Genomic DNA, 288,358 nt, shown 5'->3' with positions numbered 1-288,358 from the left:
TGCTTTGACAGAGTGCTGAATATAACTTATGTATCCTCATATAATGCCATGAAACATTTAGCAACAACATATGAATAACAATAGACCTCTTTTGTTAAGTTGGGTTGTGTCATCCTCCTCAGATGAAGGCCCAGCATTCAGGTTGATCTCAGGAAAACATGCTTCCTCTGAATCACAGCCCTGATGTTTGATGTCAAAAAGACAAAATGAGTCTTTTTGTTATCATTATCAAACTACAGTTCCATAACTAAATGTTACTTACCTCCAGGCTTTTGGAAGATGAGTTTTCAACTGGGACTGCATTTTCAGAAGAGGTCTTCACTGCTTTGTTGATGCTGAAAAATTAATGACGGTTACTGAAGAGCTAAACTAAACTAAAAAAGAAATAAATCACAATCGCACATTATTCTTACCTAGAAATGGTCTTCTTTGTTTGGTCTTTTTTGTTCAATTTGCGGAACGCTGAAGGTGATGTGGATGGTTGCGTACGTGTGATCCTCGATGAGTCTTCTTCGTTGCATGTTCTTGAGAGCGAGAACAAGAACATAGAGAGAAACTGTTCAGAGCCCATGCTGCAACGTGGTCCAGTTTTAATGATGAGGAATCCATGAAGGAAGAAAAGCTGAAGCAGAACATTTTCTCAAAGAAACTGAATCATGAGGTGCGTCATTAATACACTTTCAAAAGGCGTCAGTTCCTTCTCTTCAAAACAGGAGAAGTATCCCCAATCATTTTGAATGGAAGCTTTTGGATACATGCTGCCATACATGTTGGATACATTTTTGGATGTTGTTGCCAAGTAAAACATCCCTTTCAGACAGTCAGATTCCACATCATACAATACATTCAGCGATATTAAAGTGGGGATCAAATGGCTTGAGGTTCTTGTCCTTGATAATGTGTTGGCACAGGGTTGGTTAAGCTTTGCTTTTTCAGAAAGCAATCATCTAGTCCTTTGCCCACTGCATTCTTCTTCTATTGTATCTCAAACATTTGACAAAATAGTGTTTGACAAAAACTTGTTCTTGCCTATACCAAGGCAGGGGATGAGAAAGTGTGTTTCCTCCAGTATAAAGCATACTGATGGGTATTCATTTTTCATAACGTTGCCTGCAAGTTGCAAGAGATTCTCCAATATTCGTGATTTCTGCAAAGGTTCTCATTCCAAATACATCTCTCACTCCTTTTGCTCTCAAATAATGAATAATAGCCTCATTTCAGGGATGTTTGAAATCTTCTAAGATGATGTGGCTTTTTATTTTTGTTTTTGTTTTCTTGACTGGTGAGTCCATCTTCATTCACCAAAATTATATGGCAGCATGGGCAACTGAGGTGTATTGTCCTTGGTATCCTAATTGGAGTATAATCTCACCGAAGGTTGCACTTACATTTTTGCAGTGGCTTTCCCTTGCGTAGCCCCGTCTTTGGACTGCTTTTCGCGCGTAACCGACACGTCCGCTGCAGTTCGTGTATCCAGGTAAAAAATGCTTTTTAATTATTTTTTTAATAAAATGTACTCTGGTCATTTTGTTGTAGTTTTTTATTAATTTGTAGTTTAAAAGGTGGTTCCATTTGAATGATTGGATCCAAAGAAAGAAGTATTACAGTTTGAACAGAGTACCTTCAGAGAGTACCACCCTTTTCATATCCATACATCCAGTGCTTGAAGTGAAAAGTGACCTAACGTTTCCGCGCTCGCATGTCATGCACGCCAGTGAACCTGCAGGTTCAGTGTCAATCAAAGGACACGCAAAGAGTATACGCCTAGCAAGAATCATTTCTGGCACTGCATAAAACGATATTGCCAGTACCGCATTAGTACCATCCCACTTCAAGCACGGACTACATCTTAACATGGCTTGATAAGTATCAACACCTTGGTGACAGTTTGGTTTGTCCATCACTGTATTCCTCATTTAGCTTGGCAAATCTTCCTTAGCAAACTGTTGAGGATCGGAGCGCATCATCATCATTGGTCATATTGCTGGCACTGGCAGCACGATAATGGCCACGTTATTCGTCAGCACGGTCGTAAAGGCATAAAAAAGGCCAGTGTTCATCACAAGATCCTGAGAAGGGATGAGTTATAGCCCCGCCTCCTCCAAGACAATGTGGCTGCAAGATTGCTTAGAATGCTATTTGTTTTTGTTTTCCTCAGACATTGTAGCCGGATTTAGCATATTTTGTAGTTCTTCAAAGCTGTCGGTGACCTCCAGAAAAGTTTTCCAGTTGTAGCAACCTCAGCTGTCGGGTTTGTAGGGACTTTTCAAATGCAGCAGCCTTGACTACTAGCTTTCTGGTGGATGGAATGGAATTTTGAGATGTCAGGTGTCATGTTCACCTGGTTATGGGAAGAGTGGGTTGAATACTTATCAAGCCATTTCAGTTTGCATTTCAATCTCTTTTTTTATTTCCATGATCTATCTTCATTTGACATTTTTGTATAAATGATTTAATGATGTACTTATTTACATTTCAATCCTGTATTGTAAATAGAATAATTGATGTTTTTTTTTTTTAAGAATGATGACTCTCTGTAGGCGCTATGTACTGTACATCTGGCCGCAAAAACCTAATGTTTTCAAGAACATTTGTTCACATACAGTCTATATGCTTTAAATGATGCCAAATCAAAGTAAGTATTATTGTTAGTATGATCAATTTTGTTTTAAATTCAGCAGCCAGAAATACACCATCTCCATCCAACCAGACTTCACAAAAAGAAAGAAAAAACTCTCTAGAAAATGCTTGGTTTCTTTTATTAACCCATTGGCAATACTGGGTTATTTGGGGTTTGAAAAATGCATAAATTGTGAATAGGTCTTAAAATATATATTTTACAATATATTCAATATATTATTTTTTAAATATTTCTAAAATATGAATGGTATTATATAATTAAAGTTGTACATCACACTTTAATATTATACCAGTAAAAAAAATGAATTGTTTGGATTTAAGTAGCCCATCTTTTGATCTAAAGTGCATAAATTGGATATTCAACCCACCGTTTCTAGAGAGCAATTGTGGAACCACCCTTGAAACAGGTACACAGTATAAAACATATAGTACAAAGGTAGCATTTAAACATTTGACAAGACAAAACAAACCCATTGCACTTTTGTTGCTCTTGTTTCCATCCTTGGAGCAACACTGGTTTTGACAGTGGAGTTTCGGATGATGGCACATCTCATCCAAATGTGTTTTTTCTGATTAACAGAAACACATAATGCAAGTTGAACATATTATAGTGCTGTCCTAGAAGACTCTGGTCTTGCTTAGCGATAGTGCTTTTGGTAAACTGCCTATAACTATGTGAATCTTTTTTGGTACGGAGCATTGATGATGGTGATATAATTCAGTCGTGGTTCTGCACTCCTTGCTCTTACCTTCATCATTGATAGCCACCCTCCTTTTCTTGCCTCTTTGTAATTCCTGCAAAGGATTAAATCAAGATGGAATGAAGTTAAAATCCATTTGCAAAGAACAGAAAAGGCAAAAAGAAACTCTTCCACTTTGACAAAGCATTTGCAATTTCAGTTTTCATGTCTTAAAGTCACCCTGCAGGCTGCAGTCAATAATTGTATCTCTTAAAACTCATTATTGAGCATCAAAATGACATAATTAAATATTGTTTTTCCTGGGAAAATTATTTTTTTATGCCTTAAAATAGCTTGAATGCTTGAACCCTTGCTTCATTTAACATGTGGTGTATAAGTCTCCGCCTCCACTCAATCGCACCAGCTCGGACTGATCCACTTGGTCAACTGTATAAACGCTGTTCAAGCCATGCTTGAATCAGAAACTGATTCAGAAGAAGTCTACAAGTCTAAGTATGGTAATGTGTTTTATGTATCTCTCTCTACAACGTCAGACACATAGCAGATTAGCCTTTGACTTGATTACGTTATTAATAGCTAATAATGTGTTGCTAATGTTACATTTTCCCGTTTGCCATTTCAGAGTCAGACAGCTGCCTTCTAAAAATCAACATCCTTAGAAACGCTTTGAACATCATAGAAAATCAGTGGAGAAAGGCCCCGCTCAGCATGTTGACAGGATTGGTTACATGTTTGTGACGGTAGAAAATGGGGCGGTTCCAAACCACATTTTTGAGTCTTTGGACGCTGCAGTTAAGGAGAAAATACTCAGCAATTGACAGATCAATTTGCACATAGTTTATCTTAAAGCATATATTAAAAAAAACACAGACATATAAACAACATCAAAAACTGGATTTTCACCAAGGGGGTCTTTAATAGAATTCAATGTTAAATTGTAAATTTATAAATAACTTATTGTTAAATTTCTGATGTAGGCTATCTTTGAAATATTTGTTACATTACATTAATCCACAATGCACATATATGTCTGATGGATTACTAAGAATTTTTTTTTAATTATTATATTTTTTCCCCTAAATAAATAAGAAATAAAAACTGAAACTGCATAATGCATTACCACATCATTATACAAGTCAGATCATTAGCATGTTATCTGAAAACTATAAAAAAAATCCTTTGTTTAAAAAATTACCATTTTTTCAGGCATGTGTGAAGATCGTCCTTTACTGTATCTGTAAAAAGATGTCAGATTGATGTCAGAACATCTTCTATGATGTTATTTACAAATAGTTCGAATTTTGTACATCACCACTGTTTAAATTTATTACAATTATTAATTATTACGTCTTTTACTGCTGTAAATGTCATGTAATAGTCAGAAGCATAAACATTTATCATTGACAATTATCACTAAAGACAAGCAATGATTTTCTTTTTCAATACATATAACCGTCACAGTGACAAAATTTACAGTAAAAGTGACAGTTATTGTTTGCTTAAGATATTTTACAAAAACTATTCTATGAATATACAATCTATGAAAATGTGACATTTAAAATGTAGAAGGGTCATTCCTACAGTTTATATTTGAAACACTGCATATTTTACAAGAAATGTTAATCAACTTTCATGCCACACAGTTCTCTTACGAGAGGTTCTCTCGTATTGTGTAAGTTTAGCTTACGCTACGGGTAAAGTTCATCTTTGCTCGAGATATTGAAGCCAAAATTATCCTTAATTTTGTATATATTGTCAACGCAGTGCAGCAGCTGCAGACCTAGAGCAGGCCATTCTCCCCCTAGCACATGCACAAGCATGGGAAGCCATTCCAGGGGTTTCAGAGTGGGTGCTAAGCACAATAAGACAGGGCTATGCACTACAGTTCGCTCGCGTTTTCACGCTCGGACCGAGTCGACAGTGGATGCGAAAGTAGCACATCTACTCCACGCAGAAATAGCCAAACTGCTGTGCAAGGGAGTTATAGAACCGGTGCCGCCTTCTCTGAGCGAGTCAGGCTTTTACAGCCGTTATTTTCTCGTAGCGAAGAAGGACGGAGGCCTGAGGCCTATATTAGATCTGAGATTTTTTAACAAAGCTCTCATGAGGGGACCGTTCAAAATGATTACAACCAGGCAGATTCTCGCGCAAATTCGCCCGAAGGACTGGTTTATATCTCTCAATCTGAAAGACGCGTATTTTCAGATACAGATTATACCCCGTCACAGGCCATTCTTGAGATTCGCCTTCGACGGCCAGGTAGGCCTATATCAGTACACCGTCCTCCCGTTCGGCCTGTCCCTGGCACCCCGTACATTTACGAAGTGCATGGACGTGGCGCTCGCCCCCCTCAGATGTCAGGGTGTGCGAATTCTGAACTACTTGGACGATTGGCTGATTCTAGCACAGTCAGAGATAGAGCTCGTATCTCACAGAACTATGCTACTCAGTCACTTGGAAAGATTGGGTCTCACGGTCAACTGGACCAAGAGCTCATTACGGCCCAGCCAGTCAATCTCCTTTTTAGGGATGGAACTGGCTATGAAGGATCAGCTGTCGACAGAGCGCCGTGTTCGACACCTAGCCGCAACTTTCCAGAAGGGCAGAACCGCCTCCCTGAAAAAAATTCAGAGGATGCTGGGCTGTATGGCCTCAGCTGCAGCAGTGCTTCAGCTGGGCTTACTGCGCATGTGCCCGCTACAACGCTGGTTGAACGCCCGCGTACCCCGTCAGGGGTGGACGCGCGGCTACAAGCGGATCAGGATATCTCAGAGCTGCATTTCAGCTCTGCAGCCCTGGTTAGCGGCCAATTGGTACCAGCAGGGGTGACAATGGCAGCGATTTCCCACCGGAAAATCATCTCGACAGACGCCTCCAACTCAGGTTGGGGCGGCCTTTTCGAGGGCAGACCGGTCTTTGGCCTGTGGCCAGACCGAGAGAAACGCCTTCACATAAACTGTCTGGAGATGCTGGCGGTCGAGAACGCGCTGAGGCGCTTCCTCCCGTTCATACAGGACCAACACGTTCTAGTCCGCTCGGACAACATGTCGGTTGTGTCCTACGTGAACCGCCAGGGCGGTGTCAGATCCAGGAGCCTCTGCGATCTGGCAGAACACCTCCTCGTTTGGGCCCAGTGCTTCCTGCGCTCGCTGAGAGCGACGCACGTGCCAGGGATCCTGAACGACAGCCCGGACAGACTGTCCAGGGACAATATTCCCCCCGGGGAGTGGTCTTTACACCCCCAAACAGTCCAGTTGTTATGGCGCCTCTTTGGCAGAGCGGAAGTCGACCTATTCGCGTCAAAGGACAACGCTCATTGCCCAGTGTTCTTTTCAAAGAACGAGGATGCGCTGGCCCAACTCTGGCCCAGCCGCCCGCTATATGCCTTCCCTCTGATCTCTATGTTACCACAGGTAATCAAGAGAATCAGGGAATCGCACAGCCCGGTGCTCCTCATAACCCGCCCACGATGGGAGAACCAAACCTGGTTCCCGGAACTAACACGGCTGTCACACAAAGCCCCGTGGCCGATTTCGGTGAGGAGGGACCTCCTCTCTCAAGCCCGCGGCTCTATCTGGCATCCCCACCCAGAGCGCTGGTCTCTGCACGTGTGGTTGATCAACGGATACCCGTTATCCTGCCAGAAGGAGTTATAAACACGATCATGCAATCTAGAGCCCCCTCTACGAGACGGCTATATGCGTCTAAATGGTCTGTGTTCTCCAAATGGTGCACCGACAAAAATCTGGACCCCAGAACGGGTGAGGTTTCGCAGGTGCTCGGTTTCCTTCAAGGGCTGCTGGATAAGGGCAGGTCCCCATCCACGCTCAAAGTTTACGTGGCGGCCGTTGCAGCCTTCGCTGAGTCGAAGCAAGGCCGGTCGCTAGGAAAGAACGAGCTGGTCATCCGCTTCTTAAGAGGAGCCAGAAGGATGAACCCCTTTGCGCCCACCTTCGGTTCCTATTTGGGATCTCTCCGTGGTCCTAGAGGCCCTAAAGATGCATCCCTTCGAACCATTAGATTCAACGAATCTAAAATAGCTCTCGCTCAAAACCGTTTTTCCTTTGGCTCTGTCATCAGTTAAACGTGTGGGGGACTTACACGCGCTATCTGTTAGCGCAGCGTGCCTTGAGTTTGGTTCGAATGACTCTAAAGTCATCCTCAAACCGAGACATGGCTATGTCCCGAAGGTGATTGGCACTCCCTTCAGAGCGCAGGTCATTTCTCTGTCGGCTCTGCCAGCATCCGACGGCGTGAGCAGCGACAGCCTCCTCTGCCCTGTCAGGGCACTGAGAGCTTATGTTACGCGCTCCACCCCCTTCAGACGATCCGAGCAGCTCTTCGTTTCGTTTGGCGGGCGCACCAAAGGTCTCGCCGCCTCGAAACAGACCCTATCCAGATGGATAGTGGACGCGATTTCTGTTGCCTACGCGTCAAAGGGTCTGCAATGCCCTCTGGGCATAAGGGCTAATTCCACAAGAGGCATGGCCTCGTCATGGGCATGGTCCAGTGGAATTTCCATTCACAACATCTGTATGGCGGCGGGCTGGGCCTCCCCGTCTACATTTGTGAGATTCTATAATCTGGAAGTTCTACCTCAACATTAGCTCTCCTGGTTGAGCTGCACTAATATGGGTTGATTTACATGTAACATGCAGCCCGGCGCCGCCGCTCTGCATTCCCCATGGGTGCTTATGTTATACATGTGTCGGCCCGCTTGCTGGCCGCCTGAATTTCCCACTTTCAATGTTCCCCGGGTTGGGACTCATAGAGTGGATGCTGGGCACGCACGGCGTTGACAAAGTGTTCCCGTAGCGTAAGCTAAACTTACGCAATAAGAGAGAACCTCTCGTAAGAGAACGTACGCGGTTACCTAACGTAACCTCGGTTCTCTCTAGAGAGGGAACGAGTATTGCGTAACCGGCCGTGCTGGCGCCACAAGCGATTTTCGCTTCAGATCATGAAAACCAGGGAAGCAGCCTCTGAGCCCCACTTTTATACGCTAAGCCACACCCCCTTGCGCGGGCTGTGACGCGTAGTGGGCGCGAAGCGCCACCATTGGGCGTGACGTCACGCCAGACTCACTGGTAGGCTGCTGCAGTTGCTGCAAGGCAGCCAATGAGCACGCTAGATAGCCTGCTCTAGATCTGCAGCTGCTGCACTGCGTTGACAATATATACAAAATTAAGGATAATTTTGGCTTCAATATCTCGAGCAAAGATGAACTTTACCCGTAGTGTAAGCTAAACTTACGCAATACTCGTTCCCTCTCTAGAGAGAACCGAGGTTACGTTAGGTAACCGAGTACGTTTTCCATGCACTTAATCATTAGATACTGGTACTAAGTCATTAGATATAGTACTTATTTATTATATACAATTAATTTTCATTCGATACTAGTACCTATTCAGTATCTTTTTTAATTGTTACTAGTAACATTTCTTATCTTACTAGTCACAACTGCTTTTTTACCCCGTCATAGACTAGTCAGAATGGCCACTGTAGAGTTCAATTAAAAATCTTACTTTTAAAATAAAAAATCTTACTAGTAACATTTGGAATAAATAGTATCTATTGAATAAGTACTAGCTAATGAATACATACTAGTATCTAATGAAGTACTAGTAGCCTATCTATTTAATAGGTACTAGTATCTAATGAATAAGTACTAGTAACTATTGAATAAGTAGGCTACTAGTGTATTTAATAGGTACAAGTATCTAATGAATAAGTACTAGTATCTCATAATTAAGTACTAGTTTCTAGTAATAGGTACTAGTATCTAAATAATACTAGTACCTCATGAATAACTACTAGTATGTACTAGTCACAATTGGAATACATACTAGTCAGAACTGAATAGTTGATATTTGAATGACAGATCCCCATATAAATCAATGGGGAAAAATTGAAATATGTTAGTAACAGAAGAAGAGTTTCTAGTCACTATATAAATAAGTACTAGTACGAAATCACGAACTATCCCGTTCGTGATTTCGTAGTTCGTGAATAAGTACCAGTTTCTGTAAATAAGTACTAATGAATGTGTTCTAGTAAAAACTTAATAGTATAATGAGTTCTATGATCTAATCAGTATCTAATGAATGAATCAGTACCATTAAATGATTAAGTAGTATCTAAGTACTAGGCTATCTTTTAAAAAGACACTAGTAGGCTTCCTAATGAATAAGCACTGGTACATAACGAATTAGTACTAGTAGGCTACCTAATGAATAAGCACTGGTACATAACGAATAAGTACTAGTAGCCTATCTAATGAATAACCACTAGTACCTTACGAATAAATACTAGTAGGGTTAGGCATGGGGTACTTTCCACAAGATCATCTCTCAATGCAAATCAAACCAGCTATTAGGCTAACTGAAATAAAACTTATCAGGTTACGATTGTAACCTATGTTCCCTGAGAACAGGGAACGAGACACTGCGTGGAATAACGCTTTGGGGAACGCCTCAGGCGTGACAGGTGTCTGAAATCACAATCAAATCACAGCAATCACATTGACCGGCGACACCCTGTGAATCATTAATGTAAATGATTAACATGCGACCTGGAAGTATAAACTTGGAAGGGCGCCTTGCAAACATGACAATATCCTTTCGTCTGAAGGGACTGTTTGGTAGGCAGGCCCCGAGGCATGGCAAGAAAACGCAGTGTCTCGTTCCCTGTTCTTAGGGAACATAGGTTACAGTCGTAACGTGAGACGTTCCCTTTTGAAAGGGAACTCGCACTGCGTCGAATGACGCTTTGGGGAACTATATACCCACGCCGCCATGCTAAGGGGAGTGCATGCCCATTGGCAGTGACAACTGTCCGAACCAGCAATTCAGTGAGATGCTAGAACCACTCACCCTCAGGTCACACTGGGCTGTCAGTGACAGCATTCCCTACGGTCATAGCCCAAGCTATATGTTCCACAGGAAAACCTCCAAAAACATAGTTTAATGAAAGGCCTACCTGGGCCTGCTCAAGGGCCTAGGACCACAACTTCAAATCAGAAGGGGTACCTTCTAGGGCAGTGGTTCTCAAAGTGGGGTCCGCGGACCCCTGGTGGTCCGTGAACTATAGCCAGGGGGTCCGCGAAATAATTTATAACAGCCTACCGTTTTCCCCCGACTATAAGTCATCTTTTCTTTAGCATCTGAAAACTTGCTATTTATTCCAAAGTGACTTATATAATGCATTTAATGTCAAATAATAAAAAAGTAGGCTCTTAAAGGTTTCTATAGATAGATAATCTATCTATATTTCTTATGTCTGTGCGTCAAGTATTCGCTGTGTTTTGGTCGATTTTTGGGCACGTGCGCCAGAAAGGAGACAGAGACGGCAGAACGCGCATCCTGTTGTGTTCTTTATTTTTAAAAGGCATGGCATTTTGTAGTCATTTTTAATTATACACAAATAAAAAATAGACACTTTGCCATTTTGAATGATGTACTCTTATCTGTATGACCATAAATAAGAGTATTCCTTTGTTTCCACTGCTGAGGAAAAATCCAAGTGTTCGCGCCGGCGTCTCGTGTGCGCGCACAATATGTCAGTTCTAGCACTGCTAATTTGACATCAAAACCTGTTCATTATCAAAATAAAATAATCACCGAACTTATAAAAAGTTCTGCTTAATTTAATTTGTCTGTTGTACACTATGAAGGCAGTGACGGTCAATCATATACTGTCGACTTGCTGTTGTTCCAATCTCATTTCTCCAAATGTGAAGATGCTGATACTTGTAGGCCTATATTGGGACTGAAGCATGAAGCTTTCTTTACATAAATAGTTAAGCATCCAAATGTTAGGCTACATCGCAAATATGGAAACTTTGGACCGAATGAGAGATGCACGAGCCCAACGTCTGCAGTTTCAGTTTCGATTCAACTTAATTAGTTTAGACTTTAGAAATAAATGTTGTCTGTATACTATTATTATTATTATTTGTATTATTATCTATTAATATTATTATTTTTCATTCTCGTTTTGTTCTGAATACCATTAATTTAAGGATTTGCTGTGGATCGTGAGGGGAAGTAGGCCTACTACGCCTCAAGAACGCAACAAAGTATTACACACTCAGGTGCAACTTATTTTCTGGAAAATACAGTAAATTATAAATTTGTGCATAGGGACAGGGTCGTATACCCACAATTGAGGTCCCTCAATTGAGGCCCTCTGTAATTTTTCTATGTGTATAATGAAAGTTGTGAAATAATTGCCTAATATTAACTCTAATTAGGTGCTGCAAGGATATTAAACATCGCGATGATAACTGACCTTTTCATCTGAGCGGTTTCAGCAGACTAACAGCGCTCGTCAATGTCAAAATGTTTGAGTCGGAGATTAAATCAAAGTAGGCGGGTTTATGTTCACAGAAGCTGCAAGCCGAGCGCGAATTTCCGCATGACGCTTCAGTTATTCGGTCATAAAGTGCGAGATAAGATGTAAATCGCTAAACTAAACAGCTGTTTTAGATAGAAGTTTTAAACGAACGACAGAAACAATCAGTTTGCAAAGTATCAACCGGGATAGGAAATATACAACGCCACAACGTAAATCCCAGTTGTGCAAGTGGGTCATGTTGTCACGCGTTACAATGAATATGTTTTGAACTATGTTGTATAGCTGTGTGTTCGTTGTCAAACTCAAAAATTAGTTTATTTTTAATTATTTTAAAATGCCATTATTTTATATGAAAAAGTTAATAATTGTATTTTATTGAGAAAATATTTTTGTTTGTCTTGTATATTTGTTTGATTAGATCAGATAACATTTTAATCTGTCATATGGTCATGTTACAACCCAGCTGGCATTTTAACGTCGAGTCACTGTTGAATCAACGTCAGGTTCCAGTGTTGGATAACCGTTGAATTTTGTTTAGATTTTGCAAATCAGATTGCAAATTGGATTTTGGAACAACGTTATTTTTCTACTGATATACTGTATTTCAACAAAATGTTTAAAAGTCATGGTTGTAAAATTAATGTTGATTTGACGTACAACTTTTTTATATTTCTATGTTGAATCCGTAGTGAGTCAACAACACAACTTCAGCTATTTGGTGTTCAATGTTGTTTTAACGTTGAATTAATGTTTTTTCATAAACTGACATTATTTCAACCACATTTAAACGTTTAATGTCAGTCGAATGCCAGCTGGGAATGTGCCCCACCTATGGGACATGTTGTCACATTGCACTTCCATTCTTTCTGGGTATATCAAGAAAAAAGTAAAATTTTTGGCCTTAAAAACACCTTAAAATGCACGTGTAGATCAAGAAAATCTAAAATTCCTCAGGGGGGCATGCCCCCGAACCCCCCTAGCAAGATCACTTTTGGGACCTCAGTATGCTATTTAGAAAACCCTGCATATGACCCTGGGTGGAGACTATTTGTGTCAAAATATTTCATTAACCGCTCCCACATTAACTTTAGGCTCAGTCACTGTTATAAATATGAGGGGGTCCTTGAAAATGTTTTTCCCCTGTAAGGGGTCCCTGGCTCCAAAATGTTTGAGAACCCCTGTTCTAGGGAATGTGGCTAGGGAACCCAAAGGAAACCCAGCCAGTCACTGTTCGGGGACGTACCACCCGAAATGCCACCAGAATGGTCTGACCTGGTGTCACTTACATAGACATTTCAGTCTGGCCACTTCCTGTCTGTCTGAAGACAGAGCCTCTGGACACTTGCCTTTAGGTAAGCCATCCAAACCGAGGGACTGCGAAACTGGCAGTGAACCACTCGGCCCGAATCTCAGAGACGGGGTATCCCGGAGAGCATGACTCAGCAAAGTGCTACAACCCTTGCTAGCGAGGGGAGTTTACTCTGCTCGATCCATGGATCTACCTAGTGCTTATGTTTCAAAGAACTAAGGAGGCCTGAGAAGGCCTAAGAACTGATCTAACTGGGAGGCCTGTTCCAGGCTGTAGGAAGGAAAAGAGGTTCCGGGAGGGAACCAGTAGCAGAAAATGCACACTTTAGTCGAGCCAGGGCGCAAGCTCGCCTTCAGCAGCTGCCTGCTAAGGCCAGTTGAACTGATAGCAAGAGGCTACTAGCTTCCTGAACCCCGCACCGCTAGCAAACCACTCACAGGGAGGCCTGGTGAGGCCTACTACCTGATAACCACAGTATGTGGGGAACTCACCTTCAGGGAGGCCTGGTGAGGCCTACTAACTGATAACCACAGTCTGTGGGAGCTCACCTTCAGGGAGGCCTGGTGGGGCCTACTACCTGAAATTTTCCATTCAGGGAGTCCTGGTGGGGCCTACCACCTGATAATCACAGCATGTGGAAACTCACCTTCAGGAAGGCCTGGTGAGTAGGGGTGCACCGATCCGATATTAGGATCGGATATCGGGCTCGATATTGACAAAATAGCTGGATCGGGGATCGGAAAAATTAACAGATCCACGGGCCGATCCAGTTTTTTTTTTTTTCTCCGTCGCAGCACATCCTACGTCATTCGTCAGCAGCACATGTGTCGCGTGCTGGAAACAACATGGAACGAGCCAAAGAGTCGGCTGTGTGGAGATTTTTCACACTTGCCACGCCAACTAGTTCGTCGGCTGTTTGCAATGTCTGCAAATTAAATGTTTCGAGGGGTGGTGGTAGTACTGCAAAGTACAATACTACTAATTTAATCAAGCACATCCAAAAGCACCATGCTAAGGAGCACGCCGAATTCCTGCAGCTCAACAAAACAAAAGGAGCGGTGTCAGCGGACAATACAGTCCAGCAACTAACTTTGCAGGATGCATTTCAACGACGCGAAAAGTTTCCGAGGGAAAGCTTGAAAGGATCGGCAATAACACAGAAAGTTTTAGAATTCGTTGTTTTAGATGCTCAACCATTGTCAGTTGTTGAAGATGAGGGCTTCCGTCGCCTACTGGAACACTTAGAGCCGAGGTATTCTCTTTCATCACGCAAGTATTTTTCCGAGACCGCACTGCCAGAACTGTACAAAAAAGTGTGCGAGCACATCTCAAAAGAGATTAAAGATATAAAGGCAATGAGCTTTACTACAGATATCTGGAGCTCTGCTGTGTGTCCAATGTCACTTTTAAGTTTAACAGTCCACTGGTTGGACGCGAGCTGTACACATCACGGTGCAATGCTTCAAGCTAAAAACTTTCACGGTTCACACACCAGCGATACCATTTCGGCTGCAATTAAGGAGATGCTTGACCAGTGGCACATTCCTTTGAATAAAGTGCATGTCATACTCAGGAACAATGCAAGTAACATGAAAAAGGCCATGGACAACATGGGGGTGCGGAGCTTAGGCTGCTTTGCTCACTCATTGCAGCTTGTAGTCAATGAGGGACTACTGTCACAGCGGAGTGTGAGCGATGCCATTGCAATCGGTAGACAAATTGTGGGACATTTTAAACATTCTCCACTTGCGTATTCAAGGTTGCAAGATATCCAGCTCCAGATGCAAATGGAACCTAAACGCCTGCAACAAGACATCAAAACAAGGTGGAATAGTACATACTTGATGATACAGAGTCTTCTGGAACAGAAGCGAGTCCTCTGTGCTTATATTGCTGACCATGACCTGCCCAGTACACTGACCGCTAATCAGTGGGCTTTGCTAGAAAAAACGAGCATTGTTCTAGCACCATTTGAAGAGCTAACAAGGAAAGTAAGCTCATCGACTGCCTCCACCGCCGACGTCATTCCAGCTGTCACCGTCCTCAAACGCCTCCTGGCTAAAGAAGGCGATGCAGATACTGGCATCAAAACAATGAAGAAAACCCTGCTTCAAGCTGTCAACAAACGCTTTGATACTGTGGAAGATGAACCCCTATATGCACTTGCCACCCTGCTGGACCCGAGATATAAAGACAGGTAAGATTGTGTAAACTAACTAATTTGATTAGTTCTATATTATAGATTTTTTTTACTCTCCACAATAACACTACTATTGTAATTAATGAGATGCCATGCTGTACATTTTTTTTTAAATATGTAGAACATAAATTATCTTTATATATATTAATTTGTATAAATTATATATATATATATATATTCATTTGTATATTACTTTAATCAGCCTCAAGTTTTTAGTGTCATCAAGTTTTTCATATTTAGCCTAACCTATGTTTCAGATACTTTACAAGTGCACAATCTGCAAAGCATGCAAAAGATGCACTGACAGGGGAACTAGAGGAAGACTTGAGGAGCAGCACAGCTGGAGCAGCAGAGGCTGCAGCAGAGCCACAAGAAAAGGTCCCTCGGGTGGAAGCAGCAGCAGCAGCACTGAGCAGCTTTATGCAAGAGTTTGACCAAATTGTGGAGGAGTGTGAAGATCCCGATGCAGCAAGCAGCTCGAGCCCCGCAGTCCAACTGCATGGATATCTTACAGAGAAAACCATTGCTGCCTCAGACAACCCATTCCAGTACTGGGGAGTCAACAAATCCCGATTACCTTGTCTTGCTGCCACTGCCACAAAATATCTCTGTGCCCCCTGCACTAGTGTAGAAAGCGAGAGAGTGTTCAGCACAGTTTCCAACATTGTGGATGAAAAAAGAAACAGACTTACAGCAGAGAGAGCAGAAATGATTGTCTTCATTAGAAAGAATTTGCCATTGCTGATTAAGTGAGCATTCACAGGTCATAAGTGGTTTGACACTGCACTACATGTTTACAATGTTTTGTTTATTATTATTTGTAGGTGTGACCAAGTTGTTGTTTGACCCACTTTTTTTAAGTTTATACTCAGGGTTCAGCTGCTATGTTCCATTTTGAATTCCTGTTTGCAGGACTTTGCACTTTATATTTTTTACATCTTTGGTAACTTTGGTTACTGTTTGATTACTATTGTATGTTCAACGAATACACTTGTTTTTCTGCAGCTACATTTTATTTATTTTAATTTAAGAAGTTAGATTATATTCTGTTATAGATTTGAATGCACAATTGTTTTTTTTTTAATAACAAATTTATAAGAATTCAAATATTTTACAATGTTACAAATACAATTTACAAATATGTTTACAATGTTAACTGTTTGATTACTATTGTATGTTTGACTAATACAATATTTTGTTTCTACTGCTACATTTTATTTATTTAATTTATTTTAAGAAATTTAAATATACTTTATTTTATTACATTCTATTTTCGATTTCAATGCACACTTATTTTTTAAATAACAAATAAATAAAAATTCAATACATTACATCATCTGTTATTTTGTCTTAGTTAGGAAAGTGCGGAGGCTTTAGTCTCTTCCACATGGTGGACGGAAGGTATAAGGTGGAAGGTATACAGTTTATTATAAATTCAACAACGGTATCGGATCGGTATCGGGTATCGACAGATACACAAAGCCCAGGCATCGGAATCGGTATCGGGACTGAAAAAGTCAGATCGGTGCATCCCTACTGGTGAGGCCTACTACCTGACAGCCACAATATCTGGGAGCTCACATTCAGGGAGGCCCGGTGAGGCCAACTACCTGAGAGTCACAGCATGTGGGAACTCACCTTCAGGGAGGCCCGGTGAGGCCTACTACCCGATAGTAAGTCAGGCTAGCTGTCCAGTTGCCTGTCCTTGGGGCTTGCCTCCAGGGAGGCCTGGTGAGGCCTACTACCTGATAGCCAACATAAGTGGGAATTCGCCTTCAGGGAGACCGGGTGAGGCCTACTACCATCTTAAGTGTGAATTCACCTTCAGGGAGGCCTGAGGAGCCTACTACCTGATGGCAACTGGTAACTATGAGCCCTGAGTCCGGGTGATAGTTCCAAGGCGGCCTGCTAAGCCCAGCCAGCTGGGGACTCGCCTATCAGGGAGGCCTGGTTGGGCCTACTAGCTGATAGCAAGTCAATTCTGCTACGAAGGTACACTGTTGGGAACCATACTACACCAACATAGATATTGGGTCCAGCCACAGGAGGCCTAATACGGCTAGCTACCTGGTAGCGGCTATAAAGTATGTCCCACAATACTGGGAGTCACCTCCGAGGAGGCCTGTTTAAGGCCTACTACCCATCAGTGAGTCAACTGCCTGAACCCCCATGGCCAACCATGTGAAGTAACCAGGCCTACAGCGCCCTCTTGGGGGCTGCCCATTCAAGGAGGCCTGCTGAGGCCTACTACCTAACGGCGCAGCCTTCGTTGGCAGATAAGCTGTTTACACAGTGCCTACAGCATCCTGGTGCCTGATCACATTGCCCATGGCAGTGTACTCAGCAAGAGAGCTAGTACCCTTAAAACAAGGGGAGTACAATATACGCCACTCTGCTTCAACGGAGGCCCCAGAGTCAGGGGCCTACCATCTGTACGCATGGGCGTCAGCTCATGGCAATGCTCTGGCTTCATAGGAGCGTACTTCGACCAAAAAAGAAGTGAAGGCTAGAACTTTCCGCTCGACCCGAGCCATAGTGGTGCGAAGTAGTATAATACAGAACTGAAAGTGAAGCACTCCGACCTACCCTGTATCACAGGGGAATACTCCCACCTCACCCTGAGGTTTACCAGGGTGCGGGCCTGCCAGCGGCTCTAGGGGTGACAGAAAATATTTCTGTGCCCAACCTAGGGAAGTGGGGCTTGTTTGTGAGCCAAACCACCTACAACCCAACGTTCGAGCAGTAGCTCAGCGAGGTAAGAGAAGCCTATACTGGCAGCCCAGATCCGTATGCTAGTTCTGTACGGCAGGGTCAGGCAGACAGACCCAGTCCCAGTCTCGAAAGACGGCCTAACCCTACTCAATAAAGACACATTGTACCGGGCAGGCCTATTTGAGGCCTAACCCAGGATCTTTATAAACCATGCCTCTGCACCACGCTGCATTACTCTTGTCACACCAGAATGCAGAGAAGGGGGCGGGCCTTGGCCTAACGACTCCCATGGGAGGAGGCTGTCATACAGGGATGCAGTGAAGAGTCAGAGGCAGAAATGCTTAAGCAGAGGCGGCTCTGGTGAGGGCCAGCCTGCAAGCATAGATCTACCTGAGGGCTCGGAGGAGCCACAGCCTTACTAGAAAAATAATTATTATTATTTCATATCAGGGGCTGCAGAATCGCTCAGCCCACTGAAAACCCAAAACAGAGCTCATGGGGGCGATGTACTCAGGAAAGAAGTCAGACGGTCCCGTGGGCCGGCCGGACATAAGATCTATCTGAAGCTCTAGCGTCAGTCAAAACTCCAAGTAAAAAATCCTATGAGAGAGACCAACTACTCTACCCTGAGGTGGCTAAATGCCCGAAGACTAACATAGTTTCACATCACAAGAGAAGTAAATCATGTAAATGTAAATCACTTCTCCCTATCGTTCTAGCCACCTAAAGGGGAACTTCAGGGCCCAAATAATCCAAAAATGTAATTACCTTATTACATTGACATGACCCCATAGCTTTATACAGGGAACGAGGTCTGTAGAGAGATACATTTTAGTATTTAATTCACAAAAAATACTCTTGAGAAGACCAGTCAGCTCACCTGCGGCGTGCGGAGCTAAGACTCGCCAGATAGTTTACATGCCTGAAAGAGGCATTCTCACTAACCAAGCCGAGGCAGGCCATCAGAACATTGTTCTAACCATGAGTCCAGCCTCAGGCCTGGACACTTTAGTCCAAGCAGCGCCCAAGTAGTGCCTGGGGAGTCGGGGAAGAGAGGAGAGGGCTAAGATATAATCACGCCCTCAGGGAAGATGAGGGTACGTATGTCCTGGACCCCCAGGACATACAGGCCCCACCCCCTGGTCGAGATCCCCCAGCAGATCGGCCTGGTATACCTGCAACACCGCCATGATGTGCAGGGTAGCATCGGCCTGACCCGCTGACGTGTATGCTCTGCCATTCAACTGGCAGGGTAGGAGCTCTCAGTGTCGATTGTCCCATCGACGCATACCCACGCTCTCCTATCCCCTCAACATCAGCGAGACTAGCCCACTGATGTTGGTGGATACAGGCAGAGTATGGGTTTTTCCATGACCTCTCGATCTCAGTATGAGATTGGGAAGAAATGAAAGGCTCACCTGAGCTGGTGGTTCTATGACCGGGGAAAAACCGCTCTCATCGCGAGCGATTTCTCCCCCAACGAGCAGTACGAGTTCCCTTTAGAAAGGGAACCATGCCAATCTCTAGGTATGGTGAAGGGTATGTGATGATGTGGGGCTATTTTAATTCCAAAGGCCAAGGGAACTTTATCAGGATGCATAGTATGAAATAACTGGCCTTTAAAAAAAAAAATCTGCCTGCCTCTATGGGAATTTAACATAGGTGTGTCCTGCCCCTGTATTTTAAGGAAGAACATTTTTTTATTTACGATACATTATTCATTTACAAAAAAAATTGGTGTCCTTAAAGGTTGGATTTTTCCTCATTTTTTTAATTAAGGCATTAAGATCAATTTCCAAAAGATAATTTTTTATTCCTCTTTTTAGTCAACCTCATGGGTGTATTCACTTATGCACTGTATATGTATATATATATATATATATATATATATATATATATATATATATATATATATATATATACATACATTACATACACACACGCAATTCTTAGTGAATGAGATCCACTGTTTTGTTGTGTTTTACCAGTGTGGATTACCTTTGTTTAAACAAACTAAACTATTATTTTGACCTTCTTCGTCAAACTTCATCTTCAGACCCACACATGCCCTATCGAAATCACATGTCTTGCCAGAGGTGTAATTTCCTTGAATGAAAGCAACTATCAGTTATAAACTAATAGCATAAAACACAATATGTCCACCCTTTTGTCAATACTGAACGTGTAAATGTTGTTTTCAAATTTGATATAGCCTATCTATTAAAATTCTTAAATATCCATCTTCTAATTGATTAAAAAACAAGAAAAAGAAAATCAACAAATCTGCTTAATCCAAAATCCACCAAACCCATAACTGAAACTTATGTGTAATTTGTCAAAAAAGTGAAATGTAAAGTTCTTTGACCTCCTATAAATTCCCTTAGACAAGTGTTGCAATAGGCTATGAGATTTGGTTAAAACATTCAATTCCTCAGCACATCTATTTTACAATGCGTTTCAACTCTAAAGCACATCTCTTAAAAAAAAAAAAAGATCTTTTGATTCCAAATAATATTTAGGTAATAAAGCCAGTAGTTTTGTAGGACCTACCTGTTCATTGTTTGTGTTGTATTCTGAGCAAGAGACAGAAGCCCCGCCTCTTAAAATCTTTACTGTCATAGATTATTTACATACCGTATAGCCAAATCTAAAAGTGTATTGCAGAATGAATTATGCATTTTATATCACACCTTGATTAAATTTGATTTGACTAGTCGAGAAATTTTATGGGACATATGAAAACGGCATTTGCTTTAGAATTCCAATGTGAGGCTTAAGTTTCCATTTCTCAAGAAACGAAACTTAGTGGCAAGCCTTACAAACTATGGCAAGCCAGTTTAACATTTAATCCTTAAAACGTATCTATTTTCATGCTACTAGTACTTTTTTTTTTTTTAAGATATCCTAGTATATCTGTTCCATACTTATTCTAGCTATAGTGCTTTTTTTTTAGGTATGCTATAGGCCTACTATACCTTTTTTAAAGATATAGTAGCCTACTTATCCATTAGATCCTATAGTTCTTATAAATTAGATACAGGAACTCAGTAATTAGATATTAATACCTATTAAATAGACACTAATGCATATATGTTAGATACTACCTAGGCCTATATTAAATAGATAATAGTACTTATTTATTAGATACTATTACTTATTCATTAGATACTAGTAGTTATTATTAAATACTAGATGCACCGATGTATAGGCCACAGATATCCATCGGACGGTTTTTGATCTATTCACAACCATCGGCATATTGGCTACAGCATGATAAAGGCAGATATGACAAACCGATGGTTTATTAATTAACTGAGTGAAGGCACTGAGCTGTATAATGTCTGTTTCATAATCTAAGGTTTTTCTCTGGGTAAAATAATTAAATACTTGCCAAAACAAAATGAAATCTGTACAAAATACAGCAGGGCTCGTCAATAAGGTCCGTCCGGGGTCAGTGTGAATAACGCTCGGGACAATTGAATTGTGCAACACTGTCACTGTCCTGATCGGCCCAGTGCTGCATCTTCAAAGTGGTATCAAAATTTACAAGGGTACTCTTGGTGAGTACCCTTGTAAACATAGTTGGTTATGTCTTAAATAAACGTAAACAGCTGAGAAATAAAACGCTTGTGTAACCATATATAGGATCCGTGCAGCTCTTAAAATGACTGCTGCGCTGCCGTCTGCGTTTTAATGTTAATCAAACAACAAAAGACAAATAAAATCGCTCACCAATCTTGACTAAATAACTTTTGTAACTTCATAAGGATTAATATGTATTTAATTTATACAGTGAAGAATACGCAGTGCTATTTTACATTTGTTTAATTTATGTACATGAAAACTACTGTTAAACCTACCTAAAAAGCACTGTTTATTTCATATGTATCTTTGTTCTGTTGTATTTATGTTGACCTGCTGAATGTTAAATGGATCCAATCCATGTTCATCATTAGAAATGATTTGATGATACAGCAATAAATTATCTATAACTTATTGCATGCATGTTTTACCTTTGCTCATTTAAAACATGATCAAAACACTACCTATTTTACGGACAAAACTTCAAATAAGAGAGCAAGTGCCAATATCGGTATCGGAATCGGCCAATAATAGAGGGGTTTCACCAACGTCACGTTCTGGGCGGTAACCCGGATGCGCGGCCATTATGGAGGCACTCGGATGTAAACAACAGCATGTATTGCACTGTTCATGTACTACTGAACACATTGTTACACTAATAAACCACGGAAAAAACACGTGGTAGGTGCGAAATCATATAGAGAAGGACTTGGGAAGCAGGAGAGAGCGCAACATTTTGACAAACTAAAGTTAATATGTTTTATGTGGTCACATTATGTGGTAGCTGCTAAAGATCCGAACGAGTTAGCTTCTCTAGCACGTAACATTACTGCAATTCTTCCATCTATTTATTATCCCGAAATAAGATACGTTCAGATTGTCAGTCCAAAAAAGCACATGAAATTCGTTTCAAGTTACATCCATATGTGGTTTCCTATTCAAATCACATATCAGGACATCAGCCTCAGTCTGAACGATCGGATTTCGCATGGTATGTCTTAAAATGCAAACGTCATTTATAGGAAACATGCTGAAAGTCACTGCAACACAATGCTGTGTTGTTGCAAAGTGCCGGACGAGCAGAAAAGTATTATTTCTGAAACCGGCGCAGACGAGCGTGGGAAAAAAGCAGTAACGTTACATACCAGCCTCCTACAGTTCTGCCGTAGTAGTCCAGCGCGGCGGCTATACACATTTCCATGTTGTAACATTTAAAAAAGACAACATCTAACATTATATTGCAAATGCAACCCCTCCATCAACGCAAAGTCATTGCCATATTACCAAATGACATGCATGGACACACACGTCGGATCTGAACAGTTGCGATACACAGTGTGGACATCATTTTAGATCAGATTCCAATTTGATACAAAGATAATCGCAGTGTTGGGGAAGCTACTTTGAAACTGTAGTTTGACAAGCTACAAGCTACTCGTTAGTTAAAGTAGTTAAACTACAGTCAAGCTACCCTTTTGGAAAAGTAGTTAGCTACACTACAAGTTACGATCAAAAAGTAGCTAGCTACATTGAAACTACTTTTGCTTTTTTTGAACAACATATATTATAAATAACTGAATAAGTGTCTGAGGAATGTTTTAAGTAAAATATTTAGTGTTTAAAACAATGCAATACAATTATGATTTTGAAACAAAATTGCAACAAATACAACATTGCAAGAACAAAATATACATCCAACGTAAATTGCATGTATAGACTTTTTCTCAAAAATACCGATTGTGACTGTGAGATGGTTGCATTTTGGCAAGAAAATACATTGAACAACCGCTCACATGTGGCACTGTAATGCACGTTAAACTCGCTCACATGCAGTGATGGAGCTCGCAGAATTTACGAGATGGTTCTCAATGCAGTCCATGAAATCCACGGGGAGGAGTCGGATCCAGATCCAACTCCTCCCACCTTACATATACCTAAACCTACCCATCTCCGCCCCCTGATCCCTAAACCCACCCCTAATCCCTAAACCCACCCCTAATCCTACCCATCTCCACCCCTTGGATCTTGATCCGACTCCTCCCCGTGGATCTCATGTACTGCATTGAGGTGCTACTGGAATTTACTGTGAAAGAAGAACCTGAATCACAAGCTGCTTGTGAGCACAGTTCGGTTCGCTCTGGATCCAGTCACAACAAATCTATACAGCAATTTAATTAGATCAAAGCCTTTGTCGTGCGATAAACAAACTAAGATTACATTTTTTGTTCAACTGAAACACGATGGTGCAAACTTTAGTTTAGTGGTCTTTTATGTTCATTACCAAACGCGGACAGATCATGGCGGTTCATTGTAATTAAATCAGAAATAGAAATTTGATGTAACATAGAGAGCAATAAAGCAGGATAATTAATACATTTTAAAATGTCCATTAATCACCTGTATGTGCGTCCTTAAATTTGTGCTTGAGGTCTTCTGTACGTCAGTGAACCGTTAGCCGCAAGATGCGTGAATAAACAACAGGTGGCGGTAATGGCAAAACAAATTGGTTTGTAATCTAACAAGAAGAAGAATATCCTTGCATCGCGCTGATTCGCGCAGGCTCAACAAAACACAATGTAGCTTTTGCTCGCGCTACACCGCTACTTGCTGCAAAAAGTAGTTAGCTACTGGAAAAGCTACACTGTTTAAAAAGCAACTGAGCTACTGTCAAACTACTGAAAAATGTAGTTAAGTTAGTAGCGTCGCTACTTGTAGTTAACTACTCCCCAACACTGGATAATCGGATTTGGACTGACAGTGTGAATGTAGCCATAGTTAACTACGTCGACATTTTAGCCATAGTCAACGCTTCATTTACACCTGTCTGATGATGTTCTACCTCTCTCAACCACAAACGCCTTCTTTCGTCAGTTTTTTGCACTCTTCTCTTTAACTTTTGACAGTCTATAGCACTCGACATGTTTTTTCCCGATGTGACCGATTGGTACAGACAAAAACTCGACCATTTTTCAGCAGCAATAATCAGTCAAATTTGCGAGTCCATTCAGTTCAGTGGCATTACCGGTATTTACGTTCTGTGCCTCCAAAACGACTCGGTTACTAACGTAACCTCGGTTCCCTGAGAGGAGGGAACGAGTATTGCGTAAGCTTACGCTATGGGAAAACTCCTTTTCTCGAGAAATATTGAAGTCTTTATGTAAAACGCATTGCAGCTGCACAGCATACAGCAATGAGCGAGGCAGCTCGGTCATTGGCTGTGCTGCGGCAACTGCACGAACCAATGACGGGGCGACTCTGAACCCGCTTCCAATGAGCGTGCTTCGCGCCCACGCGCGTCAGAGCCCGCCAAGATGGGCGTGGCCAAGGGCTATATATTGGGCGCCCCGTCGTCTGAGTTCTTTAGGTTCAATCGACTGAAGCAAACTGACCAAGCACAAGCACGGCAGATTACGCAATACTCGTTCCCTCCTCTCAGGGAACCGAGGTTACGTTAGTAACCGAGTCGTTCCCTTTCGAGAGGTTCCTCCTATTGCGTAAGCTTACGCTATGGGAACGCCATGTAAAACGCTGTGCGTGCTGACTTCGCTCTATTAAGCCGGAGGCAGGTGCCTGAGCCTTTGAGCGAAGTAATTATCCAACGAGCCAGCCGAAGGCGGGCTTTATAAAAGGACAACGTGGAACGGCCCGATGGGCGTCCAGAGACACACACAAGCACATTTTTATGTACTGTCATGTATGAAAAATCCTCCACATCAGTCAAAGATGTGATTCTATGAGGGAGGAGACAATGCTCAGCATGTACACACCCCAGCCTATGCATAGTTAGACCGACAGTATGTTAGAGTGCAATGAGGGGACCTGTAGGTTATAAAACCTGATAAATGTGGACGGTGAGGCCCAGCCTGCTGCCGCACAAATATCTTGAATGGGTATCCCACTCGACCACGCCCACGAGGAGGCCATGCCTCTCGTAGAGTGAGCTCTGATGCCCAAGGGGCACTGAAGGCCGCATCACAGGAAAAACTGTCATCCTTATCATCGTCATCCCCTGACGCGCCAAACGAGACGAGCCCCATCGCTCCGCTGGAGGGGTGCTGGTCCGCTGTGTGAACTGGACTGGCGGCGGGGAGTCTTCGGGTGGTGGTGAAGCACGCGGGGATTGGCCCGGCGTGACATCACTGCAAACCGCGTGCTCCGGCGGCCTCTGTGAGCGGCGTTTTTTCTTTCGCGGCTCGACCAGAGGAGATGGCAGCACGGAAGAGGTGGGCTCTTTCGCGGTGAAAACGGCGAAGCGAGCGCGCAGCTCGGTGAGGCCCAGGGCGTCACACTCGGGACATCCGCCTCGAGTAAGGGCAGCCTCTGCGTGGTCCGGTCCCAGGCAGCGGGCGCAAATGATGTGACGATCCCCGTCCTGAAGAGGGCCTCGACACGAGGCGCAGGAAGGCATTTGAAACAACGCCTTGTTAAATTTGCTCTTTTAGAAAGTGTCACGGGGGCGAACACTGAAGCTTTTTGAAAGGATATTAGATGATGCGCGCCGGATGGCTTAGCAGAAGGGCGATCGAAGGCGGCTGAAGGCGCCGGCGTCCTCGAAGCAGTCCTGCTGTAGGCTTGTCGACGGCGGCGGCGAAAAGACTCCAACAAACCTGGAGGATCCAGCGAAGAGAAGGTTCTTTGCTGAAGGAGATTAAATCTAAAGAACTCAGACGACGGGGCGCCCAATATATAGCCCTTGGCCACGCCCATCTTGGCGGGCTCTGACGCGCGTGGGCGCGAAGCACGCTCATTGGAAGCGGGTTCAGAGTCGCCCCGTCATTGGTTCGTGCAGTTGCCGCAGCACAGCCAATGACCGAGCTGCCTCGCTCATTGCTGTATGCTGTGCAGCTGCAATGCGTTTTACATAAAGACTTCAATATTTCTCGAGAAAAGGAGTTTTCCCATAGCGTAAGCTTACGCAATAGGAGGAACCTCTCGAAAGGGAATGGCCGACTTCCGGATTGATGACGCGTCGTGAAACCCCTCTATTGTTTGTTAAAATCGGTATTGGCCAAAAAAATCCCATCGGTGCATATTAAATACTAATACTTACTATTAAATACTTATTCATAGTACCTATTAATACTTATTTATTAGATAGTACTTATTCATTAGTAGCCTACTTATTAAATACTATTAAATACTTATTCATTAGATATAGTATTTATTTTGATAGTGACTAGTAGTAACTATTCTATTGTTACAAGTAACACATTTCTGATGTTTACCATTGTCTTCTATGGGGATCTGTCATTCAGGTATCAACTATAGCAATGGCCCAACAATAACTAAATAAAAAAGCTGTCACTGAAATGGTGGTCAAATTAATTTAGCCACTAAATTAAGATAATTCAAATACATTATATTACTGGGATGGATAAAGGCATGTATGAGACATTACAAAAAGTGACAAACACATTGTTTATTTCCATATCACTGAACATAAGTCCCTAGTAAACAGATTATCCATTTATATATAATAAATTGATGGTATACTCATACAATGACATTATAAATGTGAACGGAAACTATTTCGGGTGTATGCTATTTATTATTACTCCATCCATCCATCCATCCATCTTCTTCCGCTTATCCGGGGCCGGGTCGCGGGGGCAGCAGTCTAAGCAGAGATGCCCAGACTTCCCTCTCCTAGACACTTCCTCCAGCTCTTCCGGGGGGACACCGAGGCGTTCCCAGGCCAGCCGGGAGACATAAGCTGCGTCCCAATGTGCATACTATGCCCTAAATAGTATTGACAATTACCAATGTCACATACTATTTAGGATGGATAGTATGCACATTGGGACGCAGCTAATGTCCCTCCATCCCGGTGGGACGCGCCCGGAACACCTTCCCGGGAAGGCATCCGGAACAGATGCCCGAGCCACCTCAGCTGGCCCCTCTCGATTAGTCTTTTAGACAAATCTGTTAATATTTTCTTCTTTACAAATTATTACTTGTCCATTCCCTCATACAGTTGTAACAGTCCTTCTGCTGCTTTGCATTTGCCCCACATGAGTCTCTAAGCCAGTTCTTAAATTTCCACTCATCCTTGTTCAAGACCAGGAATCGCCCCAGGACGTCTCGTGCTCTTATTATACCCCTGTTCTGTAGTCGTCCACCCAGCACAGGACCAATTCCAGGAAGCTCATATACAAGTTTATCCCCCATCGGCTCAGAACAGAAACGTCTGTGTTTTAGGGACGTTGTCATTGCAGCTAATTGTGGGTCGACAGTGACATTTGTTGTTAAGTCTGTCTATAGAGAAAATTAACAAGAAAATATCTGTATTTTGATAGACCTGTCAAAGGTTCATGATTGAAATATAGCATGTGTTTTATACTAATATGAGATAAAGATTTATATTATATTGTATACTACAGATCAAATGGATTTGTCATTTACATTATTCTGTAAAATATGTTACGCATAGATGCAGAAATATATTCCCATGCAATAGTTCTCATCCAAGTAGGGTGCATTTAATGCTGAATTTTAGAATTTTTTCTAAAGTCCCACTTGTAGTATTCATCCTATAAATATACAGGTAACTCAGTGAAAGTAGGCCAATGTCTGATATAAATATTGACAATGCATCCTCCACAGCGTAATAAAATTAGTTTTAGCTTTATCTTTAAAAATCTTCCGACTTTACAATTCTGTTACGCACTCACCCAGTCTTTTCCTTTGTATTCTCAGCACAAACATTTAAGGCCACACCTTTGCAGAGGTGTTTCCTGCCTGTACTACGTTTCATTTCCTTTAAGTAGATACGTGAACAGACCATATATAGAGTTCCTCTAGAAGATCTGTATGTCTGAGCTAGTGAGAACCAGTGAAACACATTAAGGTTTTCACAATGAATCTACATACATGCATGTCGTCATGCGATTGCATTTAAGTGATGACGTGGGAGATAAAAACTCAAATTTATTTCAGCACTTTTGTTTATTTCAAAGAAAACTACATATTGTAATTCTGGTTTTCTCTTTTTTATATAAGTACATACATAAACATCAACAGTCATTAGGTAAAAACAAAGCAACTGTGTTGTATAGCTTATAGATATCAAACCAGTGGTAAGAATGCCATGCTAAGTGTTCATCAATTCAACCAGACGTACATGAATAAAAATATTCTCTTACTATACTTTGATTTTAAAAGCAGCAGTGCATTAGACTATGATTCTGGACTCTGCAAATCAACAGTCATTCAAGTTCAGCATTAATACTGTGAAGAGGACAGAGTGTTTAAGGGTTATCTGTGCACTCTCTGTATTGCTATGTGGAATATTTCAAACATATATTGGTTTCACTGGTTCAACACACGGTTTGCTATCACAGATTGTTTAATGCTTTTTTGCTAATCCGTTTAAAATCTGATGCTTTCCCCCCACCCAAGACCAGAGAGAAGCGAAGATAAATGGGTGCTGCTAGTACAGTCAAAAGTATGTTTATAATCCAGCATTATATCATTCAAGCCTTGCAATAAACCCGTCTGACAATGAAAGGGAAAAACAGGCCCGAATTAGCCTTAAAAACAAGGAGATAAAACAACTAAAACTAAAAGATCAACAAGTAAGAAAATAAATTGGTTAGCTTTTAAACTAGGTTTGGTTTCCTTATGCATAGCTCAATAATTATAACTCCCATTGTTGTCTGATATTTATGCTCAAACTCTTCTAATTTAGTGGGTTTTCTTCCTCTTTATAGCTCACCTCGATTTTATTGTTCAAAATGTTGTTGTTGATGAATGTTTAAACTAAATGGATACAAAATAAGATGGAAGATTAGCTACAACAAAAATGAGCCAACACTACAAATAGTAGCATTTCTATCCGCTTCCAATGTGCATCTTCCATTTTATTTGCTGTACATAAATGAGCCTGGGAAATATAGGACTTATAAAGAACATTTCTCTGAATTAAGTAATGACTTCAGAACAACTGGTTGAAACATATATATACAGTACATGTTTAGAATCTAGTATGTTAAAGCCGACGGGCAAAAAAGTGCAGGGTTACAAGGTTAGCGGGGAGTTCCAGAGCCTCGGCTATTTTCCAGCACCTCAAAACCCTGAGCTACTCGTTCATCCTTCACTAAAATCACAGTGCATTAAATATGATGGACTCTGAAAACTGAAATTCGTAGCTAATGCAGTTTTAGGTATCATACGTCTCTATTTTAAATGAAAACATACACTTTCATTTGCATTCTAAGCATATTCATACTGTAAATTAGTCTTGATGTGCCACAAAAGTCAAGTCTCTGATCAGCCTGATGAACGTATTTCAGAAAGTCTGATATATGGAAAGACTGCAGGACAGAAAAACAAAATCAAATGCAAAGGTTTTGTGTGTACCTGCAGCTGCGCAATTTCTTGAAAGCTAATAAATACGATATAGACAAACCCTTGAAAAAAGACCTTCTGTCGTGTCAGAGACAGTATAAAAAAATAAAATACACAAAATGTTTCAAACAGAACAAAAGATGAGCATTAGGCATGAGCAGGCATATCACTGGTTCACAATTCCAAGATTTAAACTAAAGACAAAGACCTGTGACAAGCGGGATACTTCTGGAAGAAGAGGGTTATTCCATATGGATCAGTCCAAGTTGTTGAGTTCTCGCGGGAGTGAAGGAAAAAACAAAGTGTGCTTTTACAGCAGATCTTATTTTCACAACGGTCAGAGAGTCTCTGTTCAGAAGGAAGTGTGTCTGTGTATCAAACAAGCATTCATACACTACTTGAGTTGCAGAACATCTTAAGTCTGTGATGAGGCGTGAGCAAGTGGGTCATTGAGGGGTTATTTCTCCACTTGAGACTGTTTATTCGTGATAATGATTTTTTTCTTTTTGTCACTGTGATGTAGTTTCACTGATTTCCAGGCCATGCTGTTGTAGTTGAGCTCTGAGAAGTGCGTTGTCATTCTTCAGGTCTTCAATCTGCAGGACAATAGACATTCAACATATTACTATTTGACTTGGTCAGCAAAACACCACAGATCTCATAAACTTAACACTGAGAATCTGTGTTCTAAAGCTTACATAACCTGTCAGAAGTCAAAAGAGCACACTGAAAATCAGTTTTTGTTTTTTCCTGAAAATGAACTTTTAATAATCGCAAGATTCAGCATTTATTTATTCGGCATTATTACTTGCATCCATTGAAACACAAGATTCAACATGATCTAGGGCTCTATGAATTCTACAATGCGTAAAATGTGGATGGAATCACAGAATCCAGTCACACAAAAAAAAAAAATTCTGTATAACATGGAACGTCACAGAATATTGCACAATTTTTGTATGTAATATTGACAGATAGCTGTTGAAATGGGCACTCCAGTCCAAATTCAAAATATCGGAGAGAGTTGTTTCCCGTTCCTCCTCCTCAGGCTCTACGCTCACTGGTTGCCAGATTGAGGACACTCAACAGGAAGGAGCGCAACTGACAAAGGAAAGCGACGAGACTTACACTGCAAGTTGATCAGCTAATGTATACGTTTGCAATGTTTTTATTGCTGAGGCCTTTTAGGTTGAGTAGAAACTGAGATCTGACCCAGTTCGTTTGCTGGCTTTCATGGCTGCTTTTTTCCGCCAACAAGTTGTTGGCCACTATGGGTGTCGAAAGACTATTGGGTAAATTGGCAGTGGGCGGGATCATATGGACCAAAACAAAAACAAACATTCTGACATGAAATGCACATTTCAAAGTAGAATAACTGGCTGTAGTATTGTTTTTTGGAGAAACGAGTTTTTTAACTTAGCGTGTTTCCTAAATATCAGTATTTTTATGCTTTTAAGGACAGTCAAAGAAAAAAAAAAACATTACATTCAGCACCTTTGGAAATAAAATTAGGAATTGTTCAAAGTTAATTTGATTACATTTTATTTTATTTTATTAAATTATTAAAGTTATGTGTTCATTTTATGCATCCACTTTTTTAGATTAAATCAAAAAACAGAATCCAGACAAAAAAGAACAAGAAAAACATTTAATTGATAAATTATTAATTTGCAAAAAGAGTGACAAACTTAATACATGTTCATTTTTCAAGTCAACTAGCACTTGTATTGTCATGCTTACAATACATTTGCAATTAAAAAATATAATGAGGGGAAAAAAAGTAGCATCGTAACTGGTTGTCTGACTTTGAGACCCCACTGTATCTCTTACATATTCAACGTTACCAACAAATATACCTGTTGTCTTAGTAGCTCATTGTCCACTTGTATTCTCTCCACCTCCTTGTAGCTCTCCTGTAGCCTCTGGTTAGTCTGTCGGAGTTCTCTAATGTAATCGCATGCTTTAGACAGGATGCCTCCTTTACTCTAGAGACGAAAGGTGTTCATTAACATTAGCAGGTGAAAAGAGGTGCAAGAAGAAAAGATCTGGTACTTACTGCTCCTGTTTTGGTATTGTCCATATTGCAGTCTGGGATGATTTTAGACAGTGTGACAATCCAGTTGTTGATTTTGTCTCTTCTTCTCCTTTCCACTACAGAATAAAAAACATTTAGCAACAGTCCAAATTGATCCGTAGTCCGAGTTACTCAGTGCGTTGCATAAAAGTAAAAGTCAATATGAAATTAAACTTGATTTTTTTTGCTTATACATGTTCATTGTTTACAGTGAATGATTAATCGGTGCATGTTATTTAAAAAAAAAAAAAAAGTCTGTCTTCATAAGGTTTTATTAAAGTGTAATAACTTCCACCACTGAAACCACTTCCTTTTCACCTGTATTAATACTGGTAACACCCATATTACAATCCAATTCCAGATGGATAAAATTCCTATCCTACAGTTTTTTGTTGATGTTGTTTTCTAGCTGCTTTAATTGGACACGTTAGGGTTACAGAAGTAAAATATGCTGCAAATGACGTTTTATGTTGATTATTTTTTACTGCCATGGTGTGGAGAATAGTTAGAAAGCAAACTGAATATATTTTGAGCTCTAAAAAGACATGCATTAGTTCACCTTCATTGTGCTGTGCTCTCCTCCTCTCATCACGAGGTGCCCGGGGGCCATCAATCTTCCTGCGCAAGCAGAGAGAGAGAGAGAGAGAGAGAGAGAGAGAGAGAGAGAGAGAGAGAGAGAGAGAGAGAGAGAGAGAGAGAGAGAGAGAGAGAGAGAGAGAGAGAGAGAGAGAGAGAGAGAGAGAGAGAGAGAGAGAGAGAGAGAGAGAGAGAGAGAGAGAGAGAGAGAGAGAGAGAGAGAGAGAGAGAGAGAGAGAGAGAGAGAGAGAGAGAGAGAGATGAGAAAAAGAGGAGACTTGTGTTAGCTTGCTCTATTAAACTACCAAAACCACCAAATGAATCTGCACAACACAACACAGCTGAAGCCTATTTGCAAACAAACATTTCTCCAGCCCGTTTACTGATATCACAACAGTTGAAGCACAAATTTCAGTCAGGTCAATTCAATGTATTACCAAAGATTTGCTTAAATCTGGACAAAAAGGTAACAAGCCTGAAAGAAACATGTAACCCCTTTGATTTTTCCTCATTTCGTTTTATTCAGAGGCAAGAATTAATTCAATTTATAATCTCATGTCTTCCGAATATGAAGAAAAGTCAAACACCATCATTGAATTAAAAGCCAGCTGCCCAGTAGTGATTAATGGGCTAGTGCAGTGGAATCTGGAGGAGAAGGACGGGCTGGCGGTTGAAAGGGGGTGGGGATGTAAAAGGTCTTCCTCACCAGTCTGATCTGCTGTGTTGAAGAGTCTCATGTTCACCAAGGTCTCTGGGGATGGCAGGCAAGTGGGACAAATGTTTTGGTTGTTTTTCTGACTGAACTCAAACTGATTGGACAATACTTTGCATATTTGTATTTGAAATCATTGCATTGGACAGTTTTTTCATATTTAAATCAAATTCCACACTCATTGTTTACAGTTGTTCTGCAAACTGAAATAATTTCGAGGGACATAAAGGGATCAAATTACGTTATGTACAAAGCATTGGGTTCAAAGGATGGACTGGGCCGTGCAGACTGGGTAAAAGGGAAGGATGTTGACCCATGAACGGTACTTACGTAGAGTAAGTGTGCGTACGAGGGGCGATAGTCCGAGGTGTTCCAGTTTGTAAGACATCTGGCGGACTCATCATCACGTAAAACTGACCTAGAGTAAACAATAAAGGTTAAAATAGCGTTTGAGAAACATATTATGAATGAACTTATCAACATTGTATGAGCAAGAAAGCAGACAAAATACTACTGATTTTAGCAGCTATTACACATTAATAATACATTATATTACACAATCTTACTGTGTACTAAATGCAATGCGAGGTGCTAGAAACACTGCATCTGCATGAGAAGTTGTATTTTGGGGCTGCTGACATACTAGAACCAACATTACCTACTAACAGTGTCAATGGCAAACCCTGTTTTTTGGACTTTGGCATGTGAAACTGACCTCCAGCCTGTGTGAGGGTTGGATCAGACGTGGCCTGCACTGAGACGGCTGTAGCTGTACCGTCACTGACAGTGGCTGCTGGGAAGTAGGCGAAGCGTGTCTCCCCTCCCACTGTTTCCCCTGCTGGACTGCCTCCATTACTAAAAGGGTTCTGGATGACAGCCTAGAGATAAGATATAGAAATATAAGATGTGTGCAGGCAAATTTGACACTGCATTCATATTACTTTTTGTATACATTGCTTCTTTTTCTCCGTATTTCCTTCCAGTCTGATCCACACCTGTGCTACTGCTTGCTGTGCGCCAGCAAAAGCGGCCGTAGACACAACACTGACTGCCGCTCCTCCATCTCCTGCTGCCTCCAAATGGTCCTCTGTTACCTGGACCACGCGATACGTCACCTGTATCAGAAAACAACACAAAGAACTTTGATGGAAGATTTTTTTGTATCTTCAAGTTAAGCAACAACAACAAAAAAAGTGTATTATAGTCAACATGATTTGCCATATTTAAGTTAATCTACGATTTAAACAGGATGTTCAAAAACAATAAAGGCGGGATGGGAATTCATCCTATCCATTAGAAATTAATTTCATAATGAACAGTGGGTGTTACATACTTAGAATGCAAGTTTGCTAAAAGAATGGCTATATAGCTATTTGCCTAACATGATACTATCCATTATACAATAAAAGCCCATTCAAAATATTAATAGATACTATAATAGTATATAAATAATACTAAAATACCACTTGGGCATAAAAGCATTCTCATAAGGGCCATTACACAGTCCTCCAGGTCATGTTTTATTACAGAATTACCCCAGTTTGAACCCCTGGAAAGGTCAAAGGTCGCACTGACCTGTCCACCAGAGTTCTCTGTGCGAAACTGGTACTGAACATTGTGGTCTCCAAACGCTGCTGCTTGTTGGACACTCGCTATGGTAACCGCTGCCTGCTCCTCCGCCCCCACCCCCTCTCCTGAGAAATGGACAAGAAATGTCTAAATTAACTGCGTTATATCGATATATGCATCTTCTTTTAAACATTCCTTTGATGCATACAATACATCCTTAGAGCTGCATGTTTTACTTACCCTCTTGCAGCTGAACAACCTCCTCAGTTTCCTGTTTCTCGTGACTGCAAAGAGAGAGCAAACGTTCCGGGTCATCTTATGAAACCACTCACATCTCTAAGGAAACTCTAGAGATGCAGATAAAAATCATATAGAGTTTTGGCACATTCCAGTGATGGAAAGTCAGACCCAATTCTGCCAAATGATTAATTCAAGTTATTTGTTTTAAAAACACAGATTCAAAAACAATAATATTGTTTATAACAATAGTGTTTTTTGTAGTTGTACATCTCAGTCTTTTAGTACCTGGGGCCAGTTTCACAAACATTGCCATTTTGTTAAGACTGTCTTAAGAACTAGTATGACCAACTAGTAGTCGCTCTTACTTTTCTGTAAGTGAGTCATAACTGACTTGTTATGAACAGTCAGTGTTGAAGAAAATAATTAGATGACTTTCTTGTAAGACTAGTCTAAGCAGCCACTGGATATTACTTGAATTTACAATAAATAACACTAAAATTAATGTACATGTCTCAATCACATGTACTGCTATTAAATTCCCTCCTTTTGTTGTTCACTCGAGAACCGCTCAAACAGATTTCCAAAAGAATCGCGAAGAGCGGTTTTGCGAATCGGTTCAATGCCGAGATCCGACTTAAAGAACGATTCGTTAAAGAATCGGACATCACATCACTAGTACATTCTCGAGTCTTTATGCAAAAATTAGAAGGCATTTGAGCGATTTGAAAATCAATTAAAAACTCCAAATGAACAGAACAAGATGTTCTAGCTATACATCTAACCTCCATCATCTATTCAAGAGAGTCTAGTCAGACCTGTCTACTTGGCGAGGAAACGGTGAACGCCCCCCTTCATTAGCATCATTAAACAACTGTTCACAGTTTTTAAAGTGAAATAAAAAATACCAACAGCAACGTTTTCTTCAGATAACAAATGTAGCCAAATAAACACAACGGAATTATATAGAAAAAAATGCTTCTGAATGCACATAAAGCCTCTGGATGCAAAGACTGGGGGTCGGTTGCAGGTTGAAGAGAATCATGTAACGTTAATGCATTAAACTGCTGAAGAGCTTTTGTTTCGACAGCACTAAACACGACATTTCCACTTAAATCCTTTAAAATGTAACATATTTTATTTCTGAAAAGATACATATTGAAGTATCTTGTTAAAATGAAATAAACACCGGTTTGGGGTCGTGCATTTTTAATAACCAAAAATAGACAAATCACCAAATTAGCAACCGGGCTAATAGTGATATAAATACGTCGACGATCAATGTTAAAAGGCCTGCGATCTGTTGTTTTTCTCCCTGCTATTCATATCTTACGTTTGACCCAACATATTGATGGCATGCATAAAACTGAATAAAAGTAAAAAAAATAAAGTTAAAAGATGATTGCTAACTGCCTTACTATGAAAACAGAGCAGAAAATGGTTGACTGGGGCCTTGAGACTGCCCGTACATAAAGGACGCGCTCTCACCTCGTCGAGGTGTCCAAGCTCTGATCGAGCATATCCATGAAGGCGAGCGGATTTTAAAATGCGATATTCAGCGACACTTGAAATACGGGAGATGGAAGCGCTGATCACGGGGACAAACACACGGGTCATGTGAGAAAGACAGTCCAGGACACGTGAGGTGCAGGCTGGGCGAGGAGTTAAAATGGAGACCGCTGTGGAGGAAGACGGAAGGTGTACCGGTCGCTGTTTCGCTCACTGCGCGGCTTTGTCGCGTTTGTTACTCCCTCCCGCCCTTCTATCGAGACGAGCTCTCGACCTGTTGAGTCGCTTAGTGGTTTCTTTACAGACGTTTTGCTTTCAAGTCAACGTTAGGCGTGTTTGTTGGTTTGTTCGTAGGCTTTTAAAAATACTTTAAAACCTAATTTTCTCCGTATTTCGGAACCGCGAGCTGCATTGTTTCGCTATCGATCTTCTCGTATCCTTCCGCACGCGTTTTAATAGCGGCCACATTTGAGCGCTGCCGCTAATAAAATATGGAGTGGAGTGTTTATTATAAACAAGTATGGGGTTGAAATAAAAGATAAAACATTTTTGGTTGAGATGTGACAACACGCTTATGGTTGTGTACGTATTCTGAAACTGGCTGTATTTCGCAGGTACGAGGTAGAAACATAAGGAACACGTAGTATAAATTATAGCGATATACTTTCAACGTTGAAACTGGAAATTGAATTTCAAATGAGATATAACTAACTGTTAGCCTAGTGCTACTACAACCCCGCTTGTTTCATGATGAATGACATTAACTTAATGCTTTTAAATCGCATTTAATAATTGAGTGAACTTAAAACCTTACATTGTGTCTTCGCCACGATTTAAAGCCTGTCCGTGTGTAAATTCACAACGTATAAAAAGTACAAAATATACGTTTTTCCTTTGGTCATACCATGGGTCATACTCACAACAGCACAAGGAATCGCAAATATGACGACGAGTGGGGATTTTTCTCAGGTGACCCCTGCGATCCAATCCGGGTTTTTGGTCAAACCACATGACACGAATGCAAAAGCAGTGGATAAGAAATAGACATTTATTCATCTCTGACATTAATAAACTGGACAAGAAAAATTATCTACACAGATGATAAGAAATATGTATTCGATATACATGTGTAACACGTTAGCATTAATAAACATGAGATTGTGTTGCTAGTAAGAGCGTTGTTTTCCCACTTATTTTCCTGAACTTCCCCTGTTCTAACCACGAGGCTGTGCTGCATGGCAAATTGAGCTGTTGAAATCAACACAAAGGTCTTATTTGAGCCTTGTCATAGTTGCCAAATTGCCATATATATTTTTTTTTCTCCGTATATATATGTGTGTGTGTGTGTGTACATGTAGGCTATACTAGCATACTGTTCAAAAGTTTTAGATCGGTAATTAAAAAAAAAAGGTTTTAGAAGAAGTCTCTTTTCTGCTCTCCATATCTGACTAAAATAGAAAACTTTTGTAACATTATAAATGTCTTTACGTTCACTTTTGATCAATTTAATGCATTATAGCCTACTTGCTGAATAAAAGTATTAATTTCTTAAAATAAAATAAAAAATCTTACTGATCCCAAACTTTTGAACAGTAGCCTATGTACAAAATCTTTCTATTTCAGATAAATGCTATTTTGAACTTTCTATTCATTAAGGAATCCTGAAAAATTGTACACACACCTTTGTTTTCAACATTGCTAACAAAATAAAATGTTTCTTGAGCAGCAAATCAGCATATTAGAACAACTTCTGAAGGATCATTTGACACTGAAAACTGGAGTGCTGGAGTAAATTCAGCTTTGCAGACAGAGTAAATTTTGAAATTTCACCATAAGAGATTTATTTTGAACTGCAGTAAATATATTTCATATACAGTGTGTGTGTGTGTGTGTATATATATATAGCCTATATATATATATATATATATATATATATATATATATATATAATATATATATATAGAAGAGGTGGATTCTGGAATCCTGCTGCTTCAATGTAGGCTAATGAGTGATTATAATCAAGGTATTGATCAATATTTTTCCTTCTAAATGTCACATGAGTTGAATGACATCTCTTGGCTAATGAGATTTTACAAGCTGCCAGTGTGATTACTGAAATGTTCTTTTCATGTATTCTCTACTGTATTTGATATCTGAGAGGGGACTGTGGGTCTAGCCCGTGTGAGGAATACAGAAACAGTGCATGCTTATTTAGCCCATCTTCCAGAAATGAAATATGGACTTGTTTTGTTTGAGAAAGGTCTTCAACATGTGTCAATACATACATCTGTTTTGCTGGGGTACCCTGACAGCAATGGTCACAGGGGTCATTGGAACCTATAGTTGAGTGACCATTTCTTGAAGTCTTTACTTTACTGTGTTAAATTAAAGTGTCCTCTCATTGAGAGAAAGAACATGTTATCTGGATGTTTTGGGAAGAGTCTCCTGTTGATAGTTAGAGCCCGACCAAATCAAACCTTGAAGAAGCTGTGTGTGTGTTAGTATTCTTGGTTACAGGTTAAGGAACAAGTGGCATTATTGGAGATCGACTGACTTGTTTTCTTTGACATGTTGGCGCCTTCTTGTAACTTCGGAGGACCACTCGTCTCTAACTCAGGGTCCTGGTGGCAGCCGTACAGATGGAGATGTGCTACTGCCTATCAGTCCATGTGTGGAAAATTACTATGTTTATCTATTTCTTATCCCAGAATTATTCAACCTGAAGCAAGGGCGTAGCTTAGACCTTGGTGAAGGGTATAATTGCTGTGATCTTTGTAACTGTAAATGTGATGATACACAGGACAACTTTTTGAGCAATGTTGCTGGGCAATCTTGCCGAGCGATTGTTGCTTGGGCACTTTCTCATTGAAAATGGGCAATACATTTCTATCTGGATAATTTAGATCGGTCGTGGGCCCTGTGTCTCATTTGGTTGCCCGTTGACGGCAACATTGCCCAGCAACATTGCTCAAAAAGGCAGCCTACAAAATCCTTGCGAGTCTTGAAGCTGACTTCTGCCTGATGAAACTGCAAACTATCTTCAGTAAAAAATGTCTTTAATTTATTATAATTCTGTCTCTTGTTTTAAATTGACTGCACTTATGACTCCCGGTCTTAATTAGTCATATCTGGTCCTTGGGTCTTTAACGGTAAATCCCCTAACAACAGTAATGTAATTCATAGGAATAAAGTCATGTATTTGACTACACAGCTGTGAATGTCAATCACACAGTCCTCTATAAACTGTTTTGTGAAAGCTTGTTTTTTGACACATCAAATGAGTTAAAGGGATTTCACCCAAAAATGAAAATTCTGTCATTACTCACCCTCATGTCGTTCATCTCGATCACTTTGATGAACAGATTGAATTTAGGCTTTTATTCACTTATATAAACATTGATCAGTAAACAGAAAAAGAAGCCCAACTAACCTTCATCATCTAAAGCGATCATGTCTCTTCAGAAATTTTGGACTAAACTGCTAAATTCATATAATTTTACGATCTCTTTATTAACTTTTTGAAGTGTCAAAGTGGTAGTTGCGTTGGTGTCAATGGAGGGACAGAAAGCTAGATTTCATAAAAAAGACCCTAATTTGTGTTCCGACGATGAACGAAAGTCTTACGGTTTGAAGTCTTACTTCATTTTGTGATGAACTATATCCCTTTAAATACATCTGGGTTCTCTATAGCTTGTTGCCTGGTTCATTCACTTACATTGATAGATTTCTTTCAGATCATAATTTAATCCATCATGGAGTTTTTCCTCATGTATGAACTATTGAAAAACTGATTCAGTAATTCGATTTGGGAATGGGAAACATTGGGTTTATTGCATTTTATACTATAGGTATGCCTGCGGGTAGCCACGCTGTGGCCCCTGTCAAAGCAACCATGCAACTCAGCATTTTGCATTGACCGCTGCACCAAAGCAATCCATTGAATATGTGCAGCTACAGAACAGTCTACTCTTCAAACAAAAGAAGGACCATTGACATCATGCATACTCACAGTGAAAAGTCAGACACACCAGGGCCCCTGCCCTAACCAGTTCAAGTGTATTTGTTTCAGAGACAGAGGAGGTAGCATTTAAAGGATTTTGCCACCATCAACAAAAAAAGGGCAACAGAGGTTGTCCATTTCTCTTTTGCCTCTTAACATCTCTCCCTCCCTCTCCACTCTCTCACTCCCTCTTTCCCCAGAGGATAAGCAAAGAGGGATTTGCCTCAGAAGCAACAAGGTAAGCGATGAAAAACTTGCATGTTTTTTTCTGTATATATCTGTAAATATTCTTAATATTTGATTAGCTGATTGAGACGTCAATGTATGAATGGAAGTTATTTTATGATGAGCATTACAGAAATTTCGGTCCCACTTTAGATTTGGGTTCTCCCTATTAACTATAGTTAATAGTGAGAATTGTACCCTAAATTAGTGTTTGCGAACTTTCTTAATGACTATCTAACCTGGAATATCATAAAGTTCACATGTCTCAGTGGGACAGGTTTCTTTTTTTCAATATATTGAAGTATAACGAAAAGGCCATATAGCATCTAAGTTCCCTGTGCGAAGAAAAATAATAAATGAATTGACATAAGTATAAAGAAAATCTAGGTAACACTTTACAATAAGGTTTCATTTGTTAACTTTGTAATGATTTATATATTTGCAGTAGGCCTATATATTTTTAACATTACAACATGAGTTAACTACATTAGTTAACATGAACGATGAAGAAAACTGCTACAGCATTTATTAGTCTTACTAATATATTTTTACGTTCAAATGTTCTGTTAGTATTAGTTAATGTACTAACATGAACATTTTTTATTGACTGACACTAACAAAGATTAAATAATGCAGTAAAAATATATTCCCTATTTAGTTCACGTTACTCAATGCATTGGCGAATGTTAATAAATTAGATCTTATTGTAAATGGTTACTGAAATCGATTATTGTGAAGCTTGAGTAATGCTAATATGCACATTTATAAAAAATAAATTAGTGTTTAAATTGAGTAACTGACACTGTACTTAAAATTTTAAGGCAGCAACTTTTTTTTTCAATCAACTTGGATATTTAAGTCATTTCAACTTAAATCACTTAACTAGTTGAATCTTGTATATAATTGTTGGAATTATATATTTAACACTTTTTTTGTGCCATGTATGAATGTGTGTACAGTATAAGCATCTGTATGTGAAAAATCGAAACTTTTTCATGACTCATTTCTCATATCTCTTTAGTGTTTATCTCCTTCCTGCATAGTCACAGCGTGTGTCAGGATGTACAGCTTTATGGGCGGCGGCCTGTTCTGTGCCATTGTGGGGAACATCCTAATAGTGGTCTCCACGGCAACAGATTATTGGATGCAGTATCGCCTCTCAGGCAGCTATGCCCATCAGGGCCTGTGGAGGTACTGCATGGCCAACAAGTGCTACATGCAGACAGCAAGTATAGGTAAGCACATTTGATTCATGCAAACCCCCAAAACATATTTTTATGTGCCTATAATTTGCTCTATCGCTATTTTTAAAGTCCCCTATAACATGATACAAGAATTTTGGCACCTGCATTTGAGCTTTGAGACCTGTAGAGAACTTTTTTGCCTGTAGATGGCAGTGGTTTATTCTTTTTGCTATGCAGAGCTCCATACAGTGGTTTGTGTTGCACATTCATATTCTGAACAGGCGCTCCAAAGTGGTCTAATAAGATGGCATCTGAGATTGCAGGAGCTGCACTGTGGTTAGTTCAAGGTGATTCCGCAGGGACAGTTTTTTTAAAAGATCAAATGAGAAAAATCATTTTTGGGGGATTTTTTGGGGATGATAATAGGAGGAGGATACCCGTCTTTAGGATTGTTTTGAGAACATCTCTTGTCTCTTTCCTCAGCATATTGGAATGCCACACGGGCATTCATGATCCTCTCAGGAATGGCGTGCTTTGCGGGCATCATGGCAGGCATCCTCTCGTTTGCCCATTTTTCTGCCTTTGAGAGATTCAATCGTTCCTTTGCTGCAGGAATAATGTTTTTCATCTCCAGTAAGTCATAAACATATGCACAATGAGCTGTGACATTTGAGCATATTTAAATGTGAATAAAAGGTCAAGGTCAAATATTGATGGTAGGCTACTACTCTTCCACTATCCATTTTTTAATCCATTGCTTTGTTCACACCCAGCTCTGTTTGTGCTGCTGGCTATGGCGATCTACACTGGCGTAACCCTAAGCTTCCTGGGCAAGCGTTTCGGAGACTGGCGCTTCTCCTGGTCCTACATACTAGGATGGGTGGCCATGCTCATGACCTTCTTTGCAGGTGATAGAAAACATCATAGACTGCTATTTAACGGGCAAAGATTGACCCAGAGAAGCTATTGTAGAACAGAGGGAGTGTTAAAAAGTAATGAAATGTTCTAGTGGTGCAGAATGTAAAGAATCAAGGACATGCGCATGCCTTAGGATGTGGTTGAAAGACCTTATAAACCTCATGATGAAGTTCTGCTACAAAACCAGGGAGTACATGCAGACCAAACTCATGAAAAAATGAGTAACCCTTAACAAAAAGATTTAACATTAGTTATAGTTAACATGAACTAATAATTAACTGCACTTCTACAGCATTTATTAACATTTGTTAATGTTAATTCCAGCATTTACTAATACATTATTAAAATCAAAAGTATACATTAACTAATGTTTACAAATGAGACCTTATTGTAAAGTGCAAAAATGCATACAATACTAAATAAATGAATCATCCTCATTACTTTTACGCACATCTTTATGATTAGCACAATAAAAATGTGAATGCTCTCTTTAAGTCCTATTAATGGTTAAAACTAAAAAGAGCTAAGCAAATTTCTTAGTATTTATTTCATTTTTAGGTCTGGAAGAAATGCTCACACTTGTTTGCATGTTTGTGATTTGGAAATTGTCTGTTGCAGGGATATTCTACATGTGTGCTCACAGAATGTATGAATCCAGGAGAGTGGTTGGAAGTCGCTAACCTGAAGCAATTAAAAACTGCAAGCAGCATGAAAGATTTGGCCCGGAAATCATCAGGACCTTCATCAGATCTATGAGGATTGCTTAAAATTATGCCTTAAAACACTAAACTGCAAAAATACACCATCTCAATAGCCTAAAACCGCATTAAAGGACTTTTTTTTTTTACACATGCAAATATATTTGTATAATTCTGCACAGATAAATATACCAGTTTTCACAAATGTTTATTTCACTTTTCATAATTTTTTTCAATAAAAATCCACATCAAATCAAATAATTTTCTGTGTTTAAGTTTCTCTCTTGATATATTGCATTGAAATATATTTATGACCTCACATTACTTGCTAGTTATCATTTTTAGAGCATCTGTCCATGCTGTTAGAAGTTACTTCACATGTAGTTATGTAACTACTGTAGGCCTATTTGTTTTGCAAAATAGTTTCGCCTAGTCATGCAGCCTCTTTGCGTTTAAGCATTTATTTCACAATGTGGCCATAAGTATCAGACTTACAGTTTCACACTTGCAGCTTAATTACATAGTCAGCAAGTGGGGAGCATCCTGTGTTAAACACTGTGCGTGAGAAAAAAGAAGAAAAAAGATATTTTTTTAGAGTCACTTTTATGTCATTTTATATAATATGTGTTTGTATGTTTTTTCCCCCCGGTAAGTTTTACCAGAGCTTTACTTTCATCATGTCAGCAGTTTTTTTAAATGCACAAAAAAGTAATATATAAATGCATTGCCTGAGAATTATTTGGCTTTTTATTCATAGAAACAAGATATGGTCCTTCCTGTTCTGAACAATTCTTTAAATAAAACTTTTTACCAAGTAAGTTCAAAAAAGTAAAAGCGGGCTTCAAATACTTAAAAATGCAATTCATTTCCTCCTTTGGGGTTTCTCTGAAGAAGGTCACATGTTTATGAAGTGGTTCCATATATTCTGCATCTTTACAAAAAATAGTGAAAAACTGACAACTTTTGAAAACTCAGTTGTGCCATTAGGACTTAAAAGTTTTGGAGAAATGTTTGTGTATGTAACATTTTATTACAAGAAACATGAATTGGGAAAATATTGATGACAGATAACAGGTGATCAGGTATATCAGCAGGAAACATGTTAATTCAGTCCCCACAACAACAACATAAGTTGTTCCTGTTTAGTTCAAGGTTATGTTAAGCGAGAAACAAATTAATTCCCCCAAGTGTTGTCCCGACTAGTCAAACACATTTGAACAAAGAATTTCAAATTGAACAATATTCCTGAAATGTTGTTTAATAATGTAATAGTTTAATGATTGAAATCTAAATTTGTCAAAGCAAAAAAACTTACAGGGGTCATATAATGGTACATGCACTTTTACAAGTTGATTGTACTGAAATGTGTGTTGGCAGTGCAACCATCATAAAATGATAAAAATCCATCCAGTGTTTTTTTTTAATCTCCTTATATGTTTTCCCCTGCCTCAAATCAAGCCGTTCGACCGTGTGACGTCACACGGTCGGACGCCCCTCCCACAATTGTTTATTGACAGCATCGTTTCAACACAGACACGCCCTCGCTCGTGAGCGAGCTGTCAATCATAGTCTGCGTGGACTGGCGCGGTCATTGTTGATATGCTGGAGCACTGTCTATGAGCAGAATGGCGTCTAAGCGATTGTGGTGTTCTGTTCTTGGGTGCAATAAGGAACACAGCAGTCATTTTAATGTTCCTAAATCTGAACCGCTGAAGACGCAGTGGCTGAGTTTGTTTTCGAAGGGAATATTCCCCACGAGCAACGTCAATGCGTTCATGTTTGCGCGAATCATTTCTCACCAGACTGCTTTATAAACGAGGGTCATGAGCTGGTTTTGCTAAGAAGCTGCTCATAAATGATCGGTACCAGCTTTTCGTGTTCCTGCGAAACCTCCAGAACAACTGAAGTGAGTGTAATGTTTTATTAAACTTTATATTAATATTTATATTAATCTTTGCAAATCGCTAGCTGCACGCTTCAATGCGTCTAAGGTTTACACTCAGGGTACATTACGGCATGTTTTCTATGTATGATGTTCTCAATATAATTCATAATCCCACGTTTATACTGAACAACGCGTTATGGTTATTGTGTTATTGTGTTACAAACGGTGTACGGACAGAACAGAGAGGCGGTGTGAGCGAAGCTCATTATCATTTAAAGTCATATGCACTGAAACGGCGTGCTGAAAACAGAGCTGTTTTTGACCAGGTAAAATAAGTGTTTTCTTCCAATACTAATGAGAATTTTTAATTAAAGTATATTACAAACTTTTAATTTAGACTCTAAAGAATCATATTAGCTTGTACAAAAATGGCATTATATGACCCCTTTAAATCTGAATGCACCATATTATATTTTTAACTTTGGTCAACAATTCCTTAATTGTTTACAGTAGGTTAAATATTGCTGTATTTCAGTAGAAATGTTTGTAGACAAACAAGTACAGCTCCTATTTGTATGGGGAAAGGCTGATATTTCCAATCTGACAATATTATGGTAAATGAACTTTGCTTATTTGGATCTGGGTTCATTTAGTAAATATATGATTTTCATTTTGTAAATATATGTCTTTAGATTGAAACTGCAGAGGACGCAAAGCAGGCAGCGAAGGATAATTATAACGCTATAAATCTCATCTAAAAACTAAAAGCATAAAATGCATTTCATATGGAAGTTCAATAGGTCTTAAGATATACATTTTATTTATATCTATTCAAAATGCCAAACTGGGAAAAAGGGAAAAAGTTTGCTTTGAACAAATTTCTCTTAAACATTAGTCATACGCTCAGTGTCTGCAGTCTTTGAAAAAGAAATACAGCTTTCGTTCCTTATGCGTTCCTGAGACTGCATAAAGTGACTTTCCTCCATAAGAGCTCTATGAAAAATCCCTGACAGGTTTTGGTTACATTGCCGTCTAACATCCAGTCCCATGCAGAAGTACAGCACTGGGTTAACGCAGCTGTTGAAATAGGCTAAGTTTGAAGCCCAACTCCATCCTATATATACTGACGTGTTGTCTTTATGCGCCAATTTGACCAGTCCTAGAAAGTGGTAGGGGGCCCAACATAGGAAAAAAGCACTGACCAATACAGCAAGAATGCGCAGAGGCCTCGATTTGCCCGAGAGCCGTGTTCTGCGTATCCCAACAGCAGCTAGTATGTAACTGATGAGGATGACCAGGAAGGGCAACAAGAATCCACAGATGAAACGAATGAAGTAGTAGACATACTCTGCACTTCCTTTCTCCTGTAAATGAAATCACAAATTCATATTCACATATTTTCTATCGTACATGCAGATGTGTGAGTAAAAACGAATCACTCAGGCATTTGTGCAGCCATTCTGACCTTCATTGAGCAGTGGCTGAAGTTGTTCTTGCCAGGGAAGACCTGCCGGTACACAAAGAACGGTGAACTGAAGATCACGGCCACAATCCAAACTCCCACACTGACCACACGAGCTGCACGTAACGTCCGTCGTTTCCTGGTGAACACTGGGCGGCAAATGCAGAGCGCTCGATCCACACTGATGACAGCCAGAAGGAAAACACTGCAGAACATGTTGGCGTACTTGAAGAAAGCATTGAACTTGCAGACAAACTCTCCAAAAGGCCAGAGGTCAAAGAAAAGATCTCTGATAAGTGGAGTGACTCGTGTCAGGCAGAAGATCAGGTCAGCTACAGCGAGATTGACCAACCACACATTAGTAACACTGGGGTTCATGCGGAAGCTGGCAACCCAGATGACCACAGAGTTCCCAGTGGTGCCGAAGAGAATGATGATGGAGTGGAAGACGATGTTGACTGCTTTTATAATGGCTTCAGGGTCCACTGTAGTGTTCTCATGGTGGTTTGAGACCTCAGAGTGGGCATAATGGAGAAGAGTTGTATTGGAAGTCATTCTACAACCAAGAGAGACAAAACCATTAATGTTCCTTCAGTTCATACATGATGTCAATTTGTAAGCCAACTAGGGAGACTAATTTTCTAAAATGTTCAAAGAGATATTCAATATCAATATTTTCATTTAATATCAATATAAATGTTCGTCATTTTGCACATAGAAGATGCACCATCATCTGTGTCAGACAAAAGAAAACCCTTGCGTGATTGTTCCACCACAAGTGTATTCTTGTAAACTTGTGAACTAGAAGTGTAAACTCTACATAATTATTCTCTACATACATTGTAAAAACACTTTATTTTACATACAAACACTTTATTCTGCATACACATTATTTTATGTGATTCTAACAGTAAAAGAAAAACCTGTTACTTGTTTAATGGCATTGCTAATTGTGATAAACTCTAATTATTAATTCAAAAATGTGCATGTCTTTAGTTAAGATTATTTAGTAAAACATTGCTTCAGAATTTTTTTGTTTTGGTAACACTTTACTTATCTATAATCTATTATAAACATTTTGAATGCATTTTATTATGCCTTGTAATGCACCTTATGATGCATTTTATGATCTCATGTATAATCGTAACCACAGTTATAATATATTATAGTTTCAAGTTTTCAAGTTTGTTTTTATTTATATGGCACATTTAAAAACAGCACACATGACTGACCAAAGTGCTGAACAAAACACAAGATAAAGAGACAAGGGCAAACCACACATTCATGACAGAAGCTCACAATGAATTAAAAGCTAAAGAAAAAAAGTAGGTTTTAAGAGAAGATTTAAAAACAGTTAAAGACTGTGCCGATCCACAGCCTAGGGCCGGCAATGGCAAAGGCTCTTTCTCCTCTATGCTTTAATGGTGATCTGGGGACAGATAAAAGTAACTTATCACCAGACCTCGGATTTCGGGTGGAATTGTATGGACAGAGTAGCTCAGACAAATAGCTTGGTGCCAGATTATTTAAGGATTTAAAAACAAAGAGAAGAATTTTAAACTCAATTCTAAAATGCACAGGTATAGCCAATGCAGCAATTTCAAAATTGGAGAAACGTAATCAAACTTACGTTTTTTTGAGGAACTTTGCAGCGGCATTTTGTACATATTATAATGCATTGTTAAACCTTTATAAAGTATAATATATTAAAACACAAGAGAAACAACCGATTTTAGATGTAACAAAGTATGGGCAAATATTATAATGCATTTTAACTTTGGTTACAATATAATGAAACGATATAATGCACAAAAGCGTACAGTATAAATTTGTAATGCATTATACATAAAGGCTTTAAGTTATGTGTTACCAGTTATTAAAGAAATCGGAGGCGGTACTGTAGATTAATAAAGAATACAATTTGACACTTTCAGAAAAAAAAAAAAAAAAATGATTCCCCGAAAGTGTCAAATTGTATATATATATATATATATATATATTGCATGGCCTGGAAAATAAATAAATGAAAAATTAATAAATAAATACATACATAAAAAAATATTAACTATTAATAAACTGTGAATGATTAGATATGGGTGTTCTTACCTTGCACAGCATCAAGTGTTTTTACAAAACTGAAACACTGCTCAAGTAATCCTTCATGAATGAGTCAATGGGAGCGTGAGTAATAAAGTCATATTTTGCTATGCCAATAAATAAATCAGTAAGTAGTTCTTTGACATCACAACAGGGTGTGCTCATTTCTGCTTTTCAGTAACTTTTCTAGCTATTAATATGTATATTTTCTGCAGACAAACAGGAGACAAGCAGGAAGGGGGAGGAGACATCAACAAGTGCATCTTATCTATCTATCTGTCATGACCCTATGTCTGTGTTCACTTTTTTGTGTGATATTCTTGTACTGCCTGTGTTCAGTTCCTGTGTGTTTAGTTCTACCAGAAAAACTCAGGAGAATAAATACCGTAACAAGTATACATTTATTAACAGCTCAGCAAGCACAATTTGGCGTAGGCCCCGTCCGTAGCTCGCATTCCGAGGGTACGGAATCTGCATTTCCTGCCTGAAGACGAAGGCAGGGGCGCAGCCGACCCCCTAGGAGGAATAGGAAGGGACCATCTTGGTGGTGATGGGGAGGATGGAGGTGAATGAAGGCGTCAGCATCTGCGAACTCAGACATGTGTAAGTTTCGATCTTTTATACTACAAGTATTTAGAGCACGATTGGATAATGAGAAGGTAATCGTTTGACGTACCGATTGAGTCTTCCCGGCAGAACTTACGCTTAAGCTTTCATTTCCTGTTTCCTTGGTTGCCATAGTTATTCATTGTTTCATTGAGTAGTGTCTCACCTGTTCCTCATCATCATGTGTATTTAGACCCTCAGTGATCTTCTGTTCGCCTTGTGTTGAAGTTCGGGCCTTGTGTTTGTCTCTGATGTTTCCTGATGTTTATTAAATGTGAGTTCACTGCATCAAGCCTCTCTGTTTTGATTATCATGTCAAGCCAGCACGTGACAGAACTCAAAACCATCAAAAAGAAAGGTATGGAAATTGTAGATGAAAGGAGCTGTGCAGAGTAGAAATTATGCTCTATTTATCAGAATTGGCGCCTGATGGAGTATTTTGTGGAGGAGTTCCTCACCTATAGCCATATTGTTCCTGGGATGTTTTTACAGTTTTTGGAGTGGCTTGGATTGGGATTTTAGTTGGCTGATGCCAGAGGGGGATTACAACTGGACCCTGGCACATTGAGTGGCTCATCATTTACTGTGGGAGATGCAGATGAGGAACCCTGCAACTCTGCAGTAACCATCACACCATCAGAGTCTTGTCACGTCATGGCCGTTATTTGTTCCTTCACGTCATTTGTTTCTGTTAGTTCATCAATTTTAACGTTAGTTAATAATAACACAGTTCATTGTTTGTTCATGTTAGTTCACAGTGCATTAATGTTGACATACAACCTTTGATTTTAATAATGTATTTAGTAAACGTTGAAATTAATATTAACTAATAAATGCTTTATTAGTATTGTTCATTCTTTGTTCATGCTAACTAGTTAACTAATGAACCCTATTGTAAAGTGTTACTGATTATTTTAATTACTTTGCAATGTAAGTATCAAAAAAATATATACTTGAAATGATATAGGGAAACACTACAATTAGTTGATTTATTTCAGTGTGCTCAGCTTAGCCATGCCATGAGGACCTAAATGATTTGGTTTTTCAATTATCACAGAAGACATTTGAACTGGGAAAACGTGTTGTGGCCTTTTTGTTAAAGGTTCTCTAAGCGATGTCGGGTGACGTCACTTCTTGTTGACGTTTAAAGTATTGTCAAACAAAACGGAGGGTAGCTAGACCCTCCCTTCTCCTCATCTGCGCACTAACCCCCCAAACCCCGCCCCCAAGTCCTTCTTGTCAGTGATTGGCTGGAACTGTTTGTCATGTTTGTGGAGCGGGTTGGCCCAGTTTGTTTTTGTTGCTGTTTGTGGAGCCTGGGCTGTCTACAGAAATCGCGTTTCTTTACAGTGTGTTCAGGGGACAGGCAGCCAGCAGTTAGTGAGGAGATGTTTGCTGTATGTGACAAAAAACGTTTTGGCCTAAAAAACGCGTGACATCGCTTAGAGCACCTTTAACAAAGATAAACTGCAGCAGAAGCCTTTTTTCGTAGGCATGTATTTATTTCACAGGTAAATATTACAGACATAAAAAAAACAGAATGATAAGTAAACTCAGATTGACCCCAATCATCATGCAGAATTTCCTCTTTTTGCCTCAGATAGTCTTACCACATCATCCTAATAATTAACAAACCTAGACCCATAGGCTGACATAAGCAATCTTTAAAATGTACTGTTGCATAAACATACATAAATTAATATTACATGTAATACAATACATACATTTTATTACATGTAATACATTACCAATTATTTTAATTGTACAATATTTCATATAGGCTTCAACTTATTAAAGAAGACCAGAAACTGAGGTACAATCATTTTTCATTCTGTAAGATATGATATATTTGGTATATACATATATTTGAAAAATACGTTTAAATGTTTTTTTTTTTTTACATAAATTACATACATTTTTATTACATGTAATACATTACAAATTATTTTAATTTTAATTGTACAATATTTCATTAGGCTTCAACTTCTTATTAAAGAAGACCAGACACTGAGGTACAATCATTTTTCATTCTATAAGATATGATATATATATATATATATATATACACTCACCGGCCACTTTATTAGGTACCCCATGCTAGTAACGGGTTGGACCCCCTTTTGCCTTCAGAACTGCCTCAATTCTTCGTGGCATAGATTCAACAAGGTGCTGGAAGCATTCCTCAGGGAGTTTGGTCCATATTGACATGATGGCATCACACAGTTGCCGCAGATTTGTCGGCTGCACATCCATGATGCGAATCTCCCGTTCCACCACATCCCAAAGATGCTCTATTGGGTTGAGATCTGGTGACTGTGGAGGCCATTTTAGTACAGTGAACTCATTGTCATGTTCAAGAAACCAATTTGAAATGATTAGAGCTTTGTGACATGGTGGAAGTAGCCATCAGAGGATGGGTACATGGTGGCCATAAAGGGATGGACATGGTCAGAAACAATGCTCAGGTAGGCCGTGGCATTTAAACGATGCCCAATTGGCACTAAGGGGCCTAAAGTGTGCCAGGAAAACATCCCCCACACCATTACACCACCACCACCAGCCTGCACAGTGGTAACAAGGCATGATGGTTCCATGTTCTCATTCTGTTTACGCCAAATTCTGACTCTAACATCTGAATGTCTCAACAGAAATCGAGACTCATCAGACCAGGCAACATTTTTCCAGTCTTCAACTGTTCAATTTTGGTGAGCTCTTGCAAATTGTAGCCTCTTTTTCCTATTTGTAGTGGAGATGAGTGGTACCCGGTGGAGTCTTCTGCTGTTGTAGCCCATCCGCCTCAAGGTTGTGCGTGTTGTGGCTTCACAAATGCTTTGCTGCATACCTCGGTTGTAACGAGTGGTTATTTCAGTCACTGTTGCCCTTCTATCAGCTCGAACCAGTCTGGCCATTCTCCTCTGACCTCTGGCATCAACAAGGCATTTCCGCCCACAGAACTGCCGCTCACTGGATGTTTTTTCTTTTTCGGACCATTCTCTGTAAACCCTAGAGATGGTTGTGCGTGAAAATCCCAGTAGATTAGCAGTTTCTGAAATACTCAGACCAGCCCTTCTGGCACCAACAATCATGCCACGTTCAAAGTCACTCAAATCAACTTTCTTCCCCATACTGATGCTCGGTTTGAACTGCAGGAGATTGTCTTGACCATGTCTACATGCCTAAATGCACTGAGTTGCCGCCATGTGATTGGCTGCTTAGAAATTAAGTGTTAACGAGCAGTTGGACAGGTGTACCTAATAAAGTGGCCGGTGAGTGTATATATATATATATATACATATATTTTAAAAATACGTTTAAATGTTATGCTATTTGATAGACATGATAAATGAACAAGACAAATAGAATAAAAACTCTTAAAAAAAGTTTTTAGACACACTTGTGCCTGCAGTCTTTGGAATGGAATTATATCTTTCGTCCCAAGTGTCCCGCTGGGTTTGGCCTTCCTCCATAAAAGCACTGTGACAAATCCCAGACAAACTTTGGTTGCATCGTTGACTAAACTTCAGTCCCATGCAGAAGTACAGCAACGGGTTAATGCAGCTGTTGAAATAGGCTAAGTTTGAAGCCATTCTCCATCCTACTTTTACCACCTTGTTGGCTGCATTTACCAATTTGACCAGTCCTAGAAAGTGGTAGGGGGCCCAACATAGGAAAAAAGCACTGACCAATACAGCAAGAATCCGCAGAGGCCTCGATTTGCCCGAGAGCCGTGTTCTGCGTATCCCAACAGCAGCTAGTATGTAACTGATAAGGATGACCAGGAAGGGCAACAGGAATCCACAGATGAAACGAATGCTGTAGTAGACATACTTTGCTGAATTGTCACCTGCTTCAGCTGCTTCTTTGTGCTGCAAATGAAAAAAATGATGACATTAATATATTTACTAAATATAATCATTATATAAAAATGCATATGCATGATTATTTAAATATGTGTGCAGCCATTCTGACCTTGAGTGAGCAGTGGCTCAGGTTGTTCTTGCCAGGGAAGACCTGCCGGTACACAAAATACGGTGAACTAAAGATCACGGCCACAATCCAAACTCCCACACTGACCACACGAGCTGCACATAACGTCCGTCGTTTCCTAGTAGCAACTGGGCACCAGACGCAGAGCGCTCGATCCACACTGATGACAGCCAGAAGGAAAACACTGCAGAACATGTTGGCGTACTTGAAGAAACCATTGAACTTGCAGAGAAAGACCCCAAAAGGCCAGTAGTCAAAGAAAAGGCTTGAGACTAGTGATAGGACTCGTGTCAGGCAGAAGATCAGGTCAGCTACTGCAAGGTTGAGCAACCATACGTTAGTGACGTTGGGCTTCATTCGGAAGCTGACAACCCAGATGACCACAGAGTTCCCGGTGGTGCCGAGGAAAATGATGATGGTGAGGAAGACAATGCTGACCTCATTCATGATGACTTCGATGTCCACTGTAGTGTTCTCATGGTGGTTTGAGACATCAGAGTGGGCATAATGGAGAAGTGTTGTATTGGAAGTCATTCTACAACCTAGACAGACAAATCAGTAAATGTTCCTATAGTTTAAACTTCTGTCTTGATATTAATTTCTAAGACAACTTGGAAGACTTATTCGGCATAGGTTCGCTCATAAAATTCTAAAATGCTCAAATGGATAACATTTTCATAATTTTGTAAGATGCAACCCTGATATGCATCAGTAGAAAATTAATTTTGGTGTTATGAGTGTTGTTAAAAGCACATTAGATCACAAAGTACAAGGGATAGCAATAACAAGGGATGCACCGATGTATCAGCCAATACTTGTATCGGCCGTTTGTTTAAAAACAGCTGATGATTAGGGACGATTCACACAAAACTATCGGAACTATCGTTAGGCTGTCGTTATCTGTATTGGCAGATGTCATTCTAAAAAATCGGATATCAGTATACTGCCACACAAATTTTATATTGGTGCACCAAAAATAACAAGGTCAGTTATAGATGTCAAATTACTCTGTGAAATCACACATTTAGGATTTCATAAATCATAATTACTTTATCCCATTGTTGTTGTTGTTTTTAGCAAAACTGTTGCCCTGCTTCAGATGCCCTGCTGTGTTAGCTGTATCAAAAACTTTGAAGCTTGCATAAGTAAATGTTGAAATTAACATTAACAAAGATTAACAAATGCTGAAGAAGCGCAATTCATAATTAGTTCATGTTAAGTAGTAAATGCTCAAAAACTAATGAAAACTTATTGTAAAGTGTCATCGTAATAATAATAATATTAATTTTAAAAAACTTGGTACAAAATGAGGACAGAAATATAGATAATCTTGTGATGAATTGATGTAGATGTTCTTACCTGTACACATCAGTGTTTTCACAAATCAGACCAATCCATCAATCTTGAGGGGAAAAAACAGCGAAATCCTTTGTAAATGATTCAATAGGAGCTGTGTATGACTATTAAAATGTCATTTTGCTATGCTTAAAAAATAAATCTGCGGCTAGTTCATTGATATTACTTGCAGTTGCTCTCTTCCTTTTGCTCCTTAGAACAGGCGGTTCATGTGTTTTCCCTGAAGACAGATAAGAGAAATTGGAAGGGGGAGGAGACTTACACAAACATAAATCCTTTTTTTTTTACGTAAACAGAATTGTTGTAAGTGAAGTGTGGCTTTGGCACATTCATATATTATTTATGTAACTTAATATTTTAAAAAACAACATTATTGATCTGACTGTACTTACGCTGTTGAATGAGAACTGAACTGAACGATGACATCATTTTTTTTGTAGAACTGCTTAGAGATGAAATTAACTAATTTAATAATTGAAGATCTTTACAACAGAACTGATTCAACACTGAACTGACTTCAGCTGAACAACAGCCGTAATGCATAATTTTCCTGTTATCACAGTAGAGCTTTGAAAAATTGTATAAACATTGCAATATTGTATAAAGCGCTATATAAACAAATGGTGACTTTACTTGACATGGCATATTTAAGTATACAAAGACACAACTCAGGGGCAGTTTATACACAACACAGTTTTCAACTAAAAATGGAAAAAAAATTATGCGTTTTGGCTGTTCATTTACTCGACAATGACATTTTGGGGGCCCAAAAACACAAACCTTTGACAATAGGATTCCAATTGCAGGTTTTAGGAAACACTACCGTTATCATCTCTGTGTAAACTACAAAAAATGCAAATTTGTGACAATGTTAACATCATGCGCATGCGTATTACGTGTTCAGTCAATAGGCGCGTAGTTTTTTCTTTACAAAGTGACATCGCCAACTACTGGCCTGGCAGTAAGGTGTGAACAACGGGGATAGTTTTGACAACAAAGAAAAACGTTTCCCATTTTAGTACATCATTATAGCGTAGCCTATAGCCTACCCTCAATCAGAGATGGGCATAAATACATGGAAATGTATTTAAAATAAAACATACAAAATACTGTGTGGATTTTTTTTTTTTTTTTTTTTTTTTTTTTTACAAATTAAGTATTTTGAAAATACACAAAATACATATGAAATTGGCCATCCAGCAGGTGAATGAAGAAACTACATAGGCCTACTGCCTTTTAATTCCTAACCTTATCTCTGCCCTCTCTGTCTTTCTTTCTTTCCTGCTCGCAATTACAAATAAACTTATGCAAAATAGCAGCCATTTATATCCTTATTTAAACCAGGTTACAATGTAGTCTATTATTTGTAGTGTGAACACTATTAAAAATTCATACTGTAGCCTATGTAAAACTGTGGGAACCTTTTCTGCTATTTAGCAAAGAACATTTGCTTATTTAGAAAAAGTTCCATCGATTCAAACTTATATCATCGCTATAACAGTGTCATATCACCCAGCCATAACATGCAGTAACATGCTTTAAACACATTTTCAACACAATTGTTGTTGAAAAATCCACAACCGATCCAGACTGATTGGCTAACGCTATTTTCCCACTTGTCTGTGCTCTTTTATTCTTTCATAACTGAAGGAAAATCTAAATAATGCACTAGGCTATTTTAACTTTAATCAACAAGTAGAAGTGATCATGACATCCTCACCTTATTGCAGAAAAGTTGCGGATCCAATGCTGAGTAGTAGCCTAGACTGCAGCTCTCATGCATGAATGTCGGGGTTGGGAGGAGTGGGCGTGTCTGAACTAGTTGATGCACGAAACCCGATTAACAGGATGACTGGCAAAAGGTATTTTACGTATTTTGGAAATACAAAAATACTCATCTTAAATGTATTAAATACAAATTACATATGTTTTTTTTTCAAAGGCTTTAAAATACAAAATAGTATTTTGTATTTCAAATACGTATTTTAAATACATGTCTGAAATACTGCCCATCCCTGCCCTTAATGTATAATCAATGGCTATAATTGTGACATTCTTGCTCATGTTCATGTCTCTTGCACTTCATTCAAATCTGTTGAATGTTGTTTGAGCTTTAATCAGGAAATTCCCAATAGACTAGACATTACTAAAGCAAGAGACACTTTGTAAATAAATGTATGTTTTATTCAAACACTTTACCTTTAAAAAAAAAAAAAAAAAAAGACATGTATCTAATATGACATATCTAAGTTCAGTCAGTCACAATAAGCCTTCTATATAGGATGTACCCATGTGTTCTCTCTCATGAGGAAGCATTAATTATAGCCTACTAAGAAGTGCACATGCAAAACAAAAATGGGTGTCATCATTTTGCAATATTGAACAACCTTTAATGTTTCAGTCACTGCAGATGATTTATTTCAGTGTGCTCAGTTAAGCTACAAAGACCTAAAGGTTTAGAAGACATTTAAACCGGAAACAATTAGTTTTGTTTTTCTGATGAAAAGAAATTGCATCAAAAGCTTTCATACACTGTGCATTTATTGCATTGGTTAATATTACAGAAACAATGAAAAATGTTAATTCCCTTATATTAAGCCATGCACATATAATTTCCGCTTAATCTTCCTGCCTCAGGTGGGCTTATCAATCCTGTTAAATAACAATCATACACATGTAGACAAACATAACCGATCATAAAAATGCAGAATTATTTCATAAACATTTATATAAATATTATTACCCATATTACGAATGATCTTAGTTTGAATATTTTCAGGTATATTTTATATGTTCATTTGTCAATGTGTTATATACACTAATAAAAAAAAATGCATTAAAGAAAGTTAGCTGCTAGACCTGACAAATGAACAAGAAAAAGAGTAAAAACTCAAAGTTTAGTGACACTCTCAGTCTTTGGAATGGAATTCCAGCTTTCCTCACCAGTGCCTTGCTGTGACAGAATTTGGCTTTCTTCCTTAAAAGCTCTGTGACAAATCCCAGACAAACTTTGGTTGCATCGTTGACTAAACTGCAGTCCCATGCAGAAGTACAGCAATGGGTTAATGCAGCTGTTGAAATAGGCTAAGTTTGAAGCCATTCTCCATCCTACTTTTACCACCTTGTTGTTTTTATCCACCAATTTGACCAGTCCTAGAAAGTGGTAGGGGGCCCAACATAGGAAAAAAGCACCGACCAATACAGCAAGAATGCGCAGAGGCCTCGATTTGCCCGAGAGCCGTGTTCTGCGTATCCCAACAGCAGCTAGTATGTAACTGATGAGGATGACCAGGAAGGGCAACAAGAATCCACAGATGAAACGAATGAAGTAGTAGACATACTCAGCACTTCCTTTCTCCTGTAAATGAAATCACAAATTGATTTTCACATATTTTCTATAGTACATGCAATTATAGTATTCCACTTGCTTCTGCTGCTTCTTTCTCCTGCAAATTAATTTATAATTATATATTCATAATAACAAAATCAGATTTTTTTATGCAGTCATTTTTTAAAGCCATTCTGACCTTCAGTGAGCAGTGGCTCAGGTTGTTCTTGCCAGGGAAGACCTGCCGGTACACAAAATACGGTGAACTAAAGATCACGGCCACAATCCAAACTCCCACACTGGCCACACGAGCTGCACATAACGTCCGTCGTTTTCTAGTAGCAACTGGGCACCAGACGCAGAGCGCTCGATCCACACTGATGACAGCCAGAAGGAAAACACTGCAGAACATGTTGGCGTACTTGAAGAAACCATTGAACTTGCAGAGAAAGACCCCAAAAGCCCAGTGGTTAAAGAAAATGTTTTTGAGGAGCGAAGTGACTCGTGTCAGGCAGAAGATCAGGTCAGCTACTGCCAGATTGACCAACCAAACATTAGTGACGTTGGGCTTCATGCGAAAGCCGGCCACCCAGATCACCACCGAGTTCCCAGTGGTGCCGAGAAGAAAGATGATGGAGAGGAAGACAATGTCCACTGTTGTTTTCTCGGTTGGAATTTTAGAGTTGAAGTGTAAGGACAGAGTTGTATTCGAGCTCATTCTACAAGCAAGACAGATAAAAAAGATGCTTTTTCAGTTTTTCTTCTGAAGGCTTACAATCAACCTACATCCGCATATGCACTCAACTTTATCTGTCCACGCATTCTGCACAACCTAAGCGTGTGGTTACCATGCTAGTTTCACGAGCGTCACCACACAGTTAAATAAACACGATGAGAGTTGTCTGGCAACCAAGAGGGTCTAGGTTATTAAACTGATATGGGTTTACTTAGAAGTCATAATAGGAACATTGATTTCAGCTAAAGATTTTGAATTACCCTGTTAAATAATAACCAGTAGAACTTATTTGACTGCTCTGCTCCTATTTCATTTAGGACTTGATTCACACCATATTCACACTTTGATAAATATTTTATTCATATTATATATTATTTATTCTAAACTATTTTTTAAAGCTTTTTTATATATATATATATATATATATATATATATATATATATATATATATATATATATATATATATATATATATATATATATATATATATATATATCAATCAGATTATTGCAATCAATTTGATTTAAGCTCATCCTTTATCCTATATTGTTTTCAGAAAATTCTATCAAAAAGGTGAACTAAATCTGGTGATGAATTTCAATGTTCTTACCTGTTTTTTGGTTGTTGTTTTTTTTTGCACTAACCAGCCCAAACTGTCAGTCTTGGGATAAACAGCTTTCCATAATCTTTTGTGAATATGTTCAGCATGGACTATGTTTGAGAATTAAATAGTCATTGTTCCACCAGTGTGCAGATAAATATACAAGCAACTTCATTGACATCTCTTGCAGTTGCTTTCATTTAATTCTGAACAGGCTTTTTTATTGCATCTTTTGCACAGCCATTCTAAAGCGTGCTATTTGGCAACAAAGGAAAGACAGGCAGGAAAAGGGAGGAGATGCGCAATTTTTATCTGCAAACAGATCAAATTCTATTCTGCACTAGATCTCAGTACTCCAAAAAGCCATTTAAATAGCTAAATTGTTGTGCTAAAGCCTATTCAAGGGAAGCTCAGGAATTTTACTATATGTTTAATATCATAATTCTATATAAATTATTAATAGGTTTAACAGAACTAAAGAAAAATAGCAAGCCAATGCAAATTCAAAGTTAACAAGTAAATCATGAAATTGTCAAATTAAGGAAAGAAATAGTCCTATAAAATAATCAAAATATAATAAATCTAAGACACAAGGCAGTACCTAATAAAACAACAACCATCAGCGTCCAATTCTCCACACCATAAACCAACAAACACATCTTAACCTCAAACACACTCTCCTTCTTTCCGCTCTCAGAGGCAGAAGTCTTCAAACTCACCCTTTCCAATCTACCTGTCTGCTTGAGCCTATTAACTTATATCCTTCAAGTAATTTCTTCTGTACCTGCACTCACTCTTCCCACAGCATTTAAGCAGGCCTGGACAACCTCACTGCTAAAGAAACCCACTCTAAACCCAGACCGGTATCACTTCTTTCATTTATTGCAAAAACACTTGAGCGAGTCATCTTCAACCTTTGCATTTTGCATTTCTCACACAGAACAACCTCCTGGACAGCAAATAGTCTGGCTTCAAAAGTGGTCACTCAACTAAAACTTCCCTGCTCTCAGTTTTTGAAGCTCTGAGACTGGCATGAGCAGCTTCCAAATAATCAGTACTCATCTTGCTAGATCGGTCTCCTGCTTTTGACACCACCAGATACACCAATTAATCACCAGATCCACCTGTCAACCTTCATGACAAAGGACATCTCAGGTAGGTCCTTCAGGGTGTCATGGAGGGGTGAGGTGTCTTAAGTTGCGCGCCTCAGGGCTCAGTCCTGGGATTACTTCTCTTCTCCATCTATGACATCACTAGGATCTGTCATTCAAAAATATGGCTTTTCCTATCACTATGCACAGCCACAACTTTACCTCTCTACTGCCTGACATTTCTTGCTGGATGAAAGACCATCACCTACTGCAACTCAACCTTTCCAAGACCAAACTGCTTGTGGTTTTGGCCAACCCAACACTTCTCCTTGGAGTTGTCATTGGAGATCAGTTAAACTTCACATACCACCGCCGCAATCATTGGTCCGACGACAACGGTCGGTGTGTCCCTGCAAAAATAGTCACGGTAGGACGGCATAAATCGGTAAAAATATGTAACAGAAAAGTTAACGTCAAAGATGTCTGTTCAATTTTCATTTTGGAACTATTTTTCAACAATGACGGGATGTGACGTCTTTTCAACGGTCATTAAATGCCAAATGTTCGCGGAGACATTGCTAGAACTGCCCTATGCAGATTTACCTGAATTAAAAAAAATAGCTGTGTGCACGAGTAACTGGGACTGTCATGATTCTGCCCTCTTGTCATTTCCTTTCTCTAGTCTTGAGGCAGGATCATGACAGACCCATGTTTTGTGTGCAGGCACATGGCCTTGATTTTGGGTTGTGTGCTTGTGTTGTCTCGTTCTCTTTCCCCGCCCCCTTGTTATCCTCATCTTGTCTTCATTGCCTGATCAGTGTCACCTGCTGTCGTTATCTGTTCTCCCTATATTATCCCCTTGTGTTTGCTGTCCTGTGCTGGTTCATTGTGATTGATTGTGTGTGTATCCACACACGGTAATACTTGTGAGTACCTTGTCTTGAGGTCTGTCTAAACAAAGAAGTTTTCTTGTTATAGTTATTTTGTTCCTGTGAAGTTTTATGTTTAAGTCTTAGTCTATTGTTGTTTGTCTTTTGTAGTGATGGCAAGATGAGGCTTCCTGAACCACTGAGACCTCGCAGCCCATTGCTTCAACCAAAGGTTCATTACTCGAAGCTTCATTCAGCATTGCTCACTAGTGACACCTAGCTATTGTGCAAAGAAATTGCAGGCAAATTAATTCATTCTGAACCAATGACCCGCCCCCCTCCCACAATGTTTTATTTATTTATCTTCTTCTAAATATGAGTTAATGTCTCTGTAAACTTTCATTTGCAATAATAAAGAGATCTGTGCAGACATTTGTCCATTGCCTGGGTATGAAATAAAACGTGTATCTTTCTCTGTCTGCATTTACTTACAGAGACAACTGTCACACACACAGTTAATTAATTATTCCAAAAAATATTGGATAGGGACAGTATGAACAACAAAAGTGACTATGTTGAGTGCAGTGCTTGTGGAGGGACTCGAGGAAGTGTAATAAAGTAAACTGCAGTAAACACCACAGTTTGGGGTGGATGAAGGAAGGATTGCAATAGATTTGTATTGAGAAAATGAATTTTTTGAAGTGTGTTGGGGTTTAGACAATTCCTCTTCTAAAAATATCCTTTCACAAGGAACAGAGAATGCAGGGGAACATAAAATGTCAGTGCCAGCGGGTATAAATGAAGATACTGATGTTAAGCCCAGACAGGGGAGGATCTCCTCTTTCTTGCTGGCTCCATTACCATGAAAAAGAAAGATGTCATAAAAAGCAAACAAATCCAAAAGGGCAATCCAAATTAAAAAGCAGTCCAGTCGAGATCCAAAAATCTAAGCTACCAAAAATCCAAAGCAATCCAAATAATATTTTCTAATTAATATAACAAGACTATAATATAGCTACTATAATTAATAATAACAATTATTCATTATTATTATTAACTCTAACCTGATAAAATGTAATAATATACAGCCCTAACACATATATGACACAATAACGACAATGAGAGTTCTCTAACTCTGACTCTCTGACACGCTACAAGTGCTTACTACTCCTGCAACACCCACAAGGTGGCGCGAGTTTCGAACCCCCTTTATCCGGAAGCGACACTCAGACCGAACCGATGACGTATCCACACAAACCGAGGCCTCGTTTGTCATTAGTCACGTGATTTTCACGTTAACAACACAAGCCTCGAATCGCGGCTTCATCTGGCACGCCCATTTTTTCTCGACACAAGCTCCGACGCCTCGGTTCAAATGTCACATCACTAGTCTTTTGCTTTGCCTGTGCTGTTTTTCCCCCCTCGTGGGGTTTTGTTTTCCCTTTTTGTTATCAATCAACCTTGTGTGTCATCAAACTGTCTGCAATTAGGTTTGTTCCTGAAAATCCGTGACAGAATGAACCAGCCAAAGAAGAACCCAGCAGATAGTTTGTCCTTTCCTGGCGTCAACCGGATCCCCGTGAACAATGCTGGTTGTCTACTCCCCTCAACAGGAAGAACGTCAACCTTCCATACTCGCCCCAGGGTGAGTGGATCCTGTCTAACTACGCTCAACTCTATGATCGTTTCTCCCGGGAGGAGTCACAGGCGGCATCTTCGAGGTCTTCACCTTCTGCCTGGCTGCCAGTTATTCCCGAGAGTCCTTTCATCGGTGTCACGACGTTTGGGGACCAGGCTAGCTCCTCCACGACTCTTGAGACTCCATCCACCTCCTTCAGTCTTCGTGGGAAACGAGGGAGACGGACCTCGTGGGAGTCCCCTTCAGAGTCCTCAGTGACGGAGTCAACCCAGCCAGAGAGAGCTCCTCTTCCGCCCGACACGGTTCCTGCTGCGCATCCCCAACCGGTCACAAATCCGGTCATGGCCTCTGCTTCCCGCCCCAGGAGAAAAAGGAGAAAGAAGGGGGCTTCCCGTTCCCGTCTCTTCTTTCCCCTGAGCCCGCGAACGGTTCTTGGACCAGCTGCTGAGGGCACTGCTTCAGCCAGCGCTGCCCCCGAGCCAGTCTCTGCCGGCGCTGCTCCCGAGCCAGTTTCTGCCAGCGCTGTTCCCGAGCCAGTTTCTGCCAGAGCTGTTCCCGAGCCAGTTTCTGCCAGCGCTGTTCCCGAGCCAGTTTCTGCCAGCGCTGTTCCCGAGCCAGTTTCTGCCAGCGCTGTTCCCGAGCCAGTTTCTGCCAGCGCTGTTCCCGAGCCGGTTTCAGACAACACTGTTCTAGAATCTGTTCCCGTCAACTCGGTCCCAGTGTCAGCTGCGGACATTGCAGGTTCAGAGTCTGACATGAGTAGCGCCTCTCCTGAATCTGACGTGATGAGCGCTGTTTCTGGTTCTGCTACTGAGTACACTGACCCCTTTCCTGCTCTTCAGCCAGCCACAGTGTTGCCCATCACCGCCCCACAGTCGCCTACATCTCGCCCTGTCTTTTGTCCTGTACCGTCTCCTTCCCCGTCCCAGTCTAGTTCTCCTAGCACTTCTCCACGTGTCACCCTGTCCCAGTCTGATTCCCCCAAGGCTTCTCCACGTGTCTCCCCGTCCAAGTCAGCCCGGATTCCTCGTCCTCAACCCTTGACCCGTAAACCCAAGATGCCCAGTCCTCCCACCCTCCCTGGTCAACCACCTATGAACTTTCTTGTTCCCCCGCCCCCCCCCCCCTTGTTTGTTATTTTTATTGCTGCATCCCAACCCCATTATTGTATATTCTTGTATGCCTTTGCTTTTATTTGTCATGTTTCGTTGGTTTGTGTCTGTTTCCCAGTCTGTCATGTCTCGTGTTTGATGTCCTCTTTTGGAGCGTCTGGTAGCCGCTCCTTAAGGTGGGGGTTCTGTCATGATTCTGCCCTCTTGTCATTTCCTTTCTCTAGTCTTGAGGCAGGATCATGACAGACCCATGTTTTGTGTGCAGGCACATGGCCTTGATTTTGGGTTGTGTGCTTGTGTTGTCTCGTTCTCTTTCCCCGCCCCCTTGTTATCCTCATCTTGTCATCCTCATCTTGTCTTCATTGCCTGATCAGTGTCACCTGCTGTCGTTATCTGTTCTCCCTTTATCATCCCCTTGTGTTTGCTGTCCTGTGCTGGTTCATTGTGATTTGATTGTGTGTGTGTGTGTGTGTGTGTGTGTGTGTGTGTGTGTGTGTGTGTGTGTGTGTGTGTGTGTGTGTGTGTGTGTGTGTGTGTGTGTGTGTGTGTGTGTGTGTGTGTGTGTGTGTGTGTGTGTGTATCCACACACGGTAATACTTGTGAGTACCTTGTCTTGAGATCTGTCTAAAAAAAAAGTTTTCTTGTTATAGTTATCTGGTTCCTGTGAAGTTTTATGTTTAAGTCTTAGTCTATTGTTGTTTGTCTTTTGCTTTGCCTGTGCTGTTTTCCCCCCCTCGTGGGGTTTTGTTTTCCCTTTTTGTTATCAATAAACCTTGTGTGTCGGCAAACTGTCTGCAATGGGCTCTATGCACGGCGGTATTTCCGGTGAAGGTCTAAGGATGCTCGATTACTTCCGCCGATCGTAGAGTCCAATGCTATACCGAGAATTTATATAGGTTTTTATACTCTATTGCTATACTAAAGAAACGTTAGTCACAAAAACAGACAAAACAGACACTCCTCATTTTGTTTATGCTTCTGTGTTTATTATATTAAATAAACATAACTATATATAAAATTACATCTAAACGTATTAAAGTTTCGTTTCAAAGACGAGAGGACAGTAAATTTTGAAGACTCTGCCATAATACCGTTTTCCTCGGGTTTCCTCCGCTTTAAATCTCCCCAACCGGAAACACATGAGCATCCTTGCGTCAAACGCGGAAGTTATGCGTGCATATAGCCCATTGGGTTCGTTCCTGAAAATCTGTGACAGGGACTTGGCGCAGCACTTACATATTGTTCCCTTTTGTTGGTTTAGCTGCTTCTCTTGCTCTCCTCATTTGTAAGTCGCTTTGGATAAAAGCCTCTACTAAATTGCTAAATGTATAATATCAACAGAATGTAAATCACTCAGAATTGTAGGCTTGCACTGAAGATTTCACAATGATTATGACCAACAAATGAGTGACGTCAGTGGAAATTTAGTAGAGGTGGCCCTCTGGTGGTGAGGACATGAAGGAACATTCTTAAAAATGAAAGGTTCAATTTGTGAGACATCTTAAACATACTGGTAGGTGGGTCGCCAGGAGAGCTGAAAAACACAGAGTTAGATGAACCCTTTGTATGTGTATTGTGAGACAAGTTTTGCCTGACCCTTTCTTAAAGCCCAATTTCTACTTCTGCGTCGACCTCCAGCCGTAGCTATGTCGTAGGCTGTGTGTAGTGCCCTTCGGCGTACCCTGACGTGCACCTCTCCAAAAATGTAACAAAGCGTCAATTCTACGCGGACGCAAGCGCTGTGATTGGTCTGCTAGAACTGCTCCCTCGGGTTTCACATGTTCCCTCTGCGTGCAGCAACGCGGACAACGACGCAGAAGTATAAATTAAAACCAACGCGTAGTCTACAGCGAAGAGGCTCCGGCGTAAGTCCGACGCAGAAGTATAAATCAGCCTTTAGTGTCACCGGCCCACCGGTGGGCCCAAATCCATTACATTTTTAAAACAGTAATATCCTATACTAAACCTAAACTAATCTTGACAAAATATATATCATTTGAAAGCTTACAATCTTTAGTTTCCATATTTGGAAAATAAATAAATAAATTACAGAGGAGGCGTAATTTATCAATTTGCAACAAGAATATTTTCATACTCCTAAGGCGTGTTTAGACCTTTATTTTGAAATAGTGATGAACATGAAAAATCATGAAAGATGGGTAGAAACCTCAGTTTGTTTTTATGCCAAGAGTTCAAAAGATAGCATCCATTCAATTATTTTAGAAAAAAAGGTCTGACATTTTTTTAAATATAAAGAAAAAATGATAGATTCACCATTTGTGATGTGGCAGCAAGCTATTACACACATACTTGTTATTTTTATGTTTCTTACAGGTTGAATTCATACCAAAATCTGCCAAACTTCTCATATTACTTCTGAATAGGAAGTCTACTTCATAAATTGTATGAAAATTGTGGAAATAATGGTTCATGACACTCAAAACACATATGGAAATGGAGGCGCCCTTAAATGGGCAGTAATGGAGTCTGGTTGTCATCTAGTGAAAAAGTTTGGTACTGCGCCCAAACAAAATCTTACTGAAAGCTCATTTTTTCGAGATATCAACCTAAAATTTGAAACACAGCTTGTTCAGATTTTTGGCTTTGATTTTTTTTTTTTTGCCGTTTTAGAGTCGCCCAGGTTTTGAAAATATATATTTTATATAAAATATGAATAATTTTTTTTTTTTACATTGTACATTTTCATAAACTCAAACTTCTATAAATTTTTTTTTGTTTCACTTTCTAAATTTATTTCACTTCTACAAAAATCTGCCAAATGTCTTCTTTAAAACGAGACCAATCTTACGTCTATATTCCAAAGCATTCTTGAATTACAACCATTTAAGTTCGAAATGTGCATTTTCATTTATATTAAAAAAAGGGGGGGGGCACTTAACAGTGACACTTAACAGGTTAACATCTATGGGTTTTTTTGTTTTGTTTTTTTGCTTGCATGGTCATTTGTGAAAGCTTGTGGTTTCTCAGTTGCTTCATTCATAGTCAAGCGTGATACCTCCCATGGGGTGTGCCATGTGTGAGCATATTTGTATCTTCGTGAAAACAATGACTAATGTTTGCAAATAATGCTTTCCAGGGTTCACTTATTCCAGGATATACAGGATAGAAATAGCCAGTGTTTGTGGAAGTGTGTGTGTGTGTGGTCCTGGTTTTCCCTACATTATGGGGACATGTTTGGTACCTATGAGGAAAACAGCTTACAAATCAAATTAAATTGTTTTTTTGAAAATGTAAAAATTCTGAAAGTTTTCTGTGAATGATATTTGGGTTAGAATATAGAATATACAGTTTGCACAAAAATCATGTCTATGAAAAGTCCCCATAAAACATGGAAACCAAACGCGCGTGTGTGTGTGTGTGTGTGTGTGTGTGTGTGTGTGTTTGTGTTGTTCACTTTTTATTCTTTGTTAGCTTTCAGTTCTCCATGTCTATCAGCTGTGGCAGAGATGGTGTTTAAGAAGTCTGATATGACTGCTTTAAAAATGGAACTTTCCACGAAATGGTACAAGTTGACTCATATCTTTTACACACAACATACAAACCCGATTCCAAAAAAGTTGGGACACTGTAGAAATTGTGAATAAAAACAGAATGCAATGTGGAAGTTTCAAATTTCAATATTTTATTTAGAATACAACATAGATGACATATCAAATGTTTAAACCGAGAAAAGGCATAATTTTAAGGGAAAAATAAGTTGATTTTAAATTTCATGGCATCAACACATCTCAAAAAAGTTGGGACAAGGCCATTTTTACCACTGTGTGGCATCCCCTTTTCTTTTTATAACAGTCTGCATACGTCTGGGGACTGAGGAGACAAGTTGCTCAAGTTTAGGAATAGGAATGTTGTCCCATTCTTGTCTAATACAGGCTTCTAGCTGCTCAACGGTCTTAGGTCTTCTTTGTTGCATCTTCCTCTTTATGATGCGCCAAATGTTTTCAATGGGTGAAAGATCTGGACTGCAGGCTGGCCATTTCAGTACCCGGATCCTTCTACGCAGCCATGATGTTGTAATTGATGCAGTATGTGGTTTGGCATTGTCTTGTTGGAAAATGCAAGGTCTTCCCTGAAAGAGACGACGTCTGGATGGGAGCATATGTTGTTCTAGAACTTGGATATACCTTTCAGCATTGATGGTGCCTTTCCAGATGTGTAAGCTGCCCATGCCACACGCACTCATGCAACCCCATACCATCAGAGATGCAGGCTTCTGAACTGAGCGCTGATAACAACTTGGGTTGTCCTTGTCCTCTTTAGTCCGGATGACATGGCGTCCCAGTTTTCCAAAAAGAACTTCAAATTTTGATTCGTCTGACCACAGAACAGTTTTCCACTTTGCCACAGTCCATTTTAAATTAGCCTTGGCCCAGAGAAAACACCTGCATGTGCTTCTGGTTTCCGTTTAGATATGGCTTCTTTTTTGACCTATAGAGTTTTAGCCGGCAACGGCGAATGGCACGGTGGATTGTGTTCACTGACAATGTTTTCTGGAAGTATTCTTGAGCCCATGTTGTGATTTCCATTACAGTAGCATTCCTGTATATGATGCAATGCCGTCTCTAAGGGCCCGAAGATCACGGGCATTCAGTATGGTTTTCCGGCCTTGACCCTTACGCACAGAGATTGTTCCAGATTCTCTGAATCTTTGGATGATATTATGCACTGTAGATGATGATAACTTCAAACTCTTTGCAATTTTTCTCTGAGAAACTCCTTTCTGATATTGCTCCACTATTTTTCGCCGCAGCATTGGGGGAATTGGTGGTCCTCTGCCCATCTTGACTTCTGAGAGACACTGCCACTCTGAGAGGCTCTTTTTATACCCAATCATGTTGCCAATTGACCTAATAAGTTGCAAATTGGTCCTCCAGCTGTTCCTTATATGTACATTTAACTTTTCTGGCCTCTTATTGCTACCTGTCCCAACTTTTTTGGAATTTGTAGCTCTCATGAAATCCAAAAGGAGCCAATATTTGGCATGGCATTTCAAAATGTCTCACTTTCAACATTTGATATGTCATCTATATTCTATTGTGAATAAAATATAAGTTTATGAGATTTCTAAATTATTCCATTCCTTTTTTACTCACAATTTGTACAGTGTCCCAACTTTTTTGGAATCGGGTTTGCAAATGCACAAATCCCATGTTCTTTAGAAAGAGACAATGTTTTGATATTTTAGAGAACTTATTATTTAACAAAATTATTGTAGCATGAAACATACCTTGTTTTAATCTTTACAGTTGACTGGATTCATCAAACTCAGTTCAGTCAAATATTTTGCTTTAAATTTATGATAAAAATAGGTTTATATGACCTAGCTTCTATACTGAGTTACAGGTTAATGTAGGCTAAATCTGCAACCATCCCCATCCCCTGATGGGTTTTTTTGTTCAATGTTTATCACTTTTATAATTGTTTGTGGGGTGTTTTTTTTGTTGTTGTTGCAAATGCAAGAGGAAAGACAAACACAGCCACATAAACCACTGTTGAAAAAAATTCACTTCCTCTTCAAAGTTTCTCCGAAGGCCACATTCAATGTGCAGTAAAGCTGGTCGTGAATAAACTGGCACCAACTGATACTTTACAAAATAGTATGCACTAGGGTCTTTTTTTTATTCTATGATAGAATAAAAAAGACCATAGCGCATATTTTGTGACATATTTCTGTATTTGCAGAAAAATATAACAAGTAATTTTTATAGCTACTATTCAAACTTTTTCATCAACACTGCCATCACAACTCAGCTTCAAAGTTTATACATTATTACTTTTTATTTTATTTTTCCATTTTTGAAAATTATGTGAATGATTGTATTAAAAATCTGCAGTTCTGAAATTGTAATTAAAGAATACACGCCAGGAAGGACAAAGGGAAATTGCAAGGAACATAAAATAGAGAGGAAAAAACATAAACAGAAGTTCTTTCTTCCTCTTCCTCTTTGTATTTGTCTGAAGGGTTTGACTTTCTGTCAGGGGAATTCTGACTGTTGTATTTCAGTCTTTTTATACACCCTGCTGAAAAAAATCCGGCATAAACCATAAATTCCATGCTAGTCCAGGCTTGTTTATGCAGGTTAGTGCTGGTTTAGTGCTGGTATAGTTCTGTGTTAACTGGGGCACCAGCATCGCTGTTCTCAAGAACTGTTCTCAACAGCTGTTCTCCGGAAACTGGTGAAGCTGGTTCAACAGCATGGTATTGCGGGGTTGTGTGTGAGTAGGCCAGTTGTCTGTATGCAAACTGTGCTTTGGGGATAAGCGTCGTTTTTGCTTGTAATTTCTGTATAACACATTAATGATGTACATGAAAAACTATAAGATTAAAACATATGATTGATTGTAATATATAACTAAAAATTTGTCATTTCATTTGCTCCATCTGTTGAAAGTAGAACTGAAATGTTTTAATTATTTAGTTGTTTAATTATGATTATATTATTAACCAATGTCAACTGAAGTTTTTAATAACCAAGTAGAAATTCAAACTGGTGAAACATTTCAAAGATTTAAAAAAAACTATTTGTCTCCTGTTTTAAAGGATTTGTACACAAATCAGTTAAAAATAATTTGTGTACATTGCAAAACAAAAACACTTAGAGATATGAAAACAAAGAAGAATGCAGTTTGTTCAATAACAGGTTATGAGAAGAGCTCTTTCAATGGGAAGGTTAATAGCAACTTGCTAATGAAAGTTCAAAATTAAAAGTTGCTTTGCTTAAAGACTTTTATGCTCATTTGGGAATTTGCGTGTCAAAATTCAGCTGTCAGTCACTGATTGCAAAAAGTGTACATAATAAAAAGTGTCATTACATAAAATATTGTAGACAATAGTGATAGCATGCACTTTTTCAATTGTTAAAAGAGAATGAATTCAACCAAAGTCAATGGCCATGAGCCCAACTAAAGGGAACACTTCACCAACTTTTATACATGCACCATATGAAAGAAATAAAGCCAAAATGGTGTATTATAGTGAACATGGTGATGATGTTTTTGGAGTTGTTTCAAGCATCCTCTGATTCGATTTTTTTTTTTTTTATCTAAGGCTGTGTGGTTTTATGAGTCATTTGTAGTTGTGTCTGCGTGCCTATTCTCTGATTTCTGTTCTTGTTGTTCCTCTTATCTTATCTTACATCATTAATGCTCAATCACCACTTGTAGAGTGAATATTTCACTAACTGCAACATTAGAGTTACTTTTACTAAATTGGGATCATATGAAAACTTACTAAATTAACTTGAAAATGGTCTTTATTTAACTGCGAACACACACTAAGTAACATGAATATGTAACACATTAGCAAGTTTTGTTGAGGTCTTGCTGGGATCATACCAGCATCCAAAAGACAACATATGCTAGCACACCAGCATTACAAGCTGGTCCAAGAATGCAAAACAAACCTTATGCTGGTCAACCAGCACACCAGCATCCCATGCTGGGATCCAGCAAACCATCAACCAACAACCCATGGGGACAACCAGAAACCAGCATCTCATGGGGACCAGAAACCAGCATCTCATGGGGACCAGAAACCAGTATCTCAGGGGGACCAGAAAACCAGAAACCAGCATCTCATGGGGACCAGAAAACCAGAAACCAGCATCTCATGGGGACCAGAAAACCAGAAACCAGCATCTCATGGGGACCAGAAAACAAGAAACCAGCATCTTATGGGGACCAGAAAACAAGAAACCAGCATCTCATGGGGACCAGAAAACCAGAAACCAGCATATCATGGGGACCAGAAAACAAGAACCCAACATCTCATGGGGACCAGAAACCAGCATCTCATGGGGAGCAGAAAACAAGAAACCAGCATCTCATGAGGACCAGAAACCAGCATCTCATGGGGACCAGAAAACCCAAAAAAAACAGAAAACCAGAAACCAGCATATCATGGGGACCAGAAAACCAGCATCTCATGGGGACCAGACACCCAGAAACCAGCATCTCATGGGGACCAGAAAACCTGCATCTCATGGGGACCAGAAAACCAGAAACCAGCATCTCATGGGGACCAGAAAACCAGCATCTCATGGGGAACAGAAAACCAGCATCTCATGGGGAACAGAAAACCAGAAACCAGCATATCACTGGGACCAGAAAACCAGAAACCAGCATCTCATGGGGACCAGAAAACCAGAAACCAGCATCTCATGGGGACCAGAAAACCAGCATCTCATGGGGACCAGAAAACCAGAAACCAGCATCTCATGGGGACCAGAAAACCAGAAACCAGCATCTCATGGGGACCAGAAAACCAGAAATCCAGCATCTCATGGGGACCAGACACCCAGAAACCAGCATCTCATGGGGACCAGAAAACCAACATATCATAGGGACCAGAAAACCAGAAACCAGCATTTTATGCAGGTTCCAGCGTGCAAAACATACATAATGCTGCAGACCAGCAAAGCTGGATTTTTCAGCAGGGCAGTGCTGTTTCAGATGAAAAGAGCTTCATAATTAAGCTGCAACAATTAAGGGATATAAACGAAGAAGCGAGAACTGAATTAACTTAAACTGTAATCAAGCAAATTACAATAATTGCTGTATTATACAACAAATGAAATGAACAGATAGAAACTGACCTCTGTGAAGTTGGCACCCTATAAAATGAATTAATCACCAAAACGATGCCATTCGTTTGTTGTTTGTGCTGTAAAACGATTGCTTGTGCTGGTTTGGTGTTTGAGATATTGAACATTATGTCGTTCAAATTAATCCAAATAGGCACCATTCATATTTGCTTGGTTTGTGCACTTAAAACACTGAAAATATTTTAATTTCTTAGGAGCTGTGAGATGTCCCTCTCCACCCCATTTCGATAAAAATCTCAGAAAACATGCTTGTGCTTGATTTGTGCCATTAAAATTAATATTGCATCTATTAACCCTCTTTAGAAATAACAAATATATTTCTGGGCAGTGACGTCACCCTCCACCCATTGGCATCCAAATTGCTTCAAACGATTGTGTAAGGCTTCCCCGTAACTTATAAAATCTCCAAAGAGTAAATATATGAATGTTTATTGTTTTAATGGATGTTTTATTTAAGCCACAAAAGCTGGTGTAAACTAGTAGTTCTGAACTCGTTTTGCTTCAAGATCCAGACAACAAAAAAAGTTTGATTTACCTGTTGTTATAGTCTGTATTGTTTTCCTTTACCTAGCACAATTTGTTCATGTTTTTCAAGACTGAGGGTATCTCATGCACCCGCCACCCGGCCCATGTTGCCATCTGCTTAAAATAGTTATTTATTGCATTTTGCATTGTTTTTCCAAATGGTTTAATTGCCAATACAGACCAGTGACCAATTTCCGGGCCGCAACTCACCAGTTTCTGTAATCATATCTATCATAACACAAAATGATGGCAGAAATATGTTTCTGATACAGCTTGATATCAACATAGTGTCAACAACTTCATTAAAAGTAGTACATATGGGCAGTTTATAAGAAAATGGAAATGGAAATGAAGACTTCTTAATTGTAACAAACAACAATTTTTTTCAAAGAAAAAAAAACACATTGAACTACTTTCTCTGAAGCCAATTTTTAAAATGAATAATTAATAAATAAATAAAAAACCACACAACATCGAGGAAGCATTTCTGCTTGTTAAACTGAAAACATCTGATTCAAAATGCTTTCAACCACCAGTCAGGAAATTGGCTGACATCTTTAAAATGGTTTTGCCAACATAAACAGAACTTATGACTTCTGTGACAAAATTTGAAAGACTAAAATCAGACTGCAGTCACAATCTATACACACATAAAGAGAAATAAAGAAAAATCTACACCAATGCTCCATCTCAAAACCTTGCACTTTGAAACCCGTTTTCAAAAGTTTGCATTTTCAGGCCCCCAAAGCGACCAAAACTTTTGAAACCAGTGTCATGTAAAAGCCCCCTAGTCATCAGAGAAGATAATCATGATAATGGGGGTCTGTCAGAGAAGATAACAGATAACAGCTGAGCTTCCATAAAAGGGCATTTAAACGAACCTAACAAATACAATTATAATTGTTTTATTCAATTTATCTACTAATGTGATTAATATTTAAATGCATGTACCGGTAATGTAAATAAATTTTGTTTTCTGTGGTAGCCCAGGAAAGTTTTATAAGTGCACGAAAAGAACCTGACAGTACAAAAGATCCTCTCTTTTCTAATCTGACCAATATTTGATATTCAAATAATGCAACGGCTGCGCCCGAAAACTGATAAATGCTGCCTTCGGAGGACACATTCCAAGGTCGGAAGGCATCAAGCCACGTCTGAATGCAATGTTAGTTTCACTTCCTGTCTCCTGAGATACCTTCATCTGATGGATTTTTGAAGGCAGCATAAATGTATCCTTCGCTGCCTTTGATATCCCACAATCCTGTGCTTTCCATTCTGTGACAGTTGAGCTAGAAAAATAAAGATGGCGTCTGAAAGTTGCGGTTGGTCATCAGTTTGTGTGAAATGTACATTTTTGATCAATGTTTTCCACTTATGATGTCATTTCTAGCGAGAAATCACTATCGGCCTTTGTCAGGTGATGTCACACTCGTGATACACGAAGTGCATTATGGGTGTAGCCGCCATTTGTAAGGTATCGATGCTGGGGTATTCTGTTGATGGAGAATTGTGTTTTTCATTCTTCTTTTTTTTTTAAGTGATAAAGAAAACAGACAGCTGCAAAGTGAATTTGATGAACACAGGATTTCTGATAGTTCTTTTGGAGACAATGATGATGATAAAGTAAAGTACTTCACAGATCTGCCAATGGCCTTACTACATTTTTTGGGTGTGAACTGTCATTTTTGAAAGACATAGAGACAGAAAAGGGTTGAAAAACATTGGTGTAGAAATGTGTCTGATGTACAAAGCTAAACTCAATTTCAATGTATGCAACTTTGTTTGTACTCCCACTGTGCCCATCTATTGTAATATATTAATCAATACATTGATTTACTTGAGTAACAATGTCAGACAGTTTATTTCATGATGATGACTTTTTATTGGAACTGTTTCTGTTTATGTCTTAGGCATTAGTTTGTGAATACAATAAAGAATATTAGTACAATATTAGATCATTCAAAATGATTCCTACTCGCAACATGTTCAAACTTAACAAACCATCCTTAACATGCAACACATTCTCATCCCAAGGCGTCATCTAACTGACACTTTTGACCATGCGTCAACATGCCGACGCACATATTTAAGCGTCAATATGAGACGCTCATCCTCGGGCGTCATCTAACTGACGCTTTTGACCATGCGTCTAAATCCGACGCACATGGCACCCTTTAGCGTCAGTTAGATGACGCTTCCGTTATGGGTAGGTTTAGGTCTGGGGTAGGGTTAGGGTTAGACCACTAGGAGGCGCGTCTCATATTGACGCTTAAGGGGTACCATGTGCGTCGGCATGTTGACGCATGGTCAAAAGCGTCAGTTAGATGACGCCTTGGGATGAGAACGGGCTGTAACATGACATTACCATCATCATCATTACAGCAAACCTATCTTTGCTGTTACTACTGTGTTGTCGCAGTCCTTCGGTCGGAACAGTGGCGTAGGTTTGATTTTGAAATTGGTGGGGACAGGGACATCAATGTATAAATATATTTAAAATTTTGATCGAAATTATTGCTAGGGATATATCAGTGTCACTGGATATTGGTAGGGACACGTCCCTAGCGTCCCTACTAAATTCTACGCCCCTGGGTCGGAATGTAAATAAATTCTACACCCAGCCGTTGGTGAAATGTCCGTGGGCTTCAAGAGATTTATAGTTTTTAAATTGTTTTTTGGTATATGCGCTCATACCATAAACAAGATAGTTGACAATGTCCAGGTATAAAGGATGGAGAAGGCAGCTCATATATGGATCTATGTTCTGAATGGATGACAATTTCTCAAAATAACGATAAAATAAACTTTATCGAGTTTATTGTGGTACGGCATTTTCTCAGTTTCACAGTTTAACAGTCAGTAGCGATACCGCAAAAATGGCGCCTTGGTGACGCCACACACAACAAACCCACCTGTCTGACAAAGACCGATTGTAGTCATTAAATATTCACTTAGTTTTCACCAAAGCTCGCTCTATTTTGCTGTAGACCATTCCATTAAACCGTAACCGTAACGAAGTCTGTCTGAAATCAGTTTCGTGAGGAACCTTCGTGAGCAAATGCTGCCTGCAAAGTCATTGCCTGATAGGGCAGCAAGGCAACAAGTCAGCTGCCACGTTTTCAGAGCATTCGCTTCCTTCCAATATGTGGCTAGTGCAAGCTGCTTATTAACACAACAGGTATAGTGAAGCGCTTCATTTGTGAGTTGGTTTGAATATCAAAAAAATAATGCGTATTTGCTGCATTTAAATAGAATCATCAAATTCCATTCAGTGAATTAAGTACTGTAGGATGTCTTGATCAGAAAAGAGGAACAAAAGTATGTAAAAGTAAGGCAGAAGTGAATTACACTAAACACTAAATCAAGAGACTTTCTCAGGAAACCTATTACAGTTTATTGGCTTTAGAGCGAGGAAATATATTAGCTGCTTAAAAGTGGCTTGCATGTTAACGCTAGAGCGGTCACAGAAACAGACTTGTGAAAAGCACTGTTTCTGAATATAAACGGTTTATCATGTACAAAAACAAAAGTTACATAACAATAAAACTATTTTAAACTTTAGTCATGCCCCTAGGTCTATCTCGAACGAACGCTGAAGTCTTTGGAATGGAATTACAGCTTTCTTCGGCAGTGCCTTCCTGGGATTGCACAGTTTGGCCTTCTTCCATAAATGCTCTGCGATAAATACCTGATATGCTTTGTCTGAAGCTTTGCCTAATATTTAGTCCCATGCAGAAGTACAGCAGAGGGTTCACGCAGCTGTTGAAATATGCGAAGCACTTAGCAATGGGCAGACCCACTTTGACTGCATAGCTCTTCTTGTCCACCATCTTGGCGAGCAGTAGGCAGTGGTAGGGTCCCCAGCATAAGAAAAAGGCACAGACCAGTGCAGCGAGAATCCGGAGAGGCCTTGACTTGCCAGAGAGCCGTGTTCTGCGTATCCCAACAGCAGCTACAATGTAGCAGCACAGGATGACCAGGAAGGGCAACAGGAATCCACATAAGAAGCGAATGCTGTACAAGGCGTTCTTTGCTGTATTGTCACCCTTTGATGCTTCTTTCACCTGCACAAATAAATCAGATAACTCAGATTTCAGAATATTGATCAATTAAACCACATTAAAGGGATAGTTCACTTTGAAATTAATTTTTGGTATGTTTTAGCTTACCTCAAGGGCATCCAAGATGTAGGTGTCTTTGTTTCCGCAGTAGTTTCAATTTTGATATTTTTAGGTCAAACCGTTCTTGTCTGTCAGTCATGTAATGCAGGTCTATGGTCACCACCTCATAGGGCATGCACAGAGAAGTCCAAATTAAACATGATTTAATGACTCGTAAATGGAAGCACACATTGATGGCCTAAGACACGAAACGAGGGGTTTGTGTGAGAAAACGAACAGTATTTATATCGTTTTTACCTCTTGTAACGCACAGACCGAAGCGCCTGCGCCCTCAGATCACTTGGACGTGGCTGTGGTTACAAGATGTAAAAACGATGTAAATACTGTTCGTTTTCTCACACAAACCACTCGTTTCGTGTCTTAGGCCATCAATGTGTATTTACGAATCATTAAATCATGTTTAATTTGGACTTCTCTGTGTATGCTCTTTGAGGTGGTGACCATAGACCTGCATTATATGACTGACAGACAAGAACGGTTTGACCTAAAAAAATCAAAATGGAAACTTCTGCGGAAACAAAGACACCTACATCTTGGATGCCCTTGAGGTAAGCTAAAACATACCAAAAATTAATTTCAAAGTGAACTATCCCTTTAACTATGGTACTAAAGGGAAGTATTTATTTAAAGGGATACTTCTGAAAGCTGATAACTGATATATTGGTCGATACACCTAAATCCAAGTTTTTATATCATTTTTGAGAGCCTGATTACAAAAACAGAAGTCTCACCATTAAAATCCATGTACCAAGCACACAATTATAATAATGTTCTCATTATAATTTCATGTAGCCTATAAATGACAGACTATGACAGAAGTGATTCCAATCATATTTCAAGCAGTTCAAAGCCATCATGACGAACAGTTAGCATCTGAAGTGTCTCAGCTGAAGGAAATAATCTATTATTTATCGTCTTTAATATATCGTTAAAAAAAATTTAACGATAACGTTAAAAATAAAGATATTTCGGCCAATACCGATATGGTGGCCGATATATCGTGCATCGCTATCCAAAGTGTTCAGTTGAGAAATAAAGTCATTATAATAAAATACAATGTGTACATAAAGTCAAGCTGGACTTGAGGGTCCAGGAATGACACGAGCATGAGTAAATGTTGACAGAATTTTTATTTTGGGTGAATTATTTCTGATATTAGCCTTATAATATTTTTACCTGTTTTGTCTGCTGAGAAAGTGATTTATTTATTGCAGATTAAGATATGGAGTTTAGATTTGTGAATTGGAAACAATTTAGAAATTCAGACAGAATTGCAAAGTTGTCCTGACCTCCAGTGAGCACTTGGTCAAGTTGTTGTCACCAGGGTAGACCTGCCGGTACACAAAATACGGTGAACTAAAGATCCCCGCCACAATCCAAACTCCCACACTGACCACACGAGCTGCACATAACGTCCGTCGTTTCCTAGTAGCAACTGGGCACCAGACGCAGAGCGCTCGATCCACACTGATGACAGCCAGAAGGAAAACACTGCAGAACATGTTGGCGTACTTGAAGAAACCATTGAACTTGCAGAGAAAGACCCCAAAAGCCCAGTGGTCATAGAAAAGTTTTTTGAGGAGTGAAGTGACTCGTGTCAGGCAGAAGATCAGGTCAGCTACTGCCAGATTGACCAACCATACGTTAGTGACGTTGGGCTTCAGACGGATACCAGCCACCCAGACCACCATAGAGTTCCCGGTTATGCCAAAGATAATGGTAATGGTGTAGAGGACAATGGTAATAATATCCATAATGGCATCAATGTCCACTTTAGTTTTCTCAAAGACGTCCGGGTGGGAGACGTGAATAAAAAGAGTTGTATTGAAGGCCATTCTGTGAGAAAAAATAAAAGTTTAAAACAACATTTATAGAACATTCTTATAACATTATTAATATTTGATATGCATTCTCATTATGTTGAGAGAAGACGCTCTTAGAACGTCTTTATGATGTTTTCACTTAATGAAGTTCTTAAAATGTTTAGAGAAAATATGACCTTTTACATAACATTCTGCATCTACAAGTATTTTCTCTTATTTACCCAAGACTTTTTTTTGTGTATATATGGGGTGGTTATTAAAATGTTTAAATATAGTTGGAATTTGTATACATATTTTAAATATAGATGAAACTAGCCATAAAAGTTTGATCACATGACAGAAGCCACCCAGCTCTTACTCAGAGTCTGTTTTAAAATATCTGTCTGGAAAAAAAAAAATATGGGGATGTTGAACACACCAAGATTGCAAGTTTTATGAAATGTTAACTGATCTCTTGGGGGGAAACTCTGAACCTTTCACCCTTTAACAAAATACAGAAGCGGAATTGAAACCAGTGTTTTTAAATGGAAACAGCTGCTTAGATTCTTACATGTCTTAAAAATAAACTTCATGAATCCCCCCCCCCCCAATTTTTTTTTTTAACATTTAATAAAACTTGCAATCTTGATGTGTTCCACTAAACGTTAGCAAACATGCGTAGGAGAAGACACTTTCGGGTACACATGTCATTTAGTGAGCAATTTATCAAAGTGTAATTTCATGCTCGTATACTGAGTTACACCATATAGATAAATATGAGTTGTCTGGCAACTAAAAGGTTTCAGCATATAAAACCGGTGTTATATATTTTGAGTTGCTCTGCTGAATCATGAGAGGTCACAACATCTTATTGCATTATTCCCATTACGTTCAGCATTTACTCAAACTAAATATGTTCCGGCAAAAAAAAAAAAAAAACGTACTTCTTGAAAAATAGCTTGAAAAATTCTCTTGTGTCAGAGTTAGTTGTGTTTCTCCTTTTATGTTTCAAAACAAAGAACAGTAGAATATATTAATTTAAAAAAATGTGAATAAACCATGTTAAAATTCTCATTAAAATCACATTAATATAAAATACAGAAATGCAATAAAATGATCACACAACCTGAAAATAAAATCATAAAGACTTACAAACAACTTGATTATGAATTGTTGTGGGTGTTCTTACCTGTAGACAGTCTCAATGAAGGTTTGCTCAATGAATCAGTCTTTGAGGAAACACCACCGCATAGTAATTTGTGAATGTGTTGCAGGAAATGTGTATCAGGGTTTTGATATGTTCAGTGTGCAGGCAAATACATAAGTGAAGGGTTCAATGACATCACTTCCAGCTGCTCTCCATCTCTCTGAAACCTTTTCTCCCCTTTTTCGTTTTCTCTACATGAGATAAGCAGGAAGAGGGAGGAGACATTCACACGAACAAACACAGAAACCTAAATATATGTGTGTGTTTACTCAATTTTGCCTCTGGGAGAGTTAAAGCATATTATGTATATCTAATTACTTTAATGTCTATAAAGCACACATTGTAGATAGACACATGATTGAACATCAAAACATCTGAATTTTGAAAGTATCACTACTTTCAAAATTCAGATGTTTTGATGTTCAATCATGTGTCTATCTACAATGTGTGCTTAATAACTCCAGTACTACGCCACTACTACTACTAACAACAACAAGAGTTATTGTACAATGTTTTACATATGCTATTAACAGTATCTGTTCAAGATCTTGTGGTTTCCCTAGCATACAATATGTTTGCATGTGAATAATTTCCATGTCTTCTCTTTGTCAGTGTTGCTTGTTTTATTGTGTCTTTGCCTACATGCTGATATGAATTCCCATGACTTTTGTATCCAACCACATATCAGAAACGGGTTGATTGCTGTTTCTGTTTATATTTAATAATTATGACTATTAGCATACCATACACTAAAATTAATTTGATTGCTGTGGCATTAGAACCACTATACGGTCATTGAAAAAAATATTGTTGTTGTGTCATCATTTACACACCCTCATGTTGTTCTAAACCTGTATGTGTTTCTTTGTTCTGCTGAAAACAAAAGAAGATATTTTGAAGAATGTTGGGAACCAAACGGTTTCTGGTCGCCATTGACTTCCATAGTATGACAAAATACTATGGATGTCTGTGGGGACCACTGACAACTGTTTGGTTCCCAACATTCTTCAAAATATCTTCTTTAGTTTTCAGCAGAACAAAGAAACACATACAGGTTTAGAACAACATGAGGGAGAGAAACTTGAGGGTGACTGGTTTTAGGTGAAAGTGGTTTTAAGGGAAACTAGATATGAGAAATTGGAATTGCCCCACATATCTGGAGGAGCATCAATATCTTAATGTTGAACTGTGCTGCCACTTACTGCTGAGACTTAGTATTACAGAAGACAGAAGACTCTGAATCTGTGGTTTGACCTTTCATAATAATGTGGGCGATAATAGATAGATAAGTGGTTTAAGGTCAAATGAGTTGATTAATTGTCATGTGAAATGTGAAGAAAATAATAGTTTAAATGACCAAAATGTCAAAGTAAGCTATGATGCCCTGAAAGGCAATACATCTTATCAACTGGTTGAAATTGTTTTATTACAGTATAGCTTGAGGGTTAGTTTGGAAAAAGTGACATCTTTAGAGCTTAAGTTATGTCTAAAAACATTTCAAAACAATAGAAAATCACATTTGTGGAAATACAATTTTAAAACAGCAACATATTCAAGAAGGAAAGTGTGTGTAGGCATAGAAAAAAATCTCACATGAATTATCGATGTTGATTTCGCACCATATTTCAATTCACACAACTGTTAATTCCTTTTAAACATATTTTACCCTAAAAGGAAGAACAAATGTTTTCCTGTTTTAGCATTTTTTTGTAATAGTAAAATGTTTTAGATAAAACTAATGGTGAAACTTCCCGTTTCCAGTAATTCGTGAAGTTTCTGAGTGACTGTCTGACAGCTCTGCATCAGGTAAAAGTCTCTGATTATTTCTGATTTCAAAAAAAAAAAAAAAACAGTAATAAACAGTATTAATCTAATAATTTAAGTTAAGTGTTCCTCAACAATCTATGTATGTACCAATTTTGTTCTACACACAAAGTGAAAAAGCCACAAAAAAAAAAAAAAGGAACAAAGCCTAGAAAGCCACATCTGTATTTCTTATATAATTGCTCATATGTTTTTGTTTTTCTTTTTCTTCAGATTTCAGCAGCATGAGTGGACCTAAAATCTTGGTTATCATAATCTGGATATTGAGAGGTGAGAGACTTGGTGTTGTTGATCTGTTGGGTTTGAAATATAAGCCTAAATAGTTTTAGATTAATGAACAAATACTGAATGAGTGTTTATGTCGAAATGGTGCTATTTATAAGGATGGGTGTCAGTTTAACTCGCACTTCTATTGTGCTGTAAAGTTAAGCCGCTCAATGCTTTGGCATGTATTAAACTAATGTAGAACATGTCGTATGTGTTTATGTATGAAGGTGCTGAAAGCAACACGTGGGAAATTAAGATGCCTCAGAATATAGATGCGATAAATGGCTTCTGTGTTCATATTCCATGTCAGTTTGAGATCCCCGACTCATTCAAAAAGTCCCTAAACAACTCTGTAGAGGCGATGTGGAAAAAAACAACCATAGATGGAGCAATCGTGCTCAGTCCGGAGTTGTTTCAAAAAGGAAATGTGATTGGCAACATCTTAAACAAAAATTGCACTACAGTGTTTCACAACGTTTCTGCTGGATTCAGTGACATGTTTTTCTTCAGACTTCAGGGTCCTGAACCTCTCATGTATACTTTTAGGCAAGGAGTGAACATCACAGTCCATAAAGGTTGGAATCCTTATTTTATGCCTCTTTTGGGAGGGAGTGGGTTGGGGCATTATGATGATAATGTCTTAACTCTATTCTTGATTCCAAGACGTTCCACCGCCTGTCCTGAGCCCACATGTTCAGGTGCTGGAAGTTCTAGAGGGCTCCGAGTTGACATTGACCTGTTCCACTGTGATCTCATGTCCCTCAATACAACCTCGGATGCAGTGGAACCCACAACTAGGAGAACAGCTCACACCAGCCCTACAGGTGAAATGTAACGTCAGGCAAATCATGATGATTGTAAACTACAGTTCTGCGTCCTGATGCTTTAAACTTTGTTTTCTTCTTAAGGAGGATGAATTCGGACAGAAAACGTTGGTATCCTCTCAGATGTTCAATGCTACGCCTCTAAATGACCACCTTAAAGTCTCCTGCACTCTTTTGTACTCCCAGGGTGCCAAAAGACAAGTTGAGACCAGCGTTACCCTCAGAGTGCTTTGTAAGTGAAACAGTGAAAGGAAAGCAATCATGCATAAAAGCAATTATTTTTATGTATTATATTGGCCCTATCCCAAATGGAACACTGAAGCCCAAAGTATCCACCTTATTTTGCGGCCATTTATAATTTGAATGTGTCTTGCTTCCGGTGTCATTTGTTACCAGTTATTTTTAGCTGTACAAAAGAGCTCCTTATGCTGCTTGATATTGCAAACTGGTATTTTTTACATATTAATGTAGGCTAGTGTCTCAATTAAACACGCTGGTTGTAGCGCAAACTGTTTTACAGTTTACTGTACTTCGATATATTTTTCTCCTTATTACCCTATAGCGGCTCAGAAATTGAAAGTCTCGCGCATTCACAGAGAACACCTAACTTCCGCTTTGAAAAATAAGGTGGATAGGGTAGTAGCCTACTCCGGTTTTTACGTGTATAGGCTACGCGTGGGTCCACGTAGCGAGACGCCAATTTCGTCACCAGAATAGTAGCCCATACTGTAAGAAAAAGTGCGTATCGAAGACACATCGAAGAGACCGTCTTTCCACGCTCATGACCTAAGGAGTGTGATTTGAAAGGCTCGCGGACATACGTAGCAGAACACAGAAATTGGGCCGTAAGTCCACAAGACCGCAAGTGAACATGAAGTGTGCGCCATTTGGCACAGGGCCATTCATTGTTGTAAAACGTACTTATCCGATTGGTGACCTAGAAATAGTGCAGAATGTGAATTATTATTCATTTAACATCATAGTGTTTCTTGAATTTTTTTTTTATTCAAGACATTCTGTTTATTTAAAATTATGGTAACGCTTTAGATTACAGCCCGGAACTGTGTAATTAAGAGGAATTTACAGTGTAACTTGCGGTAATTATAGTGTACCTATAATGTACTTGCATGTAAGTATATGTAAAGTTTGGGGAATAAAGGGGTAACAACCAGGAGAATTAAAAAAATATATATTTATTCTGTAAGTATTATAGAACTAGGGGGTACTTATTCTACTATTAACAATCTTGGGAGCATTTTAGCGCGAACATACCTTTCAATCCAGTACCTTTTTGTAATAATTATGTTTTTTTTTATAGCAAAAGTGCAGATGTTTAAGTTTGGACTAACATGTTTCAAGGCAAGAAAAGCTAAGACTATTGCATTTTTTTTTTTTTATACTGGGAAATATGTCTGGTTTCATGTGGTTACAGGATAAGTGGTGCTTGTATAATAAATAAAGGTTTCTGAGTCAGTGATATAAGATTGTGTATGCATTTTTATTGTACTTACACCTGTAACTACATGGAACAAGAGGGTAACAAGCACCACTTTAATTTACAGCCCCCGATGTCACACTTACCCAGTAACTACATGGAACAAGGGGGTAACAAGCACCACTACATGAAACAAGAGTATCTTTCCCCAATATTTAAGCAAATGTTGCAATAGTTTTCGTTTTCAGTGCAATTTTGTAAAAAAGATTACATTATAAATGCATAGATATGTACCCTGTAATTTTTAAAAAGCCTATACAGTATGTACTGGTTCACCATTATTTCAAAAAGGCAGCTACGCAGTGTATGTTCTCGCTAAATTGCTCCCAAATGTAAGATTGTTGTTTCATAATAGTAGAATATATACCCCTTAGTTCTATAATCCTTACAGTATAAATAATTCTCCTGGTTGTTACCCCTTTATTCCCCAAACTTAAAATATTGTTCCCTTATGCTTATATTGTAAGTACGTTATAGGTACACTATAATTACCAAAAGTTAAGCTGTAAAATCGCTTTAATTACGCAGTACTTTCAGGGCTGTAATCTAAAGCGTTACCAAAATTATATTTTGAATCTCAGATGTATTATACTGGTCTCAGACTTTTGGATGCCACTGTATGAAATAGTATGTACAATTAAAGGACACAGGTCAATCTTCTCTTTCAGATGCTCCCAAAAACACCATAGCCCATGTGAGTCCATCGGGTCCAGTGTCTGAAGGCAATGTGGTGATCCTGAGCTGTCACAGTGATGCCAACCCTGCTGTCAGACGCTATGAGTGGTACAAAGACAGTGGATCCGGGAAGCTAGTGTTGCAGAATCAAGGACAGACTCTAACAATAATAGCCAGAAGTGATGTTCAGGGTCTGTATGTCTGCAAGGTCTACAACAATCACGGGGCCGACCAATCGAGGGCTGTCGCTGTGGGCATAAACAGTAAATATCTTGCTTTTAGCAGCACCTTTACTAAGTTAGTTAACTTTACCATTTCTTTTCAGAACCTTGGGTTTTTCCTAGCAAATAGAATATTAGTGTAACATGAGAAAACTGAGCGACCTGCGGCTAAAATATCAATTCTCTTTCTTACGCGAAGCATCTGAAGGTCCGGTTCATTTTAGTGATCTGATTCATTTGGTTGGTTCATTTAATCAATCATTCACAATTTATTTGAATCCCTGAACAGATTGGACTGCATTTTATGTCTTCTTTTTTGTATCGATTTGTATAGATATACAAAATGTTGCTAAATAATATAGCTTATATAATATAATATAATATAGCTTATATTTAATTCGATTCTTTTTATTAGCAAGCAAGCAAGCACTGTTGCAGGAATAATCGACTCAAAATCAAACACAAGACATATCATGTCAAATCTTAGCGAGCATTGGAGAATTCTAGTAAGTAAAACAGGAAAGAATATTATTTCAATACCGTCATGTGTATTCAATTTAAGGGGCAAGGAAAATACTCGCTTAAATCAAAACTTTTTTGTTTGCTTGTTTACATGTCTAGGAGTTTACTGTATGCTTTCTTTTCATCATCTTGGACATCTTTCTGTGTCATTGACCCATAATCACTTTAGTACAGTGATTTCATCTATGCTTCACTAATGATGAAGGTGATTCATGACAAATTCTTTGGATGGCAGTGTTGATGTGGCTGCATAGGGAGGAATAACTGGACACAAGGTTTGATGGGTGTAAACAAGCAATTAAATTCAGAAACTACAACCAAACCACATCAAAATACATTTGTATGATTATCAGTGGGCAATTCGTTGATGTGTAAACTTGCTAACCTTAAGAATGTTCATTCTCAGACCATGTGTAACTGCAATGTGGAAGTAATGTGCTTTGTGTGAACTTGAGTTATGTATCTCCTTGGGTGTTCTTGTGGTATGCAAGTAAATAAGCTGTTTTATTTGTCATAATATGACGTAAAATCAGCTAAACCTTTTTTTCTCTTTTCCTGCCTGATTCAGGTAGCCAGTGCTCCATTGCACTGTACATTACATGTGGACTTCTGACGCTTTTCTTAATTCTCATTACTGCAATTGATGTGGTCAAATACAAAAGGTGAGTTTTAAAAAAAAGATTGCAAACAGCAAGAACTTTGACATCATAACATGATGTTTAGCCTGTTTTTAAATATGAGTAAGAGCTGTGCGTGTAAACCTCACTCCCCTGGCCTGAAGTGGCCCTCCCCCCATGCCGGAGACACTGGTTCGAATCCCGCTCGGAGCGGGTCGAGTAGGACCGGTTGCATTTGGTGCCGTTGACCCGGATGGGAGTGAGGTTTAGGGAGTGAGTGTAATGGAGTGTTTCCAGTAAACATAAGAGGTCACATTCTGACGTGAATCGGAATGAGTTGAGAAACAATAGGTTAGGGTTTGACTGGTTTAAAAAGATCTATAATATATCTAGGGAAAGATATATCCAGCAGCATGGCAGTAGCTCTGCTAACGCATCACCCCCTCCCCCCCCCCCCCCCCCCGCCAGAATTTATTGTGATTTACTTAATTATATGTTAAATTATTTATTTAGAAAACATAATTATGACTGGCCACCAATAGAGAAAGCTGCATTTTGTGTAATATGTTGTAGTTACAGGATCCAACAGCAGGGGCTAATGAGGCTATGCTAACCACCAGTCAACTTTGACCCCTTTGGCATTTCTCCAGGTTTATTGACTCAGTTGCAAACATTTTTTTTATTTAACTCTTATTATACATGTATTTTATGTCAAATTCATTTTCTAAAACCACCTAAATGATAGTCACACCTAAATGAATCCCAAAAATATTGCAATAATATTGTTACAAGTAAAAATAAGTTTTTAAAATAAGATCATCATTGGGATTTTAATAGTTAATTAAGTTCTATGCAAAATATTGGTAATGCTTTTAAGGTCTCAGTTGTCAACATTACTAAATGCACTATAGCTAACATGAACTAACAATGAGTAACTTTGTTAGTATTTTTTTTAGTAAAAATCTAATTTTTCATTGATTGTCCATGTTAGTTTATATACACTGCACTAACAAATGTGAACTTTGGATTTTAAAAATGTATCAGTAAATGTTGAAATTACCATTGATTAAGATAAATAAATGCTCGATCTGTATTGTTCGTTGTTAGTTCATGTTAACTAAAACTAAACAGAAACCTTATTGTAAAAAGTGTTACCGAATTATGTTATTTCTTCTCTTTTCAGCCTGTTAAAAAGACTTCAAGTAAGTATAACACCATCATAAAGCATCCCAAGGTATAGAGCAGATAAACAGAAAAGTATCATATCATAGCACAAACTTTGTTTTCGGGCAAATTTTCTGAGCACAAACTGGGTGTGGACGATTTATTATCAAAATTATGATATGGAAGAAATTCACTGGGTTCAAGATATTTGTCATTTTCAAAGACCTTCCAATTGCATTTGTCTTTCGTGCAATTAGGAGTTTGAAGGCATGAGAGAATCTATGACTGAAGGGTTGGGGTCAGAATCCCTTGCCTCTTCAATTTAACTATATGTATATCCTTTTTTATGATTACATTATTACTATAATAAGCACTAATCAAGTTATATAATCATTCCTATACGCAATAAATGATTCACATATAGTTTTTATTCATACTTCTGTTGAATGCACCTCTTTCCTGAATGTTGGGTGAAGGCCTATCTTTCATGAATGTCTTATGATGTCTGGGACTAATCTTCTGTGGCCCTGAGCAAGAACATTAAATACAGGCTTTTTGTCCGTATGTATACTAATGAGTGTGTTAAACTTAAAGAAAACCCTCATCATATGATCATGTTTCTCTGCTGACCCTATTAATGGGCAGGGGTCAATTTCTGTATGATTCTATGATTTGTTTTACTTCTTTCATACATATATTTCTCAAGAAGTAAAGTAATTGTTATTTCTTCTCTCTGAGGATGGAAGGTTTTATCAGTATGTTGCAGGTCTCATGACATGGGGTGGCTGGTCTCATGACGCTTTTCGATGGGCCCTCCGAGGTCATTACTGGATCTTCGTGACTTGGATGACAGCTATCTTGATTGATGTCAACGTACCCTTCTATCTATGTGTAATTGTTTAGGCTTTATGTCTTCTGAGCCAATCAGAAGTGAATGTTTATGTAATGTATGCCCTTGAAAACAGTATAACTGGTGTACGATTTTCATGTAAGGTGGAGTTAGCTTGCGACCTCCTCGTGAGACTTTGACGCTGACTCTGCCAATTAAACTGCAAACTATTCTTCAGTAAATTTTACTCTTTGATTGAACATCACGACTCCTGGTCTTCTTTCATCATCTCTGGTCCTGGGTCTGAAACTGTTACCCCCCCCTAACAGTTTGGTGGCGGATGCGCGGGCAATCATTCTGAGGTGACACCCCTGGCAAACCAACAAACAAGGTAGGAAGATTTATTATATTATAGGCTATAGGTCTGTCTGAATGGAAGAGATTTGAAGGGGAACGGAAGAGCTTCACTCCGATGAGGAGAGTGAAGATTAATTATACTGAAGGTTAAAGTATAAAAGGAAGTCGCTGATAGCATTGTTTAAAAATTTAACAAGAGCAGACAGCGCAAGCGAAGCGTGCTCTGTGGGGGCCCCACTGGGCATTGTTGATATAGCAACACCCCAGCAGAGTACGTCCCTGGATTGAAGGTCCAGGGCGCCGTGATCCTACTATATCTCTTCCATCTCAGAAAGGGGATCCCCGAATTTAGTGGATTAGGCAGTTAGGGACTGAGAAATTAGTTAGAAAAAAAAAATATATATATATATATAGTAACAGAGACAGGGTTGTTTGCCAGGGATGCATCAAGAACGATCCCCTTAAATAAATTATGACCCAAATTGGCATGGATCAGAATATATGATCGGGAGTCGTGAGTGAAAAATACTTTGTGGTTTCTTTGTGTAGAAGTCCAGACTTGTCATTTAAAACATATTTTTCAATTCGCTGCTAAAACATTTTTGCTGCTAAGAACATTCTCTGTGGTGAGTTTCACCTGTGACCAACAATGACAGATAAAAAGGTTATCTCAATTTGTTCTGACCAAAGTGATGAGGCTGAAGAGAGTGCATGCTGTAAACAGCTCTTCTCTGATGCGCTCAAATCAAAAAAATACGCAGAACTGATTAAGAAAATGGTCAGCCAGGGTTTTGATGCTAATTGGGGAGTCACAGAACAGATTGACTGGCTGCAAAAAAAGAAAGAGGCTGACAGAGTGAAGTTTTTGTCCGTGTTTGCCTATTCATGGATTTGTAAAATGGGTGGAATTCCCTTAACCCCTGAAAAGGCAATCCCGAACATGATTAATGGTTGGAAGAGTTTAATTGCCCAACGTGACAGGATGGCTAAAATCCTTGGGAATGAAATAGGCAGTGATCTGTGTAGTTTGAGCAAAGGGCTTGAGGCATTGTGTGAAATGGCAGAAAAGGCTGTAAAAAAGGAGGAAGTTCCTACTCCCTCCGCCCCCTCTTTCCCTTCTCACTCTGTTCAGGCGGCTGCCGCTTCAGGCTCTGCCAGACAGACTGATAACCAAAATAGTGGGCCCTACGCTGAGGTACGCGGGCTGTTGAATGTGGCTGTTGCAACTCCCCCTCCCTACAGTTCAGAGATTCCTTCTGTGCAAGCAAAACAAACTAAATATAACTCTGGGGTCAAAAATCTTAATCTGACTCCCATGGAGGCATTTAAACCTAATGTTACTGCATCCGCCGCCCCGATTCGACACACGAACTGGGCCGGGTTGAATATTGAAATGGGTGCAGGATGTGAGGATGGTCAATGGGTCAGACTCACACCCACTGAGAAAAACAGTTTGCTTGCAGGGTTGGAACCTTTTAAGTTGTATAACCCAAACAAAAGTCTATGGGACAAGCTAGAGGCTGTTGCTAGGCAACAAAATCTAGGCATTGCTGATATCCAGTCGCTGGTCGAAGGGTTAGTTCCTTCTTCCAAATTAAGGGCTGTCCAGGGTGTGAACTTTTTCCCTCGGGTCCCTGCAAATTGGGGTGAGTTTTGTGTGGCTTATTCTGATTATAAAACAGCTGTGAAAGAATTGCTGGGTCGGGGTTCTTTTCCGTGGAGTAGTGTGACCCAGATTAAACAGAGAACCGGTGAAAGCCCGATAGAATATGTGGACCGGTTCCGTATTGCATATGAGACCTACTGTGCTGCTAATAACAATGATGAAGATTTTGATTCTGCTATAGTAATCGAATCAGCCACAGGCGGTCTGAATAGGCAATACAAAGATATGTTGATGAACAGTGCTGTTGATATCCAAATGTGGGCAGATTTGCTCCGTTGGTGCTCTGTGAGCTGGAGCCGTATGCAAGCATGCGATGCTGATACTGTGAGCACTGTGAAAGCGGCTGCTGTTTCAGTTGAAGGGGAGGCCCCTCCCCGCAATGATGTGACATGCTATAACTGTGATGAGTTAGGCCACACTTCCCGAACCTGTCCCAAGTCAGTTGCTAAATGTAGAAATTGTGGAAGGGAAGGTCACATTGCGAAACATTGCCGTAGACCCAAGAATAAAGGAAACGGGAAAAAGGGAGGTAACAAAAATAATGCTTCAAATGATAAAAAAGAAGCTTCCCCATCTGTCACTCTGTCTCAAGCTGATCTTGCAAAGCTGAAACAGCTGATAGGTGGGGACTAGGGGTCAGCGGCCTCCGGTAATAGTAATTATGCTGACACCCGTCCATTCATAAACGCGTTGTTAGGAGGCCGGCAATGCATTGCTTTAATTGACACGGGTGCTACAGTATCGATTACTGATCTCGATCTTGAGATCACTTCTGAAACTTTGTATATAGAAGGCCTAAATGGCAAAAAGGTGTTTCACAAATCTGTTTCTGTTCCTCTAACCCTTTCTGATTCTGACAAAGTGTTCTGGACTGAGTTTTGGGTGGGGAAGAATACTGTGGGGACTATTATCGGTGTTGACATTCTAAAAGAACTCGAAGCTGATGTTTTGCTTTCAAAAGATAAGCTCGTGCTCGGCTGCAATGAAACAATTCGCTTATCTCACTCTGGCCCCCACCATGAGAGATGTGCAGTGGCTGAACCTGTTGGTTTCACTGAAACTCGTCCTGAGTGGAAGTTCATAATTTCAAAATTCCCAAAGGTATGGGCCAAAGACAAATATGATTGTGGTCTTGCACAGATCCAGCCACTGAGCATCCCAGGTCCTATGCATGTAGCCAAACGACAATATCCTTTGAAAAATGAAGCTAGGGAAGGAGCTGACATTGTTGTGGATGAGTTAAGTGAGCGGGGAATAATCATTCCATGTTCCTCTCCCACTAATTCTCCAATGTGGCCTGTCAGAAAAGCGGACGGATCTTGGCGTTTGACGATTGACTATACTTCTTTAAATTCAATTTCTGAGAAAGTACACCCTCTGGTGGCCAACCCCGCAACTATCCTTCATGAAATAGGAGCTGAACATTGTTATTTTACTGCTCTTGATATTTCTAACGGTTTTTGGACTTGTCCCTTAGCCAAGGAGGACCAAGGGAAATTTGCTTTTACCAGCAGGGGTCGCCAATGGACCTGGAGTCGGCTTCCACAAGGCTTCTGCAACAGCCCCACCTTGTTTCATCAGGTACTAGCATCCTTCATCGATCCGGTAAGAAAACAAATTGAAAATGACGGATCGGTTGTCCTGCAATATGTGGATGACATACTGATTGCTAGTCCAACTAAGTTCAAACATTTGACTGCTGTCCAAACTGTTTTGAATGCCCTCCAAAACGGGGGATTCAAAGTGAATTTGAAGAAAGCACAGCTAGCTTTGCCTGAAGTGACTTATCTTGGACAGATTGTTGGGGTGCATGGCAGACGCATCACCCCTGAACGAGTTAAAGCTATCATTGAACTTCCAAAGCCACATACTGTCACTGGTCTAAGGCAAGTAATGGGTCTTTTGAATTACTGCCGCCAGTATGTCTGTGAATACACTGAACTTTCTAAACCACTCACAGAGGCACTGAAAGGAGGAAAACCTGGAGCAGATCTGATCGAGTGGACCGAGGAGATGGAGGAGGCTTTTGTGAGTATCAAAGAAACTCTTGCTTCCTCCCCAGCACTGCGACATGCTGATGCAACCAGACCGTTCCATCTGTGGACCTGGGTGGGAAACAGATCCTACTCTGCTGCCCTGGGTCAAAAGGTTCCAGGAAGAAGTTCGTATGGAATGGTAGGCTACTATTCTACTCCTATTCCTGTTTCCATGGCAGGACAACATCCATGTCTGCTGATATGTGATTGTGCCGAGTGGGCAGTGAAAACCACAGAGAACATTGTGACACATCAAAAGGTGATTCTGCACTCCAGACACCAGATTTTGAAACTGCTAACAAACACTCGTTTAGGATCTATTTCTAACCAAAGAAGAGCTAAATGGGAAGCCACTCTTTTGAGTAAAAATGTGGAGATACAAATTGACATTGAGACTGCTATAAACCCTGCCTCCTTGCTTCCAGACGAAGGAACTGTCCATAACTGCGCACGGCTGATTGACACAGACAGCCAAAGCCCACTCCAGTCTGAGCCCCTTTCCGATGCCATGAGTTTGTTTGTGGATGGTTCCAGCTTTCATGAACAGGGGAAACGATTCACAGGCTGGGCTGTCGTAAATGAACATGGTGAAACTGTTGACTGTGGTTCTCTTTCAGGGGGAGGGGCTCAAGTGGCAGAGCTGGTTGCTTTAACCCGAGCATTACAGCACAGCAAAGGGAGACGCGTCAATATCTACACGGACAGTCGTTATGCCTTCGGTACGGTTCATGACTTCGGCCCGGTTTGGAGACGCAGGGGATTTCTAACCACGGCTGGTCTCCCCATCTCTCATCAGCACCAGGTAAAAGAATTGATGGCTGCATGTGATCTCCCTGCAGCAGGAGCTGTTATCAAAATCACGGGACACTCCACTGACAGTTCTCCAGAGGCCAAAGGGAATCAAGCGGCTGATACTGCTGCCAGAGAGGCTGCAAAATTGACTGAGACATGCGTGAGTGTGCTGGCTTTTGCTCCCCAGGAGAGTGAACCCTCTAGAGACATTTTTGAACTTTATTCAGAGGATGACCCTGAAGAGATAGAGCAATGGACAAAATTAGGTGCAAAGAAAAATACAGAAGGGTTATGGAAATTCAACGACCGTTTTGTTTGTCCTGTTTCTGCTCGAACTGAACTAATGTCTCTGTATCATGGTTTGGCACATGCTGGTCCTGAGAATTTACATGCAATGATTTCAAAAACCTGGTGGTGGCCAAAGCTGAGAGCTTCTTGCAATGACTTTTGTAAAAGATGCTTAGTATGTCTTAAAGTGAATTCCCCAGCAAAGCTAAAGATTCCTTTAGGACATGCCCCTCGACCTCAGGGGCCATGGACCCACCTTCAAATTGATTTCATAGGTCCCCTGCCCCCTAGTGGAGGCTTTTCATACATTCTGATGATTGTTGATTTGTTTTCCAGATGGGTGGAGGCGTTTCCTCTGAAAAACTGCACCGCAGACGCAACTGCAAAAATTCTGTTGAATGAAGTTTTCCCCAGATGGGGTTTACCATTGCACATTGACTCAGATCAGGGCACACACTTCACGGGGAAGGTAATGAAGAATGTGATGAAATTGATGGGAGTGAAACAACACTTCCACATACCGTTTCGTCCTCAGTCTAGTGGTTCTGTCGAGCGTTCTAATCGGACGATTAAAACTTCATTGAGAAAGAGATTGTTGGAGTGGGGGAAGGGATGGCACTCTGCTATCCCAACCATTCTTTTAAGTATGAGAGCCAGCCCGAACAAAACTACTCAGATCAGTCCCTTTGAGATAATGACAGGTCGCTACATGCGACTGCCCTGGGACGCTCCTCTGCAACATGAGGGACCGTCAGGGCCTTTGAAAGATGCTCTGCAAAATTATCTGAAGGCTTTGGATAACTGTTTAAAAGACACCAGGGTTAGTGTCAGTATCCGACAAGCAGAGAAAGATAACACTGAGCAAAAAGACATGCCTGCGTTGCCTGAGATAGGTGACAGTGTAATGTTGCAAAGGGAGATAATCTCTCCTCTGGGTCCGAAATTTGATGGACCTTACCAAGTTCTGTTGACTACTAATACATCTGTTTTACTCGACAGAGGTGTGTTGGGTACAGTATGGAGACATTGGTCACAGGTGAAACCACTTGAGAGGTGTTGCAACCAGAATACCACCACATAATAACATGATAAATCGTACCTCTTCAATATCTGTCGTATATGATTTTTCTAAATTCTGGCATTACTGTTTTATCATTTACAGATGGCTGAGCCAGACGACTTATTGAAGCTGCTAATTCTGCAAGAAGAAGTGCGTAATGAGAAGCGACGGAAAATGAGACGGGCTTTTGTTAGATTAGTACTCCCGCTCTCTTTTGTATGTTTAATCCTAATCGCTTTGTCATTTCTACTGTGGATACAGATTTCCATTTGGACCGGTCGATTCCATGCTTTTGCGACTAATTGGGATTGTGAAGAAACTGACAACCGTCCATCCTGGGTACAATACCCATGCCTAAATTCAACTGAGGGTCTAAATTTGATTTCGACTATGTATCAGAAGGTAAACGATAGATGCTATCGGTTGGACGGAAATGAGTCAGTGACCTATTGGCTTGGTCACTCCCCAAATTATCCCGGTAATACCCTCATTATGCAAAAAGGTCGTTGGGTGAGAGATGGAGGTGTTTATGTTTATGAACCGCATTTTAGCTCCATGAGTTGGATTCCAGACAGCATAGCCCATGAAAACCACACTGCCTGCTCCAAACGGATGAATATGGCTAATAGTTATCTGTTGAAACCCATGAAGAATGAGAATAGAGCAGGGCGGAAGAAGCGTCAGACCGTAGCATTAGGGGATTCCCACATGATTTTAGGAGGGAAACCAGTGAAACTTCCCCTTTATCCTAGTGCACCTGACCCTCGACACATAATGTCATATTACCTGCCCAAAGCTAAAGCTGAATTAGGTTCTAATCAGGTTGTCAAAGATGTGGTCCAAAGTTACATACATAGCAACATTGTTGTGAGAGAAGAACCAGGTTCAGACTTGTATCAACAGATCCTGAAGGATAAGGATTCGATGAGATGGAAAGTGTTAGTTCCCACGAGGGTTCACATGGTCCGATGGGACGTAGACAGGTCTTATGGTGCTGTTTGTGATCGATTCGGACGAATCGATAAGACTGATAAAAAGAATTTCGACCTTAATGGCAGTAAAAATGGTTTGCCTTTTGTCAATGCTTTTTCTCTCTCTTGGCCCAAGTATACTAGGTTTGATGATCCGTGGAAGGAGACAGTACAGGTGGAACGTTGTTTAGGTGAAAACATTCAACAATGGTTTGTTAAAACCTTTCCTCCAGGTGATGTTAAGAAATGTAAAACGATGTCGGAAAAACTCACAGGTGTAAAGGTGATGGAAGTGCCTATGGAAGTATGTAATTCCTCTTTTGTTAAGACAGGATACACTTGGACTAGTTTGTATGACGTGTTGCATCAGTACGAGCTCGTTAGGAGCTTTGCTAATAAAACGGCTCTTAAAATGGATCAATTGCATGATTATTTAGAAGAGAAATGTTACAGCCCTACCTCCATGGCTTATAATGTGACTGCCTGGATGCACCTTCATGTGCTTAAATTGACGATTGAATTGATGTATACTAGAATAAAGACTCGTCTGGTACCAGTGAAATATGAGGAGTTATTGTGGGATAATTATCAACCATTCCAGGTGAGGATGTGGCCTCAGTTAAAGGATGTAGCCATAGGGGATGAGTGGTTTGATAGGGAAAAACAATTTCGGCAGTTTTTGGGTCCGATCCAGTTGCATGACGAGTATAACATTTCTCCCAAGAACTGTGCTAGACATAGGTGGACGCATCCCTTGGGTCCCACGTGGCGTCCAGTGGATCAGAGTCAAGATGGTAATGGAGCGGAGGGTTCCCTTTGTGTTACTGAATTGAAGCAAGAAACTGAATATTTTCCCCAGGTAAAGGCCCAGGAAGCTCAGCAGAAATACATTACAGCTTTCCTCGAGCAAGTAAAGACGACTGATCCATTTGCAGGTTATGAGTATTTGAATTCTGCCTGGTTTAAGTCCAAGGGAACTTCTCTTATGTCGGACTCTGAAGCACCATCTGCTATTGCGGTGGCTTTTGTTTTGGCTTTTTCGGTTGGTGCTATATTCACAGATATGGCAGAAACTGTAGAAGAATATGTGGAAGAAGCTTGGGATGATTTGGTGACAGCATCGGAAGATCTAGTCATGGGATTTGTGCACTACGTGCTGTATGCTGTGGGAGCCCTTGTGGGGGTGATGTTCCTCTGTTTGTGTATTTGGTTGTGTGTTCGTTTTTGTTTCTCCTATCTGTGCAGGACTGCATGCAGAAATCTGAATCCTGCTGAGGAGGAAAAGAGACTGCTGATGCTCACGACCCACCTGAGGGACAAATTGGATCAAAACAACATTGAAGCCCTGATGTGAGTGGAAGGTGGGAGAGCCTCTTAACGGGGACTGGACTTTTTAGTATCCAGCATGTCCGTGACGAGGTGAAGAGACAAGTGTGACCCGTCAGGGAAGCATGCGTCACCACTCCCCCTCTCCGTAGTGGCCTCACTTGATAGACCAGACGTGGCGGTATTGGACCACACATCGGTCTAAAACGGGGGACTGAAGGGTTGGGGTCAGAATCCCTTGCCTCTTCAATTTAACTATATGTATATCCTTTTTTATGATTACATTATTACTATAATAAGCACTAATCAAGTTATATAATCATTCCTATACGCAATAAATGATTCACATATAGTTTTTATTCATACTTCTGTTGAATGCACCTCTTTCCTGAATGTTGGGTGAAGGCCTATCTTTCATGAATGTCTTATGATGTCTGGGACTAATCTTCTGTGGCCCTGAGCAAGAACATTAAATACAGGCTTTTTGTCCGTATGTATACTAATGAGTGTGTTAAACTTAAAGAAAACCCTCATCATATGATCATGTTTCTCTGCTGACCCTATTAATGGGCAGGGGTCAATTTCTGTATGATTCTATGATTTGTTTTACTTCTTTCATACATATATTTCTCAAGAAGTAAAGTAATTGTTATTTCTTCTCTCTGAGGATGGAAGGTTTTATCAGTATGTTGCAGGTCTCATGACATGGGGTGGCTGGTCTCATGACGCTTTTCGATGGGCCCTCCGAGGTCATTACTGGATCTTCGTGACTTGGATGACAGCTATCTTGATTGATGTCAACGTACCCTTCTATCTATGTGTAATTGTTTAGGCTTTATGTCTTCTGAGCCAATCAGAAGTGAATGTTTATGTAATGTATGCCCTTGAAAACAGTATAACTGGTGTACGATTTTCATGTAAGGTGGAGTTAGCTTGCGACCTCCTCGTGAGACTTTGACGCTGACTCTGCCAATTAAACTGCAAACTATTCTTCAGTAAATTTTACTCTTTGATTGAACATCACGACTCCTGGTCTTCTTTCATCATCTCTGGTCCTGGGTCTGAAACTGTTACCCCCCCTAACAATGACGTATGCCACCCTCTACAGGACCAGTGACTCTGTGTACAATGTAATACAGGTCAGTGTTTTAGTATTAAAGGTTATTTTGATAAACCACACACAAAAACAACATTCTTCTATTTGAACGTGATTATGCTTGGCATGCAAGTATAGGCCTAAACTTTGAAAGACGCATTGAAGACCTGCTGCAACAGTTGCATTTGTTATTTCTCTGGAAAGCAGCACTTGTATTTTATGTAAGTTGTGTTTAGATATATGGGGCTTTTTCCATGACCTAATTCAATCAACCGTTAAATCAACTAGTTGAATGGTTATCAATTTCCTGAGACAGGAAATAGATATTTATATTTCTCAGAAAACAGGAGTTGTGCAAGCATAAACACTGATGGTCTGATCGCTTGATGCTATGTGGCATGTGAAAAAGCTTTGGGGTGTGTACAAGATAGAGGGGAGAAATTTGTAAAATTGCTGTATCATTAGTTCTATTACAAGCCATGATGAAGACACCAAAATATCATCAAATGTCATTTTTTCCCCCTCAAATTTGTATGAAAGACTAAAATGTTTGTGCAACGATCATCAGTTTTCTCATCTGAAAAATAAGACATGTGCATTTTGTATACATTGTTAAAAAGTTAATATGCAGTAAGCATAGTGTTTCAGTAAGTAAAGTGTGTATGTGATGGATTGTGGACCTCTGAATCTTTCTCTTTACTGCAGACGAGGGGTAGTGGAACTGAAGATGACTACGAAAACCGAAACTTGAGTAAACATCAGCCCAAGTCGGAGCCTAGAAGTTAGCTAGACACAACATGCTGTGGTGCCCATGTTGGAGAAACAGATTCTAATCTGGCCTGAGTCCATGTCTCGTGCGCTTTTCTGCACTGCGTGTGTTTCGTATCTCTACTTTTGCTAACAAGAAAATGGCAAAAGTTCAAATAATGAATCAAATCAAAATGGCAGAGCAGTTATCATCTGAATGCCCAGGTTCTTTTCATTTTATGAATATTACTATTCAATTCAGTAAGATTTGTTCCCTCCTGAACAATATTAATACTTTTATTTCAACAAGGATGCATTAAATTAACTGTCAGTAAAGACAATTATAATGTAGATTTCTATATCAAATAAATACTATTTCAAACTTTCTAATCAAATAATCCTGAATAAAATGATCAGTTTCCACAAAAATAAGCAGCACAACTATTTTCAACATTGATGAAGGATCATGTGACACTGAAGACTAGAGTAATGAAATGCAAACTTGGAGGTGGTTAAAAAAAATCGTACCGACTTTTAACAACCTCTTAATGATAGTGTATAATATCCATTCATCTACATGTTAAAAATATCACTGTACAAAACAAAGACTGAACAAAATGGGGCAGTTCATAAGCCGCTATTTGCCATAGTTGTAAGACGGCATAATGGTTATTTTGAACAATAATAATGAAGATCTGAAATGCTTTCATTTGTAGCAGACAAATGTTATGAGTAATATTTTTTTTTTATTTCCTATAGCTGCCAAGTATTCAGTGAAGTGATTGATGCCTGAGTGTGTGTCAAAGTTTTTAGTTCTAATAATCCAAATAGCAGCCAGTTTTTGACGGATGTGATAATGTACATGAGGGGGTTGATTTTGGGGTAATTATAAATTTAAAAAGTTCATTATACTTAGGATACTTATTATACATTAAATATACTTTAGCTTAAAGGGTTAGTTCACCCAAAAATTGAAATTCTATCAATAATTACTCACCCTGATGTCATTCCAAACCCATAAGACTTTGTTTCATCTTCGGAACACAAATGAAGATCTTTTTGATGAAATCTGAGAGCTTTCTGTCCCTCCATTGACAGCTAAGCAACTACCATTTTGACGCTTCAAAAAGTTCATGTAGAGATCGTAAAACTAATCAATATCAATTGAGCGGTTTAGTCCAAATTTTATGAAGAGACATGACCACTTTATATGATGAAAATATTGAATTTAGGTTTTTATATAAACATTGGTCAGCAAACATAAACAGAAGCTCAACCGAACCTGATGACACACGAGAATGAACCTCATTGGTTCTCACACGTCAAGCAAACATGATTGAGCTTCTGTTTACCACAACTGATGTGTGAGTTGAGGAATGTTTATATGTGAATAAAAGCTTAAATTAAATCCGTTCATCATATAAAGCGGTCGTGTCTATATAAGAACATTTGGACTGAACCGCTCAATTCGGATTAGTCTTGTGATCTCTTTATGAACTTCAACAAAATATCTTCATTTGTGTTCCCAAGATGAACTAAAGTCTTATGGGTTTGGAATGACATCAGGGTGAGTAATTATTGACAGAATTTTCATTTTTGGGTGAAATCCCTTTAACCATATGGCATGTTATTCAGAGACAGACATGTTTAGCTGGTCAAAAATGTTACATTCAGCTGTCACACATGTTGGTTCTTGAAAATCAAGTTCCTTTTTTTTACTAGGAAAGGAGTGGTTTTGATATTTTTAATGTCTCTTATTACAAAAATCTTTTACTTAAACCGATGAAAATGCAGATCCTGGTGTAAATAATAATGGGGGAAATTTTTTTTTTTTTTTTAAATAACTTTTTTAAAACTGGTGTTCCAAGAAGTTTTTGACTCTTAAAGTTTGAGACACAAAAAAACACAAGTTACAGGCATCAAAAGTGTGTTAAAACTCCCTGGGTTAGTACAGAAGCATCTATCTTAATGTTTCACCACTATATTAAGTCCATCGTGTTGGTGTATCATGAATGTTTATGCTTGTTTCGTGGGTTGAAGATTTGTGACGTCTTAACATTAGGTGAACTCGTAAATAAATGAGAAATATTTTCCTCTTCTTCTCACTTTAACTCAATCCTTTAGTCACTTAATCTGTCCGTCTGTCTGTCTCTCTCCTGCATTCTTTGCATTCCATTAGTCACTGACAGGCAGATTAGAGATGAAAAACGGTGTGACGAAAACGGAATTCACACTCCCCTCCCGTCAGCTATTTGTGTCTGTGTGTGAGGATGTCGGCGTGTTTGTGCATCACAGGAAAGTCCTCATTTTGAGACTGTGGAATTGAACTTAAGTAAGAGGTTGTCTTTGTATATTTCCATCTGCAAGAAGAAAGATTAATAATTTGAAATAGCTGATTAATATGGAAAACTTTTGACAAGGCATGGATGAAGAACAAATGCAACATCAACATGTTAAGAAATCTAAAATTAGGCAGGCTGTCAGTTATTTTCACTTTTCATTATTTTCATAGTTTTCAAGAGCGCTTTTTTATAGACAATATTTTTTGTTAGGGGGGGGGGGGGGGGATTCTTATCGTTTTATTAATGTATTTTTTATTTATTCTTGGCTTAAATAACATCAAAGTCCATCAGACAGCCAATCAGAATCATCAAGCATTTATGCTGTGCTCTATACGCTGTGGTAACATACACACCTGGAAACTATTAACTAGAGTGGGCTGGGACGTAAATACTCTCAACAGCGGTGGTTTTACTTTACACTTAAAAGGAGGAAAGTACGGTATATAAACTCTTTAAAGTTACTGGCTGACGCCTTTTTATAACAAAAATGCCTAGTCTTGGAGGTTTCATTTAAAGAAGGAATGAAAGTTTAAGACTTTTAGAAGACACAAAACGTCATACAGCGTCACTTTTAGTGCCTACAATACATTTGAATGGGTTAAAGGGATAGTTCACCCAAAATATGAAAATGTTGTCATAACTTACCCCCAGTTTTTTTCTTCTGTTGAACACAAAAGAAGATGTCTTCAATAATGTTGGTGTGACGATGTCATAAGGTACCCCTAATTTCTGTGTATGACCTGTGTTTGTTTGGTTTATATTTTTATAAATGTTTGTTTGGTTTCCATTATTGGTTTAAATATAATTTTGGTTACTTTTTCTTGTCTAAGGTGCACATTAGATGGACAAAAAGACTAAATAAAAGAGAAAAAAAAAATATTTTGCTTTATTTAGAATTTATAACAACATAACTTAACTTTTTGTCTTTGGGCTCATGGCTGCAGCATGGTTCCAGGGATGGGGGTTAAAGAGGAAGTGCAGCCTTCCTGCTCCTCCTTTTATGCCATAAGTTTATGTATTTATGAATGTGTGTGTGTATATATATATATAATTAAATTTTCTACTCCCCTATTTGTATAGAATGGTTGAACCGTTGAGTATGAAAGGATTCATCTTGTCTGTCTGATTTAGTTCTGGAGAGGGTCACCTTTAGTGTCTCTGTTTCATGTTCTTTTTGATTTATGCCTCTTCTTTTTTTTTGTAGTCAATAAAACTTTGAATTGACTGCAGTGTCTCCTGCCTTTGCTCTGGCCATGTCCCCACAGTTGGTAACCAAGCAGTTGACGGTAGCCATTGACATCTACAGTAGGGAAAAAAAATAGTATGGAAGTCAATGGCTACTGTCAACTGACTGGTAACCAACATTTATTTTTATTTTTTATATTTTATTTTGTGTTCAAAGGAAGAAAGAAACTCATTCAGGTTTGAAACAACATGAGTAAATGATGACTGAGTTTTTGTTTTTGGGTGGACTATCCCTTTAAGGGTCATGGAACAATAACAATGGTGTTCACGCTACAGGAAAAGTCTCGTGATGATGTCACAAATGACTGGTGCTTGATTCAGACTCACTGATGATGACAGATGCTTGGATCATCCCCGAAAAAATGTGCATGAGAGAGCAAGTCTGTGTGTGTGAGGCCATAGGAAGACATTAAGTCATTATAGACTGTTATGACTAAAACTATCCTGTCCGGGTACGTTGGCCGATATCACATTTAAAATAAAATAAAAAATTGTATCTGGACATTCTGGTCATTCACTGTTTTCGCAATTTTACTTGCTCGACTGGAAAGAATGTGGTTTTCCCAAACATAACAGTGGTAGGCCACAAAAGAGATTTAGGTCAGTAAGACCGGATTTGTTTTGGGATTCCCCTTTCTTCACTGATCTAGGACTTTTTGGACTGTAATCTGACCCCTTCATCCTGAGCAGTGCCTGGAAATTCTATGCTTTTTATCTCTGTATATTGTTTCCTTGTTCAAAAGAATAGAATGAGAAACAGACAAAAACACATGACTGTAACCCAATATCCCGGTTTAGTGATTTTATACTGTCATAGGCAGTGTATGGAGCATATTAATATGTATTATATACGTACGGAGCCATGCTCATGACATGCAGAAGTAGAAAAAAAACGCTGGTATATGTCACATGACAGTGACATGTTGGATGTAGTACGTCTGAATTTCCTTCATACTATATTCATACTATATAGAACATACTTTTTTAATGGTCATGTAGTAAGTTCAAATTCAAATGTAGTACCTATTCAGGGTACGATTAGACGACAGTGGTGTACTAAAAACAGAAAAGATTTTCCTTTGCATTTTTACTGAAACCATTGTCTAAACAATCCTCATACATGGATGCCCGAAAAACGACTTAAAACTATGTATTCTGCTGCCAGGCCAGTAATTGGTGATGTCACTTTATAAACAAACACAACGCACCTATAGACTGAACACGTAACACGCATGTGCATGATCACCATTTTCACAAATTCACAGTTTTGTTTTCAAAAACTTGCACCTTGAAACCCATTTTCAAAATTTCGCATTGTCAGGCCCCCAAAACGCTATTGTCGTGTAAATGAAGGGCCAAAAGGCATAAAAAGCCTTACGTTTTTAATTAAAACATGGTAAACGATCATGTAAATGGGCCCTTAGACAGTATGCGATTTCGGACGCAGGGCGAAACTTCCTACCATGTGCCTGTTTGTTACCATTGTAACCTAATGTGTCCACCTGCCCCTTGTTAATTCACTCATTTAGTCCTGTGCATTTATACCCCCTGTTGAGTTCAGTTACTTGTTAATTATTGTCTGTTATGGTACTTTACGTTTTTGTCGTTCTTGTGATCTTTGTTTTATATTAGGAAGAAGATTATGAGAAGTTTAGTGTTTAGCTAAAGTGTTTAGTGTTTAGACACTGCTTTGGATGCGACTAGCTTAGTGAACTCTGTACATTGTTCGGTTCCGGCTACAGAACCCGTGCAGCAGGGCAACTGGGTGACCATCAGACGCTGTAGTCGCGGGACCAAACACTGCTCTTCCGTTCCGATTACCATAACAAATAGATTCTTCCCACTCAGTGAAACACCCACTGAGAATCCTGTTGAAAGTGCCCTAGCTATTGGCGATTCTTTTACACGGAACGTGAAAATAGAGACAACAGCCACCATTGTCACATGTTTTCCGGGAGCCAGAGTGCCTGACATCAAAGCAAATTTAAAAGTGCTGGCTAATGCTAATCGTAAATTCTCTAAGATTATTATTCACGTTGGCACTAATGATGTTCGACTTCGCCAGTCGGAGATCACTAAAATTAACGTTAAAGAGGTGTGTGAACTCGCAAGTACGGTGTCAGGCACTGTAATTTGCTCTGGCCCCCTTCCTGTTTGCCGGAGTGATGAGATACTTCATAGACTGTCCTCACTCAATGCCTGGCTGTCTAAGTGGTGTCCGCAAAATAATATAGAATTGTAGAGTATGAATGGAGAATCATGAATTCACTAATTCCGAACGCCATGCACACATTCCTGCGAACGGTTTCTAAATGCCCACAACCTATGACTCACCCAATCTAAATCAACTAGCGCCAACGAGTCTGAAGTTTAAATTGATTTCTGACACCTTTACAGCGTAACCGAGTCTCCCCAGATCTCCTCGTGCCAGCCCGATTCATTCGCGAGGCACGATCAAAGAAGACCGTTATCTCTAACACCCCTCCCCGGCGAGGGGGGGGGTGCCAGATGTTCAAATGAAGATACGCACACACCTATGTTCACACACACATACCTATGAACCCTAGGTTTCTATCTATAAATCGGTACTAAAACAAGAGTTGGTGTATTAAAATACCTGTAACAGAACTATAAATGTGCAAACATGTCCTACGAATGTTTTCATGAATGTAAGACACTTATAAATGCCTGAAAGTGTGCATTAAGAGGTAATTCTGCAATATTATGTCTGTGACGTGTGATGTTTGATATGTTTGTAATCCTAAAAATCTGATCTATTCATTAAGCTGTATATTGATAGCGTGAAATATATATAACTACCTATATATGCCATTTCCAAAGTAAGCTTAAGGTCCTTCTAGTCATAAAGATGCAAATTGATTCCGAATGACCCACTCGGGGGCGTAGGCTCTCTTCAAGATGGGCCATTATCATTGGCCGAGACACCTATCCAAGGCGTGTTCTGTTTATCTTTAAAACCCCAAACTCAGAGACATTCGTCTCTCTCTGTTCCCTGTTCCTGTATCCTGTGACCCGATGTAATCCTCGTGTTTTATTTTGTTCCTGTTTTATTTTGTCTTCGTTTTATTTTGCGTATAGCCAGTCTGTCCTTAGTGCGGTCCTCGAGATACCCACGTGCGTTTCGTTAGTCTTCCAGCATCCCAGCGAAAGGACTATCTTCACGCATACAGAACTGCGTTAGAACTTTTAAATCTCCCGCGACAACCACGCTTGGAGGAATCAAAGAAGCCCGCCTCCTATTCCCAGGACGCCACGAGCTTGCTCCCACACCGCTCTAACCAGGTCTGAATGCAAGCTGTTCCATCTAAATTTAGACGCTCTGAAGTGTGTATTCTTAGGCTGTCTCTGAGGACCTAACTGTGCTAGCAATTGTGTTTTTCCCTGTGTTTCTACCTTCTTTTCTTATTGTTTAAGTTCATTTTGGTTTCATATATATCTTTGTTTTACATGTAGTGTAGTTCATTAAACCTCATTTATACTCTATTGCCTCGGTGTTGTTGTTGATCGCATAACAAAGCCTCTTTAATATAAAGATCCTAGCTACAATCTGATAATTGTTAAGTGCACAAAACATTGTCAGTAAATTTAAGCTAAAATAAGACCACCAGCCATTGGTAACCTCTAGGTAACCTCTAGACGTGCTGGCTTAATGAGGTATCAATCGCTGTGGTAATCTTAAAGATCAGCTATAGCCCTCTGTGTAGGATGTATATTCACAATTCCTCATAATTTGTGGTGTGAATTGTGTATATATGCCCTGAACAGACGTGTATGCTGTACGACCCCTCGTTGGGTGATTTATCTATGCAAGGACTCGGCTCAAACTAAATTCGATAATTTGTTGATCAGAGATTAATAACTGTTGAATATTTATCCCCAAAATCAAAACTGACTAAAGAGCTTATGACCCAGATTCCTTACAGAATTCATAGACAATTGGAAAAGTTTTTGGGGCAGACCTGACCTGTTGAAAAGAGATGGTATTCATCCCTCCTAGGATGGTGCTGCTCTTCTCTCTAGTAATATGACACATAGTCTTAGAGCTCAAACATGTCGATTTGGGGCTCAGGTCAGGAAGCAGACAGACTGGCTAAACCAACCGTCTGCTAGCGGCCTCACGTCACTGAGGTCAGATAAATCCCATCACATAGAGACTCTTTCACCTAGATATCATCATATAGAGACTGTGTCTGTTCCCCGAACTAGGAAATACAAAAAACTCCCAACCCCATTTTGGGTAAAAATACAAACAAAATGCAACAAATGATAAAAGCTAGGGTTGCAGAATATTCGATCCCTTACTTCAAAAGCACTTATTGTTAATGATATGATTTCAGATTGTAACCAGATGTGCTGTGTTTGACAGAAACCTGGCTAAAACCAGACGATTACATTACTTTAAATGAGTCCACCCCCCAAGATTATTGTTATAAACATGAGCCTCATCTGAAAGGCAAAGGGGGAGGTGTTGCTGTAATTTATAGTAATATCTTCAGAATTACTGAGAAGTCTTGTTTCAAATATTATTCTTTTGAAGTGTTGGTGCTTAATGAAACACTATCTACTGTAAATGATAAATCACGTTTGAGATTTGTGCTGGCTACTGTATACAGGCCACCAGGGCACCATACAGACTTTATCAAAGAATACGCTGATTTTCTATCAGAGTTAGTACTGGCTGCAGATAAAGTCCTAATTGTTGGTGACTTTAATATACATGTAGATAACGAAAAAGATAGTCCAATGCCGTGGTACAACGAGCCCTCAGGCCCTTAAGAGAGCAGCCAGAAAAATGGAGCGCAACTAAAAACTGCTAGATCTGCTTATTTTTCAACCCTTTATTTGAAACAGTGGCTAAATAAATGAAAAAAAAGCAGCACAGCAGTAATGACTTTATGAACTTCTTTACTTACAAGATTGATAATATCAGGGAGAAAATTATAACTATGCAACTGTTTACTACAGTATCGCATCAGGCAGTGCATTGTAGTCTCCCTGAGGAAAATTTCAATTCATTCATTGCTATTGGAGAGAAAGAATTTTCTAAAAACGTTAAATCATCTAAATCGACAACATGTTAGACCCTATACCGACTAAGCTACTGAAAGAGATGCTTCCAGAGGTCATAGATCCTCTTCTTAATATCATTATTTCATCTTTGTCATTAGGATATGTACCAAAAACTTTTAAGCTGGCTATGATTAAACCGCTTGTTAAAAAAGCAACTTGATCCTACAGAATTAGACAATTACAGGCCGATCTCGAATCTACCTTTTCTGTCAAAGATACTAGAAAAGACAGTATCCTCACAACTATGTTCCTTTTTTAGAAAGAAATGGTATCTGCGAGGATTTCCAGTTAGGATTTAGACCGTACAATAGTACTGAGACAGCTCTCATTAGAGTCACAAATGATTTACTCTTATCCGATCGTGGTTGTATCTCTCTATTAGTGTTACTCGATCTTAGTGCTGCATTTGATATTATTGACCACAACATTCTTATAAATAGACCTGAAAATGATGTTGGCATTAGTGGAATTGCATTAGCATGGTTTAAATCATACTTATCTGACTGTTATCAGTTTGTAGCAGTAAATGAAGAGATGTCTTATCGATCACAAGTTCATTATGGAGTACCACAAGGCTCAGTACTAAGACCGTTGCTGTTCACACTGTACATGATGCTACCCTTGGGAGTTATCATTAGGAGGCATGGCATTAGTTTTCACTGTTATGCCGATAATACTCAGCTCTATATCTCTTCGCGCCCCAACGAAACTTGCCAATTCAAGAAATTATCGGAATGCATAGCTGATGTAAAAATTACTATTTCCTACTACTTAATTCTGAAAAAAAAAAAACCCAGAGTTTTCAAGGTATTTAGGTGGAGAAGACTTGGAGGAAAGAGATGTTGACTCAACTTGAGTTGGACCTAAGACCACTCCATTGTTGGTAGCTGTTTTATTATTTATTTATTTTGTTTTTCTGTTTAAGTACTCCTCTCCATGCAGTGCATATCAGGCGGAAGGGGAAGGTGGGAGGATGGGAGTTCTAGTAGTTTTGTTTTAAAAGTTTCAGTATGCTGGAATATAAGCATATGTTTGTGTGTAGATTGCATGTACATGTATAGGCATGTTAATGAATATGTGTATGCGTACAATTGTATGTATAGGCTACATATGAATATATTATATATCTATATATATATATATATATATATATATATATATATATAATTAATAACTGCAGAAGGAACTATACTATCCTGTTAGATTTTTTGTATATATAAGGAAAAGACGGAGGATCTTTGGATATATTTTCTGTGAAGCTTTTTGTACTCTTTATATTTCTCCAAAAAACAAAAACAAAAAAAAAACAGAGTTTCTAATGATTGGACCAAAAACCTCCACATGTACTAACCTAGAAAACTGTCTAAAGGTGATGATACACAGGGCAACTTTTTGAGCAATGTTGCTGGGCAATGTAGCCGTCAACAGGCATCCAGATGAGACACAGGGCCCACGACCGATCTAAATTTTCAATGGGAAAGTGCCAAAGCAACAATCGCTCGGCAAGATTGCCCAGCAACATTGCTCAAAAGGTTACCCTGTGGATCATCACCTTAACACTTGATGGCTGCTCTGTCAAATCTTCGTTGTCGGTTAGGAACCTGGGTGTGCTCTTTGATACCACTTTCATTTGAAAGTCATGTTTCTAGTATCTGTAAAACCGCATTCTTCCATCTTAAAAAATATATCTAAATTACGTCATTTGCAGTTTAGCAGTCCGCCGTATCCAGATCTGATGAAGGACCTGCGCCTGGACACAGTCAACTAGTCTCTCCCCTGTGAAGACCTCCTTCGCATCTGTACAGATAAAACGTTGTCAAAATAGTTCCAGAAATAATTCTGTATTATACATTTTTAATGCCAGGCAAGTAATTTATTGAGGTAAAGTTGTAAAGAAAGACTACACACCTGCACACATATTTATTCAAACACGCATACCTATAGACTGAACACGTAATACGCATGTGTACATCGTCAGCTTTTCACAGGTTTGTGTTTTTAAAGCTTGCGCAGAGATTAAAATTATTATTAAAATTAATTTGTCATCGGCACTGTTTTGTGCGGTGCCGGGCCGGAGCGCGTTAAGGGTTTTCTGTTGGAACAGTGTCGTGTAAGTGGCCCCTAAGTTAATAACTAATGATCTTTGCAACAGAAGTGAATCAATCAAAACTAACTTTAGCTGGACAATAACTTTATTCTAGAGCTGCTGTAAAGCCAAAACAATCTCTGTTACTTTAATTTCATATCACTGTAAAGCTGCTTTGAAACAATCTAAGTTGTTAAAAGCGCTATATAAATGAAGGAGACTTGACTTGACTTAGTTTTGTAAATAAAGTAAATTTGCTGCTCTGGATCCAAGCATCTGCTCTCTCTGTTACAGTTGTATCAACATGAAATAAAAACATTTGAACTTGCAATTCATTTAAAAATAGATCTCGATCTTCTGGTGAAACAAGTTTGCTTAAACTCAGCCCCTTTCTTACAGTTGATTGCAAACTCATTCAGATTTTCCTCAATCCAATGAACAAACAATGGATTATTTTTCGTATGTCACAATCACAAGAAAAGATCTGTTACTACTTCCTTTATATTGTGACTTCATAACTCTGTCTCCTCTCCACCAATAAGCTGGTGTGTGGTGGGCGTTCTGGCGCACAATGCCGTCATTGGTGGCAGGTGCCAGGTGGATGCTGCACATTGGTGGTGGTTGAAGAGATTCCCCTTCTATGTAAAGCGCTTTGAGTGCCGAGAAAAGTGCCGAGAAAAATAATAATAATATATATATATATATATATATATATATATATATATATATATAAATAAAATACATACATACAGAGCTTGACATTAACTTTTTTTGCTCAGCATTTTCACCGGCCACAATTTTTACATTCATACCATTGGGAAAAACTGCCATTTATTTTTTATATTATATCATAATTAGGCTGCTGTCACTTTAAGACCTGACGCACAGCTGTATATGGCCAATATACTTGTCTTTATGTGCACACACTTTGGGTGTGAATGAGTAAAATTATGCTCAATATGTGCAATCCCATGTAGAAATTCAAGCCCTGTAACACCAACAATATTCATCCGGAGCAAATGAAACAATGAGTAAAGGGCCATGGGTTTGTGTGTCAAGAGCGAGAACGCGTAGCTGGTTTTGTGTATCCTACGGAAGATTTTCAGATATTTCAGTATCAATATATACCGAAAAATCTATATTTTCGACAACACTAGATTGCACTTTTCAGATGCCTTTTTAAAAGACTACAATTGAAAAATGTATATTAAATAAAAGTCAATCAGCCAAAGTGGTTAGTAGGAGTGACAAATATATATATATATATATATATATATATATATATATATATATATATATATTTATTTATTTATTTATACATACTATATATGTCCGTGTGTATATACACATATACACACATATATACTGTATACACACACACTCACAGACATACACAGAATATATATATATATATATATATATATTATGTAAACAAAAACTTCTGTTAGATGTGATTAATCGCGTTTAATCGATTTGATACCATATATATATACACACACACAGTATATAGCACAAGTTGGAAAAGCTGAAAAAGGAAATTATAGAATTCCAATTTGGAGCATCCGATTCTCTATGATCAGTTCATTACTAGAGGGAAGGATGTTGTTTCTGCTTGATCATGCATTCCTTTGCAGGAATTTAAACACCTCAAAGAATCCACCCACTTGGGCTAAATGTGGTTTGTCTTTTGCTGTGAACGCATCCGAATATGACACAATGAACTTCTGCCTACTGAGCATTAACAATCTACCCACCCCAGCTTTATGAAAAGGTTGCTCTGTCAAAGAATATGATGTAACTTCCGATACTACAGAATAATGGATGAATGTTGTGTCTGGACAAAGGATGTAATTCTAAACGTTCTGTGACATAGAGGTGCATGATTTCAACAAAAGATTAGAATATCCTGTAGTGAGTAATATTTTTCCCTACTTTTTTTTGGGAAGGGCACTGAGGTGTGTTCTCCATCCATGGATTTTCCACCTGTTGCATCGGAGAACATGAGATTAAACATCATCATCATCATCACCATGACATCAACCAGTCGATTACAACTCACTTTAATCGCAATTACTCATTATTATACACTTTCTCCATGCCCCATAAATGAGTCATGGCTGACTATGTATAAGATGACTGATTCACTTAAAATCAGTCACTTTTTTGCAGCGCTGCATCCACGCCGCCAGCATCACACAATATAAAAGAAAAATGACATAGTGCAACTATTTCAAATTAGTGTGAATACAAATGATGGGAATGCACAGTGTGCACTTAATCTATAACTGCATTCTAAGTACACTAGACCACAGAATTCTAGGCTACTCTCACCACTTCCTGAAGAGGTACAGGATATGACCCCACACAGTTAACAGTCCTTATTCTTATCAACATGTCTCTCTCTGCCTTGCCTTGTCTTGGGCAAATCAAGAAAGGAAGAAATAAGAATGAGTGGGAGATGGAGAAAATGAAAGAGAGAGAGGAATGCATGTATGTGCAATAAGGCATGAAGACACTTGTGCATGCTGGATGTCTGAGTAGAAATTACAGTGAGATGTGTCAGAGGAGGCCAAGCCGACGAATGTGGGGGGAAATGGTCAGTGGGGAGACATGGAGAGGGGGGCTTCAGATCTTCTAGATCAGTGTGTGAGTGTATTGTGACTTGTGTCATGAACTGCACCTAATTAATCTAAAAAAGCCTCGGCGGCATTTTACAATGTTTAACTGTAATCTGATACAAGTCTCAGTATATACTATATCAAAGACAAACTGGTGACTATCAGATTTGGGGATGAATATGAAGAAAACATGCATGTCACTTATAGAGTGAGTATAGTATACTCACAGTGTAGAGTCTTCTACATAGTGGAGATGCTTAACGCACGGTTGTTTGCGCTAAATCCAAATTCAGAAATCCCAAATTAGGAACATCAGGGTCTGGAGACATCAAGCTGTCGGAAATAGCAAAAACAATTGAGTTCTTCAGAAAAAAGATATGTCTAGTAAGAGGGGGTGTGTAGGTCTGGACTTTTTTTTTCTTTTTTTTTTGTGAATGAGTCACAGTGTGTGTGTGTCATGGCCCATACTATAAAGGAGAACACTTTCACTGGTTCCAATGTAGAGTGATAAAGACAAGTTTGTACACAGTGTTTACTACTTGGGTCTTTTGGGATTATCATGAAACGTAAGTTCTTTCTTCATTTTTTCTCCCCCCACTTTACAACACAGCCATGGGAATGAGTTTAAGTGAAGGCAAAAATATGTAAACTGTAGAGGGTGGGTCTAAATGGCTGATTTTGCTGTCTATGTATTTTGTTTTGAAAAGTCTATTCAGAATGAACCAAAATAATCCCTGGTCAAGGCTCATTAAACTCAAGGTATATTCAAGGTACAATAGGTAGATGTTAGAGATGGGTATTGTGTCATTTATATTATTTTAAATATGTAAAACAAATTGTGTTTAACTCTTAAGGAAATGCTTTAATTATGATTAATTATTGAGAAAGTTTTTTTTTAAATAATCTGCTTATATTTTTATCATAATAGTTATGGGGATTTAACAACCATAACACTTAATATTCAGATTAGTAGTCAACCAATAAGTTTTATCAGTGTTTACTGTAAATTATTAGTTAAAATACTTTGGTTCCCCAAATCCTGAATATGTGGTTGAATTCCTCATAAAAGGTCACATTGAGGTCAAAGGTCAAGGTTGTTTTCTCCTAATCAAATCAGACTGACCATTTGTAACTTTGAAGGTATTTAACCCACTGATTCATATCTGGTCTGTCCTGTAATTATATTAATTCAATATAGTTACAATAAAATATAGTTATAATATAATTATAATGTTATATAATAATATAAATATAATGAGATTCATAATATTCATAATATAATAATATTTAAGGCAGTGTTATTTTTGACTAAAACTAAATTATTTTCAGTAATTGAAATACAGCTAAAATTAAATATAAATTTTAGATTGAAAACGTAAATGAAAATAAGAAAAGATGCCTTGGAGACTAACTGAAATAAGTTTAACTTGAAGTACTAAAACTTTTTTTAAAAATCAGATATTCAAATTTGAATAAATGTAAATATAACACTGTTTCAAGGCTGTAGCGGGATCAGAGTCTGTAAACATTCTTACAATTGCTTTTGCATGATAACGTCCAATTTGAAAACATGCGTGCGTATCGACTCGGATCAGTAACAAGCTCATAACTGAACATTTGAGCTATATTAGGGCAATGCTATCTCAAAATTGTGTTGACAGAAGCGAAAAGATGCTATCAGTGTGAAGCAAAAAAATTCCAACACTAATGCAGACAGAGGATGTCTGCGAGTGAGTCAACAGCTGTTGTGCCAATTGAGTCAGTGTGATCTTTCACTTCACAACGGTTTTGATGGAGATCGCCACTATCAAATCTGAAGGGGTTGCACGCAGCGGTTATCACTGACCTTAACAATTTCCCCATTTAGAAAGTTTTCAAAGGATGCTAATTGCGTAAATAGCCATTAATTTCCTTCCAATGCTTATCAAAGGGTTAAATCACACAGTTATCACATATCTGCTGAAAGTATACGACCTTCAGACAGACTTCGGCTATGGCTCATTGGAGTTTGCTGTGGCTAAAGACTGGCGGAAACATCAAACGGGCCGGGAATTAGCCAATTATTAGCGGTTAAAAGAAAGAACCGCATTAGGTCTAATATATATTTTTCCCTTTAAAAGTCAAGAAATGCATAAAATGCTGCTAAAACCACTCAAAAAAATGAACTAGGAAGGTTGTGCTCTTTACATAATATATTTATATTTAGTTTACTTATAATAATTGTGTTTTTTGACTTGAAATTTTTTTTCTAGTAAGGTCCACGTAATTATGTCTCAACTTAACAGTACAAAATCCTAATGCGTTGCCTAAACACAAACCATTTATGTTAAGTGAAAAATTCTTACATCCAGAGGGTGGCAGTATAGTGCGAGCCAACTGCCATTTTGCCCGAACTTAATTTGATTGTGTTCAATCTGCTTAAATATATGTAACATTTAAGTTTACTTAATCCACTTGTGTTGGATTACATGATTGATTTGTGTTGCATTAACTACAACTGGGCGGTGCTTGTTAGTGCCCAGCATGCTTTGCATATGGTTGAATTAAGAGAGAATAAATGTTAAAATTAAGTGTTATTTTATGATTTTTTGAGAAAATGACAAAAGGGGAAGACTTGATAGTGTGTAATTGTGTTTAATCTTCAATTACATTTGAATTATTAGCACCATTTAAATTACAGTGGGTTACCATTGTGGAGAAGAGTGGAGCATTTTGTTTGGCTGTGGACTGATTTAATTATTTCAACTGTTTGGTTGACTGAGCATGTTAATCTTAGCATTTAAGATGCTAATATGTGCTACTGCTAGCAAATAGCTAGCTATAGTCTAACAATTTTATTATGTGTTACTAAAATAAATGAAATATTAATGAATGAATGAATGAATATAAAAAATACCCGAATCATGTCATGAAGCCTTTAAAAAATCACTTTGAGACTACTTTAATAGGGTTGCTTAAAATGACTTAATTCCATGATGTTGAAGTTACATGAACAAATTATGTTGAATTTAAATGAACAAATTATGTTGAAGTTACATAACAAATTATGTTTGTTTAACATAACCTAGTTATGTGGAACCTGTTGACGAAATAAAATTAATTAAAGCCAACATATCATTTTTTTGAGTGTATATGTGTATATATTTCTCTCTTTATTCTGATTCAATAGTTTTACCAGTTTGAAATTTCCAAATAGTACATCTCTTCATTTTGTACACTCCGAGAAACCGATTCCAACGCACCCAGCCACAGTTACAAATGTGTGTCCAACAGGCCTTGGGAATTCCTGTGGGGAGAAATCTTCATGTGCTCCAAATTTTTGTGCCATCCGGTGTAACCATTACAAACCAAGAGGAAGAGCTCTCCGTGCAAATCTCTCTGCTTAGATACAAGATTTTAGGGAGTAAAACAGCTGTTCAGGACACACATTGAAACACTTGTGACTCAGAGCAGCTGTTCCAATGACATAAATATGAAATTCTGTTTGTTTTTATGCCGACAGTGTCAACTGACTTCACCTTTCCCCTCATCGTCTTGATGGCTTTTGTTGAGCTCTTCGACTTCGTCACAGCCCGTCCCGCTGTGCCACAAGGAAAAAATGATCTGCGAATGCTTTACCAAGACATGCGTAAGCTACTCAACATAGTATCTCAAGAAAAGCAAGAGGTAAGTGTCAGTTTGCTGATACATGTGAATGATTTTCTAATTCATTTTAAATGAATAAAATCAGACTAAAATGCACGCACGTTGTGGGTCATTTAGCTTGTCTGATTAAATGCTTGACATTTTTCAGAATAAGCTGAACGACTTTGAACAATCGCTCACATCCCTGCCCTCTCTGGACTTCAGAACAGAAGACCTGAAATCACTCGAGGTAGTACATCAACATCTCTGCCTCTGTCGTATTCTGTCTTCTCAAGAAGACTTTCTTTTCGACTGTATGAATAACATCTGCAATTAAGACCAAACTGTTCATTGAAAACCCCAAGATTACGTTTATCTTCTCCCAACCAAAAGGCCTGACTGAAAATTAAATCCAAAGAAATTCAGACAAGTGCCATTTTAAAGCACGGTTTGCCAAGAAAGAATGACGGATAGACAGAATGATAGATAGACAGATTATTATTAGTTTAGAATATATCTAGTTTCAAAAATAAGATGTGTGTAACATCTGTCTCCTTTTGGCCCACAGGTGAGCAGTACCTTAGCACATCTGTACTCTGGTCTTAAATCCTTCAAGTTCCATCTTTACTGGATCCAGCACGAACAAGACGAATTGGGGATTGATTATTCTAAGACAAAGAATATCCATCTTATCCAACTCATCGACAGAGTGCTCACACATGTAAGAATCGTGCAGCTCACCTACAGTAGGAAATCAAACAATATTTAAATAACTTAAATTCTGTCAAAATAGATGCAAGATACATGCTAGAGTAAGATCACGCCAACTGATGTCATATATAGTATATACACACACTACCGTTCAAATGTTTGGGGTCAGTACGATTTCTTTTTTCTGAAAAACATTTTTCAGCAAACATACATTAAATTCATCAAAATGACTTTAAAGACAGTAGATTGCTACAAAAATTCTATTTCAAATAAATGCGGCAAAAAATAAAAATGCATCACTGTTTTCACAAAATTATTAAGCAGGACAACTTTTTTCAACATTGATAAAGAGAAATGTTTCAGCATGTTAGAATGATTTCTGAAGGATCATGTGACACTGAAGACTGAGTAATGATGCTGAAAATTCAGCTTTGCATTACAGGAATAAGTTATTTTAAAATATTGTAAGATGGTAATAATATTAAATCATGTTACTTTTTACATAATAATATGTAAAATGCACCAGATTTAGTCAAATTGGCAAATTTCCATCCGTAGTCCCTTGGCAGGTTGATGTCAAAGACAGAAGAAACCAACAAACTAAATTTAAACAGACATAAAAAGACCTATATATATATATATATATATATATATCTCAACATGCTAATATGATGTAGGCTAAACAGTGCAACTTAAGGTAGTATTTGTTTAAATTTTTAAATTACAAAATGTACTTCAAGCAAGTAAGTTTGGGTAAATGCAATAAATATAGATTTTATATATACATGAAAACTTATCAAAAATATATATTTATTTTTACGTAAATATTTTGAAATCTATGAGCAATATATTAAATTTGGTTACACTTTATTTTGTTGGTCCTCTTTAAATATTCTGATGACTAGTAGCATTGCACCTACATGTCAACTAACTCTCAGAGTATTAGTAGGGTATTAGTAGACTGGTAGGGTTAGTAGAATAAGTTGACATGTACTTATAGTCAGTAGAATATCTGTTGGGAATCATCACAATAAAGAGTTAGCAGATATTAAGCAGACAGTCTATATATATATATATATATATATATATATATATATATATATATATATATATATATATATATATATATAGGTCAGTGTGATGATAGAGGCGAGGTGAGATCGAAATCTTGAAACAAATAGATTATTTCATAAATTACACTGGCTGACACAAAGCGAAAGTGAAAATAGGAGGTGGTTAAACATATCCTCCCTTCCTACAGATTGAGACGCCCATTTCTGAGCTCGTCCACCCTTCCCTGCCTCCACTGAAAACAGCCTGGAACTTGTACCAGGCCAATGTGGAGATCAACGACAAACTGTACTACTTTTGCAACTGGTACATTAGAGCACTGAGAGGCCTGAAACCGAAACAATAGCAATCATTTGACACCAGTAGCCCTCAGCTTATCTCCATGGTGCAAGTAAACGCAAGATGAGGTCAACAGGCATCGTGGTAGCATCGTCTGACTTGCCTTAATGTCTGAAGGGATGGAATGAACGTTCCAGCCTTTAGAAGTCATCTTCCATCAGTTAACGGTTCCTTTGTGTGGTGTTGTCGTTTTAATATTATTAATAAGTTATGTATTTAATATTATTAATAAGTTATGTATTTAATATTTATTGAATTTAGTTTTTTTGTTTACAATGAAGGATTTTTTTATACATGGAGTGAATGAGAAAAATAGCACTTTAAAAATATTAAGTGTCTTGTTTTAATAATGAAATTTGTATGCAAAATCAGCTGCAGGCAGTTGCTAATAATGACCAATAGGTGTCGCTATAAGGTGTGTAATAATGACTAATAGGTGTCGTTACTGTGGTACAACTGTGAAGTATTATTAAATGCAGTTTAGGACCTGCACTCCTTTAATTATTTCTGTTGAAAGTTAGTAATTTTGCAAAGATGTAGTGAATCAACATACTTGTTAAACAACATAACTATCTTTTAAGGTTACGGTTAGACTGTGTTTGACAGGAATGTTGACCAGAAGTTGATCCAGTAACACAGCCTACTTGGTAAAATCACCATATGATAAAACTGGGCATTAAATACAAAACAACTTCCATAGTTTTTTTTAGGGCTAATGGATGCTATTTTGAACATATTGAAAATACAGTACCTTGAAATGCACTCACTACCTGAAAGTTGTATTTATTCGCTGCGATTACATGTTTAGTCTAAATGAAATGTAACTTAAGTGCCAACCTATAGCAGAGATGCACTGAAAAGAGGAAAAAAAATCTTGAACAATGCCAAAGCCTTTTTCATTTCAACAGACTATTTGTAGAGAGGAGAACAAATACACAGTGTTGTTTACATGATAAAGAAATTGTGTTAATATCTGATAATCATTCAGAACTCGAATTCACATTTTGATTTGACTTTGCAAGCTGAGTCCGATGGATAAACTGGGAGAGTCCCGGATGTTATTTTTATTGTTCATACTTTTTTTATACATATCTATGTATTTATTTTTGTATTTATACATTTTATTTGATTATTTAATTGTCATTTTTCTTTCAATAAAATATTTTGCTTCAAACATGCAGTGCTTTTTTTTTAACTTGCTGAACTGCTTCAGCAACAACTAAACCTTTAACAAAACAATCTAACCATCGCATTATTTCCGATGTTCTGTATATAATTATTTATATTTTATATATTTGGATTTTCATGTTTGTTCCTAAAATAAAACTTGTGCGTCTTGTCTTAGGTTTATAAATAATTCCCCTGCCCTGTCTAGCTGAGCATTTTCACAGATAGTTGAGCTCAACATCCAGACAGATTAAAAATTGCCAGCAATAAGTGTAATCAACCATGAATGTCAAAATCTTTGTCATGATGACTAATACCAAACGGTGCAGAACAAGGAATAGGATATGGATAAAGGATATGTCACATGACTGTGTGTGAGTTTAAAACCCTGAAAAGTCAGGACTTGGCACGTCCGGCAGAAAGAGAGATCTGCGATGCAAGCGTTTTGCGTTGCGCTCTCTCACAGCTGTTGGATTTATTATGCTCCCTGAGAGAGAAATTGATCATGCTTGCCAGCATCATAACCATTTTTGGTTAATTAATCGCACTAAATTAAACATTACATTGCCAGCCCTACATGAGACGCAAAATGAGCTTGCTAAATGTGAGAGCGCTGCCTAACGACCTCAGAGAAAACACTAAAAGGTTAGGGGTTTTGCCAGTAATGACAAATTACCTGTTATACGAACCCAAAAGAACACACTGTCAGTGAATAACTCTGTAACATCCAAAAGGAGGGGTAACGGCAGCAAGAGCACATGTGAAAGAACTAGGGTAGAGATAGAGAGGGGTGGGAGAAGGAGAGTACAGATAGACTATTGAACTGTAAGCAGAGGACATGAAGGATCCATTATCAACCAGAATAAGTACTCTGCAGAGGCAAAAGAGACAGTAACCTCTAAGTTGATTTATGACTGGTTGACCTGCTGTTGCTCATTTGACCTGCAGCTTTCAGTGACCTGAGTTTATGGACAGGCTGATCAATAGAGAACAGCACCTCGAAATTCCCTTTCGGTCTTCAACAACAGCAAACATGACAGTAAGTCTTTTCAATCCTTTTGAAGTGTACATTCAACTGTTGCATAAGCTTATGATTATGTAGGCAATGATTATTGCCCAAGCACATATTTTTTAAAGATTTTCAAACAGCTTGTGATGTACAGTAATTTAAAATAAGAAATTGGTTTATGGAATTTTAGCCATGCTCCATAATTTACATAGCGTACAGTACAAACTACCATTCAAAAGTATAGGGTCAGTAAGAGAAAGAAGTCTCTTGTGCTCACCATGTCTCCGTAAACCGAAATATTATGAAACATTTTTACAATTTAAAGCGTTTTGTATTTTATTAATTAGTACTGTCAAATCGATTAATCGCATCTAACATAATAGTTTATATAATATATATGTGTATATTATATTTATATATATTATATATGTGTACACACACATGCATATACATGTGTATACACACAAACACACACACATATATATATATATACATATATATATATATATACACACACATGTATATAAACACAAACTATTATGTTAGTTGCGATTAATCGGGTTGAATCGATTTAACAGCACTAATTTTAATATGTAATTTAGTCCTGTGATGTTCTTCCTTAAGAGTAAAAAAAAAAGATTGTGATTTTATATTCTGCAATGTGAGCAATAATGTCACAACTAAGACAGTCACACTTACAGAAACAGTTGCAATTATGAGACATCAAAGCACATTTGTGAAATTTAAAGTAGCAATGACCTTTTTACTTTTCTTGTTTTAGGTAGAATGGGGTTGCAGTCATATTTATCTACAGACGTGTTTATTTATTATAAAATTCAGTCTTGAATTGTACACTGATTACTGGCTACATATCACAACATACCAAAACGGTACATACTGTAATTTAACAATTTACAACATTCACAACTAATCCTAAAGAACTTTGATGTGCTACCCATTCTGCTGTTCTTGACGAGGGGTTAACCAAAGATGACTTTTGGTGAGCTGTCTGTCCTCACACAACTCATGCCCAACAGGTGCACCTTTTACCTCTTATGCAACACTGCCCCCCTTCTTCATTATCCCGAACCACTGCTTTACTAAAGAGTGTAAAATATCTGCTTTTGGGACACCAAAGCATTCACAGACTAAAAACATCATCCAGTTCAAATGTCTTAAATTCAAATTATGTATGACATTTGATCGGTTACCAATACTATTGCTGAACAGAACACTTAATCCTATGAAACTCAGCTGATACCACGAGTGTTTAAGGACAGTTAAGATGTGTTGACAGAATAAACAATCCTCAGAACTGAACCTCAAATCACCCTTTCGCTGTAGTGATCTTATAATAGCATGCAAGGACAGACCCCGGGAGTATATCTCTGATCCAGCTAGATCATATTTACTTTCAACATGGCATTTTGTGGTATTTGGTCCCCTTGTAGACAGCTAGTGAAACATTGTTTGACATGCTACAAAATGGTAGAGAGAAAAAAACGTATGGGAACGATGCCGTGGCCATTAAATAAGACTTTTAGCAAGCTAATAATGACACTCTTATGGAAAATTAGTCATGCAAATTCCCTCTCAAATTACATTAGATGTTACATTTTTGTCATGTCCATCTGCAACCGTGACCATCTAGTTTTGCTTCTTGCAGACTGCCACAAGACTTTTGGATGAGCTGTGTCACTTAACGGTTCAGTCTCTAGAATCACTGGAGCCCTCAGATCACTTCCAAGTTATTAAACTTCTTGGAGAGGGTTCATACGGCAAAGTTATGTTAGCAGTGCACAAGAAGAAAGGTAAGTGATGACAACCCTATTATATGTTGTTTGTTTTTCTCTCATCTGATCTTACGAACACTACATCACATTTCTTGGTAGAGTGCTTGATTAGCTACTGTATGCTGCTTCCTTCCTTTACCTTTGACAAGATCTCAATTTGCATGTAATCTAGGAACCCCAATGGCCCTTAAATTCTTTCTGCGAGAATCCACATCTCTCCTGTCATTTCTGAGGGAATATAACCTGTCTTTGGCCTTTTGCACCCACCCCTCACTTACCTCAGCCTTGGGCATTGCTTTCTCCACTCCTACTCACTACGTGTTCGCCCAGCAACCTTGCCTCTACGGCGACCTCTATGATGTCATCGTTCCTGAGGTTGGTAAAAGCTTGAAATCAGTTATATACGTCTTAACGATGATTGTATATGATTAATGAGAATTGCATGCAGGAATTAAACATCTATTTGCATGTCACAGCACAGCTGACTAGTCCAGTCGAGAACCACAAAAAGGTACATCTCTTGAGTTGTAATACACATAAAATGTTTAGATCAGGGTTGTACAATCCAGCCCATGGAAGGCCACCTTCCTGCAGTGTTTAACTCCAACACTAATCAAACTAACCTGAACAAGCTAGTCAAGGTCTTTAGAATTCTCAGAAACTTCCAGGCAGTTCCAAAGGATCTAGGAGGGCCAATGTCCTGCAGAGATTAGTTCTAACTGGCCCCAGATCACTTGTCTGGATGTTTCAAGTAATACTGAAGACCTTTATTAGCTGGTTCAGGTGTGTTCGATTATAATTGCATCCAAACTCTGCAGAATATTGGCCCTCCAGAAGCAGGATTATACACCTAAGGTTTGAATCGGTGGTTCCCAAGCCTGTAAATTTTGGATGTCTCCCTATCACACCCTATTCAACTCATCAGCACATCAGTAGAGACTCCAAGACATGAAATTTGTGTTAGATTAAGGAGCCATCCAAAACCACTGGTTTAGATGGAGTGAACAAAGAAAGAACATAAAAATGTATTGTAAATAACAGGCACAGTAGTTGTTCTACAATGGCTGGTTGCTGCATGCTCTAGCTGTTTATTTTACATTAAGCCTTTAAAGTATGATTAAGTCATGTCCAATCTCCTGGAGGGCCACTATCCTGCACAGTTGGCTCCAATCTTTATAAAGCACACATGAACAAGCTAATCAATGTTTTAGGGCAGGGGTAAGCAACTCTGGCCCTTGAGAACCACTTTCCTGTAAAGTTTAGCTCCAACCCAAATCAAACACACCTGAACACGCTAATCAAGGGCAGGATTAGAAGGGGAGGTGAGTTTGACCATGGTTGGAGATAAACTAGAGGACCAGAGTTGCCCAACCCTGCTTTAATGTTACTAGAAATTTCCAGGTAAGTTTGTTGGGGCAGTTTGGAGCAGGACATTGGCCCTCAAAGAAAGGTATTGGACACCCCTGGCTTAAGTGGTAACTTGATTTCTTGCAGGTTGGTCTGGAAGAGAGCCATGTCCAGGGAGTGGCTTCCCAGATCAGCGGTGCCCTCTCTCACCTTCATTCCCTTGGCTTTGTCCATCGTGATGTCAAACCGGAAAACATCTTCCTATGTGACAGTGTCTGCCGTTGGGTCAAGCTCGGTGATTTTGGCATGGTTAAGGCTGCAGGGACCAGGGTACCATGCGTGTGGTACAGTTCTCCTTACTGCACTCCTGAGGCTGAGATTGCAAGGAAGGGGGAGGAGATTAATTTGGGCAACTCAGAGGTGGATGACAATGGGAACAAGCCAAAAGGGGACTCTGGAAAGACTCAAAGGATGTTGGTATATGTGGATCCCAGTACAGACAGCTGGGCATTAGGCATTCTAATCTACGCCATGCTTATGGGGAGCCTTCCGTGGTCTGAGACTGTTTCAGACAACACAGCATATAAAAGCTATCTACAGTGGAGCAATTGGGAAGGTTCAGCATTACAAGAGAGAGAGTCAAATCAAACTGAGGACTTCCACCATGTGGCAACCCAGTTTGCAGCATTCACCCCTCTTGCGACATGTCTTCTTAAGTCCCTACTCTATCCACAGCCCAGGCTTCGTGGCAGGCCAGATGAGGTGGGAAGGTACCTGGGAGGAGCCTGGCTATCGGACAAGGATGTCAGTTGATGATGCAAAGGATGGACAGGACTGAGGTTGTTGTCATCTGGGGGGGGGATGTACGTGGGACTGGGACTTGATATTGTCCATCGGGAATTGATTGGACCGATAGCTCATTGTCGTTTGCTATTTGCTGTGGCCTCATGTAAATGACAGGATGCTGTAGAGCAGGGATTATAAGTTAATGTTTTTGACAAGAGCTTTTAAAAATGTGCACGGATAAATCATTTATAAGAAACAATGCAATATTCCATTAAAAACCTTTAATCGTCAACTTCAATTTCATGGTGACTTTAAAGGATGATAGAGGAGTATTATGATGTATACATAAATAATATATGAGAATGATTTCCAAACTGGAGGATCTTGATGTCCTAGACTGGGATTCATGATGGAATTGATGGGAACGCATTTTAAATGTCCAATTAATTCAAATAAAGCAATTAAAACGTAATGGTTTGCTTTGATCAACAATAAAAAAAAATCTGGAAATGTATTATTACCAACATTTTAAACTGTATTTGTAACTCTTCTTATATAGTTTGCTTAAAATCATAAAGATTGGAATGTTCACTCCAGTCTTAAAAGCATATTTATGCTTTTAACAAACTATGCTCATTATGTCATCTTCATCTATGTTGTGAGAGTAAGAAGGAGCATACCGTATCTCTCAAATTTCAGCAGATAACATTCAGACACATACAAGCACTCAGACACTACGTGTCCTAGATTTAAAAATAAACCTCCGACCATTAATAAAACTCGTTTAGCCATCATCACCTCTGTCAGACACACACACACTTGAAACCACATACACATGCATGCACAAACACACAGAATCTTCCAGATCTTTATCCCGAAGTGTCTCACACTTCTGCGTTTAAACCTGCCCCTCCATTCATCCACGCCATACACACACAACAGGGTGATGTTACATGTAACAGATAAGTCTTTGGCAATGGCTTGAGTTCAAACTCTTTCAACTGATCCATGAAAACATAACATTGTACATTACAGAGTAAATATGACCTCCATATATTTGCAAAATACATGGAATTAAAAACATCTTGCAGAAATTCTGGTAGATTTATTTACAACCGGACCATCAAATAATAATAATAATAATAATAATATACAGCTGTAAACAAATGAAGACCACCTGACTGTTCACATTAAAAATAAATAAATAAATGCAGCTGCAAATATTTGCACCATATACTAAATGAATACAATCTAGGCCACTAAATTAAGACATCAAAAATGTACAGATTGTGCCCTTTCAATCTGAAGTTATTTAGTCACCTTGTTAAGAGATTAACAGCTGAAATAGCTCATTACATGAAGGGAAGAAGACCACGAAGATCATTTAACAGCTCTAGTACTAACTATTCCAGTCGCTGTCTATATGACCTTTCATTTGATATACTACATTCAAACACATTTATGTGTGCAATTACGCTAGTGTCATCTTGCATGCTAATTTGCATGTAAAAGTGCATGAGAAAAATAGTCGTTTACAATACTTTATGCATGTATAGCATGAGGATGCCAGGAATACCAGTATTTTATTAGTACATTTTCTTTGCTCAGAAAATTTCAGCCATGTACCATTTTGCGAACTTCAACCACACTCTTTCTACACCCCGTGTTGTGGAATATCCTACCCTTCTTCTGATACTTATCGGCCTTGAACGCCCAAACATTAAAATTAGATGAGACAACACATTTAATGGGTAGACTTAAAAGGAATATAATGTATTTATGTATATTAATTGCATATAATGTATTTGTAATCCAAATCAATGGAAATTTTTCCATGCAATTAATATACACAAAGTTTTAAACTAATAAACAATGTGGTGCATATTAAAGGTGACCTATAATTCAAAATTGAATTTACCTTGGTATAGTCAAATAACAAGAGTTCATTGCATGGACATGACATAGAGTGAATCTCAAACTGGACTGTTTTCGCGTTCTCATTTAATTCACGTTTATGAAAAACACCCCTGAAAAACGGTCGGTTCTCCACACAATACCGACTGTGACGCAATAGTCGGGATCATTAATATGTACGCCTCCAAATATTTGCATAATGCCAGCCCTCAATGCCAGGCGGAACTGCGCAGCCGAAGCATGGCAGTTGCTCAGTGTGGATGTACACATGAACACAAAAGTATTTTTTAGTTCCTTCATCTGAGCCTCTGAAGAAACAATGGGTTAATTTTATTTTCTCTGGAAATTTCCAAACATTTCACCGACTGTTTCCTCAACTTGGGCCAATACAGAGCTGGCCTCGGATCGAGCTACCAAGCAACACTTTCTGATGTGTAATTAATTGTTCAAGTTCAGACAGGTAATCTTTCTCTCAAAATCGTTCAATACTGTTCACATCGTTTCTTTAAGTAGGATGAAAATAATCGTATTTAAATTGTGAACAAATTATATGCAGAAAGCGATCAAAGAACAATCTTTCCACACAGCGCGAGTTTATCTGGACACTTGCCAAACTCGTTATGAAATCAATGACGCACGTTACTGCACAACGAAGCTCTTACTGTATTTACATCATCGTGTTTGCATTGGTGAAAGCAGAGAGAGTGCAGAAACTGCTTTGCAATGATAAGATCTTCATTCTCGCGATCAACACACGGTCATCTGCTCAATGCTCATCACGGCAACATTTTATGTGATGGGAATAGATCTAAATACTTTAAAAACATCTCATGATTCGTTAATCTCGATAGCTGTTATAGTAAAAACGTATAATAGCAGTAGTAAAAGTATTCGGGAGAGAGTTTCACATGTAATGCGTAGCTATTTCATATGCAAGCATGTCAGCCAATCACAGCAGTGGCCGCGGTTACACTGAATCCCACAGCAGACACGCCCCTTCAAACAGAGTGTTCAAATCAGAGGCTAAAAGCAGGCTAGGAAAAATGCCATTTATTTCTAAATTATGATTATTTTTTATCTAAAAAACATACTAACATTATAAGGGTAACCCAGGAAACATTATAAAATAAAATAAAAACATTCTAGGGCACCTTTAAAAGAAACAAGAAGGAATAAGATTTATAGGCCTACTAATAAACCAAATGTGTTTTAAATACACAATAACCAGGTTTATATATTGATAAATTCAATTGGTTTTATTCAAACCCATCTCTTATATTTTAACTAATTAAATATTGATACTTACATTCATTTTCACAATTAACAGATTTGTGAACAATTCAAAAATGTAATTATTTAAATAAAAATCAAACTGATTTTAAAACTTAAACTATACACAGAAAAGGAAGGCAGGGAAAACAATGCTTATATACAGTACACAACAAGACTAACTAGACACAGATAAAATAATGAGGGGAAACAAACTACAAGAGGACTACAAAGCTATGGAAGCAGGAGAAATACAACATAAAAGGCCAAGCAAACAGGGAACATGTAACACTATGCCATGATTAATATGAGTGTACTTAGAAATTAGATAATATGGAAAAATGTTGTGTGTATGTACGTAAAAATGTATGTTTTAGTCTTAATCATGAACATTCCATAATTTCCTTTTGAGGATTAATAAAGTAGTTTTGTCTCGTAAAATGTTAATCACATTCGCCCCGAAATGAGAAAAGGGGTGAATTTATACATAGCATACCTCTCTCACTATTTCTGCTATTTAAAGATATGGCATAACTAGTACTGTATGCAATTCCAAGTTCTTTAAATGAGCTAGAACAAGATACCTTGATGCACTATGTGTTTGATCAGATTTTGAGGAAGGGAAGATCTAGCGTGTACCAGGCCTCCAAAGACACACCAGCAAATCTGAATGTGCAAAATCATTCAAAGGTGAAGCTCTCTCTGTCCAATTTGATTGCACCTTTAATCATGAAGCACCTTTAATTCACATTAGCAGAACTGGCAGATCAAGTGTGTGTGTGTGTGTGTGTGTGTGTGTGTGTGAGAGAGAGAGAGAGAGATCATGTTCACAATCACAATTTAGATATTTTGATAGAGTGGTGCTGAATGTTCACACGTCACTCACACTTTCAGACTTCTAAATGAGGGCCGATTCAAGCTCGCATCAACGAGTGAACAGCTGATCCTCAAATATGCTCCCCATTTATCAGCCAAGAACATTTCCCCGCAACGTTTCAAAACAGACCTTAACACTGTATCCCAACCAGCCGCTACCACGATGAGAGACCGCTTGTTCATCGCTTGGTTTCTATATCTGTGCATTCACACTGAAGCCCTGACCATTTTGATCCAAAATCTATTACATATAGTATTAAAACATTAAAAGGTTACAGAAATAGTGTCCCTCCTTACCCTTTGACGCGTACGATCACACCGGTGTGATCAGTCTTGGCTGGTCCCTGGAGCGTACGATCACACCGGTGTGATTAGAACGGTCAGTGCATCACGTGATCAACTGCTAAATTCAAACGTGCTTTCGCGCGTTGGCTGGCGCTGAGCCAGAGACAGACGCACTCAGTGCTGTCATATATCACAACTATTGAGTATTTTAAACCACATAATGTTTATTTTAGGTTTCAGACATTTAAATACACATAAGTACTAGCAAAACAGTGATTTTGAATTAGTAAAATAGACACTGATGTCTATGGAAACGGCAACAATAATCATTTCCATTATAATAAGACAAAACGTTTTATTCATATCAGATACACGTTGTGTAAGTAGCTTTACATTTTACCCTATTCTTCGCCTAGTTCACCGGCCACTTACTTTCATGTATTTCGTGAGAAACAACAGGTCCGATTCTCTGAACTGTGAAACAAACTAACATGGCGCCGCCCATCGTGCATAGGCCTACAGCTCAACTAACGCGATCGTTATAAATATGTTTAAACAACAAAACACATGCACTTGCACATATTTGACAATCGGAATATCACTGTTTCATGCTGTAGCTAATACATTTGTGAATATTTTGAATAGAAAAGGAAAAAAGACATAAAAGCAGATCATCACTCATTCAGCTCTGTGTTGTGATTGCGCTGTGTCACGTGACAAGAAATGACGCGTCACCATGGAAACATTAAAGTGACAGGTTCTAAATAACGGTCGCCTTAAAAAACTCACGCTGGGGGGTCAGTTAGAATATTTTAAACTACGTGTGAAAGGGTTAATGAAAATTCTGTCATAATTTACTCACCCTCATGTCATTCCAAACTGATGCAACTTTTTTTTTTCTGTGGAACACAAAAAGAGAATGTAGATGATGTACAGGCCACTCTTTTATATAGTAAAAGTGTAAGAGTAACCAGGTTAAGCTCAAAACACAGAAATGTTTCAGAAAAATAATCAAGATGAATCACGTAATGTGTTTCAAGTGTTTTAAAGCCATACAATAGTTTTGTATGAAAACAGACCAAAATATTAGTCATTATCAGGGTTCTAAATTAACTTTTTTGATCACCAGCCAATGTGGCTGGTAACTTTCTAAAGTTACCAGCCATTTAGAATTTCCACTAGCCAAATTTTTTTCCGGTGAAAATAAGAGAAATTATGAGTGCCACTGAATGCATTTGATAATTTTATTAACATTGTTGGCATGAAAAACACATATAAAGTACAATACAAGACAGAAAGTGCAAACATTTCATTTCAAGTTTGGGATCTATCTCTATAGGGATGTGCACGAATATTCGAATTTTCGCTCTGTAATTATTATTTAAAAAATAAAATACTAATACTAATACTTTTTTTCTTCAATTTTTTTTCGCAGTTATAATTAAATGCACTGGGTGGAGCATTTAACAAGTGGATTGTGTTTTTGATCACATAATGTCGTTGTCTGCCTGCCTCGCGAAGTTTGGAATTACTTAGGAAAATGATAGCCTATTACAAAATGGAATTATGTTTAATCAATTATTAATTATTATTATTATCATAATATCACCACCACAATGAGAAATCACATGAAATCCATAGAAACAGCAGTCGACTGAGGAAGCAGCTGTCCATCAGTGCATTAACGACTGCAGGTCAGCAGCTGTACCCCGATATCTTCTGGTAGCAAAATGATTTTGACATATGCTTCCTTTAAGTTTCGTTGAGGGAGACAGGTTTAAGAACAGAAAACGCAAAGTGCTGTTACTTCACATTGCACACACACACACACGCGCGCGCGCGCGTCTCTGCAACGCCTGTGTGTCAGCGCAGCGCGTTTTCTCACTCGAGCATGTGGATATTATTGTTTTTCTCAACATGAACGTGAAACAATATAAACACGATAATCATATGCTGACTCGAGTATGCTGACTACGTTCTGTACGATAACTGCGCAGTCTGCTTCTTTTTTTTTGTTTCGTTTTTCCCCCGTTTGCGCTGCCTGAGCTTAAATGCTTTTGTTGTTTATATATTTTGTTTACGCATATTGTTTAATGTTTTCAACTAAAAGAAAACCTTAAGATATATAGTAAGCTTGTTGTGTATAGGCTATTGCCTAATGTAGCCTATAAGCTTGTAAGAAATAATGACAAAAACCTTAAACTTAAAAAAAATAACGTAGGCTATCTCTCGTTAAACGACATTTAAATTTAAACCCAGAAGTCAGTCCCAACCACCGCCGCATTTAGTTTAATCTTAACTTTTTACTTTAGCTACTTTACTAGCTTCCTCTTCTTTCAGTCTGCTCCCTGCTCTGGCTCGTTCTTCATCTTCCTTGTGTTTTCTGGTGGACGGACGCGTACGCTCCGTTCCCTTTCGAACGGTCACTTCGTATTGCGTAGCTATACGCAGTGGGGAAACTCCTTTTCCTCGATTTACTGAAGCCTATATGTAAAACGCATTTGCAGCTGCACAGCTAGGCACACTGAGCGTTTGACCCGCTCATAGGCTGTACTGCAGCAACTGCATATCCAATGGCGCGGCCGCGCGGGCGAATCTGACGCACGACCAATGAGCTAGCCCAACGTCAGAGCCCGTCGAGGGGGCGTGGCCCAGCCTATATAGACCCCCGAATTCGCCATTATAGCAGATTTTACTCCTTCAGCGACAGTACACATGTCCCTGAGCTTTTTACTGTAGTATTCGCCGTCGAACAAGCCTTTCAGCCTGAGCGAGCTATCTCTTCAGCAGACTTCGCCTGCACGTCGATTGTCTCCTGACGCCGTCTCACCTGTGGCTATCCGGCGACATCCTATATCCTTTGCATTATTATTTTGTGAATTCTTTTCAGTATGCCTCGTTCATCCTGCGCCACGTGCGGAGGCCGTCTGCACGAGGCAGACCAGCACACGAGCTGCATTTCCTGCCTGGGTGTCGACCACGCAGAGAATGCTCTCTCTGCCGGCGGATGTGAGGCCTGCGACACCATGCCTATCTCCGTGCTGCGCAATCGGCTAGCTCTCTCCCGGGACGGCGAGGCCGCTTCAACCACGCTTTCCATTCCGAGGAAGAAGAAGCGTCGCAGCCAACGGCAACTGGAGGGTATGGAGATTTGTGAACGCACGCCGGCCGCGTCCCCGCGTGCTTCACTTTCTCCGACTCAAACGCCATCACCGGTCCTGTTCGCAGGAGACGGCCTTTCAAAATGTTAACACTCAAACAAATTCTCGCGCAGGTTCGCCCGGGGGACTGGTTTGTTTCAATGGATCTGAAAGATGCATACTTTCATATTCAGATCGACCCTCGTCACAGGCCATTTTTGAGATTCGCCTTCGAGGGGAGGGCATATCAATACACCGTTCTGCCGTTCGGTCTGGCTCTGGCACCCCGTACATTCACGAAATGTATGGATGCAGCGCTCTCCCCGCTGAAAAGCCAGGGAGTGCGTGTGCTGAATTATCTCGACGACTGGCTGGTGCTAGCGCAGTCGAGAGACGAACTAATAGTTCACAGGGATTTGATTCCCAGCCATTTAAAGTGCCTGGGTCTCACAATCAATGTTGCCAAAAGCGAACTGAACCCCAGCCAGACTGTGGTCTTTCTGGGCACGGTTTTAGACTCGGTGACAATGACAGCGCGGCTCACTCAAGAGCGCGCGCTCTCTGTGCAGACACTGGTAGCCGCATTCAGGGCGCGCGAGCGCGCGCCTCTGAAGAGGTTTCAGAGACTGCTTGGTCTAATGGCAGCTGCATCATCAGTACTCCACATGGGATTACTGCACATGCGCCCGCTGCAGCACTGGCTGAAACGCCGTGTGCCAACCCATGCATGGCAGTCAGGCAGCCTGCGCATTATGGTGAATCAGGGGTGTTTGAGAACACTGATTCCCTGGCGGGCTCAGGACTGGTACCGCAAGGGGGTGACCATGGGGATAGTTTCCAGGAGGAAAGTGGTTTTTACAGATGCATCCAACATGGGTTGGGGAGCGCTGCACGAGGGCAAGCCTGCCTCCGGCCTCTGGTCGAGCACGGAGCAGAGCTTACATATCAACTGTCTGGAAATGAAAGCAGTTGGTTTGGCCCTGAAAGCTTTTCTGTCAAACCTCAGGGGTCACCACGTCTTGGTCCGTACAGACAACGTGTCTGTGGTGGCCTACATAAATCGCCAGGGTGGCATCAGGTCAGGCAACCTGTACGCTATGGCGAGGGACCTCCTCATGTGGGCACAAGCCAATCTGAGCTCTCTGAGAGCAGCGCATGTCCCGGGCGTCCAGAATGTGGGCGCGGATATGCTCTCAAGGGGCAACACTCCCCTAGGCGAGTGGTCCCTGAACCCTCAGACGGTCAGACTAATATGGGAGAGGTTCGGCGAGGCCGAAGTCGACCTTTTCGCCTCGAGAGCCAACACCCACTGCAGGGTGTTTTTCTCGAAAAACAGGGATGCGCTGGCTCATCTCTGGCCCAGCCGCCCCCTTTACGCGTTTCCCCCCGTCTCGATGATCCCACAAGTTATCGAGCGGGTCAGGGAGAGCGGATGCCCAGTCCTTCTGGTGGCTCCTCTCTGGAAATCCAGACCTTGGTTTCCGGAACTGGTTCAGTTGTCAGACACGACCCCCTGGCCTGTTCCGATGAGGAAGGATCTCCTCACACAGGCCAACAGAACGATGTGGCATCCCCGACCCGATTTATGGGCCCTCCATGTGTGGCCCCTAAACGGGTCTCCGGGGACCTTCCTGACAGGGTCTTAAGCACTATCTCTGAAGCAAGGGCCCCGTCTACTCGGCGCCTTTATGCTTTAAAGTGGTCGGGTTTTTCCAGCTGGTGCTCGAGAAATCGTATTGATCCAGAGTCATGTGAGGTTTCGGTGGTGCTCTCCTTCCTGCAGGAGCTACTGGACGCGGGCCGCACCCCGTCCACGCTCAAAGTGTATGTGGCAGCCATCGCAGCGCATCATGCTCTGGTGGCTGGCCAATCACTAGGAAGGAATGACCTGGTGGTAAAGTTTCTGAAGGGTGCTAGGAGGATTAACCCCTCCAGGCCCCCTTCGGTGCCGCCTTGGGACCTCTCCACGGTCCTTAGGGCCCTGAGGGGACCACCTTTTGAGCAGCTCCAGTCGGTTGATCTAAAACCACTTTCGCTAAAGACTGCTCTCCTGTTGGCATTGGCATCTATCAAGCGAGTGGGAGATCTGCAGGCCCTCTCAGTGAGTCCTGCATGTTTGGAGTTTGGATTGGATAACTCCAGAGTCATTCTCAAACCCAGGCATGGTTATGTACCCAAGGTGCTCTCAACGCCGTTTAGAGCACAAGTTATTACGCTATTAGCCCTTCCCCCTTCTGCCGAGGATGGGGAGGTTAATCTTCTCTGCCCTGTCAGGGCGTTGAGAATCTATTTGGAGCGTTCTGCGTCTTTTAGACAATCAGAACAGCTGTTTGTCTGCTTTGGGGGCCGATCTAAGGGTGATCCAGTCACTAAGCAAAGACTGTCTAGATGGATAGTGGATGCCATCTCTTTGGCTTACACCGCAGTGGGTCAGGTTTGCCCCATAGGTGTCAAGGCCCATTCGACCAGAGGTATGGCCTCGTCGTGGGCTTGGTCATCTGGTTTTCCCATTCAAGATATTTGTGATGCGGCCGGCTGGTCCTCGCCTTCCACATTTATGAAGTTCTATAATATGGAGGTACCTTCCCTGCAGGCGAAGGTGCTTTCGGTATGATTGAGACCTGACAGTGGCTGGTCTTATCTACAAAAATTACTGTGCATAATCACATACATATTATATGAACCCGCTTCGGCCGGTAGTAAGGTTATACTAATAATCCCGACGGTGTCTGGTTTTGTTAGTATATTCTGTTAGTTGTTACTGACTTATATATATATTATTCAGACCCGACTGTGTCTGGTCTGTTATATATACATGTATATGCATATGTTATTGGGTTCTGGCTTGTTCTGTTAGCTCAGGGGTCCTGAGTGGCAGGGGAACCAGTTACTCAGGGTGCGGCGTTTTGCATGGTGTCCCCACTGCGTATAGTTACGCAATACGAAGTGACCGTTCGAAAGGGAACTACTCGGTTACTATCGTAACCTCAGTTCCCTGAGATAGGGAACGAGTATTGCGTAGCCGGCCGCACTATGGTAACTAGTGAAGTTGTCGCTTCAGTCGTATAAACCTGCTATAATGGCGAATTCGGGGGTCTATATAGGCTGGGCCACCCCACCTCGACGGGCTCTGACGTTGGGCTAGCTCATTGGTCGTGCGTCAGATTCGCCCGCGCCATTGGATGTGCAATTGCTGCAGTACAGCCTATGAGCGGGTCAGACGCTCAGTGTGCTTGCTGTGCAGCTGCAAATGCGTTTTACATATAGGCTTCAGTAAATCGAGGAAAAGGAGTTTCCCCACTGCGTATAGCTACGCAATACTCGTTCCCTATCTCAGGGAACTGAGGTTACGATAGTAACCGAGTAGTTTGTTTCCATGATAATTTCTCGCGCTGGTTTCACTGCAAACTGCGCGCAGCCAATGGGCGTATGAAACGTCATCACGTAGCATTACGGCACAGTGTTTATGGGAAATGTAGGAAGTACTGCCAGGGGGGATAAATGACCGAGAACAGAACCTTATGCATCACCGGCCAAACTGGCTAGTAAGTTTTTATTAACACCCGCCAAAATGAATTTTAACCCGCATTTGGCGGGTTGGCGGGTGTTAATTTAGAACCCTGGTCATTATCCTCTTGTAAATTAAAAACAGTCTACATATTTAATGTTTTCCTGGTTCAGTTTTATGGACATTAAGAAAATGTGAAAATATACAGAAAAATAAAAATAAATAGGAGTAGGACCGTTGATTGGAAAAAGGTAGCGCATCAAAATTATGCACTTTGAAACCTGTTTTCAGGCCCCCAAAACGCCATTGAGTAAATGAACATCCAAAATGCATAAAAAGCTTTCCGTCTTAGTTGAAACGGTGTCATGTAAATGGCCCCTAATTGTCTCAGTTCTCGTTTTCACTCATAAATTGTATATAGCCTAACATAATAATAATTCATTACATTTATATAGCGCTTTTCTCTGCACTCAAATCGCTTTACGTAGAAGGGGTAATCTCCTCAACCACCACCAATGTGCAGCATCCACCTGACGATGCGACGGTAGCCATAGTGCGCCAGAACGCCCACCACACACCAGCTTACTGGTCGAGAGGAGACAGAGTGATGAAGCCACATGAGTATAGGGATGATTAGGAGGCCATGATGGACAGAGGCCGGATGTTACACCATACTCTTTCGAAAGACATCCTGGGATTTTTTTGTGACCACAGAGAATCAGGACCTCGGTTTAACGTCTCACCCGAAGGACGGCGCTTTTTGACAGTATAGTGTCCCCATCACTATAGTGGGGCGTTAGCACCCACACAGACCACAGGGTGAGCGCCCCCTGCTGGCCTCACTAACACCTCTTCCAGCAGCAACCTGGTTTTCCCAGGAGGTCTCCCATCCAGGTACTAACCAGGCTCAACCCTGCTTAGCGTCAGTGGGCAACCAGTCTTGGGCTGCAAGACAATCAACAGCTGAAGCAGGATTCAATTGCAAGGTTAAAAATCTCACAAGTCCAAATCCAATAATAGATGTCCCAGTCGAAAGTTCAAAAGCAGTCCAATTAATTATGTAAACAAGGTAAATCCACAACCCAATGACAGGAGTCATTGGGTACAAAGCAAACCTTTGTAAGTATGAAAAACTAAGCCAATCAGAATGATTCTGTGAACAAACAAGCTACAACAAAGATTAAGGGAACTACAAAGGTTATTTCAGCGGTCATTACTCACAATAGACAAGGAGCAGGTGTGCATGCATTATGAAAATACTCAGCACTGGGGTGACAGAGACGTTTGGTGGCCAAACTGAGAAGGACAGGCTGTGAGTGTGATGGTAGATCTTTCTCAACTAATCGAAGCAGCTGACTGAGCTTGGAAAGGTCTGCAAAAAGGAAGCGTACAAGATGTTATCTGAGATAGATATAAGTGACGGAAACAGACTCTATTATGTGCCCTAAGGTCATCAGCTGGAAAATGCAGCTGCTGGTAGCTGTGTTAGGCTGATTTCTAGCTGATCCAAGAAAAGAAGAATAAGAAAGAAAAAAATAAACTTCACATGGGAGCTGATTTATTGCTGGTCCAAGCTGGTCTTGCACATGACTAATGGCCAGTCTTAGACCAACTAACATGGTCCTTGGTCCACAACATTTACCATCTTAAACCGGATTTTCCAGTAGAAACTGCTAGGCACAAAGCTCACAAAGATATGAGATAGATTAACCATCTGTAATTATAGTGATTTTATTTACTTCCCAAATTCAGTAGCTTTCACGTTTCAGTGACATTCGTTGAGTAAACAAAAAGCCATTTTCGATTAAAATTTTTATATAAGATTTCCATTCTAGGTTAACACAAAAGCTAAGAGAGTTCAACTCACCTGGACTAGCGCACAATCCCATGCTGAAAGCATTTGAAGAAATATTTACATGAGAAATATACTTGAAATATACTTGTGCCAAATATTTAAGTATTTAAGAATATTTAAGATAATCCCTCAACACACTTGCGCAAGCTAATTACTCAAATCAATGAAGCATATGTTAATGCTTAAGGAGACATATACTAACATTAGGAAATTATATTTGAATTTTATATATTTATAATATTTTGGTTAGAAGAATTGTTAATTTGTCATGGTAACAATGTTGTCTGCCTACAAACAAATTAGTATACAATTACTGTAAACCATAATAGATTAAAAAGAATATCTTTCAGAATATTTATTTCATGAGTATTGATCCATAAATAAATATTTTATCAATATAGTAACAAATATAACTACTATTTTGAATATAATCTTTTGCAAGTAATATATAATAGTTAACCAGGGCTGGAAGTGAAAATTAAGGTCTTTTACAGGTAAAATGGGCCAAAATAGAGATTTAACACACATTAAAAAGTAAAAAATTATTCCAATGAAAAGGATGCGATACTATAGAAATTGGACCATTGGACAAGAAATCCCCATTGGGGCAGCACGGTCACAAAAAAACAGGTTGGGAAGAAAAGTTATTAACTGCAAAAACTTAAAGAATTAAGGTGAATAATTAGATGCGAGACCATCAGGAATCCTTTAGTCTCCTGTGCCACCATTTTCCAGACCTGCAAGCTACTTGGAGTTTGCCTTGGTGTTGTGGTTGGAAAAAAATACGATCATATTACGGCAATATTGACTTGCCTAATAATTATGCACACACTGTAACTGTACTATGTTATTATGGTGGAAGACTATGGTACAAACTTTTTACATTTTTGTAAGGACAACAAATCAGCAAACTGTTTTACATGGAGCAGAGGGGCTTGAAATCTGGTAACAGACACAATTAGAAATTATATACATTTGAAATAGCAAATCCTATTTCAAATAACATTGGACCTCATAAACAGTAATATGCTTGTATTTGTTTCCACGCTATAAGCTATAGGCTAGGGTAGGCTTGGCATTTTAGCTCTTAAATATTTTTCAAAGACTGGTATGGCAAATCCTAATATTTTTGAGAATCATATTCCACAGAGATTATTTAAATAAATAAAAAATCACATGTGAAGCAATGTGCATTATAGTTCATTTGTATATTTTATTTTTGTTTAACACGTAAATGACTATCTGTTACTCAAGTAAATGACAATATGGATATGTAATGGATATCTAGACATTATCCCTGTATTTGAGGGACATCATTTTTCTACATTGTGGCCTTCAACCAATATTTATGTAGATTTATACTGTACAGATTTTATATATTCTTATGACACATAGGATGTTAAGCTCTTGACATATCCAGGCTTCATTTCAATTCTACACTTTCAATCCATCTCTGCCTTTTTAAACACTCACACGCATATTCACTCCTCCAAAACCAAAGACGAACACATACAAGTTATGACAACAAAGTGGACACATCCAACACTTTGTGGACAAATGTAAAGATACTGAAACAGTCTTCAAAAAAACATTACCATAAAGTTTCACATAGGTACGCCCATGGGATGTTCCTCTTTTTATACAAACTTTTTCATAATTTCAATTGGCTGATTTGTTTTATAAGACCAACATAATTCGTAATAGCCTATTTCTCACCTCTGTGCTCTGCTAAGATTAGCAGCTTTACATACAGCTTGCCTCTAATGTTCCATACTATTATCCAGTATCCTTTAATTGCAGTAGTTCTGATGAAGGAATGGGAACAATAATGGAATGAAAGATGATGAAACTTTTTTCAGAACTGGACCCAGTTCCCAGAAGAGGGGTCTTGGCGTGATGCTGGAGGAGGAACAGAGCTGAAAAGAAAGAAAGAAAGAAAGAAAGAAAGAAAGAAAGAAAGAAAGAAAGAAAGAAAGAAAGAAAGAAAGAAAGAAAGAAAGAAAGAAAGAAAGAAAGAAAGAAAGAAAGAAAGAAAAAGAAAGGATTATTCCAGCTTTTACATACTTTTGCACACTAACACATGTAGTGGTTTAATGAAAATATTTAGGGCCAGATTTACTAAACAGCAATTAGACTTAAATCTCATAAATGCACAGAAGAGAATGGAAAGTTCTGTGGGTGATCTACTGACAATGCAATACAGACGCATCCAGCTCATTACCATAATGACCAACATAAGCAATCTACCAAGAGCAGCGCAAATTAGCGTAGCATTGGCTGAACGTCTGACGCATAAAGCACACAAACTAGGAAACACTTCGGGAGTTTAGAAGTCGTCATCTGATCGGTTGAATTCTCCAGGATTTTTGGGAGATCTTGTTTTTTAACAGTCCGCCTAGAAACAAAGCCAAACCCCCTCATGGAAAAAGAAAGCCATTGTGTTTACAACTGTGATAATAGGTGAGTTTCCATCCAAACGTGAAGCAAATCTTTTCAAAAGTAAAAAAAAAAAAAAAAAATGCAAATTAGGTGCATCAAGTTGTTCGAGCCGATGACGGTGGTATTGGTAACCTAGTAACCAACAGTAAATAAAACCCTATAAGTGGAAACAGTAGTGATGTGTCGCCTCTATAAGCCGCCTCCTTCCCGTCTAAGAGCCGTTTTCCCTTTTTGTTTATTAATACAAGGCAGAATAATATGATTATCCTTTCGCTACACTGCTCAGCCACACGTCAAGTAGTCACTAGCTGAATGTTATTTTGATGTGTATGTGCGTGCGATCACGTGTGATGACATAAAACCGCCGCTCTCAATTCGCAGCACGCACATACAGTAGGCTATACATAAAATTCATTCACTGCATGGAGTGCGTGTGGTCGAGCAGTGCGGCGAAAAGATCTTTCTTAATATCGGGATAGAAAACAAGATGAGTAACAAACGCAAACAAAATAGCATTGGGATGCATTTTAATAACAGACAACATAAATGGAGAACGTAGAATTAGTAAGGTAAAACTATCATATCGAGCAGGGACTGACAACCTTATAAATGTGTTCTGTTTTAAGTGTGATTTGCTTGAAATGGTTTAATTTTGGACAGTTCAATAAAAATTAAAATGTTCAATACACGTGTAATAGTGTTTGGTGGTTTTACATTAGCCAATAAATTTTTTTTTTATCTCTTATTACTGAGCTGAGCCAAATGATCCGGGTCCCTAAAATGAGCCAGAATTCCCATCATGAGGAAACAGCCGATTAGTCACGTGGGTTTAATGTTCGCTACGTCAGAATTTTTTTGGCAAATGCTTTTCCATCTCCCATCAACTCTTTTTCGCACAAGCCAAAAACCACCTCAAGCGAGCTTAAAAACGTTTTTTTTGCGAATTAAGGGATTTTCCCCCCGAAATTTTTCATTTCCATCACTCGTTTCTGATGCGATACTTCAAAATGCGCATAAAAACAGTGTGATGGAAACATACCTATAGAGCACAGCGCCATTGTTGCAGGAAACTTGCACAACGTTCTTGAATTAATCATTTATTAGATGCACGGAGGTCTGTTATCGTTTCGCCTTTACATTTTCATGCCCCTAAACATAATGCGGTACAAACTAACTGTGATTGTTTGTTTTTCATGTCGGTCAGACATTCCCTTGGGCGGTCCTTGGCCAATGAAAGCTGCGATGGAGTCCAGACCTTCTGCCATCAGTCTAAAGGTCTGGCTACGTGAGCCTAGGTGCAGGTAATCTACTAATAACACAGGCACAGTGAAGTTTTAAAAAAGTGGCTAGGAAAAGGATATATTCGGTAACGTTTTCCTGTGGCATTTCAGATTAATGAACACGAGTGGAGAAAAATCTCTCCCTTCTCCTTCTCTCTGTTCTCTGCGATGCCTCCTCCTACAGCAACTATAATAACGCAAAAACCAGTGGATTGACACAAACCTTAGTAAATCACATTGCAGTATTTATTTAAATACTCTACTCCCATATATTTTGCACCTGAAAGGGAAACTCCAACAAATGCATATGCAATAAGGTCAGCCGCCAAAATATATTTACATTTTACATTTATGCATTTGGCAGATGCTTTTATTCAAAGCGACTTACATTGCATTTCAAGGTACACATTTACATTCTTATCAGTTCTTGCTTTCCCTGGGAATCGAACCCATGACCTTGACGTTGCAAACGCCAACGCTCTACTGTTTGAGCTACACTGCGTGTCTTTAGTAAATCCTGACAGTCGTTTTTTAATGCCGGTGAGTAAATCTGGCCCTTAGTGATTAGTAGTAATATCTGAGTACAGGAACTTATTCAATGGTCAAGAATCATGTTACCTTGCAGAGCTGGAGAAATCTCCCCATAGGTCAGAGCTGGGGTTTGACTGAACCACTGTATTAGAGTTACTGCTGTCCAGTTCTAATAAACATCCTAAGAGTAGGGAAAGAACACAAAAAAATAAAAGAGAGAAAAACGTTATCAAGATATCTGTAAAATGTATTTGTGTGTTTGTCTGCATGTGCATGCATTTAGAGTGGGTGAGATATTCATAAAAATGAATTGTCAGGCTCAGAATTGATATTTTACACTTACAGAATTAATATATGGTTACAACACTTATGATTATGTAAATCGAAAGAGTTTTGTCTTTGCATTTGTCCTCTAAATAAGGTTGGTTTTTTTGTAAGAAATATTCTACTATTACGTGTGCGAGCTCCTCTCCTTGTTGAACTCAGAATTAATATATTACATATACACTCACCGGCCACTTTATTAGGTACCCCATGCTAGTAACGGGTTGGACCCCCTTTTGCCTTCAGAACTGCCTCAATTCTTCGTGGCATAGATTCAACAAGGTGCTGGAAGCATTCCTCAGGGAGTTTGGTCCATATTGACATGATGGCATCACACAGTTGCCGCAGATTTGTCGGCTGCACATCCATGATGCGAATCTCCCGTTCCACCACATCCCAAAGATGCTCTATTGGGTTGAGATCTGGTGACTGTGGAGGCCATTTTAGTACAGTGAACTCATTGTCATGTTCAAGAAACCAATTTGAAATGATTAGAGCTTTGTGACATGGTGGAAGTAGCCATCAGAGGATGGGTACATGGTGGCCATAAAGGGATGGACATGGTCAGAAACAATGCTCAGGTAGGCCGTGGCATTTAAACGATGCCCAATTGGCACTAAGGGGCCTAAAGTGTGCCAGGAAAACATCCCCCACACCATTACACCACCACCACCAGCCTGCACAGTGGTAACAAGGCATGATGGTTCCATGTTCTCATTCTGTTTACGCCAAATTCTGACTCTAACATCTGAATGTCTCAACAGAAATCGAGACTCATCAGACCAGGCAACATTTTTCCAGTCTTCAACTGTTCAATTTTGGTGAGCTCTTGCAAATTGTAGCCTCTTTTTCCTATTTGTAGTGGAGATGAGTGGTACCCGGTGGAGTCTTCTGCTGTTGTAGCCCATCCGCCTCAAGGTTGTGCGTGTTGTGGCTTCACAAATGCTTTGCTGCATACCTCGGTTGTAACGAGTGGTTATTTCAGTCACTGTTGCCCTTCTATCAGCTCGAACCAGTCTGGCCATTCTCCTCTGACCTCTGGCATCAACAAGGCATTTCCGCCCACAGAACTGCCGCTCACTGGATGTTTTTGCTTTTTCGGACCATTCTCTGTATACCCTAGAGATGGTTGTGCGTGAAAATCCCAGTAGATTAGCAGTTTCTGAAATACTCAGACCAGCCCTTCTGGCACCAACAATCATGCCACGTTCAAAGTCACTCAAATCACCTTTCTTCCCCATACTGATGCTCGGTTTGAACTGCAGGAGATTGTCTTGACCATGTCTACATGCCTAAATGCACTGAGTTGCCACCATGTGATTGGCTGCTTAGAAATTAAGTGTTAACGAGCAGTTGGACAGGTGTACCTAATAAAGTGGCCGGTGAGTGTATATATACCTTATCCATGGCATCAAAGAAAAGAGGATGCATAAATTAGTTCATATATAGGTAGTAATGAGGTCAAATGTACCTGTCTGTGCTCCTCCTGATGGCTGTTCTGTGTTGTGATTGGACGAAGGAGGAGGTGCTATCTTTCCCCCTGGAGGTGGAGGGAGGAGCCCAAAGCCTCCTGAGCTCTGAGGGCGGGGTTTGTCCCTCTTTTTACCTTGCTAAATACAAACAATAATTTCTCTAATTTAACACAAACTGTATATTTACAATATGTGGACATGGAAAATCACTGTATATTCTTCTGGACATGTAGTGATGCAACACTAGAACTATTAAAGCCAAAATCTGACAAAAATAAATAAAAATCCCATTACAAAAGAAGATGTATTTTACTTCTGTTTTACCCCGATATTCAGTGTGATGGTCTGTCCCTCTTTGAAGCCTAGATCCAGTTTGGGTCCTAAATCTGCAGACTGAGAACTTTTGCTAAGTTCATCCTCCTGTTTAACCCACCTTAAAGAAAGAAAAACGAAGAACAATTTTTATATTTTAAAAAGAAATTCAAAAACGGTATCTGCTAAAATTGCTTATTATGCCCAAAGGGATTTAACTAAAAGCATCAAATGGCCTCCAATGTGTCAGTGCAAATACAAAAGCATTTCCAGTATTAATGTCTTTTAATAGAAACTCACTTGAAATGATCCTGCAAGGCGACATTGAAGTCAAAAGAATCACCTCTGTCTCCGAATCCAACGCCAATGAACGCACTCCGACCTAAAATGCAGGCAGCATGGATACTACTCATCTAAACTGTAGTATAGAAGTAAACTATAACCTATTTACCAGTACGATAAGGTATGTAAAGTAAGATGATACACTCACCATTGTCATCCTGTATACGGAGAACAAAATAGCGACTAGAATCGCTGACGGTCTCCAAGGCTATGCCAGGGTATTCCGTAATCGGTGCTTGAGCAAACAGCTCACCTGAAGACAATGATGAAAGAAGGACATCTAGGAGCTTCTTTTGCTGAACAAATGTCATCCAATCAAACATTCAATTTCGATTTTTTTTCTTTTGCATCAGTACGCAGATTTCTAACCTGAGACTTTGTCCTCCAGTTTGATATAAGCCACCTTCCCCTTTGCTGTTATGCGCAAACGACCTGTCCAATCAGGAGTGTCCAGCTTCCAGTCAGCCGCCCTGCCATTATAACAGCAGATATGTCATTTCAGGTCCATAAATTGTATATTACTCATACTCTAGATGGGTTTTCTATGGAAACATCTTTAAGGGGAGTTTAAAGGGATAGTTAAGTTCACCCAAAAATGAAAATTGGCATCATTTACTCATCCCCATGTCATTTCAAACCCTATAAGACTTTGCATGCATCACACGCTGGAACAAACCTCATTGGTTCTCGCGCACCACCCACGCATGTTTGAGCTTCCATGTTTACCATGTGTGATGTGCTCTATGTATACGTGTAAATCATTGTTAAATTGACAAATTCGATTTGTTTTACGATTCCTTTATGCCTTTTTTGGATCTTTTAAGTTTGGTTACCTGAAGAGGGACATAGAGGGGCAGAAACCTCTCAGGTTTCATTATAAATATCTTAAATTGTGTTTCAAAGTTTAAGTCTTATCGGTTTGGAACGACATGAAGATGAGTAAATGATAGAATTTTAATTTTTGTACAATTTTAGTTGTTGTAATCTAACATACAGATACATTACAGTAATGAGTACTAGGGAAAAAGCGATTGATTTTCACAAAAATAATGTCACAATGCGAAGTCAGTATGAAATTAATATTCTCCCTACCTGTTTTTTAAATGCATGATATTGATCTTATTATTTCAATAATCCTTTATACTCAGATGTACGTCACAATATGGAAGAAATGATCTGTCGTTACTTCAATTTCATGAGACTTTAATGGTCCCAAAATAGGCTTAATTTGTATTCTTTTTTCTGGGTCCAAACATGACAGGCTTCATGCGATTGATTCACAAAAATAGCAGCTCATTGGGTTCAAGCTTTTAGTTTAGTGGGAACAGAAGACAGTTAACCCATTTCCACAGTTTATGGCAAATCAAGAAGGATTATTGCAATTTCCAGAACTATTACAAAAAGACTATAGGCTCCTACAGAGGGAATACAACTGGTATTTTAGAGGAATGTGTGTCACTGAAGCATCACATTATCTGTGGGCAAGAGCTATTAGGACTAATTATATACTATAAACTGGACCACATATACGCAGAAAACACACCTCACATTAACGCAATACAATACCATATTATTACAACCATAATAATAATACAAATGACAGATGCTCTATCTACGTCTTTGGCATGGAAATTTCCTGTAAATAATTCTTAATTGTAATAACATTTTCAGTTGTTTACTCTTGACCAATTCCTATTAAGATGCATGAGCTAGTCGTGAAACAGACCATCTGACATCACAAGATGTTTTCCCTCTATCAGCAGAACTGTATGATCAATGTTTCTGCGACATAGCAGTCCACAGAATAATAATTAAATGCGATACATGTATTGTTTATTATAAAATCTTGTTCGTAATAGAAGTATGGTGCTGATACAGACAAGACAAAAACGTATTGCGTATTACAACATCATTTACATTACAAACACCTGCCATGGGCGCAGGCCCGCACATCCTTTAATTCACCTGTATCCGCGATTCGACGCCCTCGGCGGTATGCGGTAAACACTGACATCTGGTTTTACGCACAGAATTGACTCGTATTCCCCCTCGGACGCCATCTTGAACTGATTTCAATGAATGCGAGTAATATTTCTGTCTTCATCCAATTTGTTATTGCGGGCCAGCCGCTTCTACAGGCATCGGAGCGTCAGTGACGTCAATGATGCCTTAGGCACGAGCTTGAGAATGACGCATCACGCTTCATCAGATCTGAGAATGGATGGATCGACTCATTGGTATGGAAACCCATAGACAGTGTGGAAACCGGGCTCAGTGCAACCGCAAACATGGTGTTGGGATTAGCGTTTTTTTCATCGCCTGTTCGCATCCCTTTGGTATTCCAAACCAAGTGGCACATTTAACAAACCCTTTTAATTCATTATTCATATGTTATTTTGTTTATTGTCTTTTTTATCAAAGGGCTTTCATGCAGCAACAACAACAACAAAAATCCTGTGTTTGTTTACCCTTGTGGTTTCAGTGTAAACCACATAGCCACGCCCCCTCATCAATAATCACTACTAGCGTGCTTTCACGCAATGCAAACCGCCACCCCCACCTCATGAATATTCAGTAGGGAGGCTACGTTCGTTTTTTGACAGGTAGCCGTAAACGGAAGCGGAAATTTCCGCTTCTGGAAAAGCCTCTCATCATCATCTCTCCTGTCCATTCTCCCAAAAGGTTGGTATATTACAATATAAATAATATACTTATTGTATCCATCATCAAGCAATCAGAAATTTTGTCGCTGAGCTGACGTAAGAAGCGATGCTATATGTAAATCTTTAGCTAAGACGCAGTGTATGCTCATGCATTAGTATCCTCCTGTTTTTAAGGCGATGGCTCTCCATTCACCAAACCAATATCAATATCTTTTGCAGGCGTCAGATTACAGTCAGGCCACGATCAGACATGATGCGACAGTCTCGCAGTTTATTAACAGCGATCTAGTTCATTATGTCATGTCATAGTGATTGTCATCAAATGATGCTCTCATGTACATTACCTTAGAGGTGTTTGGTGTCTGCAGCCAGCATTGGTAGTAGGATGTCTATGATAAATAAATCAGCGATCATTTGGATCACATCATTTGGGAAATATTATCAGTACAGATTGGATTTGCTGTTGAAAATAGCATGAAATCAAGCATTATATTGATAGCAGGATAATGCAGTTTGAAAGGATATTGGCTGTTGATGTTACTCTTATAAATAAATAAATAGTCTATAGCTATTATGAAAATATGCTCTTCTATATACCAGAGAGTAGCATATAAATAAAAGAATAATCTTTATTTTTCTACTAACTTTGACAGAATGTTAATTTCTGGTCGAAATATTTCATCGAAACACCATAGTTACAGAGTCTATCCTCATATTTATGCTGTATAGGTCCATAAAGTCTCCATAGGGAAAGGCTCATGGACTGAAGTGCCTGTCAGCGATTGAGAAATTCAGTCAACAGCCATTTTTACATCCTTTACTTAGCAGGTAAGTGGAGCAGAATAATTCAATGATGTAGGCTATATCCTTTAAATTTTATTTGTAGGTGTGATATTGTTAATAAACTATTCATAATAGCAGATGTATATCATATCCTCTGATTAGGGTTAATTGAATGAATGCAGTAACTAAAACCATACAAAATTGTGAACTTTAAATGAAATAAAAAGCTAATAAATAATATTTTTTATTTAATAAAATAGAAACAACTTAAACATATTTTGTTTCAGCTAATTGCCAAGGCAGCATTTCTCATTTTCATTTAGTTTAACTTTAGTTAACAACTAAAAATAAAATAAAAATGAATAACTATATATACTGTATATTAAAAAATAGAAAAAAATAAAATAAAAAACAACAAAATTACTAAAAAATTGAAAATGAAAACAGAAAATATTAAAATAAAAACCAATTCAAAATATAAATAAAAACTGTAATATTATCTCAATAAAACTAAAATAACACTGGCTCTGATATAACTTCTATTATAAATAGACTAACACAACTAATAGTGCCTGATGCTGTATTATGAAGGCTCTGTTTCCTAATTATCAAAGTTATCAAACAATGATTATAATATATATAAGAAGCCGTTTTTGATCCACGTGCTGTATTTGCAATGATTAACAATGATGAGCCTACTTGCATTTTTGTGGAACAATGTGTATATTACAATAAAAAAAATCTTAATTCCTTAAATAGGTCTAGGACAAAACCGCCATCATGACTCACTCAATGCTGCGACGCCAACTGAAGAACCTTGTTCAGAACTTCTCTGAGGCAGAGGTCAAGGTGAGTTTTTCCTCTTACTCTTTTGTCAACCCCATTCAAGTCTTCAAGGTGAGACTTTTGTCTGTATCAACTATAATTCAAGTCACCTTTATTTATATAACGCTTTATACGATAAGATTATTTCAAAGCAGCTTTACAGTGGTAACAGGAAAATGATTCAATGATGCAAAGAGTTCATTTCGGCTGTACAGCAGCTCTAAAAGAAAATAGTGTCATTGTTCAGCTGATGTCAGTTCAGTGTTGATTCAGTTCCGTTGTAAATATAATCAATTATTTAATTAGTTCATTTCATCTTTAAAGCAGTTCTGCATAAAACAGTGATGTCATCGTCCAGCTCAGTTCAGTTTTTATCCGATAGTGTCAGTGAAATCAAATCAATAATATTGTTGAATATTGAGTATCCCTAACTATGCAAGCCAGAGACGACAGTGGCAAGGAACCAAAACTCCATCAGGTGACAGAATGGAGAAAAAAATCCTTGGGAAAACCAGGCTCAATTGGGGTGCCAGTTCTCTGGCTAATGAAAGAACACGATCTGATTATGATTCATGCTGAAATCAGATTGCGGATTGATAGCATTCAAATATTCATCCAGTTCCTTTTGCTTGAAGATTGGATTCATCACGTCGGTGTGGAGCTGAAGCTGGCCGTAGGGTCTGTGCGGACGACCTGTCTGGTTCTTGTGGTCTCTGCTGTGCTGACGATTTGTGCCAATGGCTGTCATGTCGACCATGCCTTCACAGAGGATTGTCTAGTTGACAGGATCTTTGCTGATGTTCAGGGCTACATTGTGGTTGTGTCTAGGTGTAGGTCCACCATCTGATCTGGATATGGACCCGATCCGGCTGACTACGGTAACCTCGGAATAAACAGAGAGACTAATATTAGCGTAGATGCCATTCTTGTTACGATGTAACAAGTACATCGGGTGTTATAGGAAGTGTTCCCGGTTCCGGTTGACCTCATTTATGCAACCTAACAATTCTTTAACGGATGTAAATTATAAAAATGTGATGTGTTATGTATATGCCAGGTTAAAGAGATGTTTTTAGTCAATATATTAAACTGACAGAGTATGTCTGCTTCCCGGTCAAGGTTAGGAAGACGGTTCCAGAGTTTAGGTGCTAAATAGAAAAAGGATCTACCGCCTGCAGTTGATTTTGATATTTTTTGTATATTATCAACTGGCCAGAATTTTTAGATCGCAATAGACGTGAAGGACTATAATGTGTTAAGAGCTAAGCCATTTAGTACTTTGTAGGTAATTAGCAAGATTTTAAACTGTATGCGATGTTTAATAGGGAGCCTATGCAGTGTTGACAGAACCGGGCTAATATGGTCATACTTCCTGGTTCTAGTAAGGACTCTAGCTGTTGCGTTTTGGACCAGCTGTAGTTTGTTTATTAAGCGTGCAGGGCAACCACCCATGAGAGCATTACAATAATCTAGCCTTGAGGTCATGAACGCATGAACTAACTTTTCTGCATGTGTCGTAATTCAGATAATTTTTTAAGATGGGAAAATGCAGTTTTACAGATGATAGAAATGTGGCTTTCAAATGAAAGACACCTACAGTATAACTTCATTTTAAGGTCATTGCATTGTGGGATACAATTTTTATACTATACATGTTTCTATACTGAAATCTTTTATTCTTAGATATCTGCCATCCATATATTCAATTCATATTCTATTAGAATAAGCTATTCTTCTGAGTGTATCTTTTGTACCCAGTGTAGATTAATTTACTTTGTTGAGACAGGAAACTCTGAGTTATTGGTTAGTGTTTTATATTTTATACGTTGGATATGTTTTGTAGGTTCGGGAAGCGACCTCTAATGACCCCTGGGGGCCATCGAGCTCCCAGATGGCCGACATCTCTGACCTGACCTACAATGTGGTGGCCTGTAACGAGATTTTGGCCATGCTCTGGAAACGCCTCAATGATGACAAGAATTGGAGGCACGTGTACAAGGTGAGTGAAGGAGAGAACTGAAGAGAACAGTCACCGGGTTTAAGGAACCGGATTCTGAGCTTGCTTGCCTGCTCAGACTGATTGAATATTTATAGCAAGTGATCGTTTTTGTGACTCTATCGTGCACCCGATCATGTTACCCGATTGGTGGCTGTTTTTTTTCTGTCAGCAGGGCATTGATGCTGCCGCTGCAGTGTTTGATTATGTGCAGGCAGGATTTTCCATTCAACTTCACTGCCATAATGTTTCTTCCTCTGATGTTTACTTACAGCTTTTGTTTTGTTATTGAGAAAGTGAGAGACAAAGAGAGATACAGAAAGAGAGATTGAGTTACACTATATTTAGTGGTGCTAGTTAAGCATCATATAGAATTACATTTTAAAGGGGCCCAAAACCCATAACACCCTTTATTTTTTATTTATATATTGTATTAGTAATAATAATAATAGAACACCATTTTTTGAAGAAAGTTCCAAGTTTATTTATAAAGCACATTTAAAAACAACAAATGTTATACCAAAGTGCTGTACAATCAAGAAGAAATACAGTAAAAACTGAATTAAAAAAATAGGCAAAGTGTTTTAAAAAAAAATCTCATAAAACATGCAAATAAAACCCCTTGCAAATGAAAACATCTCAAACCACGTCATAGGGTAAGGAGAAACATGCGTCTACTCTTCAACCTAGATCTAAATATTGCCAGTATGGAAGATGATCTAACAAAAAACAATTGTGCATTCCTAAACCTGGGGGCCACAACTACAAACGCCTGATCACCCTTGGATTTCAAGCAGGATGAGGAACAGAAAAAAGTAACTGATTTGAACGAAGAAACCTAGGTACAGAATAAAGTTTAAGAAGATCAGCAATGAATTGTGGGGCTAGCCCATGCAAGGCTTTAATAGCATACAGCAGAACCTTAAATTTGATCTCTATAACTAACTGGTAACCAATGTAGGGAAGGGAGAACAGGGGTGATATGCTCTATATTCCTTGTATGCTTAATTGCAGACATGAAAAAGTAGACTGAGACAAACCCACATATGAGCATTGCAGTAATCCAACTGGGATGTGATAAGTGCATGAATTACTATTTCCAAGTCCTTCTGACAGACGAACTGTTTTAATTTGGCAATGGACCTGAGATGTAAAAAGCTTCCTTTAATAACAGCATTTATCTACTTATCAAATAAAATGTCAGAATCTTAGATGACACCCAAGTTTTTAACTCTATCATGCAAGGTTAAACAAACAGAGTACCTAACTGATTTTCAAGGTCAGTGATACACAACAAAGAACCAAAACCAATGGCCTCAGTTTTATTCTCATTAAGCTTAAGGAAATTGTCAGAAATCCATAATTTAACTTCCTTAAAACAAGAGATGAGATTACTGATGGAACAACAATCATTTGACCTGACAGGAAGGTGAAGTTGTGTATCATCTGCATAACAATGATAAGCTACACTGTACTTTTGAAAGCTAGAGCCTAGATAGAGAGAACAAAAAAAGCAGAGGACCCAAAATAGAGCCTTGTGGGATGCCACATGTAATCGGTGTTGACGATGAGTGATTATCAATATTAAAAGAAAAAGTTCTTTCATTAAGATATGGGGCAAACCAACGTAAAGCAACCCTCTGGATATCATTCAGTGAGGATGCCTTAAATTGATCAAAATTTAAAGAGTTTCACATTCTTACAAAAAATTTATATTCCAGATAAATGCGGTTCTTTTAAACTTCAGATTAATCAAATAGTCCTGGAAATAAATGCATCACAGTTGCCACAAAAATATTTAACAGTTTTCAAATGATTCTTAAACAGAAAATCAGCATATTAGAATGATTTCTGAATGATCATGTGACCCTGAAGATTGGAGTAACGTCTAAAATTCAGCTTTGACATCATAGGAATAATTAAAAATTTTAAATATATACAAATAAAAAAAAAAGTTATTTTAAAATGTAGTTTCACAATATATTTTACTGTATTTTTTATCAAATAAATGCATTCTTGGTGAGCTTAATTGACTTCTCTCTAAAACATTAAAAAACTTACGGACCACAAATTTATATGTACAAGGAAAGGATTGACAAAACATCTAACAGATCATGTTTTTCTCTTTTTTCTTCAACAGTCTTTAACCCTTCTTGAATATCTATTGAAAACGGGCTCTGACCGCATCCCTCAGCAGTGTGTGGAGAACATTCACATTATCAAAATCCTTGTAGAGTACCGCTTCACAGACAAGGATGGAAAGGACCAGGTACTGCAAAATATTTGATTCTTCTACACTCATTACATTAATAATAGATGATAAAGGTCTTAAAGCTTATGGATAATGGATTTGCTCTTTGTAGGGGGTGAATGTGAGAGAAAAGGCTAAGATAGTGATGGTGCTGGTTGAGGATGAGGAAAAGAGGAAAGAGGAGAGGGAATCTGCTATGAAGACAAAAGACAAGTTGACAAAGGCTCCCAGTGGTAAGACTCATGAACCCATTAGCACTTTTCTTGCATAAAGGAGCTTCACATCATATTCAATTATTTCAGTTTCCGTACGGTATTACACATATTACATATTAAATATATTTAAAGGGACAGTGTACCCGAAAATGAAAATTGTGTCATGATTTATTCATTTTCGTTTTTCCATGAAACACAAAAATAGATTTTTTGCTGAACCTCCAAAAAGAACACAAAAACATTTCTTATTATTATCAATGTTAAACATTCATGCTGCTTAATATTGCAGTGTAAGCTGTGATACATTTTTTCAGGATTCTTTGATGAATAGATTTTTTTTTTTTTTAATATAACTCTTTTGTAACATTAAATGTCTTGACTGTGACTTTTTATGAATTTAATGCATCCTTGCTGAATTTTTAAACTTTTGAATAGTAGTGTCTTCTTGGTGTTTTTTTTTTTTATATCTGTTTAACTCTCTTTTTTTATGTCAGCATCCTCCGCTGCAGGACCAGAAAAAGAAAAGCCAGAGATCCCCCCATATACAGGGCTGCCCTCCCTGGACAACATCCCATCGGTGGCTGACCTGACCGCTGCCATGGCCAAGAAGAAGGAGGAGCAGAAACGTCTGGAGGCCGAGAAGAAAGAGGCAGAGAGACGGGTAAGACAGACTGATCAATAACTCAGAGAAACTTTATTACATTCAAATTGAGTGATATCACAGTATCTGACAATTGTCAGACTGTCTAAGCTGACATGATGGAAATTTGTGGATTCAGGCAAAGGAAGGTGACACAGAGCCAGATCTTTGGGAAAAAGCATCAACAGCCACACCTCCGTCCAGCTCGGACCCCTGGGGAGCCCCATCCGACGCTTCCAACGAATCCGCCCCTGGTACCAACGACCCGTGGGGGGCATCGTCTGATGAGGCAAAGGAATCCAGTTCAGCTTCTAATCCTTGGGGTGAACCTGCTGATGGGAAAAACGAATCTGCACCCACATCCAATGATCCATGGGGAAGATCTGCCAGTGCCGAGAATGGTTCTCCACCTGCTGCCAGCGACCCATGGGGTGACTCTGCTGGAATTTTAGAGGATAATTCAACAAATGATCCATGGGGGGCTGAAACGGCGAAAGACTCTGATGCAGCAACCTCAGATCCATGGGGAGCACCGGCGGATAGTGTGCAGGATTCAGCACCTGCAAACTCTGACCCGTGGGGGGCATCACCAGTCACGTCTGATCCATTTGGTGATGATTCAAAAGCAGATAATGACCCTTGGGGCACAGCAGGTAAGAAAGTGACTGGATTGAAGAACAAGTACATCACATATAATGAGCTTTTTACTGTCCCCACTGACAATTGCTTCAACATTTGGTGAAAAGTTTGGGTTCTTTTAAAAGTAATTAACACCTTTATTTAGCAACGATGCATTAAATTGGTCAAACGTGACAGAAAAGATTTTAATTTCAAATCAGTTATGTTCTTTTGAACTTCCTATTCATCAGATAATCCTGGAAAAAAAGTCTCATGGTTTCCAGAAAAACATGAAAACATTGATAATAAAGAAGAAATGTTTCTTGAACACCAAATCAGCGTATTAGAATGATTTTCTTAAGGATCATGTGACACTGAAGTCTAAAAATTCAGTTTTATCATCAAAGGAATAAACAATAAAACAGAAACCAGTTATGCTGTATATAATATTACTATACTATTTATTACTGTTTTACTGTATTCTTGATCAAATATTAATGCTGCTTTGGTGAGCACAAGAGATTTAGTTCAAAAACATTGTAGAATCTTACCGACCTCAAACTTTTGAACAGTAGTGTAAATGTAGATTACAGTTTAAACGAAACACTATTAAGTTAGTGATGGTGTTATTGTATGTCAGATGTTCACATGCTCTTTTTGATTGTTTAAACTAACAAAATAAATGTACTTTCAGAAGAATTACAATACAAGCTCACTTTTCCTAGCTAATCATTGTATTTCTTACTCTCAGCATCTTCACCCCCCACTGCGAGCGACCCCTGGGGTGCCCCATCAGCTGCTATGACAACTGGTGACCCTTTCGGTGATGGTGGTAGATCAGATCCATGGGGGGGTTCCTCTGAAAACGGTACTAATGGAACAGTTTTCTTTCTCCATTTGTTTCTGCAGTCTCAAATCTTATTTTCCATGGTCAATTAACAGGTTAACTTAGTCTTAAAGGAATAGTTCACTTAGACATTAAAATTCTGTCATCATTTACACACCCTCAAGTTGTTTCAAACCTGTATGAATTTCTTTTTTCTGCTGAACACAAAAGAACATATTTTGAAGAATGTCAATAACCAAACAGTTGATGGACCCCATTGACTTCCATAGTATTTTTTTCCTAATATGGAAGTCAATGGGGTCCCTCAACTGTCTGGTTATTGACATTCTTCAAAATATCATACTTTATGTTCAGCAGAAGAAAGAAACTCATACAGGTTTGAAACAACTTGAGGGTGTGTAATGATGACAGAATTTAACCTTTTAAGTGAACTATTCCTTTAACCTTAGGCCTTGTCCACACGGACACGGGTATTTTATAACCGTGACTTTTTTTACGCGGTTCAGCTGTTCGTCCACACGGAAACGCAGGTCACTGAAACCGAACATTTTTGAAAACCCCTGCCAGGGTGAGGATTTTCAGAAACGCCGGTTACAGTGTTGTCGTGTAGACAGTCAAAACGGGGTTTTTGCCTTGCGACATCAGGGTGTGCGCCGTTATCCGCTGTGTTTGACGTCAGATTGTGCGCCGTTATCCGCCTACCGGAACCGGCAATAACTTTTTGTTAGGCTTCTGATTGGCCAAAGTGGCTTTACAGTTAGGGTTATATCGCCGCCTGCTGGTGTGGAATGCTCTTGACAGCGCTTGATAGCGTGTTTTTGCGTTTTCATGTAGACGGAGATTTTTTTTTAAACCGAGCATGTGTGGATGGAATTTCTTTTTTAAACGCAGGAGGTAAAAACTCTGGTTATAAAAATACCCGTGTCCGTGTGGACAAGTCCTTAAACTCACTCATTAGTCACAAACTGGCTGATGCATATTGCACACAAAAATGGTAAGAGCTTTCTAAAAATGGCAAGCACCCATCTAATCTAATTGCTGAGACTGCCATTTTCATGTTATTGCATCCATTGAAGAGTTTGTTTGAAACATTTTGTTGCAAATAAACAAGATATTTCTATGTTTCATATTCCTCTCTTATAGTTACAGTTATATCAGATTTTAGATTTCACATCACTAAATATCTAGCACTAAAAATAAAGAACAAACCGTTATTGTCGTGATTAACTTTCATCTTATTTTGGTCTTTTGTGTTGTCTGCTAAGATTTTATCTTTTATCAGGTTTAATTTATTTGTATTTGTTTTATTTCTTTATTTTTAATAAATGTTATACTAATAAAATAAATAAAATATACACTACAGTTCAAAGGTTTGGTGTCGATAAGATTTTTTAAATGTTTTTGAAAGAAGTCTCTAATGCTCTCTAAGGCTGCGTTTATTTAATACAAAATACAATGATACATGTAATATTGTGAAATATTAATACAATTTAAAAGAACTGTTTAATATATTTTAAAATATAATTTGATGGCAAAGCTGAATTTTCAGCATCATTACTCCAGCCTTTAGTGTCACATGATCCTTAAAGTGATACTCCACTTTTTTTGGAAATAGGCTCATTTTACAACTCCCCCAGAGTTAAACTGTTGAGTTTTACCGTTTTTGAATCCATTCAGCCGGTTCTGGCGGTACCACTTTTAGCATAGCTTAGCATACATCATTGAAGTGGACAAGACCATTAGCATTTCTAAAAAAAAAATGACCAAAGAGTTTCGATATTTTTCCCATTTAAAACTTGACTCTTCTGTAGTTACATCGTGCACTAAGACCGACGGAAAATGTAAAGTTGCGATTTTCTAGGCTGATATGGCTAGGAACTATACTCTCATTCCTGCGTAATAATCAAGAAACTTTACTGCTGTACCATGAGTGCAGCAGGCGTAATGATATGACGCAGCGCCTGAAAATAGTTCCGTTGTGTTGACGGAAGGTAGCCTTTTCCAAAAAAAGTGGAGTATCCCTTTAAGAATTCATTTTAAAATGCTGATTTGCTGCTCAAGAAACATTTCTTAATATTAATGTTGTAAACAGTTGTGCTACTTAGTGTTTCCTTGAAAACCATGAAACTATAGAGCAGCATTTATATAAAAACAAATTAACATAAAAGTCTTTACTGTCACTTTTGATCAATTTAATAATTATACAATACAGTCATGAAACTCTAAAGGATGCAGGCTGATCTTCAAGCAATCACATAATTAACACATGGCACAATCGGATGGACTCTGCTGATCCTGCAGCCAATCAGATTGCTTGCTCAACATGTAAATAGTCTGGCTCATTGTTTGCTGTAAACTGGTTTTGCAGCACGCTATCAGAGTTCCTCTGAACCCGTCCACCTCCCCAAGCTCCACCGGCCTAGATCTTCTACTTATGTATGTACTTATGTAACTATTCCTGGAGTTGTCATGATTGAAATGCGTTCTTGCTGAATAAAAATAGTATTTAAAAAAATCTTACTGACACACAAACTTTTGAAAAGTAGTGAATAGAATAAGAAATATTTTTTCCAAGGGGTAAGGAACATTTTAGTGCTTTTCCCTTGTTTCAATAGCACAAGAGAGGTTATTTTGTCTGAATTGTTTTTCTATCAATAGGTGACACTTCTACAAAACCTGCTGAGGAGACCAAAAAGCCAGCGTCCTTCCTCGGAGAAGGTGCTTCATTGGTGGACTTGGACTCTCTTATGTCAGTCAAGCCCAAACCGAAACAGCCCCCTCTCAGCTCCATCCCCACTCAAAAAGCCCCGGGTAAGGAGGGCTGAGAGAGAGAGAGAGAGAGAGAGAGAGAAACACTGACAATAAGAGCGACTGAGAATAAAAGAGAGAAGCACTGTATAGTTATCTGTTTATTTTTGAGTGTTTGTGATGCGATGTTTTACAAGCCTAGAGTTCATATAGTCAGAACATAACCTGTACGTAGTTGATGTTGATCCCATCTCAACCTTCTTTATCCTTGCTTCTATATGCTATCCATTTCCCTTCTCCCTCCCCATCTTCCCTTTTTGGTTTGCACACTTTCAACTTTCATCCTTCCCAGGTGTTTTGCCAGCCACAGGTTTTACCAGGCCATTGGGCGGCAGCATATCAAATGCAGGCGGTTCTGTTGCACAGCCATCAATTCCAAATTATTTTGGTTTTAATGCCATGACACCCTGTTCCAGTGGCCTCTCCCCCTTAAACTCAGCCTTTGGGGTGCCTGCCGCCCATATGGCATCTCCAACCCAGAATGCAAGCCTTTCAGCTTTGACGATGCCCAACATGGGCTTTCCCATGGCTAACCCTCACACAGCGGCTAGAATGGTACAACCCAGCACTGCTGGCCCTCTTATTGGTGAGTTTTCTTCTATGTCTCTCACAGGAACCGTTACCCCACAAGCTCCAGTTCTTCATCGACCTCCATTGGTTTGGGGCTCTGGAACTGGGGCAGTTGGGAAAGGAAATAACATTTTTTGAGGTCTCCACCCAGCATCCATTCATCCCTAGCCTTCTCCTTGCCCCACCACCTTCATCGATCCTAGTTGATTATGTGTGTGTATAAGTGTGTGCAAATATTTAAATAGTAATGAGCAACAATATACCGTAAGTTTTCTGTTTTGGGAAAAAAAAGCATGCATACCCCTGCCTTTCCAACATGATGGACTGACAGATTGAAGCAGGTGTTTTGTTTATTCACTTGTTGGGGTTTTTCAGTATGTTTTAGAAGATAACTGGCTTATCTACTGGAATATCTGACCTGCCACTGGGCAGATTTTGGATACACTACCATGCAAAAGTTTGGGGCCAGTAAGATATTTTTAAGGAAATTAATTCTTGTGACACTTTCGATTTAATTCATCAGTAAACACATTTATAATGTTAGATATTAATTCAAATAAATGCTGTTCTTTGGAACTTTCTATTCATCAAAAAAAAATCCTTAAAAATGTATCGTGGTTTCCACACACACACAAAAAAAAAAGATATTAAGCAGCTTCAGCAGCAAATCACCATATTAGAATGATTTCTGAAGGATCATGTGACACTGAAGACTTGAGTAATGATGCTAAAAACTCAGCTTTGCTATCACGGGAATAAATTACATTTTCAAATATATTAGAATAGAAACCTTTATTTTAAATTGTAATATTTCACCTGCTTGTTTTACTGTATCATGTTTCAGTTTCAGCCTTGGTGAGCCGAAGAGACTTTCAAAAACATTAAAAAAAATCTTAGTGACCCCAAACAGATCTTTGAACAGATATCAGTGTGCGTTTGTCTGATAACATAGCTGGATAAACATCTAACTTGCTGTGAGGAGTAAAAAAAAATCTGATTTTTATTCCCAAACATACCTGAATAACCAAGGAAGTTGGAGACCTAGACGTGCTTTGACATTGTAACCATCATTGAATATATTTGTCTTTTATTGCTATTTTATGCAGCATTCTGTATAACACACAGGATTATGCATATTGAAATATCCAGATGTGGCTTGTAGTGATTATTATGATAAGAAACATTCCAGTCATAAACATTGTTATGCTTTAGTTGGTTACGTCAGGTATGGGGTGTATTAAACGTTTAGGGTCCTAAAACTTGAACACCTCAATTTTCCTTTTTTGTTTTTTTTGGGGATTATGTCATGTGGTTTGAAATTGTTCTGTTTTTTAGTCAAAACAAATCTGCTGAAGGCAGCAATGTAACTGGCGATCATGCACAATGTTTGTTGGGAATTGTTGCTTATTTAAGCAAGTTAACAATAGGAGAGGAATAAGAGATTAGATGAAGAGAAAGATATAAAACTTTTGAATATTGATATAAAGAAGATTCATGTTCTTTCTCTTTTTATTAAGATGCGTCTTCACCACAGTTTGCTTTCTGTTGCAAAATTGATGTTTATTTTTATTGGTGCATTTATTTATTTATTATAATTCAGACTTTTTCTTTTGGTCATTTATCTGAAGGAAGAGTGTGTTGGAAGATCAAAATCATTATAAATCGATGAAATTAAAAAATGTATGAAAAAAAGCATACTTTTCCACATTGGCTATAATTATAGGTTCAGTTACGGTTTTATTTTGTATTACAAATATATATATTTATTTATTTATTTAACCAGCTATGGTAAACCTGTGGTGTTACCTGTGAAAGTGCACAATTTAAGAATAAAGTGACAAGATCATTGAAAAGCTTATCCTTCATTCTAGTGACTTTATTATTTGCGTTAAGTAATGTTTCAGGTTCGATGCATTGACATTTAAATTGGCTTTTTATCAAATGGGCAAAAATAAAGAAAAGAACGAGTTAATTCTTGATTGACTGCAAGGCTTCAAAATGAGGAAAGGAGCTAACATAACAGATGAAATTAACTCACTGTAAGCCTTATTGGCAGCATACTATTAATTCATGTTATTGCACTATTGTCTTTTAACCACCAGGGGGAACATGATTCTAGTGGGATCTCCAAGACTCACCATCTCAGTATTCATGTAGAGAAAAGTTTCAGAAAAAAATATATATATATTCATAATATGATTTTTTTCTTTCTTTCTTCTTTAAACAGTTTCTAGCAAAATAATTGCAGGCCCGCTGCCATTTGGTACTGAACCTGTAACCATATTCTTAACCTTTAGTCTACTGCATTCCTTAACTGATGAAAGAAGAGAAATAAAGAATTGTCCGACACAACTGTAGTTACATGGCTTGGTTTTTCATGAAGATATAATGCAGTCTGAAAAGCTCTTAAGATTATATAATATACAAAATACATGTGCTTGGGAGGACTTGACACTGTGAGAATCCTTTAATTCAACAGTCTTACATGGAGGAGATGAATGTAACCTGGTTGTGGGCGAAGAGAGAGAGATTTAAATGGAGAAAGAGGCAGAATCGAAGGAACAGATGGATTTGGGCGGATTAAGTGAAATCTGGGTGGGTTTGTCATGAACATTCACTCGAGGTTGAGAATGAATAAAAGAAAAGAGACAGTGAGATAATAAAAGTGAAACTGCAGAGACAGATGCACATTGGCTGAGGTGGGTTGTATTTCTTTTTTTAAAACTAAATTTCTTACTTTTTTCAAAATGTGAAAAGAATGTGTATTTAATTGGCATTTTCTTGGGCATGGAATTGTTTGTTAATATTATATTACCAGTTGCACTGCATTTATCCCTGCAAGTATATCGTGATTGTGATGATGTAATTCTATTCATTCCTCGTGTGATCAAAAGTATTTAAATACCTGTGTTGAAAGTTTGTCCAAATATATATATAATATACTGTAAAAAATGTATATGATCAGTTAAATTGACAACATATGTTTTACATTGCCTTTAACTCATCAAAATAATTTAAGCAATTTTCAACTTTTTTTATAAGTAATACAAGATTCAGCTTTTTTTTTTTTTTTAGTTGACAAACATCCAAGTTGATTGTACTTAAAAATTTAAGGCAGCAATTTTTTTTTTACAGTGTGTGTATATTTATATAAATATATATATATATGATTGTTATTTACAATGGTAAAATAATGTGAATAATCAATTGATATTTAACATTTTTCACATGAAAAGATCTATATATTTACACAGAACTAAATATTTCAGAATACTGAAGACGTCATAATACATAATGCTTAATCTCTCTGGTCTGTGGATAGGTGTTTCAGGGGGCTCTGGATGGACCAGGACAGACAGATGTACCTTTTAGATTAACCAAGATCATGAAGGATTACAAAGAAATAGACGATGGTGATTAAGACATGGAATAAGTACGAAATACTCTGAAAATTGTAATCTCTCCAAGAAAGAGGCCAGGTGGTAGAGATGGGCAAGAACAAAGAGAAGAACAAGGTCCTTCTTGATTGAAAAAAAAAAAAAAAAAACATATCCAAGAGACACATTCAGCATGAAGATTTTTCATTGTCAGCTTCATCTCCTTTGACTTTGGGTGCTTTGAGGACATATTGGCCATATTTGTTGGTAGTGGACTGAGGGAACATTTCTGGATTTCACCGGCTGTGAAAAAAATTGACTCTTTTATATGGAATCCTAAGAAAGGCGTTGGCAAGTGTTTTCACTTCCTCACATCTGTCTCATTTCCTTTCCTTTCTCTCTCTTTAAATCCTCTGCTCATCATCTCACTTCCACTGACCTTTAATTCTCCATCTTCAATTTCTATTTGTTTCCCTCGCTCATGTAAACTCCTCCTCTCTGACTTTTGACATTGGCCTGCCGCTTCAATCATTTCTTCTAAGTTTAGTAATCTTACTTTCCCATACTCCACTGCCCACATTTCCACCACTCTGTTCTTTCCATCTCCTCAACTCTAATTTCATCTGTGGGTGGATACGCACACAAAGCTTCTTTCTTAGAGCCTGAATGTTGTCTTTTCTTCGTTGTCTGCTGTATCAGGTACTATCTGTATCATTCCACCATGTTGGAGCAGATGTCTCGCAGGAGTCGGTCCTTGCTGTCTCTTTCGCTGACCTCTCTGGCCCTAGCGCTCTCTGTGCTGGCCTTCTGCACCTCATATTGGTGCGAGGGCACACATAAAGTGGTCAAACCTCTCTGTCTGTCGCCTGTGAAAATGAAGAACTGCGGACAGAACAACAGCCAGCCTTACACAGCTGGTAAGGATGTGTCTATACCGGAAAACTGTTTGCAAATAAGATGCCAGTCCTCATTGCATTAAACACTTGACTATAGCATTACTAAGAGTGCAGTCTCTTATGTTTACATACTATAAACAGATTTTGTCCTGAATAATCTCCTGAAATAACCTCTTGCACTTTCAAACTGTAAAGATCAGAGATTTACAGGTCAGTACTTGCTGTGGTGTAATCTTTTGTCAAACAACCTCTACAAATCTAATAGATCATTTTAACCCCACTTACACTGAGGGAGATTATCACTACATCTAAATCTTATGTGATTCAAAACGAAGGTTTTCATTCAGATTAGGTGAACACTGAATTATTTACATGCAAGAAGGATCCTGGACAACATTGTCAACATTCTAGTCAATAGCAAAATTGATGGTATGTGTGTATAATCGAACAGAATAGATTTGAAGCTCTATTTTTAATTCCATTGCTTTTTCATGTGCTTCAGTCTCTTTTTATTCTGTTGTTTTTTCATGTAGTTAAATTATCTCTCTTTCCTCAGAGGTCCCAACAGCAGACCCTAAGAAACCAGATTCCAATGTGACAATGTCCCCAAAGCAGAAGGAGGAACTGGACCGAATGAGAGCCAAAAATCTGGCAAATGCAGTCCACTACATCTGGGAGACGGGAGAAGACAAATACATGTTGCGCTACTTTCACACTGGCTTCTGGTTGTCCTGTGAGAAACACAATGAAGGTGCTTGTGAGCGTTTATGCATTCTGATGCATGTACATTTTAAAAGAAAAAATTATAAAGCAACAAAACATCAAAATTCACTTTTACTGCCAGACTTACTTTGCCTCTTTTTGGCTGGATTGAGTCTTGTAATGTTCTTCATATAAAGTTCCAATTAATGGAGTGCATTCGAGTCCAAAGAAAATGAGTAAAACACACAATTAACACATAAAACAACTGTCATGTGGCCATCTGTCGAAGCTGTTCTTGATACTAATGTCCTGATTCAGTCCCTTTGAAAATCTGTTTCCATTTGTGCCATTTCTTTCCTCTCATTTATCTGACATGGGGTCACCCCAGTTCTCAACATCTGCTTCAACAAGTCAGTCTTACACAACTCAGAGGACACAGCTACAAGTTTCTAAAGTTACATATTACGCATCACTGTTTTAAATGCGATAGATAGATAGATAGATAGATAGATAGATAGATAGATAGATAGATAGATAGATAGATAGATAGATAGATAGATAGATGGATGGATGGATGGATGGATGGATGGATGGATGGATGGATGGATGGATGGATGGATGGATGGATGGATGGATGGATGGATGGATGGACAGATGGACAGATGAATGGATGGATAGATAGATAGATAGATAGATAGATAGATAGATAGATAGATAGATAGATAGATAGATAGATAGATAGATAGATAGATAGATAGATAGATAGAAGGACAGATAGATAGATAGATAGATAGATAGATAGATAGATAGATAGATAGATAGATAGATAGATAGATAGATAGATAGATAGATAGATAGATAGATAGATAGATAGATAGATAGATAGATAGATAGATGGAAGGACAGATTAATAAATAGATGGATAGATGGATGGACGGATAGATAGATAGATAGATAGATAGATAGATAGATAGATAGATAGATAGATAGATAGATAGATAGATAGATAGATAGATAGATAGATAGATAGATAGATGGATGGATGGATGGATGGATGGATGGATGGATGGATGGATGGATGGATGGATGGATGGATGGATGGATGGATGGATGGATGGATGGACGGACAGACGGACGGATGGACAGATAGATAGATAGATAGATAGATAGATAGATAGATAGATAGATAGATAGATAGATCTATCTATCTATCTATAAGATAGATAGATCTATCTATCTATCTATCCAGAGATAGATAGATGGATGGATGGATGGATGGATGGATGGATGGATGGATGGATGGATGGATGGATGGATGGAAGGAAGGACGGACGGACGGACGGACGGACGGACGGACGGACGGACGGACAGACAGACAGACAGACAGACAGACAGATAGATAGATAGATAGATAGATAGATAGATAGATAGATAGATAGATAGATAGATTGATTCCCCAAGAAACAGTTGGCAAAGACTGTGCTTATTCTTCACAGGTGAGAAATGTCGGAGCTTTATTGAACTGACCCCTGGAGAAACACAAGGTGAGATATTTATGAGCTGTACATGTAGAAAAACTGTTCATGAAATAGCTCATTTCTGTTTCATATGCTGTAGGAGTTCTGTGGCTCTCAGTCATATCCGAGTTTGCATACATCAGCCTCCTGGCGATGGGCTTCCTTCTGATGTGGGTGGAACTGCTGCTCCTGTGTCTGAATAAGGAAATGTATGCGCTCAAGATCAATGCTTTTGCTGCCATGTGTACTGTGCTGTCTGGTGAGTTTCTGAGAGCTTTGGTGAAAAACATGCTTCTTAATCAGTATGCAACAGAGACAAACAGGGAGAACTATATCTTTTCTACATTTTAGGTCTGATGGGAATGGTGGCACATATGATGTATACAACAGTATTCCAGATGACTGTCAGCATCGGGCCCAAAGACTGGAGACCACAGACCTGGGACTACGGCTGGTCGTTTGCGTAAGTCTCCATCTTTCTCTTGTCCATACTTTTATTTCCTCCCCTTTATTTCTGTGCTTTTCTTTTTTTTACCTGTATACAGTGGGCTCCAAAAGTCTGAGATGACATTGAAAATCCGGGACTCATTATATTATTTAAACCGGGAGATAAACTGAAAGTTTTATAAAAGTTAAATTATATGTATGTTGTTGTATTAATTAATAATATATATATGTTTTTTTCATAACTTTAATATATATATATCACACACACAGATACGTGTGTGTGTGTGTGTGTGTGTGTGTACACTACAGTGTATATACAGTATCAATGTATGTATGTGTGTGTATATAAATAATATAGATTGTTACAAAAAAATTATATTTCAAATAAATGCTGTTCCCTGCTACTGTTTAACTTTCCATTAATTAAAAAATCCTAGTTAAAAATTGCATCACAGTTTCCTTAAATTTAAGCAACACAACTGTTTTCAACATTGATAATAATAAGAAATGTTACATGAGCACCAAATCAGTATTCGAATATTTCTGAAGGGTCATATGACAGTAAAGACTGGAGTAATAATGCTGAAAATTCAGCTTTTCCATCCAAGAAATAAATTACATTTTAAAATATATTAAAAGAGAACACAATTATTTTAAATTGTAATAGTGTTTCACAATAGTACAGCTTTTACTGTATTTTTTATCAAATAAATGCAACCAAGGAGAGCATAGGAGACGTCCTTAAAAAATATTAAATAAAATCTTACCAAACTTTTGAACTTTAAGTTGCAAATCATCATTTTAAAAAAAACAATTTTTGACTCCTAATTTCACACTTAAGTCTCCGTTGGTGCTCCTCCACAGCATGGCGTGGATCTCCTTCAGCTGTTGCATGGCAGCGGCCGTATTCACCCTGAACTCTTACACCAAGACTCTGATCGAGATGAAGCACCGTGCCCGGATCCGTCTGGAGGAGGCCCATGCCGCCAGCCACGCGCCGCCCTATGATGAGGTCATCACGACCGGTGGCGGGAGCCTCTACTCGGTCAGCCAACTGATTCAGCAAAGCCAGAAGGGTGCGTTTATCGACACTGTGTGGACCCCCAGGGAGGAAGGGTCTGGTGGGGGTATGGTGGGGGCGAAAAGTCCTCACGGACTGGTACTAGTGAGGGGGTGCGGGAGAGAGGGATGCGAGGACTGCCAGAGAGAAATGGATGAGATGGAAGATGAGTTGGAGAGGGAAGGGAATGATGAAATGTGCTGAGGAGACGTGATAATAAGGTCTGGCTCTGACATAAGGGACATTCGCACAGAAGAACGCCCAACCAAACTGCAGGAAGTCCTTCGTCATTGGCAGCATCAGTGACCAAGTTTACATGCATATCATTTTCCAATTAAGATCCATACTTTGGTATGCCTTGGTAAGCCTGAAAAAGACGTTTACATGTATTGCAGCTATTGAAATATTCCCGTGTTCACGTAATCAGCATATTCCGAATAAACACACGTGAAGGAAGTTTGCAATTTATTCTGATGCATTGAGTCATTTTGGACTGTAATTTAAGCATTAAATGTCATTGCACGCAAGAGTGGGACCCCGTGTTAAATGTCCTCTTGTCCTCTTCGCTCCAAAAATCTTTCTTCAAGAGTTTGTTCACTCAATGATTCAGATCGAGAGTTTTTGCTTCAGGAATTCTAAGAACATTTGTTCTTTCAATTATGTCTGGGAGGCTCATTCGGATTACATCTGGCTCTCTATAATATATGTCAATCTGTACAACCATTCTCCACTTCATTTTATTTAGGTTTTTTTCACCAAGCACAATATCACATAATCTGAATATACAACAAGATGGAGTGATGGACAGATTACAACAAACAGAGGAATCCCAGCAGCTTTAGACAGATGCTTTAAAAAGCTGGACAGAAGATTATGTGAATAATCTCCCCAGTAAGAGACAGAGATCAAGTGAGAGATGGAGAGAATGAGAAATGCTACGAAAAGAAAATCAAAATCACAGAGGACAAGAGAGGAGAAATGCTTTTCTTAAGAGAATGTTGTCTCAATGGTTAGGTTACAGCATGCATATTATGGTAAAGCGGACATCTGAATATTCAAATCAAAATTCAAATAAAAAATGTTAGCTGTCTTAAAAAAGAGAATACTTGTGATATGTCGTCTTTACACCACTGTAATGCAATACTAATATTACAGTGATATAGTGCAAAAATAAACCATGTAAATCTTGTTTGGATGAAATAAAAAGCAATGACACCATATCTTAATGTGAGAGAATAATTAAACAACCTCAATCATTTCACGTCGGTTTCAATCCCAACACATTTTGATACCCCACTGGACACTAAACAAATTCTGAATATGAACCTCCAAATACAATCTAAAAAATTCGATTAGAATTACTATATAAGGTATGTGATTAAACAAAGCGGCATACCTACTAGCCACTAATTCATCAAATGCATGACAGAAATCAAATACATTATACCCTTAACTAAGATATTAAGATATTACTGTCAAAATGGAATGCACTATTATTATTTTTAAACAGATATCAATTGCTTAATAGAAAAAACTAGCAGAACACAATGGTGACCCAAATTAAGGATGGTGAATCTTTAATGAGCACATTTAATGTACAACAAATGCACATGAAGTCAAGCATGAGAAAACTGCCGTTTGCGTGATGATTATGTTGGATCATTTATGGTCATACTGAATGAGCCGTAGTGCAATCTCGCTATCTTGGACGGCTTGGATGAACTCCCCCTCTGCGATTCGCTCTGCGTGTGTGAGAGAGAATTTGCTATGTAAAACTTGTCTGTATGGTAATATCTATGGAAGCTTGTTTCCGCCATGAAACATATATAAAAAAAAAAAAATAGAAAATTGTGACTTTTTATCTCAGTTTTTTCTCTCACAGATGTGCATTTATATCTCACAATTCAGACTTTTTTCTCAGAATTACATTCGAATATTTTATTCGAACTATATCTCGCAATTCTGACTTTACTGTAAAAAAAAAAGTTGCTGCCTTCAATTTTTAAGTACAATCAACTTGGATGTTTAAGTCATTTCAAACTTAAATTACATTAAACTGCCTTTAAAAAATTGGTTGAATCTTGTATAAGTTGAAATTGCTATTACTTTACTTATTTTGGTGAGTTAAAGCAATGTGAAAACATTTGTCGTCAACTTATTGCAGTGTTTAACTAAGTTTATGTCTCACAATTCTGAGAAAAAAAGAATTGTGAGATATGAACTCTGATGTGACAAATTGACGAATTGTGACAAAATAAGCTCGTTATCCTGACTTTTTTTCCTCGCAATTCAGAGTTTCTATCTCACAGCTCAGACTTTTTTCTCGCAATTGTGAGTTAATGTCTGGCAATTCTGACTTTTTTTTTTCTCAGAATTGTAAGATATAAACTCGCAATTGTTAGTTATAAAGTCCAAATTGTGACGTGTGCCTGGTTTCAAAGACAGGGCTTAGATTAAGCCAGGATTAGGCCTTAGTTTAATAAGGACATCTAAGTAGCTTTTATAAATGTGCCTTAGAAAAAAGCACAACTGGTGTGCATCTTGAGATCAAAACAATGGCACTGACCTATTTTTAGTTATACCAGTGCAAGTTGCGTTCGGTTAAAACAGCTCAAACATGCATTGTAGTCAAGGCTTAAGCCTTGTTTGTGAAACCAGGGGATAAAATAAAAAAGAATTGAATGAAATGAAAAGTCACAATTACCTTTTTATTTATGAACAAGCTTCCATGAATAACAACTAAGAACAGGCCATCTTTAGTTTTCTTACCATTGTCCTTTTTGTCAAAGATGGACCAGAGTTTCTCTGCTCTCTTCTCTGGCGTGCTTTCATCACTGGGAAGATTTGCCTGCTTCTCTTTGGGTATGAGTTTGAAAAGGGCCTGATGGGAAATCAGAGAGAGCTGGATCAAGTTACTGGCTAGAATTAAATAACAGAATCCTGAATTAGAATAAAGTTTTTTAGTTTATTAACATGCAAAATGTCAAGACCCATAAAACACTATTCCACGTTATGCAATATAGTCAGGGTCACTAAAATAGCAATTGTAAAATAGTAATAGTATTCCTTTCATAAATAATTACTATGACTATTTCTGTTTAGTCTTCAGAGGTCTTTTTTTTTTTTTTTTTTTTTTGTTGTTGGCCATTACATGGGCCTATTCTTTGGATAACATCTTATGACGCACAAAGGCGTATTTCTAAATCTGTTATTTTGTTCTGTAATCCATGCTTAGCTCATGGATTTTGTTTAGGCCATGTGCTAAATTTATTTCTCCTCACATTCCCTCAGCTCTCTATCTGTTTGGCCTGAGTGCTATATATGTCTTACTCCTTCTTTAGAGCTTAACTTGCTTGTTTGGTGATTTGTTTGCATGTTGATTTGATTCACCCTAATATAACTGAAGTTACCTAACAATAGGTCAATACAAATAGATGAAATAGTGCCAGCTGTGCCAATCTTACTTAAGAGCTTTGGCAAGATAAAGATTTTGGAGTGCTCTTCTAACCCAAAATATAAATCTGCATGACTCTGAACAGCGTGAAAAGGTATTATAAATGAAAAACCAAAATTAGCAGACTTTCAATTAAATGAATCAGTCTGCAACTTTTTCAAACCGTAAAAAAAGGTCAATATCCAGAATATGAGTTATGCTAAAAAAGGAAATATGAAACTTTTCAGCAAATAACTATTTCAATTTTGGTCTGTCCACACCAAACTATTGCATGACTTCAGAAGACTTGGAATATTGTGTGTAAGGCCTCACACCTAGAACAATATATAAAGTTTAAATAATCGTTCTAATTATTTAAGGATATAGCAAAGTCAACAACACATCACAACTATAATGATAAGGACACAGAGCATTGGAATCACTTTCAGAAAGATTTTTTCTAATGGTGAATGATAAAAACATTAGCAACCAATCAGAATCCATCCAACTTAAAGGGATAGTTCACCCCAAAAAGTATTTTACTTCTCCTCAAGTTGTTCCAAACCTGTATGAGTTGCTTACTTCTGTTGAACACAAAATAAGATATTTAGAAAATGTTTGTAACCAGACAGTTGACGGTAGCCATTGACTTCCATAATAGTCATTGGCTACGTCAACTGGAGATTAGGAACAACTTGAGGGTGAGTAAATGCTGACAGAATTTAAATTTTTGGGTGAACTATGCCTTTAAGAGAGTTCGAGCATTTAAAAAGAGCCCACTTACAATACACAGGATGTCATGTTACATTGGTGTAGACATTAATTTCTATTGAATGTGATGCAGTGTGAACTTTCTCCTTATATGTCCCACGAAAGAAAGTCATGCAGGTTGACTGCAGACATGTGAGTAAATGACAAAAAAAAAAAGATTTTAGGGTGATCTGTTTACACAATAAACCAGTCGAAATAAGGGTTTTAACGCGATTCAAAGCACAACACAAATATGTCACATTCTCAGAGTTGTCACAAGAGCATCTTCTTTTATGACCAATGTTCTGTCATGGCAAAGCTACTACAGTTTGAAAAATCTTGCTAGGCATTTTTTTGTTTATCTGAATTAAACATACTGTAAACCCTAATGCTCAAAATAATGAATTGGTTTGAGTTGGGTAATCTTAAAATAAACTAATTAGTTCAATCAAATGACCTTTTATGAGTATTCAGAACATTCTTTTTCTTTTGAGTTCACAAACACATTTTAAGTAATCAGAATTGTTTCATAGTTTTTAGTTGTATTAACTTGTTTCTTTTAATTTAGACAAACATAAATTTAACTGAAACTGGGCTGGAATTTCTATTTTCCAGCATGCTTTGCCATGACACTCGAAAGGGAGAGTAAATGCTGAGTGTTATATAATGATTTGTGTGCAAGATTAATGTTAAGTGGGAGATTTAGTAGGCTAGAGTTTAATGGTTTGCTATGCTAATTAATTTAATATACTATGCTAATGCTATTAAAGCATTGTGTTACCAAGTTGAAACTTAGTATTTACTTAAATAGCCAAGTTTCCAGTAGGCCTACTAAAATATTTAAGTTGAGAGAACATGGTAATTTTAAGCAAAATGTATGAATTAGCTTACTCATATATTCAAGTTAAGATCAATTAAAATGTATGTGTTCAAAATAAAGAATCTGCCAGTTCTGCTTACTTCAAATACCTTCAATTACCTCAATTGTTTTGAGTTTTGCCAACTTATTCGGGTTTACATTGCAGTTTAATGGCACAGGCATTTGAAGGAAACTCTATTGTCACCATGAGTACTCACGTAACAACCACAACCCAATAACGCGTGTTATTCACAACAGAAGTCCTGCTTTGATGTAATATTACACTGTTTATTTTTGAATGAGAGTTGACTGTCTCTCACAAATAAGGGATATCATTTATTCTGACGATTCATCAGCAACATCTCTGTCCAACACCCTACACTATACTCCCTGGGAAATTGATCGGCCATTTCTGAGAAGAAGGCTTAAGAGTTGGCATGTCATTGAATCCCCCTGTGCCCATGGTCTTAAATCCTGATTGCACATTGAGGCGCTTATCTCTCACACAGTACCCACCACCGAATCCTTCTGCCTCCCTTCGCAATGAGTTCTTATAGAGCTCGGGCTTAAGGGTGATGTCACTCCATACTTTTAATCACTGATCTTAGGTCAGCTTTGATGTTAAATGCTCTTTATGGTTTAAAAGTCACTGTCAAAACGACCTGACTCTGAGACGCATTAATTCAGCCGTGATCCCTTATGACTTAGGTGTGGTTTCGCCTCACCAGGCAAACTTACCAGCTCCACCAGTCACACTGGGGAAATTTTGCAGGCAAAAAAGGTAAATTGTTCATTGTCAATAGTGTAGCAATATATGAATCACAGAGAAGTCACTTTCAAATCAAGCAACTTTCTGTTGGTAAACGTGGACAATTTGTTTGACCAACTGGAACACGAGTTAAATCTGTGTTAGGATTTTTTTTCGACCAATCGAAACTCCCGATCACATGAATTCAGAAATGGCCTTATTTCGCCCGCAAACTTTGACAGAGCAATGGTAATTGTGATTGCACCTTTACTGTCTGAGAGAGTAAATGTAAATACTAATTCTCTGAGACTAGGAAAGTCCACAACACAATTTATAACCACGACACAGATTAACCATGATGATGAACTATAAAAAACATTGATAGCCAATCCGAATCAGCCCCGACTTTAAAGGTAATGGCTGCATTTCGCCCATAAAATTTCACAGAGCAACGTACATTTTTAATTAACCTTTACTGATTTTACGTTCATAATGTTTTATCTTTATGTATTCACAAAGGGTGTTGGCATTTTTAATTGGCCCATTAATTGTATCTACATAAAATGCCATCACTCTTCATTTAATTAATAGATGGCATTTATTTTGCTGTATTTCATAACCGCAGTTGTTCCGTAAGTTTCTGTTCTGCCGGTACTTTTACCCACCAACTGCATGGCTAATAGAGAAATAAATACAAATTATTTATTCTTATTACCAGCCCAATGCGTTAACACTAAACCAATGCGTCTGGGGGCGTTCTGTGAAGATTATCTGTTTGTCTGACCAATGGCAGATGGAGGGAGTGTTCAGGGGGAAACCTGTTTGAAAACATTTGTTTGGGTGATGCTATAGTGGGACAGAATGGACACACTTAAAGCTAAAAAGAATATCAGGAAAATTGAAAAGCATAATATTTTTCATAGTACATGCTATATGATCTTGGGAACTCAATCTGTGGAATGGTGGTTTGTCCAGTAGGATGGAGAACACAGCTCTTTCAGCAGTACATTTTATGTGAAATCTGTTCAATTTCTTACCTGGCTGAGTTCAATCACTTCAGATTTTGTGACGTAACCATTCTTGTCCACATCAAACAGTGAGAAAGCCCACTCCAGCTTCGAGGTGGACTTGCCTGAAGAGGTCATGTGAAGAGCAACAACGTACTCCTGAAAGTCTAATGTTCCATCATCATTGGCATCAAAGGACCGAAAAACGTGTTGGGCATAGGCCTTGGCATCACTTTCGGGGAAGAATTTACCGTAGATCTCCTCAAACTGTTTTGGTGTGATGCGAGCTGAAGGACACTGCTTCTGGAAGTTATCGTACCACTGGGTGATCTCAGCTTCAGAGAACCTGGTGGTCAGCTTGAGGTCATCCAGGATCTCTCTGGGAATCCCTCCACTCTGTGCGTTTCCCATGGCTTCTCTTTGAGTAATACAGAGGAAATTGATGCACTAACAAAGGCTTGTAATTGTGTCCTAAGGATCAGATGGGATGTTAGTCACTCAGGGTATCCGGTCAAAACTGTAATTTAGCAAGTGTGAAGTGTCAAGTGTGGGTCATATTTCACACCAACATTTTTTGAAATTTGTCATAATGCCATAATACATCATTCAAAAATACAACATCTTCCTAAAAAATATGGCATATATAGGCCCTGTCCCAAATGGCACACTTATGCACTTTCGGTCTTACAATGGCTGCCGTGTAAGTGTGTCTGTTAAAGGACAACTCCGGTGCAAAATGAACCTCGGGTGTAATAACACATTGGTACAGACTAAATCGTTCCCTGAGATTTGTTTTCATGATAATCGAATGTAAAGAGTTTTATCTCTAAAAACAGTTTAGCTTATAACGCTAGTGTATTGGGCATCGAGTAAGCAAAAAGAGATCGCTAGTTAATACCATTAACAAGGCTCAAATTAGCCCCACACTAACACGGCAGCATAATGAGTGTCCTTACATGCAAACCGAAGCATTGAGAACTTTGTAAGTGTATAGACAGTTTAATAAGAAGATACTTTACACAGACAGTACAGTTAGCGCATACAGACAGCAGCCATCTTGGAAAACAGTCTCGATTAGTCAAACCACGAACACGGTGATACGTGAGCTGAACTGTGACTTGGAATCTCATATGGTCCGTTGTTTCCGGAAGAAAGCACTGAGCGCATAAGAGAAGCACTGAACGCAACAGAGAAAATAAAAAAATAAATATAATTTATCTTATCTTCAATACCTACACGTACTGTTCGCTCACCTTCGTGGTTCTATTGATCGAGACTGTTTTCCAAGATGGCTGCTGTCTGTATGCGCTAACTGTACTGTCTGTGTAAAGTATCTTCTCATTAAACTGTCTATACACTTACAAAGTTATCAATGCTTCGGTTTGCATGTAAGGACACTCATTATGCTGCCGTGTTAGTGTGGGGCTAATTTGAGCCTTGTTAATGGTATTAACTAGCGATCTCTTTTTGCTTACTCGATGCCCAATATACTAGCGTTATAAGCTAAACTGTTTTTAGAGATAAAACTCTTTATATTCGATTATCATGAAAACAAATCTCAGGGAACGATTTAGTCTGTACCAATGTGTTATTACACGCGAGGTTCATTTTGCGCCGGAGTTGTCCTTTAAGTCCATGAGACCGTAGGGTGTCCCATATGTCACTTTATGTTTCAGAAGGGTGCTCTTGAGTGTCCCCTTTGCGGTCGATTGCCCTCGTTGCGCACTTTTGCCAAGCCCACACAGTGAAGCGAGCTCCGCAGATGACTTCTACAACAGTCAAAGCAGTGTTACGTCACGAAAGTGCGTATTCTTAAGTGTTTAGGGTACCATTTGGGACAGGGCCATAGTGTGCGATTTAAGATTTAACCATTGATAGTCCATAGACAATCCCTCCATTTTCAATATCTGTGAGCTGTAAAATTTCCTTCATGTTCTATTTTTAGAAACCAGGAGAATAACATTTCTTGGTATTTTAATGTGACATGGTGGTATTACAAGCATATCTATCACAAGAGCTCTTTTCAGTCGCTGTATTCTTTTCCTCTTGGTTATTTTCTCTTTTTCCCTTTTTATTCCACTGCATTCGTCTGCTCTCCCATTTTAATTTACAATATATCCCATGAATAATTCACTGGAATGCACTAAGAATCTTGTTTCTCTCCCCAAATCCTCACCCCTGATAGCACACGTACATCACGGACACGTCTATTTGATGTCTACATTTACATCTGCAAGATGTAGTTTTAGAGTGTTTGCTCATCTGCAATATAAAAATAATAATAATAATTCGTTACATTTATATAGCACTTTTCTGTGAATTCAAAGCGCTTTACATTGAAGGGGGAATCTCCTCAACCGCCACCAATGTGCAGCATCTACCGGGATGATGCGACGGCAGCCAAATTGCGCCTGAACGCCCACCACACACCAGCTTACTGCTGGAGAGGAGACAGAGTTATGAAGCCAATCAATATATGGGGATGATTAGGAGGCCATGATGGACAGAGACCAATCGGCAAATTTGGCCAGGATGCCGGGGTTACACCCCTACTCTTTTTTCGAAGAACATCCTGGGATTTTTAATGACCACAGCGAGTCAGGACCTCGGTTTTAACGTCTCATCCGAAGGACGGTGCTCTTTTGACAGTATAGTGTCCCCATCACTATACTGGGGCGTTAGGACACAGACCACAGGGTGAGCGCCCCCTGCTGGCCTCACTAACACCTCTTCCAGCAGCAACCTGGATTTCTCAGGAGGTCTCCCATCCAGGTACCAACCAGGCTCAGCCCTGCTTAGCTTCAGTGGGCAACCAGTCTTGGGCTACAGGGTGATATGGCTGCTGGCTATATAATATGACATATAATATGTCTCTAGACACTTCCTGTCAGGTGTTAAATAAACATTTAGAAAATGTCTTTAAGATGTAGAAGCCTTATTAGTGGCTGTTTCTATGGGCCGCCATACTACGTTTTTGCTAAACTAACACAATACAAGAAGGCGGCGTCAGCTAACACGACATTAAAAGGTTTCCACAGTATAAAAACCTGTAATATTGAGTAAATACTGTACATATAAAAACACAAACAAACACATAATAATAATAATAATTCATTACATTTATATAGCGCTTTTCTCGGCACTCAAAGCGCTTTACATAGAAGGGAGAATCTCCTCAACCACCACCAATGTGCATCATCCACACACCAGCTTACTGGTGGAGAGGAGACAGAGTTATGAAGCCAATGAGTATATATATATATATATATATATATATATATATACACTCACCGGCCACTTTATTAGGTACACCTGTCCAACTGCTCGTTAACACTTAATTTCTAAGCAGCCAATCACATGGCGGCAACTCAGTGCATTTAGGCATGTAGACATGGTCAAGACAATCTCCTGCAGTTCAAACCGAGCATCAGTATGGGGAAGAAAGTTGATTTGAGTGACTTTGAACGTGGCATGATTGTTGGTGCCAGAAGGGCTGGTCTGAGTATTTCAGAAACTGCTAATCTACTGGGATTTTCACGCACAACCATCTCTAGGGTTTACAGAGAATGGTCCGAAAAAGAAAAAACATCCAGTGAGCGGCAGTTCTGTGGGCGGAAATGCCTTGTTGATGCCAGAGGTCAGAGGAGAATGGCCAGACTGGTTCGAGCTGATAGAAGGGCAACAGTGACTGAAATAACCACTCGTTACAACCGAGGTATGCAGCAAAGCATTTGTGAAGCCACAACACGCACAACCTTGAGGCGGATGGGCTACAACAGCAGAAGACTCCACCGGGTACCACTCATCTCCACTACAAATAGGAAAAAGAGGCTACAATTTGCAAGAGCTCACCAAAATTGAACAGTTGAAGACTGGAAAAATGTTGCCTGGTCTGATGAGTCTCGATTTCTGTTGAGACATTCAGATGTTAGAGTCAGAATTTGGCGTAAACAGAATGAGAACATGGAACCATCATGCCTTGTTACCACTGTGCAGGCTGGTGGTGGTGGTGTAATGGTGTGGGGGATGTTTTCCTGGCACACTTTAGGCCCCTTAGTGCCAATTGGGCATCGTTTAAATGCCACGGCCTACCTGAGCATTGTTTCTGACCATGTCCATCCCTTTATGGCCACCATGTACCCATCCTCTGATGGCTACTTCCACCATGTCACAAAGCTCTAATCATTTCAAATTGGTTTCTTGAACATGACAATGAGTTCACTGTACTAAAATGGCCTCCACAGTCACCAGATCTCAACCCAATAGAGCATCTTTGGGATGTGGTGGAACGGGAGATTCGCATCATGGATGTGCAGCCGACAAATCTGCGGCAACTGTGTGATGCCATCATGTCAATATGGACCAAACTCCCTGAGGAATGCTTCCAGCACCTTGTTGAATCTATGCCACGAAGAATTGAGGCAGTTCTGAAGGCAAAAGGGGGTCCAACCCGTTACTAGCATGGGGTACCTAATAAAGTGGCCGGTGAGTGTATATATATATATATGGGGATGATTAGGCGGCCATGATGGACAGAGGCCACTGGGCAAATTTGGCCAGGATGCCGGGGTTACACCCCTACTCTCTCGAAAGACATCCTGGGATTTTTTGTGACCACAGAGAGTCAGGACCTCGGTTTAACGTCTCATCCAAAGGATGGTGCTCTTTGACAGTATAGTGTCCCCGTCACTTTACTGGGGGGTTAGGACCCACACAGACCACAGGATGAGCGCCCCCTGCTGGCCTAACTAACACCTCTTCCAGCAGCAACCTGGTTTTCCCAGGTCTCCCATCCAGGTACTGATCAGGCTCAACCCTGCTTAGTTTCAGTGGCCAACCAGTGTTTGGCTACTGATATGGCTGCTGGCGGATTATCATCTGTGAAAAATTTATCCCATTTCTTCTGGAATTTAAATCTTGGCGGATTCACAACCAGAAGCTGTGCAATGTTGTGGCATCATTGATTCTTAGTGTGAGTGACAAAATGCCAGTGTTGGGGAGTAACTAGTTACATATGTCACAGCGTTACGTATAATAAATGTAAACAGCGTAAAATAAATGTAACTGTAATCAATCGTTTAGTAAAGCTATGCTATTCTGATGCTTTTGGTTCTCTTGTTTGAAATTGCAGCGCTATTTTTTTAAATTTGCACAAATGTTCGAATTTGAACCCTGCCTGGGTTAAATGTATATGAAAATGATTAACAGTTGAAAACATTTGTTAGAAATTTAGAAAAGTAATCAAAAGTAATCAGTTACATTACTTTAATAAAGTAATTAGAATAGTTACTCTACTTATTACATTTTTAAATAGGGTAAGTTGTAATCTGTAACCTATTACATTTCCATAGTAACCTTCCCAACACTGCGAAACGTTGACCTTTCCAATATGGCGGATGTGCCAACGTGTCTGGAGCGGTCGAATGTGGCATCTACGGTTATTTTTGCTTGCAGAACTTTACAAATTGTAACTTATACAAATTATGGTAGACTTTTTTTGTGCATTTGTGAACTATTAACAACATTTTTTAGTCAGTGGCTATGCCTTACAAGGCATTAAATATGAAAGTGTCCTAATGAACTGCAGTAAACAAAAAAACAGTTTAGTCTATGCATTTTTGCCTAAACTATTTTACAGATTTAGCCTGATATAAGATTCTTCCATAGCTTTATTTATTGTGCACAGAGCTCATAAATAAAAAATTACTGTAATAAAATTAACTCAGGAGGATATAAGAAGTTTCAGGGAGTAAGCCACTGACTGGGATACTTTGACAAGTGTTTAATGTAGTGATATATATATACTGTGTGCAACTCTTTGTACTCTGAGAGATCACTATATATGTGTGTGTGAAATTAAATATAAATAAATAGAAAACAACATGCTTACCTGTGGTTGTGGTTCAGGGATGAAGAATCACAGGGCAAGTAATCAAGGTGGAGTGTGGAGGAGTAATGAGGCCGTGTTGAAGGAGGTGGCTACCTCTCCATACTGGGTTAAGTCAATTACACAAGATTGCACAAGGCTCAGACAGAAAGAGATTTACATTTCATAATGCACAGTTTCTGTTCTGTTCTTTTTAACCCCATATTCATTGCAGTCACTGTTTCAGCTAAAATGCTCTGACACTGATTGTTTTATGTTTAGATTTTTGTAGTTTGTTATTTGTGGTATTGGTTGCTTTATTTTAACAATACCATGGCTAAGATTGCCATCTTTAAATACAATACGTACTTTCACAGTAATATCCTCAAGCGGTGCATACAGATCAACCATTAGTGTCTAGAGAGAGGGATTTCCGCTCAGATCTTCATAAATCTCATTAAACTAAGTGGTGATGGTCTTCTCCTCTTGGTGTGCTGCCCAGATTTACAGCATCTTGATGTACTTTAGTGACCTTTGAAATAAAAACAGTTAATGCAGTTATAAAAAGACAATTACCTTTAAAGCAGCTATAAAAAGACAAAAACGTTTACTTGAAATTCTCATGTGATGCATCATTATTAGGTTATTAATGATTAAAAACATTTATTTATTTAGAGGTGAATGCAGGTAAACTGGAACTTTTTGCCATTTAGATGACTGGGAAAAAATGTCACACTTATCCTGAATTGATTCATTCATTTATTCAATTTGAATGTTGAATATCTGCTCACTTGAATACAGCCCCAGTCAGGCCCTTTTTATTGAGGTTTGTATTTATTTATTGGAAGGATGATAGCAGTCGTATAAAGGGCGATTTATATTTTAAAACAGAAAGAGAAAACCAAAGTGCTTCAAAACGCTCCAATTTAAATGTTGCCCATTGACATTCTATACAAGCTGTCGTTATTTTTAATCTGTAACCTTCTCTAACATTAAGTTTATCTTTGCTCCTTTTAAAGCGTTGGGTTTTATCTGGGTCATAAATACACCCTGACAGTCTGGTTCTGATCAGCTTACTGTCCCTAGTCTACCTCGTCCTGCCTACGATAATGTCCCTATACCAGACAATCCCTCAACATTTGCTCTATAAAGAGAGAAATAAACAGGAGTTGTTTAAGGAGGGAAAGAACAACAACACGTGACAGGGAAATGAATGCCAAGCTTCTGGAAACAGGTAATTTAATGACTGGTATACAGTTAATTATGTCTTCCATACGTGATTAAACCCACATAATGTCAATTTACTGTATTACAATTGACTTTAATGTCACAGGATTTAACACAGGGAATCCTATTGTGACTAATCTAGTGGCCAATGCCTATATGCCTATCTGTAGACTTTGTTTCTTTTTCAACAAATGTGAACATGAATATAGCTGGTCAATGAACATAGCTGCTTAACATAAAATACGGTTTAAATCTGTCTTTTTCTTCCCCCTCCTCGCTCCTCCGTCCTCCATCCTATGACCTGGAAACCGATCTAGGACATCTCAATTCTCTAATTGCACCGCGAGGAGGCGAGGAACAAGGAGTGAGGAAGCTTCCAGAGGAGTTATGAGCGAGGATGCACATGTGTATCCTATGTGGAAGTCTTTCTTGTCGAGAAACCTGCACACGTATAAATTGAAGTGACGCTCGAATGATCAAGAATATTCCACTAAATAAGCTTTCCTTCGGGGTGGAGCAGAGATGCGAGGAAAGGAAGCGAGGATGCACAAATAAGAATTGAGAAGCACCCAAAATCTCTGCATGCTATGCCAATTCTTACCTTCCACCTCCCCAGCACCACTTGCCTATCTGCTACAGGGGGGTTCCTTCTCTCTAGCAGCAGCATGTTTTCATTCTTTTTATGTTCAGAGCATTTAGCTTGTACTTGCTCTGCAGCAGCAGCGTAGCATAGTCCGCCGAGACCAAAACTATGTACATTATATTTACATTGATAAAATGTTTTACAAACTATCCTGAGAGTTGTCATGACTGAAATAAAACTATGTATTGTTAGTTCATGTTAGCTCAGGTCTAATAAATAATATAAACAAATACAACTTTTGCGTCTAACAATGTAGTAGTAAATGGTGAAATTAATAACTAAAATTAATAAATATTTAAGAAATATTTTTCAATGTTACCTCTTGTTAAATAATGTTAATTAATGGAAACTTACTGTAAAGTGTTACCCAATAACTTCAGTAAAAGTGCTAAATGGACAAACAAGTTTTTATAGTTTTAAATTTTTATATTAATACTAATATAAATACTATTTATATTATATTTAGCATTAATACACTCTAAAAAAGTTGCAGCGTTAAAGGTACAATATGTAAGAATTTAGTATCGAAATATTAAAAAAAACACTTGCACAGTGTTATATATTTCTTTCAATTATGTACTTACATTATCCTAAATGTTTCCAAGAATTTGTAAATTCAGAGAAATTCTAATTTTTAAATAGTGCCCGTCCCTTGCCACTTGTCGCAATATTCGTGTTATCCCTGGTTTCCGCCTGTACTGCCATAGTAACCATGGCGACTGACGTGGACAACTGCGTAATGTTTAGCGGCCGGCACGCTGTTGTTGTTTCGTTCAAACATTATGGATCATGGCAAGCGGACTTAGGGACAAAAGAAGAACTAAAACGAGGATCAATATCGGCGTGGCGTTTTCGAGATGCCGAGAGCTTCGTGGCAAACCTCGATTTGACAGCGCAGCTCTTGCATGTACTTTATTAGACAAGTGAGCAAATGTACATAAAACAAATCAATGTTATATAGCTCAACATGATTAAATGTTAGAATATGATCAGTATGTTATTCTAATGTTGATCTAGCTTACTGCTAGTCTCATATAGCCAACAAACTAACACATAGAATAACTTTCAACACACTCAAATGCTGTTTAGTGTGATAATGTAACGTTAGACCAAGTGAAACAGCACTGCGTTACCTCACAAGTTTAATTCGTCAAATAAAATGACCTGTATGAGTAGTAATACAGCACTTGCGGGTAGTTCGGTAGAATTAAATGTCCTCATTCCTTTATATCCGCGGGACTCGCGTGTGGCGCTGATATCTGTCTCATTAGCAATCGCGCCCTGCTTCATACCACAGTCATGTTAAACATGAATGTTTTTACTCATCCATAAACATTACTAGATACATCGGCATGACGACAAGTCCCATGATTCCGCTTATCACTGCGTCATCAATCTACTCCTTTGTAATTTTAAGAGGTTAGCGACTCCTAGCGGTGAAAAAATTACTTATTGTAGCTTTAAATGTTTAAGTACAATTATCTTGGATGTTTAAGTCATTTCAACTTAAATTACATTAAACTGACTTTAAACGAATTGAATCTTGTATAACTTGTCAAAAATAAAGTTGAAAATTGCTTAAAGCAATGTTGTCATACTTTATTAATCATATAATTTGTTTACAGTGTAAACATAAAATGTTCTTTTTTTGTGTAAAATCAAATTGATGGAACTGTCAAAATAGCAGAATCTCAATGAAATGTCCTGCGTTGTGAAAAATTAGTCAGTTTAAAACTATATAAATTATAATTATTGTGCATGTCGTTTTCTTGAGCTGATATGGAGACTATTTTTCAAAGTTTAGACCCAAGAATAGCAAGCAGGATTTCCTTTCAAAGTGGTACAGCATGCAGTCAACCGGGTTCTCTTCTTACTAGGGCGTTTGCCTAAAAAATGGCCGTAAAAAGCATTATAATCTGTACAAAAGATTTTTGAAGATGTTTAATCTCACAGATCCAAATCTTTTTGAAAGGAGGTGGTTATTTGACCTTTGGGGTCTACTGTATCTACAAACGATTTCCAGCTCATCCAAGACTATTGTTTTTTCACAACTTGTTTGCTCTTACATTACACCAATGTACTAATTTAGCACTATGAAAATTGCATAACTATCATTGAGTTGTATTTGTATCTCTTTTCCCAAAGAGTAGGCTTACTTTTCTCACATCAAGTGCAAATCTTCCTTATCACTCCAGTCTGTACCACACAGAATATGCCACTTTTAGACCACATGTGCTAATAAGTCCCAATCCCATTTAGAAGGCTTAAAACAAGAAAAGCCCTCAGAGATCAAGTGCAAAACAGGAAAATACCCTAGATCTAAATACAGCCCAGTGTTTTTTTTGTCTTAGGCTAACCGTAAGCTTCTTTTTTTGTTTACTGGAAACACTTAAGAGGCAGAGAAGAAAGTTGATCTACTTGATATTTCATTAAAAAAACATAACAATAATAATGCAGTCTTATATTCCTCAATTTGCTTAAGGTAAATTGTTTTTGTTTGATATTTTTTATATTTATTTTGTAATTTGCTTATTTGTAAATTCGTTTTGTCTGTCATATAGCAAAGATCAATATTAAGGGAAAGCAATTCAAACCATTTATTAAAAACGTCTTTTAATTAGTCAAAACTGATATTTTTAGTCATGCAAAAGCCATGTAACCACTAGTAACTTTTGCCATATCATGAAATGTTCATGTTTGTCTCCACCTAGAGATCATATGATGTACTGCAAATGATTGTGCACTGATCACGATTTGCTGTCTAAATAGGCCACTTGAACATGTTCATTTAACACTGTACAAAAAGTTGCTGCCTTAAATTTTGAAGTACAATCAACTTGGATGTTTAAGTCATTTCGACTTAAATTACATTACACTGACTTAAAAAAATTAGTTGAATCTTGTATAACATAAAAAGGTTGAAAATTGCTTAACTTATTTTGATGAGTTAAAGCAATGTAAAAACATATTTTGTCATAACTTATTGATCATATTATATTTTTTTACAGTGTACAAACAATACTGACAATTTGCCCAAATATCAATCAAGATACATTTTGTGTGCATGTTCAATTAACATTTTTTCATAATTAAAAAAAATAACTAAAACACACTTTACAGAGAATAAACACAGCTCTTGGCCATGAATTGCTAAAACAACAGATAATAAATGTTAAAAATACATTGCATACATGTTAACACTAGGGTAAAGTTGAATTTCTTGTAACAATTTGTGTAGTAACATTCTTTCTGACCTTTGTTGTACAGTTACTGAATAAACTACAATTGTAGTATTATATTAAATCATCTTTATATAAAAAGTACAATAGAGGCAAAATGTTATTCACTTATCTATAAGCATGGTGTAAGGTCAGGATATTCCGTTTGACAAATATATATATTATATATATATTTTTTTTTTCTTTGAATCTCCATGTCCAAATCTGTAAGGCACAAAAAATTGAGTCTTTCAAATGTAAAAAATAGAAATTAGAAATAAAACGTCAGCAGCATCACTGTCAAAAAGTCAGGGCCCTCTGTGAACACGAAGTGTAGGCCTATATATTTTCCTGCTGAGGTTTCGGGCCAAGCGATCCACGGCATTGCCAATTCCGCTCATATCCTTTTGATTTGGCATACCCTCAATGTTGCCACTATACCACATGACCCAACCACCAAGTGACATCAGTACCAAGACAGCCCCAGTGTAGACAAGAAGGTCCCCGAAATCTCTCCCCTTCATGTTCAGTGGCACAAACAGCCCCATAAACAGGGCCGTAAATCCAAAAAGGTCGAAAATAACAGCAAAGCCCAGGGCCACTTTGCAGTGTTTGAGACCGACATGTGCCATGGGAACTGTTGGAGACAAATATACAAAAATATATATTGTTGTAACATATAAATTAAGGCATTTATAAACAAAATGTAATAATATATAATAACAGTGTAAAACTGCACACTGCAAATAATAAAAGGATGACAAGCTGATTAAACAGAGCTACTAAGCAAAATGAAGCCAGATACACACAAGTTGTGTAGGCTATCTGGCTTAATTTTGCTTATGTCATCCTAAGTTATGTCCACTTGATGTCCAGTCGTGTAAAATCTAGATCCTCAACCCAGTCTAAACTATTAACTTTAAAGCGACCAACATAACATAGGCTACCTGCAACAACTTTCGTCCATATTTTTTTATGTTCCCAGAAAAACCACGTGTGATCAACACTCATAAACAATAGACAGTCGTATACTCACAAACAGAAGACGTGCATCGACCATTATTCAATAAACTGACCTTAATTCTCGGTATCTTCACTTCACGAATATGAAATATTTCATTTTCTTTTCAGGTGTGTATGAGTCAGGTATGGAGTAGGCTACCTGTGTGAAGCTGCTTCCGGACCCTCCCAGCCAGGCTTGTTGATATTTGACACCACCGGAATCGGCCATTTCAAACAAGTTAAACAGTTATTACGCTGTCATCACATCAACGACTTCTTACACTGTTTGATTGAGATCCCCTTTTTGTGTATTATAAATTTACAGTAAATAACAATAATTGGGGGAACTATGTTAACATGGTTATAGGCGCTCTGGACTGCAGAAACATACAATAGCCTATAAGTAGCTACAGTAGACTACAACTTCTCTTGTAGCTACATTTGGTGCGTTCAAGTCCTCCTGGGAAGTTCGTATTTACGAGTTGGGAAGTCGTGTTTACGACGTCAGGTGCGTTCAAGTACGGTGTACCGTTCAATAATATAATATTATGTTGTTATAATATTACAATGCTATTATATTGTGTGTGCAGGCAGGGAATCAGCTTATTTTATTATGTAGATAAAAAAGCATGACAATGTGACTGCTAGCCTATACCTATAAATATTGTGGTACTTCGCCAGGTTTCTCACTGACACGCCCATAGCCTAGGCCTAGCAGCTACTTGTAAAGATCGGGGTTTATTGAAAATCCCGAGCGAGCTTCCCACTAACAACTTTGTTGTGGCGTTCATGTGCGTTAAACTCATAAAATTACGATCTTTTCGACACAATTTGAACGCACAAATTTATCATATTCGCAAGATTACAGGAATCAAAAGTAAACAACCAAAACTCTTTATTTTTTGCATTAAAAAGGCATGATGTTTGAATCCCATAATTCGCTACATTAATTAAAATACTACATAGTTTAAATTATAGGGGGCATAATTAAGGTAACATGTGCTACATTTGCATATATGCTATTAAAAATAAAAATAAAAAAGTCGGATCTGCCGTGTGCGTATGCGCGCCGCGTAATATGGTTTTTAAGTGATCCGGATAATCTCGCTCCACAGACAATGGTTCAGTCAGTCAATCCTTATGATGCAGCGATCAACACAGACGCACAACAACAAAAAAGAGCCAATCAACAGGCGGACGCTTCAATCCCGTCTGCGGCTTAGCGAGGTCCTTGAAGTTGCATATTTGTAAATACACAAGTTTATTAACCCTCACATGCGCTTAATGTATCTTGCAATTTATTGGAACTAATTATGCGAATGAATATATCCAAAGCTAATTTAAATATACTTGCATGCCTTTTATTAGCAGAAACATGTAATGTATGAAACGATCATCCGTTGCCCTGTTTGACAGAACGAGAGAGACACAAGCAAATTAACTACTGTTTAATTAACTACTTGTTAATGGTAATGCCTAATTAACTACTTAGTCATCCTTGGTTGTTATTAATTGCAGCACGCCCTGTGCTGTGTCATGCATTTCTGCTCTTTAGAAAGTTTAGTATCGGTTTTTGTGAGCTTTTGGATTCGTGTTTTTGAGAGAGTTTATGTTTGGTTGTAGTTTTGCGAATGTATCAGCCAGATCCATGTCACCTGAATCATGACTGAGGCACAGAGAAGCACGGAGAACTGCAGAGGTCAGACTTAATTAGTTTAAAAAAGCTTTTAAACGGGATAAAATCCTTTTTCTTTTGGCAAATCCAGTTTGAAATGGTTTATGACGACTTTGGGACGTGGAGCTGGTTTATTCTAGCTAGTCTATTAGCTGGTTGTCTTGCCACCATGTTTCACACACGTGTTTAACAAACTAATAAGCAATTTATTGCTGTTTTAACCCTCTAAACCCTGACATAAAAAAAATAATAGACTGAAAACTCTAGTTTGCATATGTGTTTTGTATTATACTTGATATAGTGAGAATATGGAGCTTGCATTCAATGAGTGAAAAAACACCCAAATTGTATTCAAAGACACTAAAAATGTGCAGTTGCTTTTATTTATATAATCAAAAAAGTCAATTGAAATTATGTTGGCATCTAATGTAAGTCAATAGGCTCTTTATAACAGTTTAGCAGACGGTACATATGTAAAATAAATATTCCTCAATCATATTTCATAGTTAAATTTTAACATAATTTTACTCAAATTATGCATGGATAATCAAGGAAAACTAAGTTACTTCAGTCCAGTAAATGTTCATCTAACTTACTAACAATATAAAAGTTATTCCTCTGTTTAATCAGTTAAGATTTCACAGCAAAAGGTGGACATTTTTAGAATTATACTAAAAAGCCTTTCACTTGCTAAAAGTATGCATTATCAATTAGAGGTCAGAAGGCATGTAGTAGATTGTTTAAAAAACAAAATAGGATACTGTAGGATTTATAGGGTTAAGATTGGAGCGAGCAGCAAATAGCCAGTTTGGACCAGATACCATCCATTTTGATTAATAAGGTCCTATTTGTCTTGATCCTGTTTAAAGGTTTGAAGAACGAAGATGGGTATGAAATCTCCATCCCCTGTGAGGACAACACCCTGGACGAGTCTGGTTTCTATAATCAAAGTGACCACACCTTCGATGGTATTTACTTCATCCGTGTTGTGACAGAGTAACATGATGTTTGATTATCACAATTGAGCTCTACACTTTATTATGTTCTACAAATCAATGCTTCTGTAGAGTCGGCCTCAGGTCAGGTTCCTCCTTGCAGTCCGTACCTTCTGATTACCAGCCTCAGAGCACAACTGCAGATTTCTCTGGAAAAGAACTCCTGGCTCCAAAAACGCATCGAAGATCTGGAGGAGGAGAGGGACTTCCTGCGCTGCCAACTTGACAGATTCATTTTCAACACCAAGAGTCAGGAGAGCAATGGCTCAATGGGGAAAGGTAGTTTTAAATTGTACTTGTGCAAAGTGGTGTCTTGTAATGTAATAATCCTGTTTTATGATTTAGTGTTATCTTTATTCTAATCTGTTATGTAAGAAACTGAAGCAGAGGCCCTGCAGCAGCACACCAGTCAGAGGCAGCCCACCAATCTGAAGCCCTCTTCCCGGAAAACACCCACTCCTTCATCACCCATGATGACACGCTCTGGAAAAATCCCTGCACGCAACCAAAAGCGCAGCAGAAAACACAGCTAATTAGCTTTTACTACTACTTTCCCCCTCCTCAATTAAAATTAAAAATCTATTTTGATCTCACTGTTGCTTTATGCTTCTGTAACAGTGTTATTTTAGTATAATTTATATACTATTATAGTTTTTTTCATATTTTGAAATTGATTTTATTTTGTATATTTTCTGTTTTCAATTTAATTTGAAAGTTTTAGTAGTTTTGTGTTTTTGTAATTAAAAAAAAAATTATTAAGTTTTTATTTCAGTTTATTTGATTTTTAGTTATTTTAGTACTTCAACTGAAACTAAATGAAAATGAGAAATGTTGCTTTGGCAACTAGCTGGAATCTATGGAGCCCCTAAAGGGACATGGTGAAGGGGAAAAAAATGAGACTGGAGGAACAATTATTTCTTGCAAATGTTGTGCGTTCCCCCAAGAAAATGTGCTTTTGCTTGCAACATTTTTACGTTCCCTTGAAAAACTTTGCGTTTGACCACAAACAACACAAACGTTTTTCGAGAGTTTCTCAGGGGAACGGTAAAGTTTTGTGAGGGAATGCAAAAGCATTGAAATATACATTTTTTCCTCCCATCACATATTTTTTCCATTACCATGCCACCATTTTCTTTGTAGAAATTAAATAAGTTGAAGGTTTTTTTTTATATATTTTATTTTAGTTCGTTTATTTTATTTTTGAAGTCATGAAAATGTTTTTTTTAATGGTTTTAGTTTTAAAGATATTTGCCCTGATCTGTAATGATAAATTTGATTTAAATTCGATAAATAAATTAGAAAATTGTGTATATATATATATATATATATATATATATATATATATATATATTTATATATATATAAATAACTTTTTTGTTGTTCACCTCAGATCAAGAAGCAGAGGAGGTGATTGAAGAGGAAGAGTATATAGCGGAGGAAGATTATGTGGAGGAGCAGGTTGTTACAGATGATGATGGTGAAGATTCAGATAAAAGCTTACAAAAGAACCGTTCAGGCAGGCTGAATGGCCAGACGAGAGTGAAAAGACGACGCGTTTTTCGCTTTGCGCGAAGCATGGAAAGACAAAGAGGTAAGAAAGTCTCTATATTCTTCAAAGCAACTCTCTATATTTCCAAACCGAAGTTTGATAATTATGGCAACTTTGTTTGCAGTCAAAGACCCTGCAGGTGTTCTGCTTCGCTACAATAAGATCCTTGTGACTTATCAGAAGTTAAAGAGCATGTCTAGAGCATTCCAGGTCCATGGGGTTGACCGAAACACAGTGGCCTCCACCACTCCTATAGCTGAAATGCTTTTGGTCGCTCCTGAGAAGGTATCTGAGGTTGGGGAGTTTGATTCGTCCAAAGAGAAGCTTCTGGATTATGCAAGGCGCTGCTATAAAGCTCTTGATGAGGACGCTCACGCTAAGGTGCAGGCCTTGAAGAAGAACAACTTCTTGCTGCCCATTTCATACAGGTTCAGACACTGAATATTCGCTCTCTCTCTCTCTGTGTCTTCCCATCTCTTCCCTACCATCTACACATTTGGAACGAAAAACCCAACTCTGTCCCAGTTAATGTTGGTAATTATTCAGTTAAAGTGTGTAGACTGAAAGAATTGCATGTTGAGTAAGCATTTGGACCAATAATGTACAGTTTTGAAAGTTTTGGGTAAAAACAAAAGGGAGAAGAACATTTGTGAGGTAATTAGTCAGCCACCGTATATAAAAGGTTGTCTGTCTTTATTTTGTTTTTATGTTTGAAAATCTCACCCCTTAAATGTAAAGGACTTGTCTTGTTTGAGTTTATAAGTTGGGGATCACATAAGGTACCTCTTCTCTTTAATATCCTGACCCTTGTGATCACATTTGGACAATATGAGTCAGGCTAAATATTATTGAATACAAATAAAGTTCTCAGCTTGCAACCATCTAAAAAAAAAAGAAAAGAAACAGAAAAGAAAAAATTTGCGTTCCTAAATCATCTTCATTCTTTCTTTCTTAACATTTTTACTTACTAATACGTTTTGCTATCAAATGATAAAGGAACACATTATTCTTTAAAAAAAACCAGAATAGTAGCTATGCTGTGTTCAACATCTGTTAATCATTGAAATCACTTGGGTAGAGGTGTATTGATGCCTTATTAAAATCAGTACAAATTGTTTTTGTAATTGACAAAAGGGGAAAGTTAATTATGTATACGTGGTATTTGATATCAGAGACATTGTTTACATTTGTGCAATTTTGTACACTTTTGGGTGCCAATGTGACTCAGGAGATTATAAAGCAAACCATAAATGTCAAAGATTGTTTATTGATTTAAAATATAATTTATGAGAAAAGGCTTGTTCATTACTCTAACTAGTTCATAACCCTCCTTTGTTGTGCCTGTATAATATTAAAGCAAATGCTAAAACAGTGTTTATATTTTGCAACATCCGTTTAATGGCTTAAATGGCGTTTTGTTGTGATTATCTATTATTTTTTTTCTTTTGTATTATGACTTCTTTTCAAAACTGTACCCTGCTGTTATTAAACATCTCCAATATTGTATGAAAGAGCGCATCTTTCATTTATTTACAGCGAGAAATCCCCTTCACTCTTTTTAAAGAGAAAATTGCACGTCTAATCTCAGATAATCAAAGCTAAACTGCAAAGTGGAAGATTGGAGGTTGGAGGATTAAAAAAGTGGATGAAAATGGGGGAAAAAACTTTTACTCCTGGTCAATAGGGGCGCACAGCTTCATTTCCCTTATTCAGAGTGACTTTTGGGGCTGTGAAGAAACGATCAGCATCCGCCAACGCGGAATGAGCGGTTAGCTTCCTCAGCCGAGACGGGTTAGACTTCAACACAGTTAATAATGACAACTTACAGCATTTGACTATCAAAGAGACTATCTAAAAGAGCAAATATTACTAGCTAAGGGGTTTAATCATCTGTATTGCCGACGCGAGCCTTTCATTTTCACCCTGCGGTGGTTCGAGTTAGCATTAGCAGCTAACAAACCTCTAAAGCAAAGCGTGTATTTCTCTCCACGAATTTAAGTGCATTTTTGGAAACTATATATGCTGGTGTAACATTTTAAAACATCTGCATTTTTATAGTCCGTCCCTTGAAATTGCGTGTGACAAAGAGAGCGCTATTTAAAAGCGAAAGAGCGTGTTAACTGAAGTTTCAGAGTCTGGGTTAGATCAAAACACCAGGATGTCTGATTTTGATGAATTCGAGAGACAGCTATCTGAAAACAAACAAGGTGAGTATAAATGTGCACCACTGCCTGTCTTGAACGGTAATCACTTGCATAGCATCATATTTATTATCTTAATAACTAAACATATTGATGCATATTCATAAATAAACATATTCACTTGAATTTTTTTTAATGTTTTATAGAAGAAAATAGATCTAGAAAGCTGTAAATATGCATAAACATTTGATAATTGTTTATATTTACTCACATGATACGTGTTATTTATTTTATTCTGTATTTGGTGAAACAACTCCCTTTGTTTGTTTGGAAAAGTTCAATGTACTTAAAGTCAACATGAAATAAAATGTATGGAATACTGCAGTGTTATAAATGATTTATCCGTGCACACCATTCCTTTTTTTAAATTCGTGTGACCTTGTAATCTTTGATCAAATTAGCATCCCCCTCCCACTTGCAACGACATCGCTTTTCTGATGACGTGTGTACTGGTGCGAGGGCGGGACAACCTGTCACACGAGATCAAAGTAATAGCAAACCACACCTATCCAATCAATTCCCGATGGACAAAAAATCAAGTCCGGACCTAAACATTTTCATGTTTAAGAAGCCATTTCAGATGTCACAAATTAATAGGGAAGAAAAAACACTTGCAAGTTCCATTTCATGCCGATTTTAAGTCTTAATAATGTAGTACATGAATTTTAAAATAATAATAATAAAAAACCACACACACACACACCTCTACAATAACTCCTGAGAAAGTTTTATATTTGAAACCAACAGATATATTTGTGAAACCAACAAATATATTTGTGTGTAACCCTGGGCAAACTTGGGTCATTAAAACCTGTTAATTATTGACAATGAGTTTAATCCATGTGCATTAATTGTACACATTCAAGGTTGAGTCTTTTACTGTTTATTTTTAAGAGCGTTAACCTGTATTTATAATCTCTGTATGCAAATATGGTTAAGCAGGACCACAACTTTCACAAGCCAATCTGAGAGAATGACTCTGCTTAACCATATTTGCATACTAGAAATTATAAATACAGGTTGATGCTCTTAAAAATAAACAGTAACAAACTCAACAATGAATGTCTACAATTAAAATGCACATGGATTAAACTTATTGTCAATAATTAACAGGTTTTAATAACCCAAGTTTACCCATGGATATATATATATATATATAATAAAATAATACACACACATATATTGTAAACACTGACTTTTATGTTAGATGCGATTGATCGCGATTAATCAATTTTACAGCCCCACACACTGTATTCTGTTTGTAAGTAAAATTGAGTTGCAATAACTTTTGTTTTCCCTTTTTTAACCCCTCTCGTTTCTTCCGCACAGGTGACAGTCTAAACGGTCATGGTGGGTATCCAATAATGAGGTGCAGAAAAGCACACACAACCTGTCTCTTTCCTTTACCTCTAATCTTCCTTTTTCCCCTAGATACTCACTGTGAAACTCTACATAATAGTGTGTCAAATCTTTCATTCTGCAGCTGGAATGGGCTTTCTCTTCTTGTTCCTTCCTCTTTTCTTACTTTATGACTCGATCGGGAGTCACAAAATTTGGCTGATCTTACAAACCGATCAAAATTTGATGAATATGTCTCACTTAGCGACCAATCAGTAATCAAACTAGTAATCAATTTGCGACCAAATTATAAGTATTCATATGAAAGTCGCCGCCGATGCGCATGTGAACAGTATACAGATTAGGCTTTTGTGCCTTTTTTTTTTCTTTTCTTTTTTTTTTCTTTGTAAATTCGTGAAACAGTAGTAGTAAACCATAATTGCACATCTTTATTCAAATACATAACTTGATGCGTCATTCTTGATAAAATCCTCACCTGAGTGACTTATAGGCTAAAGCTATAGGACTTCCGTGATCCATTCGCATCGCCATCATGATGAAAGTTCAACCAATGGAAGCTGGATCTCGGGCACGGTGGGTGGGTATAGTGGGTAGAGACCAATCGGACACTGTTTTACAGCTGGAGCGCGCTTGGATTGGTTTAATTAACAGGCCTTGATTTATCATGCGCCATAGAATAGGAGCGCACAGCTAAAACTGCACTGGAAGATCATCAATCATCCACCAGGATCTCATTATTTGTTACTTTATGTAATTACAATTTTTTTTCATGCTTTATTTTGGCATTTACACATGTAAGTAGTAGGGCTGTCAAAATGGCTGAGAAGCTAAATACGAATTTCTTTCTTAAATATTAGCAGAATTCGTATTCTAAAGGCAATACTTAATGTTAGAGGAAAAAAGTACTGTATTGTCTTAAAGGGATAGTTCACCCAAAAATGAAAATTACCTCATGATTTACTCACGCTCAAGCCATCCTAGGTGTATATGACATTCTTTTTTCAGACGAATACAATCAGAGTTATATTAGAAAAATGTCCTGGCTCTTTCAAGCTTGATAATGGCAATGAATGGCCGTTTCTGTTTTGAACTCCATTAAAGTGCATCCACTCATCCATGATCCCCCAGGGCCGTGTGGAGAACCTTTATCATGGAACCTTCAAAACTGAAACGGCCATTCACTGCCATTATAAAGCTTGGAAGAGCCAGGATATTTTTTTTTTAATAAAAAAAATTGTATTCGTCTGAAAGAAGATTGTCATATACACCTAGGATGACTTGAGGGTGAGTAAATCATGAGCTAATTTTCATTTTTGGGTGAACTATCCCATAAAGCGATAAGCAAATCTACACCAAATCAAGCTTTGCATCTTTTATTGAAATGAAATACTCTGACCGATTCTCTCTGACTCCCGAGTCCTCATTCTCTTTTTCCACAAATTAACAACGCAGCCGCATCGCGCTGTACTGGATAAGTTAACAAAAATAAACCACGTCAGTTACATCATCATCATGTCTAGTGCGCCCTTTTGACACTCCAAAAATTTTAATGCACGGTTTTTGCATTCGAATGTGCATTTCTTTTCTTTTTTTCATTCTAAGAATATTCAAAATTTAGCCATAGTAAGTAGTTCTTATGTTCAGTAAAACACTCAGATCACTTGTTTGGAGAGGTTTTTGGATTTTTGATATCCAAATGCCAAAACTTTCAATTGCTTTGAGATATGAACAAAATTTGGCCCAGATGTAGTTGACAGGATTGTGAAAAGTCCAAACTTTTTTTAAATGGATAGTGGTTTGTGTAAGCCCTGTTTTTAAAGGCCTATTCAATGATAATTGTAAAAAGAATATTTGTTGTGGTTATTTATTTGATTCTCAATTAAAACAATATACAACATCACTGTAAACAATATAACCAAGGCAACATCTGTGGCATTACTTTTAGCTGAAAAAAAAAAAGTTTTAGAGAGTCAATAGAGAGCGTACATATCACTTATATAAAGCTTGAATGATCGGTATTGGCCGATCATGATGACAAGAAATGGGTTGTCGGTATCGGCTGCAAAAATCCTGTTAGGAGCATCCCTACTGGTTTGCTTCAGGAGCCTGTGGCTTTGTCTCATTTTTTGGGATGCTCATATTTTTCATTTCTTTCTTCTGTCTCAGAGCGGGACAAAGAGAACCGGCACCGGCGCCGCAGCCCTTCACGCAGCCGCAGTCGAGAGAGGAAGAGGAGGAGCAGAGAGAGAAGAAGCAGGGAACGCCGCAGCGACAGCAAGGACCGCCGCCATAGACGCAGGTGCGAGAGGGAATGTTGTGACATGACTGTCGTCATTGTTCAAGGCTCAACAATAAAGAGGGTGCAGAGTGAGAGCTTTGGGCCAGTTGATGTTCATGCATATTTAAATATCTGATTTTCTGCAATCTATTCTTATTGTTGAGCCCTGTTGTAATCGATGTTGCTATTACAATATGAGTCAATTCATGCCCTTTTAATTATGCTTGTTGATTTACGCAGTTTAAGCTGAATTTAAAACTGAAGTAGTCCGTTTTAAGTGCACTGTAATCAAGAATAAGGCAGGATGCACGGTAAAATCATTAGTCTTGCTCTTAAACCTCATTCAGTTTATGTATTGTGGTTAAAGGTACTGTAAAGTAGCTACATGTCAAACCCTGTTCTTAAATGTCTTTTCAGTGATCAAATTCAGAACCATCCCCAAGAAAACGTCAGGTAATACTGCAGATGGGCTGACTCAGTTTTTCCCATTTGTTTACATCTTACAAATCCATCTGGCTAGTGTTTTGACTTTGAAGGAGTTTGTTAGATGAATTAATTCTTATTTCTGCGTTAAAATCCTCGTCTTTATGTGTAGAGTTGTTACGCTAGGTAAAATATTTTGTAACAGTTACAGATTATTCTTATTTCAAAATTTTTTATTGTGATTTTAATTGTACTATTCTTTTGGATAATTTAACTAAATGACTTCGCTCTTTTAGATAATTAAATGAGTAATCATATTGTTGAATATGTAAAATACCAGTTAGATACAAATGAATTCACTTCGGGTTTTTTTCTTTTTCTCTGCCCTTCTGTAAATCAGCCGTTCACCTCAACGGGAGAAAAAGAAGAAAATTAAGAAGTACTGGGATGTACCGCCTCCTGGCTTTGAGCATATTACACCCATGCAGTACAAGGCAATGCAAGGTGAGCGACATGGCTTAAAAGACTACCCTGTGTCCAGTGTCTACTCATTATACTCACTAAGTAGGGGTGGGTGATATTCCGGTTGAAATGGTGCACAGAAATGTGTAGAAAATTTGATAGCCAAATCAATGACTGTTCAAATAAAAATGCTTAAATTCATTATTTGGCAGAAGGGTTTTTTAATATCTTTCCATAAAATTACTATATCATGCTGTACAGTAGTGGTCAAAAGTGATGTACAGAGGTGATATTTGTTTTTTATGGCCCTACAAGTTTGATTAAACGATTGAAATATGAGGAATATATATATATATATATATTTAAATAAATAAAAAAACACTAAACTTGGTTAAGGTATATATCTGACAAAACTATTTGTCAAAAAAGGCAAAACTACAGCTACAGGTTTTATTTTATGCATAGAAAAACAAAAAGCTCGCAGGAAAAAGCATATATTGATGACAAAATATAAAAAAATGTGTTGGTTCTCTTGTTTTTGCATGTTCATTATTTCTTTGACAGCCTGGCCAATTTGGCATGTTTCATTGCGTTATCACAAATAAAACAATTTGACTCCAAGCCCAGCTACGTAATATGATTACAAAATATTTTACAAATTTTTAATAAATAAAGGGTGAAAATGTCCTTTTTTCTTGGCTGTACATCACTTTTGGCCACTATATACTTTTGGTATAGTATCAACTAAATATTTTTACGATTTTTTGTTTTGTTTTTTTTGCTCATATTGTGCCCACCCTGATCAAGCGTTATTTATTCTCTCCCTCTCTTTCTTTGTCTGGCTTTAGTTTTTTTAATTTCTTTTGGTTCAGGCGTTCTACAGACATCTCCTGATAATAACAATGTTATTTAATAATTCATATTCTGTTGTTGATGCAATTATTCTGTCTTTCTCTTCCTCAGCTGCTGGTCAGATCCCTGCCACCGCTTTGCTGCCCACCATGACGCCAGACGGCCTGGCAGTAACGCCGACCCCGGTGCCCGTAGTGGGCAGTCAGATGACTCGCCAGGCCCGCAGACTTTACGTTGGCAATATCCCATTTGGCATCACAGAGGTGTTGAATGAACACTATTCACACACTAGAATTACTCTGCAGGGCTTTAGAGAACAATTCCACACAGAACACTGGCACAATTAGATGTATTCTGCAGAAACATATTGAATATTTAATTGTACATGCTTGTTTCCCCTATTTTCACATTTCTGAGAAACACTGTTGATCTGTAAAATCAACCCAAACAAACTCACCCCTCTCTTCATTGCTCTGCCGCCAAAATGCACGAACACACAATGCAAAAGTGGATCATAATTTATCATAGCTGAAGAGAAACAAAATAATGCTTCCCGGAAAAAAAACAGTGAAGATGACGAACAAACGACAAGGAAGAATAAAAAAAAAAAAAAAAAGTATTTACAAGCAAGAGTTGGTTGTTTGTCGCCAGCAGCTCCGGACAAACAATGACACTCAACATTGTCCTGTTACTATAGGTAACATTGCAACAACACCGTATCTTTGATCTGTGAAACATAATGTTAGAAGGCCGTTTTTCAGGCCTTCCCGCTTCGTTTTCTCCAGCGCTGGAAAGCTTTTCTAATATTAACACTGTTCCTAAAGCTCTTGCCTTATCATAACCCTTCTTTTTCCTCTAATAGTTCTCTGTGCTTTTATCTTTTGTTATGTCTCTCAGCCTTCTCTCTTTCTACAGTCTTTCTTCAAATCTCCCTCTTGGACACGACAGTGTGTTGTGGCGTTTGGTCCGATTCACTTTCAACAGCGTTTCTCAGAAATCACTTATTGCATCTTAAAAAACACAAATAAATTAATAACACTTTTAAATACAATCTTTAGCAAATCTTAGAATGAATCAAAAACAATTTCATACTGTATAATGCGCTGCCTAAATTTACTCGTGGCATTTAAAAGGAATTTTTTGTGCTATTTTTTTATTTAGAAAAAACATAAAAGTATACACTTAAATATCTGCCAATTTATAGGTTATTGTTCATAACATAAAAAATTATCTCCATCTTATTATCTGTCCATCCTTTTTTTTTTTTTAAATGCATGAATGTCTTTGCATTATGTAACACCCTTCTTCCTCAGGAATCCATGATGGACTTCTTCAATGCCCAGATGAGACTCGGCGGTCTGACTCAGGCCCCAGGAAACCCTGTTCTTGCCGTCCAGATTAACCAGGACAAGAACTTTGCTTTCCTTGAGGTGGGTAACACCTGTACACACTGACTTATCAGGGAACTACACTAACATTTTCCACTGGTGGCACTTGCGCTACTAACTTTTTCAGTTACTAGCGCAAAACATGATTTGGTCGCACAAATTATTTATATAGTAAGCCGCTCTGGATAATAATGACCAATAGTGAAACTGTATTGCATACAGATGTGCTTTTTATTTTACTCTCCATCTTTTAAAACACATGCCTTCTTGTTTTCTTTAAAAATGGTTGGGATAGATTTACTGCAATAGAAAATACAGTAGCCTACACAATAAAGTGCTAAATTAATTTCTTTTGGATTTCACTATGCTATGGTTGGCACAGATGGGCAGACTTCTGAACTCTTAAGGAAAAGTAAAATAAATATAATATGTCATTGTGAAGCTTCAATGATTCGTGTTTGAATTGTTTTGACGCAGTTACAAATTTGGACAGTCCTGCAATTGAAGGCCCACAGAATTTACAGTAGGGCTGCACGATATTGGTAAAAAAATGACATTGCGATATTTGATTTTTCTGCTATATATATTGCGATATAAAAACAATTTCACCAGATGACTTGAATAGCTCTACTTGGAAAGAATGAATCATTCTAGAATGACTCTTGAGTTCAGTGTTGGACAGATCAGTTGTTATTTTAACCATTCATTAAAGTGAATCGGTTCAAAGGAGTCAGTTCGCGAATCGGACGTGTCATTAACGGACCACGGCACACGTTGTGTGATTATCCAGGCAGTTTAGGACATCGCACAAGATTTGTCTCAACACAGAAAACATTTCATCACCAGATAGATTTTTTGTTTTGTTTATTGAAAGAGTGGTTTATGCCATCTGAATGTGTGGAAAGCTTTTCAGAGAAGATGAGGCAACGTTATTTTAGCACAATTCACAACCAGTGGTAGTTCAGAAAAAAAAAAACTTCGGTCTTCCGACCTTTTACCATCGTGTATTCTCAAAGATATTCAGTCAACTCAATTCATTATTATGAGCGAGGGAGGGAGAGAGAGCGCGCGCGCGACTGGGGCTTTCACTCTCTCTGCTCGTTCTCTCAGTTAAACAAGCGCGAATCCGCAAAGCCAACTTGATGTGTTGAATGCTCAGAGCGCGTTATAAAACGTATTCTTAAAATACACATTTCTGTTTTAATAAATGCTCATAGTAAATCATAGCATATTGCCTAAAACATTAGGTAGGTACAAAAATAATCAAACTGTGATACATTTGCGACCCATTAAAAATTAGGGTCGCAATGGCATTTCAAAAGGTCGCATATGCGACCATTTTGGTCGCAGTGTAGTTCCCTGCTTATATTGCCTCTGAATTGGCAAGCTTGGTTCTTTACAATTTTCCTCCCATTAATTCTTCAGTTCCGGTCAGTGGATGAGACCACACAGGCCATGGCGTTTGATGGCATCATCTTCCAGGGGCAGAGTTTAAAGATTCGCCGGCCACATGATTATCAGCCATTACCTGGCATGAGCGAGAACCCCAGCGTATATGTGCCGGGTATGACCACTTTACAGTTTGCTCTTTGCTCAGAGATATCAAACTACAACAAACGTGACATGTTCCTTTTGTACTTTTGATTAAAAATGCTGATTTCAGCATTACATTCTCAGTTTTCAGGTGAATGTATTTTGTTTAAACCTAAGAAAATGAGTCTGTTACAACCTTATGATTGTAGTCTATCGGTCTATTATTCTCTTCCTTTTCTTCTGCCAGTCAATTGACTGTTAATGAACGTTTTCCATGTGCTCCACAGGTGTGGTGTCCACTGTTGTACCAGACTCTATTCACAAGCTTTTCATTGGAGGTTTGCCCAACTATCTCAATGACGACCAGGTTGGTTACAAATGGCTTCTGGTAGAAAGTCTATATAACTCATATAAGAGCCTCATGTGCCATGAAAACATACTGCTTCCTTTTACTGGAACTAACAAAAAAGAACATTTATTGAAACTAAACTGCACAAAATAATGAGAAAGTCAAAGTGAAATAATGAGCTAGTAGGACAGATTGTATTATTCATAAACACTATAACGGCTAACAATAATATATTGTAAGGTTTGCCCAGCTTTGTGCTTGTCTTGGCTGCATGTGGCTCTTCATTCTCTGCATATCCTTCCCAACATGAGAAATGAGCAGTTGAAGTTGATTTTTTTAAAAGGTCCTTGATTATTTCTATTTCAGGACAGATTGTTTGAACACCAGGTAATATATGCATATTTGACACACGAGCAAACTCACAGCAAAAAAGGTGGAAATTGGTCAGGGAATAGCTGAAATGTTTTTGGCACAAAAAACTTTAATAACATTATGAGTGGATCTCGGGGGAAATTAAAGTCCCCCTGTAGTCAATAATTTGATCCATTAAAACTCATTTTTGATCACCAAAATTACACATTTAAAAGTTTTTTTCCTTGAAAAAAAGTCTTCATGCCTTAGAATAGCTTGAATGTAACTCTACACCCTTGCCTCATTTATTATATGCACTTCTATGCAAATGCAAATTAGCCCCGCCTTTACTCACTCACACCTACTTAGAGATCCACTCGTTGACGATCACACGTTGTCGTGATTGGTTACAAGGTAGTTTGTGACGTCAGAAACACCAGTGATTTCATACCGCATTTGAGACTGTCTTTGGTTCACTGCGGTTTTAAAGAGAAAATACTCAGCAATTTTGTTGACTTATGAATTTGCACATGATTTGTCTTAAAGCATATTAAAAACACCACATAGGCATATAAACAACATTTAAAAACTAGATTTTTACCACAGGGGGACTTTAAATGTTTAAAATGTAATGTTTTTATTTGTTTGTTTGTTTTTACCTTTTTCCTGCTTATGTTAGATGTAATGTAAATCCTGAATTTCTTTCTTCGTGTATTCAGGTTAAAGAGTTGTTAACCTCTTTTGGACCTCTCAAAGCCTTCAATTTGGTTAAGGACAGCGCTACCGGCCTCTCAAAGGGCTATGCTTTCTGTGAATATGTGGATGTTAACATCAATGATCAGGTGAGTTGGCATGGTTAGTGTTTCACTGTGTCCAATGGTTTAAACACATTTAGCCCATGTACTAAGATTAAGTTAATCTGTTAATGTTTCTTCCAGGCTATTGCAGGATTGAATGGTATGCAGTTAGCAGATAAGAAGCTGCTGGTTCAGAGGGCAAGTGTAGGGGCCAAGAATGCCACAATGGTAAGAATCAAGTTTAACATGAAATTCACTCATTTGAAGACATTTCATACAAACAAAATTTGTTTGGTTATAACATTGTGTATTTTGTCTTGTTACACTACTGTACAAAAGTTTGGGTTTGGTTAAATTTGTAATATTTTTATGTTTTTTTTAAGTCTCTTATGCGCACCAAAAATGCATACATTTGACCAAAGATACAGTAATATTGTGAAATATTCTTTATTTTATATTCTAAGTATTCTAATTTTAAATGGCCTGTTTTCTATTTCAAATCGTAATCAATTCCTGTGATCAAAGCTGAATTTCCAGCATCATTACTCAAGTTTCAGGTTTCACATAATCCTTCAGAAATTATTTTAATGAGCTGATTTGCTACTCAATAAACATTTACGGCATTATCAATGTTGAAAACAGTAGTGCTGCTTAATATTTTTGTGGAAACTGTGATACATTTATTTTTTTATGAATAGATAGTTCAAAAGAACAGCATTTATTTGAGAGAGAATTTGTTTTTAACATTATAAAAATGTCTTTACTGTCACTTTTGATTAATGCAACCTTTCTGAATAGACGTATTACTTTTCTTCAAAAAATAAAATAATAAAAACAAATGAATAAAATCTGACCCCAAACATTTGAATGGAAGTGCAAATGTTCTTGGTCTCATCTGTGCATGTTCCAAACAAAAAAAGTCTTTCAAAATGTATGCAGCACTGATGCACAAGTTTGTTATTTTAAATAGGATAAATTGATTCTCAAGCCGTCTTTTATTTTTCTGTAGACGAGTATAAATGAGACTCCGGTGACGTTGCAAGTACCGGGGATGATGGCAAACTCCATGATGCAGATGGGCGGCATCCCTACCGAGGTCCTGTGCCTGATGAACATGGTGGCTCCAGAGGAGCTCCTGGACGACGAGGAGTACGAGGAGATAGTGGAGGACGTCAAGGAGGAGTGCTCCAAATATGGCCAGGTCAAGAGCATAGAGATTCCTCGGCCTGTTGATGGCCTTGATATCCCTGGAACCGGCAAGGTAAGCCTTACCAAACCAGCTCAAGTGATGCATGGGGACCATGGGCTTGGGCTGTTTTTCAGTCCTTTTACGTAGGTGCTGATTAAAGCATTTCGACTCTGAACCCTCCAGCAATGAACATCTGGTAGTGCTACACAAACCATCCCACAATCTGTTTTATTTTTCCAGATCTTTGTGGAGTTCACATCTGTCTACGACTCCCAGAAAGCCATGCAGGGCTTAACGGGGAGAAAGTTCGCCAACAGAGTGGTGGTGACCAAGTACTGCGATCCAGATGCCTACCACCGCCGGGACTTCTGGTAGAGGAAGAGAGCGAGGAGAAATGGGATGGAGTCCAGCTTTGTGATAACAACTCGTATAAAAAGAGAGAGAAATTGAGGCAGAGATGACGGGGGAACATTTTTTTTTTGTTTATGCTTAAAAAAGCCAAAAGGTGAATGTTGTGTTTTTTGTTTTTTTTGAGGCTTAAATTAAAAGATGATTTGTGAGCAATTATGGGAGGGTTTCTGCTTTTGTTTGTATTTTAAGATTATTAGCGGGAGATATTCTGTTATACTGATTATACTTATTCTGTTAATAAAATTGTTACTATTTTTTAATTGTACACTGAAACAAATGATGTAAAATCGTGATTGTTGACCATCAGAGAAGATGAAAGAACTATTGATACCCAACCAAATGCGGAGATTTGCTCATAATTGCTGGGTAATTCAAATGAAGACGTCATCTTTCGGTCCCTTACCTTGTTTTTATCTCTTTTTATTCCTCGTTTGAATTGTATCCCTTCTCAGAAGTCACTTGTCTTCTCTGTTGGCCAGCTCACCACATCTCCCTCCCATTTTGTAGCTTTTTGCAGTTCATATCTCCAGGTATTAGATCTTGTTTTTGTCTGTTTTGTTCTTACACTTACTGGGTCTCTTCCATACATATCACCAAACGATTAGATGGTGATGACATTTGTCCAATGTGGCACCTTTTCTGTTTCTGTACGTGTGATGTCTTTTTTTTTCTCTCAGTATAATAGGCCACTTTTGATAATAAAACTCTTGGAAGTATGATCCGTTGTCAATCTGTCCGTCTGGTTGTCAATTGGTTTGAAAGACTCTGCATGCTTCTCTGTTAAGAAGCAATATGTAGCATTTTTGTACTTTGTGGCTGATCAGGTGGCTATTCTCTAGACAAAACTGGTATTTTCTTTCTCTTCAGGGCTGAATATACATCTTTATTCCCTCTGCACATCTAGATTATCTCGGCACAATATTATTTTGAATATTTTTGTTGCTTATTGCTTCTTACATATTACTGCACAACTATCAGGCTTGTATATCTACTGATTTATTAAAATAGTACTAGGAACATCTTTAGTGCTACAAACACTAATACCTGAAATCAGTAGATTTAAAATGATACATTCATGTGCCGCAAGTGTCTATAATCAACGACAGATTTCCGAATGTTTCCCATTTAAGGATTATTTAGTGTCAAGTTCATTTGTTTGTGAAGGTCATTTCTTCATTATTCTCTTTTAGCTTTTGTTACAGGAGATCAGATTGAACTGGGATGTATTGCGATGCCGTGGATGAACTGATAGTTGTGTTGAACTGGTTTTATGAGGTCTTTGTCAATCCAAACCAAAGTTAATCACTTATTTCTCCCTCTCTTTCTCTGTCAAATTAAAGACTGTCACTGCCGTGCAGCAACATGCTGCAAACACTTTTCTATTGGTGTGTTCGATTAAAACCAGTTTTTATGCTGTTGTCTAGTTCAAATCTAGCCTAATCATGTTCATTGTGGTGTGAACATCGAGATGTGTGGTAACAAACACTGTAAGACTCATGGTTGATAGAAAAACGAATAGGCCTGTTGTGTGTTTTCATGTCGACTCGGTCAGTTCGTAATGTGTTTCCATCTCATTCTCTGTTCATTGGATACTTTTGGTAATGTCTTGATTTTCTTATGTAAACAGTAGTAAAATGCTTTTACAACAATCAACAGTCTTTTAATGGAATGGTTTTTGAAGATGCTTTTTTCTTATGCATTTAAAAAAAAAAAACAGCATCTGATTTTAGAAAGAGCATAAATCATTGGCAAATGAAAGTGCACTGGATTGTCCATATAAATATCACTTAAAACAGTTTTTTTTATTGGTTTGTCTTATTTTATCCCCAATAATACTCTTTCAAGAACTTGAAGAGAGTTTTTTTTATTATTATTTATATACTAACATGGTATTTATTAATATTTTGAGTATTTCTTAAAAAATGTATACTAATTTCAGGTTTCATTCTTTTAATTTCCATATTTAATATATAAACATATATTTATATATAGCTTTTATTTTTTATTTCCCTCGTAGAAGACATATTGTGTCTTAAAGGGACCTTGTTAAATAAAATTTTAAAAGATGTTAAAATAAAAACAAAATCATTTCAAACCATCTTTACAGTCTTGATTTATGCGTTGTAGCAACAAGAGTAAAATGCTTAATCAAAGGTCTAAAAGATGAAGGCTTATGTTTAGAAATTATTTTGCAGGTTTTGGTCTCATGAGCTTTCATATCCCAAACCCCATCTGTTTCCCAAGCAAGCTGTTTGTTTGACAAGGATAACTGCATTGATGGTGAGAAGCATCTTAGATTAAAACTTGCTGTGAATGAAGAAACTACTGCTTTTGTCAGAAACTTCCTACTTTTGTACAAAATAGTAATTACATAGTAAGTCGGACAATTTAAAGACATCCCGGTACACCTTTAACCTCTCCATTTACACCAACCATCACTCGCTGTGCACGGAAGCTGTCAAGCACTGCGAGAAGATAGACAGCTACTCTTACCCAATGAGAGATGAGAACGGATGGCCGGCACCCAATGGCGATTAAGTGGGCGGGACCACAAGCCTCCAGCACACAAGCGGAGGAGGTGTTCCTGGCGGCCATCTTTGATGCGAGAAGTGATTGTTTGGCGAATAGAAATAATAGGAAATAAAAATATAGCGTGAAAAGTTGTGGAATTGTGGCGGAACTGAAGGGGATATTAAGAGGGAAAGTAAAACTCAGGAAAATCAGGTAAAACATCCCCACAACTTGGGAGCGTAACTCCAATAACATGCTGCTTTTTTCCTTTCCAATTTGTATCGCAGCCAAAAAAAAAACAAAAAAAAAAACCTCGAGCCGGTCGCGTTTACTACAGGCTCGCGAGCTGCTTGCTGGAATTGAGCTTACTAACTCATCTAAAGTGTTAAAATTATCGCATCAGTGTCTCGTCACGTACAAAAAAAAGTAGTGGATACGAATGAAGTGAGCCTTTAAAAGAAGCCACATGCATGCAAAGACAGTGGCAGTCTCTGGTTTCATATTGCTGAAATATTATTTAGTACCGTTTAAAACCGAGCTTGCTCCAAATGAGCTGTTATCACCTGGACTGTGAGATCTGGGGTTTTAGGTTTACTTTAAACTGTTAACATATCCGATGGAGGATCAGCTCGAGAACTACCAGCTGTTGTGTTTGCTCGCGCTACATTGTTGCGAGAACTCAATGGACCCGCGCGACTGTGTCAGAGAATTTTGATTGACATGCAGCTGTCATCCACTCGGTTTATATTATATATGATGATAAGAAATGCTGCTGAAAGAATGTCACGTTTCTATACAATATTAGGTTTCTGCTTCAGTCACACTTTAACTAACTAGTCATTATGGAAGTGCATGGATGGATGAAATGTCTTTCTTCATTGTGGCATATGAAGCTGATGCATATTGCTCAGCTGTGTTTGGACGGTGATCACTTTAGTTTAGAAATCTGCCTGATAAAATGAATGCTTCATTTTGATTTCTGCTGTTTCATCATTCAATTTGGCATATTTTTCCTGTCACTGTTGTCTACACCTTTCAAGTTTGTGAATTGGATGTTTTTACTGACCATGACCCAAAGCAGGATAAAGTAACCATTAAATCAAAATTGACCATTATTTTATTTTAACTGAGATATTGCAGTAGCCTGTTTGTTATAAATTATTTATCTGTGCACATCATTATTAGTATTTTTTTTTTTATTAATGTGCCCTCAACTTCCCGTCCCTCTTATAACAATGTATCTTCTCTGATGAAGTGTTTACTGGTGTGAGAGTGGGACAACCTGTCACTCACATGAGATCACATAAAACAATTCCCAATGAACAAAATCAAGCCCACCCTACGTTTTTTTTCTTGTTTAAGAAGCCGTTTCACTCAAATATTCGTCACAATAGGAAAGATTACCACAACTTTTGTTTCATGCCGAAATGTGTAATGGAAATTTCTTTATGAATCCATTTCTTCTGTATACACTGTAACTAGCCTTGACAGTGGAGTACCAGAAAGATTTGTGTAAACGCTGATATTCCTTTAAAAGGGCCGAAAGGAGCTATTTAATCATTTATACATGTAGGCTTCAAAGTATGCTTCTTGCTGTCACGTGCCTTTACATCAGGAGCTTTTTTATTTACTGAAGAAACAGACGACAACCCTCATTTAAAACCCCAGGTCTTTATTTGCAATCTCAGATTTGTATTGATCTTTAATTTTAAAAGCCTTGTAAGTATTGTACACTTTTAGAAGAAAAGGTTCTGTATAGAAACTTGAGGGGTTCCCATCGTAGGATAATATTCTGGATTATGTTTTAATTAATTAATTTAGTTAAATTTGTCATGTATTAATTAAACAGCTCATAAACATGTTTTATCACTAGAAAAAAAATGAAATAACCTGTTTCACATGAAAATATTATGCAATCTTTAAAAAATGTTTTCCTTATTTAGAACCTTTTGGCAGAGTTCTTTTAAAATGCAGCCAAGAAGCCCTGTTGAACCGTTTTTTTTTTCTAAGTACACTTGTGTTGAGCGAAACCCTTGAGCTTTCTGAATCTAATAAACATGGATTAGATGTCTGCATCTATGGAAGTCTCTACTATGTGAGATGTGCGAAGAATAGATTAATGCATTCTCTAAATTTAGACTGAGATCACACATCTTTATATTTCCCACCGGCATACTTGTGTGTGTGCATCCCAAATGTGTGCTTTGAATGTGCATTGGTATATATTTGACCAGCCATGCCTGTCTACACACACTGATAAACATGTGATTTTTTACTATATTTATTTACTTGATGCAAATGCAACTGGATCTGAACTCAATGGTTCAGATTTTGTTTTATTGTAGAGATGTTTACAGACATATCTGTAAAATTATAGCAAACTCTCCAGTATATAGGGCTGTTATCTCGTGTAGATGAGCAGAACTGTTCAATTGCAATTATCGGGTTGAAGGTATTTTTATTAAAATGTTTATTTAAAACGTGTAAAAGCGTTTAAATACTTTCTCCTTTTCCAGTTTAATGTGCCGAAACAACTCTGTAATTGTAAGCAATCCATAGGTTGACTTCCAAAGAGAGTGTAAACACTGTGTCTCTGTGCCGCTTTCAAAACATTGACACCATTTTATCTCATCCAATGACGTCGTTTTTGTCTCTGTTTTCTGTACAATTATATGCAAAGACCGCTACCAAAGACTATTATTTATTACTGCCATGCTATTATATTATTCTCTACCTAAAACCCTGGACTTTTCTATCGAACCATAATAATATTTTATGTAATTGCTATTTGCACTTCTGGTTAGATGCTAACTGCATTTCATTGTCTCTGTACTAGTACTCTGCAAAATGACAGTTGTGTCTAATCTAATCTAATAATTGTTTTCCATGCAGGTTTATCATTATGGTATAAAAACACTGTGATACCATAAAACCCTGCCCCAAATGGCAAACATAAACAAACTATGGTTGATGTTCTTAACATTTAAATTAAGTATGGTTCTCACTGCAGCTTATTGACAAGTCAAATACACCAATTACTAAAGGGGAAAAAGAGTAATTTTGCATTTTTATATTCAAGCCAAACCTGTCCAGCCTTGCCTACAGCAATCACAAGAGTCGATTTGTGTGTTTGTAATGACGTCACTGTGCCATTACAGTAATTACACTAATAGTTCAGGGGGAAAAAAACATAATTATAAAATAGGCCATCCATCTAAAAGGCTTGTGTTCTTTATTTGGACATCTGGCTTTGAAGCACATTATAATGTGTCTTGTTTCTTACAAATCCAGTCATTTGTAAGGGATTATGTAGGACTTCAGACTGCAACCAAATGTTTTTCTACCGGTGCAACTAGCCTAAATTTTGTTAGAGGTTGCACCGATGCCACCACCACGTTGCCCACCTTATAAGAGCTGCTATTTCTGTTGCATATGAGAAACGAAAGCGGATCAAAACTGCGCTACTCGTTTCGTTTGAGACTGTTTATCAGCTCAGAGCCTCGGAACAATAATAAACAGTGCAGCGCAAAGCTCAAAAACGGTTTTCTCGCGGTCTGATCTCGACCAAGCGACAGCGTTATTACACAGCGCTGGGAGATCCAGTGAGAAAGTGTTTGAATTTGGGGCAGAATTCTCTGTCATAAACCATAGATGTCAGATAAACCAGCGCCGACGTGGAAACCAGGAGAAACATTGTGCCATGAACGAACAAGTTGTAGAAGGCTTTTCATTCCACAAATCACCAACATTCACCTTGGATTTCATGTAACGCTAACTGTAACAATGGTATTGTGGCAGATATAGTCGATTGTTTTTACATGATTCATTTCAGGGTTCGTACAACCTTTTGAGAGTGAAATTCAAGTACTTAAAGAACTTTCAGATGCTTCACTCTTTTTCCAGCACTTCAAAGCTCTAAATATTATCCAGTTTAAATGTTATTTTTGATGTGATGACCATAAACATTATTTGTTCATCCTTCAAAGATTGTCTCCCTTGGATTTATTTTTAGACATTATGAAATCACTGTTATAAAATATCAAATCGTCAAGAAATTTTTTTTTTGTTGAAGTGTGGCAATTTTTTTTATACTGATTAAGTAGGAAAAGTCACAGTGTCATAAAAAACAAACTTTTCTTTAAGAGCAAGTGAAGTTTTAATCACTGAAGATGCAGTGTGATGCTATAAAAGAACAATGGTGCATTTAATAAAAGTAGAATATTAAAAAAATTTCCTATAAAAATTTAGTTTTTTTTGTAGATAAAGTTTTTAATAAAAGATAATGTTATCTGCATCTGAACTCAAGCTCAGTGCTTTACTGTCAAATGTGCATTTCCAAAAAACAAACATATAGCTTTATATTATTAGCACTTATTAATGCATAACAATAGTAATTTTGTTCTAACTAACAATAGTAGATTCAATTACCGTTGATTAAAAATCACTGCTCTCAAATGTTAGTCTAGAGCCCTGCTATGCTAGTTGATTTACCATGAATGAAGAGCTACTGTGCTCATTTTCTCTTCTATTTCTTTCAGTAGATGAAGGCATGAAGAAAACATCTTAGTCAGGAAGTCATGGCTGATAAAAGAAAACTTCAAGGTAATGAGAACGGGCTTTTCTTGGCCATATATGTTTAATGGTCTTCTTGGAAGATATCTTTATGCAGCTTCGTTTGAGGAGGATGCTACATGAATAGCTTACATTATTTAGCATACTTCTGCTGCATCAACCCCATGTTTGCATGTGTGTCTCTGAGAGTGTGGCCTGGTCTCAACCCAACCCATCATGTACTGAAGGTTTGCTCCTCTCTCTTCAGGCGAAATAGACAGATGTTTGAAAAAAGTTGCAGAAGGGGTAGAGCAGTTTGAGGACATTTGGAAAAAGGTAAGAAACGACTACAGCACTTTTTGTAAAGCTCATTAAATCATGTTAATTATATTTTAGATGCATTCTCAGTGATTTTTGCTGTTTTAAGAGTAATATTTTACAACAGATCCAAATTGGGTAGTGCACTTAGATGGGGGTGATTAATGCATAAATACACTACCATTGAAAAGTAAATAATAAAGAAATTACTACTTTTTTTCTGCAAGAACACTAAATTGACTAAAAGTGGCAGCAAAGACATTTATAATGTTACATAATATATTTCTGTTTCAAATAAACGCTGTTCTTTGCAACTTTCTATTCATCAAGGAATCCTGAAAAAAAGCATCACAACTGTTTTCAACATTGACAATAATTATAAATGTTTCTTGAGCATTAAATCAACATGTTAGAATGGTTTCTGAAGGACCATGTGACACTGAAGACTGGAGTAATGATGCTGAAAATTCAACCTTGCTCAGCATTTATATTAAACCACAATGAACAAACTCAATCTCCCACAATGAACAAATGCAGTAATCAATGATATATTAGACATTTCAGAATACGCACCGAAAATTGTTCTGCTCATGCTTCTTGAGTGAGGCCCAATGTATAGAATATGCAATGCATTGAGTTTTAAACATATTATTGAAATTTACAATCACCTTCTTATGATTCAAGCCAAGTAGAATCCTTTAAAATTAACTCATAAATAATTTATATATTTGTGATTTATTTCCCCCCTTTCAGCTCCACAATGCAGCCAACGCAAACCAAAAAGAAAAATATGAGTCTGACCTCAAAAAAGAGATTAAAAAATTACAGGTGAGAATATTTAGTTGATATCAAAACTGCACTTTTTGGCCATCGGTGAATCAAATGAATTATTAAAAGATTGAACTGCTTTTCATTTCATTTGTAATACACTGGCTTGTGTCACTGCTCATGGTGTGTTTGTCTTTATTGGTAACCATGAGGACAAGCGCTACCCATGCCGAGGGTCATGTATGCGCGTGTCCTCTGTGCTTGGCGGCACAGGAGTCGGCATGCTTGATTTCAGGTGTCCAGCTCAATTTTCTTTCTTTCTTTCTTTCTGCATGCTCTTTCTGTTTCTGTCTGCATTGGTTCTGCAGCGCCTTCGTGACCAGATTAAGACATGGGTCGCCTCCAATGAGATCAAAGACAAAAGACAGCTAGTAGAGAATCGCAAACTCATTGAGACGGTGAGTCTGTTTAAATCTAACAAAAAGACTAGGTACTAATGAATAATGCCAGATTTAATATGTTTGAACAACTTACATTTTTTTTTTTTTTATTGGATGAAGTACATTAGCAATGTTTTCAGTGAACTGAGACCTTTTTTAAAAAAAAATGAATAATCAATTATTTATTATTTAATGTAATGTAGATACTAAATCCACATAAGACCAATAAATCCAAATTCTGAAACATAATACGGAGAAAAGTGCTCAGCTTTGGCACATGGTAAAACAAAATGTGGTACTTAGTTTTGCCTGATTTATGATTTTTTGTTTTTAACAGCAAATGGAGCGGTTTAAAATTGTGGAACGGGAAACCAAAACGAAAGCATACTCTAAAGAGGGACTCGGCCTTGCTCTGAAAGTCGATCCTGCGCAGAAAGAGAAAGAAGAGATCGGGCAGTGGCTAACGGTAAGAATGGCAGTGTGAGTTAGGGGTGTAACAATACATCGATATGGATCGATGCATCGATCAAACGTCTAACGATACGATGCATCAATGCCACACGTAAAATATCAATATGAGAAATATCAATTTATTTTGACACTCCTTACGCAACGTCCGTCTACGCATTTCCACCAAAGCATGCATTTTCGTTTACTCACAATACTGTCTGTCTGTGTGTCAGATTGCGAATGCATTGCAGCAACAAAGCGTTGTAGCAGGCGCAGAAAACTTTGTGCTGTCGGACGCAAATCGTGGGTTAGAAAACATTTTGTATTTGCAAAAACAGATGGGCAGGCAAAGAAAACAGCTTTATTTTTGTATTTTTTATATTCATTTATTTTTTACTTATATATTTAACTAAAGTACCTCAGTGATTTGCACAATTTTGCACATAAGACTGGAAGACGTTATTGACTGTTGCCATCATAAGCTTGATTGATTTTATATGATTGCCCCCCCCCCATTATTTATTTTTATTTATTTATAAAAACCAATGTGTAATTTTGTTGTTGTTGTAAATGTCCCTATTGGGAGAGGGTGTGCAATTTCCAAAGAGTTTAATTAAACATTCGTGTTATATATTTTGGTTGCATTTGTGAGTTAATAAAAATGTAAGTGGTTGTGTAAACTTGGCACATATTATCTAAATATCGACAGATCAATCGATTCGTAATCGTATCACAGAATTCTTTGAGGTATCGGCAAATATCGTATCGCTGGCTGAGAGAATCAATATCGCATCATGATGTCATCAACTGTCAACTGTCCGATTTACACCCCTAGTGTGAAGCACTTAAGTTAGTCACTGCGAATTGTTTGCACCCATTTGACTCCTGTAATGTGGAAAAGTAGGACTGACCTAGATTAGTTTTTTTTTTTTTTTTTTTTTTTACTAACATGCACCAATAAATAATTCACAATAAGACGAGAAATGTGCATCAAGATTCGTTTTGATTTCATGTTGACTTGACACATATTCCTGTCATTCTGAAAAGCATTTGTGTCTTGACACAATATGATAAAACATTAGGATTATTTTAGATGCCAAACGCCTTGTTTTTAATGTGGATGATAGTAGGCGGCTGCTGTCAGGGGAGGAGTGAAAAAAGAGCAGCTGGACTCCCACTTCTTGTAGTGGTCCAGCAATCTACTGTATGTATGCAAAGGCAAATATTGTGATCGCATTCTTGGTTGCCACAGTGAAGTGGATGTGTTTGATATTGCTTTTACATGAAGATTGATATGATGAACAAGTAATTATCGGTTAATGGTATCAGTGTAACTATTATTCAATTCTACTACAAGTAATCCACTGTATCTATTAGTGATGGACCGATAAGAAATGTTGGCCGATACCATTAACCGATAATTCTTTATATTTGAAAGCCAATAACCGATATATTTGCAGATAAACCTAAATCTAAATTTTTATATAATTTGAGAGCCTGATTACAAAAAAACAAAAGTCTCACCATTAAAAGCCATGTCCCAAGCACACAATTCTAATGTTCTCAATATAATTTTATGTACCCTATATATGACAGACTTGCACATGTTGCGCTGTCCTTTTTTGAAGTGATTCCAATCATATTTCAAGCAATTCAAAACCACCATGGTGAATGTTGCGCATCTGAAGTGTCTCAACTGAAGGAAATAATAATTCATTATTTATCAGATTTTATATATTGGCCACATTTTTTTTTATCAGACAGATAAAAAATTGACATATATCGGCCGGTATCAATATGATGGCCGATATGTCGTGCATCCCTAGTATCTATTATTAAATTCTACTTTTCCATCCATTTTTAGTTTAATAAGACATGAGTTCAGCATTATGTTAAAGTTCTGAACTGTGACCTAAGTTAAAGTGAGGTTACATTAGCGAGATTTCACGAAATGTCCATTGTCAATATTGTAGCTATGTATGAAGCACAGCTCATACTGAAGTCAAACCAAGCAGTCTGCAAGCAATCTGTGTGGGTAAATCTTTCACACTTGCGTGAAATCCCTGATTGGGTGGATTTCTATTGAAATTACTCGTCAAACAGCGTCAAATGTGACCAAGTCATTTCCATCATTCTTTTTGTGTGCACAGTCTTTGGAAAGCCGCTGTAACGCCTGGTTCTGAAAGCTGCGTCCATCTCACTGTCGTGAGCGTATTTTGGCAAACAATAGCATGAAGTTACAGAGAGCTTTTCAACTCACTATTCTGCAAAAAACATGCACATCTCAACTGTTGCTGTGTTTGCATAATTTACTTATGTCATCTACTTCTGCTGTGTACCTTGGTTCCCCTAGAACACGATAGACACGTTGAACATGCAAGTGGACCAGTTTGAGAGTGAGGTTGAATCGCTTTCTGTCCTGACCAAGAAAAAGAAAGGAGACAAAGAGGTCAGTTAAATTTCCTCCTGCTTTCTTTATTCCCATGCTTTTCGTCTTTTACAATGCAACTGTTTGATCTGGGATTGTTTAGCGTTTAGCCTAATGATAAAGGTTTTTGATTCAAACTCAGCAATGGGTGAACCATGAATGATGACACTTATTGGGTGATTGTCCTTTCTGTAATTCACTTTGGATAAGTGTTCGCTAAATGACAAATTAATTAGTGATTATTGATGCCAAAGATATTTATTGTGTACTTCACCGCTCAAATTTCAATTATTTATTTATTTTTAATGAAAAAATGAATAATGCAAAAAAATATTGACTGTATCAAATGGTAATACTCTGGTAATATTCCAGCAGTTTCACTCGTTCTGTTAAAGTGACTGCTCATTTACATCGTAAATTCTATATTTTTTCCATGCTGTGACCTAAGAAGCAGGATCGGATCGAGGAACTGAAACGATTGATCGAGAGGCACCGGTATCACATCCTCATGCTGGAAACCATCCTTCGAATGCTGGACAATGACTCGATAGATGTGGATTCCATCCGCAAGATTAAAGATGACGTTGAGTACTACCTTGATTCCTCTCAGGATCCAGACTTTGAGGAGAATGAGTTCATCTATGATGACCTTGATTTAGAGGAACTTCGTAAGTGTTTGGTGCACATGCCAGGATTCTGTTGTGTTTTTTTATGCTTAATTGTAACACTTTTTTTTTTTCTCTCTTCATTTTTCCTTCCTGTAGCCCAGCCACTAGGTACCACATCTCCAGCTGGTAACGCAGAGGACGAGATCTTCCAGCACTCCAGTTCCACACCAACCTCCACAACGTCATCTTCTCCCATACCTCCCTCTCCGGCTACTTGCACTACGGTGAGCATCAGATCTAAAGTTTAATCAGAGCTTGGGATGGACAATACATCAGTTCCATACTGGTTATTGGCCAATAATAGAGGTTTTTGTTTAATGTTTTTGGTATTGGCATGGCATTATGTTATTGATATTGGATATTTAATTGTGCATGCTCGTTTCTACAGATTTTTACATTTAGATTACCTTTGTTGACATCTAAAATTCACAAAAATATTTTTTAACACTGTGAAATGTAATTTTTAGCAAATATAAAAATAAATGTTATTATGAATTTTTCATAATGAACATCATAATGTTGTGATGCCTAAATTCACTTGTAGCATTTAAAACATATTAATTTTAAAATAAAAATAATTAATAATTAATTGTAATAATAAAATGTATTCATTTTAATTCAAGTGTGTTTTATTTATTAATCAGTTATACGTCAGTAAATCTTTAAAAACACCAAAAATGAATTTTTAAAGACTGTTAAATGTCATTTTTAGGAAATTTAAGAATGAATTTAACTTAATTTAAAAAAAAAAGAAAACAAATAAAAATAATTAATTTTGAAACGAAATGATTAATTATAACAAGATAAATGTATTAATTTTATTTCTAATTAATTGTATTGTTTTATTTATTTATCGGTTATATATAATAATTATCGAGTTATCAGTATCAGCCTGAATTTTAATATTGGTGCATCCCTTGTCAGAGCAGCATATGACTTCTCAAACCTGCTTACCTGCAGACATATTTATCCATTAGAGGTTTATGCAAGTTATCATAAAAATGTATTTGAATCTCATCATATTTCCCAAAAAAATGGCACATTCGATATATAGGACCCTGATTTGTTCATGGACAGATATTTTTCTTAACTTCTAAAACACTAAAAATTATTTTCTCTGTGAATGCCATGGATGTGGATGGATATGGAATGTAGTAAAAAGCAATTCAGTCATTTGTTTTGGGTTTGTTTTTGTACCACGTCATGTTCTCTTCATTTGTGCTGATAAGAATTCGGAAGATGATAAGAAAAGAGGTCGCTCGACAGACAGTGATATTAGTCAGGTGAGAAAAGATACCTAAAATCCCTGTACTAAAAGTCTTATGGTCCTTTCCAGTTTTGGCCTGACACTGAAAATCCTGTCAATTTGTTGCAGTCACCTATCAAGAACGGAAATCCATCTTCATCTCTATCCTCCTCTTCCTCACTGTCATCCTCATCCTCGGGAGCCTCTTCAAGCTCCTTGATGTCATTGGCGAATGTCAGCGGAAGCTTGGCATTAGGGGGCAGCAGCCTCTTAGGCAACATGGGCGGCCCCCTTCAGAACTCTGGCAGCTATAGTTCAGCAATGCAGCAATCCCAACAACAGCAGCACCAGCCCAAAAACTCAGTCTCCTCCCACTCAGGCACCAACTCTGCCTCCTCCAACAACAGTATCCTACTCCCAACATCCATGTCCACGTCGCCACCCAACACCTGCACACAGGGTCCCCTGACTCCCAGCTCACAGAGCCAGCCTCCTTTGGGGACAGGTCTTTCCTCCAGTCTGGGCCTCGGGAAGGGCATGTCGGTGACGAGTAGCGCGACCCAGTTGCCCGTTCTAGTCCTTTCAGGGATGCCGGCGTCCTTGAGCAGCATGGCTGGGATTTTGAGCGGATCCACCCCAGCACCATACGCGCAAGCGGCCGCCGCAAGTTGCATAGGCAGCGGGCTGTCAGCATCGATTGGAACGAATATTAGCAGTACAAACTCCAGTGGAGTCGTAACCTCAGTGGGGACTAATGGAAGTCTTGGCTCCACAAGCCTCTTGGGCTCAGGGCCTGGAGTTTTGGGTCTTGGGTCCACACAGTCTGCTGTGGAGCCTTTACCTCTGCTAGCTCCCAGCCCTGTGGGAGGCGCACTGATCTCAGGGAGCAACGTGGGAGTTATCGGTGGCAGCGTGGGAGTTATCGGTGGCAACGCGGGAGTTATCGGTGGCAGCGTGGGAGTTATCGGTGGCAATGTGGGAGTTATTGGTGGCAACGTGGGAGTTATCGGTGGCAATGTAGGGTCATCTGGGACAGGAAATGCAGCGGGAAGTGCGGCGCTACCACGGCCACCCAGTGGGCCGAAACAAAATGGGGGTACAAGTGAGTGCAGAATAACTGTCATATGTTCTGAAACATTATTGCATTATAAGAAGAAACTAAATAATTTATAATAAATAAATAATTTTGTTCACATTTGTACTTGAATATCCCCCCATCTTCCAGGTTATAGTGCTGTGGTAGCAGATAGCACGTCAGACTCTGCCCTCAACAGTGCCAGCCAATCACAGACCAGCCAATCCTCATCCTTAAATTCCTCAACAAATCAGCCGTGAGTACAAGCGCGCTTACAACACTTTAGAACCCCACTTCCCTGTTAAGAAGCAATACCCCGGCAACCACCTACAACACCCTTTTTGTGAGGTTGATATTCGATTAACAGACAACAAAGACAAGTAATATTCAGTCATATTAAACATTTAACTGCACTACCACTATCGGATGAGAACAAAATTTGAACTGATTTGAGCTGAATAATGTCTTCTGTAGAGCTGCTTTACAGTTGAAATTGAATTTGTTTCATAATTGATGGATTTTACAACATTAACACTGTTATTTTCCTGTTTATTAACGTAAAGCGGCTTTGAAATAATCTGTATAAAGCGCTATATTATATAAAAGAGTTCTGTGCAAGGGCAAACGCCACTTTTCAGATAATGTACAAATCTAGAGGTGAATAACATGGAAAACCTGTATTAAAATTAATATCACTACTTTCCTGGAAAACATTTTTTTGAATTACATATCTATGTTATTCATAATTAAAACCATTTCCTATATGCTCTTCTCCCTCCTCTCAAAACAGTAAGGACAGTGGGTCCAGCCTTCTGGGGTCGATGACACTGCCGCCCAGCTCGCCCTCACCATCGTACAGCGAGAGTAAACCAAGCGGTGGCAGCCTGCTGAATGGCCCTCTCTCATACACACAGGCTGCCGACACCATCAAGGTCAGTCACACAACATTTGCACATTCTCAGCAACAATGTGTGTTTGATGTGTGGGTCTGAAGGTGAAGTCTACATTGCTGTTGCCAGATAGTGCTCTGCAAAGATTAGATGAGGAAACAGGCAGAGAAATTACTCTTTAGTTATTGCTCACCACCTGAATGCAACAAGAAGTTTAGATAAAATAAAAGGTGTTGTTGAGAGCCTGGGTTCTTAGATGTGAAGACACGTATGCTACCGTTCAGAAGTTTTTTGAAGGAAACATACTTTTATTCTGCAAGAATGCATTAAATTGATCTAAAATGATAGTAAAGACATTTATAATGCTACACAAGAGAGGAAATGAGAGGAAATATCGGCCAATGAGAGGAATGTGTCACAACACACAGTGCATCACACTTACAGACCACTCAGAGTGCCTATGATAACCGCTTTCCATCGGCGAAAGCGCCTACAATGGGCATGTGACCCTTGACCCAAACTGGACCCTTGAGCAGGGAAAGAAGGTCGCCTGGTCCAATGAGTTTCGTATTCTTTTACATCACATGGACGGTCGCGTGTGCACCATTTACCTAAGGAAGTGATGGCACTGGGAAGCACAGTGAGATGGCGAAAAGCCGGTGGAGGGAGTGTGATGTTCTGAGCAATGTTCTTCTGGGAAACCCTGGGTCCAGCCATTTATGTGGATGTATAATTTCATGTATATCTATATTCTGTTTATATTACATAATAAATGTCAAATTAGAATTTGACATTTATTATTTATGTATTTTGTCTCTTTTGTCACCATTAAGTTTCTATGCATAACTGTTTCTTGGTTTTCAGTGGAATTGTTTATCATCCCTAATTGTTTTGAGCACATGCTAGATCACTAGATTCCACTTTTATTGACCGTTTTGACCAATGCATTTCCCCCTCTGCATTCACTCTCTTCAGCCTCAGGAGCCTCTGAGTTCTCAAAAGTCGATGGTAGAGAGGGTTGCCCAGAGCTCAGGGTTAGAAGGAGAGCTGTCTGCGCTGCATATCTCTAGTGGTAAGTATCAACAAGTACTCAACACTATAAGGTTATCTTGCCCCGTTCTCTATGTTGTTGGTAACATTCTTTCTATCACCGTCTTCCAGCTTCTCAATCTGTTCTTTCGGAGGTGAGCATCGCCCCTTCATTGGGCGTGTGTCCACTGGGTCCTGTCCCCCTCTCCAAAGAGCAACTCTACCAGCAAGCCATGCAGGAGTCCGCCTGGACGCACATGCCTCACCCGTCCGACTCTGAGAGGATCAGGTGAGCGCACACCAACACACACACACACACACACACAAATACGATTTTTTAGGATTCACTGATTCTGACAGCTGACTACACGCATGCCTCAAAATCTAGGGAATTCCTGGAACCTTGTACTCCAATGTGACCATGTTTTGCATCAGTTTGTCATTTCTTTTTCTTGTATTCAATTCTAAAATATCGAATGCAACTTTATGATATTTTGGGGCATTGCCGAATGAAAAATATTTGGCCCTTTAAACAGCCATAGTGCTCATTTATGCACTAGACATCTCATAAAATCTGCTTTCATATAACTAACGCTGGATTTAATAAAAAAGATTATTTGTATTTCTACATGTCACCTTAAATAGTAACAAGTTTCATGAGATTATTTGTTTGAGCATCCTGATCAGCCTGATGCAGCCACATTGATTCATTCTATGATTTAATTATTTAAAAAGAGATTCATTTAATTTGACACATTATTTGATTGATTTACCTAAATGTTCCTATTGGTACACTTACTACTTTTATTTTTTATTTGTATTAAGTCTTATTTTGCGTATATGTATTTATTTTAAAAAATAGGTAGGTACATCAGTTACATTCAGTTTCATTAAATGAATGTATTTATTTATTGATTTAACTAAATGTAATAAATTAATTAAAAACATATTTTTTCAAGTACCTATTTTTTTTATCATTTAATTTAGAATTTTTAGGTTCTCCGTATTAAATCCACACAAAAATACTATCTCATCCTATCCCTTTTCAGTTGATCAGGGTTCTTTAACTTGCAAACTTGTTTCGATTGAATACTCACTTAATCATTTCCTCTTTTATTGGACACACAGGCAGTACCTGATGAGGAACCCCTGCCCTACACTGCCTTTTCACCACCAGATGCCACCTACCCACTCTGACACTGTGGAGTTCTACCAGAGACTGTCTACAGAGACCCTCTTCTTCATCTTTTACTACTTAGAGGTGTGTGTGTACATTTATAGTTAACACCTTCAGTGAAGCCCTAGTAATTGCAAACAGGTTGTTTTGTCTTTTATTAAGCACATACGACTTGCATTTGATTGAAAGAAAGAGGGACTATTGATCTCTGAGTGGGATTTCAGCATTACGGTCAGATTACAGTCCCTTTTTATTGGCATATTTCTGGTAAATGACAGATTGTTCCTTTCCACTCCCTAGGGTACAAAAGCGCAGTATCTAGCAGCCAAGGCCTTGAAAAAACAGTCATGGCGGTTCCATACAAAGTACATGATGTGGTTCCAGAGGCACGAGGAGCCCAAGACTATCACTGATGAGTTTGAGCAAGTGAGTCACACTATTAGGTTACAGGGGAAGATACATAAACATTCACAGAAATAGGCTTCTCGTTTTGAGCCAACACAACAGCTTTCAAGAAAAATGTAAGCAATTGTCCAATGTGAGAGAAACATGGTGCAAATAGGGTGTCCATATCCGATTGAATACGTCTGTAGAGGAATGTAATATACATGTTAAAAATTCCATTGGGATGAGCTCTTTCACAAGGTTATGCCATTTTTTTTAATTGAAGGAGTTTTCTCACTTATCCAAAACATCAAAAAGTTCTTTCTTGCAGCAAAAGTTAAAATACTAAATAGTCTTCTATGTTATTTATTCAAAATAATACCAGCCGGCAGAACTAGAATAAGTGAACATGGATCAACATCAATTATCATTCCCAGAATATTGCCAATGTGGTCTGCAATTTTCTTCCAAAACAACTGAATTTTGTGACAAGACCAAATACAGTGAATGTAATTATTTCTGGTTTATTAACAGTGTTGTCTTACACTACTGAATATAACCCAAAAAAGAATAATAACTGAATGATTTGTTATTTCTGTCTTTCTACAGGGAACATATATCTACTTTGACTACGAGAAATGGGGCCAGAGGAAAAAGGAAGGATTTACATTTGAGTACAGGTACCTTGAGGACCGGGACCTTCAGTGACGGATGGTCAACTAGAACGGAGGACTACTGTCGACATTCCGAATTGAATCAACACACACATGTACACTCTCTTTCATTCACTGGGGAGGAGACCCAGATGCACATGCGAGGCTGTTTTATGTCTCGCTGGTGCATAATGCATCTGAAGCCCCTCCCAAGCCCCGAGTTCTTTGTGACTCCGCCCTCTCATTCAATCAGACTTAACGCTGGTAAATCCCCCCGTTCTGAGAACTTTATGGAGCATTTTTGCGCCAAAAAAGAAGTTGAATGAACATTCACCCTATCAGCAAGATGACAATAAACTTAAATCATTGTGGATGAATTATTTAGCCATGGCTAATTTCGTAAAACACTGACGTTCTACTATATTGATAACCTAAATCCAAACTAATCCAAGTCCTCTGAGCTACAGCTGTTGTTCAGCAAATGATTAGTTTAAAGTAAACATCAGCAATTAAATTCTTATGCACAACCATTTCAATCTTGCATATATCTGTCCACCCAAGCCATAACAGCTGCTGTTTTCTCTTAGGAAGCTTGATTTTGGGGTAGTTACACCCCTGTCTTGTAAGCTCTGATTAAAGCACAGCTATTAATAAGCTTGCAAGTGTGTGTCCCAAACTCTAATATTGATATTCATAATCGTTCTATCACTGTGGAACCAAATAATGAGTCTCTTGCCAGCTCAAGCACACTATTTTTGTTTGTAGACAACAAACAGGAGGCCAAGTACACGCCACTCAGATCAGGTTTGTGACTCTCATAAATTTAAAAAAAAAAAGTTATTATGAGGGCTTTTTTGGACTCAGAAAGGGAATAATGAATATGTTCATTTACTAGGGTAAATGTACTTCTCCAGTTGAAATTCGCTGTGAATTTTTGAAAGCGACAGGCTTATGAGTTTCAGTAGACTTGCATGTCTTACCGATTTCACTAAAACGTCACCGTTTCATTTCACAATGACACTCATAAATATTCCAGCATTTTATGACATTTCTTTCCCCTTATTTGTTTGTGCTGTATAAATTAGCAACCACGGAATTAATTTAAAGAGAAAGAACATACTGTAGAGAGGATTGTGGTCAGACATTTTAAAATTTCTTTACAATTCAGCAAGAATCGGGCATTAAATACCCAACCTTATAAAACGCGTACGCACACAACCTTGTTTTAATCGTAACGTTTATCTTTCTCGATGAGCGTGTGGAAGAGAGCAGAAATGTGAATTATGAATATATATATTTTTTCCTAACTGGAAAAGTGTTGTACAGAACATTTGTTCTCCTTCTGTTGACCCCCAACCCCCCCACTCACACACACACACACACACACACAAAACATTTAAACAGCATGGAATATTACACTTGCAAAGTGGACTGGAGTAAAAAAAAAAAAGAGAAAATGAAACATTGCAATGAAAGTAAAGACTGTAAAATATAAATAAAATAATTACTTTACAAAAAGAGGACATCTGGGTTTTCATCATCACCGAGCATCTGTTTTGAAATTACATTGTTCTCATGAGACTGCTTCCAGTAACTGCCTTGTGAAGAAATTGATTATCGTTTTAATTTAGACCCATTTTAATACAGTTGTTTCCAGTCTTTAGATTTGATTAGCTGAGCGGTATTGTACAGTCCCAGCAGCACTAGGACTTTTCACTGTTTTTATCCCTCTGCTTGTCTTTTCTTCAGGGTGGAAGCCAAGTGAGGGACAGGGTTTTGAAAGTCAGAGCATCTGTGTTTGCTCTTGGTTCGTGATCGCTCACGGTTTCTTGCTGAAGCTGAGACACTTTAGAGCGCAGATGGGAAAACCTCTGCCACTCCACTCATACGCCGTTCTAGACTGGCTTTCGGTTTGTGCACTGGTTGATGCTCTTTGGCTCATAAAGAACGGCAAGTTGTTGGTTTAATGATTAATGAAATCATTTCTGATCATGCGTCTTAATTAACAAAAAGCTTGTAGTCAATGCTTTATTACTGAATGCATACTCTACTATTCATAAGTTTGGGGCCGGTAAGGTTTTTTTTTTTAAGGAAATTGATACTTTTATTAAACAAGGGTGCATTAAATTGATCAAAATTATCAGTGAAGTCATTGAATGTTTCAAATGCTGTTCTTTTGAACTTTCTAATCATCAAAGAATCCTGAAAAAAATGTATCAGTTTCCTCTGAAATATTTTCGCTATTTAAAAGTTGTGCTACTTAATATTTTTCAGTATTACTGTTTTTATGGTAGCACTTTATTTTACAGTCCTGTTCCCCATGTACATACGATGTGCTTATTATAGTTATTACAATAACTGGGTAATAACTAGGTACTACTAACCCTAAACCTAAATCTAACCTTAACCCATGTAGTTACCTTATTACCAGTACTTTCGTAACGCTTCCTTTAGCAGTACAGTACTTACGTGTACTTACAGTGTACTTACCTAGAAAGTACTGGCTAATATAAGGTAAGTACATGGGTTAGGGGTAGGTTCAGGGTTAGTACCTAGTTATTACCCAGTAATTATAATTACTATAATAAGTACATAGTAAGTACATGGGTAACAGGACTGTAAAAGGAAGCGTTACCTACTTTCTTAGGTAAGTGCACATACTGCAAAATAAAGTGTAACCATTTTTACTGTATTTTTCATCAAATAAATACAGCCCCGGTGAGCATAAGAGACATCTTTCAAAAACATAAAAAAAAAAAAAACCTTACTGCAAACTTTTGAACAACAGTGTGCACTATTAATAAAGTAATACACTTTAGGATGTACAGTGGCGCCCCAAAATATGCGGAGACTAAATGAATGTCACTGCATTACAAACAATCTTAAATAAGAGCTAACTTCACTTTTCTGAGCTATATTTGCTATCTTTTTATCCAAAGTGATTTTTCGTGGATGTATGAACTATGAAGTGAACATAATCCAGTCCAATGCACTCCTCATTTTAATTTTGAACAGTAAATATGATGTTTTATTTAAGACCGAACTAACGGTTTGTGAAATGCTTTACTTAAAATGTTTCCTGTCTGTCTTTGAAATAAATCTATTGTTTTCAGTTTAGGGTCCAATTCTCACTATTAACTACAACTTTCGCCTCAATAAACTCCTAGGCCCTGTTCACACCTGGTATCAAGATCCGTTTTGGTTGATCTGATCACAAGTGGACGATGCTAAATACAGGTGTAAACGGAGTCTAAAACGTTTTGAGCTTGTCCACTTTCAACCACTTCCAGAGGTAGTCGAAAACGCATTCGACCGGATTGCTTTCGTAGGCGCTCATGTGGTCAAATGCGTTTGAACAGCCACAAAATGTGGTCGAATGCGTTTGAACCCCACTCTCCGCCTACTGTGTAAACATTTTGGGAAGCACGATAGCCAGATGGGATTTAAACTTTATCGTCTGAAGACCCAAGTTTGGTCTGAAGTCGTGTAAACAGGAATGTGTCTTCCTCGTCTGCTTGTGATTTGATCGACCAAAACGCATCTTAATACCAGGTGTGAACAGGGCCCTAGTTACTGCTTATTAATATTTAGTAAGGTAGTTGTTAAGTTTAGGTATTGGGTAGTATTAAGGGATGAAGAATATGCTCAAGTAGAATAAGGCATTAATATGTGCTTTACAATTACTAATAAACAGCCAATATCCTAGCAAGCATGCTAATAAGCAACTAGTTAATAGTGAGAATTGGACCCTAAACTGAAGTGTGACTAGTTTGTTATATAAAGCAATTTGTGCCTTAGAAGTCGAAGCGCTTTTGTGTGCCAGTGTGCGTGGATATTATTCATTGTGTAAAAGACATATTGCCATCAAATTGACCGAACCTCCAAACTCTTTATGCTCTGGTGTTTAACCACTCTAACAAAACGCCATCCTTGAACTTGTCCCACACCTGGACCTGTTTTTCACATTTTTCCTCTCTTCACGCATGTGTGAGCGTGTGATTCCGTGTTTTTGTGTGATTATTTTTGTGTGCGGCTCTGTGACTCATTTGGTTTGGGCCAGCGGCTGCAGGACCGTTTGAGTCATCTGGCTGTGTGTGAGAGCACGTACCGGTGTGCGAAGCTACGAGCACTTCTGGCAGGTTCACTACCATGAAGCTCCCACAGTGACAAGACTGACCCAACCATTGCCTCCAGCAACACAGGGAGTCATTGTCATATCCCAAATACAAACATTCACTCTCACGTCACTGCAGATCGCAATGCTCCCACCCCAATGTCCTAAAGTGTGCTGCCTTCAGACTGCGGTATGATACTTAAGAGCAACGCTGTCTCCTCCAGAATGCCTCCTGAAACCATCATGCCTTTTCCACAATGTTGATAACCAATGCCAGCTTTCCAAGACCTCACATGTATGCAACAGACTCTGCTACTGTTATGCTAGTGTGAGAGAGGTAACACATTCACTTTAGGCCAAGTGACAAAAAGGAACTCATTCTGATTCAATCACAATCAACATTCAAGTAACTGAATCACTCAGGAGTAAAAATTCTTCAGTAATATAGATCAAATATATATTAAAGCAGGGATGGGGAACGTCCGACCCTAATCAAACACACCTGAACAAGCTAATCAATGTCTTCAGGGTCACTAAGGATGCAGGCAGGTGAGGTTTTGATTAAAAATTTTCAGGGTTGGAGCTAGAGTCTGCAGGACAGTGGCCCTCCAGGACCGACGTTCCCCAACCCTGTATTAAAGAGAGAAAGTGAAAATATTAAAAAAAAAAAATCTTCACTATTTTAATCACCTTTTGCTGTTTTGCAGTCTTTAGTCATGTGTGGTGTGACCGGATTTCTTAAAGTACAAATATTCAGTTTATGCATTTTTATTCTCTTATTTTTGTCCGAAGAATAATTTGATAGTTTACTGAATAATTGTATTATTGTAGAATGTTTTATTATATAATTATTATGCATTATTGTCTTTTTAATAATAATTAAAAAGTCATATTTCAACCCTAAATAAAATATACAGTTTGTGATATAATGTAATTATTTTTCTGAGACACTTACCCCCGATTATCATGTTGTTGTTTTTTTAATCCCCATTCTTCCCAATAGTTATTCTCATATGATGTTGATGTAATGGAGTCATTTTTACCATTTCTCAATTAGTGTAAATTACAGTAAAATTTCCATAGTATTATTAGTATTATAGTATTATTAAATTGCCTTAATTCAATGATTTATGACATACTAGAATTTATTTAGTTTTTTCGTTTAAAGCGATTGTTAGCATTACAGAACAGGAAAAATGTAAATACATGAAACTATTGTCATCATAATACCAATATAAATGGTCCTTGAATAAAAGCAAAATATCTACTATAATTTCTTTTAATTTTGGACTCAAAATGGACCCGGACATTTTCTTGATTTCTTGGGATTCACCTTATATATAAAAAAAAGGAGAAATCAATCAAGAATCATTATTGCCATGGGATGCTGCGGTTACCACGGAAACCAATGGCACAACCCTTTTTTTTAATACATTTCTGTCGCGCAAATGGAAGAGCTAAACTCTATAGTTTAACTATGTCATTCTGTTCCTCGTTTCTCGGAAAGAAATAAGTTCAAATCCAGCCCGTTTTAAGAATTTTCATCAATTATCGCGCGCTAGAATCTCATGAGCGCGTGCCAGTCTGCGAACGAGCGTCAGTTGATTTTCCCTAAAAACCCAGCACGCGCAGAAAAGACATTCTCAGCCAATAACGCGTGCCAACGATTGGCAGATCATTTCCAACATTTAGCAAATGAAACCACGTGCAAGCATCTCGCTCCAATCGATGTAAACTGAGCGAAGCGGACCTTTGTGGGAGCAATTGCGTTTCAGTGGCGCTGAGGTAGATCTGGAGCCCATTGAATTTGTGTTGAAAGCGGAATAACACGGTCATTTAAATAGTAGGGGAACGGATATTGCCGGGCGCGTCTAATTAATCAGCCGTTTTATGTGTATTTGGCAACATACGGATTAGACTGTGCATAGTCAATAGCGTTTTATATGAAAAATAACCAATTTTTACCTGGATGCACGGAGTATTCTGCGTTTTCTTTTCTCGTTGGACTGTAAATTACGCATGGTCGATATTTTTGCTAATATTTGGAGACGTCCACTTATTCCTTTCACGTTTTTATGACTTGTGACTCAATGCAAACTATATTTTGAAACTGATATTTTTTTTGTAGAACACCCTGGACGAGTGGAGGTTTTATTCGCCTTTAACGACACTCTCACATCGCCAATGCCACAAAACTGCGTCTTTTTCTACGAACCAAGAGCTGTTAAGAAACGCAAGACCCCATCTCTGTGAATACTGCGCGTGCTGCATCATCTTATTCAATTTGCTGTCAGCCAAGAGAGGGGCAACAATAACTTTGAACGGTTATTGTATCGCATTTCTTTCAGTCTCCGCATCATTTTCCACAGATCCGAAGCGGGCAGCTGTTGCAACACACGCAGGTAAGACGTGCCTTCATTTTGTTCCCATCTGATGATGTTACTGCTGCAACGTGCGCGAGGATCGCATACACATAGGTCGCGCGCTCATTACAGCCTTTTTTGCGTTTTTTTTTTTTAGTTGATTTCTCTTTATGAACACATCTGTTATGTGCTACATTTTGAATATTCTTAAGGAATGTAAGATCAGGGATGGATACATGTCATGGGGATTGGTGTCGCACAGCGTGTGTCGTCCGCCACTGGAATGTTAATTTCCTCCCTGAGATCTGCCATGATGCTGCTGTGTGTATAGCTTGCTATAGTCTTGTTTGCGTGTGTGGGTCCGAATTTGCCTATATTGTGAACTACATAACGTTTGAATGAATATATAAAAATGCAAAAAATGTGTCTTAAAGGGTTAAGTTTAGGGGTAGGGGTTTAAAAATGTAATTATCTCAGTATAAAACAATAGAAGTCAATGGGAAGTCCTTTTTGTAATAGGAAAACAAGCATGTTTTTTTTTTTTTGTTAACGGCTTGTCACTTGTAACTATGGCGCATTGTCAACACACGCATTCAAGTGTCGCAAAATGCACATAATTAAGCAAATCCTTCAATGTTTCACTTAACAAATTACACTTAAGTGTCTTTGTTCTTTTCTCTTCATCTGTAAATGACAGCACAAAGCTTTTTTTGTACTACGACTTGTTGCTAACTAACAGACTATAAAATCCTGAAAGCTACTTTGATTTTATCTTCTAAGGCCTACTGTCCTCTTTCTGCCCTTCATCTCTCCATTCCCATTTCGGTGTGTGCTCGCTCATAAAATGGTAATGGGCTGCATATTGGCCTGACATCTGTCATCTGCACCTGTTTGTGGATGGGACGGATGCCTCCCATCCTCCTGAGTCAGAGAAACAGGGTTGATGATGATGATCAGGAGGAGGATGAAGGGGTGGGGAATGGAGAGGAAGAGGCAGATGAATGGAGATGTGTATTGTGCTCGCTTATAGGAAGAAGTATGTAGGCCTATTTACCGCAAAGGGAGGATGAAACGAGTGAACTAAGAGAGGTGATCCATCTGCCCATCTCTATGTCACATCCCTCTCTATCTCACTCACTGCAGCAGAGCTATTCTAAGAGAACACTTTCGACCCACGCACTGTCAAAAAGATCGAGAAAAATAAAGAGTGTATGAGAGAGAAGGAAGGACGAGAGGCATGTAGTGTGGCATGCTCAGGCCGTCTTTGGAGAGTTAGTGTGCATGTGTGTTAGAGGAGTACATGCAGATGTTGAAGCACACATCTGTGAGGCACCGCTTTCACGAGCCCGTGCTTCCAGGACCCTGTCTCTCCGCTTCACATCATTAGCCACACAAGGCGTTGCCGATGGCAACTCCGGAAAAGATGCAACTTGGTGAGCATAAAGCGCACTGTAAAACAGCATAAGATGCACTTGTGAGGGGCTGTTTAAAGGTGCGTAGCCTTGTGTGTTACCTCATTCCTTCTTCCATAAGGGTCCTTGCTCCTTAAGACCCTTCCTCCCCCATCCCTGCATCCTTCCTGTCTTCTCTTCTCCTCTCAATAGGGTCTCTCTCTGCCCTGCCAACCCCCCACTCCGCACACATCTGTGGCTGTGTCACCCCCCGCTTCCTCTCTTGCGTCGTCCAAAGCTGCATCTCTTTGAGCGTATTAAGCCTTCAGTATGTTCCCACAAGCCTTTTTTAAGTGGCGTTTATACTGTTATTTGCTTATTTACACCCAGTGCCTGTCATTGAGGTTTTAAGATTCACTGTTGTGCATCAGCTATGCTAACATGGGCATGTTATTCACTGCCGTAACGTGTGACTCAGTATGTGAGAAAGCTGAGGTCGCACTACTATATGCAAAAAATATGGTGTGCATACACTTTGGACCTTGTTTATCGTGGAGGCTGATGTGATTCACAGCCACATGATTGTGGATGATTTTGTTGTAGGGAAACAAGAGAAATGAAACTGAATGCACAGTTCTTCATATTATTGTTAAGAATTGCAGTCATTGTCTGGTTGAATGTGTAAATGTTATTTGTCAGTGTCAGTGTAAAAGCCGAAATCTTGTTGGTGTGAGTAATTTTATATCACTATTAAGGTAGATATAGTTATTTTATTGCACAATACAGCTATTTTTAATGAGAAATCGAAGGAAAATGGTTGACATATTAAATAAATATGGTAATATTCAATTTAGGAATATTCAGTGAATAACATTTGTTAAATAAAAAAGTTACTTAATTTAATTTGATATATTTTCCTTTCTTTTAGAATTGAATAGACACAAAACATAAAAGTAAAATCGTATCTATCATACATCTCAAAAGAGAGACATATAGTGGGAGATGTAGTTCAGCGTTGAACTCAGAAATAAGAAGTTTATGAAGGTAAAATGATGCCATAAAGAATCGGATGTGCAGGGTAAGATTTGTAAAGGTGTACATAAGTTTGCAAGCGTAAATTAAATTTTTAAAGGTATAAATAAAGGTATAAATCGCCTTTCAAGTGTAAGATTTTTGTTTCTTTTTTTAAACTGTTATTCGTAAGTGTAATTCATGTATTGTGAAACTGCAGCTCCATGCAACGCAAATTAAAAATGATCTGTATTAATCTGACTTCCATTTTTCCGCGTTTACACTTTTGGCACGACCCCCACAACCCCGCCAAAATACGACCAAAAGCATTGCAAGCCTGTGAACAGCAATTTGCAAGCGAAAACAACGGAGTCAGGAACTGCAAAACAGATTTTATCGTGTAAAACCAACCTTTGTATAAAAAAATAAACTCTTGCAAATGTCTAAATGACTTGTGTACATGGGGCAAAAAAGCTCCCGAATAAACCCGATTTATACAGTTCCGTCTTTCTTTTAGCTGTAGTTACAGTTTTGGCACGATTCTCTCACTCATTGAGTTCTGGACGTAGACTGTATAAAACGTCTCTGGTTACTTACGTAACCTATGTTCTCTGAATAGGGAACGAGACGCTGCGGAAAGCGCAGTGGGATATCCTCTGGATGTGCCGATTGTCTGAAGCCCTATAGAATCACGCCAATCCATTGGCTGATGGCGCTCGCGCAAAGCTGGCTCCGCCCCGACGCTCTTACGTCGTAGCATGATGTACGCGCGCGCGCCATCTTCTCCTCAGATTTCTCTGCCGAAAAGAAAAACTGTCGGCAGCGCGAGGAGCTTGGCAGCGAACGCAGCGTCTCGTTCCCTATTCAGAGAACATAGGTTACGTAAGTAACCAGAGACGTTCTCTTTCATAGGTTCACTCAACGCTGCGGAAAGCGCAGTGGGAACGAAATACCAAACTCGCCAAGCTAAGCGCTGCCATAACCGGTACCAGACCAAATAAGAACAACCATGATAGGTTCAAGCAGATAGAACCTGGGAACCTGGAGTCATGTCAAGATCCAAATTATAGAACCTCACAAAGGTGTGCGGAGAGGACCAACCTGCCGCCACACAAATGTCTTCCAAGAGGGCCCCTCTAAAGAGAGCTTGAGAGGAAGCCACACTTCTGGTGGAATGCGCTCTGATGCTAAGAGGTGAAGGCAAACCACGCACCTCATAAGCCAGCGAAATAGCGTCCGTTACCCAGTGGGAAATCCTCTGCTTTGATGCTGCAAGCCCGCGGCGGCCAGCACCAAAACATACCAAGAGCTGGTTTGATTTCCTCCAACCGCTTGAGCGATCTACATACAACTTCAAAGAACGGACCGGGCAGAGCAAGTTAAGTTTCCTTTCTTCCTCAGAGGCAAAAGGAGGAGGGTGGAAAGCATTAAGGTTAACAACCTGAGAGCGGAACGCCGTGGAAAGAACCTTGGGTACATACCCCGACCTCGGCCTCAAGGTAACCCTAACCAGGCCAGGAGCGAAGTCCAAGCATGACTCACTAATAGAGAGAGCCTGCAAATCCCCTATCCGCTTCAGTGAAGATAAAGCTAACAAAAGAGCAACCTTAAGAGTCAGAATCCGCTCAGGAGCTGACTCCAAGGGCTCGAAGGGAGCCTCTGTCAAACCCTCCAGGACGACTGACAGGTCCCACGAGGGAACACTAGGGGGGCGAGCCGGTTTCAGGCGCCTAACCCCACGCATGAAGGCCGAAACTAACCTCAGTTTCCCCAAGGGAATCTCATCCGATTCTCTATGAGCAGCAATAGCTGCGACATACACTCTGAGAGTGGTAGCGGCCGCTCCGGAAGCAAACTTTTCCTGCAGGAATTCCAGCACTGAGCCTACTGGGCAGCTAACTGGGTTCCTATCATGTGCTAAGCACCACGCCTCGAACACCCTCCACTTGGAGGAATATAGCCTCCTCGTCGAAGGGGCTCTAGCATTCGCAATAGTCTCCTGAACGTCGGTTGGGAGATCAAAGCTTAAAGCTAACGGCCTCTGATAGGCCAAACGTACAGCTTCCAAATGTCGGGGCGAGGATGCCATATCCTGCCCTGAAGCTGGGAAAGCAGGTCCTCCCTGACCGGTATCTCCCAGGGGGAGGATTCCAACAGAGGGATCAGCTCCGAAAACCATGGCTGGGACGGCCAGAATGGGGCTACCAGAAGGAGGCGGACTCCGCTCTCCCTCACTCTGGACAGAACCGCCTGGATCAGCTTGATGGGCGGGAAGGCATAGAGTTTCTGCATCGGCCAAGGGTGGGCGAACGCATCTATCCCCAATGGAGCTGGAGGGCTCAGAGAGAACCAAAGCGGGCATTGGGACGACTCCTGAGATGCAAAGAGGTCCACTTCCGCTTTTCCGAACACCTCCCAGATCAGGGCCACCGACTGGCGGTTCAACATCCATTCCCCAGACCTGAGCTTCTGCCTCGACAGAAAATCTGCTGCGAGGTTCAGAATCCCTGGGACATGAACTGCTCTCAGAGAGAGGAACTTGTCCTGGGACCACAGGAGAAGGTGACGCGCATGCCTGTCTAGGGTACGCGATCGTGAACCCCCCTGTCTGTTTACATGGGACACTACTGCCATATTGTCCGTTCTGACAATGACATGGTGTCCTTCGAGGAAAGGGAGAAAGTGGCAAAGAGCCAGGAAGACAGCCCTCAGCTCCAAGCTGTTTATGTGCCACGAGAGGGTCTCGCCAGTCCAAACCCCACACGCTGGCCTGCCCTCAAAAACCGCTCCCCAGCCGGTCAGAGAGGCATCCGTCGTAACCATCTGGCGACGGAATACCGCACCCATACCGACTCCTTTCTGAAGGAAGAGGGGGTCCCGCCAGATTGACAGGGCGCGAAAGCAACTGCGCGACACCTTCAATAGGCGAAAGGCTGGCCCCGTGGGCCGAGCCCCTGAGAGCTTCATCCACCACAGAAAAGGTCTCATGTGGAGCAGCCCCAGAGGTAGCACAGGGGAGGCCGCGGCCATAAGGCCCAGAAGTCTGCGGCAGGTGCTCACGGAAACATGCTGGCCTAGTGCGAAACGGGACAGACATGTCACCAGACTGGAAATCCGTGCAGGAGCCAAACGGGCCTGCATAAGAACGGAGTCCATGCATACCCCCAAGAAAACCGTGTTCTGAGCTGGAGTAAGAACGCTCTTCTCCGTATTCAGCCTCAAACCGAGAGACTGAATATGACGGAGGACAATGTCCCTGTGGTGAGTCACCAACTCTCTGGAGTGGGCTAAAAGGAGCCAATCGTCCAGGTAGTTGAGTATATGGATGCCCTGGAGCCGCAGCGGGGCCAGAGCAGCATCCATACACTTTGTGAACGTCCTTGGCGCTAGAGCGAGGCCAAAGGGGAGGACCCTGTACTGGTACGCTTTCCCTCCAAAGGCGAACCTGAGGAACTTCCTGTGTCGCCGTACGACCTGGATGTGGAAATAAGCATCCTTGAGGTCTACCGTCACGAACCAGTCCCCCCGCCGGATATGAGATATGATGGCCTTCAGCGTCAACATTTTGAATTTTCCTTTGTAAAGAGAGAAATTCAACCGGCGAAGATCTAGTATCGGCCGCAGGCCGCCCCCCTTCTTCGGGACCAGGAAGTAACGGCTGTAGAAGCCCTGTTCGACTTCCCCCGAAGGAATCTCTTCTATCGCCCCCTTCAGCAGAAGGGATGAAATCTCCTGCTGTAGTACAGAAGCCTGAGCGGCGCTGTCGACTACAGTAGGAAAGACCCCGTTGAAGCAGGGGGGGTTGCGACAAAACTGAAGCGTGTAGCCGAGCCGAACTGTGCGAAGGATCCAAGGCGATACCCCTGGTAAACGCTCCCATTCTTGAACGAAATGTGATAGAGGCAGAGGAGTGTTGCAGTGCAAGGGACATACCTGAGGTAGGGTGTCGCGCTGGTTTCCATGGGGAGGCGCGGTTGACCGTGGAGGAGAGCGCTTGGCGTCCTGACACGTATTGGGGGGTACCACCACCTGGATAGAAGTAACTGGGTCCGCCTGCTCCAGAGGAAAAAGAACTGTGCCTCTGAGGAAGCGATTGGCGGGTGTAACGTGCACCGGGAGCGAGGGGAGAAAGCAAGATGCGTCTCCTTCCTCCTGCGCCGGACTGGGTGAAGAGAGTGAAACAGGACCTGCACTTCGAAACACGCTGGGTGGCGAAGGTGACAGGGTTGGATGAGGAGAGCCGGCTGGAGGAGGGCAGAAACGCTTGCGCGGTCTGTCCCAACCTCGTAGATCTGATGAGGCTCTCCTCTTCCTGCCCTGCGGGTCAGGAACGGCTCGAGGAGGCTGGAGCGGCCGATTTGTTGGACCGCTTCAGCTGAAGGCGCTTGTGAGGGCGCTGGCGAGGAAATGGACGACCTCGGGCTCCCCAGACAGTAGTTGGTGGGTGGCGAGCCGGGTCACTCCTGCTAGTAGGGAACTCAGCCCTATGAGCAGAGCGTTCTCGGGTTTGAGAAGGGGGAGGGTTGGAGTCACTGGGCCCTCTGACCCTCCTGGGCATAAACTGCCTGAACGCGGCCGACTGAGACTTAGCGGCGCGGAACTTGTCAACCACCGTGTTGACCGCCTCCCCGAAAAGACCTGAGTGGGAGATAGGGGCATCCAGGAGGAAACTCTTATCCTTGTCTCGGATCTCCGTGAGATTCAACCAGAGGTGGCGCTCTGCAGCAACCGAGCCCGCCATAGAGCGACCTACAGCCCGAGCAGTGTGCTTGGTGGCTCTTAGGGCCAGATCTGTGGCTTTGCGAAGCTCTTTGACAGCTTCGGGCGTCAGTCCCTCTCCTTCATCCATGTCCTTCAAGACGTCCGCTTGGTAGGCTTGAAGGATGGCCATGGTATGCAGGGCCATGCCTGCCTGACCAGCCGCCATGTAAGACTTCCCAATAAGGGAGGAAGTAGTCCTACAAGCCTTGGAAGGAAGAAGGGGACGCGCCTTCCAAGACGGTGCAGACGACGGGGCGAGGTGGTTAGCCAGCGTGTCCTCGACCGCTGGAATAGCGGAATAACCCTGCTCCACAAAACCAACAAGGTTGGTGAAGTCAGCGGCTGCCGCATTAGTTAGGCGTGCGGAGAATGGCTGCTTCCAGGATCTGGAGATCTCGTGATGCAGATCGCTGAAAAAGGGCAGCTTTCTTCGTTCTGGCCTAGAATTAGGGCCACGTAGGAACCTCTCGTCGAGTTTGGACGATTGAGACTCGCGGGGCTCATCAGGCCAGTCAATAGAGAGCTTCTCTGTAGCGCGCGACAGCACCTCAATAAGCTCAGTGTAGGCCGGAGTAGGCCGCGCGTCCTGGCCGCTAGGCGGGATAACGTCATCAGCCAGAGCAGGCCCGAAATCCTCGGAGTCGGAGGCTGCAGTGTAAATAACGTCATCCAGACCGAAAGAAACCGATTCGCGGGCTCCCGGGCTGGGACATAAATAATCATGCGCGAATTCAACCGCGCCGCGTGCGTGCTCGGGAGAGGGAGGGAGAGAAAGGGCGAGGCCCGTCTGCTCATACTCAATATCCTCGAGCTCAACATCCGAACCCCAGGCCGCGGATCCACGAGAGGCCTCAGCAGTCTCGGGAGCGCGACGGGGGGAAACGAATGTCTCCTTCTCAAAAACCGCGAGTCTAGAGCGGAGGGTTTTGAGAAGGAGATTGTCACAAAATTTACATTTCGACAATCCTAATACAGCCTCACGCGCATGCGAAAAACCCATACATTTAACACACTTACTGTGAGGGTCGTCGTTCGAGATGAAACGAACGCATGGCGGAGAGCAGCGTCGATAATCCATGACACTTCACTGTAAGGAGAACAGAGTTCCACTTATACCAGTCGCTGAAGTGTCGAGACGAAAGCTGAAGTTGAATTGAAGAATTCGGGCTCAGAAAAACCGCACGAAGGGCGAGATGTGACCGCTTCGTGAAGGCAGAGAAATCTGAGGAGAAGATGGCGCGCGCGCGTACATCATGCTACGACGTAAGAGCGTCGGGGCGGAGCCAGCTTTGCGCGAGCGCCATCAGCCAATGGATTGGCGTGATTCTATAGGGCTTCAGACAATCGGCACATCCAGAGGATATCCCACTGCGCTTTCCGCAGCGTTGAGTGAACCTATGAAAGAGAACGGTTTTGCAAGCGCGAGTAGGAGGGCGGGTCCACCTTCTTCTTATAGCCAATAAAATGAGCTTCTCGCTGACTCTCAATTGAACTCTTATCTGATTGGTTCAATAAACAAGCCAGACGTCAGAACACATCTTTATCTTCATTTGGCTCAGCATCGTTCTCGTTGCTGAAACGGTACTTTTAATGCACACATTCATGTTAAATAAATAAATAAATCATGATTGCTCAATAAGCTGTGTACTGTTAGGCTGACTATATAAGTTCATACTGAATCAGGGATTTGATTTATTCACTTTCTTTTGTCTTTCAGTGAAAATCCAAGACTAACAAAGGAAAACAGAAGCCAAGACGAAGAGCCATCAGCCTGGATGAAACCGACTGGAGTCCCAGCCAGGAATAGGAAGTCATCATCTTTTCTAAAGCAGACGAACCATCACTGTTTTTGTGAGCCAGGGGCTTTTTGAAAGGATGTTGATTTGCACAGATTGAAGATTTTTTCCTTGACTTTTTGCTACCAAAACCAGTGCCAAACACTAACCGTGCCAACCAGAAGCGAGAAATTATTTCACCAGTACTTTTGCAATTTTGTTCATCCATTTAACCACAATTTACACCAACTTTAATTCTTAATTTTCATCAGTCTCTTTCACTACTGAATAGCATGTAATAGTTCCCAAGGTGTATCGTTTATATTTAAATCATTTAATTTGAGTCGCACACAACAAGCAGCTTTTGCTCCCCAAAATAGGGAGACCAGTGCATTATTGGTTAAACATGCTTTATGTAAGAGTGACCGTTACGAATGCATTAGCCTGAGAGAGTTCGGCTCCTGATCGATTGATCAATGGATGGACGGGCTTATGGATGGCTGGCACAAGCCTCATTAAACTTTCCAAAGTGAGCTGCTGCTAATTCTGTTGATTAGTCGTCCGTTCCTCTCACTAAGGCCCGTTTTACTCTTCCTATCCATCAGATCTCTTTAGTCATCCATCTCGTTTGCTCCTCCCACCTTTACGGACTCTGCACATTTAGAGCAGAACCCTCAGGAGTCTCTGAAGGGTTTAGATACTGAAGCCATACGTCTCATAGCCATACTAACGTCAAGATCCCTGCCAGCGTTGAGAGGATTCGGCTTGACCATTCTAGAACAGCAGATGCATGGGTATATTCAGGAATATTTTTCGAGGTCTATATGTTCGACGGTGGTCCAGGTTTGACGTTCCGTAATCTGCCATATTCACCAGCGAGCCATTGACGCGTTTACTGTGTTGACAGTGGGACGACGTTTAAAGTTGTCCCACTACTTGAAAAGACGCTCTTTAACACTTAGGATAGGTCTTTTGGTGCGTTTGGTTGACGGTCCACACGTGTTCCACATTGACGGATGAATCCCGACTTGTTCATGCCTGTTCAGTGGGCTCAACCATGCTGTCCTGCCAGAACTGGGCCCAAGCCCCCGTTTGTTTTATTCTGTTGGGTTGAGCTAAATCCAGAGCAGAGACACTCACGCAAGAGGGTCCAACACACATAGACCCTCAACCTTTACCTAGACTCAGTCCATCCTTCCATTTCCTTTCTTCCTTTCCTGAACACTTCTTCCTTTCTGGCCTGACTTGTGTCGTCAAGCCAGGAACTAATATATACCTGCTGCTTGTTACACTTCGCGAGTGCCCTAACCGACCTACACTCTTCCAAAGCCTTCGTAATGAGCCTTTGTTCCGTGGTGCCACCTTTAGAAAAAAGATCAGCTCTTCCCCATTTCTCTTGAACTCTCGAAAGTTGCTCTTTCATCGCTTCGTCCTACCTTTATCTCTAGCCTCAATAACTTCCTTCTGAAACTCGAAAAGATGAAGTACTTAGTATTTTTCTTGAGAACTGACACTGTTAGCTTGATAATTTGGACCGCACAACAGAACCTCAATGACCTTGAAAGGTGTTCTTGTTAGTCTTGCAAGATATTCTCATTGATGATTAAAGCCTAAAGCGCCAACCGACTGAGATTTGTTTACAAGACAACATCAGTTCTTGAAGCTGACCATGACAGTTGTTTACAAATCACACAGAATAGCTGAGTAGTATTAACTGTTTCTTTCTATATGGTTGGTTGGTTAGTGAGTCGAGAACTGAAGTGCCAACCAGAATAAAGAGCATTTGGTGAGATATAGTTTACACTCAAACAGAAATGTTTACATGTTGCCCATAAGGTGAACTCAGATTGAGTCTTGAATGAGTTGTTTGTGCCATAGATCAGTTCAGTTACACAGACTTAAACAAAACCACCTTTAAGAGGAAGTTCCCATGACTTTGACACTTTAAAAAGTTTACATTGTTAAAATATACGTTTTGTTTACAGAACTAAATTGCTTGCAACAAAAGTCAAATACTTTATTCATTGTCATATTTCTAAAGCTGTTGTTTTTTTAATAGAATTTTCTCATTGAGAAGATTCCAAATATTTGATTTTGTGCCAAATCAACATTTTCAAGCATTCCAACTCTCACCCATTAAGCATAAAACTTGTACATAGATTTACCTCATTCTTGTTAATAATTTCCTCAGAAATATGTTTACACCCTAACTGCGAGTCTCATGCTTTTTTCTTCATCTGAACTCCCGCACTTGGATGTGTATTTTGCATATGAAATCATTTGCATACTAGTGTATGCACATGTGGAAGAGATTAACTTGTCTACATGTCTTATATAGTGCCACATTGACTTGCAAATTTTGATAGACGTCAGCTTTTTGTAGGCCTCGGTAGTCTTTTGTACAAAGGCTTCACTTTTTTTCATCTTTGATAAAAAAAAAGTCCCCTGTATCAAGATGCCACCCGCTGCCATCTTGCTTTTCTTTCTGTTCTGCCCTGTGGTCTCCACAGTGACTATTACCTCGGAACGCTCCTCTGTGAATGGGGGGCCGGTGTTGCTTCTGTTGCGAGGACGTGGCCGCAAGGTCCCTCAGCCTGACATGCGGGACAAGGAGGCTGCTGCAATGGCGGCAGAGCCAGAGGCAGCCGAGATCCCTCCAAGACCCCTGCCGCAGATTATGCTACCCCGCAATGTAACAGCCGATGCCCTGAAGCCCCCGCTGGGAGCCGCACAGGTGGCGCCTCCACCTCGGCGACTGGTGGACGTGGACGTGTGTCAGGGCTACTACGACGTGATGGGACAGTTCGACAACACTTTCAACTGCACCAGGGGCACCTACATATACTGCTGTGGCACCTGCCATTATCGCTTCTGCTGTGAGCACCAGCGCAGCCGTCTAGACCAAGACTCCTGCAATAATTACCGCTCACCTGACTGGGCCGTCACGACGGGACCCGTCACTCATCCCCCGGTCCGACACGACCCAGATTTCGACCCGCTGCAGCAACAGAGCAACAGCACGGCTTACGTCATTGGGGGAGTCATCTCTTTTACCATGGCTGTGGCCATTGGGATTAAAGTGGCCTTCCATAAACTGTCTCGACGACCGAGGAATAGAGACATCAACATGCCTAGGTGAGTGAAAGGCCCATTATGACTGCACTCACAAAGTGGAAGGAGACAGTGCTGTACACATCTGAGTCTGCACCAGTGACTGCCATATGAAGAGATTCGTTGTGATTTTGATGTCAGACTCTTTCAGCTTTTGCTTTTTGATTTCGTCATACACTCATATTTCATTTTTACTATTTACTCTCTCTCTTCAGAGCGCTGGTGGACATTCTGCGTCACCAGTCTAGTCCGGTCCAGCAAGGAGAGAGGAACAACAGCACGGTCCTAACAACCGCCACCTCCAGTGAGGGCACACTGGGGCGGCCATTGAAAAACTTCTACACTCCTGCCCTCCAGAGCAAAGATAACCGAAGTGAGTCTATCTCACCCACACATAAGAGTTATAGATCGAATAACAGCAAAATATTAAGCAAAGGAAACAATGGATGTATGCAACGTATATAAACTTGCAGGGGAATGAATGAGCTGATATAGAGAAATAGGCGCTTGAATTAATCAACAGCATAGAAATGAAGTCTGGAGGCATGATTTAGTCGACAGATTGAAAAGCCTGAGTGTATGAGGTAATGTAGAACAGAGGATGTGTCAGAAATGAGTCACATTAATCTTGCTTCAGAGACAAAAGATGCTATGTAATAACCACATGCAAAGAGAGCAGCAGTAAAGGAAGTAAAGGATTGACCAACATCCATAACAGAGATACTTAAAGTATGCAGCACTTTTAGAAAGTGCGGAGTAATCAGGGGCCAATTAATAAAATGTCTGGTAAAATATGGTATTAGTTGTGATACTTGATTTTCAACTGATTTAAAGAGTGCTGTGCAGTGCATTCAGTTAATTGTGTGTGTATATATATATATATATATATATATATATATATATACACACACACACACACACATCGAAATGATTCAACCCCCATTGCAAATCCGGTTAATTGGCCAAATTTACAGACTTTCAAAGGCTGTTTCCAATGAACAAATCAAACTAAAGTAATTGAAATAGCTCAACACAACAAATGTTTCAAGTGGTTTCCCCATATCCAACTAAAAATGCAACTTTTAATGACTTCCGCAGTCTCAAAATTATTTAACTCCCTCAATAGAATCTCGGTGATGCTCTGGGGCTGCTTTGCATCCTCTAAGATGCTTGCCATGAAGTGGTTGAATAATTTTGAGACTGCAGAAGTCTAGCCTGGGTTTCCCCATACTGCCTTTGCGCAGCGCGATTTTATTCACGCTGCTAGGCAGTCTGGATACCATGGACCAAATTTTCACCTCAGCGAGGGGACCAATCACAGAATGGGGAGGGAGCAGCAAGACGATGACTACGTCTATGCGATGCACCGATGCACCGAAGCAGTTTGTTTATACCTATGGATCAAACATGGCAGCAGACGCGAAGTTACCTTTCGATGCAGCCTTAGATATTGTTCTAAGTAGTTTAGAACACAAATAAATCTCTGACCCATCGTCTTCTTCCTCGTCTAATTTCATTCTCTCTACATACGTCATCTGGTATAATTGAAACGATTGGCTATGAGCTACGTACAGGCGCATTTGATAGACATTCGTAGCACTCAATAAACGGCTCTGGGCATTCGTAAACCACGCCTCAAATACGAGAAAATGAACATGTGGTTCCCAGACCACGTCTCAATGTCAATGAGACGTGGTCTGACGTTAGCCAGGCTAGCAGAAGTCATTAAAAGTTGCATTTTCAGTTAAATTTGCATTTGCATTAAAGTTGCATTTTTTGTTAAATTTTGGCAAACCTCATAAAAAAAATGTGTTGTGTTGAGCTATTTCAATTACTTTTGTTTAATTTGTTCATTGCAAACAGCTGAAAGTCTGTAAATTTTGCCAATAATTTTGATTACAACTATGTGTGTGTGTGTGTGTATATATATATATATATATAAATAGAAACAATAAGCACTTCAATAAGCACTTATTTGAAATATACTTTAAATCTTTTGTAACATTAACTTTACTGTCACTTTTGATTCATTTAATGCATCTTTGTTAAATAAATAGTCACAGTATTCATTTCTTAATCTTACTGACCCCAAACTTTTGAATGGTAGTGTATATATAAATGCATAAAATTAAAATTTCAAATCTTCAAATTTTTAAATTCATATGTAAGAAAAGAAAAAAACCTATTTAATCTCAAGGATTTAACCAACTATTTAAAACTGTGGAAACCAAAAGTACAATTTTACCAGTCTTGAAAAAAAAAAAAAAAAGATAATAAATTAATATTATGGGGATGCAACGCTCATTGTCTATGCCTGTGTTGGCTAGCCATGATTTCATAAATGCTCATTCTAGGATTCGGTCCATTTTGTGTTGAATTGCCTTTTTCCACTCTCAAGTTTTTAATGTTTGGCTACATTTGCTAAATGGAACACACGCAGTTTGAATGTGCCACAGGTGGTCTTTCCAATCAGTGGTGAGAGTATTTTAGTGGCACCAATCAGTTGTTAGAATATTTGCATATAATTGTTTTCACCATTATTGACAAAGTAGTACGACTGCATTGCAAGTAAGCGATGTGGTACAGCATGACAAAACTGCTTTAGACTGCTTCAATCATTATAACAGGAGCGTTACACATCGCATTGTGTTTTTCACTTGCTGTGCTGATAGACATTCGGGAAATTCTTAAAATTGTGGTGACAGGTCAACCAATATCCATGTTTCTAAGATTAAATGTGCATATAGGCCTCAAATGTATTTTATGAACTGGGAGTGGGTCGGTGTTCACTTTGCTCTCTTGCAGCTGGGAAACACAGTTTTGGCCAGACTGGGTCCAGTCCTAAACACACAACTACAATGGGTAAGCCAAGGAGCTTAGGCAGAGTGTGCAAATGTGTTGCTTGTGTGAGAGCACCAGTAAGAAAGCTTCAGTTTTGTCTGTGTGTATTTGTCACTGCCTTTGCTTTGGCCTGGTCTAGTTGGTTCGAGTGTGTTTGCGCGTGCCCTCCCACTCTGTCGCTACCCTGAGCTATTTTCTTGTTGTTTGTCCTGCACCCAGCACTGTTTGCACCAGTCAGCAAAGCTTCAGTAACTGTGTTGGCATGCATATAAGCAGAATGCCAAATATCATGAAGAAAAAAATTCATGAAGAAAAAAAGTTTTTTCTTCATGTTTATGCATAATATTATATTCATATTTATTGCAGTATATACAGTATATGAATATGATATTCAACCAATAGATTGGGAGAAAAAAGTCCTGATGCTGTGGATTGCAACTTGTGTCCAGGTACTCACAGTGGAAAAAATATCTATCTATCTATCTATCTATCTATCTATCTATCTATCTATCTATCTATCTATCTATCTATCTATCTATCTATCTATCTATCTATCTATCTATCTATCTATCTATCTATCTATCTATCTATCTGAATTTCTTTGAATTCATGGCTCACAAACCAGATAGATAGATATATTGTCTATGGTATTGGCATTTTCAGATGTTTTTTCCTATTATAACTATTGTTGTTGTTATTTTTGGAGTGTTTGTGACCTTGAGGGTTGGTGTGGTGTGGGGTGGGGGTGTAAAACCAAATAAGGAATTTTGTTCATCAACACATTTTGTATAATGTACATTTTTTAGTTATTCTAGATAGATAGATAGATAGATAGATAGATAGATAGATAGATAGATAGATAGATAGATAGCAACAATATTAAAAAGCATTTAACTTTTAACTTCATGGGTCAAAAAAGCACATATTGCATATGCCATGATGAATTAGGTTTAGTGATTAAAGAACCGGACTCTAACTCCAAGGTATTTAAGTTTAAATCTCAGCAAGGATGATCTATGAACTAGAGAATTGCTGAGTTCCCATGTGACCACTGTGTCCTTGACTACATTTAATCTGCAGTGCTTAAACCAAGGTTGCTCCAGGGGGACGTTCTCTGTAGTATGTGTACGGCAAATTACTGTAAGTAAAAAGTGTCTGTGGAACAAATTACTACATGAATAAGGATATTATCATTACATGAGGATATATTAAATTTAGAGGGAAAGTGAAGCGATGAACAGTAGGCTAGGCACACAAATGTTCCAATTGCATTGTAAGTAATTCTTAGACATCTTCCCTTGTCATTTAGAGAATTGGGGCAAAGCTTCAGTGTTCCAGTCACCCACATTTAATTAGACCCATATATTCTACATTCGACCCAGATAGATATGCTTTGAACACATCGGTTGTTGGTATTTGTCTTATTCTTCTTTGTTCTCCACTCTTAGAGCGAGTTCAACGCATGAACAACACCCAGTTGGTCTCCACAGGAACACTGATGTCCAGCAAGCACAATAATTCTGGCTTTCACCCCTCCTTCTCTCACTCCTTCCACAACCTTGCCCAGCTACCTCCATCATACGAGACAGCCATGAAACCAGAGCTTAACCGCTACAGCTCCCTCAAGAGACTAGGTGAGTGTGTGTCTGAAAAAGAGAGTGTGTAATTTCAACGCTGCTGCTACTACTCAGTGGGTCTCTGTGAGAGAGTGTAGCAAGCGGTCAACTGTTACTTTTTTTTAGGAAGGATGCTCTGTGGCATTGGATAGTTTTTGCACATATCATTTTATTGTATATACAATTCATATTATTTTATTTCAAATATTTCTATTGATCATATTCAGTCATATTCAATCACTGCCTGAAAACTATAATTGAAAGAATTTAGAAATGACTACATCAGAATGTTGACCTACGGTTAAAAATGGCTTTTTAAAAAGCGTTGGGATCGGCCCCTATTATACCTAACATTAACATACATTTCATATCTGGATATTTTTAGTCGGGTAACATTTTAAACCTTCAATGCAACTCCAGTGTGATCGGGCGGTGCGATCTCACTTACCAGCACAAAACGCTAATCACCATTGACATATTACAAGAGAGGTTATGTTAAGCTGAAATTATATTCATTCAATTGAATTAAATACATTTAATAAGCATTCATGGATAATTCAATTGAATGCTGTTCATCATTTCTTGCATTTCCTTTTTTTATGAACTCTGTAGTTTGTTGAAATAATCTAAAAAAAATAGCAGATATTGACTAAAGATAAAGCATTAAATCAGTTTAAAAATGTTCATTCTTCACTGTTCATTGTTTATAAAATATACAAATATTTACATCAATATTCAAATATTAATAAAGTATTAAAATATAAAAAATGTTTTAGTACATGAGGAAATTACCATTAACAACCATGAATTAATGCCGGTCATTGTTAGTTTATCATACCTAATGCATGATTTAATGTACAAAAACTGAACATTATTGTGAAGTGTTATCAATCTGTTACAAATCTGCAACACAGTGTTTTTAAGTGATTTTTTTTTTTTTTTGCATTGCATTGCATAACTGAATACGAGTAACAAAAACACATGTGAATGTTACACCTTCATTAAATGTGGTCAACATCTGTCCCATACAACAGTGCATTGTTTTAATGCGGTCTGATCACTAAAACGCATGTCAATACCAGGTGTAAACGGTCAAATTTATGAATGATATTTATTTTACATTTTCCTAACTACAGAAAAAAACCTGGATGAATATTCCGGATATTACACCTCCAAGCGAAGGCCAAACAACGCCCAACCCAGCTTCCACTCCTCCCAGCACCACCTGCCCTGGGGCGGTGACTTCACACTGGGTGCCCGGGGAACCCTACCGCTAAACATGTCCCGCACGCGCATCCATGTGCCCAGTTCCACTTCCACCCCCAACCCCTACCCTTTACCCCAGACACAGTACAACCCCACCTTTGACACAATGAGTAAACCGCCTCGCCGGGTGATGTCCCAAGACCAGCTTCTGGCACTGGGGGAGGGGAACACTCTCTCACGCCTCTCCAAGAACCAGCAGCATCAGTATTACAAACCCATGACCACCAGCAAGAGCTCCAATACCCAGACTTTGCGCAAGTCTCACGAACGCCTCCTGGTGTCGCCAGACCGCCTGGAAGAGCGAATGATGGCCGATTATAGCGGGATGGTGTCCACCGCGTCCCGTCTCTCCTACCACCAGAAAGCGCAATCCCAGCAGAACGTGTGCGTGACGCCCTCACTCGACCGCCATCACATGATCAAAATGAATTCGCACCCTACCTCCGGCCGCGAGCAAGACCACACGGTCGCTGGAATGTCGTCGGGTCACGGGGCTGGGACTTTGGGATGGGGGGACGTCCACGGCTCCGGAGGAGGGCCTGGAGCGATGGCGCACAGCGCTCGCCGGATGGCCTTCGCCAACAAACGCCAGAACACCATCGAACAGCTGCACTTCCTCCCCGGAGGAGGTGGGGGAGGGGGCGGGGGTGGAGGTCAGGCGCTGAGGACGGGGAGCAAGAACGAAGTAACCGTGTGAGCGCAAAAAGAAAGACGGAAGATGGTAAGGAGATGGATAAATGAGGTGTGATTGCGCAAGCCGAAGGAAGGGGAGAAAAAAAAGGCAGAAGAATGAAAAAGAGGAAGGAGATAAGAAGGTGGTCAGGAATGAGGCCCATTTGAAGAGAATACACAGTGTATCACTATTGAAAGAAAGAGGAATATGAGAATATGAGACTATGCCCTAAGTGATTCTGTAGATCCCTAAATTGTCATATCTCAACAAACAGAAAAGTGAAGAGGGACTCAGGTTTCCTCTGACATGTGTGTAGCAAATAGTGTCATGATGGCACCATTCAGACATGATCTGAGGAGACACAAAAGTGAAAAGGTTCATTATTAGAATAGGCCATTTTTTCTCTAGTTAGTGCATTCCAACTAATGTAAAAGCCAATTGGTTTAGGGGTTACTTTTTTCTGAATCCAATGACAGCAGTTGACCTTGCCTCAGAGTTTGCCAAAGTGTCATTCTCAAAGAGGTGTAGGTGTGTGTCACCTTCATCAGTAAAATAAGAGAACAATGAGATATACCGGATGAAACTGACAAATGTCCAATAGTGTCCTGAATTACCTCACGGAAACTATGATTTGACCGTTCTCAAATCAGATTTGACTTGACTTGGAAATGGACTGTGACTTGCCATCAAGCGCAGAAAATGCTGGTACGTAAAAATCGTCAGAGAGAAGAACTTGGAACTTGAAAAATGTCACTCGTTTCGTGACCTGACTCTTTAGTCTGCACTGTTAATATGAGTCCAAATGCCATCAGCCATATTAGAGCTTATTCATATGGAATACAATGGAGGAAAACATTTTCATTGGGAAACGGGTGTTATATTGTTGATCAGAGATTTTTAGCATCTTATACTCAAGACTGTGAATCAAAGTTGACATGAATACTTTTTTGCATTGTGGATAACATTTTGGCTGTTTTATAATATAATCAAAAGGCTGTCAGATTGATGGGTAAATCAGGTCAGAAATGTTTGAGTAGACAGACATTTGGTAACCGATGTCAGCCATTCAAAACTGATAGAAGTCATGCCTCTTTCTTGCATGTTTGACCAGTCAGAGAATAGCTTCGTATGACGGCATCAAACGTTCCGGAGTTGTTCTGTTAAGTGTTAAGAGCTGAGATTTAATCATGGGCATGCAGTATGTCAAATAAGACCGCATAGTCTTCACACTTAATTTGCAACTCAAGCTGTTGTATTGAGGGGGACTGGGGAAAGGGTTTAGTTATACAATGGACAATTTAATCCAAGGGCTATTCTGAAACTTCTTCATGTGTGTCTGTGCTTCCGTGCTCTTACGGCTTTTTATCTTTCCCCGTGGCACGGCTGTGTGGAACATAGAGGCTACATGCCAATGAGTGTACAAAACAGAAAAATAGAACAAAATCTGCAAAGCTACTTCAACACTCTGTGTCACACTAAGATGCATTATTATCTAACCGATGAGTTAGGATTTAGGAGTAAAAGCTGTCTTGTTTATCTATATTATATTCAAGAAAAATGTCTTTTTTGTTAGCGATTTCTGTGTGTTTTTCAGCTGTCTCCACATCAAATGGACACTGTTGTGGTGGAATGTCTGAGAACGACCTGGCTGAGCAAGATTATTGGGCCATAATATAGTATTTTAGACCACTCTGCAATGTTTAAGCTTTTATTAACTTGTTAATAAAACTGAAGTTAAATATGTTGAAAAAGGAAAAAAAAAAATTTGAATTGAATCCCGAATGTTCAAATATGTACACATGCCAATTTACGTGCATATATATATAAATATATATAGTCATCGATATTATTCATATTATTGATTATTATTATCATTGTTTTGTTTTATTTTTTTCTGTGACTTTAGAAATTGTTTTTATTCCTGTTTTCTGATTATATTTGAGTTTATAGTGGATTCTAACCTTTGTAACTCAACAAAAAAGCAGATGCAATCATAGTGAAAAGACAAAACGCATGAAGATGTCAAAGCCAGTGTTGATGATGTCATATTGCTGACTTCTGATGTCAAGGTGTGTATGTGTCCAGTTTGTGTGTCTGTATTTGTGTGCTTGTGTGTATTTCAGTGTCTATTTTGGAATGCTTTATCTCGCATTTTATCTGACTTTTGCTTTGTGTGAAATCAGAGAATGTGCATTTCAGAAAACCCAAAATATAATTTTATTTTTTAAGTGAGTGTCTCTTTGAATGCAAAAAATAAACAAATCATTAAAAAAATTGCTGCATTCACCAAAGTTATGAAAAACAGAATAAACAACCACAATTTATTTAATTTTTTTTTTCAGGATTATTTCTTTTCTTTTAGATATGTTTCTTGCCATGAAATACATAAACCTTGTTGTAAATTTTATGGGGGAAAATGCCACAATGCCATGCATAAAATATCTACAGCAAAAACTTTAATTATTATTTTTTAAATAAAATTCTCGCCATTAAGAAAGAAGTTGTTTTCTGGAGATTGACACGTGTTCTTTTTCTCATGAATCATGAAATATGTTGGTTGGTTTTTACTTGTATATGTTTTTGAGATTTGTTTTAAATCTCAATATATAATGTGCTGAGTATTTTTAGCCACTCTTGTATTAGACTAATTGTTTGTTTACATCGGCAAAACAACCAGTGGATGCAACTCGCTTTAGCTACTTTTGACTAGTGTAGAATGCTTTAGATTAACAATGAAAAAGAAAGAGAATTAATTAATTAATAATAATAATGTAATCGCTGATGTAATCTAAGAAATTGTTTCCCCACATTTACATTCCCATAAATCTCAATTTACCATTATCCTGCATTCATAATTTTTTTTTCATTTTCTTTATATCTGGTCTAAAAATTAGTTTAAACCTAATATATATATTAGGTTTAAACTCATTTTTATATAAACTATATATATATATATATATTGTTTGTTTGTTACTGCTATAGTTTTATATTGCTGTAGTGTGAATTATAACTGTTCTCTGCCAAACACGTTTTCAGTTCATGTTTATTAATCTAAAATGGGACGTTTCAGGTTCTTAAATGGTTCCTAAGGGAGACGGACGAGCCATCACCGGCATTCGCCATTTTGAGGGGCAGGGTGGGCGAGGACCTTATGTTCTGGTAGGGTGGCGCGGGGGGGAGACGGCGGCGGCGGCGGCATGTTGGTAAAATGGCTTCAGAGAGGTGCTGTGCACTGCAATCCTTTCCAAAATATATGTGCAGTCTAAAATGCACCGCGCGCCCTCTCAAGGTGAAATAATTGTTCTAATTACTTTGGCTCGCATATGTGTGGAACAGCTGTTCTGACTGGCTATTTTGTATCAGTCAGTGCGCAGCGCGAGAGAGAGATGAAATGTGATGTTTTTAAGTCTCGCGCGGCAGCTCGTGAAGTGTGTGCTTTGACAATGTGTTACTACGTCACAGAAGTAACATATTTAGGACGCGCCATTTGTTGTTGTTGTTTTTTTTTTGGCACTGGTTTTCTAAACCGTTAATAACATTACGAGACCACGTCATGCCGACAATTACACAATTCAGGATGTTTTGTTAAAATGACACGCCATTACCCTGTCATCCTAATGCATAATAGAATGAACCTGTGAATGAACAAAAAAAAAAAACTTTCTTGACCCCACTTCATTACATACTGGTTACAGTGTGCTGACATTCTCTTGTGCTAAGCATGACAATGTCGGACGTTTTAACATGTAACACCACCCGGAACTTATATCACTGCCCGGAAACGACCACTGTGAGGCGAACAGAAGTACCCGAAGGAAGACGGGGGCACTAAAAATTGACACGGGGCGGAAAATATTTGGCCGACCATAATCCGCAAAAAATTTTGCGGAAAACGGACGGGAGGAGCAGTTTCGGTCGCAATTCTACGACGAAAATGATATCGCGTGAGGTTGAACGTTAGCGAGCGCAGCCAGCGGAAATTGGGGTTTGTTTAACGGATCGAAAGCGATGGAGAGGCCTGCGAGAGTGTTTTTCCACGGGATGGGGAAAAATGACCTGCTAACCTGAAATCGGATACCGCCTTTGTGCACATCTACGCTTTCGGCGCCCTTTTTAGCATTATTATTTTCACGCTTTGCTCTTCGAGAGGACTTACTCCGTTCACGAGCAGGTGTGATAACAAAGCTTTTGAATGCATTCTGTTGCGATGTAAAAGGGTACGACGTCTTTATTTAGCTAGCTAAGAGGCTAGCAGAGTGAAGTGGGCTTATAGCCTGAATTCATATGACGGGCTGTCTGCACTCACAGTCACTTTCTTGTTTATGTTTATGTTTTTCTGTCATTTAGTTGGCCCCTACGCAACGAGTAGCATACGTATATTTATGCTAAATTCATGCATGATAATGCCAAATTGTTTGTAAATTTAACATTTCTGATTTTGCTCTAATTTTTATTTTGAAACTTTTTGGTCTGCCATAGAGGGATGTGATTGAGAAAGGGAATTCGGCTCTCCCCCTCTCCCTCATCCCCTTCACAGTCAACACAAATATCGCGGATCAGCGCTTTTCTTTCAACCTGCAGAGGCTTTGGTAAGTTTAATTTCAGTTCTACACTGGAGTTTAATTGTAACTGCATGCAGATTTTGTCAGTGATGTTGACATGGTGTCGTCATTTGCTGAGCTCAGGTTTTCATGTTTCACCCTCTATGTATCTGAGTATTGTTTTCTCCCCATGCGTTCTCTTGTTAAGAGTTATTTGGCACTTTTTGTTTACATCAGTGTTTTAGTTGTATCTTATTTACTTTTGACGGGTATAATGACTTGATTTTGACACATTTGAGGATTTAACTAGTGAATGTTTTGACTGGTGTGGTTATAACGTTACTTAAGTGTTTACGGTAACGCTTTACAATAAGGTTTCAGTAGTTAACTAGTTTAGTTAACATGAACTAAGAATTAATTCATAGTTCATGTTAATTCAATCAACATTGTTAATTTCAACATTTAGTAATACATTAGTAAAATCAAAAGCTGTATTGGTTAACATTAACAAAGATTAATAAACACTAACAAATGTTCAGGTCATTGTTAGTTGTTGTTAGTTGATACATTAACTAATGTTAACAAATTAGACCTTATTGTAAAGTGTTACAGTATTTATTTGTCTAGCTGTCTTTAAAAAAATTCAAGGTGAATGTAGACAAATTCGGTCACTTTTGTCTGCAATTAACTTGTTTGTTTATTGAAAACGTGCTGTACAAGTGTGAATCTGTGTGATTTTTTTTATTACATTGAGTAAAACAACCAGTGGTCAAAAAAATGATTGGAGTGTGTAAAATGTGTACAGTCTGTTTACTTTTTTGCCTGGTTATTAATTCTGTTAAGTAATGAATAATAGTTCAATAAACAATAATATAATTTTTTTGCTATAATATTTAATATAAACATTTTTTCACAGTTCATCGCAGGCCTAAATGGACCTGATATCCTTATACTGATTTTAAACTGGTAACATGTAATTTGGCTTAGCCCTCAGACGTCATGCATTATGGTTTGGTCTGTCAGTATTACTATTAGGGCTGGAACTAACGATTATTGCTTTTCTTTTCTTTTAATCGATTAATCCAACAATCTAACGATAATTTTTCCCTCGTGGTAATCTATCCATTTTTTTCTAAAAAGTTAATTAATCCTTTGGTTAATTTACCAATAAATAATAATCGCAACTAATCTATATATGAATTTTTAACTTAATGATTATTTAACACAAAAGATAAGGTTGATGCAATCTAGGCTTAATTAGGAAAGTTGATTATAGGGCCCTATGAAATCTATTTAGGTTTTTTCCAAATTCCGTCTTTTTCTCCATTTTAATTTTTCTGGACTCAATTTTAATGGTTAAATTATTAACCCAAAGCAAAAAAAAAATTAGCGCCCTATGAAATTTTAATTTTCATGGATTCCATTGTAATGGTTTAATAACATTTTATTAAACAAGCATGTCTAATCAATTGAATTCATAAAAACAACTTTATTTTTTATTTTATTTTACATAATAGGGTCCTATGAAATATTATCAAATTAAAATTAAACCTATCATTTTTTTGGCAAACAAAGTGCTGCACAACAGAGGTTTACTGTTCAAATGAAAACATGGAAGAAACATTTATTATTCCTTAAAAAATAAAGTTTTAATAATAATTTATTATTACTACTACATTACGGCATATAAGACATTCTACTGTACAGTAGTAATATAGCCTATTTATGTAAAAAATTTCTTCAAGTTAAACCGGAAATCCTATTTTATGGGTTGCCGTGATGACCTTAAAGTTTCTGTATGTTTATGATATGATGATCGTTTTTTTCTCAAATGAAATGGTAAAATGCTCATGAAGTGACTCAAAGCAGCTCTGCTGCTCTGGAGATGAAGTTCATGTTTTTACGGCAGAGGCTGAAAACACCGTGAGTGTATGTGTATTAGACGAAACTGCACATCTGCGCCATTCATTCACAAAGAGACACAGAATGCAGGATTCATATTTAAATGGTCTTTTGCAGCTTAATATTCACTGATATTAGTCCATATTGCGATTTGATTTAAGTTTACTGACAAAGATTTGACAAATTCCGTGATTCCGCATTATACAGAAAATTTCATTTTTATCACTGAATTCTACGATTCCGTCCGCGTTTTCCGCATTGCAGAAATCGTGGGGCCCTATGTTATTAATGTTGTGGCCCTATGTTATTAATGAGTTGCGTGCGCTGAAGTTAAAGATGATCAACGGCGCGCTTTATTACCGCGTTAATTCTTAACCAAACGCATCTCTATATGAGATAAATCCGATATATATACACAAAATAAACATATTAACTTAAAATTGCACAAAACAAAAGGCCGCAAATGCTCAAGTGAACTTAGTCATGAAGGTGTAACTACATTGTGGATGCGCTCTTCCCGTAACAACGCGCTAAAACGTACGTACAAAGAGTTCACAACATTCTTTTACAGTAGTGTTTTCGTTATAATTTTATGTAGCCTAGCCTATGTGATAGACTTAAGCTGCACATGTTGCTCTTAACTGTATTTTCCTTTTCAAGTGATTCCAATCATAATTCAAGCAAATCAGAATCATCATGGCGAACATTGAGCTTCTGAAGTGTCTCAGGCTCAGCTGAAGGAAATAATCCATTATTAATCGGCTTTAATATATCAATTCAAATTTTATTATCGAGTCGATAACATCATAAAATTAACATATATCGGCCGATGCCGATACTCTGCCCCATATATCGCGCATCCCTACTTTTTGGAAGTGATCTCGATGTCGAAAGGTATTCTAGTTTACCTGAAAATACCCTATTTGATCATTTGTTTATTTATTCAAATAAAATCAGGTAAATTGGGCATTTTTTTAACAGCCATTTCAATGTTAAGTGTCTTACCTGACATGACCCTATTTATTTATTTATTTATTAACTTGCAAAACTGTGAAATTTGTGCTTTCTGTTTACTTTGATATAAGGATTTAAAATTGACACTCAAGTGTATCAGTCTGGATTGGAATGTGTGAATGAATTGTAGACAGTTTCATGATACTCAATACCAGTTTCAATACCGCAGGAAAATCCTTTGGGGAGTGTCCATAGAATTGCTCATTCTTCTTTTTGTTAGAATTATTTTATTATAATTGTTTTAACTTGTTGTGTATATGACTTTTATCTTTATCTTCATCTTTAGGATTGTTTTGAGATAGAAAGGTATTATTTGGTTTGTGGATTGGTTTAAAGTTATGCTGTGCCTTAGCTTTGTGAGTCATTGCTTCTCATGTCTTGATTGTACCATCTTTTGTTTTGAAATATAGATCCTTTGATTGAAAGCCTTACTATTTTTGATCTCTCTCTCTCTATCTTTTTTTTGAAGGACTGACAGGGTGCCCACAGAAGAGAGAAGAACTACTTGGTCATACCACTGTGCTGTGTTTGTGGTCTCTCCAGCTGAGGTGTTAAAGACAAAGGTTGAATAGACTCTGTGGACTATCTAACCTGTCACCTTTTAACTCCCGACTTGAACGATTGAAATTTGCTCACCACAATTTTCTCTTTAAATGAGGACATTTCTGAGAAGTCACAAAGTGGAACCATTTTATTCAGAACTTGTCAAAGGAATACACAAATAGCAAGGCAGGCAGACATTCTCTCATCGCTTCTGTTTTAAATGGCTTTCAACACTAAAGGATTTGCTTTTTAGTGATAAACACATTTTGTAAAAACATATTTCATATGGTAGTATTAGACATGTTTTTACTGTTTTAATTGTAGATATAGTCATTTGGAAGACCAACGCAGACCTGTGTTTATTGCATGATATTGTAAACCAACTTTTTTTCTTATTTATAGATTATTATTTAATCCAAGACTTCCAGATTTTCTCACGTGTAGTGGCCCATTACTATAGTCAAAACTCTGTTTGTTTGGGATGGACAGTCACAACATCAGACAAATTACTCCCACACAGACATTGCTTTCTAAAAACTGGAGCTGCTAGCAGATTACTTTAAAGCTTTATATTAATTATTAGTGGCCCTAGTGGCAGATTTTTTTTCTCCACATATTTTAGGTTAGATTACGTTGTCCACTTTGCTGCAGTACCAGGTGAACAGGGATTAAAAATCCTAAAAACGCCCCTCTACAGTGAGAGGGAGATGTTTCAGTTTGGAAAGTACCCTATGGACATTTTAGAAATGCTTAGTGGACACCAGGCTCACCAGTTCAAAGGACTGGGGCTGGAAAGACAACTGCAGCACCAACAACAGGTCCAACTTCAGCACCAGCAGCAGCTTCAACAGCAGCAGCAACAACAAAGTGAGGCATCTGGTGGCCTCCTGTCTGGGCTTGGACTTGGTTCCCTTCAAGGATCTAGAAGTAATGCATTTGCAGATTCTTCATCCTTATTTGCCAAAATGAGTGCGCCCCCTCCACCTCTTCCACAACAAACTCAGTCCTCATCGTCACAAAGCACACGCAAATCAAGCAAGATGAGCAGCGGCAGTGGGAGTGGCAGTTCTGCCTCTGGCTATCCACAGTTTCTACGCACATTTCACCCTGCTGAGGCTGCGCTAGCCCAGGAGCAGCTTCACTCAGGAATGGGGCGTTTCGATTTTGCTGGAGGAAGTACTGGAGGAGTTGTAACATCTGCGCCACCACCACCACCCTTGCACCCTGGTCTCTCTGTTCCTCAGCCTTCTCCTGGACCATCCTCGTCATCCCCCTCCCCTTCGAGTTCAACCACCACTTCTAATAATCCACCCAGCAGTAGCAGCTCAGTGGCTGGATTAGTCGGAGCCCAGTCTGATGCAAGAAGTTTACACCAGCAGTTCAGTTGCATGCTCGCTGCAAACCAATACCTGTTTTCTGGAGTGCCCACAAATGCCAGTTTGGAACAGTTTCTAGTTCAGCAGGGTCCCCATAATCATCTAGGTCTTGCAGATTCGAATACAGGTCTTGCTCCTCCTCCAGCCCTTCATCCTTCCCACACCCATGGCCATCCAACTCCCCAGCCCCAACAACAGCAGCAGCAGCTGCCACCTCATGCGTTGTCCCACCCTCACAGCCATGCCCATCCACACCACCCTCTACACCCTGCCCCCCAACCATCACCACTTGGTGGTTTTGATTTCCAAGGTATTCCTGTTCTTTCGTCTAATCAACTGGCTTCCCTAATGCAACAAGAAGCAGGCCTGCCTTTGCCACTCCCACTCCATCTCTCCATACCAAAAGATGATGGCAAAGGAGATAGTGGATCTGGGGCTGGAGGAAGTGGAGGTAGTGGCAGCAGGAGAAAGAAAGCCATGGCTGGCTACCTGCCCCAGAGGAAGGCAGAAGGTAACAGTAGCAGCAGTACAAGCAGTGCTAACTGTCATGGCAGCTCTGGGGCACATGGTCATGATGGGTCCTCTGGTCTTGTGGGAGGAGGTGGAGGGGTTGGAATGAGGGGTCTTGGTGGTGACCCCTCCTCCATCCTCTCCTCATCAACACCATCCTCCTCTTCTTCAACTGTCTCCTCCTCTTCTTCCTCTGCCCCATCTTCAAACTCTGCTTCTGTGCTGGTATCAAATATCTCTCAAAACCCCAAGCCTGAAAACCAGCAATCAATGACTCCCAATATCACACAGCCTGAGCAAGAACCTCTCTTTCATTGTGGAGAGTGCGGCAAGTCTTTTAACCACCTCCCAAGCCTTCGTCGACACATACGCTGCCATGAAGAAGATGGCAGTCGTCCCAACAGCAGCACAAACACAAACCCGAGTCATCAGCATCAGTCAGATCTCCCCCACTCAACACAAGATGGAATTTCTCAAAATGCTCACCACCAGCATGAAAATCCAGACCCCATGTCTTCCACTTGCCCAAGTCCAGATAAGTCATACTGTTGCAATGAATGTGGAAAGGGGTTCAAGAAGAGAGGACACCTGCTTCAACATGGCATTATCCATTCTGGAGCTCGTCCATATGCATGCTCTGTTTGCGAGCGTTCGTTCAACCGCAGAGAGTCTCTCACTCGACATGAGAAAATTCACGAAGAGAAGCCCTACCGCTGCCCTGCTTGTGGCCGCTGCTTTAGAGAGAGTACTTCTTTGCTTAACCATGCTGCATCAGGTGACTGTGGCAAGCCAGGGAGGAGGTCTAGAAGCAGTGATGGTAGCTCAATAAGTTCAGTAGAGGGCAAAGTTGAAAGTGATTTTTCAGGTGGACAAATGACTGACTCAAAAGAATTAGTATTTTGCAAGAATGAGGAAAGCACAGCAGGGATGTCTTGTGACAGTCTGTATTCACAAGGAAGAAGTGCTAATCAAAATCCTGTGGGCAAAACTGAAGAAAAGTATAACCCTGAGTATTCAAGAGATCCTTACCAAACGTCATACAGGGTTGATGACTACCGTCGTCAACAGGGCAACCCATCATCCTACTCTGGAGACTCCTGTAGCAACAGCATGTCAAGTCCGGCGCTTAGAAAAGCTCCTTTAGCCCCAACACTTCATCCACACCCTCAAAATCAGCAGCACCATCACCAACAGCAATCTCATCTTCCTCTCTCCTCTCTTTTGGATGACTCTGAAGATGAAGTCACCAGTAGTGCCATGTCTGCCATTGCTGCAGCTGCTGCCGCCTCTGTCTTGCCTGCTGAAATGAATAGTACTGGGGGACGAGAGGAACGGAGAGACATTATTGGAGGTCTGTTAGGAGGGCTTGGCTTTGGGTCTATGGGTGCCTCTTCGTCTACATCTACAGGAAATGGTGGGAATGAAGAATGCCTGAGTGGTTCAATGATACCTTTATCTCACCCTACCCAACAGCCTAATTCACAGAATGCCAACAATCCTAATGCCAAACCCAAGCGGCCACGAAAGCCAAGACAGAAAAGAGAGCCGAGACCTGGTGGGGCTCCAGGAGAAGGAGTAAAACGTCGGAGAAGCAATCAGAGCGGTGCTGCTGGAGATGGTTCTGAAAGGCCTTATTTATGCACTGTTTGTGGACGGGGCTTTAGTAGACGTGAGACCTTACGTCGGCACGAACGTGTGCATACAGGGGAAAAGCCATTTCATTGTGACATCTGTGGTAAAGACTTCCGAGAGCCGTTTCATCTTACCAAACATCAGACTGTTCACTCGGGGGAGAAGAACTACAAATGTACCCTTTGTGGAAAAGATTTTGGATATGCACAGAGTCTAAAAAGGCATGAAAAACTGCATCTACGGGGAGATTTCAAGCCGAGGCGGAGTAAAACCAAATCTGCTGCAAATCAAGGGGGCCCTGCTAATCAAGATCAATCTGATCAAACCAATCAAACTAATCAAACCAACCCTGGCGCTTATTACTCCTATTCTCAGGATAAAGTTCAAGGATCTAATGCTAACACAAGCAACCAACCCCCTCCTAAGTTATATACATGTGAGATTTGCTGGAAATCCTTCCGCCATCACTTCCACCTAACTGCCCATCACCAAGCCATTCATGAACATGGTGGGGAGAAACTGTTTTCATGTGAAGTGTGCGGTAAGGCATTTTCTTACTCCAACAGCCTGACCAGACATAGATTATCTCAACACGGTTTGACTCGTACTGGGCCAACAACACAACCAACAGGAAGTGAATCTATTGGAACTGCCCCATCTGTCTCTGAGAGTGAGGCTGCAACCAATGCCCTCCTTCATATAACACCTGAAAGTGGAAGTCATGGAGTACAACAGCCCCATTCAACCATCGCTCACACACAGCACCCTCAGCCTGCTGGTTATTCTCCTCTCTTTTACACTCCAGAGTCAGGACATCACAGTTCAAATGTCAATTCACATCCCCAACATCTGCACTACTCAAACCCCACTATGGGTCCCCTCCAGCTTCAACAGCCAATCAGCGGGAAACAGCTAATTTATTCAGGGGTACCAGGTAACACCCTTCATTCCACTCCACCCCATATCCACATTTCGCCACCCCAGCACTCTCATCACCACCAGCAACAGCAGCACCCTTTTTCAATGCAGTCTCAACATCTACAGCAAAGCCCTCAGGCCCAGGGAGATGCCACACAAAGGAAGAAAAAAAAAAGAAAGAAAAAATATAAACTGGCTAGTAGCATGCAGTTGATGACTGGATTCAGTGCTTATGAAATTGCTAGAAGGCGTATGTATTTAAAACGAAAGAAGTGCAGGCTTCAGCAGCAGCTAAAGCGAAAGAAGTGGATAGCTCAGCTGAAATGGGCCAAGTTTACTGGAGGAGGGCTTGGTTTAAATGTAGGTGGAAGCACATGGCGTGCAGGGCGGTTAAGGTTTAGAGGCCTTCGGTCTCTCATCGTCCCCTTAAAGTCATACTCTTGCCCTGTCTGTCCCTTTACCACTTTTTCAAGCCACATAATTCTTTCAGTGCACCGTGTAACCAGGCATCCACCAAGAAAACATGGCCGTCAGACTCGCCTGCGCTGCATAGTCTGTGGAAAACGCTCTCGAAGGCTACTGACAGCTCTCCGTCATCGGGCCCACCACCTCTCTCAAGGGGCGTTCTCTTGCTCTCGATGTCCCTCTAGATTCTGGAACGGAACCCTCCTGCAGCGCCACAAATTTGCTTGTCGGCGTGTCAGTAGAGGAATCAGAATGTCAATAAAGACAGAGGACCAGATTGAAAGATCAACAGTTGTGACAGGGTACAGGCACTAAGTAAACTGACATCTAAAAAAGTACAGGGATAACATGGAAATAGGCATAGAGGATTTTTCTGGAAATTGCCACACATTCAACTCCTTAAACGTGGTCAGACTATAACCAAGGGAGTGCCTCTTAAAAATAAAAGACTCAGTTGATGTGAAAACAAGCCTGTACCTAAAGAACCATCCATTATAGACATGGATCTCTAACACGGTTTCTCCAAAGGGGAAGAATATTCTAGATTATGGAACTGTTTTTGGTAGCACCTTTGTTGTAATGGTAGCATCTCTATCCTCTAAAAATGCATTCATTATGTATTTTCGTAACTTTATTTGTGCTGCAATGATGGATGCATACCAGTGAAAGTGAACTAATTTGAACAGTAACAATCTATTCTTTAAACTAGTTTCCCCCCAGTACTCAGAGCTTAACGGTATAGCCCTTGTTTACGCTCAAATATACGTAGCTTTTTTGTTCATTGTGGTGTTGCGTTTTGTTTTCCCCCTTTTGCTGTCTTCATGTTAAAATGCAAATGTTCGATCTGGAACTGAAAGTTACTGGTTTTGGGAAGAGGATCAAGTACATAATGTGTGTATTCCCTATGAACAACCTCAATTATGACACTCCAGGTTGAATTCAACAGTGTCTCAAAGAGGACTCTGCGGTGAAATTGTCAAAATGTGCAAAATATTCTACAGAGTTGATGAGAAGGGGACAGAATGGTGTTGCTAATGCCATGTTCCTGTGTTTAATGTCATTGTTTTTTTTTTGTTTTGTTTTTTTAAAGAAATATGTAAAGAAACCTTTGCAGGTGTTTCTATGGCAAGTGTTAATGTCTTTGGTTGCGAGATTGGCTAGCGGGTGAGAGGAATAGCCAATCTGTACTGTACAATGCGTATTATATTTTATTATGTAACAGTTTTTCTTTTTTATTATTCAAAGTATATGTTTTTTTTAAAAATCATTTTTACTATTTTAGGGGTGGGTGGGTATGTGGCAGGGCCTGTCATTGTAAGATGTGGGGGATATATGTGTCGGTGTTATTTTTTTTGTTCCCTGCCCCTTTGATCTGTTTAACCCAAACCACAGTTTAGCCCAGCTTTCCCAACACTATTGTATTCATTCTCAATACTTTTACTTAGCTCTACTGTCCCAATGTTTTCCTCAGTAAACTAAAATACAAAATATAAATACTAAACAACTGTTTTCTTTTTCTGAGTCAACAGAAATGTTGAGTTTCTCAGAAAGCAAATAAAAAGATAGGAAATGTACAGTTTTTGTTCGAGTATGTTGTATTTTCTTTTGAATGTTTATGGGAAGCAGAGCTCTTCCTCTTCGTGGCGGTGAGCAGATTGGATTAATTGGTTATTTATGGCATGTAGGTTAAATGATTTATAAACATCAAATGAAAGGATACAACCAGGTGTTACGCATCTGGTGCCATGGTGCTGTGTTCAGTGGGATGGTGCTGTTTACAGCTCACATGTGTTGGCACATGCCCTATGCAGTGCCACACACTATTAGAGTTGGGGGGAAGAATGCCTTTAAGGGTACTTTGGTTTGGTGTGTCAGAGGAACACAACCGTCTGTTCACTTAGTTTTTCTCTCAGTGTCTCCAAGCAAAAGTTTAATGAGTTCAATACAGGACATCATCTCACATGGCCTAATGGAAATTAACATGAAACTGCAAGTTGCAAATGATGTCCTCTAGGTGGCAGTAATGTTCTCTGTGTACAGTGTGTAGCTGTGGCCTCAGAAATCAAATCAACTTTGGCCTTGCTAGGCTTGTACAGTGCAGACTGTTGAACACATCATGCACAATACCAGTGATTGTTTTTTTTTTTTTTTCAGGACCATGCGTATTGTTTCAACTTCGTATAAGGACATTTCTAATTTAAATTCACTGTAACAGTCTTTGTATTCTCATGTTTTGTTTTAGAACTTTTCTCCTTTACAACCAGGTTGAAAGTGAAAATCCACATACAGTTTTCATACAGAAATATCAGGCAAAGCTGTGATTTACTGCCCTGAAATATATATATATATGTTTTTTTTTGCTCTGCTCAGTTTTTCACCATTTAGGTATTGATCCTTGTGAACGCTTGTATGAAAACTTCATTGTAAGCCAACGTGAAACATAAGTCTACATGCTGAGCAGTAGCCTAAGTATAATAATGTAAATCACTTAATTTGGTACCTGCCATATAAATAGAATTCTACCCCAATAAAAATATTTTAAAAAACTAATTTCATAACATAACTGAATAAGGACCTTTTAAAATTGACTCATGAGGAGTAATTTCTAGCCAGTGACATTTTGAGCTGAGTATAACTAGGAAAAAGTTATATACATTACAGAAATTGCCAAGCTTTTTAAACGTTTTAGGTTGACTTTACCAGAACTAAAAATCACAATTCCAGAATTCTCTGATATTTCTGTTTTCCGTGACCATGCAAATCCTGAGTAAAGAAAGACTTAAAGCCATGGAAATTCACTGGTCAAAAGGTATCTGATCCCTCCATGCTTGTCATTTAAGTTACAAGCATGTTTTATTATGCAGTTGAAAATATTTATGCATGAATAAAATAGTTAAATTGTTTCATCTAAGATTATTTCCATTGGTTCAAATTGGTTTCATTCATATACACACAAAAAGTTATTTATAGTGCATTGCTCCTTCCTCTTCTCTGCATACAGCTTAATAAAGATCAGATGTTTTAATTTTATTTCAAAAGTATATAATCGTAATTTGTCCCTTTAAATAGTGCATAATAACCCTATCAGTTATGTAGACAAAAACTTCTATTAGTATGCATAACAATCCCTATGGATGAACCTCCTTCGAATTTGTTTTCATTTTTAAAAGCGCAAAGGCAGATTCCATTTGATCTCTGCTTCTGACAAGAGTTGCCGGCTCTAATCCACAAAGATCTCGCCAATTCGTCTTTGCATGTTGTTGTACACTCATCTCACGCGGCACTAGCATGGGGAAAACTCTGGGAGGAGCGACTGACCTAGTTTTGTCCAATTGGATCTCGCGAAGGGCAGATACTGACCTACTTTAAGCCAATCGCGTGAAGGAGAGGCCGCCGGTAGGTAGCGATCGCGCGTGCCTGAGCCATGTGCTTGCTACGAGGTCTAGTGCTGGCCTTAAGGTACTGTGGAAATACATTTGTGTCGGCCAAACCGACGTGCTCACGTTTTTGGATTATTATGGCCAATGCAACTAGAAACAAACGAGAGAATGAATGAATATGACGATCTAGAAATAGCAGCGCTACTAAAGAGTCATAGTTTGAATTTGGATGGACTATAACCGCAATTAAATTAAAATAGTTGCAGTCTTTTATGTTCCAACTTCTTTTGATTTTTCCTTATCCGTTTAACTTACTTTCGCAGGACAGCGATATCTCACAAGCAATAGCTTCTGCAATGTTCATTGCGCCCTCACTTGTTAATGCAACTTTTTAGCGTATATAATGACGTGCCGCTCTTTTTTACAAGAAATTATAAATTTTACAGATTCATAAGTTTCGAATAGGCTACACATTTTCTATAAATAATAATATGTCAATTCAATTTCCGAATAAAGTCCTTTAAATGTCATTAAAATTGTGTGATTGACCCGTACATGTATTATATCGAGCATTGTCATTTGTCCTTCTGCTTGGATGTGTGTAGCTTCCCGTTCAAATGAGTTCGATCTATGAAAATATAACAGAAGAGGTTCGTGAAAAACAGGGGTGGTCTGATATGAATATGTAAACCAGGACACATCCTATTGGCCAGAGCGGCTTGTTTATCATATTATGGGGGTTAAGGCGAGGAGGTGTGTATAATGAATAATGAATATCCCGCCCCTCAGTGCCGTTCCCCCGTGAGAGGTGATGTCACGAGCGCTCGCTGCCCGTGTACGTTCCAGCTGACTCTTGCTACGATACCGAGCGCTCGCTTTACCGAGTGCCCGAAGAAAGAAAGAGAGAGAGAGAGAGAGAAAGAGAGAGGTTGCGGAGGTTAGCTACAAAAATAACGAGAAAGAGAGAGAGCAACAAAGAGGGCAGAGGAATAATAACAGCCATCAGTCTTAACCGTCATAGCTCACGTTTAATTGTTTATTATATTCTGAAGAGGGGAACCATCTTTTTATTTGCACACGGAGTTTTCCAGCACTCTCGATTCGGTTCAGTCTGGTATTATAGTTTACTCGCAGTTTCCTTCAGACTGTGTGGGATTGAATTTTATCTCTGCCTCCATGGACGCCCGTTTAATCCAACTCATTCGGTTTTTCGGGGAATATTTCTGTCCTGGACGCGAGGAGCACCAGTCAAATGCGATGACATACGTCAACAAATGATCGAGCGGCGATCCCACGGAAGGTTCATTGAACGCGAAACAAACATCACAATATAATTTCTAAGGAGACAGTGCGTTTGAAGAGGATGAAGTAGATCTCCTGCATCTTTCTCAGTCGAGCGGACCCTACAGGACGTCAGTTCACTTCAGTTTTCTAATGGGAACGCAATCGGACTTTGAATGCGAATTTTAAATGCTTATAAACACGGCGCGAGGCGTTCGTTCAACTGCCAAACTCAGCTTTTAAAGCTTTTCTACTTTTGACTGAAACATTTGATTCAGTCAACCAGCCCAACTGTCCAGTGATCTGAAAAGTTATTAACTGGTTGAACCTGGACGAGGTGTTACACCGAGGAATGTCCAGGCCAATTTCTCAGCTATTGCCACCTGACCTTCCAGCAGGGACCAGTCCACAGCTCGGTCCTGCTAACCCTGCAGGCACCACCACCAATGGCCACCTGAATAATTCCATGGCCAGTCTGAAATCCCTTCTTCAGCTGCCTATTAAAGGGGACCAGAGAGGGAAAGACTGCTGTGAGATGAAAGGTGACTCTCTCACTATCTCATCCACTATTGCGTTTACAGTGCTTGTCTCTTAAATTACGTCTTTGTTAATAATCTGTTACCCACAATATCGTTTTTGTTTAGAAAGAATTTTGGGGTAGCTAAGTTAGTCAAATTACAAATAGAGAGGAGCAATATAACTTTTGTTGCCTCCAAAGCTCTGGACTGATCTACCTCAGTTCTGTGCAACCAGGAAACATCATCTATTCTTCATTCAGTCTGGCCGTTTCCTCAGCTGGATGAATAAATCGTTGACAAATGATGTGAATTGACGGGTTCACTACAAATTAAAGAAATTAGGGGCCTCTCCCCTCTCTTAAAGGGATTTCTGAAGCTCCCTGCCATTAAAGGGATGCCATTCTAAAATGCATTGAGATGTTGTCTTAATACGGAAGTACACATTTCTATTGCTCAAATTGCGCCCTCTTGTGGATAATATATGCCACATCAACGATAGTAATCAGGAAGAGGATACTGTGACAACACTTTTAGTAAATGGTTTGCGTTGTCTTGTTAAAATGTATTTGTTTTTCTCTTAATATGAGTTTGATATTGGTAAATATTCAAGTGTGATGATGCTGTGCTTTGTTTGGCACTGTTCTCCCACTCCCCACCGATATCCTTTTCCCCCCTCTTTCCATTTATTACGGTTTTCCTCTTGAACATTCCTCCACTTCCCATTTGTCAGGACTCTGTATTGTAGAGTAAAACACGGCTTTTTCCCTGCTATCACTATGCAGCACATATTCCCCAGCCCCATCTTCAAAAGCCCTAGTGTTGGAGTTGACAGCTCAGCTCTCTGCTTTCCTCTGAAGCACTCATGCTGCATTCTCATTTGCCAGCCAGACCCCCCCTCCTCCTCCTCCTCCTCCTCCTCCTCCTCCAACACACACACACACACACACCAATCTCTCCATCTGAGCGACGGGCAAGAGAGAGAGAGACTTCCATCTTGGCCTCTGGCATTCCAGCCGTGTACATGGCATTGTGTGTTCTCAAGCGATAAAGCAGCAGTTCAAGGGTCATGTACTCACATGAGTTTTGATTATTTATTAAGCACACTGTATGGACTTGTGTGCATGGGCGCCATCTTTATTTGTGGAAATGTGTAGGGATGCACCAATATTAAAATTGTGTCCATTACTGTTATTTATTATGTTATGGTTTATAACCGATAAATGGCAAATTGTATACAGTTTTATCTACGTATTCATAAAAATAAATCACTATCTGTCTTTTTAATGCTACCAGTGAATTTAGGCAACACAATATTATAATGTACAGTGGGAAATATGGATATTTATTAATCTTGATTCTTGAGATTTGCTAACGATTACATTTAACAGTGTTATCAATGTATTATTGTTTCAAAGATGTGTTTTAAATTTTAGATGTTGGCAAAGGTGATCTAAATTATAAAAATAGGGGATATAAGCATGTACAATAATATATATATATAAATTAAAAAAGTGAAATAAAATAAAAGTGTTGGTATGCTTGCAAGCTGAAATAAATTAGGAGTTATTACTAAACTTAAAATGAAAACAGAAAATATACAAATAAAAGATAATTCAACATTTTAATAAATATTATGGTAATGATTAATTTAAAAATATCTAATTCCTGCTGATAACTTAATTGGGACTCATATATCAGCCATTCCTAAAAATTTCTATTAATTTACATAAATTATGCATTTATTATTATCTATGCTATGGTAAATTAGTGTGTGTGTGTGTGTGTGTGTGTGTGTCTGTGTAACTATAGCCAGATTCCTTTTAATTTTAGACCATGGACATTCACATTGCTGTTGTAATTTAGCAATTTTACTTTCCATGAAATATTTGCTAATTTATTTATGATTAAATAAAAAATAAACTCAACAGATTATTGTTCTTTTTGCCACTCAGATAAAGACAAACCTCTGGACTCTGAAGAAGATTCGTCGGCTCCAGTTGGGGGCATGAACGGTGGGAACGGCACCCTGCGTTCCACTAACCAGTCCGCCTTCCTCGGACCATTGCTGTGGGAGCGTACGTTGCCGTGCGACGGCGGCCTGTTCCAGCTACAGTACATGGACCTGGAGGAGTTCTTGACGGAGAACGGGATGGGGTGCATGCCGTCGGGAAACACCTGCAGTACAGCCGCTCAGGTCCCTTCTCAGAGCACACAGTCGGCCGTACCCAGTCAGAGCTCCCAGTGCCCACCTTCATCATCTCCACCCTGTTCTTCCTCCGCCTCCTCCATATCTTCCCTCTCCTCATCGTCTTCATCATCCTCTTTACTGGGTCTGGACGTGCCGCAGGCCCCTGGACTGCTGGGAGGTCCGGAGTGTCTACATGGTAAGAATGTTCATGAGTTTTTCATTCGATTTTGTGTGGAATCATAATGGCTATAACATGTTTAGTTTGCTAAACTGACTTAAATAGTTATGTGGCCATATTGCATTTTTTTAGTGTGTGTCTGTATGATAACCAGTTAATTTAGTCTCCTCCACTTTTGTTTGAGTGTTCATTGGTGTGAACAAGAGCAAGACAGTCTCAGCGATTCATATAGACTGCAGTGATGCATGATGGGATGTCTGAAACTGTTGGCCTCTGATGCCAAGGGCAATGCAGGCTTTGAAGCTTTAAGGGCACAGCTGTGTGTGTGTGTGTGTGTGTACTAGTGCATGTAGAGTGGAAATGTTTCTTTACAGCATAATCATCAGAGCAGATAATAACCTCATGCAATATTTGGGGAAGCACCAAATTTAGCTTGACCAACCAAAAGAAATCATTCCTAACTGGCAATGCAATGCATTAGTTACTGCACCTAGTACTACTTATAAGCGCAACGACAGTGTTAAATTAGTGTGCAATATTCTGCACTGTATTAACTAAAATATCCATTCGAATTTCAAAATGCTGCACAGAAAGAGAGAGAGGAAAGACCGCTGGAGATGGTGGGTGCATTTCTATTGCATGCTTTTAAATCTCTCTCTCTCTCTCTCTCTCTCTCTCTCTCTCTCTCTCTCTCTCTCTCTCTCTCTCTCTCTCTCTCTCTCTCTCTCTCTCTCTCTCTCTCTCTCTCTCTCTCTGACTCCCCCTCCCTCCCGCTCCCTCACACGTTGAGGCCATGTGCAGTCGACTTGTCACGTGCCGATGCAGAAAGCAATGGAGAGAGAGACTGATGGGGAAAGATCGGATAGGGAAGGAGAAGGAGGGACGAGAGAAATAGAAAGAGAAAGCTTTCTAAGTTTTAAGACATATGTATGCATATGCAAATGCCGTTTGGATGTCTCAAACAGATCAATAATAATAATAAGTTTTATTTATATAGCGCCTTTCCAGTTGTGTGTATTGATATGTATGTATAGATAGATTGATAGATTGCATTTGTATGGCAATATAAACATTGAATGTCATTGTGTGTTTGTATAGCTTGCACTATGTGAATTGTGCACACAGCTGTGTCTCTTGTTTATGTCTCCTCCCTCATAGAAAGGAAGGACAGCTGGTCTTATGCATGTCCATGGGAAAAAACACTTCTTTCCCCTCTTGCTAGATTTTAGATAGACGAGGATTAGTACAGGAACTGGACAATACGTCGTCGGTTTGGTGGGAGGGGAGCTGGCTTTATGTAACATTCTTCCTATATCACTTTGTGTTGTTCTTTGTGTGTTGTCTTAATGAATGAAAAACAAATCTTTGGCAGGACTCCTGAGTGCTCAGGGCTTAGAAGCTCATTATTAAATTACAAAGAATTTGATTATGTTTACATGAGCAAATTGGGCTTTCAAGAGCTGTTTTAAGTCTGAAGCTGAATTGTTCTGTTGTTGCAATAAACAGAATGATCTTATTTCAACATTTACAAGAGATGATTAAAGGTGCATACAACAGTAAACGTTACATGCACATAATTACCTCTTAATTATACGTGTGTCTCCAAAATACATTATTTCTGAAATTCTGTGTAAGAAATCGCTCAGGAACAATTTAAAGCAGCGAGTGCCATTACAGCTAATGTATCATAATTAACGTCAAGTGCTCGCCTTCCAATCGCTGCTCTAAAAGCATATTTCAAACTAAAAAGAGGAAGAATATTATGGGAAGTAAGCAATGTAAAGTGCTATCACTGGAAAACGAGGCCGAATGAATTTAAACGATCTCGACCATGAGCAAAATGTGAGCGTTTTCAGGGTCAGTTTTATGAGGTTTCTTTAGATGTTCATAACATGAATTGAAACTGCAGGTTGCCTTGTCGACCTTGCCTGCCAGCTGCTGAAATTGGCAAGTGTCCACATTGGCTTTTGGTGCACCCGTGTGGCCAAAACAAGCCACTGCAGCTGGTCAGGGAACATACACATCTATTGTTCATAATCCTCTTTGCCTTTAGCCCAGACGCGTGGTGTTTTCATCTGTCCGGTGTCAAGAGAGAGGCGATTTTTTTTCCTTACGCTTCCCTCTTTCTCAACAGGGGCTCAAACTGTACCACCTGACCCTTCTCCGAGCCCGTCATGCCCACCTCCGCCGGTGGTGCCACCCACCAATGCGGCTGATGTCATGGTGAACTTTGATCCCGACCCCGCTGACCTCGCCCTGTCCAGTGTGCCAGGTCAGGAGGCGTTTGACCCACGCAGACATCGCTTCACAGAGGAGGAGCTGAAGCCTCAGCCCATGATCAAGAAGGCCCGTAAGATGCTGGTGCCAGATAATCAGAAGGTACTACACTGCATTTCATTTTAGAGACTGTTTTCCAGATTCCAGATTGCTGCTGCTGAATAATCAATGAAAATTAAATATTAAAAAAATATCTAGTATGTTATACAGTTTTAATTAGCATCATCTCATAACAATCTCAACTGTATTGTTATTATTCTAATTATGAAATATTATGATGGATATATAATATGCACCAATATTAAAATTCTGGCCAATAATTAAATTAATATGAAGCCAATTATAAATCATAATTGAATGGCAAATAACAGATAAATGGCCGATGCTAAAATTCTGTTCTATTTGTTCTAAATAAATTAAAAATAAAACACTAAACATTAAAATGCTACAAGTGGATTTAGGCATCACAACAATAAAATGTACAGTATGAAAAAAATCATTCTTGTTCATTTTGAGGTTTGCAGAAGATTACATTTAACAGTGTTATTAAATTAAAGGAATAGTTCACCCAAAAATTAAAATTATCCGATAATATACTCCCGCTAGGTGTATATGACATTCTTCTTTCAGCCGAACACAATAGGAGTTATATTAAAAAATATCCTGGCTCTTCCCAGCTTTTGTAATGGCATTGAATTAGTGCCGAGTTTTTGAAGCTCCAAAAAGCACATCCATCCATCATAAAAGTACTCCAGTGGGTTAATAAATGGCTTCTGAAGAGAAGCGATGGGTTTTTGTAAGAAAACTTTCCATATTTAAAACTCTATAAACTATTAGGGCCGTAATAGTTTATATCTAGTTTACAATCGTAATAGTTTAAACTGTTAGGGCAAGGGCCGTACGCGCGTTCACGAGAGAGTCGAGTTCTGGAGTCGTAGCTCCTCTTCACTTATATTCAAATCCTCCGACATTTTTATTTAAAACTTCTTGTTTTAGACTTCTAATACGTGACCGTTGTTTGTCTCTATGCTCTGTGCCTCCGCGTTCATCAATTCTCACCTAAGCTTACGCTACGCCTACGTTAAACGTCGGGTCTCTCTCGTGAAAGTGCGTATGGCCGTTGCCGGACGGAAGTTTTAAATATGGATATTTTTCTTAAAAAAAAAACATCGCATCACTTCAGAAGGCTTTTGTTAACTCACTGGAGTACTTTTATTAGGAGTTTCAAAAACTCAAACACTATTCAATGTCATTACAAAGCTGGGAAGAGCCAGGATTTTTTTTAATATAACTCTGATTGTGTTTGGCTGAAAGAAGGAAGTCAAATGCACCTAGGATGGCTTGAGGGTGAGTAAATCATGGGATCATTTTCGGGTGAACTTTTCCTTTAATCATTTTTGTAAAGATTAACTTTAAGAGAGGGTTAAATGCTACTCTAAATGTAAAAAAAAATTGTGTAAATGAGCATGCACAATTAAATATCCAATATTAACTGATACCGATAATTAAAAAGAAACTGTTTGCTAAAATTGTTGAAAAACTAATATAATATATCATCTGTAATTATGACCTGACCCATTTCCCCCTTTTCACCCACAAAGGACGACAGGTACTGGAACCGGCGCTACAAGAACAACGAAGCAGCGAAACGTTCTCGCGACGCCCGCCGGCTCAAGGAGAACCAGATTTCCGTTCGAGCGGCATTCCTGGAACGGGAGAACGCTGCCCTTCGACAAGAGGTCGCCGATATGCGAAAAGAGCTGGGCCGCTGTCGCAACATCATCAACAAATACGAGAGCCGCCATGGAGACTTATGAAAAGGAGAAAGGAAAAACGGAAGGAAGAGAGAGACAATTACTGCTTTTGAAATAGAGTTTCAAGGGCTGTTCAACTCATCCTGGAAATGCATTTTCTCACAGCGATTGCTTCGAATGAGCACTTCGAGACTGTTCACAAATTTCTTTTCGTACGTGCAGGGATCGGCGGTTGAATTCACTGGGGCGGCGCTTAATTGAATCAAATGCTTGAAAATTGTGGTTCAAAGCTGAACAGCCCCAGCGCGAGGGATGCGCACAAGGACTACATGCAAGCACAAGCGTATTTCATAAGCATCGGCTCTTTACCTAGGATACCACCCCAAACTTTGACTGTGGATGTGCAATCCAATCTCTCTTAAATACTCACGGATCATAAAGGCAGATAATTTATAATGTCATGTAGCCCTTGTGAACATCCTCTTTCTATACAGGATGATTTTCTCAGAGAGAGAATTATACAGGAGGTGGTAGATATGTCATTTTTTCTATGACGAAAAAACATTGTATATTTTTGAACTGTTAGGGTCAGCTATAATAAACTAGATGAAGAGGCGGAGGAGGGAACGAGGATGGCAGCGAGAGCGAGAAAGATTTTGACATAGGAAAACTGTATATTTTTATACTTGCAGAAGCAGGCAGGCGATGAGATTTTGGAAATAATCTTTTTTGTATATTTTATATATGGGTGGGAGGGTTTGGGGAGCTGGACTGAAAGAGGGCTATATGAAGAAAAAGTCAGGATCGTTATCATTAAATGATATATTTTCAACATCAGGAGCAGCCAGGCAGGTCAGGAAGAACAAGACTTAAGGGACGAACGTCAGTAAGAGTAACGGAAAGAAATATAGTGAACATGAAAACTGTATAGTTAAATTTTTTTCATCATGGATTTGTTTAAGCACTTGTTTTGGTATCTTTGATTCCTTTTCTTAAAATTCAATGTTTGTGTTTGTTTTATCCTGAGGTGAGAGAGAGACAGAGAAAGAGAGAGAGAAAGATGGCATTACATCCTGTCACTATGTCTGGGAAGGTTTTTTCATGTATATATTTAAATGTTTAAAGCAAATACGTCCACATGCACACACACACACACTCTTTTTGACACAAACTGGACGTGGGTTTCTATGGCCAGTACAATATATACATATATATGCACAAACAGACTCTTTGAAGACGTGAACTACAGAACTGTTAAACACAGCAATATTGTTTCTCTCTCTCTTTCTCTTTTCCTCGAGCTTTTGACGTTGTGATCGGTGCTGGTTTGGCATTTCTCACCCAGGTCAGTGAGTGAGTTGCATGCTGGCGCATGCATATTTTTCTGGTGCAGGAAAAAAACACTCTTCGTGTTTACGACCATTATTTTTTATGGTGCTCACCCAGTCTCTTGACCCAAACGCACATAACCCAACAGTTATAACCTGTTTGCCTATAACCTTTGCTCTCTTTTGATTTTTTATGATTATTGATCAGTGTATGAGGAATCGTGTGTATATATATAAATATATATATATATATATATATATATATAGACCGTCACAAGTATACCTATACCTCCTCAAAAATTAACCCCACATCCCCCAAAAAAGACATGCACCCTAATACTACTGTACCATACAAAGTACAATATTATATTATATATTAAATATTGAACTATTCTCTCACTAGATATATGTGTGTACATGAGTATATGCTTGAATATGTGACTATAGATGTAATTTGCATAACTTGAATATATAAATGTAGTATCTTTCCGATAAAAAAGACAGATCTGATTTCTTATCAGTTTTCTCAGGTGTCTGGGATGACTATAAAAAAACACGCCATGCTGATCAGCGAAACTGTGGCTTTTTTTTGCTTGATTGTTATCCAATTCTTTGGAGCCAGCTAATGGTGGCTGTATAATTCCACAGAAATGAATAGTGCACTACCAACTCTTTTTGCAGGAAGATTCTGTTAAAAAAATGGAAAGGAAAAAAAAAAAACAGTGCTGGATATATAACTTTATTATATTAATGATAGGAATTAAATGTATTTTCCTTTTGAACCTTGTTGTTCTATTATTACGATTGCTTGCAATATCATTGCTGTTGTCATGATTATAATTCTCACGTTTCTTTTCAATGTTTTCTCGCAACAACTTACTTTTCAAAGGAAATGTGTTGCTCTCTTACCTCCCTTGTAACTGCAAGACCATCTTGAATTACTCAGTCGAGCTCGTTCACTGTTGGAACCATCCACCGGGACTGTGCAAGGCCTCAAGTGCAATGGGGGGTCAACGCAATCTTGTCCTTCTGTGTATGAATTTGATATAACCTGAAACAAACAAATAGTAGACTGACTGTTCCTTTCTCTTGACAGAACTACTTCTACCACTTTTGACTCTTTTTGATGCCATGTCAGAAACGTACAGTTTGTTAGAAAGAAGCTTAAATCAAGTGAAGGTTGAAACCTTAAAGAGCTTAAAAACTTTTGACAGTGCTATTTTTCTATGTAACTGTGTGCACATACACTTTCATGGGCATTGGTAGCCTGTCGACACTTTTGTGACGGCACGCTGCTAAATGTTATTGCGGGTATTGTATTCATCATTTTATCCCTTTTCCACATGTGGATTTTGAACAGCTCCCTGTTTGTGACTGTTATGAACTATGAATCCCATGAGTGCACCACTACCAAACATCACTTGGTAATGTCTACTGTTCCTGCCTATAGGGATGCTGGGAAATGTGCTCTGGCTTTTTTTTTTCTCCCTAAAACACCAATAAATAATTAGCCCTATTCACTGACAATGAATCCCTTGTGCTGTAAATACCAATTACGGTAACATCAGAATTGATGGTTGAAACGAAAGCAAAGTCATTTGTAAATGGGACATTTTGAATGAATGTCTTGGAATCTAATCAGAGGCTGATTTTTCATATAAACCACTGGTAGACCAGACCAGAACAGTATGCCAAACTCTGACTCAATTTGAATGATCATACAAGTGAAATAGCAGCTCAGCCCTTGCTTACGCATTTTGTTTACTCTGTGCTATTGTCAGTCTCTAAGCTAATTGAATAAAGGTTAACAGCAGCTGTGTCACACACCCTGTCAGCCAACTATCCAAACCAGTTTCGGGCATGCAAAAGGCTCTTTTAACCTGCTTGCATACCATCTGTTTGGCCTTGCCCATTGAAAGCTTACGTCAATGCGCGCCTATTATGCGGCTAAGTCTTCTCAGAGATGTATCTTAAGACCGTAGGTGAAGATTTGAAACTGTTCCAATCTTAAAGACCACAAAAGGTCATGTAAAGTTCTTCTCTGAAAAGCATTCAAATATAGCATCCACCCAGGTGTCCTTCAACAGACTGCAGGAGAAAAGCTTGAAATTGCAGACTGAAATGTCTTCACTTTACTGAAAAGTCTCTCAGCGACTTAGTTTCAATTAAGTTAGGGATATGTGTGAAATATTATGTCTGTACAAAACACTTTTCTAGGTGTATTAGAAACCGTCTAGCCTTGGCATTGATCGAGTCAAGTCAAGGTTTATTGTTCTGCTGCACTAGAGACAAAACAATATGTACTTTCTCCAGCGCGCACTTTTAGCATGAGGCAGTCAACGTTAAAACAGTAAAAGGAAATGGAAAAATAAAAAGAACATTACCAGGAGTGGGCAACAATGAATAGGACATTAATATGAAATGTAGTGCTCTGTATAGTGCTTTATTGCAGTGTTGAATGGAGAATTATTACACTGAGGTTGGTACTGTAATTTCATACACATATGCATCCCTTTCAGCGGCTAGTAGACTTTTCAGGTAGGAGGATGGGGGAGGTGGTGAGTCACTGCTATTGAGCATCAGGATGGTTTGAGGAAAAAGCTTCCGTTGGATCTGGTGGTTGTAGTGTTGTGCGGGTAAAAAGGGTAGGCTAACATTAGATGACTAAAAATAGTAGCCGGGGACCGGCTCACGATGGTCTCCTAAGGGGTGCTAGTGGTCAGCTTGAGCTGTATTCGCCAAGAGCCTGGGGGCCATAGTTGTCAGCTGATTATATATGCAGAGGGTTTGGAGGGCCCTAACAGCATGAGGCCCTGGGGCTCGAGGTCCATAATCCAGGCCTGGCTGTACAAGCTTCATAACATGCCAAAAGTCCTTTATGTTTGATTACAGTGATGTCCCAGAACAGTCTGACCCTGACAAACTTTGGCCTATACCCGTTGATGGTGGTGAAGATTAGGCCTTGTTTTGATGTTTTGAATTATCTTATGGAGAAAAGATGTACAGTAGGTAGCTCTTTTTTATTAATAAGGAGGTGTTTGAGTCCTATTGTATGTTCCTTTATGATGTGAGTCCACAAGAAGTTGAAGCTGTTAACTATAATTACTGAAAAAGAAAGGATATTAAAGGACGTGGGGGACGTACTATTACCCTAAAGTGAATATTCTGCCATAATTTACACACCCTTATGTCCAGGGCTGTTTCTAGGCATAGACAAGCCTAGGGGACCACCAGCTGGATGGGGTGCTTATGAGTGCATCAACTCCCTGTTGTAACATGTTAACATAAGCACAATGCATTTTAGCAAAAAAAATCACCATGTGCTAAGTACATTTAAGCAGCTTAAAAAACATTGGGAAACATACTGGGGATTTCATTAAAGCCCTTGTTTCATTCACAGAATTATAGGGCAACATTAATATGTGATATTTTTGGTTTCATTCATTTAATTTACTTAGAATGTTAAGTAATATTTCTAAACTATAATTTAATATATAGGCTACTTGCAGTTGGGCTAAGTGTTTTAAAAAAGTATGCTTAAGTTTATCATTTATAATATACATAACAAGTATCGACTAATCGATCACTGATTCCAGTGGAACACACCTGCACTGCATCCAAAATCAAATACTTCCCTACTATTTAGTATGTGAAAAACAGTATGCCAACAGAGTAGTATGTCCGAATACATACTAAGATGCATCCCAATTTGCGTACTTATGCACTATTCTATGAAATTTAGAATAGTGTGAGTAGTTCACTGAAAATTGTAAAAGAAAAAGTGCACTTTGAATATCCAGATGATGGTCGTTGCCGATAGCCTTGTGGGCAAGTGCGCCGTTATGCTTCGGGCGACCCGAGTTCGAGTCCCGGCTCGTGGACCTTTCCCAAACCTGTCCCCCTCTCTCTCTCCCACCTCACTTCCTGTCTACTGTCCTATCCTAATAAACGGCAAAAATAAATATTTAAATACCCGGATGATGCGCTAAATTAACAGAAAAAACAAACAAAGTGTGAAATGTTGGACTCTTCATGCACTTGACTCCAATGTTGAATGACAAAATAACAAAGTTCACACACTACACAGATGAGTACATAGTGCATAAATACATGTCATTTGGGACGCAACTATAGTATTCGAAAAACAGTAGGCGAAAAGTCCCTACTTCCTGCAAAATTCTGAAGTGTGCATTCACTAGACGCTTTACTATCTCATGAGGCTGAGGCCACAGGAGACGATTTACAAATGGCAGAGACGCAACTGAGGGGTGTTTCCAAACGGCGTTTTTTCAAAAGCACTTCCAGAATGGGACGCGATTTGTAAGGGTGTTCCAAAAGAAAGTCAACAACTGAATCCTTTCACAAAGGGCCCTTTCACAAGTCCGTTAGTGAAGGGAACATGCGATGGTCACTTCAAGGAAGCAATTTAATCGTTGATGGTCATGTGACCCAGGGTGACAGGTCGAATAATTTTAAGTCTAGATATGGCCAGAGAGTTACAGTCATGTCTGTTTATAACGTTGTTTCGCTTTGGTGTGCTATACTACACAGGTCACATGACAATAACAACACGGCAGATGTAGTATGTTCGTTTTTTATTCATACCACCCATATTCATACTCTATAGAAAAACATTTTTTCAATGGTTGCGAAGTAGGCCTAAGTTCAAATTCAAATGTAGTATCTACTCCGGCAGAATGCGATTTCGGACGCAGCACTAGTGTTATCCAATTCACGTGAAAAGAGTCTTGAATCAATTCCTTAACAACGAACAATTCTTATGAACCAAATTGATTAAAAAAGAACGACTCTCACGAACCAGTTATATTTGAATGAATTGATCAAAAAGACTGTGAATAGGATTTCACGGCATGCGTTTTCAGTTTCGTGCACCAGTGAAGACAATGCAAAAAAAAAAAAAAAGGTGGAGTGCCTTTCTCTCTCATTTTAAATGCAGACTGCATGCTCACAACTCATCATTTCTTTTGTGCTGTAGATTCAGTAGCAGCACAGTAAACACTGTCAGAGTATTTACAATCTTTTCACATTGGCAAAAGAACATAGGCATTCAAGAAATATTAAAGTCAAGTCAAGTCACCTTCATTTATAGCGCTTTTAACAATATAGATTGTTTCAAAGCAGCTTTACAGTGATAATAGGAAATTAAAGTAACAGATTGTTTGGGCTTTACAGCAGCTCTAGAATAAAGTTATTGTCCTGCTAAAGTTAGTTTTGTTTGATTCACTTCCGTTGTAAAGTTATTAACTTAGGGGCTGCTTACACGACACCGTTCTAACAGACGGTTAGAAAGTCGTAAAAGACATAAGAAAGACGGTTACTGTCATAAAATTCATTCGGTTCCATTAATGTTCTGACTGAGGAAGAACTAACCCTTGCAGCATGTACTGTGCAGGCTTTAAGGGTTAGTTCACCCAAAAATGAAACTTATCCCATGATTTACTCACCCTCAAGCCATGACTTTCTCCTTTCAGCCGAACACAATCAGAATTATATTAAAATAAATCCTGGCTCTTCCAAGCTTTATAATGGGAGTGAATGGTACCCTAGATTTTGCCTAAAAAAGCACATCCATACATCATAAATTAAAGTAATCCATATCTAGTTCCGGCAGAAGAGTGACCTCTGACCCAACGCATGATGTATTGATGAACGTTGAAGCACAGAGGATAGACCAAAGCAAAACACGACAAAGGTCACGAATTAGACGTCTAAAACAAGAATTGTTGGAGGATTTTGATAGAAGAGAAAAGGAGCTTGAGTTTGTTGCCCAGCCCTATTTGTTTGAACCGTGAGAGGTGTCTACTCTCACCTAAGCTTACGCTACTCCTACATCATGTGTCATGCGTCAGGTCAGAGGCCACTCTTCCGCCGGAACTAGACTTGCATACGGTCGTTACCGGAAGCTAGTGATTATAGTTTATAAAGTTGTAATTATGTATATTTTTCTCACAAAAACCCATCGCTTTGCTTCAGAAGGCATTTATTAACCCACTGGAGAACCATTACTTTTATGGGCTTCAAAATCTAGGGTACCATGCACTCCCATTATAAAGCTTGGATGAGCCAGGTTATTTTCTATATAACTCTGATTGTGTTTGGCTGAAAGAAGAAAGTCAGATACACCTAGGATGGTTTGAGGGGGAGTAAATTATGGGATAATTCTAATTTTTGGTTGAACTAACCCTTTAACAGATAATGGTTTTGACTTGCAAAACACTTTTCACACAGAAGATCAAGTCAAACCAGCATGAATACTTTTATTATGGACAGATGAATGTGAATGTATATACAGTGCTATGGAAGCATAATTGATTATATGTGTGTGTTTACAGGACAGGTCAGGTTCTTAAAGCTGCCGTCGGCAACATTTTTTTGATCATATTCAGTGAAATCGACACTATAATCTGACAGAACGACATAAATAAAGTGGTTTTAGAAAAAGAACCCGAGCTTCTAACTCCACCTGAAGCGTGTTATTTGTTTTGCAAAAATCCACAGCTCCAGGTTCATCATGTCCAATCAGCGCAGGGGGGTGTGAGATCTGACTGTCAATCACAGATCGGACACACGCCACCCCTCACGCACGTTACAATCACATGCACACGCCTGAAGCAGGGCTGCCAACTCTCACGCATTCAGCGTGAGACTCACGCAATTGAGCCAATTCTCACGCTCTCACGCCACACCCCCGATTTCTCACGCTGAAGTGTCAACCAAGGGGGTAATCCATCGACCGGAAGTTGAAGCCGGCCGGGTGCCGCCATGTTGTAGCAGAACTTCACTCGCGTAAGCATTTCCATTGACTCCCATTCATTTTGGCGTCACTTTGACAGCGAATAACTTTACATCTGAGGCGTTTAAAGACTCCATTTGTCCATTATTTATTTCTAAAGAAACACGACAATGTATAAAGGGCTCCATTACCTTCTATGTTACATTATGGCCCCGTAGAAACAGTTTTAGTAAAAATAGGCTAACGATTGCGTCATAACCACTCGACTCTCTGTCGCGCTGTACAGAAATTACCGTACAGACAGGAGGAGAAGCTCGCAGGCAATCGGGGGGACGTCCCGTCAAGGGAGAAGACCATAGATAATAAGTCCATAAAAGCAACGGAATACTTACTCCTGCTCACTCACGCCAAAGAACTCTTTGCTCAAGTTCCCCGTCTCTGCAAGATTAACGTTGGCAATTTTCACGCACAGCTACTAGAAGATTAACGTCTGTCAGACAGGTTGCTCACGTCATCAAGCTTAGTTTGAGTCGGTTTGAGTCTGCGCGTCAGGAACGGAAGTGCTCAGAAATCGCTAAAAATGGGCTTCAACTGTCTCAACTGAGTTCCAATGAGATGGCTCTGTCCATTTCTTATACTGTCTATGGTGTCAACCCGGTCGGTAGAGGTGGGTAGTAACGAAGTACATTTACTTCGTTACATTTACTTGAGTAGTTTTTTGGAAAAAATGTACTTTTAAGAGTAGATTTAATTGTGGGTACTTTTACTTTAACTCGAGTATATTTCTAATGAAAAAAACTGTACTTTTACTTCGTTACGTTGGGCGACGTTCCTCTCGTTACTTTATTTTAATTAAATATGTTGTTAAAAGCGTAGTTTATTCTAAGCGCGCGCTCTCTCTTTTTTTCTGGGCATGAGCGATGCTCAATTCACAAATTAATCACTCTTTTGAGTCGATTCTGTTCAAAGACGTCATCAAACAAGTTGGGCAGATCTGTCTAAATCGGTTCGCGAATCAGTTTGAATGATCTGATCAGTTTCCTCACGCACTGAATCGTCTCGGAGTCGTAACAGGAAGATTTAAGAACATCAAGAGCGTTGTATGAAGTGGCGGTCCTCAGTCTATACAGTACAGTCTAGAAAGTAAATCTGCAAATGCATCATATTTTTTGCCAGCGATGAAGATCTTTATTAGTTGAACATCTTCGTATGTTACTTCGTAAGCTGTCTGTGAATGAATTAGTCCACAAGACGATACATTCGATTTCATTCAGGTAATACATTTTACAACCAAACAGATTATTACGCCATATAGCACTACTACAAAGTATGACATTACCCTTTTTTTGGACATATACATTACTTTATAGTTATACATTAAATAAGCTACCAGTTTATGAATGTGTGTACACACACAATGTGTGTATTGCGCAGTGGCGTGCGAACTCGACTTGAAAACGAATGCCGTTGCCTGCCTTATTAGACACAGTTAACCAGTTTAAAGATGCTTTCATAAATATAGCCTACACTTAAATAGGAGAACAGACAGAAGAATTTCTTTGCATTTGATCGTTGTTTGTGTTGGGCATGACATGACTGCCATCCCTTTACATTTGAATGCAAAACTCCATAGAGTCACTTTATTCCGACATTGTCTAATAATCCAAATGTAGTTGTATAAGCTATTATACTATTATACAAACCAAAGGACAGGCAATGGTTTTCGGGCTATAGATATAATATACAGAAATAATGTTTGTCTCTTCTGTTTTTGTTGCAAAGATAGCTTATCTAATTATGATAATTTTAGTCATTTAAATGAAAAAATATCTAAATAATATCATGTTATATATATATATAGGCCTATGTGATCCAAAGTAACTACTTGAGTAGTTTTTTCATTGGATACTTTTTTACTCTTACTCAAGTAACTTTTAAGATTATTACTTTTACTTTGAGTAAATATTTCTATAAGTACTTGTACTTTTACTTGAGCTCCACCCCCCCTTGGAGAAGTCTCACGCCAAGCTAAACTCAAAAGTTGGCAGCTCTGCCTGAAGTTCGTGGAAGTTCGCGCAGTAACGAAGAGTGATGGCGGAAAATCAAGTGAGCTCATTTAGAGTTTAAATGACGTTAGCAATTGCAATCTATCGGTAGATTAGCCAGGACAGCATACCTCCAAATACTCCATGGTGTTGATGGATGCTGATGAGATGGGCACGTTCACTGAAAATCTGGTGCACACGCACTGACGAGCATGAACTCGGTGGGAGGGTATCCGTTGATAGTGGGGGAGGGGCATGAGAGTTCTAAACATTCAAAATTTTCCTAAATCCACTCAATCTGCCAGACTTGCCGACTGCAGCTTTAAGAGACAGGAATGAGTGAAAGGTCTGATTCATTATGCCTTATGTGCAGTGCCTCAATAGAAAACATATGTGAGACCTTCCAATACCCTTCCTAAGCAATCCATTTATTAATTTTCACCCTGCCTCACTCTCTTTCTGTTACTTCATCTCTCTTTCCATCTCACACCTCATCCTATTTCTCGGCCTCAAATTCCTGTCTCCTTAGCAACTGCTTGGTAACACTGGGCCTCTAGGACCCTACGGTCATTCCAATAGAGCGCAAACAGTACTAAACATGGTTGCTTTCAAAGTTGTGTTTCACAGTCTGGCATTAAAGGAGAACTCCGGCGCAAAATGAACCTTTGGTCTAATTACACATTGTTACCTAGTCAACCGTTATCTGAGATTTGTTTTCATGATTATCGAATGTAAATAGTTTTATCTCTAAAAACAGTTTAGCCTATAAAGCTAGTATAACGCTAGTATATTGGGCATAGTGTAATGACAAATAAAAATCGCTTGTTAATACCACTAACAAGGCTGAAAATAGCCCCACACTAGCACGGTAGCATAATGAGGGTCCCTACCTTCAAACCGAAGCATTGAGAACTTTGTAAGTGTACAGACAGTTTAATAAGAAGATATTTTAAACATACAGTCAACTTCGCGTATACAGGCAGGAGCCATCTTTGAAATACAGCCTTTACCAGTCGATCTACGAACGCCGATCCAAGTGCGCTGGTGATATGTGAACGAGCTATAAGTTGTGATAAGGTGAGCGCGAACAGCAGGCTTGGATCGGCGTAAACAAATCTCAGATAACGGTTGACTAGGTAACAATGTGTAATTAGACCAAAGGTTCATTTTGCGCCGGAGTTCTCCTTTAAGGTCAGTCGACCATGTTTGTGCCGTTGAGTCTGCTTGATACCATCTAATTTTCAATATTAAATTAGACAATCTCTCAAGTGACATGGAAGAAAGCAGATTTAGTCCTTTTATTGAATTCTAGTGTTACCTACAAGCGAAGCTCAGCTGTCTGCACGCACTTCAAGCATGTGAGTTCTTAATAAAGAACTGACTTTTCAAAGTGACTCATACTATATAATTTGGAATATTTCACTGACATGCGTACAAAAGGCTAGTGTAATGGATATGTTCGGTTTTATTGTCATTGTGTGTTTGGTTTTCCCTGTCTGCATGCCAGTCTGTGTTCCTAGTTAGTCTTCTTGGTTGTTAAGCTCTACACCTGTTCTGTTTTACTCTGAGTACTCTGTGTATTTAAACCCTTAGTTCTGTCTGTTCATGGTTCGGTGTTGTTTGTGGTTAACGTGTTGTTGTCGTATTTCCTGAGCTGTGCGATTAGTAATGCAACTCGTTTGCTTACAGCTAGCATAATCTTTTTGACTGATACCCCAAAAATAGCAGATAAAAGCAATCTTTTTTTAATACTAAAAGTTGAGACAGCATTTTAATTATTATTTTTAAAGGTTAGTTCTTAAAGGTAATTTTAACACCACATAAGCTTGTATTTCAATTATTTCATTTTGAAAAACCTTTAGTGGTACTTTGCATTCAGATCAGGCTGCAGTAGGTTTATGCTAACTTTTTATAATGGATTTTCATGTTTTAATATTGTAAGTATTGACTTGAAGAGTGAAATACTAAAATATATACATATAAAGCATCTTAAAAATGATTGCCAAATAAATAATGACGCATGGCTCAAAGTTTACAATACTAAAAATGTTGATGTAACTGTCATACAACAAAGAGGAAAAAGTGGAAAACAGTTTTAAGAAAAATCCACCCTTATAACATGAAATTATGTATATATACCCAACTAAATCAAATGTATTTTTTTTACTCAATATCGTCTTCCCCTAAAATGATGGACTGACAAATTCTATTGCCAACCCATGTCCAGGCTCACAGCAGGGAGGGTATGACAATGCAGCAAAACTGGCAGCACATGATGGAGCGCATGTGATGTTTATTATGCCTAGTCACTGCAGTCATAAATCTTGCATTACACCTCTTGCATGCACCAGATATACTTGAGGTTCCCAGATGACCTTCTAGCCTTGTGCTGCTCAGCCTGACCTTCGCATTCCCCATGCCTGATGAGAATATCATACTTTTATATTGTTTCATGGCCCATAGACTTCACAACTTCTACCATGACACTTCTCCTTTTCATCTCTTTTTTATTTGTTTTATTTATTTATTTAATAAAAGCCTCTCACCACTGATGCCACAGTGTCTGTCTTCACTCACCCGAAGACAGCTCTGGCCAAACAACAAGACCTCTTGCTCGCTGCTCTAACACATTGCATCGCAAACAGGAGAACAGAAGCCAGAAGGATCCATTTCCTCTCCATTTATTCAGTCAGCGTCTAAAGAGCAGCGGCTTTAGAAAGTATAAGCACCTCTAGTTCAATACTGAAGCCAATCACCTTCAAATAGCCTAGTGAAAAAGGCACACCTGAGATGAATTTCTCACACTAAGGTAGCCATGCACAGGTCATGAACAAAGAAAGGGGCACAATTTTAAGACTCCATACCTGTGACTGTACAAATTATTGATAGAACACTATATCTGCTAGGCAGAGCTGAAGGCTATTGCATAGACAATTTAACAGAAGTTATAGTTTCCCATTTGTTTTTTCTCATACATACTTTTCTAAACAATATGGTTTGCGATTTTTGTCTAGCGGGTGATAAAATATATCAAAAAAATCTTATCAATTTACTTTGAAGGAGGGATTTGAGTCATATTGACCCTTTCATGCGTACGATCACACCGGTGTGATCAGTCTTGGCTGGTCCCTGGAGCGTACGATCACACCGGTGTGATTAGAACGGTCCGTGCATCACGTGATCAACTGCTAAATTCAAACGTGCTTTCGCGCGTTGGCTGGCGCTGAGCCAGAGACAGACGCCCTCAGTGCTGTCATATATCACAACTATTGAGTGTTTTCAACATAATGTTTATTTTAGGTTTCAGGCATTTTATACACATAAGTACTAGCAAAACAATGATTTTGAGTTTGTAAAATACACACTGATGTCTATGGAAGCGGCAATAATAATCCTTTCCATTATAATAAGACGACACGTTTTATTCATATCAGATACACATTGTGTAAGTAGCTTTACATTTGACCCTATTCTTCTCCCAGTTCACCGGCCACTTTCTAGATTTCGTGAGAAGTGGAGGAATTGACGTGTTGTAAATCCAACAGATCCGATTCTCTGAACTGCAAAACAAACTAAAATGGCGCCGCCCATTGTGCATACAGCTCAACTAACGCGATCGTTATAAAGATGTTTAAACAACAAAACCCATCCACTTGCACATATTTGACAATCGGAATATCAGTGTTTCATGCTATTGCTAATACATTTGTGAATATTTTTAATAAAAAAGGACAAATTACATAAAAGCAGATCATCATTCATTCAGCGCTGTGTTGTGGTTGCGCTGTGTCACGTGACAAGCAATGACGCGTCACCATGGAAACATTAAAGTGACAAGTTCTAAATAATGGTCGCCTTGAAAAACTCACGCTGGGGGGTCAGTTCGAATATTTTAAACTTACGTGTGAAAGGGTTAAGGATATCATATTATGCCTGCGAGTTTTAATTTTGGCCGAAAAGCAACCACACAGCAACATGCTAAAACAACAACAAATCCCCTTAGCAGTCGCAGAGCAACAACCTGGCAATCACCTAGCACTTTTTAGCGCAGCCGATAGTGATAGAAACTTGGAACCACCAGACTCAAACACACTAAGACCACTGGACTAGAGTGTGCTGGACTAGCGGATGATGTTGGGACCGCTGGGATACCAACTGCTCGCACCAACATCAGTGGTGGGGCTGCCACATTGGACGGCACTCTCGACGCTTCGAAACAGTCCTTGTTGCTCCGGGTGTGGTGGCCATGATGACTGAGGACTCTGGCATGGCGGCCATGATGAATGGAGACTCTGGTATGGATGCCATAACGATTGAAGACTATGGTGTGGTGGACATAACGACTGAAGATCCCCACGGAGGAGTAGGCGAAGCCAGTGACCACCACGGCAGAGCAGGTAGAGCTGAAGACAATCAATGCATAGCAGAAGTCCACCACGACGGAGCAGGCCATGATGACTGAGGACTCTGGCATGGCGGCCATGATGGCTGGGCTGGAGATTCTGGTGTGGATGCCATGACGATTGAAGACTCTGGTGTGTCCACCATGATGGCTGGAGACTCTGGTGTGGCGGCCTTGACTGCTGGAGACTCTGGACTTGGGACCACCGGACTGGGAAGCGCTGAGAGCACTGGACTAGCGATCACCACACTTGCTCACTCAAGGACCACATGCAGGACTTTATGGACATGGCTAATTTCACTGACCTCCCGGATTTTGCTCTCATTGATTTGGCAGTTAAAAGTTGATATGAGCTCCGATACACTGATTCGAAAGAAAAGATATGTAAAGGTTTCGAAGCATGTTTCGAAAGCACCCATTTCTAATATTCACTCATTCTTTGCAAAGTCTTGTTAGTGTCATGCTGCATTTCCTCTCTTGTCTCCTGTGTTATGATTCTGACCTACTGCCACTTTCCTGGATTTCCCGGTTTGCCAGTATTTTGAACTCTGTTATTGTTTGGATTGTCTTCCCTGTTGTTTTGACCCTGTAAGGCTAGAAGCTTACACTGCTATTTTGAACCAATAATCAGGAAAAAAAAAGCAGAATTTTTATCTTATTTATTTTAGAGTTATTCATCTGACTCCAATATAATTAATCTGTTGTTGTTATTCTTTAACCTCTTATTCTTTAAAGGTAAAAGTCAGCAAAATAGCAAAACGTAGGATTTAGCATGAGCGCACAGATAACGAAAGCTACAATTACTTAGCTTTCAACATTATCAGTGGTAAAAGGAAAGATTCTCAAAGCCTTTAAAGCAGGCAAAGTTATTTATTAAGTTACATGTTTAAAGGGGTCCTATTATTCCCTTTTACAAAGTCTTGATTTTTTTTTTTTTTTCATGCTTGATCGTTTCAAAAAAACATTATTTTTACCATAATTTTTTACATTATTGCAGCTCCTCTCTTCCTAGTCTGGTTGAACGCGGCGTTTTCAATTAAGCCCCTTCTTCCGAAATACAAAATGTGCTGTGATTGGTTAGCTGGCCCAGTGTATTGTGATTGGCACCGCTTCACCCCTTCATAACCGCAAGCTCTACTCAGATGTAAATATTAACAATTGCGTTCATTTCATTCATTCATTCAAAAACAGACTTTGCTAGCACAGATTTCACAGGACGTGTCCGAGTGGTGTGTTTTTTTAAAAATTCTTATAGATACAATGTTTTACTCCATTTAATCATATTTGTTGGGAAACTATGGTAATACAAACAGTAATCGATCACAAAATTATGGATAATTTTCCTAAGGGGCGGTGAACAGTCTTATAAAAGCAAGAGCTTGCAAAAGCCACAGTAAACAAAACATCTATGTAATGTTAGTTAGCAGGCTAGCGGAGGCAAAGCTTTACCCATTCACTTACAGCTATCATAGCAACTAAAGTTCTGACAGTAACTTGAAACTATTTCATCGAAATTTATATATACTTTTAACTCCGGGCTTTTGCAGGCGAGAGCGGGACAAAACATGAATGTTGGGGGTGGGAGAAAAGGTAACATATTTTTGCGGGAGAGGGACCGAAAAATCTGAAAAAAATGTATTCTCATAATCTACATTGCAGCATCATCTCTCTATTACAATCTCTCTAAACCCCTTATTTCCCTGAGCTTCCTATGCCCTGATTGGTCAGATGGCCCAGTCTGTTGTGATTGGTTTCCCGTTTACAGCTTGTGTCAAAAACGAAACATCCATTAGTGACCCCGGACCACAAAACCAGTCACATGGGTCAATTTTCTGAAATATAAACTGAATAAATAAGCTTTCCATTGATGTACGGTTTGTTAGGATACGACAATATTTGGCCAAGATACAACTATTTGAAAATCTGGAATCTGAGGGTGCAAAAAGTTGTCCATTTATGTTCGTGAGTGTGCTGCATTCACTCACAAAAATAAATGTTTTATATATTTACGGTGGGAAATGTACAAAATATCTTCATGGAACATGATCTTTACTTAATATCCTGATGATTTTTGGCATAAAAGAAAAATCGATCATTTTGACCCATACAATGTATTGATGGCTATATTGGCACAAATATACCCGTGGTACTTGTGACTGGTTTTGTGATCCAGGGTCACATATCTGAATTTCAACTCCGGAGGCTTGTACATGCAACACTTGTATACACAGTGATACGAACAGTAATGATATTACTGTATCAATTCCAGCGCTAGTCCTCATCCTTTGGAAGTGCATGCAAACAGCATCTTCTCAACATGTCGACAACACATGTTGCTTCTCAGCTACAACTACAGTGTATGAGGGCGGGTCAAAGTAACTAAGTAGACGTTGTTCACAGGCAGCCAATAAAGGCCATAGGCTGGCATTATTCAAATTAGTTACAAACGTATATATGTTACGGAAATGAGAGTGGAATTGGTGATAACTCGTTGCGGCAGTTCAGAATCGATTCTTTCTTTGAGGGCACAATGACTTTATTTGTCATGCACTTTGATCTTTAAAACTTTGCAGCCCTTTTACTTTCACAAACAGCTAAAGGTAATATTCGAAAAAGCATAATAGGGGCACTTTAAATACATTTTTGTTTCAGCAGTTCTAACTTGCTACTATACTGTCTTGATATAAACTGGACAACCACATTCTGCAAATTAATCTTTGCCCTTTGACCTCAAGCGTTGGCTTGTTGCTCCTAAATATTTTTTCTCTCTTTAAGTCTCTTTCCTGAGCATCAAGCCTTTTTTTTGTCTCCTCGTATTCTACTGGCAGGCCAGTTCAGAGACATGACTTGATT

At 39.0% G+C, this 288,358-nt stretch overlaps 20 protein-coding genes and 2 long non-coding RNA genes across 33 annotated transcripts in view; 13 read left to right on the top strand and 9 right to left on the bottom strand.

The window, feature by feature from the left end:
• The window catches only part of si:dkey-211g8.8 (uncharacterized protein LOC108004533 homolog), a 3,265-nt gene extending 2,038 nt beyond the window's left edge, over positions 1-1,227 (bottom strand). For both annotated transcript variants that reach the window (XM_056264190.1, XM_056264191.1), the window contains exons 1-2: positions 263-1,227; positions 87-180 (exon numbers count right to left, since the gene is read on the bottom strand). The gene's annotated coding sequence lies outside the window, so the exon portion shown is untranslated. The remainder of the gene's footprint in view (positions 1-86; positions 181-262) is intronic.
• Positions 1,228-27,318: 26,091 nt separating this feature from the next.
• si:dkey-211g8.4 (barrier-to-autointegration factor) lies at positions 27,319-28,225 on the bottom strand. The gene is made up of 2 exons (XM_056264189.1): positions 28,171-28,225; positions 27,319-27,754 (listed from the first exon to the last, which is right to left on the bottom strand). The coding sequence occupies exon 2, from the start codon at positions 27,707-27,709 to the stop codon at positions 27,440-27,442; it is 270 nt and encodes an 89-aa protein (XP_056120164.1). The 5' UTR covers positions 27,710-27,754; positions 28,171-28,225; the 3' UTR covers positions 27,319-27,439.
• Positions 28,226-29,321: 1,096 nt separating this feature from the next.
• Positions 29,322-36,975, bottom strand: usf2 (upstream transcription factor 2, c-fos interacting). Of its 2 annotated transcripts, XM_056264187.1 has the most exons (11): positions 36,502-36,975; positions 35,017-35,060; positions 34,783-34,901; positions 34,203-34,322; positions 33,923-34,085; positions 33,538-33,625; positions 33,202-33,246; positions 32,479-32,537; positions 31,902-31,996; positions 31,702-31,830; positions 29,322-30,441 (listed from the first exon to the last, which is right to left on the bottom strand). In XM_056264187.1, the coding sequence occupies exons 1-11, from the start codon at positions 36,537-36,539 to the stop codon at positions 30,355-30,357; spliced, it is 987 nt and encodes a 328-aa protein (XP_056120162.1). In that variant the 5' UTR covers positions 36,540-36,975; the 3' UTR covers positions 29,322-30,354. The 2 variants fall into 2 exon arrangements, with proteins under 2 accessions (XP_056120162.1, XP_056120163.1); XM_056264188.1 differs by lacking the exon at positions 33,202-33,246.
• Positions 36,976-40,541: 3,566 nt separating this feature from the next.
• On the top strand, positions 40,542-43,548 carry lim2.4 (lens intrinsic membrane protein 2.4). Of its 2 annotated transcripts, XM_056264150.1 has the most exons (6): positions 40,542-40,760; positions 41,769-41,982; positions 42,213-42,278; positions 42,415-42,564; positions 42,705-42,839; positions 43,468-43,548. In XM_056264150.1, exons 2-6 carry the CDS (start codon positions 41,808-41,810, stop codon positions 43,527-43,529), a joined length of 588 nt encoding a protein of 195 aa, XP_056120125.1. In that variant the 5' UTR covers positions 40,542-40,760; positions 41,769-41,807; the 3' UTR covers positions 43,530-43,548. The 2 variants fall into 2 exon arrangements, with proteins under 2 accessions (XP_056120125.1, XP_056120127.1); XM_056264152.1 differs by lacking the exon at positions 42,213-42,278 and having other exon boundaries at positions 40,560-40,760.
• Positions 43,549-46,867: 3,319 nt separating this feature from the next.
• LOC130097363 (formyl peptide receptor-related sequence 1-like) lies at positions 46,868-49,223 on the bottom strand. Its single transcript, XM_056264159.1, has 2 exons — positions 49,001-49,223; positions 46,868-47,450 (listed from the first exon to the last, which is right to left on the bottom strand). Exon 2 carries the CDS (start codon positions 47,447-47,449, stop codon positions 46,868-46,870), a length of 582 nt encoding a protein of 193 aa, XP_056120134.1. The 5' UTR covers position 47,450; positions 49,001-49,223.
• A 3,498-nt stretch (positions 49,224-52,721) lies between these two features.
• On the bottom strand, positions 52,722-55,130 carry LOC130097382 (C3a anaphylatoxin chemotactic receptor-like). The gene is made up of 3 exons (XM_056264186.1): positions 54,944-55,130; positions 53,567-54,119; positions 52,722-53,463 (listed from the first exon to the last, which is right to left on the bottom strand). The coding sequence occupies exons 2-3, from the start codon at positions 54,116-54,118 to the stop codon at positions 52,969-52,971; spliced, it is 1,047 nt and encodes a 348-aa protein (XP_056120161.1). The 5' UTR covers position 54,119; positions 54,944-55,130; the 3' UTR covers positions 52,722-52,968.
• Positions 55,131-57,751: 2,621 nt separating this feature from the next.
• Positions 57,752-59,296, bottom strand: LOC130097354 (C3a anaphylatoxin chemotactic receptor-like). Its single transcript, XM_056264149.1, has 2 exons — positions 58,468-59,296; positions 57,752-58,298 (listed from the first exon to the last, which is right to left on the bottom strand). Exons 1-2 carry the CDS (start codon positions 58,984-58,986, stop codon positions 57,831-57,833), a joined length of 987 nt encoding a protein of 328 aa, XP_056120124.1. The 5' UTR covers positions 58,987-59,296; the 3' UTR covers positions 57,752-57,830.
• A 17,540-nt stretch (positions 59,297-76,836) lies between these two features.
• LOC130097353 (C3a anaphylatoxin chemotactic receptor-like) lies at positions 76,837-79,482 on the bottom strand. Its single transcript, XM_056264148.1, has 2 exons — positions 78,937-79,482; positions 76,837-77,530 (listed from the first exon to the last, which is right to left on the bottom strand). The coding sequence occupies exons 1-2, from the start codon at positions 79,480-79,482 to the stop codon at positions 77,018-77,020; spliced, it is 1,059 nt and encodes a 352-aa protein (XP_056120123.1). The 3' UTR covers positions 76,837-77,017.
• Positions 79,483-98,675: 19,193 nt separating this feature from the next.
• Positions 98,676-99,631, top strand: LOC130097352 (uncharacterized). Its single transcript, XR_008808295.1, has 2 exons — positions 98,676-98,729; positions 99,392-99,631. It is a non-coding gene; the product is annotated as an uncharacterized LOC130097352 (long non-coding RNA).
• A 13,652-nt stretch (positions 99,632-113,283) lies between these two features.
• Positions 113,284-118,567, top strand: il11b (interleukin 11b). The gene is made up of 5 exons (XM_056264147.1): positions 113,284-113,381; positions 116,318-116,481; positions 116,609-116,689; positions 117,008-117,160; positions 118,412-118,567. The coding sequence occupies exons 1-5, from the start codon at positions 113,375-113,377 to the stop codon at positions 118,565-118,567; spliced, it is 561 nt and encodes a 186-aa protein (XP_056120122.1). The 5' UTR covers positions 113,284-113,374.
• Positions 118,568-120,642: 2,075 nt separating this feature from the next.
• si:ch211-171h4.3 (serine/threonine-protein kinase SBK1) lies at positions 120,643-124,724 on the top strand. The gene is made up of 4 exons (XM_056264146.1): positions 120,643-120,766; positions 122,403-122,547; positions 122,702-122,904; positions 124,024-124,724. The coding sequence occupies exons 1-4, from the start codon at positions 120,695-120,697 to the stop codon at positions 124,687-124,689; spliced, it is 1,086 nt and encodes a 361-aa protein (XP_056120121.1). The 5' UTR covers positions 120,643-120,694; the 3' UTR covers positions 124,690-124,724.
• A 13,974-nt stretch (positions 124,725-138,698) lies between these two features.
• necap1 (NECAP endocytosis associated 1) lies at positions 138,699-146,375 on the bottom strand. Its single transcript, XM_056264185.1, has 8 exons — positions 146,175-146,375; positions 144,579-144,679; positions 144,358-144,462; positions 144,168-144,249; positions 143,880-143,988; positions 143,555-143,693; positions 141,847-141,940; positions 138,699-139,425 (listed from the first exon to the last, which is right to left on the bottom strand). The coding sequence occupies exons 1-8, from the start codon at positions 146,267-146,269 to the stop codon at positions 139,365-139,367; spliced, it is 786 nt and encodes a 261-aa protein (XP_056120160.1). The 5' UTR covers positions 146,270-146,375; the 3' UTR covers positions 138,699-139,364.
• Positions 146,376-146,779: 404 nt separating this feature from the next.
• On the top strand, positions 146,780-158,916 carry epn1b (epsin 1b). Of its 2 annotated transcripts, XM_056264183.1 has the most exons (11): positions 146,780-146,891; positions 147,602-147,700; positions 148,415-148,504; positions 150,324-150,479; positions 152,617-152,745; positions 152,840-152,960; positions 153,437-153,603; positions 153,722-154,235; positions 154,952-155,068; positions 157,706-157,858; positions 158,148-158,916. In XM_056264183.1, exons 3-11 carry the CDS (start codon positions 148,436-148,438, stop codon positions 158,561-158,563), a joined length of 1,842 nt encoding a protein of 613 aa, XP_056120158.1. In that variant the 5' UTR covers positions 146,780-146,891; positions 147,602-147,700; positions 148,415-148,435; the 3' UTR covers positions 158,564-158,916. The 2 variants fall into 2 exon arrangements, with proteins under 2 accessions (XP_056120158.1, XP_056120159.1); XM_056264184.1 differs by having other exon boundaries at positions 157,706-158,290.
• Positions 158,917-162,423: 3,507 nt separating this feature from the next.
• Positions 162,424-166,814, top strand: si:ch211-232m10.6 (uncharacterized protein LOC572203 homolog). The gene is made up of 6 exons (XM_056264182.1): positions 162,424-162,719; positions 163,255-163,449; positions 164,897-164,944; positions 165,018-165,176; positions 165,269-165,380; positions 166,229-166,814. Exons 1-6 carry the CDS (start codon positions 162,524-162,526, stop codon positions 166,626-166,628), a joined length of 1,110 nt encoding a protein of 369 aa, XP_056120157.1. The 5' UTR covers positions 162,424-162,523; the 3' UTR covers positions 166,629-166,814.
• A 1,162-nt stretch (positions 166,815-167,976) lies between these two features.
• On the bottom strand, positions 167,977-179,223 carry rcvrn3 (recoverin 3). The gene is made up of 4 exons (XM_056264145.1): positions 179,112-179,223; positions 173,252-173,639; positions 169,194-169,305; positions 167,977-168,166 (listed from the first exon to the last, which is right to left on the bottom strand). Exons 2-4 carry the CDS (start codon positions 173,630-173,632, stop codon positions 168,084-168,086), a joined length of 576 nt encoding a protein of 191 aa, XP_056120120.1. The 5' UTR covers positions 173,633-173,639; positions 179,112-179,223; the 3' UTR covers positions 167,977-168,083.
• Positions 179,224-186,697: 7,474 nt separating this feature from the next.
• ccdc106b (coiled-coil domain containing 106b) lies at positions 186,698-189,837 on the top strand. Its single transcript, XM_056264158.1, has 6 exons — positions 186,698-186,876; positions 187,722-187,820; positions 187,920-188,126; positions 188,223-188,375; positions 189,238-189,438; positions 189,521-189,837. The coding sequence occupies exons 1-6, from the start codon at positions 186,840-186,842 to the stop codon at positions 189,835-189,837; spliced, it is 1,014 nt and encodes a 337-aa protein (XP_056120133.1). The 5' UTR covers positions 186,698-186,839.
• A 1,283-nt stretch (positions 189,838-191,120) lies between these two features.
• Positions 191,121-203,708, top strand: u2af2b (U2 small nuclear RNA auxiliary factor 2b). 6 transcript variants are annotated; one of them, XM_056264173.1, is made up of 14 exons: positions 191,121-191,603; positions 192,927-192,947; positions 195,123-195,255; positions 195,652-195,687; positions 196,058-196,161; positions 197,083-197,234; positions 198,285-198,401; positions 199,785-199,923; positions 200,180-200,259; positions 200,608-200,628; positions 201,312-201,434; positions 201,531-201,617; positions 202,399-202,650; positions 202,819-203,708. In XM_056264173.1, the coding sequence occupies exons 1-14, from the start codon at positions 191,555-191,557 to the stop codon at positions 202,951-202,953; spliced, it is 1,449 nt and encodes a 482-aa protein (XP_056120148.1). In that variant the 5' UTR covers positions 191,121-191,554; the 3' UTR covers positions 202,954-203,708. The 6 variants fall into 6 exon arrangements, with proteins under 6 accessions (XP_056120148.1, XP_056120150.1, XP_056120151.1 ...); XM_056264175.1 differs by lacking the exon at positions 192,927-192,947; XM_056264176.1 differs by lacking the exon at positions 195,652-195,687.
• Positions 203,709-205,554: 1,846 nt separating this feature from the next.
• cnot3b (CCR4-NOT transcription complex, subunit 3b) lies at positions 205,555-222,399 on the top strand. Of its 2 annotated transcripts, XM_056264168.1 has the most exons (18): positions 205,555-205,713; positions 210,042-210,102; positions 210,320-210,387; positions 211,123-211,197; positions 211,506-211,595; positions 211,915-212,043; positions 214,381-214,476; positions 214,904-215,123; positions 215,220-215,347; positions 216,353-216,406; positions 216,499-217,471; positions 217,595-217,700; positions 218,235-218,376; positions 219,310-219,406; positions 219,496-219,652; positions 220,492-220,624; positions 220,841-220,966; positions 221,534-222,399. In XM_056264168.1, the coding sequence occupies exons 2-18, from the start codon at positions 210,078-210,080 to the stop codon at positions 221,630-221,632; spliced, it is 2,718 nt and encodes a 905-aa protein (XP_056120143.1). In that variant the 5' UTR covers positions 205,555-205,713; positions 210,042-210,077; the 3' UTR covers positions 221,633-222,399. The 2 variants fall into 2 exon arrangements, with proteins under 2 accessions (XP_056120143.1, XP_056120145.1); XM_056264170.1 differs by lacking the exon at positions 216,353-216,406 and having other exon boundaries at positions 216,460-217,471.
• Positions 222,400-239,119: 16,720 nt separating this feature from the next.
• Positions 239,120-246,615, top strand: shisa7b (shisa family member 7). 2 transcript variants are annotated; one of them, XM_056264171.1, is made up of 5 exons: positions 239,120-240,127; positions 240,319-240,476; positions 242,909-242,965; positions 244,393-244,578; positions 245,697-246,615. In XM_056264171.1, the coding sequence occupies exons 1-5, from the start codon at positions 239,448-239,450 to the stop codon at positions 246,521-246,523; spliced, it is 1,908 nt and encodes a 635-aa protein (XP_056120146.1). In that variant the 5' UTR covers positions 239,120-239,447; the 3' UTR covers positions 246,524-246,615. The 2 variants fall into 2 exon arrangements, with proteins under 2 accessions (XP_056120146.1, XP_056120147.1); XM_056264172.1 differs by lacking the exon at positions 242,909-242,965.
• Positions 246,616-250,261: 3,646 nt separating this feature from the next.
• Positions 250,262-254,913, top strand: LOC130097378 (uncharacterized). Its single transcript, XR_008808297.1, has 3 exons — positions 250,262-250,670; positions 250,979-251,088; positions 254,426-254,913. It is a non-coding gene; the product is annotated as an uncharacterized LOC130097378 (long non-coding RNA).
• Positions 254,914-254,960: 47 nt separating this feature from the next.
• Positions 254,961-260,979, top strand: znf865 (zinc finger protein 865). The gene has a single exon (XM_056264167.1). The coding sequence runs from the start codon at positions 255,207-255,209 to the stop codon at positions 259,713-259,715; it is 4,509 nt and encodes a 1,502-aa protein (XP_056120142.1). The 5' UTR covers positions 254,961-255,206; the 3' UTR covers positions 259,716-260,979.
• A 2,718-nt stretch (positions 260,980-263,697) lies between these two features.
• dbpa (D site albumin promoter binding protein a) lies at positions 263,698-273,820 on the top strand. Its single transcript, XM_056264179.1, has 4 exons — positions 263,698-264,603; positions 266,532-266,963; positions 269,080-269,324; positions 270,824-273,820. The coding sequence occupies exons 1-4, from the start codon at positions 264,414-264,416 to the stop codon at positions 271,037-271,039; spliced, it is 1,083 nt and encodes a 360-aa protein (XP_056120154.1). The 5' UTR covers positions 263,698-264,413; the 3' UTR covers positions 271,040-273,820.
• Positions 273,821-288,358: the final 14,538 nt, after the last annotated feature.

Source organism: Rhinichthys klamathensis, unplaced genomic scaffold (assembly GCF_029890125.1).
Source record: "Rhinichthys klamathensis goyatoka isolate OS25496 unplaced genomic scaffold, OSU_Roscu_1.1 h1tg000217l_1, whole genome shotgun sequence".
Lineage (NCBI taxonomy): Eukaryota > Metazoa > Chordata > Actinopteri > Cypriniformes > Leuciscidae > Rhinichthys > Rhinichthys klamathensis.
This window is presented reverse-complemented; position numbering and strand designations above follow the sequence as displayed.

Bases quoted from the DNA above. Each gene is read 5' to 3' on its own strand.
- rcvrn3 (XM_056264145.1), bottom strand. From the start codon at position 173,632: ATGGGAAACGCACAGAGTGGAGGGATTCCCAGAGAGATCCTGGATGAC. The intron at 169,306-173,251 runs GTAAGAAATTGA...ATTTCCCATCAG, and splicing joins AAGTGATTGAACTCAGCCAG to GCCCTTTTCAAACTCATACC. The intron at 168,167-169,193 runs GTAAGAAAACTA...TCACACACGCAG, and splicing joins CTTTGACAAAAAGGACAATG to AGCGAATCGCAGAGGGGGAG.
- il11b (XM_056264147.1), top strand. The intron at 116,482-116,608 runs GTAAGTGTCAGT...GACATTTTTCAG, and splicing joins TATCTCAAGAAAAGCAAGAG to AATAAGCTGAACGACTTTGA. The intron at 117,161-118,411 runs GTAAGAATCGTG...CCCTTCCTACAG, and splicing joins TCGACAGAGTGCTCACACAT to ATTGAGACGCCCATTTCTGA.
- u2af2b (XM_056264173.1), top strand. From the start codon at position 191,555: ATGTCTGATTTTGATGAATTCGAGAGACAGCTATCTGAAAACAAACAA. The intron at 198,402-199,784 runs GTGGGTAACACC...TTAATTCTTCAG, and splicing joins AGAACTTTGCTTTCCTTGAG to TTCCGGTCAGTGGATGAGAC. The intron at 199,924-200,179 runs GTATGACCACTT...TGTGCTCCACAG, and splicing joins CCCCAGCGTATATGTGCCGG to GTGTGGTGTCCACTGTTGTA.
- epn1b (XM_056264183.1), top strand. From the start codon at position 148,436: ATGACTCACTCAATGCTGCGACGCCAACTGAAGAACCTTGTTCAGAAC. The intron at 152,961-153,436 runs GTAAGACTCATG...TTTTTATGTCAG, and splicing joins GTTGACAAAGGCTCCCAGTG to CATCCTCCGCTGCAGGACCA. The intron at 157,859-158,147 runs GTAAGGAGGGCT...CATCCTTCCCAG, and splicing joins CCCCACTCAAAAAGCCCCGG to GTGTTTTGCCAGCCACAGGT.
- znf865 (XM_056264167.1), top strand. From the start codon at position 255,207: ATGTTTCAGTTTGGAAAGTACCCTATGGACATTTTAGAAATGCTTAGT.
- si:ch211-232m10.6 (XM_056264182.1), top strand. From the start codon at position 162,524: ATGTTGGAGCAGATGTCTCGCAGGAGTCGGTCCTTGCTGTCTCTTTCG. The intron at 162,720-163,254 runs GTAAGGATGTGT...CTCTTTCCTCAG, and splicing joins CAGCCAGCCTTACACAGCTG to AGGTCCCAACAGCAGACCCT. The intron at 165,177-165,268 runs GTGAGTTTCTGA...TCTACATTTTAG, and splicing joins CATGTGTACTGTGCTGTCTG to GTCTGATGGGAATGGTGGCA.
- usf2 (XM_056264187.1), bottom strand. From the start codon at position 36,539: ATGGATATGCTCGATCAGAGCTTGGACACCTCGACGAG. The intron at 33,626-33,922 runs GTCAGTTTCACA...TGTTTACTCTAG, and splicing joins AACCCTCACACAGGCTGGAG to GTCAGTTTTACGTGATGATG. The intron at 31,831-31,901 runs GTAAGTACCAGA...TTTCGTCTCTAG, and splicing joins ACAATACCAAAACAGGAGCA to AGTAAAGGAGGCATCCTGTC.
- lim2.4 (XM_056264150.1), top strand. From the start codon at position 41,808: ATGTACAGCTTTATGGGCGGCGGCCTGTTCTGTGCCATTGTGGGGAAC. The intron at 41,983-42,212 runs GTAAGCACATTT...TATTCTGAACAG, and splicing joins CATGCAGACAGCAAGTATAG to GCGCTCCAAAGTGGTCTAAT. The intron at 42,279-42,414 runs GTGATTCCGCAG...CTCTTTCCTCAG, and splicing joins TGCACTGTGGTTAGTTCAAG to CATATTGGAATGCCACACGG.
- si:ch211-171h4.3 (XM_056264146.1), top strand. From the start codon at position 120,695: ATGGACAGGCTGATCAATAGAGAACAGCACCTCGAAATTCCCTTTCGG. The intron at 120,767-122,402 runs GTAAGTCTTTTC...TGCTTCTTGCAG, and splicing joins CAACAACAGCAAACATGACA to ACTGCCACAAGACTTTTGGA. The intron at 122,548-122,701 runs GTAAGTGATGAC...CATGTAATCTAG, and splicing joins AGCAGTGCACAAGAAGAAAG to GAACCCCAATGGCCCTTAAA.
- si:dkey-211g8.4 (XM_056264189.1), bottom strand. From the start codon at position 27,709: ATGACAACGTCCCTAAAACACAGACGTTTCTGTTCTGAGCCGATGGGG.
- dbpa (XM_056264179.1), top strand. From the start codon at position 264,414: ATGTCCAGGCCAATTTCTCAGCTATTGCCACCTGACCTTCCAGCAGGG. The intron at 266,964-269,079 runs GTAAGAATGTTC...CTTTCTCAACAG, and splicing joins AGGTCCGGAGTGTCTACATG to GGGCTCAAACTGTACCACCT. The intron at 269,325-270,823 runs GTACTACACTGC...TCACCCACAAAG, and splicing joins TGGTGCCAGATAATCAGAAG to GACGACAGGTACTGGAACCG.
- LOC130097382 (XM_056264186.1), bottom strand. From the start codon at position 54,118: ATGACTTCCAATACAACACTTCTCCATTATGCCCACTCTGATGTCTCA. The intron at 53,464-53,566 runs GTCAGAATGGCT...TTTCATTTGCAG, and splicing joins TGAGCCACTGCTCACTCAAG to CACAAAGAAGCAGCTGAAGC.
- LOC130097353 (XM_056264148.1), bottom strand. From the start codon at position 79,482: ATGGCCTTCAATACAACTCTTTTTATTCACGTCTCCCACCCGGACGTC. The intron at 77,531-78,936 runs GTCAGGACAACT...TTATTTGTGCAG, and splicing joins TGACCAAGTGCTCACTGGAG to GTGAAAGAAGCATCAAAGGG.
- ccdc106b (XM_056264158.1), top strand. From the start codon at position 186,840: ATGACTGAGGCACAGAGAAGCACGGAGAACTGCAGAG. The intron at 186,877-187,721 runs GTCAGACTTAAT...TCCTGTTTAAAG, and splicing joins AAGCACGGAGAACTGCAGAG to GTTTGAAGAACGAAGATGGG. The intron at 188,127-188,222 runs GTAGTTTTAAAT...CTGTTATGTAAG, and splicing joins CAATGGCTCAATGGGGAAAG to AAACTGAAGCAGAGGCCCTG.
- necap1 (XM_056264185.1), bottom strand. From the start codon at position 146,269: ATGGCGTCCGAGGGGGAATACGAGTCAATTCTGTGCGTAAAACCAGAT. The intron at 144,463-144,578 runs GTTAGAAATCTG...CATTGTCTTCAG, and splicing joins ACTGGAGGACAAAGTCTCAG to GTGAGCTGTTTGCTCAAGCA. The intron at 144,250-144,357 runs GTGAGTGTATCA...CCTGCATTTTAG, and splicing joins CCGTATACAGGATGACAATG to GTCGGAGTGCGTTCATTGGC.
- cnot3b (XM_056264168.1), top strand. From the start codon at position 210,078: ATGGCTGATAAAAGAAAACTTCAAG. The intron at 210,103-210,319 runs GTAATGAGAACG...CTCTCTCTTCAG, and splicing joins TGATAAAAGAAAACTTCAAG to GCGAAATAGACAGATGTTTG. The intron at 219,407-219,495 runs GTAAGTATCAAC...ACCGTCTTCCAG, and splicing joins TGCGCTGCATATCTCTAGTG to CTTCTCAATCTGTTCTTTCG.
- shisa7b (XM_056264171.1), top strand. From the start codon at position 239,448: ATGCCACCCGCTGCCATCTTGCTTTTCTTTCTGTTCTGCCCTGTGGTC. The intron at 240,128-240,318 runs GTGAGTGAAAGG...CTCTCTCTTCAG, and splicing joins AGAGACATCAACATGCCTAG to AGCGCTGGTGGACATTCTGC. The intron at 242,966-244,392 runs GTAAGCCAAGGA...CTCCACTCTTAG, and splicing joins TAAACACACAACTACAATGG to AGCGAGTTCAACGCATGAAC.
- LOC130097363 (XM_056264159.1), bottom strand. From the start codon at position 47,449: ATGACTTCCAATACAACTCTTCTCCATTATGCCCACTCTGAGGTCTCA.
- LOC130097354 (XM_056264149.1), bottom strand. From the start codon at position 58,986: ATGAGCTCGAATACAACTCTGTCCTTACACTTCAACTCTAAAATTCCA. The intron at 58,299-58,467 runs GTCAGAATGGCT...TTTCATTTACAG, and splicing joins TGAGCCACTGCTCACTGAAG to GAGAAAGGAAGTGCTGAGTA.